This window comes from Manihot esculenta, chromosome 1 (genome assembly GCF_001659605.2).
Source record: "Manihot esculenta cultivar AM560-2 chromosome 1, M.esculenta_v8, whole genome shotgun sequence".
In the NCBI taxonomy this organism is placed as follows: Eukaryota; Viridiplantae; Streptophyta; class Magnoliopsida; order Malpighiales; family Euphorbiaceae; genus Manihot; species Manihot esculenta.
The window spans coordinates 41770124-42003714 of NC_035161.2; the positions used below are offsets into that span (position 1 = coordinate 41770124).

General features: G+C 35.2%; 30 protein-coding genes and 2 non-coding genes across 47 annotated transcripts; 16 read left to right on the forward strand and 16 right to left on the reverse strand.

Annotated features, from left to right (window-relative positions):
- Positions 1 to 286: 286 nt before the first annotated feature.
- LOC110615863 (beta-glucanase) lies at positions 287 to 1648 on the reverse strand. The gene is made up of 2 exons (XM_021758045.2): positions 1177 to 1648; positions 287 to 859 (listed from the first exon to the last, which is right to left on the reverse strand). The coding sequence occupies exons 1-2, from the start codon at positions 1646 to 1648 to the stop codon at positions 543 to 545; spliced, it is 789 nt and encodes a 262-aa protein (XP_021613737.1). The 3' UTR covers positions 287 to 542.
- A 142-nt stretch (positions 1649 to 1790) lies between these two features.
- Positions 1791 to 4930, forward strand: LOC110615853 (protein-ribulosamine 3-kinase, chloroplastic). 2 transcript variants are annotated; one of them, XM_021758029.2, is made up of 9 exons: positions 1791 to 1926; positions 2469 to 2622; positions 2753 to 2843; positions 2961 to 3035; positions 3116 to 3204; positions 3329 to 3447; positions 3879 to 4019; positions 4183 to 4259; positions 4643 to 4930. In XM_021758029.2, exons 1-9 carry the CDS (start codon positions 1821 to 1823, stop codon positions 4787 to 4789), a joined length of 999 nt encoding a protein of 332 aa, XP_021613721.1. In that variant the 5' UTR covers positions 1791 to 1820; the 3' UTR covers positions 4790 to 4930. The 2 variants fall into 2 exon arrangements, with proteins under 2 accessions (XP_021613721.1, XP_043805583.1); XM_043949648.1 differs by lacking the exon at positions 3879 to 4019.
- A 220-nt stretch (positions 4931 to 5150) lies between these two features.
- Positions 5151 to 5890, forward strand: LOC110611084. The gene is given in 2 exon segments (XM_043949664.1): positions 5151 to 5509; positions 5512 to 5890. Coding segments are annotated over 2 exon segments (540 nt in total). The 5' UTR covers positions 5151 to 5224; the 3' UTR covers positions 5767 to 5890.
- Positions 5891 to 6266: 376 nt separating this feature from the next.
- Positions 6267 to 8602, reverse strand: LOC110615880 (two-component response regulator ARR14). Of its 2 annotated transcripts, none has more exons than XM_043949675.1 (7): positions 8530 to 8602; positions 8367 to 8427; positions 8037 to 8215; positions 7778 to 7930; positions 7274 to 7669; positions 7112 to 7188; positions 6267 to 7049 (listed from the first exon to the last, which is right to left on the reverse strand). In XM_043949675.1, exons 3-7 carry the CDS (start codon positions 8176 to 8178, stop codon positions 6459 to 6461), a joined length of 1359 nt encoding a protein of 452 aa, XP_043805610.1. In that variant the 5' UTR covers positions 8179 to 8215; positions 8367 to 8427; positions 8530 to 8602; the 3' UTR covers positions 6267 to 6458. The 2 variants fall into 2 exon arrangements, with proteins under 2 accessions (XP_043805610.1, XP_043805611.1); XM_043949676.1 differs by having other exon boundaries at positions 8516 to 8581.
- On the reverse strand, positions 8496 to 12399 carry LOC110615873 (flap endonuclease GEN-like 1). 2 transcript variants are annotated; one of them, XM_043949671.1, is made up of 9 exons: positions 12024 to 12399; positions 11763 to 11939; positions 11473 to 11643; positions 11168 to 11349; positions 10814 to 11060; positions 10528 to 10663; positions 9865 to 10346; positions 8979 to 9287; positions 8496 to 8581 (listed from the first exon to the last, which is right to left on the reverse strand). In XM_043949671.1, the coding sequence occupies exons 1-8, from the start codon at positions 12216 to 12218 to the stop codon at positions 9024 to 9026; spliced, it is 1854 nt and encodes a 617-aa protein (XP_043805606.1). In that variant the 5' UTR covers positions 12219 to 12399; the 3' UTR covers positions 8496 to 8581; positions 8979 to 9023. The 2 variants fall into 2 exon arrangements, with proteins under 2 accessions (XP_043805606.1, XP_021613748.1); XM_021758056.2 differs by having other exon boundaries at positions 8496 to 8602.
- Positions 12400 to 12435: 36 nt separating this feature from the next.
- TRNAS-UGA lies at positions 12436 to 12517 on the forward strand. The gene has a single exon. It is a non-coding gene; the product is annotated as a tRNA-Ser (tRNA).
- Positions 12518 to 13280: 763 nt separating this feature from the next.
- Positions 13281 to 14988, forward strand: LOC110619331. The gene is made up of 2 exons (XM_021762696.2): positions 13281 to 14191; positions 14457 to 14988. Exons 1-2 carry the CDS (start codon positions 13508 to 13510, stop codon positions 14853 to 14855), a joined length of 1083 nt encoding a protein of 360 aa, XP_021618388.1. The 5' UTR covers positions 13281 to 13507; the 3' UTR covers positions 14856 to 14988.
- Positions 14989 to 15935: 947 nt separating this feature from the next.
- Positions 15936 to 21454, reverse strand: LOC110615886. The gene is made up of 16 exons (XM_043949680.1): positions 21293 to 21454; positions 21083 to 21173; positions 20816 to 20990; positions 20601 to 20706; positions 19933 to 20015; positions 19645 to 19671; positions 19370 to 19530; positions 19159 to 19272; positions 18825 to 18905; positions 18599 to 18663; positions 17675 to 17731; positions 17368 to 17439; positions 16972 to 17220; positions 16703 to 16818; positions 16496 to 16609; positions 15936 to 16352 (listed from the first exon to the last, which is right to left on the reverse strand). Exons 1-16 carry the CDS (start codon positions 21341 to 21343, stop codon positions 16199 to 16201), a joined length of 1716 nt encoding a protein of 571 aa, XP_043805615.1. The 5' UTR covers positions 21344 to 21454; the 3' UTR covers positions 15936 to 16198.
- Positions 21455 to 22588: 1134 nt separating this feature from the next.
- LOC110615900 (ATPase GET3A) lies at positions 22589 to 26931 on the forward strand. The gene is made up of 7 exons (XM_043949683.1): positions 22589 to 22960; positions 23331 to 23455; positions 24098 to 24248; positions 25093 to 25203; positions 25418 to 25556; positions 25647 to 25762; positions 26507 to 26931. Exons 1-7 carry the CDS (start codon positions 22697 to 22699, stop codon positions 26681 to 26683), a joined length of 1083 nt encoding a protein of 360 aa, XP_043805618.1. The 5' UTR covers positions 22589 to 22696; the 3' UTR covers positions 26684 to 26931.
- A 1315-nt stretch (positions 26932 to 28246) lies between these two features.
- TRNAL-AAG lies at positions 28247 to 28327 on the forward strand. The gene has a single exon. It is a non-coding gene; the product is annotated as a tRNA-Leu (tRNA).
- A 473-nt stretch (positions 28328 to 28800) lies between these two features.
- On the reverse strand, positions 28801 to 30296 carry LOC110620414 (ubiquitin-related modifier 1 homolog 2). Its single transcript, XM_021764143.2, has 4 exons — positions 30141 to 30296; positions 29618 to 29693; positions 29451 to 29533; positions 28801 to 29161 (listed from the first exon to the last, which is right to left on the reverse strand). The coding sequence occupies exons 1-4, from the start codon at positions 30161 to 30163 to the stop codon at positions 29044 to 29046; spliced, it is 300 nt and encodes a 99-aa protein (XP_021619835.1). The 5' UTR covers positions 30164 to 30296; the 3' UTR covers positions 28801 to 29043.
- An 883-nt stretch (positions 30297 to 31179) lies between these two features.
- Positions 31180 to 34158, forward strand: LOC110618867 (peroxisome biogenesis protein 16). 2 transcript variants are annotated; one of them, XR_006348265.1, is made up of 9 exons: positions 31180 to 31518; positions 31787 to 31844; positions 32211 to 32427; positions 32532 to 32833; positions 32914 to 33182; positions 33332 to 33399; positions 33494 to 33555; positions 33686 to 33812; positions 33990 to 34158. XR_006348265.1 is itself a non-coding variant. In XM_021762143.2 (9 exons), exons 1-8 carry the CDS (start codon positions 31450 to 31452, stop codon positions 33745 to 33747), a joined length of 1107 nt encoding a protein of 368 aa, XP_021617835.1. In that variant the 5' UTR covers positions 31180 to 31449; the 3' UTR covers positions 33748 to 33792; positions 33990 to 34158. The 2 variants fall into 2 exon arrangements, 1 of the variants encoding a protein (XP_021617835.1); XM_021762143.2 differs by having other exon boundaries at positions 33686 to 33792.
- A 10891-nt stretch (positions 34159 to 45049) lies between these two features.
- LOC110615907 (transcription factor TCP9) lies at positions 45050 to 47122 on the forward strand. The gene has a single exon (XM_021758120.2). The coding sequence runs from the start codon at positions 45201 to 45203 to the stop codon at positions 46299 to 46301; it is 1101 nt and encodes a 366-aa protein (XP_021613812.1). The 5' UTR covers positions 45050 to 45200; the 3' UTR covers positions 46302 to 47122.
- A 10398-nt stretch (positions 47123 to 57520) lies between these two features.
- Positions 57521 to 63244, forward strand: LOC110617719 (lysophospholipid acyltransferase LPEAT2-like). 2 transcript variants are annotated; one of them, XM_043949693.1, is made up of 14 exons: positions 57522 to 58230; positions 58459 to 58639; positions 58729 to 58788; positions 59060 to 59223; positions 59317 to 59380; positions 59490 to 59558; positions 59732 to 59827; positions 60353 to 60397; positions 60993 to 61063; positions 61415 to 61481; positions 61945 to 61995; positions 62303 to 62413; positions 62514 to 62561; positions 62780 to 63244. In XM_043949693.1, the coding sequence occupies exons 1-14, from the start codon at positions 57737 to 57739 to the stop codon at positions 62948 to 62950; spliced, it is 1692 nt and encodes a 563-aa protein (XP_043805628.1). In that variant the 5' UTR covers positions 57522 to 57736; the 3' UTR covers positions 62951 to 63244. The 2 variants fall into 2 exon arrangements, with proteins under 2 accessions (XP_043805636.1, XP_043805628.1); XM_043949701.1 differs by lacking the exons at positions 59732 to 59827; positions 60353 to 60397 and having other exon boundaries at positions 57521 to 58230.
- Positions 63245 to 65849: 2605 nt separating this feature from the next.
- LOC110615943 (MADS-box protein SOC1) lies at positions 65850 to 70680 on the forward strand. The gene is made up of 10 exons (XM_021758202.2): positions 65850 to 65926; positions 66018 to 66446; positions 66548 to 66601; positions 66695 to 66892; positions 68817 to 68901; positions 69087 to 69148; positions 69236 to 69335; positions 69429 to 69470; positions 69955 to 69996; positions 70339 to 70680. The coding sequence occupies exons 4-10, from the start codon at positions 66711 to 66713 to the stop codon at positions 70480 to 70482; spliced, it is 657 nt and encodes a 218-aa protein (XP_021613894.1). The 5' UTR covers positions 65850 to 65926; positions 66018 to 66446; positions 66548 to 66601; positions 66695 to 66710; the 3' UTR covers positions 70483 to 70680.
- On the reverse strand, positions 70617 to 74603 carry LOC110615934 (probable fructokinase-7). 2 transcript variants are annotated; one of them, XM_021758175.2, is made up of 7 exons: positions 74343 to 74603; positions 73507 to 73733; positions 72834 to 73046; positions 72531 to 72728; positions 72302 to 72442; positions 72018 to 72134; positions 70617 to 71062 (listed from the first exon to the last, which is right to left on the reverse strand). In XM_021758175.2, the coding sequence occupies exons 1-7, from the start codon at positions 74383 to 74385 to the stop codon at positions 70919 to 70921; spliced, it is 1083 nt and encodes a 360-aa protein (XP_021613867.1). In that variant the 5' UTR covers positions 74386 to 74603; the 3' UTR covers positions 70617 to 70918. The 2 variants fall into 2 exon arrangements, with proteins under 2 accessions (XP_021613867.1, XP_021613857.1); XM_021758165.2 differs by having other exon boundaries at positions 74268 to 74603.
- A 1007-nt stretch (positions 74604 to 75610) lies between these two features.
- LOC110615940 (agamous-like MADS-box protein MADS3) lies at positions 75611 to 80662 on the reverse strand. 2 transcript variants are annotated; one of them, XM_021758189.2, is made up of 8 exons: positions 80272 to 80662; positions 77150 to 77225; positions 77003 to 77064; positions 76799 to 76898; positions 76434 to 76475; positions 76244 to 76285; positions 76003 to 76139; positions 75611 to 75905 (listed from the first exon to the last, which is right to left on the reverse strand). In XM_021758189.2, exons 1-8 carry the CDS (start codon positions 80451 to 80453, stop codon positions 75818 to 75820), a joined length of 729 nt encoding a protein of 242 aa, XP_021613881.1. In that variant the 5' UTR covers positions 80454 to 80662; the 3' UTR covers positions 75611 to 75817. The 2 variants fall into 2 exon arrangements, with proteins under 2 accessions (XP_021613881.1, XP_043805658.1); XM_043949723.1 differs by lacking the exon at positions 76244 to 76285.
- Positions 80663 to 90851: 10189 nt separating this feature from the next.
- On the forward strand, positions 90852 to 93463 carry LOC110618573 (histone deacetylase complex subunit SAP18). 2 transcript variants are annotated; one of them, XM_021761733.2, is made up of 6 exons: positions 90852 to 91038; positions 91313 to 91345; positions 92147 to 92257; positions 92671 to 92766; positions 92890 to 92961; positions 93028 to 93463. In XM_021761733.2, the coding sequence occupies exons 1-6, from the start codon at positions 90940 to 90942 to the stop codon at positions 93121 to 93123; spliced, it is 507 nt and encodes a 168-aa protein (XP_021617425.1). In that variant the 5' UTR covers positions 90852 to 90939; the 3' UTR covers positions 93124 to 93463. The 2 variants fall into 2 exon arrangements, with proteins under 2 accessions (XP_021617425.1, XP_021617434.1); XM_021761742.2 differs by having other exon boundaries at positions 90859 to 91038; positions 93054 to 93463.
- A 724-nt stretch (positions 93464 to 94187) lies between these two features.
- Positions 94188 to 101625, forward strand: LOC110615951 (polygalacturonate 4-alpha-galacturonosyltransferase). 2 transcript variants are annotated; one of them, XR_002488125.2, is made up of 11 exons: positions 94188 to 94730; positions 96323 to 96357; positions 96464 to 96523; positions 96651 to 96785; positions 96933 to 96996; positions 97075 to 97121; positions 97302 to 97636; positions 97763 to 98120; positions 98297 to 98884; positions 99203 to 99569; positions 101400 to 101625. XR_002488125.2 is itself a non-coding variant. In XM_021758225.2 (10 exons), the coding sequence occupies exons 1-10, from the start codon at positions 94574 to 94576 to the stop codon at positions 99476 to 99478; spliced, it is 2055 nt and encodes a 684-aa protein (XP_021613917.1). In that variant the 5' UTR covers positions 94188 to 94573; the 3' UTR covers positions 99479 to 99856. The 2 variants fall into 2 exon arrangements, 1 of the variants encoding a protein (XP_021613917.1); XM_021758225.2 differs by lacking the exon at positions 101400 to 101625 and having other exon boundaries at positions 99203 to 99856.
- A 1431-nt stretch (positions 101626 to 103056) lies between these two features.
- Positions 103057 to 105015, reverse strand: LOC110615963 (gibberellin 20 oxidase 2). The gene is made up of 3 exons (XM_021758240.2): positions 104364 to 105015; positions 103935 to 104256; positions 103057 to 103666 (listed from the first exon to the last, which is right to left on the reverse strand). Exons 1-3 carry the CDS (start codon positions 104888 to 104890, stop codon positions 103403 to 103405), a joined length of 1113 nt encoding a protein of 370 aa, XP_021613932.1. The 5' UTR covers positions 104891 to 105015; the 3' UTR covers positions 103057 to 103402.
- Positions 105016 to 107781: 2766 nt separating this feature from the next.
- On the forward strand, positions 107782 to 109043 carry LOC110614187 (probable carboxylesterase 9). Its single transcript, XM_021755724.2, has one exon. It carries the CDS (start codon positions 107849 to 107851, stop codon positions 108917 to 108919), a length of 1071 nt encoding a protein of 356 aa, XP_021611416.1. The 5' UTR covers positions 107782 to 107848; the 3' UTR covers positions 108920 to 109043.
- Positions 109044 to 110614: 1571 nt separating this feature from the next.
- On the forward strand, positions 110615 to 111613 carry LOC110611088 (probable carboxylesterase 9). The gene has a single exon (XM_021751215.1). It carries the CDS (start codon positions 110615 to 110617, stop codon positions 111611 to 111613), a length of 999 nt encoding a protein of 332 aa, XP_021606907.1.
- Positions 111614 to 116915: 5302 nt separating this feature from the next.
- On the reverse strand, positions 116916 to 133417 carry LOC110621146 (calcium-dependent lipid-binding protein). Of its 6 annotated transcripts, none has more exons than XM_043949743.1 (12): positions 133300 to 133417; positions 132927 to 133061; positions 131722 to 131819; positions 127687 to 127737; positions 127245 to 127365; positions 120265 to 120386; positions 120052 to 120150; positions 119175 to 119255; positions 118992 to 119077; positions 118480 to 118705; positions 118076 to 118240; positions 116916 to 117494 (listed from the first exon to the last, which is right to left on the reverse strand). In XM_043949743.1, the coding sequence occupies exons 2-12, from the start codon at positions 132970 to 132972 to the stop codon at positions 117201 to 117203; spliced, it is 1389 nt and encodes a 462-aa protein (XP_043805678.1). In that variant the 5' UTR covers positions 132973 to 133061; positions 133300 to 133417; the 3' UTR covers positions 116916 to 117200. The 6 variants fall into 6 exon arrangements, with proteins under 6 accessions (XP_043805678.1, XP_043805675.1, XP_043805677.1 ...); XM_043949740.1 differs by having other exon boundaries at positions 131722 to 131823; positions 133300 to 133411; XM_043949742.1 differs by lacking the exon at positions 133300 to 133417 and adding an exon at positions 133157 to 133295.
- A 19759-nt stretch (positions 133418 to 153176) lies between these two features.
- On the reverse strand, positions 153177 to 154241 carry LOC110621724 (cucumber peeling cupredoxin). The gene is made up of 2 exons (XM_021766014.2): positions 153930 to 154241; positions 153177 to 153841 (listed from the first exon to the last, which is right to left on the reverse strand). The coding sequence occupies exons 1-2, from the start codon at positions 154129 to 154131 to the stop codon at positions 153390 to 153392; spliced, it is 654 nt and encodes a 217-aa protein (XP_021621706.1). The 5' UTR covers positions 154132 to 154241; the 3' UTR covers positions 153177 to 153389.
- A 4467-nt stretch (positions 154242 to 158708) lies between these two features.
- On the reverse strand, positions 158709 to 160849 carry LOC110620844 (cytochrome P450 704C1). Its single transcript, XM_021764768.2, has 5 exons — positions 160194 to 160849; positions 159817 to 160101; positions 159389 to 159730; positions 159103 to 159303; positions 158709 to 159003 (listed from the first exon to the last, which is right to left on the reverse strand). The coding sequence occupies exons 1-5, from the start codon at positions 160713 to 160715 to the stop codon at positions 158815 to 158817; spliced, it is 1539 nt and encodes a 512-aa protein (XP_021620460.1). The 5' UTR covers positions 160716 to 160849; the 3' UTR covers positions 158709 to 158814.
- A 4719-nt stretch (positions 160850 to 165568) lies between these two features.
- LOC110622727 (growth-regulating factor 9) lies at positions 165569 to 168204 on the reverse strand. Of its 2 annotated transcripts, none has more exons than XM_021767338.2 (4): positions 168010 to 168204; positions 167583 to 167885; positions 166711 to 167397; positions 165569 to 166151 (listed from the first exon to the last, which is right to left on the reverse strand). In XM_021767338.2, the coding sequence occupies exons 1-4, from the start codon at positions 168047 to 168049 to the stop codon at positions 165751 to 165753; spliced, it is 1431 nt and encodes a 476-aa protein (XP_021623030.1). In that variant the 5' UTR covers positions 168050 to 168204; the 3' UTR covers positions 165569 to 165750. The 2 variants fall into 2 exon arrangements, with proteins under 2 accessions (XP_021623030.1, XP_021623024.1); XM_021767332.2 differs by having other exon boundaries at positions 167556 to 167885; positions 168010 to 168203.
- Positions 168205 to 170043: 1839 nt separating this feature from the next.
- Positions 170044 to 174654, forward strand: LOC110615997 (ankyrin repeat and zinc finger domain-containing protein 1). The gene is made up of 7 exons (XM_021758292.2): positions 170044 to 170503; positions 171422 to 171885; positions 172123 to 172237; positions 172480 to 173151; positions 173654 to 173728; positions 173869 to 173952; positions 174267 to 174654. Exons 1-7 carry the CDS (start codon positions 170177 to 170179, stop codon positions 174540 to 174542), a joined length of 2013 nt encoding a protein of 670 aa, XP_021613984.1. The 5' UTR covers positions 170044 to 170176; the 3' UTR covers positions 174543 to 174654.
- Positions 174655 to 182989: 8335 nt separating this feature from the next.
- On the reverse strand, positions 182990 to 185822 carry LOC110622523 (AT-hook motif nuclear-localized protein 22). Its single transcript, XM_021767057.2, has one exon. The coding sequence runs from the start codon at positions 185352 to 185354 to the stop codon at positions 184461 to 184463; it is 894 nt and encodes a 297-aa protein (XP_021622749.1). The 5' UTR covers positions 185355 to 185822; the 3' UTR covers positions 182990 to 184460.
- An 18602-nt stretch (positions 185823 to 204424) lies between these two features.
- LOC122721383 (tropomyosin-1, isoforms 9A/A/B-like) lies at positions 204425 to 205681 on the reverse strand. The gene has a single exon (XM_043949061.1). The coding sequence runs from the start codon at positions 205679 to 205681 to the stop codon at positions 204425 to 204427; it is 1257 nt and encodes a 418-aa protein (XP_043804996.1).
- Positions 205682 to 211152: 5471 nt separating this feature from the next.
- Positions 211153 to 221323, reverse strand: LOC110616007 (brefeldin A-inhibited guanine nucleotide-exchange protein 2). Its single transcript, XM_021758305.2, has 11 exons — positions 219937 to 221323; positions 218213 to 218530; positions 217748 to 218093; positions 217233 to 217655; positions 216855 to 217144; positions 215788 to 216061; positions 214165 to 214667; positions 213758 to 214079; positions 213258 to 213639; positions 212439 to 213121; positions 211153 to 212095 (listed from the first exon to the last, which is right to left on the reverse strand). Exons 1-11 carry the CDS (start codon positions 221112 to 221114, stop codon positions 211484 to 211486), a joined length of 5331 nt encoding a protein of 1776 aa, XP_021613997.1. The 5' UTR covers positions 221115 to 221323; the 3' UTR covers positions 211153 to 211483.
- Positions 221324 to 221883: 560 nt separating this feature from the next.
- Positions 221884 to 224122, forward strand: LOC110617551 (pentatricopeptide repeat-containing protein At1g01970). Its single transcript, XM_021760419.2, has 2 exons — positions 221884 to 222436; positions 223061 to 224122. Exons 1-2 carry the CDS (start codon positions 221984 to 221986, stop codon positions 223856 to 223858), a joined length of 1251 nt encoding a protein of 416 aa, XP_021616111.1. The 5' UTR covers positions 221884 to 221983; the 3' UTR covers positions 223859 to 224122.
- A 3463-nt stretch (positions 224123 to 227585) lies between these two features.
- LOC110617559 (LOB domain-containing protein 30) lies at positions 227586 to 230558 on the reverse strand. The gene is made up of 2 exons (XM_021760430.2): positions 229725 to 230558; positions 227586 to 228262 (listed from the first exon to the last, which is right to left on the reverse strand). The coding sequence occupies exons 1-2, from the start codon at positions 230070 to 230072 to the stop codon at positions 227858 to 227860; spliced, it is 753 nt and encodes a 250-aa protein (XP_021616122.1). The 5' UTR covers positions 230073 to 230558; the 3' UTR covers positions 227586 to 227857.
- Between the last annotated feature and the right edge of the window lie 3033 nt (positions 230559 to 233591).

Genomic DNA, 233591 nt, shown 5'->3' on the forward strand with positions numbered 1-233591 from the left:
TACAAAAAGTCAATTCACATCATGAAATTTTCGTTATTAACATTTGAAACTGTTTAAACCCTGATAAACGACTTAACTTATCCTTGAACCAAAGGGTTAGGATACATGGCACAAACATTATGACATACCTAATTCCATTCTCCACATAACATAGAGATGCATCAAAGTACTCCAAAACAACATAAAGGTCCTATATAGAATTACAGATCACGTCAAACTGAAACATTCTGATCAGAATCACAATCCAATAAAAGAACAACACATAGAAAAATGCCAACACAAATTATGAAACATACAACTAGGAGTCACACTCTGTCACATTGAAGGTAGCATCAATAAACTGAACATTTTGAGTTTAGTTTAGTTCATTTTACAGAATTGTGAGAAAGAATAGTCATTCAAATACACAACTCACCCAAATCAGAAGCTCGGATGACCAGAAAATGGATAAGTAGCACAAACAGTTCTTTCAGAAGGTGTACATAAACATCCAGAGGAAGGCCAATTTCATATTTTCAATTCAATAAAACGCAGAATCAAGACTAAGATTCAGAGGAACACTCCACCGCAGTCCCGAGGGGCACATGAATATCCTTATAGAGGCAAACATAAGGTTCATCACACCCCACATAAGTCCCACTCCACCTGCCCTCATCAATGCAGCTTGCATCCCAAATTGAAGCATACAAGAACATGGGTTTCTCAGGAAAAGTCACACCATCCTTTCTCTCCTCTTTCCTCACTACCTTTCCATCAATTAGCCACTCTATTGAATTTGGACTCCACTTGATTACATACTCGTGAAACCCATCAGAGCAATCAAACCCCAGATCATGAATTTGTTCTCTGTTCCCAGTCCCTGCATATAATCAAAATTTGATGTAATCATAACAAGAAAAAAATCTTTCCCCTTCAATGTTTTGTTATGCTATAAGAAGTCATATCCCATGAGTAGCAGAAGCATCAGGGAGCCCATCAACATTCATCCAAAACCATCACCATGAAAGACTCAAAATCGCAGGTTCTGCTCAGACATAGTATACTTGAGTCCAACGCCCATCCCAAATTGCCCATAGATTTAATGTTTGAAACTTTGAATAAAATTGAAATAGACATTGTTAAAATATGGAATTGACTAAAATGCGCACATGAAAATAAAGCTGAAGATTTTGTAACCTGTAGTGAAGTAGTTAGTTTGGACTATGGTCTTGTCCTTGCCTAGGAACTCGAAGTCGATCTCGTCTTGGGATTTGTCACCTTCAAGAGACGAAAGATAGATGTTGAAGTTGAGGCCACTGGTGTTGCCTTGAGGGCATTGGATGAGGGAGCTGAAGGTGCCATAGAGGAAGCGGGTGGTACTCCGCCACCGAGCCCCACCGCGGTGATCATAGGTGAGGGTAATGGAATTGGACACGGGGCAGTGGGTGCAGGCCTCTGGAGTGTAGTCTATGGCGATTTGCTTGATGGGATGAGTCTCATGGTGTAGGGTTGGATCTGCCATTTCGATTTCTCTGTCGGTCCCGATCACCGAGTAATTGACTAGATTCCCAATTTGGATTTTGGTTAAAAAAACTTGGTCTAAACGATGTCGTGCTGGTGATTCATTGGTCTGCAAGAAAATGGCGGTGAAAAATGGGCCAATATCCATTTAGGATAAAGTTAGTAGGTTCAAGCATTGGTTTACCCTGAAATGGGGTTACATGAATCCTATCGCCAAACGTTGGCAATGCCACCGCAAGGTTGGTCTGTTGAAGTAGAGCCACTCAGAAGTGGACACCCAACCCAAGCGGTGGCGAGAAAAGTTAAAGAGGGAAGAGATAATGGTGGCATTACATGTGGGGATTCTCTCTTTCAATTCTTGCTTCCCTTGTCTGCCTCATTCCCGTCTCCTCCGACTCCGCTTCACCAAACGCAAATTGTTTCCCGGTAAGCAAACAATTGCTTCTATGTTTTGATTTGCTCGGCATTTTACGATTGTTGGGGAGAACTAGGATGTGATTTTGCAGGGAACTCTCCTCAGTACTTCGTGGTCTTGTGGGCGTTAGTATTTGTACAGTCAACTGGGTAGTTTACTTTGTTTCTGCTAAGTGGTGTCTTTCTAATTTTGTTGTGGCTCACTTGTAGCCCGTGTTGGCTTGATTATACATGGGTGTATTTCATGCTGCCTAAAGAAAACAGCTTTGCCGATTATAATGCCAGTTTGATTGGATTGAGCTGTAATGATTTCAATGTGCATCTTTATCGGAAATGAGAAATTACTCGCCATGGATTTGACAGTTGCTTCTTTTTATATCTATGTATTTCTTTTTCTTTTCGAATATTTATCTCTATATATTTTCATTGTTGTTATAATTGAGACCTTTAAAAGCTGTTCTGCTTTACGGTCTGCTTGTGTTTATGCTGTAAGCTCTTATTGTAGGGTGATTAAAATTTATTGATAATTCCCAAGTATTTTTTGTTTCTATCAGTTGCTGCAATGGATGAGGATCCAATCCGTGAATGGATTCTGTCAGAAGGAAAGGCAACTCAGATTACAAAGATTAGCTCTATTGGTGGTGGTTGTATCAATCTTGCAAGTCGTTATGACACTGATGCTGGTTCTTTCTTTGTCAAAACAAATAGGTATCTTACTTATTTTAGAATATTGATTCTCATTGTCACTGAAATCTTTCCCACGATGCTTCTGTTGTTGCTTTTAATTTTTGTATGCAAAGTGTGTTAGAACTTTATAATTGTTGAAATGCTGGATTAGGAGTATTGGACCATCCATGTTTGAGGGAGAAGCTCTTGGCCTAGGAGCCATGTATGAAACCAGAACAATCCGTGTACCTAGGCCATTTAAGGTGGGAAGGCTTTATTATTTTTTTATTGTGCCTTTTATTGATTACAATTATCTAATCTGTCTCAGTCTTCAGTCTTCACACGGGAAGATAATCTAAGCGTTTTGTTAAGTACTGTAGGTTGGACCCCTGCCAACAGGTGGATCTTACATCATTATGGAATTTATTGAATTTGGTGCCTCTAGAGGCAATCAGGTGGGTGGAGAAACTAAATTTAACAGATCTTGGTAATGGCATTTTTTTAGTCTGACTTCTAACTGTTTACCTAACCCCAGTCTGTCTTAGGAAGGAAGCTTGCTGAAATGCATAAAGCTGGAAAATCTGAAAGGGGTTTTGGATTTGATGTTGATAATACAATTGGCAGGTGCAATCCTTCAGAGCACTATCATTCTCATCACTGTTTCACTTTTCTTGCGCATTTTTAAAAATCACAGACAATGAACTCAAATTATTGTCGAGTTGTAACGATTTCAAACCCAAATTTGTAGTACTCCTCAGATAAATACGTGGACATCAGATTGGATTGAGTTTTATGGAAAGCATAGACTAGGTTACCAACTAAAGTTGGCGTTAAATCAGTATGGTGATTCAAGCATTTACCAAAAAGGTTAGTTTTTTACTTTTCCTCGACATAGTTATCTTGTAATACAATCTCTTCACTTGTTTTAGATACATTTTCAGAGATGAGAAACATGCTAATTTGGTTGCAAGATAACTCATGAGAACAAAGATCACCTTTGATAGCAATCTATTATCAGTTGTAAGCCATTGTCGTTTCTTGGTGAAATCATGCTTTTGCTTTTACTAATCATCTATGGGAGGCCTGCCCTTATAAACTGATGTCATTGAACCATGAAAATGTACTTTTGGATCAAACATTTCTCATCCCTCTTGTGCTATTCCCCTTGATACTAGTAGCCGAAAAGTGAATTGTTTAGATTGAAATCCCTTTTGTTATGTGAAATGCTAAATTTTTAAGTAGTGCCTAGAAGTGGCATTTGTATCTTCTGGGATCATCCTTTGATGTATAATTAACAGGACAGAGACTTGTGAAGAACATGGCACCTCTGTTTGAGAACATTGTTATAGAGCCATGCTTGCTTCATGGAGACTTGTGGAGTGGGAATATTAGCTCTGACAAAAATGGCGAGCCTGTTATACTTGACCCAGCATGTTATTGTAAGTCTGATGTGGTATATCATTGTGTCTCGGGAGGGTTAATTTGATAGTGTGCACACACATGCACACAAATTATTCATTAGTTGCCATAACCATGAATTTCGTACGCAAGGTTCTACTTCAATAACGAATGACTGTATCTGTTGCTTTTCTCAATCTACAGATGGGCATAGTGAGGCAGAATTTGGAATGTCATGGTGTGCTGGTTTTGGAGGATCATTCTACGATGCTTATTTTAAGGTATCACTGCTTCCATGCAGATGAGGGCTTTATGAACTTTAAGAATCATGAAGCATTATATTTTCTTTTTACCCGAAAATCATTTCAACATTCCCTCTTGTTAAGTGGTAATACACCTCGCCTGAGGCTCAACAACCATAATATCTTATCTTGTTCCGAACACAATGTACGCCTTGGCCTGAGTAAATGAGGCAGGCAGTCATGTACTCAAAGCTTAAAGAGAAAAAGTGTCGTATTGGCTGCCCTGTTTAGATATCCAATGTAGGTTGCTTAAACTCAAACAGGTCCTGTTGTACTTGTACCTGCAGCCTTTATTTCAGTTTGGATTTTAATCTTGTAATGATGCCCACCTTTCTGATTGTGTTTATTTTTGTATATACCAGGTGATGCCAAAACAACCGGGGTTCGAGAAAAGGAGAGATCTTTATTTGTTGTATCATTACCTGAACCATTATAATCTCTTTGGTTCTGGCTATAGATCATCGGCGATGTCAATAATAGATGACTATCTGCGGATGTTAAATGTGTAGGCATTGGGTTTGGGTCTAACAGCATTATATGTATTTGTATAGGCTTTTTTTTCCTTTTTTTTTTCTTTGTTGAACTGTTGTTTTGAACTATTTCAGCTCCATCTGTATGGTTTAGGCAATATATGCCCAGACTTTACATTGTATCCCTTCTCTAAACAGAATCCCCGCTTTTGCTCTGATAAGTTTTTAGACACTGCCTGTGGTAATTTCTTCATTAACAGTGCTTCGGAGAAATCCAAAACAATTAAGATCGGAACTTTCTAGAACAGTTGATCGAGAATCCGCTTTACGCAAGACCTTCCCTGAAAACAGAAAAATTGAAATGAAAATTACACTTTTGCCTTAGAGAACTTGTCTGGTTATCCTCATTTGAGAGTGGTCTCCGAAATATTTCTCTGAATTTAGCCAACTTTTTAAGGAAAGGTCGAAAAGAATATGAACAGCTTGGCATCAGAAGCGCCACCGCCGGTCCCTTTGGCTGACCTCATACTGTCCTTAGAGCAAGCAGCACTTATGGCTAAACAACTCCCTTCCACCACTGACCCAACCCACATCCTCCAAATCTACTCCTCTCTCTATCAAGCCCACCACCATCTCTCTTCATCCATATCCCAAACCCAATTCCCTCGCTTCCCTCCCCCACCTCTGCTCGCCGCTATCCCCCCCGAGGACTCTCTATCCTCAGCCACTGGAGGTGGCGCCGCTTATGCTGAGGATGATGGGGACGAGCCGATCAAGTAGGCGATGATGATTATGAAGCTGGTACCGAAGAGAATTGCAAGGGAACAATTGACAGGGTGGAGGAGAAGATGCGAGAATGCTTTATCAAGAATAAGAGGCCCAAGCGACCGCTTTCGCCATCGTCGATGGCAGAGAGGGGAATGGTTGATGACGTGGACGCCAGGGGAGTAAACGGCTTCGATCCTCATGGGACACGATTAAGGGCTCTGGATCTAATCTATCAGTTTCATGGCTGAAGCAGAAAAAGATGCAAGGAGCCGTCTGGCCCGTCTCTTTCTGTTGCATTATGGAATTGCAAATTCTTTTTAATCGAACTAATAATCTGTCCCTTTCCGTTGAGAGTAATTTTACTTTTATCAATTTTATTTTTATTTTATTTATTCTTTTAATTTTTAATTTTAAATAATTAATTTTTTATAAAATAAGAGAATATATATATTCTCTTATATATTAATTAATTTGATAGTGTGTAAATATTACAGTGATAAATTATTGTATATGATTGTAGAGATAAATTATTTTATGATTTGATTTAAAAATTAAAAGAGTAAATAAAATAAAATTAAAATAAAAAAATAATTTTAGGTAAATTATATAATTTATCCTTTTTAAAAAAAAAACTGTTTCAAGTTCCCTGCTATAATGCTATAACGTATTTGTATAATAAAGACTTAAGTCGGCTTAATATTTTTTATTTGAGATATATAAACTAGAAAAAAAAATTATTACATAGCTCTGTTGTAACAGAACTACTTATTGAGAGGCAATTTATCAAACAGGATAACAACAGAACGACTACTCCAACGACTGGATTACATTATTTTTCTACTGTTTTGCTGTTCACCCATGTCTAAATCCAAATTCTCAGATTAATTGGGGCTGATATATTGATTTACCATAGATCATTGCACGCCTCGCCAAGAAACATTCAAGCAGACCAGTCTGCTGAATCAAACAGGTCACTTGTTCCTCTTTCAGCCCACAAAATGTCTTCTCCTTCTTCTTGCTCAAGTCGCAGTGGTGCTGGAGACAGTGGGGGTTCCTGGAATTGTTGCTGCTGCTCTGACCAATTTCCCAGAAATTCCATGCCATCAGTTGCATTCTCGAATCTTGAATTCTCTTCATCTGACAGCATGAGAAATTCTTCCCCATTATCGTTTCCCATTTGGCCAAACTCGTTATTGATTCTAATTCCAACATTACTAAAACTGGTATGAGTAGAGTACGTATGTTCATTCTGTGGAACCGGTTCTCCACTTTTAGAAATTGAATTATAACCTTGGTTAGAGGAATCACGCATAGGATAATTTGCACAACCAAGGGAAGCCAAGCACATGGTACCATCGGGGTTCTTCAGATTCTGAACATGGCTGCTGATTTCTGGTTGTGTAGTAGTCAAGAATTGTGGCTTCAGGAATTGGGAATTTTCCCTCTGTAGATTGAATGACGAAAGATGGTAATCTCTGAGCATTGTCTTCTGGATCGCATCTTGTTCCCGTTTCAATGAAAGACGATATTTCTGGAAACAACATTTGTAAGAAAAAAATCAAATATTTTCAAGAATTATAAGAGTGGAAAAACCTGCAAGTGGCTTGAAATATTTTCTTTCTTTAGCCCCGGGACATTCATATGCTTAAGTATTTTCTTTGGATGAGCACCTAAAAAATCCGAAAATTAGATCAATAAAGAAACAGATATCATTATTATCAAAAATTGAAGTTTTCCAAGCATGAAACTTCTTACTATCAATGCCTAATATTCTGATGGCTTGCAAGAATCTATCATGAAGTTCGTTGGTCCAAATTAGCTTTGGTTTCTTTGGAACAGTTGACTTGACGCTATCATCCCCCTTATCTTTATCAATGTCTTCTAGCTCTTTTCTTTTGCCTTTCTGGGCAATCTGTTCCCAAGCATCTGAAAATGATAAACACTCTGAAGCCTCAATTGAACCATTTTCAGGAGATTCCTCTTGAAAGCACTTTGATCCTCCACTGGGGGCAATTTCCCCTGGTGTCTTCATATATGAAAACTGCCAAAGGCTCTTTACATCATTCATGGTAATCGGTTTCAAAAGATAAAACACTGCACCTTTGAACAGACAGCCTAACATGGCATTCTCATTATTATCAGCTGACAAAACTACAAAACGTACAAAACCCAACCAAAGTCTTAAGAGTGTCAGAGGAAATATTAGTATAAAAAACTTGCAGAAAATAAAGAACAATGGAAATCAAGAGTGCTATTTACCAACAATAGGCAAGCATGAAATTTCTCCCATTGTTTCAAGAAGCTCATATTTATCCATATCAGGCAAGTGAACCTCCGTCAGAACAAGGTCAAGCTCATGCTGTCTCTCCTGTAAAATGCTCAATGCATCAGTAGCTCGAGTAGCAGTCATGACTGCAAATGAAAATAATGGTTCTGTTAGAAGTGAATCTAAAACCAGAAAAGAAGGAAGAAGAAGAAGAAGAAGAAGAAGAAGAAAGAAATGGTCTCCATTCCATACCTTTATATCCAAATGTGTGGAGCATCTTCGATGCAATTGTAAGACATGTAGTGTCACAATCCACGACCAAGATGCTGATACCTGTCGCACCTGGTTCAGTATTGTCACGAGTGTCGACTGACACAACCTTCGGATTAATCATGCTGCTCGAACGACTTGTCTTTGGGTGAAGGAACGCCCTATCTTGAATGATTTTTCAGAATGTTATTGACCATCAATACGGAAAACCTCAAGTGCATTGGAAAACCCTTAAGATAACAAGAATGGTCAATCAAAATTAACCACCTAAGAAAAGAAAGAGTTCTGAAAAGGCAGTACAGGCTTCATTACCATTAATAAATCTTTGGAAGTCAAAATAAAATAATTTGCCTCCCATTTATATCTATTAAGCCTGCCATATATGCGGTGTTAGATAAGAGTCCAGCTCAGGAGATAGCAAGTTTCCATATGATACGTGGGAATACCATATACAGAAATACCTTCAATACGTTACCTTCTGTCACCTCAAATTGCTACCTGATGCCAATTTGCATAAGCTCCCTTTCCTGCATATTCGTAATATTAATCTGAAAATAATGAGATCAATGCCAGCAAAAGCTTATCAGTATCTCAAGAGTTTCATACCCGTGTCAATTAATAAGATAAAAAATGAATAACAAACATCATAGATACTTTATATTCAAACAACTGCCAGCAATTTCTAGATAGGCAAATGCAGATGCAGGGCCAGGAAAGAAGGAAGAAAGAAACTTTAAAATATACATTTCATAACAAGAAATTGTAAACCATAATAATTTTGATAAACCCCTTGGGGTTGTAACAGCATGACCAAAACATCGCTAAACTAATAAATTACAAAAACAAATGGCTATATTTGTACGAAAAGAAAGTGGATCTTCTATGAATCACGAAGAACCTCTAAGTTCATTAACATTTACTTACAAGTTACTCCTCAGCTTACATAACTATTACTACTCCCTGAATGTCCTACTTGAACAAAAGGCAGCGTCTCACAGACTTTGGATAGTTTGAACTCAAGACCTTTCTCTTTAATTTTGATCCTTCACTGTCCTGATTTTCAGAATTATTCGCTAGATCATCTTCTCCAGTGGCATGAAACTGTACTTTGGTGGAACGGTAAAATTCAGTTATGTTCAGTTGAACTGCCCTTGACTTCTCTGGTTCTGACTTTCCATTGCACCCTTCAGATCTTAAGCTTGAACACTTCCTTCTTTTTGATTCACTCAGTTCCTGCCAGGATTCAACCACAAAACAAATAAATAACCATATGGGGCATATAGAGGCACTCTCAGTTTTGAGATGCTCACATGATATGCACAAAACAGAATGACAAACTTAAAGCTTAAACCACAGTTGATTCAATTATCTGCAATCCAAGTTTACCAAAGGATTCTGCTTAGTCAGGCCATCATATGGCCTCAACTATTCTTATATCTTTATCAACCAAAAGTATTTCCTCCTTATAACATGCCTTATTAACATACAGAAAACCATCTCCTCATGGTGGACCATGTAGCCAAAAGTACTTCTTGGCTTCATACACACCTGCCCTCCGTGAGCCACCAAAATTTAATCTAGCTAATTACAACTCATAGGAGGAGCAGAATTACTACACCTAAACTCAACAAATAATTAACATGAGATCTTCACATTTTTTACAAGGGTGATAATTTGCTGAAATTTGAACCCAAATCCTAGTTAAGCTAGTGCCTAAGTGAAACAGCCGATTACAGAATATCTCACAAAGTAGTGTTAAATATAAACAATTTAACAAAGAGAAGAGAGAGAGAGAGAGACAAAACATTACTTTCTCCTGTAAAAATCTGTCAACTGCACCCGGAAAAGCACCACGAACAAGATCCTTATTTTCATCTGTCAAAATAAACCAACATCCATCATCAGCATAACTGTGGGGAACATTGCACTCTTCTAATTGATCAATGGACATGGTCTCATCATTTTCCACAATCTCTTCTTCTTGCTTATCCAATTCTTCCACAGTATTCATATGGACATTGCTGCTAACCATGTGTGCAGCTTTCTTCCACTTGATCACAAAAGATTGTTGCCCATATCTTACTTTGACACGCTGAATAGAATCAAATTCATATTGCCCACATAACATTGGTTTCTCAAGCTTTAAAGCCTTCTCTCGCAAGTATATGGTGGACAACATAGGAAGCATTCTCTGCCTAATGTAAGCTGGACTCCAAAGCCGATGAAAAACCAAGAAATCAACCAGCATATCTGTATTTGGATTTCCCCATGATAAACATGGACCATTATCCTCTGTAGATGGATACAAACTCAAAGAATCAATACAGGACCCAAAAAAATTGAGAACTCTATATTGCATCCAATCCATACTGATTGGAAACTACAAAACTATGTAATGCAGATGCAGTCCACACTCCACAGTTAATGGCTTAATAAGAAAATTGAAAAATAAAACTCAGCAGAGTATTGGTACCTGTAAATTTTCCATGATTACTGCACAGATACATTTCAATGATACTGTCATTAGGAAAATTTGGCTCCATGGCAATCTTGTTACAAACTTTTACCTGCCAATTTTCATGCTTTTGCTGCTTCTTCTCTTTACGAACCTGCAATTAAAGCGTCATGTAATGTTTAGACAATTGTAAGATTAATCATACTGCACAATGTAAACAGTTAAACTGTCCGCAGTTTAATTAAAATCCGAAAGGCTATTGTAAGACCTATGCAATAATAAAAAAGGGAAACATAAACTACACCTTATCACAGCAGATGCAATTACACATAAACCCTTCTGGCCTTTTTTTGCAACCCTCACCAATGCTGGTGCCACAGTACTCGCAAGTGGACTTGCAATGTGCTCTTTTGCTCCCAGGATGCCCACAAAAGGAACAATGAGAAGTTTTTGAATTTGCTGGGTTCTCATATGGATTGAGCCTTACATTTTTTACGAGCCTTGAAACACCCTGCAGAATGTGATTATTTCCTTTGCCAATTTCACATAATCTGTGTAAAACAGTGGTTAAACTTGTAAGCAAATTATATAACTCGTACTTTCAAACTATGCAAAAGGGGAAAAAAAATGAAAATTAAGAATAAACACAGAAGCCAACCCATCCAATATCTCCTCCTCGCTGAAAGTTTGGACAAAACGAAGAGCTGTATCAACCCCAATTCCCTGCACCCCATTTAGATCATTGTCGTTTCCAACCAAAAGAGAAATAGCGATCAAGTGCTTTCTCTTCAATCCAAGACCAGCTTCAATATCTGACATTTGGTAGCATTCAAATGGTTCCTGCACACAACGAGATTCATGCTTCCAAAAAAGTAGAAAAGAACTAACATAATAAAAAATAAAAATAAAAAAAAAAACCATAATAAAGTAACAACTAAATTATAGAATAAGAAATAAACTTACTTTTGTGTTAGGCCTGAAGCATTTAATCACGCATTTAGCCCCAAAGAGGAACGCATCACTGTCAGCTGTGATACAAGCATCTACAAGACCATCACAATTTAACTGGGCGCACAACGCTTCAGCTTCACCATTTGCTTTTAGAACAGGCATCCCGAACAGTTCAAGCAATTCCTACAAATCCACTTCAACCAATAACTGGAAGAGTTCCACAACTCACCACCACCAAGACATCCAGTAATGCAGGTTAAAGAGAGGCACAGGGTATATGGATATAAAAAGAGAAAACTAACCACACATTCTTCAACGGATTTTAAAAACGCGCGATTCCTCTCGACCGAAACACCCTCTTCAGGCACCGGAAGAGCCGAGACATCAATGCCGCAAGAACGAAAAAACCGCGCAATCCTCGCTCGGGACTTCAGAGGCGACGGGGTACCATCAACAACGAAAACTGGAAATGCACCAAACTGCAAAAATAATTTCCTTTTTTTTTCTTTTAAGCCCAAACATAACAGCGTTCGTTCTCAAAGCACAAAAAAAGGAAAACAGACCTTGGAGAAGAGGTTGATGGTACGGAAGAAGGTGAGGCGAAGATGAGGTTTACGGACGTAGGACTTAATTGCGGTCTCGTGCTGGACGATCCAATAGGAAAGATCGACGGCGACCCTTTTATCCCTTAAGAAATCGGGTCCTTCGGGACGGGCGTAAGGTTTTAGTAAATCCCAGAATTTGCCTCTCACCCCCATAATTAAGAAATAGGAAACTGGTTGAACCAAACGCCAACGTAGAACATTACCAAGAAAGTATAGGCGACCGGAAAGATGCTGAAGCGGTGGAGTACTAGGCCAGTGTTTTGTACCGTTGTGTTTTAGAGTTCGGTAAATGGGCCAATTCGCATCCCGGAATTCTTGGGGCTGAACGACGAGCAGCTATATGGATAGTTTCTAACAAGATAGCATCTGAGTCGATATGTCCGAGTGGTTAAGGAGACAGACTTGAAATCTGTTGGGCTTCGCCCGCGCAGGTTCGAACCCTGCTGTCGACGTTTCTTCTTTTGTTTTTTTTACCCTATTAACATTTCAGAATTTTGCGGGCCTGCGCGCAACAGACATTGGATACTGATAGCGGACGCTTCAAGCATCAATCTGAAGCTCGCCCCACTAGACCATGCTCTCTCCATCTGCTCTGCTTCAATTCCGAAACATCTAAAACAGTTCTATAGTAGTTAATCTCTAAATTTTTGAGTTAAAATTTCCTAAAAATTTACATTATAAAGAAGAAAGTTAATATGTGTTTACCTACATTATATATAAACCCTCAAAATTCAGTTGTAAACTTTGTTTTTCTAAAATTTTAAAGGAATAGAAATTTGGGAGAGTTTAATATTTTATGAAAACTGTTTACGGACTGGCTAAGTCTGGAGTGAGAGTTGTAGCTTGGGGATGTGATGGTTCAGCTTAGGGGCGGACCAGAAATTAATGAAAAGCTACCATCAACAGGAGAAACTGCGACAAATTCTCATGTCGTAAATGTTTTCACCATTGAATTTGAGGTCCCACAAGCTTCAGACTTCAGTTAGCAAATCCCAAAAGGAAATGATAAAAAGATCACGAAAATCACTCTTGCTGGTACGCTCCTAATAATAATATATCTGAATAATTACACCTGCTTTAATCATCTGGTTAATAAGTGTTTTTAAATCATCCATTCCATGCATGCTGATTGCTGAGATTACAAATAAATTATTTAACCATTGATGAACTTGCATATAACTCCCTTATTTAAAAAGAGAAAGGAAAAATAGAAGCGTCCGCGCTTCTCCCTGTTGTCATTTTCAGCATTTAATTCAACTATATATCAATTTCACGGCTTCCTCAGTTGCACAAGCTTCTCACGTGGAGATCTCATCTTGGTAGAAGAAGTTACCTCCCTCTTTCTTCTCTTCCTCCTTTAAAAACCCTCACCTCCTCAGTTTTCGTTTCACTCTTGCCAACCCCATTCTCCCTAGTATTTTTTTTTTCTCTAAAACTAATTAATGGGTCCTTCGAACAATTCCTTTTCTAGCTTCAAACAGCTGACAAAGGATTTTCCTTTAGAGCACAGGCCTCGAATGCTCAAAGATTTTCTCTTTGATCATGATTCAATCTCATGCTCCTCAAGCATTCCAACCCTCATCCAACATGATCTTAATGCTGAAAAGGGGCTCAAAAGTCGATCAACAGCACTCTCTGCATTCCAGGCAATGATTAACAAAGCCGTCAAGAACATCCACTTCGCTGCCATCAAATCTCCACCACTTTTACCCAGAAGCCTTTCTCGAAGGCTCTCTAGAAGTAGAAGGAGCTCATGCAGGGAGAGTGAAACTGAAAACAAACAAACTCAAACCAAAATTACAGTCACCATCAAAGACATCATACGGTGGAAATCATTTCGAGACACTGTAGAAGAGGAATCACAGCCGTCGGCCTTGTCATGCTCCCCACATCACTGCAAGACAGCCACCACCACCACCACTACACCCAGTAGCAGTAGTAGTAGCAGTAATGGATCAAGCTGGTGTGAGAGTGATTTCACATCAGAGTACGGTCATTTTGAGGAGACGTGCGGTGAAAAGGAATATGGGGTGATGGGTAAAGAATATCCACAGCGTGTCGGCGAGGAAGATGATTCAATATTGGGGCAGACAAGAAGCGAAACAAATAAAGCAGTGGGTCTGAAGGTGAGGCATTATTAGTACATCGCATCTTTAATAATATTTTGTTTGTCTGCTGATGAGGGTCCGTGGATGTCGTGGGGTGGCTTGCTAGTTTTAAAGTCGGTGATAGTGTGTCGTTTAGCGAGATTTTGGTTGACCTTGTCTTGTCCTGTACGGCACCTGCCTTAGCGTTTTTGTCTTTTTTCCAGCTTTTTATGCAAATTTCTCATTTAAAAGTAAATAAACAGGGCAATTGTGTTCTTTTTAATTATAATTAATTTGATGACAGGCGGAGGAGAAGCAACAGAACAACCCAGTTTCAGTAATCGGCGTCCAATCTGATGAGGATGAAGAAGAAGAAGAAAAGGTGTGGCAGTTGCTGAATGTTGTTAAAGAGACGAAGTCAGTTGGGGACTACAGAGTACTGGTGGATTTCTTTCTATATGAATTGGAGAGAAAGGGATCCCAAAGGATAAACAATGGGTTCGATTGCGAGATGTTAAGCAGAGGAAGAGCTTGGATCAATGGGGAAGGAGGGCTGTGGATGGACTGGGATAAGAAGGAGAGTTGTGTAAGAGAAATGGAGAGGGAAGTGAAGTGGAGCAAGTTGAAGGAGGAGGAAGAAGAAGTTGCTTTGGCAATTGAGAATGGGATGCTTGATGAGCTACTGCTTGATCTCTTCTCTTGAATTTTGCCAGTTTGTGTTTCATGCCTTGGCCTATGCTAAATTTTAGGAGAAGAATGTATATAAATAACAAAAAGAGGAAGTTAATTAGAGAAATTCCTGATTTTTCTTAGTAATTTTATGTGGAATTTTCTTCGCTGCTGCTCCATCTCAATTTCTAGTTTAATTTTATTTTTAAATTATTATAATTTTAACTGAATTTCAATTTGAAATTTTATCATTCTGAAAACAATTTCAAATTTTTTTTGGGTAATAGTATTATATATGTGTAGAGGGTAAAATATAAAGCACTCATATCAATTTTCACAGATATTCGTGTTTTTAATATGAAATAAATATAAACATTTTCCACGTTGAAATATGAAAAGTGATATTTAATTATCTATAGTATTTCTAAATGTCATAAATAATATATTATTCCGTCTCTTTTTTAATAAGTTTTTTTTTGTTAATTTCATTAGGATTAAAGTATTGATTAGAATAAATTGTTAAAATTAATATTTTATTAAAATGCCTTTTTATGAAATATTAAAAACCACGCAATTTTATTATTAAAATTATAAATAGACACTCAAATTGAAGAAAAAAAAAGCTATAAATGATATTTGCAGAATTCATTTGAAGAAGATAAATAGGCAATTGCAATGGGATGGGTAATGTGGTAAGAAAGCTCATTGTATTGGTGGTTAATACTGTCCTATAATAATTATAGTTGTAAAGAATTTTGTTTTTCAAATAATCTATCATTTAAAAATTTTCAATATCACATTAATTTTCATTTTTCATATATATCCCCATTAATTTTTAAGTCATTTAATATAAAGCATAACAATCTAAATTGTATTTAAACAAATTACTACAATTTTTTTTTTAAAATTATTAATTTATGGTAATAAGCTTAGCATAGTCGAATTGGGACATCCCATTTAATTTATTAGGACCTAATATTTAAAGTTGAACTTCCCCAATTTTAGGATAGGACATCACATTAATTTTTATTTAAAGTTGCTGCTGCTGCAGTTTATGCTCTTCGTTGGAGGTCAGGAGTTTATTGCTCATGTGGATCTCACTGAAAATGGCTGGTTTCACTCAGTAATGTTCCCTTCTTATTTAAATTCGTTCGCTTCTCTTTTCTTACATGGCATACATGACACACACACACACACAAAAAAAAAAAAAGAAGAAGAAAGAAACCAAGCCATATGCGTCCTAGTTCGTGCATAAATCTCTTACCTGTAACCGTATACATGCTTATGAAATATCATTTCCAAGAGCTTTACTGAGATAAAGATCCATAAACGGCAAGGAACGAAATCATGAATCAGGTTGAAGTTCAAATGGTTCATTCAGTTTTTTTCTTCACTCAAAGATAATTGCAAGGCATGCTCTGCTTCCTTGAGGAATAATCTGGTTAGTTCCTTCTGCCCTCGTCTGTATACTACACTAGCCCATTTGTTCCTACTCATAAATTTGAGTTGGATTGGGCCACTTGACTTGGAGCTGTTCGATGTACAAGAAACATAATACAATTATATTACATTCCCGTGATTCAACAGGAAGAAGATGGCTATAAGTGAAAAAGAAGCAAAACTTCAACCATGAGAAAGTGTAAATAAATAGATCACAAAGTAAAAGTGTACTACCTTAAATTATCCCGACACCTTCCCTGGCGTTCCAAGTTTTCAGCATGTTCGCCCTTTTGTAGCAGTTCAGAATCGTAGTCCTCTGTTCCAGAACTCTCTTCAAGCTCCATCATCCTTGCATGAAAATTAAAGCAAACGTGATAAGGATCACCTTAAATTGCATACATTATATTTCTGCAATAGTATTAGATAGATTCCAGTGGTTACTTCATTTGAAGAAGATCAAAAAGCAATTGCAAAGCTCCAGAATCCCCACAGGCCTCCCATACTGCTGCTCTAACTTCTGTATCAGTAGGTTGCCTTTCCCCTTCAGGCCCTACAAGCTTTAAAACAAATGAAAAAGCTTTGGTTGTGAGGAAGAAATAAAGACAGTAATGGTGCATGCTCCACACTGTTTCAAGTTAGCATGTCTAGACCTCAACATACTGTTCTATGTGAATTTTATGAAAGACAAGGATATCAGATGGAAACTGAACCTCTTCAAGCAATGAAGAAACCATATATAGCTCATCTTCCTGCATGGCTATGGTCCTCAATGAAGTTAAAAAATCCTCAGGAAAGACCAACTTATTTACATACGAGGGCGTCTTGCGCTGGCCACTCCAACTGTAGTTGCTAACTTGATCTGCTTTGCACTTACCGTTTCTGTCATTGTTTGGAGGTCCTAAGGGAAAAAACCCATGATCCAGCAACCTTTTAGGTAGAAGACACCGCATTTCAGCTTTCTGTGGGCAAAGCAATACATTAATAAAGCCTTTTCTACTAAGCTCTTAAATAATATCACATAAATATACCATTATTAAGGAGTAAAAAATCTGACCTGTCCCTTCCCCAATAGTAAAAGGGAGAAAAAAATAAATAAAGAAGCTGACCTGTGCTTCCAGAAGCTGCATTTTGGAGTCTAAAAAGGGATCATTCTGAATTGCCTCCACGGGATAATGGACCTGCATATATTACATGTGCAAGTGCCGAGCTCTTGATCAGCTAATAGGTAGGTTGCTTTCTTGGTGATCTAATAGAAAATATGGTTCTAATAGAGCCTCATGAATAAAATGGGAGATCCACACTTTTAACACCTCACATGGTCAATCAAAGTCAGGAAAGTACACTTAGTTGACAAGAGGCTAAGATAAGAAGGGCTCTAGCAATAAAATTCATATAAAATATGAATAACATTACCATGAGATAGTCATCTGGATTATTGTCAATTACAAATCCATACAGGTACAGTAACTCCTGCATCAAAATAAAATGTAATTTCTGCCACTTAGAAGGACAGTTAAACCTTAGAAGCTATTAATGCAAAATAATTGCCATAAATACAAGCACAAATAAAGAAGGCCAACATGTGCTATATAAAAAAAATCTAGTTGCATAAAGCTAGAAGATAGCAATGCATCATATATATACATGCACACACAAAATTTCTAGCTTTCAGTCCAAAGGAGCTATGAATGAAAAGAAAAATTAAGCACTTAATGGTCACTCAAATAGTAACCAAAATTCATTCATTTAATACCTAAACTCCCTACAAGAGAATAAGGATTTGGGTTGCTCATTGTGAACGCACAGAGCAGAAACTGAGGATTGAGAAAAAAGTTGATTAGCAACGGTATGTTAGCAGCAGACAGCTTAATCCCTATGAGAATCAACTATCAAAACTAAAGTTGTAAAGCGGAGCAACAGCAAGTCAACTATTCTTCAACTGAATGTAATAAAGAATCTTCAAAAGGGCACATCCACAACAAAGTGCAAGGTCTAACAACGTGCATGTAACAAAAACAAAAAGAAATAAAGAATCTTCAAAAGGGCACATCCACAACAAAGTGCAAGGTCTAACAACTGAATGTAACAAAAACAAAAAGAAATAAAGTATTAACAATGAAAATAAGTGTCCTGGAGCAGGATTATAATGTATGTTGGGAGATGATCCAGATTATAAAGATGCTCCAGGCACTGTATTACCATTGAATATGAAGCAAGAGGAATAAGGGCAATCATCTAGGTGTAACAAATTTCCCAGGTGGTAAAGATATTAATGGAAACAGCAACAACTACTATCAAGAGTTTCTGAATTTTTGTCTCAGTGCCAAAAGAAAGTACCTCATTGCCTTTGTTGCCATAACTAATGGAAATCTCTTTCTCACTTTGGAGGTGAGTTTGTCCAGCTTTCCCATTAAGACAAGTAAAATATAATTAAAAAAAAAAAAACATGTAATCAGTATAATCAGCAGTTGTTACAACTGCATAAAGATAAGACCATCTAAAACTCACATTAAATTTAAAACCAAAATACAGATGAACCTATTCAAATAAGAAGAAATAATACCAGAAAGAAGGTACATAGAAAAAGAAATTCCTGTCACTAAGCCAGTTCCATCAACCTCCCATGTTGCTGCTGCCTTTGTATCTAGAGAGCCAAATGATAGAAATTGACACAGTAGTATTTCACATAAACAAATACAGTAAGGAATTACTCAATTGTCTGTTCATAAAAAATTCAGATAAATTAACAAAATACTTTTCTTGAACAATTATTAAGAAATTGCAAAATGGAAACAAAATTCTAGCAACAAGACCAACAACCTGAAGTAAAATGCTTGAGACAACTAATAATGAGGCAAGACATCTAAATTTTATGTGAAAAAACAAAAGTAGCATACCATGGTTGCAAAAGTCAATGCCAGGAACAAGACCCTCTACCCAGATAGTTTCCTTTTCAACTGAGGTGGAAATTCCCCCACTCACTTTGCTGTCATCACCATCACACTTGGATCCTGATATGAAACAGGATATATCTTGGTTAATATACAGCCATAAATCCTTCAATTGCCAGAATCCAACCAGAAACCCAGAGTGGAAATGATATCTCACCTTTTTCATCCTGTTCATCGACCAAGTCTTTGCCAGAATTACATGAGATCTGAGAGTTGTTAATTGGAGAGTGACTGCCTTGATCCTCTTGAACTTGTGGGAATATATAAGAGCGTGGAAAAGGAATGTTCAAAGCACGACTCCAAAAAACAGAATTGGCCCTAGCATGTCGGAAATGGTGCAAGATTGTCCAACAAAGTAGAAGCATCATGAATGCACTAAATCAATAAAATAAAAATAAAAAACAAAAAATGAGTAATACAGAAGAAGTATACCAGAGGAAATCTTCAAAGCACACCTCCCTGCAACAGAAGAAATGACAAAATCTCAAGTTTGCAAACAGAGGTTATCCTTCTTAGCTCATGCTACATGCAATTCACAATAAACATCAACTTCATTGGTGAGGTATTCAATGCTACACAGTAATTGATGATTTAAATTAAACTGCCAAGCAATAAAGAATTAACTTCTGTTGTTTCCCTGTACAATTTAATTATACTCAAGAATGGGGAGAAAAGGCAGGTGTTATAGATATAGTGATTGAATACCAACTTGAAACTCACCTTTCTGAATCCCCACTTAGAATTAAAAGTTTCTGCACCAAGCCCTTTACTTTGTCATCGTACAGACACTGCAACTTTTTCTTCTGTTAACATAAATCTGTCTTTGGTCACATATGCTGTGCAGTTAAATTGAAAAACCCAATCAATTAACCATCACATGCATCAATGCTATCAATTATAGTGAAGTATAACATAGCCACATTACATAGAACCAGAAATGACTTTCAAAAGTAAAAGATCAGCTATTGGAGATCCATGTACATCCATGCAAGCAAGAAATTTAGTATAGTACTCTATTTTAGCTGCATAGGATGCCCAACTTGCTTTTATACCACATAGTTATTGTAAGTCAAACACAATGCTAGAAAAATGAATGAACTCTGCATGAGTGTTAATCACACATTAGGATGTGCAACTTGACTTGCAACACTAGTCTATGAATAGTTCTCTGTGCAAAGCAATCTTGGAAGAGTCAAGAATGTTGACTATCTATTACAAATCGTAGTTAGCAATATTACTGTTATCTGGTGAAATTCTAAGTAGTACCATCAGCTGGGGTGTCAGCACCAGTTCTCCCCAATGGTCAAATTGTATAGGATGTTAGACACAATCCAGGTATAGAGTTTGAGACATATAAGCTAACAGAGCAATAGAGATTTACGATTTACCTGCAAAGCAGTAGCTCGAAAAAGAGTTGTCCCCTTCAGCTCCAGTAGCTCCTCATCCGTAAACCAAAGTGGATTTCCAAAAGTGGTAGGAAGCATATCAAGGTACCTAATGATGTTTCAGCCCAAAAAAAAAAAAAGACTAACCCACCGTTCTCTCTATAAATATATATATATATATATATACGAGGATTACGCAAATGCAATGAGATACATACGGTTTCCAAGAAGAGTTCTTTCGAAGTCGCTCCAACGTTAGAAATAAAATCATCAAGAACCTGTCATCCACCTCTCCTTCTTCAAACATAGCTCTACACTCGGGTCCAATAAGAGGATCTTGCAAAACTCTCATTGGGGTTATAGCTAAATCCAATGGAACAAGGAGCAGAACGTCTGACAAATTTCCAGAATTTTTTTTTCCTTTTAGGACAAAAATAACCTACGAAGTAGAAATTGATGAAATGGGTAGTTAGACATTCAATTACCATCAACGATATTATTCGCCGGAAAAATACCGAAGCCTTTATTCGGACCACAGTACTTGATGCTGCAACCTGGCAGCTCAACTTTATTGGCCTGAATTCAAATCCCAAAGGTTGGAAGAAATATAAAGAGGAATGAACGCCAAAGAACTGATAATAATAATAATAATATATAATGAAAAAAAAAAAAAAAGAGCGTAATGAAAAATGGACCTCAAGCCATTGAAGGAATCCCTCAAGTTTTGCTTCTTCTGCTCCCGCCATTGTTTGGGTTTACTGCTGAATTGATTGAACTGTGGCAGTGCCGGTGCACCCTTTTTTTTTTTTTTTTTTTTTTTTTTGTCCTACTGGCGTTTAAACCCCGGTTCTAGGGTTTATAGCCGGAATTAGATTATTCTTAAAATTAAAAAATAAATAAATATTAAATATTCGGACTACACGTATTTTTTCCAACCACTTGTCCAAAATCAAATTCATCTCGAAAAAATTAATTTGGCCATTTTTTATAAAAAGAAAAATCCATTTGGCCATTTCACTTGGACAAGTTTTTGATGTGACTCTTTGCTAGAGGAAGCGATCTCCAAAAGTAAATCTCATATATTTTTTATTTTATTAATATCATTAAATATTTAATTTTTGTTATATTAAATTGATTTTCTATGCTTTAACCTTTAAATATATACGATAATAAATTATTGATTAAAATTTAAATTTAATGGCAAGTTGTTTTTGAAACCGAAAATTAAAAAAAACACACTTCGGTTTTTTTATTGATTGAACGCATTCTATAAGTAATTTTATAATACAATATTTTAATATATAGGCTACTTTTGATGTCAGGTTGTAATAATTAAATTTATTTAATTATAATTTTTTGTCTTAAAATTTAATTTAATTTAATATATTTATTATCCAACCAAAGCTCGTAAATGCTAATTATAATTAATTTTTATTTAAGTTAATATATTACATTTATTTAATATATATTTATTACACATAGTAACCCACGTAGTAACATTCAGAATAATAGTTGAGATTGAATTTTAGATTCTTAACTTTTATAATTTTTCATCATGTTATAAAATAATAAAAAAATAAATTAATTAATTACTAATTTCATTTTTAATATTAATTAAATATTATAAAATTATAAATTAATAAAATATCTCTATATTTAATTTTGATAATTGCTGAGTACTTTGAATACATACTATTTTTTAATCATTAAAATTAACTATTATATTTTTATACTCAAAAATTTAATTTAGTAATAAGTAAATTTGAGGGATTTTATATTTTATTTTTTTAATTTTTAATTTTATTTAAAAAAAAAAACAATTACATTTCTCAATATAAATAATTTGATTTTATCAAACTAAACAGACAATCACTCTTACAATGTAAAGGAAAGGTTTTCCGATTGATGGAGCTAAGACGAAAATGTAATTTAATCTTAAAAAAATATATTTTTATAAAAATTACGTCGAAAGGTCACGGCGACAATAGTGCACTTTAGCAGAACTTCATTTATCATGCGCCATCCCAATAAACCTGGCAAAAATCTATAACGGTGCATTTGTGGCCTGTTTCGGGAGAAAGAGAATTTGTTAGCAAAGGATGGCAACAGATGATCAGGAGGTGCCTGAAGGATCTGTCCAGAACATACTAAGCCAAGAGACCCTCAAGTGGGTCTTCGTCGGAGGCAAAGGCGGTGTCGGGAAAACCACTTGCAGTTCCATTCTCTCGATCCTTCTGTCTAGGGTCAGATCGTCTGTATTGATCATATCCACTGACCCAGCTCACAATCTGAGCGATGCTTTTCAACAGCGTTTCACCAAGGCCCCCACTTTGGTCAATGGCTTCAACAATTTATACGCTATGGTATTCGTTTATTTCCTAAATTTGTTGCTCAAAACCTTTCAATTTCTGGGTTTGCGCTTTTTGCTTCTTCTTTGTTTGTGAATTTGTGTGTTCGTGCGTGTAGAGTTTTTATGGTTGTTTTTTAGAGATTTTTGTGATATTTCAAGGAATTTATAAATTATTAACCTTTTTTCATTCAACATTTGTGTATAATTTAGTAATTTTGTTCTTTATTTCTTTTGTCCATGATCTCAGTTCTGATTGTATTGGATTTTGAACAGTTCCTCTCATGTTCATTGTTCCGTGGAACTGTTTTTTTTTTTTTTTTATCGTTAATATCTGTCTTGTTTCAATATCTCAACCTTGTTGTCTGTTGTAATCTTCTATGTAGGAAGTCGATCCTAATGTTGAAAACGAGGACGTAGGCGGAAATGATGGAGTGGACAGTGTGTTTTCTGAGCTAGCGAATGCAATTCCTGGAATCGATGAGGCTATGAGTTTTGCAGAAATGTTGAAGTGAGAACTATTTTTCCCTTTGAACCTGATTATGTTGCAACATCCAAATGGCAAAGTGGATCAATAATTCCTATGACCTAAGAGCTTGATGCTTACACTTTTTTTTTAATATTGGTTTTTTTACAATTCCCCCCCCCCCCCCCCCCTTTTTTTATGTGATGGTGTTGCAATGGAAGCTGAAGCTATTAGCTTTTAATGCATATCTCTGTGAGCTACCCAGAATCCAATGAATTACCATAATAATGGCTCAATTTCAGTCATATTAGAGGTGTTGCCACATAGTTGTAGAGGATTGTTTATCATTGAATCATTGCATAGACAGTTTTAAGGAAGTCCTTTAGATGGTTTGTTTTACCATATATAGGTTCTAATGGTGAACTTATGATTATTCATTATATTATAATAAGCAAAGTTCAACTCTATGGCTATAGATCAACATTGAATTCAAATTAATGTATTATGAAGTTTGGTGAGGCTTTTTCTGTGCTGTGCCTTGTATCTATTTATCCTTTTAAGAAATGCATTACTCAGAGATGCATGTCGAATACATTCTTTTGTAGATTTTGATTGATTTGGTACCAGTTTATTGTATATTTGTAATGATTATGCCTGATGCTTTTACAAACAAATTATTTCCTCCAGATTGGTGCAAACGATGGATTACTCTGTTATTGTATTTGATACGGCTCCAACTGGTCATACACTCCGGTTATTACAATTTCCATCAACTTTAGAGAAGGGGCTTCAAAAAATGATGTCTTTGAAAAGTAAATTTGGTGGGTTATTAAGCCAGGTATGTTGTTTATTAATTTTATCAGAATGCAAGCAAGGTCTTTTTTGGGTTTTCCTTGCACTATTTTGAAGGTTGAAATCTGGACTTTTTTTTTGTTGAAAAATCTGGACTAATTTAACTTAGCTTCCTATCCTTTTTTCTTTGGACATCCATCTTATGCCTGGTTTAGTCGGTTTCTGGTACTAATATATGAATCTAAATTTTGTGGTTTGTCAGCTTTTTTTGTTTACACTATATGATGATGTGGACTGTGGTAATATTTGCAGTAAGACTTGCTTGGTTATCATACCTTTTTGTCTTCCACTCAGCAAACATCAGAATGATTTTCATGGCCAAAGTTTGAGTGAGGCTATGCTATGCTCAGTCTTTTGACCAAATTCGTTTTCATCTCTTATCTCGTTATCTCAGTTAAAGTGGTTATCTTTCCTGTCAAGTGAATTGTGAAAGTCTGTGACCATCAACCATAAATATGTTCTACTCGTCATAAGATGTTGATATCTATATCCATTATCTTCTTTCTACCTTATACTCAGTCTGTTTGATTTGTTTCAAAGTCCTACTGTTGAACTGAATCCAAAATATGTTGGTTTTGTGGTGTTATTGCATCAGAAACCATTAGATGGGCTCTTGGGCAGACCAGATTTGTTTGCTGTCCACATATACTCTAGATTGGACATTCTCAATCTCACCTGCTGTCACATATTAAAACAGCTATTGCATACAATTTTTACTGTAGATAAAATAATTCAAATACATTTACATTTTATTGTGTATCTTATTTATTGTACCATGGATTATTATTGATACATTTATATTTTATAAGGATTGACACTGTTCATTGCAGATGACCCGAATGTTTGGCGTTGAAGAAGAATTTGGTGAAGATGCCCTTTTGGGAAGGCTTGAGGGCATGAAAGATGTGATTGAGCAAGTGAATAGGCAATTCAAAGACCCAGTAAGATCTCTGATTCTTGTGGTTTTCTTTTACCATGATCCAGATTCAATATACTGCTAAATTTGTAAATATGAAATCTAGGATTCATGAAATTTCTCAAGTCATGCATTGCCACTAAATCCATTATGTGGCACCTCTATTCCTTTTGAAGATTCCTATTTTTGGGATTTCTTTTGAATCCTTCTTCATGTTGCTATGTTTTCTTCTCTGTCAGGATATGACAACCTTTGTCTGTGTTTGCATCCCGGAATTTCTCTCACTCTATGAAACAGAGAGATTGGTGCAGGAACTTACCAAATTTGAGATAGATACACATAATATTATCATTAACCAAGTACTTTATAATGAAGAAGGTGTGTTTACTATGTTTATAATCGGTGCCCTTTATTCTCTTAAATAAATGTTAAAACAGTTAATCATTATGGGTCATGTTATTATTAAAGGTGTTGAATCTAAATTGCTCAAAGCAAGAATGCGGATGCAACAAAAGTACCTTGATCAGTTCTACATGTTGTATGATGACTTCCACATCACCAAATTGCCATTATTGCCAGAAGAGGTAATAGTAGCATATAATAGAATTTTTCTTAGTAATATCTTAATATTTGAATGATTCAAAAGCCAAAAAAAAGGGCTTAACATAATATCATTATTTATTTCTATTTGTGTGCAAATTCTTTGATTACTTTCCACATTTTTTATTCAACATATGTCAATGTACCGTACAGCATATGCCCTTAATTGCACCAAAATTGTTTTTAGGAAAAATTACTAGTTAGTCCCTATGATATAGAGAAACTCTCTAGTTGGCCTCTCAGTTTTGAAAAATACATTGAAACGTTCATGGCATTTTAAAAAATCTATTAATTAACCCTCTGTTAATTTTAACCGTTAAGTATTTAAAAAAAAGTCGAAAATACCCTTAATATGATTGGACTAATTAGTGGACTTCTTATAAAATTAAGGGACCAATTAATAAGTTTTTTCAAACTATAGGGACTGAATAATAAAACACTTAACGGAAGGTCGAACTAGTAGATTTTTTAAAAAGTCAATGATGTTTTAATGAATTTTTCAAAACTGAGGGATCGACTAGTAAGTTTTCTCATAATACAAGGACTAAGTAGTAAACTTTTCTTGTTTTTATATGTTTCAATTGGTGCTACAGAGTTTGTTTGTTTGTTTGGCTTCTTGTCGCCTATAATATTATCTTGCCCTTATTTTATGAATGCTTCAGCTGTGGGAATAGTGTCTGCGTGTGTGTTTATACCGCCCATTAATTAGTGGGAGCTGAATGTGATAGGTTACTGGGGTTGAAGCTCTGAAAGCTTTCTCAAGTCATTTTGCGACACCATATCAGCCTTCCACAGGTGGAGGCACAGTGGAAGAGTTGGAACGAAAGATAGATGCCCTAAAGCAGCAATTGACAGATGCTGAAGAAGAATTAGAGAAACTCCGGAAAGGAAAGCAGATTGCCTAATTGCGACCATTCACCCATTTTTCTTGAGATTACAATAAAATGGCATCCGCTTACTTCAACTGCAAGAGAAGTGGATCCCATATTTCACTTTTGAATGATGTTCTGTTTAGATTGATTAATCTTGTGTTTTTTCTGTGGTAGATTAATTTATATATGGATGTTTTTTTGTACCCTCTTCACAATAAGCGGGATTTTATTGTTATTATTAATATTATTGTCAAAGATAAAGATTTCATTTTGAAACTGAATATGGTTATAAGGCACAGGATTTAACCATAAAGGTCCAAATAAAAACCACTACCTAACAAACTAAAGAGTCAGGTTCAAACCCAACACCCAAACAAATCTTATCGAGTAGAAGAGCTCCAACCCAAAGGATTATGACCCGGCAAAAGCAGGAACAAGCGTCGTCAGAAGTAGATTGCTAACTTGTTGCTGAATGTCGATATTCACCCCTGAAGAATAGAAAGATAAATGACTTAAGTCTTGTATGGCATCAAAAGCTCAAGAATCGGCGTAAAACCATCCTCACCTACAAAAGAAGCAACTTAACGGCAGCATCATAGCACTGGCCAGAGAAAGAGTAATAGATCAACCAGAGAGTGGCTAAGGGAGGAGGAGGAAGGGCTCATCAGACTCACTTGCGCTTTATGGGTGACAACTTAGACTTGATTAGGAGATACCGCACACTCTCAAGCCGCTATACAGTTATCTTCGTGGTAAAACAAAATACATTTGCAAGAGCTAGCGAAAATACAAAGGAAAAAACAATCACATAAAGTAGCCTTTCGCAATCTTGCCATGGAAAAATTGGCTGCCAATAAAATACAAAACAAGATAGTATTCAAAATTTCAACTTGAAAGGAAATCCATTATTGAGTTAAGGGTCAGACGAGTACGGCAGTAAAAAGAATATTGTATCTTAGAAACTAAAATTGATAAATAGATAAAAGGAATAAAATAATTCTATAGTTACCATCTTATTTTATATTAAAGTGTTATCACACTCTATCATACATAAAGGTTTTAATTTTTCACAACAGTTAAACTTTGATTTTTACAATATCAATTCATTTTCTTATACCTCATTGATTTTAGTTGAACAAAATTAGCATAGAACGGTACACTTCACTTTCATGATATAAACATGAGTGTTGCAAACAATGCAATGGATGGATAATTTGGTCTACGTTGTTTACATCTTCCATATGGTGATAAAGCTCTATCCTATCAACCGATGCTTCATGTTTTCTATTGAAAAATTTGATGAATGAATACATGCGAAGTTTTATCATTTTCTACATCCAGTATTCTTTTATTGCCTTGTATATTGGTGATATAATAAGCATTTTTGCCAAAATATGAAGTTGCAAACATTAATAACTTTCATCTACGTTGGTTTAAAGCCAACACCACCGGAAAAGATTTCTCACACCCATTCACGGCGTCGACGATGAAAAGCCATTGCATAGATAAAGTAAATTTTCATTTGTAAAGGAGTAAAGGAAGGTGATCAAGATTCTATGTATTATGAACAATTATCTTGTTCCAATTAGCAAATCAGTTGAGATGGCCGAGTTGGTCTAAGGCGCCAGATTAAGGTTCTGGTCCGAAAGGGCGTGGGTTCAAATCCCACTCTCAACATGTATTTATTTTTTTTCCCTTTTCTCGCATATTTACCATTTTCCTCACCCGTTATTTCTTTCCTTCTGAAGTTAAAAACATATTATCCTCCTTCAATTACCGCTCTCTTATCCAACTTAACAACCCATCAAAGAGAACCAAATGGCTGGCAGGATTGTGCTTCCAACTTCTATCAAGAAACCCAAAAACAGCGGAGAACTCTCCAGTTGTTGAACACTTTTCAGTCCTTTCGTCCAAAGCCCCAGCTTTACAGTCCTCTCCTCTCCTGGATGCTGGGAATATCTTAGTTTTGCTGATATGAAAAATTATAACTTTCAAGAGATCGGCTTAAATGTTTTAGTTCTCCCACTTCAGGATGCTACAAATTATCACATAAGCCATACTTCTGTAGTGCATTTGAGAGCATCAGTAGTACTTCCCTAAGAGAGCTTTCAGTCGATGAATGCTCTTAAAAGATCACAAAAATAAGCCAATTGCTCATCTAATTATACCCTTTTGATTTACTCAAGTTCTTCCCTTTCAAGAGAAAAATTGTACAATAGAAGGAACAGCGCATATAATTCATGATTGCAGCACATAAACCAAGTTTTTAAGGACAGATAGCCATCCTATACGCCTTAACATATTCTTTCACATAACATCTTTAGTGGTGAAGTTCACAAATACGACTAGCTACAATTACTTGCAATATGAAAGCAGCAACAATCTACTAGATACTATCCACCGTGCAATGTTGAAATAAAGACCACCACATCCTTCTCTTCCAGTGTGGTATCAAGCTGACCACTGAGCTCCCAATCACAGTCATTTACCAGGACCAGAACGCCAGGTCTCCTGTAAGAGAAACCGAGAACTGGAAATAATTAACAAAAATCCAATGATGATGACTTGATCAAAACTTTATCAATGGTATAGAACTTCTTTTCTTTGTTTTCACTAAACCAATCTCCAACCAGTCTTGCACCCCAATAAAACTTCATTTTAAAGGTAGGGTGGGGGAGGGGAATCTTAATTATTTCTCCCAATTTTATCTAGCACTATTCTTGCATCACTTGGGATGAATTACCATATGCACACTAATGAACATAGTTAAACACAATGGAGAAAAAGCTTAAAAACATACACAGAATCCCCTTTCATGAACATTTCAGGCCTCTCCCTGACTAAATTTGTGCGAACCCAAGCGAGCAAGTCTCTCATGGTTAACTGTGCAAGATCATAAAGAACTGAATATGTCAACTACAAATACTGTTAGTGTTGTGCATTTTTGCTCATCAAAATAAAGTGTACCTTCTCTTCTCCATTTTTCAGTTGGACGTTGATATTATGAATCTTCACTGAATCACAAAGGAGCTCTAGCCCTCCACTGCATCAGAAAAATAACCCGATGAAGATTTGATCATAAAGTGTAAAATGAGATGAAAGAAGATCAGTTATGTGCTCGAATATTTCATTAAATTATAAGAGACTACAATCTAAAAGCACTCAACTTCATGTTTCCGCTCTCCATTGGAGAGAAAAAGTTGGTTAAATTCAGAATTCTAAGTAAAGAAAGGGAACAGGAGGGACACGATATCAAATCCTTTGAAATAATCATCAATGGCTAAATTTTCATTTCATAAATCATATCAATTCATGAGACAACCCTAAGCGCATACCATACTATACCATAAAATAACATTAATCCCCGTCTCTTAACGAACCAGATATTCAACAAGCAGTTTAAATATGATGAACATGAAGCAATATTTGAAAAAGAAAAGCCGTCAGATCGGAATCAAGAGAGGGAAAGCCATAGAAATGATGAACTTACCCGAATTCAAGAGTGAGTTGCATGTTCAATATCTGTGCACAATTCGAAAACCCTAGCCTGACGGAAGAAAGAAAACACGCTCACTTCATTTGACGAAAATGTCAGGTTGATAGGTTCTGAAATCGATCGATAGAAACGACGCCGTATGTATTCTTCAATCTCCCATAATAATTAAAAATATATATATAGTCTAGATGGGTTCGGATACCCTATAATCAGGCCTATTGGGCTAACCCAATCAAACCAATAAATTGACCGCATGCTTCCCTAAACCAAAACTGAAACTGCATTAAAACATATTTAAAATAGCAATTAATTATGATATGATATGAACGAACTAATTAAAAAGGAATCAAAATAACCTGGACGAAGATTTGTTTAACATTAATATTATTGATGAATATATTTTAATAAAAATTATTTTTAAAAAATATTATTAAATTAATTTTAAAATAAATTTGATATTAAAGAAAATAAAATAATAAAATGTATTATTCAAATATGGGTGGATGTACTAAAAGTTTGCTGGTCTTTTAAAAGCCCTTTTGATATTTAATTATTAATATTTTAATGGTATTAAATGTAAAATTATTTTAAGACAATTGAAAAATACAACTCTAACCAAAGAAAAAGTTATTTTCTTCTAAAAAAAATGTTTTTTGAGATTTGATATTTATATACAATTATCAATATTATTATATGTATCTCTTTTTTAATTATTAAAAAATATATTTTCAATCAATAAATTTTAACATGAATTATTATTTTAAATTGCATTGCGACAAGTAGTTATGTAAAATTTAATCCAATAAACTTTTTCTAATAAACAATAATATTTGATAAATAATTTAACTTATTTGCATTATTTTATAATCAATTCATCGTTTTGATCACAACAATGATCTTCTGCTACTCGCCCACCCAACTACACATAACGACACAGTTTGACTTAACATCCTACGGTTGAAGACGACAGAATTGTGACCCAGATCAACGGTGAAAGTAAAGTGCCTTGTTTTTCCCACAACAAAAGATCATAACTCCACACTTGCAGCTTCTCTCCCATTTGTTTCACTCTCTTCCTGCTACTCCTCTCTCGCAAGCCTTTCTTTTCTCATCTATTTCTCTTCAAATCCAACTCCATAGACAAATTATTCTCGAGGGTTCCATTTCATATTCGGTGCTTGGTCCAAAAATACCAAAGAGAGTTGCTCCTGCAATTGAGGATCAGGTTCTGGGTTTTGATTCTGGTATTTGGAGAGCTGAGTCTCTCTTTCTGCCTTTTTGTTTTGGATAGAGATTTTTTGCCATGGAGGCTTATAAAAGATGGGTGAGGAGGAACAAAGATTACGTGCACTCACTAGAATCTCTTGCCAATGTAAGCTGTGTCATTTGTGCATATGGAGATTTTGGCTTTGAATGTTTTGTTTGTCGTGGTTTGCACCAAATTTTCAATGGAGAAATCTTGTTTAGGAAAGCTAGTTTTTCCCGGATGCACAAATCCATGTATTTTATTTATAAATTTTATTGTTTGAATTTTCTGTCCAGCTGGTGGTAAATGTAAAAACTCCAGTAACCTAAATTTGCTATAGGATTTGTTTGTATATTTGAGTAATCTGATTTGAGTGTCGAAAATTTTTGTGCAGGGCTTGACGTGGCTTCTTCCTGAACGGTTTTCTGCTTCAGAGATAGGACCAGAAGCAGGTTTTTTGTGAAACTTTGGTAACATTTGGCTTCTTCTTTTGAGCTAAGAATTTGTTAGTTAGGGCTTTTCCTTTGAAATAAAATGATGGAGATAGTGTTCAAATTAATATTTGTAGTATATCAAATTTCGTGTTTGTGTTTTACTTCAGTTCTGATTTAATAATTAAAGAAAACATGTGTCTGTTATTGTTGAATGTGACTTGTTTTTTCTCAACTCCAAAGCATAAGTTTTTTATTTTGAGTGACTTGCAGTGTTACTTCTCCATTCCATCAAATAACCAGTCCGATTTTTTAGTTTTTTTTTTTTTTTCCCATCCTTTGTATCGCCTTAAATTGTTGAATTGCGCAATTTATAATCATGTGCAGTAACTGCTATCTTGGGCGTAATCACTGCTATCAATGAGCACATTATCGATACAGCGCCAACCCAGTGGCAGGATAGCTCTGCAGAGCCATATCATTTTCCTTATTCATTGTGCATATCTGCAATAAAGGACTTGGAAACACTAGTTGAAGTTACAGCGCAACACTATTATGGTGAAGATAAGAAATGGAATTTCTTAGCTGTTACAGAAGCTCTGAAGTAAGCTGCATTTATGATAAATGTGTGCCCCTTTTTTATTCACTTGGACTGATTTTTATCCTGGCATGTTTATATGCCTAATAATTGAAATTTTCTATGCTTAGGGTGTTGGTTAGGCTGGCTTTGTTTTGGAATAGTGGATATAAGATCCTTTTGCATGGTGGAGAGACACCAAATCTCGAAAAGCATTCAAATTTATGTTCTCAGCAAACTGTTGGTGGTTTCTCAAAGCCTGCAAACCATCATGGGCCTAGTCATTTACGAGATATTAATGGATGGAATCCATGGAATCTAGAAGGGAGGGCATTGTCAGCATTGAGCAGGTTTGGAGAAAATGCTAGAATGGTATCTGACAGAGTATGGTTGGTTAGGGTTCAACATCCACAAGCAATCATGAAGCCTCTGTGTAACTATTTATTCAACTCTTGCTGAAGTTAATTAAATTTTTGGGTCATTGTCATTCATATTTCAATTATATCTTTACAGCTCCAGTGGTTGAGAGGATGACACTTTCAACAATATTGTCTGAGAAAGGTTTACGAGGAGCATTATTTGTCATGGGAGAGGTGCTCTATATCACAAGACCCCTTATTTATGTTTTGTTTATCAGAAAACATGGAATTCGGTCGTGGATCCCTTGGTTTTTTTCTCTGGCTGTGGATTTTATTGGAATAGGCGTTCTAACACAAGTTGCAAAGTCAATACATGGTGGAAAAGGGCAACCATTTCATCTTACTGTGTCTGAAAATGATGAGGTGGGGATTCTTCAGGATTTTATATTGTAATTTTTTAACTCCAGTTCATTAGAACTCAGGTTTTATCTGGCAATGTACTCTTAAAAGTTTTTTTTTTCTCGAAAGCTTTTAGTCATCTGATGATAGATTTAATTTCATGTTTGAACCAGTTAAAAAGAAGGAAATTGTTATGGGCTCTTTACCTAATGAGAGATCCATTCTTTAGCAAGTACACCAGGTACTGATGTGTTTTCCAAGTCGCTTCCCAATTTTTTCAATTTCTTGGTCGGAATAACCCAAGAAATAACAGAATGCTTTGTTAATCATTTCAGGCAGAGACTTGAAAGCACTGAAAAACTAATGGAACCTGTTCCAATTGTTGGACTTCTAACTGGTAAGTTTTGTATGTTATCGTAATTTTAAGGATTTTGATGTGTTATGTTCACTTCTTCTCCTTATTTTTTTTTTTATTGTGGTTGAAGTTATTTCTTAATTCTTTATTTACATATCCTCTGAATGTGCAGCAAAAATTGTTGAGCTCGTCATTGGAGCTCAGACTCGTTACACTTACATGTCAGGATCATGAGACAAATCGCAAGAAGTTAGTCTCTGATGTTTTCCAAGCTTTCAGGTGAAGTATACCACCAAATTGTAGGTCTTTTTTTTTTTTTTTTTTTTCCCATCCTAGTGTACTCTTTACTCTGGACACAGTTACCACTGTTAAATGATTTGTGCATATTACGTCGGTGTCAGGTAAGAAATTCAAGAAAGCTTTTTTTTTTTAATGAAACTGGCTACAAATACTCTAATTAAGTTGAATACGTGCAGATGCAGAGTGCTCAATTGTTGTGTGCTTTGAGATTGCTTTGGTGGTCTTCTTGAGTTCAGGCAGGATATATGTGAACATTATGGGAAAATTTTATCTAGACTTAATCTACATGAATTCATAGTGTAAATACACAGAATTTTATGTAGGCTTCATTCTCACTTTACACTATATAGATTTTATATAGACCTGGTATATACAAGAATTTCCCAAACACTATTACATGTTAGTTTATGGCGTGGGTGTAAATGGCATCAAGTTGGTAGTCCTGGCCCTGGCCCTGGCCCTGGCCAATAGTTGGCTCAAATGGAATTTAGATGGATCAAATTTTGATCGACTAAAATTAAATATAAATTATACCGAAATTATCAAAATTAGTCAATTTGGTTCGGGATAAATTTGAATTTGTAAAAATAAGATGAAAATGAAAACCCTGCAATCGTGGAATTTGATTCAACTAAAACTGAATCTGAATGGATTTGGGACTAGAATCAAGAGGCTCAATGGTTTTGATCCGAATCCCTTTGAACCTTGAATTGGAACCCGTGGGCCGCAGTTAACATCAAGGGTCCCTATGTAGTGGCCCAAAAATTAGTGGACTATTTTTTTATATCAGCTGCGAACTTTATATATAAGTATTAAGTTAATGATGAGAGTTAAGAAACCAGCCGCTGTTGCCGATCCATTCAATGAAACCACTTCCGAGTATTTGTGTTGCTTATGTATACAATAATAAGACCGTAAGACTGTACATGTATTAATGCAGGTAAATTATCATATATCATGTATCTAGAATTTTATTGGTAAAAATTAAAATTTTTTTAAATTATAAATGGTAGAGCCCATTTTTTATAAATGAGGGAGCACCTATATCGAACATGCTTAATAATCTTTCAAATATTTATTTTGCGTACGTGTATAATAGAACTATATATATATATTTCTAGATTAGGGTATCAAGTTTCAATGGTTGGAATGAAGCCCATAACACAAGTGTGTGGTGTAATGTTATGTTGTATTGTAAGTAATAACACAAGTGTAATGTTTTGCTTTTTATTAATTTAATTTAATTTATTTATTCAAATTCTGACGATTCTAGTTAATATCTTCGGAGCTCAGCCATCTACCCTCCCTGTCCCACTCTTCTGCCACTCCTTGTGGGGATGTGGCCCACCCTTCTTTTCGGCCTTTTAATTTTTTATAGGTTTAGCCTTTCCTTTCCTGTCAAGGATATGGTCAAATTTTTAAGTGGGCCTTCCCACTGGCCCAATTTCCCTTCTAAGAAGAAAGTATCAAAATTATATTACCACAAACAATGACGTGTTAAACTCCCATTAGCCGATGGTGGTGCGCACTATGCGAAGTTCTTGCTGGTGTAAAAGCATGCGGTGGGGTCCATGTACCGCACAGACACACCTGGGATCCACCCAAATTGTGGTCCCTTATCTAAAATTGGTCTGGGGCCTCAGGGAAAGGGTCTGTGACCATACCCATCGTCTAGGGGGTGGTGGGACCCATAACACCAAGGGGATAAGGGCATGAGGTAATTAGGGGGGCCCTGCTCATTTCTCATCAGACCAGTGAAAATGGTGGGATCCACCACCACAATGCCGCGGTAGGGTTTGGGCCCACTTTTGAAGAATCAAACCCACAGATAGATGGTGAGAGAGTGGCATTTGTGTGGTGGGATCCACAAGATGAATGGTGGAGCCGTTATATTGACAGATTGGTAATGGGTCCACTCAGATGTATCGTTGCCGTACGATACAAGTTGGGGGGGGTGCAGTGGCAGTGCAGCCTTACAAATAAGTCCCCATGATAAAGTGGCGTTTGGAGTTTGGTTTTGTCATTTTCAATCAGCAGAACCAACGTGATGCTCATTGTTCACTGGGCTCTACCGCACTTGATCCCAACTACAACCTTACCGTTTACCTCCGTGGAAGTGCACTCTCCAAATCACTTTTTCCTTTTTAAAATTTATTAAAGGACAGATAATTGTCCATCCCTAATCTTGGTATATAGGAAGATACTCAACATCACCCCTATCCGATAACATAATAAATAATATAAGGTAAAAAATGAAAATTGAAAGTAAATTTATTTTTTAATTAAAAATTATTTTTTATTATTACATGTGAATATACTTTTTCATATTTTTTTATATATAAAATGAAAATTAGAGTTTTCGTATAAAATGAAATGGGAAACATAAATTGCTTACAAATTTTAAAAATATTCATAAATTTCATAATTAAAAAAATAAATCCTTTAAAAAACTTAATTTCTTTACTTCTAAATACTTGTTAGTGTATTATTAATTCATAATTGTAAATAAATAGTTTTAACTAGTTATTTAATATCCATTATGAAAAATGTTATAATATAATTTTTGTTATGCAAGGGTTGTTGTTTTTCATTTAGAAAATAGAACAATTATTATAAAAAAAAAAAAAAAAAAAAAAAAAAAAAACTAGCTTTTTCATTTGAGTTTGTAGAAGGAAGCAATGTAATTCAAAATTTTGTTTCCAATTATTTTTAAAAAAATTTTGTAAAAAATAAAATAAAATAAAATATTGAATCTAGTTCATTATAAAAAGAGTACGCAATGCAATTTAAATATTTTGTCTTAATTAAAACTTATTTATACTTATTTTACCCCAATTAGTTTAAAAAATCAATAATTATATACAAATGATAGTACATGTTTAATGTGTAAAATTCAAACTTAATATTAATATAATCCAACAAGGTAGGTGTGCCCTCCAACACTGTTGATGCCTCATTTAATAGCTTCACCATCAATGTCAGCTTCATTCTAAATTCAATTAGGGTTTAATTTCATTAATAACTATCCTATAACTGTTATTGCTGAAACTTTGGCCTTGCGTCAATGTTTATCTTATGCTAGAGATTGTTTTCTTCAGGCAGGTTGTATTTTTACGGATAACCAATCCTTAGTCTTGGCTATTCGCTCTCCTCTGGATGACTTTTCAGAGTTTGGATTAGTTGTTTCTGATTATAAAGATATTATGCGGTCTCAGGGTAACATTCATGTTTGTTGGGTACGGCGTTCAGAAAATAGAGCCGCCCATTTATTAGCTAGAGAGTCTATTCATCATGGTAGATTCAATATTTGGATTGACATTCCTGATTGTCTCTTGGATTATTATTCTATAAGATAAATAAAGTTTTTCTTGATTCAAAAAAAAAAAAAAAAAAAAAAACTAAAATCCTATAATTAAAATACTGATGTGAATGGACAATTGAAAATTAGCCCTAATATGTGAAAATTAATTAAAACTAAATAATTAGGGTTTTCTGGAATTGTGGGTATGAATACAAGGAGAGAAGTGGATAAAGTTCACTTGATCTGTCTAGGTGTAGAAAATGATTGAGAACAGTATTGTTTGGTTTATGTACGGATTCATTTGTCACTAACGAAACCCGAATACTTCCATACCCAACAATGGTTTTTTTCTCGCAAAATATATATTTGTATTTTTACGGTAATTTTAATTTTAAAAAGATTATGACACGTGTAAATTATTAACATTACATCGCAATCTTAATGAAAGAATATTATATATATAAATATTAGTATAAGAAATATTAGTAAATTTCAGTTTTAATTTTATATATTATAAATTATTATTATAAAGTTATTTATTGTTGATAGTAAAATTAAGTAATAATTTAAGCATCACGAATATATTTTAATATGTTTATAGTCTATGTTAATATATATTATGATTGTAAAATTATTTTAATTAAAATTTAAAATAATTTACGTGTATTATATAATAATTTTAAATTTAAATATTCATTTATTTTTAAATTTAATTTTAAAAATTTAAAGAATGAAAATATATATTTCGCCATTTTCCATCGTGTCAAAGGCCATTGAAGAATCAAAACGTATCACGTGTTTATAAATGCTCTATGTTTTTTTTTAATTATAAATTCTGTATATTTTATATTAATGTGAGTGCACAATAACAATATTAAATAATTATTCTAATATTATTTATTTGAGAAATTTGGTGACATGTGCTAATTTCTATTATGATGTATTGATTTTGACAAATTTATTTTTTTGAAAATAATAGTTGATAATATATAAAATTAATTTTAATTGAAAAAATATTTCCATCAAAAAATATATTATTACATCTCCATGAAGTATGCTAAATAAGATACAGGGACTCCTTTTTTATTAGGTCCAGCAAATTTTGACAAAAAGTCTTCTTCCCCTCTCTTCTTTTTCAACTTCTTTACTTTTTATTTTTTCAACATTATTTCCTACTACCATTAAAATCTTACTCTAAAACTTTAAAACCTTATTTAAATGGAGACATCCTAAATAAATCTCTCACTTCATTTTATATGTCTTCATTCTTTGATTGCACATCATAGAACCTGTATAATAGAGTAAGTGTAATACCCGGCTAGATTCAGTTGTCGGAATTTCAATCTTCCAATTGAATTTCCATTGGAACCCAGAATCTCGAAGCTGAAATCTCCTTAAAAAGAGTAAAATAAGATTTTTATAAAATGAATTTTGAAAATTTTAAGGTTTTGAATAAAAAAAAAAAAGAAAATAAAAGAGTTTTTAAGAGAAACTACAGGTTCGGCCGTCGAACCTTCAACTTCGGCCGTCGAACCTTCAAGTTCGGCCACCGAAGGTAGTGCTGCCGCGGGACCTCCCCTTTCGGCCCCCGAATGTGTTTATCCAGCCACCTATAAGAGGCATTCAGCCCAAAAATGAGAGAGCTTTCTCTCCATTTTCGGGCAGAGGTAGGTTCATGCCCTCCCTTTGTGATTCTTGTCATTTTTCCTTCAAATCTCTTAGGAAATTCACGAGTTTCTTTTTGTTTTTGAAAATTTGAGCTTGAATCCAAGTTTTTAAACCTTGGAGACCTCTGGATACCGTTTTACCTCCTATTCAAGTTGGGATTGCTGTCACCCTTAAATCTCCAAGAGGTAAACCTAGATTTTTGTTTTTACTATGTTTTAAATAAGTTTTAAGAAGGGGTTAAAGGTTAATAATGCATGAAATGATTAGATCTAAAGTTATAGGATTTGAGTTGGGTTGTTTATGAATGGTTGCTCTTGAGTTGTTTTTGTTGTTATTTGTTGGGGATTAGACTAGTTTTTATGTCCCTTATGCATGACGAGTGAATATGCATGTTTTTGAGGAGTTGGGTGTGAGGACTGGAGAGTTTGGTGGCTATATACATAGGGCAGAATCGGGTTCTGCCTTGCTAGAGAACCCAGATTCAGCCGCTGAAGCAAGGTTCGGCCGCCGAACCTGCTTGTGAAGGCAACCTTTTGGCCGCCTAACCTGCCCCTGAAAGCATGGACTTTCGAATCTGTGAAGGGGTTTAGGCTGCCGAACCTGCTCCCAAAAGTCCCTGACTTTCGGGTTTGTGTGGAGTTTAGACCGCCGAACATGCCGCCGAAAGTCCCCTGCCCAGCCTTCTTTTGCGTGTTTTGTATGCATGGTTTGGTATGTTTTAGGGTTTTTTGGGAGTTGTTTAGAGTTATGTAATAGTTATGTTTGGTCCCTCATTTGAGTCCATCTGTGTAGGATCGGACCTGTGAGACCGTAGAGGCCTGCAGTGAGATAACTGCACCAGTTTTAGGCGAGCGTCAGCAAGAGGTAAGTAGAACTAAACTATCTTTTTAAAGTAACTAGACTTTTAAGCATGATCACGCATCACAAATGCCATGTATATGTATTAGGTTGTTCTGCATTAGAATTCACGAAGATGATGTATTGCATAACTTACTGTTGATGTGGATGGATATTAGATAACCCACTAGCTCTCGAGTATGATATGATATGATACGGAAAAATCAGGGCTGCCCATTCTATGCCCCTGATACTATGTAAGGAAAAGACCAGGGTTGCCCATTCTACGCCCGTGGCATTATGTGTAATACCCGGCTAGACTCCGGCATCGAAATTTCAACTTTCCGGCGGAATCTCCGTTGGAATCCGGAATCTCGAATGTCGGAACATCCTAGAAGGATAAGATATGGTTTTACAAAATGATTTTTATGATTTTAATGATTAGTTTTGAGTTAAAGTTTTAAAAGAAGAAAAGAAAATGCTTTAGAGGGAAAAGCGGGTTCGGCCGCCGAACATGGTGCAGTTGCGGACGCTCTTTTTGTAATACCCGACTAGACCCCGGCATCGGAATTCCTACCTTCCGACGGAATCTCCGTTGGAATCTGAAATTCTAGGATGACGAAGCCTTCTATAAGGGTAAAATAAAGGTTTTCTAAAATGTTTTATATGTTTTATGGTTTTAATGAAGAAATAAAATTAAGTTTTGAAAGAAAAGACTAAGGAGAAAAAGTCCAGGTTCGGCCGCCGAACATGGTGGACATACGGGAGCTCCTTTAGCCCCCGAAGGTGGTCTGGCCAGCCACCTATAAAAGGCCCCATGTCCGAAAATGAGCGAGTTTTCTCTCTCTATTTTCGGGCATAGGTGAGATTTCGCCCTCCCATGGTTGATTTTATATTTTCCTTCAATCTCTTCAAGCTTTTGATGAAGTTTTACTTTGTTTTGAAGATTTTTGAGCTAAGATCAGAGTTTTGAAGATTGGAGACCCCTGGAGCTCGTTTTCTCCTAATCTCCAAGTTTGGATCACATTTCCTCTCGATCTTCAAGAGGTAAGTGTAGATCCACGCCTTTTATAATGTTTTAAGTGAGTTTTAAGATGGGGTTAAGGGTTTTGATGCATGTTTAGAGTAGATGTAAAATATTAGGGTTTATGTTAGTTAAATGTTAAATGTATGCTAAATGTGATGTTTGTTGGGGTATAGGCTAGTTTTATGTCCTTGTATGCTGGAATAAGTGTTTATGCATGTTTTAGTATAGTTGGATACATGTTGGGATGTTGTGGGTGGCTGGATAGGTAAGGCAGAATCGGGTTCTGCCCTTTGGGAGAGCTCAGGTTCGGCCGTCGAAGCCAGTTTCGGCCGCTGAACCTGCTTGTGGAGGCAGTTTTGGCCGCCTAAACTCGCCCCCGAAAGTTTGGACTTTCGGCCGCCGAACCTGCCCTCGAAGGACGGTGACTTTCGACTCTGGAAGGACTTTCAGCCGCCGAACCCTACCCCCGAAAGTGCTTGACTTTCGGCTCTGGAGGGACCTTCGGCCGCCGAACCTACCACCGAAAGTCTCCTGCCCAGCCTTCCTTTGCATGTTTTATATGCATGTTTTATGATGTTTTAGAGGGTTTTTGGGGAGATATTTAGAGTCATGTCATAGTATGTTTGGTCCCTCATTTGAGTCCACCTGTGTAGGATCGGACCCGAGGAACCAATGAGGTCAGCAGTGCTAGCTGTTTCAGAGTCAGCCAGAGGTGAGTAGAACTGAACTATGTTTCAAAGTAAATGAAATTTTTAGTATGTTCATGCATCACGAATGTCATGATATGTACTAGGTTGTTTGCATTAGAATTCACGAATGTGGTGCATTGCATAATATGATGTTGATGTGGATGGATATTGGATGACCCACTAGCCCTCAATATGATATGATATGATACGGTATGAAAGTCCAGTGAGGCCCATTCTATGCCCCTGGCACGATGTGAGAGAAAGACCAGTGAGGCCCATTCTACGCCCCTGGCACATTGGATATGTTATGTTATGTGATGTTAAGAGAAAGACCAGTGAGGCCAATTCTACGCCCCTGGCACAGTTGGACTATGTAGAGGGTTATTAGTGACAAGTCCATCTAGCCCTCGATATGGTATGATATGATATGATATGATATGGAAGTCCAGGTCGAGGCCCATTCTACGCCCCTAGCACGATGTAAGGGAAAGTCTAGGTCGAGGCCCATTCTACGCCCCTGGCACAGTTGGATATGTTATGTTATGTTAAGCGAAAGTCTTGAGGAGCTCCCGTTGTGGGCCGGGCACATTGGATTATGTAGAGGGTTACCGGTGACAAGTCCATCCTTGATGTGAATTGTTTGTGATGTGACACATTTCATGAAAGCATACGTCTATTAAACTGTTTTTTTTTGTTCTGCTCACTGGGCTTTAGTAGCTCACCCCTTTTCTCCAACCCCCAGGTTTACAGGATCAGAGATAGATTTAGGAAGTCACCAAAGTTGATGGTATATGTTATGTAATAGATTAGTAGTAGACATATAATGTATTGTGGATTAGTATTGTGCTTGGCCCTAATGTGAGTTGTAATCCCTTTTGTACATGATCCTTATGCAAAATGTTTTATGTTTATAATATGTTGAACCAAGTGAGGCATGTATGTTGACCGTACTGGAGCATTTGATGAGGGCTTTAGTATGGGTTTTATGTTTAAGTTTTTGATACATGCACAGGTTGAACTTGGTTTTTTGAAAAGTTAAAGTTTTTATGAAAATGTATAATCATGTATGGGATTTCATTAGGTATACAGGATGTATAGTAGGCTTGCTACAGGTTCCGGAGACTTTAAGTCGATCTGAATCCTAGCGCCGGTAGCGGTCCGATTTTCGGGTCGTTACATTATGGATATGATATGTTATGTTTAAGCGAAAGTCTTGAGGAGTTCCGTCGAGGGATGGGCACATTGGAATATGTAGAGGGTTACTGGTGACAAGTCCATCTTGATGTGAATTGTTTATGTTGTGACGCATTTCATACGAGCATATATTTATTAAACTGTTTTATGTTCTGCTCACTAGCTCTTATAGCTTATCCATTTCCCCTAACCCCAGATTTGTAGGGTCAATGATAGATCGGGAAGTCGGCATAGTAGCTGGTATTGTTTGATGTAATAGAATAGTTGTGGACATGTATTGTTTAATGGAATAAAATTGTGCTTTGCCCCAGTTTTTTATTTTGTAATCCTTGTTAATATGATTCTTATGTAAATGTTTTAATTATGAGTTATGTTTGAACCAAGTTTGAGGCATGTGATGTTTACTATATTAGAGCATTTGATAAGAGCTCTAGTGTGGTTTTTATGTCTTCAGTTTTGATACATGCACAGGTTGGGTCATGGTTTATGAAATGTTTAAGTTTTTGTTATAATGTATTATCATGTATGGATTTTATCTGGTACACAAAATGTATAGTAAGTTTGCTACGAGTTCCGGCGACTTTAAGTTGATCTGAACCCTAGCACCGGTAGCGATCTGAACCCTAGCGCCGGTAGCGAGCTGAACCCTAGTGCCGGTAGCGGTCCGATTTCCGAATCGTTACAGTAAGATTAAAATTTTTTCATCAATAATTATTTAATTTAATGAATTTTTTTTAACGCTCGCTCATATAAAAAATTTATGCATATTAACTTGCTACATTAATTAAATAAACATATATGTTACTATACTTTGCAATTTGATTTTTAAAAAAACATAATCGAATTTAAGATATATTCAGTCATTCAAATTGTTATATGGTAAACTTTGTAGTTTCTGTATAGTTTTGTGCTTTTTGTATAATGATAAAATAATATAAAGATTTAAACTGTTTAGTATGTATGTGTATAATTTTAAAATGTCAAACTGAACTAAAGAAACATATTGTATCAAAGAAAAGTTACGTATCATATATATATAGTATATGTTTTATCAATATTATTGTTATATTAAATTTATTAGTGATTTTAAATTTAACTAAAAATATGTGTTATTAGGGTGAAATTATGATCATTATAGATCTTATTTGATTAGGAGCAATATAACTATGAAATTTTAAATTTTTAGAAAGTGATAAAATTTTATTTGTTTGATTATTAACTTTTTCTTGACATTTTGAAATTTGAATGATTTATTTTTTAATATAAAAAAATAAATTATTTTCTCTGACTTTTTAAAGTTATTTTTTACAAAATAATATATTTGAATCAAATAAAATTATAGTATATTATTAATTTAAAAAAAAAGTTAGTAGATTTAAGAGATATTGAAATGAATTTTATTTATTTTGTCATCAAGATTTAATTTTATATTTTAAAAGTATTTCTCATTGTTCTATTACAAAATTGATGCATTATTATATTTATTGAGAAAATAAGCCGCTGGCTCTTACAAAGAGTGAAACGAAGGTTGCTTTTGCTTGGGCTGGGCATCACTTGAATTGCAAGGATTTTGCAATTATGCATACTAATTACTTATCTTTAGTCAATGTATTAACATGTTTATGTTATATATTATCTTGCTGTGTACATAATGTTTTTTTTTTTTTTCAATTACCCAGTTATTTTAGGGTGATGAAAATCCTTTTGTTCTTAATGTTACAATCAGATAATGCAAAAAAACATTTTATTAAAAAAATATTCTTTACATATTAATTATTTTTAAAAAAATAAATAAGGTAAAATCAAAATGCAGTATTTATGATTTCAAACAATTACTAATTTGGTTTTGGTTTAATAAAAAGAATAATTATAACAAGTATTACATTGGCTGGTTTTAGTTTGATTTAAATTTAATTTCAGTAAACTCAATTTTATTTTTTATTTAGTTCTGATTCAAAAATTAGGGAGCCACATGTTAAGAATAATTTCCGTTATTATAATCATATTTATTTTGAGCTAGCATTTGCACGTCAATTTTTTTTTTTTTTTGCGTGTGTATTAAATTTAGGAATGCATTATTTTTCTTTGTCCTAACATAATTTTGAGCAACACATTGTTGGAAAACTCTTAAAAAGGTGACAAGGGTGGCCAAGGAAAATAGATTCCATGGGGGCATAAAGTAAAACTCAACCTCACCTTCACTTCAATCATCTTCGAATTTAGGGAGCGAATAAATCCATGCAATTTTCACTATTTTTATTTTATTTTATAAATATTTTCCATTTTCCCTGAATTCAGGTTCTGAAACTTTTTCGAGAAAAAAAATATATTAGGTAAATCAAAAGGATTTGTTATTTGGCTCATTGGTGGCATCACCACAACTGACCCCACCAACGGATGGGGATTATAATCGTGCGGCCTGGGACCCACCACGTGTCAAGATATGAACCGTAGATTTGATTTTCCGCATCAAATATTAGGCCCTTTCTCTTGTATGGTGTATCGCTATATATAACCAGTTTTATGCCCTCAATTTCGACGTGTAATTGCCCCAATTCAAACTCCACTGTTTCCATTCCATGCTCTCTCCTGTTCTTCCCTTCCTTTCTTTCTGTGACGTGTACCAAAACTCTCAGCACTTTTTATCTTTTCTTCTCTTTCTTTTTCCGCGATGGCAACGTTGATCCATAAACAAGAAATTGAACACGACGATGACACTCGGAACGTTGATCTCAGAATCAGCGCCGATGGAGATGCACATACGGACAAACTAGACCCCACCGCCAACTCCATCTTCACAACCAAGGAGGTTGCTCCTAAGGAAGAGCCGGACTCGGAGGAGAGATCACCTGCGCCTCTAGGTGTCATGCCCATCGCCGTCCACGTGCCCACGGCGATCAGGATGCCGTTAGCAGCTGCTCCGCCCAAAAGAGCTTCTACGAAAGACCGACACACCAAAGTCGAGGGTCGGGGCAGGAGAATCCGAATGCCCGCAACCTGTGCAGCTAGGATCTTCCAGCTCACCAGGGAGCTGGGTCATAAATCCGATGGAGAGACCATTAGGTGGTTGCTTGAGCACGCGGAGCCAGCAATTATAGCCGCCACCGGAACCGGAACTGTTCCCGCTATTGCCATGTCAGTCAATGGGACCCTCAAAATCCCCACAACCTCTAATGCAAACTCCGAACCCAACGACCCATCCGTAAAGAAGAAGCGTAAAAGACCCGCTAATAGCGAGTACATTGACATAAGCGACGCCGCTGTTTCAGTCTCCGCGCCTCTTGCCCCGTTAATGACACCGCAACCCCCACCACCGCAGCAACAAACAGCAACCGCAGTAATTCCTCAGGGTTTAGTTCCCATGTGGGCCATACCATCTAACGCCGTCGTCCCTGGCGCGTTCTTCATGGTACCGCCCATGGCGGCATCCATTGCGGGAACGCCGAACCAGCCCCAGATATTTACGTTCCCAGCTGCGGCTACGCCTCTAATCAACATATCGGCGAGGCCGATATCGTCTTTCGTATCGTCCATGCAACAAGCAGCCAATATAGCAGTAGCGATGCCCGTTTCGAGTTCTACAATTTCTGGTTCAAAGCCTACGAAAGCTACGTCTGTTATGGCCCCAAGTTCAAGTTCTGCTCCCATTAGTAGTAGTACTGCTAACAGTACAAACACTAGTACCACCACCACCCAAATGCTTAGAGACTTTTCCTTGGAGATTTACGATAAACAGGAGCTCCAGTTCATGACTCGACCTTCGAAGCATTGACAGCATTGAAAACACGAAAAGGTGTTTTCCGGCCTAATTTTTCTTTTTTAGTCTTTCCGCCATTAACGAGTGAATTTGAGCTCAAAAAACTACCTTGGCTTTGAAAAAAAAAAAGACGAGAGAGAGAGAGAAGAAGAAGAAGAAGAAGAAGAAGAAGAAAACTGCCTTTGCTGATTGGGGGTGGGGGGAGCACGTGTACACGTGGGGATGGGCTCTAATGGTGTGCACGTGTAAAGTGGGGTCTCGATTAGGCGGGGTTTTGGGTTCCACCATTTGAGGTGGGTCAACACTCAACCTAAAATGCAAAGGTAGGCTCAGTTCCGTGGACCGTGCAGTGCAAAAGGTGGAGTATTTTTTTTTTTTTTTCAAAAGAGTGGGGCAACAGCATCCGCATAGCTCCGTCATGTGATGGGGCACGGGCCCCAAAGGTAGTGGGGCCCTCGTGGGACCGTTTGACAGCGTTTCCAAGGCGGCCGCGTGGTGGTCCCTTTGGTTGGTTCGGTGGTCCGATCGAGAGTAGAGCAGGCTGGAGAAGGAGAAGGGGACACGTCTCTTGAGTTTATCTTTAAATGTGGGGTCCTGCCCTTTTGTATCTGACACGTAGGGTCCTATTTTATGTGGGCCTGGTCGTCGTTGATTTGCAAAAAGTAAAACGCGATGGATGGTGATGAAGGATGATGTTGGGCATTGGATGCCGCTGGTCTTTGCTTGTCTTGTAATGGTAGAGTTGGGTACACCCAAATGTAATTGTAGCCTATAACATGTTAGTTATCCTCTCTGACTGAATTTTTAGTCAATGGAATTCCAACATTTCATCTCAATCTGCAGTGCGGTTCATTGTTTTTGAAGTCTAGTTTCATCTCTTAGGAATCGGACCAAATTAATGGTGGAGCCTCTATCCCACCACAACCACCACCATTGTTTTACTCCGCAGTTATAACATCACTTTAATTTTTTGCAGATTTAATAATGTCATATCTTCTCAAAATGATTTTAGTATTATTAAAATAATATGTTCAATTTATTCATTAAATTATTTTGGAGGTTAATTTGTTGAGGAAAATGGTAAAAGTGGAGATAGTTGGAGAAGGCAGGAGTGGCAGCGTAGGGACTTGTGTTGTAAAGCTTAAAATGTCTTATTAGGTGATATGATCTGTGTGCGTAGTAAAGTTGCGTGGGCCATTTGATGTAGCCCATTAGAAGCTGGGTCCGCACTACTTTTGCCAGCTAGACTTTTATGGAATAAGTGCATTGGGTGGTCCACGTGTGCGGTGTCTGTTTAAGTTTAGGCGTGATATGAATGCGATGCTGCTAAATAAACCACCATTTCAAGCGTCTTTCGGTCCCACTTAATCCCTGTGTAAGCAGACATGGCCAGTGGGCCGCTTTGGTTGGATTTAAAGTCTGAACCAACAGATTTTCATCTCTGTATACATAACTGAGGGCTGATTATATGGAAAATAGTGTGCGCGAAAATGGGTGTATTTTTGTATTTAAAACTTTAATTAATTTTTAATATAAATATATAATTGTGACAGATATTTTTGGTGTCTCGCAATTGAGTGTTTGAAATTACATTGCATAATCAGTTAATTATTCTATCAATAAAAACTAAAAACTAGAATAAGGAGAAATAGGTTTAGGACTGGAGCATTTTAAAATAAAAATTCAATTCATCTTTTAATTAATTACTTCAATTTTATTAAATTTAAGTAAGGATATAAATGTTAACATTTTTAACTCAATAATAAAAAATATTAAAACTTGATATGTCATAATTATAGAAAACATAAAGATGTTAATCCGTTTATCTATATTATTAGTATTAATTAATAATAAGTAGTTGTAAATACGAATTTCCAGTAGAAATGAAGTTGCGAATTCTGAAAAAAAAGAAAAGAAATGAAATGAGTTGTATTATCAAATTATGGTTTGTGGAAAAATCAGTCGCACGCGCAGTATGCATACTAGTTGTTGGGTATAGCCGTAAAATGGTTCCGTTCCCACTCTCCCACCACGACTACATGCGTAAACCAATGGCTAGGGCTAGGGTACGGGCTTTGTGGTGGACCGGCGATTTATTGAGACTGAGGCCCACCATTGATGATGAGGATGGGCACACGGATTACATATCTTCGAATGGGTTTGGGAAATGGGTATGGTCCGACCGGATTTTACTACCATGAATTTGAATAAAATAATGTCATATGAAATGATGATTAAAAAATTCACACCCATATATAAATATAAATAATGAATAATATAAAAAAATATAGTTATTTAATATTTGAAATAATTTTAGTAATATAATTATTTATTTTAAATTATATTTTTAATTCAAATAAATTGTGTATATAAAATAATCATTTTAGAATATAGTTTGTTTAAGGTATATTCTTTGTGGGTTTTGACTTTTCACTGAAATGGACAACTCATACAAATTATTTTATTTTTTGGTAGAAGTCATGTTAAGTTTTGGATCGTAATATTAACAGGCTTAAAGCAATTACCCCATTCAATTGCAGATGCAGTCCTTTTGGCTTCAAATTATGTATATTAATATAAATGATTCTCAAAAGGAACTATGTTCAATATTTATCATAAAAAAAATTGATATATTATTTTACAAATATATATATATATATATTGTTAATCATTTTTAAAAATTTAAATTAGAGTAAACAAAAGATTATTATTTTAAGAAAAATACCATTTTAATAAATAGTCTTAAGAAACTAAGTTAAGAAAGATTATTTGTAAAATCCTATTTTTCATTATAAATAGCGATTGTTGCTGGCGTTAACTATTTACAAAAAATTTGTGAAAATGCAATTGATATGAACTTTTTTTCTTTTTTGTTTTTTCTGTCTAAGGGTATGAACTCATTGAATATAATGAATACAGGATATTCCCATGGCACTCTTCAGACTTCAATTCAAGAAGAGGAATATTCCTATAGCAGAAAAAGATGCCGTATGAAAAAAAAAAAAAAAAAAAAAAAAAAAACTAGTTTTAAGATGAAGATAAATTGTAGCCAATTCTGGATGTATCACTACACGAATATATCTATTTATAATACGCCATAATTTAAATAGATCATAAAAATTATATATAAAAAAATATACGTAAAAAAATTACATCTATAAATATTAAATAATTTATATCTAATTAAATTGCACAAATATATCATTTATACATGTAAGCATATATGTTTTCTTATGGATTTTTGTTTGCTAGGAAGAAGAAGAATTGAAAGTTGATGATAATCAAGGTTGAAGCATGCATGGAGGCGGATCATTGTTATCAGTGGGTGCAATTCTGTGGGGAGTAAACATGAGTTTGAAGCCTTCAATGCACAGAATAATTGCAATGACCATAAAGGTGGCAAAATAAATCGCCAGAATTACAACAAATAAGGCAGCCGCTGCATGGTGTTGTGGGGTTTTGGCTTCTTCCAATACCTCCCTGTGATCTAAAACCCCCAAAATAATCAAAAGGGTTGCCACCAAAATCCCACCCAAGATGGCCATGTTCTTTAAAATTGCATTCCAATTACTGTCATCCATTTCTGTCTCAACTTGTGTGATCATCCATTACTAACAAAAACTGGATTGTTCAGCTATATATGAATCAATATTGATGTGCATCGTTAAGAAACCAAGAAGAAGGGCCAGCTTGGAATCATGGAGCTTCTTAATTTAGTAAAGTAACTGACAGCTCCAGCCCATTGGGCTTCAGGGACCCTCAGTCCACGCCATGTGGCTCTGGCTCTGGCTCTGGCTCTGGCTCTTTGGACCGAGCAAGGACCGGGAGTTTGCGTTAGCATGGATAACGAGTGCACTCAACTCCATTATCGTTTATAACGTTTATAGTTTAAAAAGCTACAACGTTATGTATTTTGCATGAATCTTAGCTACTCATTCTTAATGTTTGTTTGGTAGTTGAGAAAATTACTTCTCAAATATATTGGCTTTTAAGTATAAACTTAACTTGTTTTAATTATAAGGGCATTAAAATAATATTTTTTTTCTTAACAAAAACGTTTTTTCAACTTATGAACCTCATTTTCTTCTTACATTGCTTATATTGATGGAAAATGTAGTCTGAAGGAACAAGACACAGTGAATTGAAAGTGTGAGTGAGATTGATTTTCCTTCTATACCATTAAAATTTATCTATTTTAAATAAATGTATTTATCATTAAAATAAATATGCGAATATATTTTTTTCTTTATCGTTTAATAATCATAATATGATATTTTCATATTTTTTCTGCCTCGTGATTTTAACGCTTGTGAATTTCATGTGTTGTTATAAAGAGTAATTTGTTATTGGGTGAGGCAAGGATTATAAGCCTCACGGTTTATTTTTTTATTTTTTTATTCTATAGTCTTTCAATACTTAATTTTGAGAAAATAATATGTAAATTAAAAAAAATAATCAGTGATCTATCAAAAATATTTCTGTAAAGATTTTCTGACGTTTAAATTTGATTGATTTCCACCGATTCCAACGAATTTCAGATTAAAATTGGAATTTTCTTTTTTAAATTAATTAAAAAAATTTTTATTGATAAGTAAAAAAAAAAAAAAAAACATATTTGTGATTCAGGGTTGGCCGTATAATCAAATTACAACATGCCTAAGAACGTGTGTCAGGTGAAAGTTAGCGCAATTTATCTCATACGTTCCTCAACCCAGTGGATAATTTCACATTCGTTCTTTAATTTCAGTTTATCACTAAAATATTACTCAATTTTAATTTTATTTTAGTAAAAAGCTCACTTACTTAAAAAATTTTAAATTTTTTATTATTTTATAATTTATTTTAAATTTTACAAATTGATAAAATTATTTAAAATTATAAATTTTGTTATAATTATATTCGATTTTAAAACTGAATTTGAGGAGATTTTATTTTGCTATCAGATGAGGTAAGCTGTTTTATTATAGTCATATGTTAGTAGATAAATATTATTGGTATGCAAAATTTAAAATTTTTAATTATTTTATAATTTAATCTAAAATTTTAAAAATTTATATAATTCAATTTATTCTTTTTTATTACTAAATTTTTAAAACTCTATTATTATACTTTATTCTCGTATGTGTGGTATAAAAAATATAATAGGACTTTTTTCTATTTTTAATTTAAAATTTTTTAATTTTTTTAATTTTTTTAAAATTTAATATTGTGTGCTCTTAATGTAATATTTATGTGTGTATTTTCAAGTACTGATTTATAATGTTAAACAGTAATATAATATTAATAACAGATAATAAAATAATAATTTATATTTTTTATTATATTGACATAATTTTTTTATAATAAATATGTTAAAATTTATTATAATAAACACCTTATAAGATACTTATAAAGTCAAAAATCAATAAATATAATATTTGCTGTAATTTTTATTGATACTAATTGTGAATAAAAATAAGTTAAAATTGTTACTTTTTACTAAGAAATGAAAAAAATAACTTTAAAAATTTTTGAGTTGAATTATATTAAATTTTAAAGTTTTAAATTAAATTATAAAATAATTGAAAATTTTAAAAAAAATTTTATTAATAACATTTATTTATATATAATAAATTAATTTATTCATTCACGAAAATATGGATAATAAAATAATTTATCTCATCTTTTAACGTCATTAGACACACTTTTTCTAATTTAAGTTTTAATTTGAAATATAATTGTAATAAAATTTATAATTTTAAATAATTTTATTATTTTTTTAAAATTTTAATTAAATTATAGAATAATAAAAAATATTGAATTTTTTTTTATCTGAATGGGCATACTTTTAATAGTAGATTTGCATGTTAAAAAAAAAAAAAAACCTTTTCCTTATATTTCCTTTTATTCCTCATTCGTGTTTTATTATATTTATTTATGTATGTAATATTTTAATTAACATTATTAATATCAGTTTACTAAAAATATTAATATGAGAAGACAGTAATATTTCATTTAAATTGAATTAATTTAAAATTTTGATTTAATTTTTATTTATTTCAGTTTGATTCGATTTTAAATTTAAAAAATTTCAGTTCGGTTCGATTTTGATAAAAAATTAAATCAAATCGATTAGTGATAATAATATATTATTTTTAATAATATAAAGCGATTAGAATATAATAATGATGAAATATTTTAATTAAATTTGAGAATACTAAAAATAAAGCGTAAAAAATAAAAAATTTATTAAAAAATCCCACGAAATCGAATTAAATCAAATTAATTTAATTTGATTTAATTTTTTTCAATTTGATTTTTTCTGCAACCAATTTGATTTGATTCGTATAAATATTAAAATTTTTATTTTTAATTTATTTAGTTTAGTTTGATCATCTTAATTAATACTATTTTATTTAAAATATTAACCACATTAATTAAATATTATGTAAATGAATATTAAAAAAATTAATAATTTTACAAAATAATAATAAATTAATACAAGGTTATAATATTTTTATTTATTATAATGATAGTTAAGTTTATCGGTAAATATAGTAAAATTAATATAATATTATATTAATTTAATTATAGAAATAAAAGAGAAATAAAAGGAAGGAGCAGAAAAAAAAGAAAAGAAAGAAATGTTATTATTTTTAATCCAGAAACTTGCAATTATAAGAATGTAACAGATTTGCTCTATAAATTTTAATTTCTAAATTAGAGTAGTTAAATGTGAGAGTCTTAAAATAAAGTTTAAAAAGTGATTTTTTTATTAGTCTAATTAAATAAAAAATTTAATAAATTATAATTACATTTTTATTAAAATTAATTTTAATTAAATTATTAATTAATTTAGTATAATTATTTTAAATTTAAACTTTAGTGGATACTTCGACTTTATATAAATATTGCATTTATTTCTAAATATAGATATAAATACGGTGGCTATCATTGATTTATAAATGAGAAATTTTTTATTGAAATAAAATTAAAATTAAGTGATATTTTAGTAATAAAATGAAATTAAATAACAAATATAAAATTATATTTAAAATTGGATGGACGATATAATTTAGGGATAAAACATGTGGGCCTCTGCTTTATGCCTTTGTGGTAGACCCGCAAATGGGAATATATCGCATTGCGTGTTGGGAAAGAAAATAAAATTATTAATTAATTTGAAATAATAAAAATAATATTATTAAATTAATGTACTAAATTTATAAAAACAATGTCTCCTCTAGGGGTGTAATCGAGCCGAGCCGAGCCGAGTTTTGTAAAGTTCAAGCTCGTTTATTAAAAAAGTTTGGAAGCTCGAGCTTGAGCTCGAGCTCGACTCGAGCTCTAATATTTGATTCGAGCTCGGCTCGAGAATTAAATATTATAATCGAGCTCGATTCGAGCTCGACTCGTGAAAAGCTCGTTCGATTTAATAACGAGTCTAATTCGAGCTCGAGCTCGAAAAGCTCGATTAAGAAGCTCGTTAATAAAGCTCGAGCTCGAACTCGGAAAGCTCGATTAAGAAACTCGTTAAAAAAGCTCGAGACTGAGCTCAAAATTAAAAAGTTTGATTTGAGCTCAAGTTCAGGCTCGAGCTCGAATTAATAATTACACTTTAATCAGTTTTTAATCATCATTAATTTAAATAATATAAAAAAAAGAGAGTGTACATAAAAAAAATTACGTAACACAATTTATAACTAAAATAACATAAATAAATATAAATTCAACAACATAATAAAATTAGATTACACACAAAGTTTAATATCAAACGAATAAAGTTGATTCCAACTTCCAACAGTTGAAACAAGCTAATATAATTTAATTATCTTCATAATCATCTTCATGCTTGTTCAATTAGTTAATTTGAATTTCAACTTCAACATCCATATAACCTTAATTAATTATTATTAATATACTTTGATAATTATTATCATCTTTTATATTGTATTCTTAATTATATACAAAATTTTTTTTATAATTATACTTTAATTTTAAAATGTATATAATTTTTACAACTCAATTTATCATGTAGTACTATAATTTTAAAGAATACTTATTATAATAATTAATATTAATTATTTGTGATTATACATTAATTTTATGGAATCTTATTATAATAATTATATACAAAAGATTTTTATAATTTAATTTTAAAGAATATTAATTATAATAATTAATCTTAATTATTTGTAATTTTCAATACTATAATTTTCAAGTATTTATAATAGTTTAAATTTTATAACTTTATAGTTATTTTTATTTTTTTAATAATATATGAACTTATTTATAAATTTATTTAACGAATTGGTTCACCAATTTATTTAAACAATATTACTCACGAGCCTATTTAACGAGTCTATTTAACGAGCCTGCTCGAGAGCCTTCTCAACGAGCCTGCTCGCGAGCCTTCTCAACGAGCCAGCTCGCGAGCCTAAAAACGAGCCAGCTCATGAGCCTAAAAACGAGCCAGCTCGCGAGCCTTAACGAGCCGAATACTATGGAGCTCAAGCTCAGCTCGTTTAAGTGACGAGCCTCAAAATTGAGCTCGAGCTTGGCTCGTTTAAAAAACGAGCCGAACTCGATCGAGTTTTTATCGAGTCGAGCCTCGAGTAGCTCACGAATAGCTTGACTCATTTACAGCCCTAGTCTCCTCTTGTGAGCATAATAACCCCTCGTAATGGAATGGTTTTCTGAGTTGCTATTATAAGAATTAATTTTATAAAAATTATTGTAATTATAATTATTATTATTATATATATACTTTATTATTATATATTATTATTATTATTATATATATACTCACCTCATTTTCTTCGCTGTTAATCCGTCTATAAATATTTATTTCGTTTTTCTCAAAGAATGCAATAATTTTTTTTTTATTTTATTGTCTAACGGTTTAATAATAAAAAATATTAAAAACGAGAAAACAATGAAAAATGAAAAGAAGAAAGAAGTTAAGAAAATAACAAGTAAATAAATGTAATATATATCTAACATAAAGTTTTTATATATAAAAGGAGAAAGTAAAAAAAAAAAAACTAGTCTACTATTTAAGTATCATCGTATTAGCAAAATATAATAATTTTTAAATGTGATTAAAAATATTGATATATAAATTATATTATAAAATATTAATTTAATATAAATTAAATTATAAATTTTAAAATATAAATGAGTGAAATTATAGTATATTTTTTTATATTTATAATTTTTAATTAATAATTATATTTTAATTACTACATTAATATTTTTTAGCGATGTAAGATAAATTAACACAATTTAATATTATAAATATTATTTTAATATAAATTAAATTATAAATAAATAAAATTGAAAGGTATTCTTTTATATTTTTTTCCCATATGATATACTGCATCTATCATATAAAATAACAGAAACTTATTATTTGATAACATCAAAACAAATTATTGCTAATCTTTTAAATTTGAATCATATATTAATATATTTTTGGTATTTTAAAAAATTAATTAATTAATTTTTATATTAAATTTAATTATTAATAATTATAAAAATTACTAAAATATTATAAATACTCGTAGACTAATCGATAATATTTATATAAAATTAAGATATCAGATTTCTCTTATAATAAAAATTAAATAATAAAAAAAAAATAGACTAAAATTAATGAAATAATTAGTTAATAATTTTTTTTAAAAAAATTATGAATATTTTATTTACAATCAAGATAAAGTTTATTATATTATTTAATATGTTAGATAAAGCACTTATAGACTTAATTTAATGGTAAATGTATCTGAGTAAATTTGAGAGATATCAGATTTTACTCTCCCAATTTTCGATCCCCATTTTATAAAAAAAAATAATAATAATAAAGTCTATCTCTTATCTTATTTCTAATATTTGCAATTAGCTTAGTAGTTATCTCTACATTTCTCAATATGTATATAAATATTATATATTATCACTTGATTAATATAGCATTTTATTTTATTTTATATATGAATTTTTTTATACAACAAAAACTAAATAAATTTTTAAAAAAAAAACTCTTTTCTATATATTCTAAATTATGGATTAGTTAAACAGGTTAATTTCGTTATTGAGTTGTTATTTATTTGAACTACTGTTTTTGCATCTTATCTATACTTTTTGTATGTGTATATTTTAATAATTACATATTTATGATTTATATGTATAATATATTATTTTAGAATTTTATATTGCAAAAAAAAATTAGAGGATAATCATTACAATATAATTATGAATAAATCAAATATGAAATAGTTTTTAAACACAACATTTTTAAGTAAAAAATTTAAATATAATAAATTTTATATGAGTTAAGAATTTATGTTTCACTATTAAGTCAAATTAATAGTAATACATAAGATAATTAAAATAATAAAAAAATATTATCCAAATTACAATTAAAATTTTATTGCTAATAGATAAAATAATTAAAATGTATTTTTGAAAATTCTATTATTTCTCCTTATCCATATATACAGATATATAAATTTGAAATCATCACTTAAATAATTAAAAATAAAATAATTTAGTTAAATTTTTATTTTAAAAATATTTATATATTTTTTGATGTTTGATTTAAATATAGTTAACAAAATTTACTTAGGAATCTAATTAATATTAATTTTTTTTTTGTAATTTATGATTTGGACTAACTATTTTTTTAAATGTAAATTATGTACATTATATTTTTGTTAGTGTTGTACGTTTCTTTTTTTTTTTTTTCCAAACAAAATCAAAAGGAAAAAACTTCTTGTTATTCTTAATTTTTTTCACTACCAGTGAAGTGTGGTTTTCTTTTAAGTAAATATAATAAAAACTAATTAAAAAAATTTAAATACAAATAGAATTGAAGAAATTTAAATTCATGTAAACTCTATAATTAATTTAATACGTAAATTTAGATAAATAATATTTAAATAAATATAAAAAATTCTAAATGTATTTAAACTTTAAAACTAATTTACATAATAAATTAATCTTAATAATCAATAAATTTAATATTTTTGAAATTCTTATTATTTTTTCTTTTTTCATTTTTATATATTATAGATTGAGAAAAATCATAAAGGTCTGGATGGAAGGAAAGTATTTATTTTAGAGTGGATTAATATCAACCCATTGAGTTTTTTAAGAAATTAACTAATTCATATTTATTTAAAGAGAGATTAAAGAGTTATATTTTAAAATATAATAACTAGAAACAAATGATTGCAGCTCTTAAATTTTCAGAAATTTGACCCTAGTTTTCTCTTAATAAGAAAAGTGTATGGCATGCGAGAAAAATGAAAAAAAAGAAGAAAATGAATTGAACATGCATTTACCCCCGACAGGATCCCTCGTCTCCTTGGCGAAGTCTGAGTGCAAGTGCAGCTCTCACAGCTCTGGAAAAGCCAATCTCTTCTTTTCTCTTCTCTTAACCATTTCCTAATCCTTCCCTTCAAACTCCATCAATGGCGGACCATGATCTCTCCTCCCCGCTTCTCCCGCCTCAACCGTCCGATTCCCCCCACCTTGTCCTTATCGTCCGCGATAGCGACTCCGGTCAACGGTCCTCTACAGCCCAATCTCATAATCACCACCACCACAACAACGATATCGGCAGCTTTAACAAAAATCACAGTTCGCATCTAAACCACATTTATCCCAATCCGTTTGAGTTTCTCGGATCGGATGGGTTGTCCGTGCCCCCACCGTCCACTGTAGATCCATTCCGGAACAGTACGCCCAATATAGAAGGAGCCTATGAGGTGCTAAAGCTATTACTTTGCTTACCCATTGTTGTGGCCCGATTGGTGCTTTTTGGGGCTTGTTTGGCTGTAGGGTTCATTGCTACCAAATTGGCTCTCGAGGGATGGAAGGACAAGCATAATCCTATGCCCATATGGCGCTCTAGGTTAATGTGGGTTACCAGGATGTGTGCCCGCTGTATTCTCTTCTCTTTCGGGTATGTTGATTTTCGCGCTCTTTTCCCTCCCTTAAATTTGACGCTTATGGTCAGTTGGTAGGTAAGAAAATAAATGCTAGCTCAAATAATCATTGCAAAAGAAATAGTATTACTAGGGTTTCATGTACCTAATGAGATCCCTTGTGTGACTTATCTTTATTTATTTTGACGCATTGAAATTGTCTTCCTTCTTTGTACTTATTTTAGTTTTCTAACTACTATTAACAGCTACCAATGGATAAGAAGAAAAGGAGAGCCTGCTCCCAGAGAAATTGCTCCGATTGTTGTATCAAATCATGTATCATACATCGACCCTATCTTTTACTTTTACGAATTATTTCCCACAATTGTTGCAGCCGAGTCGCATGATTCTATACCATTTGTTGGAACTATTATCAGAGCGATGCAGGTAACTTTTGCCTATGCCAGGTATCTGTTAGTGAATTAGCATGTATTTATTTTTTGAGATTCATAATTTTTTATGAGATGTTTTCTTAGGTCATATATGTCGATAGGTTCTCTCATTCATCAAGGAAACAAGCGGTTAATGAAATAAAGGTAGTAAGTTTCTACCCCTTTTAATCTTTACCTCTCTGATTTACAATTGATTTCTGCACGCATTTATTTCAGTTCAGAAATGCATTTAGTTTCACAAAATATTCAAATACATGAGCCTGTTTGCCTTCTGAATGGTGTTTGATTCACCTTGCACTTTTTCTGACTTCAACCCTGTGCAACTGTTCATAGAATTGCTACAGAAATTCAGATAGTTTTTATCAATTTATAAGCCATTTGATACAGAAATGTGCTTTCAAGGATATGAATACAGAGAAAGGCTTCATGTGATAGATTTCCTCGAGTGCTATTGTTTCCGGAGGGAACAACAACTAATGGCAAGGTCATTATTTCTTTCCAACTCGGTGCATTCATTCCTGGTCAAGCAATCCAACCGGTGGTTGTCCGCTATCCTTATGTTCATTTTGACCAATCGTGGTAGGAAACTCTCTACATGGAACTTGCTTCTTGGTTGCCTTTAATCTTGTCTTACAAATCTTGCTTGCTTGTCATGCCTTCCATTTTTCTTAGGGGGGATATTTCATTGGCAAAGCTCTTGTTTAGGATGTTTACACAGTTCCACAATTTTATGGAGGTACTGCTGTCCTGCCTGTCATACTTGATCCTTGTCACTATATAATATGGTGCTTGAAAACTGTGGTTTGCTTGTAATTAATTAAGATTGTTTCTTCTGAACTGAACAGGTAGAATACCTACCTATTGTTTCTCCCCTGGATAATTGTAAAGAAAATCCTGCTCATTTTGCTAAGAGGGTGAGTGACTGCTTTTACATTTCTTTTTCTTCCTCTTCTCTGCATTCTTATTTTATTGACATGCAAAGTGTACTCCTGCCCATCATGGATCTGAATTGACACTTTTAATAGAAGCAGTTACATTTGTTCCCATAATGGTGTTTTTGTGGATTGAGCGATAAATATGGATGCAGACTAGCTATGCCATTGCAAATGCGCTTAACGTTGTACAAACATTTCATTCCTATGGGGATGTGATGCTTTATATGAAAGCATCCGAGTCAAAGCAGGTACACATCCATTTTTCTCTATTTGCCATTTAAAATGATCTTGCCTGAAAGAATCTGCAGTTGTCCAGGTTATAAAGTATTAATAGGTTATAACCTGAGTATGATCATATGTGCTCATAATAGTACAAGGTTGACTTAGAGAATTGAGTTGGCTTATTGTTTTGTAGGCCATTAGTCATCACTGGCTTTTGAATTCAGCAAACAAAAATTTTGGCCTTTGCAACTCTTTTCTGTGCTTGTTGGAAGTGGACAAATTAGAGAAATTATAATACTTATGTTAGAGCTTTATTTTTGATATTGTCATACAACTATTTCAACAGATAAACTTGACTCAACTGTCAGATTCTTTCAACCAATTAACTTCACTAGCATCTTATTCTTTCAACCAATTAACTTTACTACCGTCTTTACTGCTTGGTTTTTATCTTCCAACCCCCATTTGCATATTGCAGTATATTTTCCACTATAATGATGCTAATGATTTTGTATTGATAACTCATTACTGTGATTACATTATTTTTGCAGGAGAAGCCCTCAAGTTACATGGTTGAAATGGCTAGGGTGGGATCAGTAAGTCTCCACACTGCAATGCCATGTTGCGAAATGTCACTTTGTTGCAATGCCAAAGAGTAGTAATAGTTAATATTTGTGAATCTCCGTATACAAATAAATTTTTTTGGTGATATTCTGCTTTTCATAAAATTATGAGAACACTGAGCTTTCCCCCTCATCATGATCAAAGGTTCATGCGTTATTTTTTTGGAGTTGGGGGGGAGGGGGAGGGGGAGGGGGAGGGGGGCGGGTGGCAAACTGTGAGAAAGCCATTTGTATGTATCAGTTTGTCAGAAGTAAAGATGCTCTTCTAATCTTTTGGTCATGATCATAGCATGAAACTATGCATCTGCAAACCTATTCAATTTCTGGTCATGATCATTACTCTTTTTATACTTTCTAGTAACATTTCTTTAGAACTCCAAATTAATGATTTTCATCTTTTTTAAAAAAAAAACAAAAATGATTGTTCAGGCATATATCATATCCAACTCTGCAATGCATTTTTTTTTCTGTTGTGGTACTAGTTACATAGTTTTTAAAATTAGGCCCTGCATGTGTTAGTTAAATGGTGAACATTATACCTTCTAATTTACGGACCTTTTTTTGTCAGTTATTTCACATAAGTAGCTTAGAAGCTGTGGACTTTCTCGACAAGTTTCTCTCAATGAATCCAGACCCCAGGTATTAAATTTTTTCTTTCTGAGTAGATCTATGAGTTATTTCTTGATTATGCATTTGCTTAAAGAATATTTTTCACCCCTTGTATTCAGCTGTTTAAATTTGTATTGCAAATTCTATAAAGAAATTTACTTGGGAAATTTTAATTTTTCAGTATAATTTATACACCGGTTGTTTGCATGATACTAATCCCAATTGCTCTTCTTAATTTCATAATGTGTTAAATTATGCATTTAAGTGGTGCTAAATGCTTAACACTGAAGATGTACCTCCTATGGCCATGAGCACTGTGATCTGGAGTTAGTACATGAAAAATGCAAATTTTAAATTTTGACATGTTTATTCTTTCTGCAGTGGTCGTGTTAAATTCCACGACTTTTTGAGAGCTATGAGACTAAAGACTTGTAAACTTTCAGAAGAGGTCAGTCAATACGAAATTGTTATTCCCAATGTTTGGATTATGATTTACTTTATTCTCTCTCCTGACTGCATATTGCATAATACAAAATGATTAAGAGGAGACGTTCTTCCTGGTATGAATAATTGTTTATAAACATGTATTTTTTTTTAACACGGTTGCTTACTCATTGACATGTAGTTGTTGCATCTCCTCCCCACCCGACCCCCCTCACCCCTCCGCGTGTGATATTATTGTTGTATCTTTGATATTTTAATGTTCCATTAGAATCCATTTTTTTGTTAAGACTTGGGTTTTATGTAGTGCTGTTCGGAGGCTGCATGTTTTGAGATGAAACCTTCTGTACTATTTGTCTGACTATTCACAGAGCTGTGAATGATGATCGTTGCTTATTTTTTAGAATTTGGTGATGCACACTCAGATTTAGTCATACTTTCTTCAACTGTTGTTTTTTACTGGATTGTAGATATTTGGGTTCATTGATGTGGAAAAGAATGGATCGATCACATTCAAGCAGGTAACTTCCTCTTATTTCATTGAGGTGCAGTCCGGCTCTCCTGTTTTTGTTTATGAGAGAAATATTTTTGAAAACAATTATCAACACGTGGTGGTGAATTTATTACTACATTTAGTAGTCTTTGTACATTTTTCACTAAAGTTCTGGATTAGAGTTATAAATTGTACTTGGTGATTCTTTTTTTTTTTTCAAAAAAAAAAAAAAAAAAAGAATTAAAAGTTGTGATGAATGTCAGGGAAGTGGTGTTCTGAATGATACTATGGTGGACAGTGCTGATGTATGTGATTGTATTGTCTGTTGCTTGCAGTTCTTATATGGATCAGCTCATGTCATGAAGCAACCATTCTTCAGACAAAGCTGTGAATTAGCTTTTACCAATTGCAGTGATGGAGGAGATGGTCAAATATCAAAAGAACAAGTATGTTGTTAATTGTTCTTTCCTTCACCTATTCCCTGTTCTGATTTAGGTAGGTGAATCCTGGCTGACATTTGGGGTTTCCAATTTGTTTGTGAACCAGTTTGGAGATATTATTAGACTTTCGATCCCAGACTTGGATAATGATGAGGTAATTTGTCACTGTATCCCTGCACTGTTAGTGATTGCGCTGTGGTTGGACTTTATCCACCTACAGCAAAAAATTCACTTAGAAACTTTGCTTTGACATGTGCATAATACCATCTACATATTTCATATTTGATATGTTCCCCCATGGAATTGGGAAGGAGGGGGAGTGAAGATCCAACTGTAACATAATGGAATATGTATCCCATTGATTTCTTGTAGATGCACGAGCTCTTCAAATTATTTGGTGCTGAGGAGGATGGTAGGGTTAACAAGGATAGTTTCATGTCATGCCTGAGAAAGAATCCTCTGCTGATTGCACTTTTTTCGCCTTGTTTGGTGCGGAAAGGTTCCTCAGAAGCCGGTGATATGATGTTGCAAGAAATTGTGTGATAGAATTTAAAAAAAAAATAAAAACAAAAAGAAAAAAAAGAAAAATTGAAATTTCTGTATTTGGATTTGGGGTTGGGTTTTGCGTAAAATTGATATCACTGGTATTTTGTATTTGTTTTGTGAGAGGAAGGGAATAGTGTCAAAAGCTACATGGGCCTCGGAGCACCAACGCTATTCATTCTTTGCCAGTTTAAGATAGGATAAGACTAGAGATAGAGCGTTTCTTGCATCCAGTGGAGAATTGCATTACTATTTTCTATAAATAAATAAATAAATTATCTCAATTAGTGCTAACTAATCTTGAGTAATTTATTTTCCGTCCTTTTAATTTCAACAGGAAAAGTTAGAGACTGAAAATATTACTAGTGTATAGGAGCTTTTTTTAAGAAAAAATAAATTATATATATAGAGGGAGGAGAATTTGCCTATGGGATATTTGAAATTAATAAAATTATGATATTAAAATATGTTTTATATATATCTATATCTACAGAGTAAGCAAATTTTCTTATAACGTCATCATTTGTCATGCAACAACCATCATGATAATACGCTAATATAATGTATGTAGTTCTCTATTTTCATTAACTATGTAATTAATTGGATAATTCAATTTATAACTGTTGGGAAAAACTGGTTTAAATGATTTTTGAAATCATTTTTAAAAATAATTAATCTAAAGTATTTAATAATTAATGATTATACTCTTAATAATATAATAGTTGGTCAATATTTTTATCTATATTATAATATATTCCTTTATGTGTATTTTACATACCTGTAATTATTTTATAGGGTATATACATATAATTATTTATTTTTCAATATATTTGCAATTTTTAAATTATTAATATTACTGCATATAGATAATATTTGAATATATTATAAATCTTTAATACATCAAGAGAATATAATTTTTAATTAAATCCAAAGTTTTCATATCTTTAATCAATATTATTATATTTTGATTATGAAATATTCTTTTAAAAAATTGAAATTTTAGTCCATATAAAAATAATAAAAACAAAATATAGAATACTTATGAAAAACTTAAAATATTAATTTATTTTTAATATTAAAATTAAAATATATAAATTAAATTTATTTATGTATGAAAAATTTTATAGGCCATTCGATAGTTTAGCACGTGGATCACGCTCTGTGAACAACTTTAACATTAACTTTAACCTTGGCAAATTAAGACTCAAGTGAACGTAATGGGACCACCGCACCCAGCTCTGCCTCACTCAACACGTTTCCACATACTCATGGACAATGCGTCGGTTCCTCCCACGTGATAAATACTATCATTTTTTTTAAATAAAACTATTTATTATATTAATTCCATCACGCTAAGAAATATCATTTCAAATAAAAAAAATAATATTAATTTCATCAAACAAAATGATATCATTTTAAATAAATAATAATAATATTTAATAAAAATATTAATTTTATAATTTAAAAAAAATTTATAATTATTTAAAATTAAATTTTTACATAAAATAATTTAATAAAAATATTTTTCAAATATCTATTTAAATTTCTATATAAAATAATTTAAAAAATCTAAAATAGAAAATAAAGATATATATATATATATATACCTTTATCTCTTTTATAGATAACTTTAGTTGGTGCCACACCTTTGGAGCTGTACGAGTGGCTGATGTCAACCACACCATTTTAGCATGCATAGTTGATGGAGTTATTATTAAAAAAAATATATTGAAAATTTATTTTTTTAATTTCTAAAATATAATATAATTAATAAATATATCTTTTTTTTTAAATGAAATATATCTCTTCGTTATCACTAAATTGTAATTTTATGAGCCAAAGCATCCTCTGCCAAATTAATATGTTGAGCTTATGGTTTTAATTTGGTGAAAGGAGAGAATAGATGAGTATATTTCATTTCCACAAATGCCCTCAACCATTTAAATATATATATCCTTCTTCATTACTCTTTCTGATGAGAGTGATTCCCAAAAATCTAGTCAACACTAAAATTGACTAAATAGCAATAAAAGTGAATAAATAGGAAATCCATTTTTAGAATACAAAAATCTACTCAAGAAAAATTTTGATTAAATGGAAAATAGCATTTCTTAGTTGAGGGAACAGCTACTCATCTCAGAAATTGTAGAAAAATAAATAAATAAATAAATAAAAACTCTGGATGATTTGGATGAAATTATATGTTAAATTTATAAAAATAAATATTTAAAAATAAATTTTTATTAGTTTAAAATAAATATGTTAAATTTTTATTAGTAAGAAGCCATAATTATTTTTGTTTACCTTCATTTATATTGAAATTATATGTTAAATTTATAAAAATAAATTTAAAATTTTTAGAGAAAAAGAATTTTATGAGTAATGTTAGATTATTTAATGGTTTTTATAAATTATTTAGATTTAAAAAATAATAAATTTAAAAATAATAAATTTAATAAGTTGTAAATAATTTTTTTATATACATAAAAAAACCTATACATAAATAAATGTGTTTATATAGGTAATAAATTAAGTATTTAAAATTTGTATAAAATGAGTAAAATAAAAAAAAAATTGAACTCCTGCACAAACACCGAAGAGAAAGGCAAGGCAATAGAAGAAAATAAAGGAGCGAGAGAGTGGGGCCCAGTAGGTAGGTCCTATGTCCATGTGAAGCGAAGTATTGTGGAGTTGACAGAAAAGCGGGATGCATCCCAACTTGTGCGTTTTCGATCCCTGATTGGTTATCTCTCGTACGTAATTGTACGGATGATGGAGACTTGTTCTACCTATGTTTTCTACTTCCATTTTTTTCATCTCATGGTTTATAAAATATATCAACTATTTTCCTTTAAACTTTCCCAGACTTTCACTTCCATCCAAGTTTCTGTATGCTCTCCTTTTCATCTAAATTTGCTTTGTTTGGTGTTTGTCGTGGGTTTTACCAAAACAAGCAAGGATGAGGTTTTCTTTAATGTAAGCATATATATATATATATATTTTTTTATAATATTAATAATAAAGGTGATAAAATGGGTAAAATTTTGTTTCTTTAAATGGGTGGTAGGCTTTCGCTCCCAGGAGCTTCCATATTCAAGCTGAAAGAGAGAGATGAATAAGGAAAGGTCCGTGTGTGTGGGTTCTCGCTGCCTGCTGCACTCATTGTGACTAAAAGAGAGCCTAGAAATAGAATCAATCAATCACCAACCCATAAATAACATTAGATTTCTACTCTGGTCTTTGCTTCCGAGCGTCAGATATATATTTTTGCTACTTCTTGCTTTCTCTTTCTTCTTTTGGAATTTATATTTTTTCTCCCCTCTTTCATCACAGGCTTTCTAGGTTTTTGCCAATTTGTTAAGATTTTCAAATCTCCCTTTGGCTCTTTTCATAAAAGGAATTGACCAACATTTCTAGTGGTTTGCTTTGTTGATTTGGATCAATCAACAACGACTCTTATCTCCATAAAATCCTTTTGGGCTTTGCCTGCTGTTTGGTAAGTTTCTCTTCATTGTATATAATTCCTCTGGCTGAATTCAATCCATTACAACTCTTACCACTGTGACCGGTTTGTGGTGTTTGCTCACAAAAACTCAGATTTCTGTGCTTTTGCTCTCTTCACCTAGAGCGGCTTCCTGGGTTGCCCGTTTGGTAAGATTTTCTCACCCTCTCTTCAACTTCAGAAATATTTCTCAAGTTATTGTTCCTTTTTGGGCGTTGATTCTATCCTTGAGCTTCATTTAGTGGTGAGAGTAAAGAGATGGTGAGGGGAAAGACTCAAATGAAGCGCATAGAGAACGCGACAAGCAGGCAAGTCACCTTCTCCAAGCGGCGAAATGGGTTGCTGAAGAAGGCCTTTGAGCTGTCGGTTCTTTGCGATGCCGAGGTTGCCCTTATCGTCTTCTCTTCAGGAGGGAAGCTCTATGAATTTGCAAACTGCAGGTAAATTTAATTATATTTTCTGTTGCGCTTATTTATGGAATTCCTCCTGTTTCTCTAGTCATCTACCCATTATTTTTCTTAATTTCCAACTTCTGAATTTCTTGCTTCCTAGAAATTAAAATCTTGAATTTAGTTTTGTATGGGACTATGGTTCTTGCACTGTGATCTCTCTCTCTCTCTCTCTCTCATTCGTACGGGTACGGCTTCATAGAATATGCCTACATTGACATTAAAGCCCAGAGCTTGGGTTCCATTGACGATAATCCTCCTTGACATTCATAATGTACAATGCCTCCAGAACAAAGAAACCGAAGCTGTTCTTTCTTGCAACATTTTTGTTTGTTTGTTTCGAAACCCGACATGTACATATATGAAACAAACCTCACTCACTCCTCGATGAAGTCCATACCTCTATATGTTTTTGGCATCTGATGTAATTCTTGCTGTCGTCATTATCACATCCCCAAGCTCAACTTGCTACTGCCAGGTGCTGGTTTATTTTATTTTATTTTCAAAGCAAAATTTATTAATAGGCTCCGATCTGCTGATGGACCTGGTTTAGTTGCAATAGTGTCTTGGTGATTTGTAATTGTCCTGTGTGCATTTCTGTTTTGACATATCATCTTACATATAATAATAAGATGTTATTATCAAATACTTTTTTAACCATTATCCATTATCCTTAATTCTATTTGATAAACAAATATAAAATAACCATTTATATTAATCAATAAATTTGACTTTATAGATGTTTAAAAGATAATTTGTTTAATGATAAAAATAATATTAGTGTAAAAAAAGTGAATAAAAAATAGTTCTTGAGAAAAATGCTGTCTAAAAATGTTTATTAAAGATCTTTAATTGAATTTACTTTTAAATAAAATATGCATATTCTAATCATAACAATTTTAAAATAAGAAAAGAGTTTTTATTGCTTTTTTCACATATAAAATAATCTAAAAATTAATGCCAAATATGGTGTAATTTTGATTGGGTATTAACTTTGAGATATACCCTTAAAGGGTTAAAAAATTTCATTAATTGTAAAATCATTAGTTTTTTTAATTATTCTTTTATAATTTTTACAATTTGCATTTTCCCCAATTCCATCTAAAATGGAGTATAGAGAGTAACTTAAGAGTATGTGTTGCAAAAATATTAAGGTGATAAATTTATGGTAAAGCAACATAAGGTAACAAAGCTCCCGAACCCTGCAATTTAATGGATGGAAAAAATAAAAATTTTAAACTTTGAAAAAAAAATCTTCTCTTAAAAAAACCTTCCACCCAAATAATTGACGAATATAAATACATTTTTTTTAACATTTTGACAAATTGCTTGAATTTTCAGATTCCTAAATTTAATTATCTTTGGAAATCCTGACAATTTTCCCAGGAAGATCATTGTTACCTTACTAATTACTAATTATTAATTATTGATGTACTATTATGATTGCAGATAAAAAAATTCTATGAAATAATTTAACTATAATAAGTAACTTTTAATTTCAAATTAATTGAAGCCAGCATTAAAATAATTTAAAATTTTAACAAATTTCATATTATATTAAAAAAAATATTAAGGCTTCAGTTATTTTTTAAAAAATATTTTATATTGAAAAAGTATTTTCTACTAAAACAAGTTCTCCATGAGAAATTTGAAAAAAAAAAGGCTTAATTTTTTAGTATTTGGTTGTAATGTTAAGAAAATGAAAGTTTTTAAAATGGATGTTTTCTTATTAAAAGATAATTGTTTTAGTTTTATTTTATATTAATATAAAATAGAGATTTTCCAAATTATTTTTTATATGCTAAAATTTTAACATTAAAAGTAATAAATAATTAATAAAAATTTTGAAGCAGTTGAATCATATAATCCAAATTATATATATATGATTGATTGATTGATTTTTGTGTTATCATAGCATGCAGGAAACAATTGCACGATATCATAAGCATGTGAAAGCTACTCAAATCAACAAGAAGACATTCGACGAAAACATGCAGCAGGTTGATCTCTATTTTCTCTTCCATCTATCATATATCTCAATTTCTTTTAAGATGAAATGGGTATTCGTTTCATGCAATATTAATTCACATAAACCCACCAAGAATATTTTCAGCTCTGTTAATTCTTCCAACCAACGAATATATATACTCTGTTAATTTTCTCGCTCATAAATTTGAAATGGCAGCAACTGAAGTCGGAAGCAACGAACATGGTGAAGAAAATAGAGCTTCTTGAAATTTCAAAAAGGTTTAAAGGCCTCTTTAAACTCTTTCTCTTTTCTCCTGAGCTTACGGTCTGGAGCATATTTTAAAGAACAAGTTTTGAACTCCTCAGGAAGCTAATGGGAGAAGGTCTGGGTTCCTGCACTGTTGAAGAATTACAGCAGCTAGAACAGCAACTGGAGAAGAGCGTAAGCACCATCAGAGCAAGAAAGGTTTATCAACAAGACCATGGGCTATGCTTTTATGCCTAAAATCTTTATTGAACTTCAATGGTCTAACATTTTATTTTTTGTGTCTGTATTCAGAATCAGGTTTTCAGAGAACAAATTGAGCGATTAAAAGAAAAGGTAAGCATTTGGGAATCACTTTAAAGCCAATAGGATATTGAAAGACTGGAATATTTAATACACAAAGGAGAGAACTTCATCATGTTTAGACACGAAGGAAAGTGGATTATCATTTATGTGACTTAAATTTAAATATGATTTTTTTTATGGGTTGAATTGTGATCTGACTGACTTGATTTGAAAGAATATTTTGCAACGTCTAGGATGATAGAAAAGGGATCATGACGGTAGATTTATAAAATATTGGGGTTAAGAGTTAGAGAGAGTTTTCCTTCTTTTTCATTATAGTATTATATATGTCTTGTCGATAACGGAGACCTTAGACTGTTCTTTATTCTCTCTCTTACACTGTAAATTGGATGTTGTGTTTAGACCTGTGGGTCCACTTGGTATTATGCACCCAAATCTTTACTTCAGTAAGAGTTTCCAAAGAGTTTTAACCGACGCATAGATTTTTACATTTGGTTCTTTATGTAAATGTCAGGAGAAACTTTTGGCAGCTGAAAATGCAAAGTTGTCTGAAAAGGTTAGCATTTATCAATTAGTACTAGTATAATCATCATCATTATTAATCATTTACTGCTTCTTTTCTTTTTTTTATCATTTATCAATCGTCACAATAGCATTGGATTTAGTGGGATGTACTGTGTTTTAGTCTCTTCTTGAATTTATTATTAAAAAAAAGGTGAGAATCAATGTTGTAAGATCTAAAATCAAATGTTATAAACAAAATGTCACCCACCAGATTTATGGAAGAGAAGCAAAGTCCACGTTAAAGCAAAGCTTGTCACCCCAATCACTCACCTCGCCCTGCTAATATTCTGTGTGCACAGTAATGTAAACCATTGATTTTACTATTATTTTGCAGTGTGGTGGCCAACCATGTCAAGGCTTGAAATTAGTGGGAGAAACTAGACACTGTGAAGAGAGTAGCCAAGTTTCAGACGTAGAGACTGAATTGTTCATTGGACCACCAGAAACAAGAAACAAGCGCAATCCTCCAAGAAATTGAATAATGGTTGACAAAACCAGGCCACCGTTTATACGTTGCGACTAGCAAAAAGCAAAAATAAGGGCAATTGTATGGTAATGATAACATAAATTATTTGTTTGAAGAAGCTTGACAGGAACTTAATTAGACTAAAGTAGAAGCTAGCAACTTAGATTTTATTATAACATGTAATCACAGTTCTCCATATTCTTTCTGCTACCTTTCTTCTAGGTGCTACCGTGTGCTACGATCTATTAGAAGTTTTCTGCTCTGAACAATGTAGAAGCTGCTTCTTGGAGGGAAGTTGCTGTGAATATAAATAAGCAAGAATCATCTAATGGATAAAAATACTAGAAATGCTGGAATATTTTCATTTCAAGGATTCATTGTGAAATCTATCCTGCTCAGGATCAAAAAAATAATAGAATCGCTTGCAAGGTCTCCTGGAAATAGACTATCAGATCTTCTCAAGCAGTTCCTTGGATAAAATTTGGAGGACTGCTTCTTTTGTGGGCAGCGAAGGAATAGCTCCTTTCTGGGTAACCGTGATAGCACCACAGGCATTAGCAAAGAGGAGAGCTTCCCTCAACTTCTTTTCATCCTGCAATGGAAATTCCAAGTCGCTTAAGCATACATTAAAAGTTTTGAGCATGCACAATCACAAACATGAATATTTATGCAACTTTAAGTAGATTTTTATTACAAGGAGACAGAACATCTGGTTTGGGTTAGTAAGAGTGAGGGAGGGGGAGATCTTACTGTTATATCATACTGACAAGACTCTCAAGGATATGAATATAAGAATGTATTAAACACCTTAATCAGCTTCAAATAAAAAGAATCCCAATTGGAACAATGAGAAACTCTTAGAGGATGCAAATGGACGATGAATACACAAATGGGATTGAACAGATATAGGAATTAACAGGCATCACATACATGTGAAACATGAAGGCTGGATTTGACAAAAGAATTCAATTCCCCAGTAAGCAGTTCAATTTAAAACCCCTTTGACATAGCCTTTTCCTCTTTTAGCACGAGAATCTCTTGGCTAATGTATGAAGTCAAAGTTTATACAAGTATTTGTCAAAGGAGCAGGACTATTGCCTGCTTCAACAGGAATAAAACGAATCTGAGTTATACACCCATGCGATATGTTCCCTACTGCACATTCACTTTCACCTTCATATTCTATAACTCAACAAATGTCTGAGAAATGCAGTTACAGAAGTAATCTGATGTCATGCAATTTATTTTCTGCTCTGATCAGTAAGGCAATTTGTTCTCTGCGTGTTGGATGCAAGAATGCTAAACCTAATTTAAGGGACCAAACATGCCAGCTTTTATGATTTGGGTAGTACTAGTCCTATGCATCTTAAAGACCTTGGTATCTCTATATAGCATCCGAAAAGGTTCTAATTCACTGATGCTATATCTATGGCAAAAGGTGGTCAAGGCCTTCTCTGCTTAACTATATCAATATCCCCATACCAGAAATAGAAAACAGCAAATCCCTGTCATTGTGTACTTAGAAGCAATGCGAAGCTTCATTCTACCTTGTACAAATTTAGGTCTGAGGCCAATTTACTCAGTAGCCCACCCATAAAGGCATCACCAGCACCAGTTGTATCAACTGCATCAACTTTAACACCAAGGACTTTACCCTTGAATGCCTGCATTCACCATACAATGAGAATTTTTTTTTTTTTTAAGAAAAAGAAGTAACTCCATTTCAAACAATGGATGACAACACACTAAGAAAGCCTGCTGTCTTTTTGGTCTCGTGAAGCAAATAAAACATGTTAAAAGCTTAGGGAGGTATTGAAACATGGATGCTAACCTTTGTATAATATTGGCATCCCCCTGAGCCTTCAGTCACAAGTAAGAGCTTAAGGTTGGGATGGAAAAGCTTTTCCAACACCATCATATCATCAAATGAATTGTCACCTTCAATCAAGAATTCCATTTCTTCCCCGCTTATCTACAATTCCCAAATGAGCCCACACCTTATATTTAATCACAACATACTAAGCACAAATAGCAGAGTCTCTAAATGTTGAACCATGTACCTTAATAATATCAGCTTGGTTCCATATACTCATGATGCCATCACGAGCAGCATTTGCAGATGGCCATAATGGCAATCTTAAATTTGGGTCATATGAGAGGATACAACCAGCACGCTTGGCAATGTCCATGGCAGCAAGATGAGCTGACTTACAAGGTTCATTAATCAAACTAATTGATCCATAGTGAAATATACTTGCCTGCGTTGGAAATATTGGAAAATGAAATATCATAACAGCTGCAAGCTGTGATACTGAAGTGAAACTGTGATATACTGAATTTTATGTAGAGAATTATTTATATACCTTCCTTATTAGGTTTTTATCAAGCTCTGTTTCAGAAAGAAGCATATCCGCACAAGGATTACGGTAAAACATGAATTCACGTTCACCATCAGCTCTCAATGTCACGAATGCCAGTGCAGTCCTTGCGTGAGAATCAAATCGCATGCCAGAATTATTCACTTTGTTTTGCTTGAGGATATCAGCCAGCATGTGTCCAAATTCATCATCTCCTACCTGAGATACAGGTGGTCCGGAAATTAGTCATTATATATAGACTGAGATGAGTGGCTGAATTGGACAATAAAACAATCAGAAATTCAGCATGAGTAAGAAGTAGACAACAGGCCACACTCTGTAAATATGATTCTTAGGATTTGGACTTAAGCTATGAGGCAGAATTGAGATACGCTCAGGTCACTTGATACATCATGCAAAACATGCTCAATGGATCTCTGACATAATATCATTGTACTTTCCAGGTCCAGTTTCTGCAATTAAAAAAGTATGGAATTCTACTTGCTCCCCCATCATACACATGCTAGCAAAACTTGCATGGAAATAAGAGAGAGAATATTTTTTAAAACAATGGTGCCAAGAAAATCAGTAAAAATTTCTTTCTACAATATGAGGCAAAGAAACAACATAATGCTATGCAAGGAAGCAAGGGGGAAAACCGACACTTCAATAGTCACACCTTGCCTATAAAAGCTGAATTCCCTCCTAATCTTGCTATCCCAACAGCAACATTAGCGGGTGCTCCACCTGGTGCTTTCTTAAAGCCAGGTGCTTCTGCAAGTGAAACTCCAGCAACAGTTGGCACAAAGTCGATTAAAATCTCCCCGAAGCAGACAACTAGTGAACTCTCCACCTGGAGGGCCTGGACTGATACCTTTGTCCTTGTATCAGGAACCCTGGATGACCCTATATAGTAACTCTCCAAATTAACATAAACAGCATCGAAAACATTCTTTAATACCAATATCAATAATGACATAGGTGGAGATCTTTGTCAGGCAACATCAGATGAGAAGAAATTTAAAAAGGTTGACAAAATTGGCTGTCATTTACAAAAATCAGGAAAACTTGCATAACAGAGTATAAAGTATAAACCCTGGCCCGAGAATCAAAACGTGCAGGAAATAAGATCAACAGAATGCAGCGAATGCACCGTATAGTCTGTGATTTGTGAACCAAGACTGACTGAACCAAATAATTATCTTAAAAAAAGTACCATTAGACCAGTAGTGCCCAAACATTGATGAAAATGAGGAGGGAAATATTTGCTTTGAACTCAAAATGATTGAAGCTCACCGTGATAGTCAACAAAAGTACACAAGGCAATTTGATAGAAAAATAAAAATGGTAGAAATTCTCGAAATATCTCTTTAAGAATGCAAGATATAACTCCAGGATCAAAATGTTTAAAAATTAAATTAAAAAGATGAATACATATACCTTTAGAGCAACTCTTAGAAGAAGGACTAGTATGGGAGCGCCTAATGGGAAAGCAACAACTTGCCATTTTAATACCTTTCTTGCTGCCTAGAGCGTAAAATTGAAAGTGGAAGTCCATTTCGTCATCAGTGCTTCCATTATATAAGGTCTAAACGGTAAGCGCCCGCATTTTCGCTCCTCGTTTGCCATCTTTTGCTGAGTCTACTTCAATTTTCGGCTAACGTTATTGGGTTCTTTAATCTGTTCTCTGTTTCCTCCTAAACCTACTCTCTCGGAACTTCAAATTATCTTCAAGATTGGAGCATTGACCGTTTAATCTATTATCAGTTTTTTTATTTTTCTCCTCTGTGGGCAGGCTTCTTTCCTTTTCCCAATTGCTTTACTTATTATTAATATAATTTCTTTTATTTTATAAAATAAAATATAATTCCTTCCTTTTTCCAATTAGTTATATTAATATAATTTTTTTAAAATAATATTTTTATAAAAATATTTTTCACAACAACAACAGTTCAACAATAATATTAAATAAATTTAATAATCAAAGAATTTATTTTATAAAATATATAAACATTTTAAATAATTAAAAATAATTTTTTTTAATAATAAAAATTTTTATTATCAGATTTAATAAACATTTTATAAAATGTATAAACACATGTTTACACTAATTATTATCAGATCTTTTTATTATTGTCTTCTGTGGGTCGGCTTCTTCCCTTTTCCCAACTGCTTTACTTGGGCTCATGTTTCGTTAATAGTAAATTAAATCCGGTTTTACACTCTACTGTGCATATTGGCAATGCCACAACAGCGAGCATAGATATTGGCGGCTGTGTCTGTGCGTCGCTTTTTCTCTTCAATTAAGAATAATACCCAAGTAATAGTATTGCAAGAATTTTTTTAGAAATACCTGATATTTTTATTGAAAATTTATTTTTAACATATAAGTTCTTTCATATTATTAGTCAACTTATCTAAAATTTAATCTAATTTATTTAGTTTCGAAAATTTTAGTTTCTTTTGATAAAGTAAAATTTTTGTTTCATTTTTTCACATTATTTTAATTAGTATTTTTATGAAAACAATCAACAGTTTCAACAACAATTTTAGACAAACTTTAAGAATAAATAAATTAATATTTTATTTAATAATTAAAGAATTTATTTTATAAAAGGTATAAACATTTTAAATAATTAAAAAATTTAAATAATTAGTTTTAATAAAAATATAAAAATTTAATTAAATTTTGAGAAGTTTCTAAGTTTAACATTCGATATCCATTTTCAATCTCTTTAATTTTTTACAAAAGAACACAAAACTTAAACTCTACAAAATTTAAATAGATGTCATGAAGAGATATTACATAAATATTTAAGAATCTGCAGTCTTAATATATGTCGGATCGACTACATATAGCACTAATAATTTGGATCACGTCTTGCATGTATATATATATATATATATATAAATATTACTCATCAAATCCCACTTAACACAAACTATTTAGGCATTTAATCAAACACAAATGTATAAGTAGGATCAAATATTCAGAGGATCCATCCCTGCGTGAAGTTAGTCTCAATAGCCATGCTTCTTGGAACAGAAGATCCTTCAGCTTGAAAAAAGTGATGGTACCTGTTTTTCAACACCAAAATTAATCCTGATTTATTTCCCTTCTACATTTAGCTTGAATCATGAGTAATTTAAAAAAAGTCTTTAAGATCAGAGGTACCCTATTTGTAGGACAGGTCCGGGGTCACAGTCCAAGGGGTGGGATTGAGAAGGATGTAAAGCAAAGTTGTCATTTCCATCTGCTGCACCAGAGTTCCACAGGTCTTGTATGGCTAGGCTTTGTCCTTCTGCTTCCAGCTGAAATTAGGGCAACGGCCATATATAAAGGTGATGCAAATTAGAACTACAATGATGTATGATTATCATGAGTGCTGATTATTACTGTCACTTTTAGTATTAACCTTAAATTTGAGTTGCTTGTTTAAGTCTCCAAGGTGACGCTCCTGTCAAATTTAGGTAAAAAGCACAAGGCGACAATTATTGAAAGAACAAAATAGAAATTAGCATGAATTCTTGTCATCCTTGAACAGTTTTGCATATGAATGCTGTCAATCACCTGCGGCTTCAAGCATCATATATAAATTCACATACCTTTTTGCGGAGGTCTTCCATTTGCTCCAGCATAATCTGTGTCTACAGTTAACAGCAAAGGAAGTGTAAACCAGTATGAGCTAGCATTAGTTTCTTAATTTCTTATACAGAATAAAAAATACAACTGAATTCTTGAATTTCATTGAACATGGATGCCTTTGAAAGGTGATAATAATACTTCATATCATAGATGTCATCACAAAAAACTCCAGAAAATAGAATTTCTATCTATTCTCTCCATTAAAACAAGAAAAAAAAGGAGTAAGTTTATATGTAATAGTTATATTAATAGTACAAGTACGAAGAGATTAATACAAATGACATGATGAGGTTAGATTATGACAGCAGAGAAACAAAGATGTTACCTTTCTTTGTCTAGCCAGTGCAAGAGCTCCTTCGAGCTGTTTCTCAAGATTCTGCAGTTCCTTCACGCTCAGCGGCCCAAGATCTTCACCAAGCAAGTGCCTTATAGAACATGGAATCACTATTAGTATATATAGATCCCTTAGAAATACAAGGTGAAATTTGTAGAACTATTAGTAAGGCATAATGAGAGAATATATAGAGACCTTTGAGTACGTTGAAGAGATTCATATTTGGCCTTCAACTTTGCCACCTCTTGGTACCAGTTCTGCATTTATAAAACAAGACCACCCAAAAACGTTTCAATAAGAATTGCCATAATTGCACTAATTAAAGGTTTATCAAACACAAACCTGTGTCTCACGTTCAATGCTGTTATCACGGGGATTGAAGCAGCAACGTTGATAACGCTCAAGGGTTTTGGTTGTCCTGCCATATAGAAGTTATAGATAACGTGAAATTTGAGCTATAAACAATAAGCATATATATATAATAACTTGCACATTAATATGAGCATATATGACCCATGAAAACCTCCCAACATATTATATAGGAGAATCATTTATTGCAGAGATACAAGAAGTTTGATCTAGATCATCTTCCTATATTGTCGAAAGAACTCAACCCCACCTATTTTCATCTGTCCACAGAAAAGATCCTACATTGAGAATCTTCTATAAGTGATGCTTGTTTTTCTTTCTCAACTAAGAGATAAATAGCTAAAGAAGAGCTGGACCAAGTATTTTGGACAGCAGAATATTTGTTCTGGATTTCATTAATTGCCTTTTTCACTTCCATATTCCAGTTAATCTCCCATAATTGTAGGTAGCTGGCACCCTCTAGTTCTTTTAGGCTTTTTTTTTTGTTACCTTGACTCTTCTGGTTCTTTTCTTTATTAAAATTATTTATAAAACTAAATAGAATATATATTTAGAAAAAAGTATTAATAATTTTTCATTTTACCTTCTATCAGTCTATTTATATAAACGTAGCTATGTAGGTATCATGCTAAATATTAGAAAATATAAAATGAAGTCATTCTATTGAGTGATTAGTGATATAATATGATCATAAATATATATATATATATTAGTGGCAAGGGGTTACAAAAAAATATAAAGTTAAAATGGATTAAAATTATTGGCAATCACTTAACGTTATGATTGTATTTTAATTATTTATACTTGTTAATTTTATATGTAATTTAATTTTTTATGTTAAATATTAATAAACTAGAAAGTTCTATAATAATGTTGGTATTAATAAGACTAATAAATTTTGTTTGACTTACATATACAATTAATTGTTATTATTAATATATATATATATACTTTACCATTGTTATTTATATATATTGATTTTATTTAAGTTTTTTATGTTAAGCAAAAACACATACACATTACATTAGTGGTAATAACAACTCATAAAATGATAAATTTTTGCAATTATAATTCACGACGTACATGTATATTAATTATATTTAAATTTTTTATATTAAGTGTTAGGAAACTAAAGAAGTATACTAAACAAAGAATTCTCAGTGAAACATTTCCTATGTTAAACAACTATATGCAACAGAACTCTCCTAATTATCCAAATAATAATAATAATAACAATAAAGAAAACAGTGAAATGTTTTATGCCTATTTCCTCTATTCCAACTACTAAAATTAATTACAAATATATAATAAATAGTAATATAATGGAGTCTCGGCAGCAATTTTACTTTAAACATGGATGTTTATAAATAAAATGTAAATTTTTTGGTAAGCATTTGTTTGTTTCACATAAAACACTTTTCATGAAAAAATTGATAAATGAAAAATATATTTTATTAATCAAAGAACAAATTTAAAAAAGATATCATTCCATCAATGAACTTGAAGAATTTTATTAAAACTTTAAAATTAAATAATATTATTTTATTTAATATTTTATGAATTTTCTGAAATTATGCTGCTGAAAATGTGAGCAAAATCTGCTACCTAAGAAGGACCATTTATATTGGTGTCGCCTAACTAAAACATGAGAAAACAATAAAAAAATTTTCGGACTGATGGATTAAAATCTAAATCAACACGTTGAAAATGAAGATTACGTACTGGACTAGATAATGTGTGCTGTGTGTGTTAGGTAACATTGTAGTGTGAATAAATCACTAGAAGATGCAAAAAAAAAAAAAAAAAAAAAAAAAAGGTTAAAGTGCTAAGTGAGCAAAACTTCATGGATGAACACATGTTTAAGCAATTAGTTCACTTATATAAATGGCTGAAGATCCTTATCTTCTCCCAGTTGTGTAACTGCTAGTGAAAGAGAGAGATTTTGACCTTAAATTATTAGCACGGATTTGGACCATGAAAAAGAAGAAATTGAATCATGCTAAATTGACCTGATTCGCACCAGTACTGACTCATTGCAATTTTTAAGCATTATTTATCAAGTCATGCAAGAGTAGACTCCGTTTCCCCAAATTGTTGTGGCTTTTCTTGGCAAAAAAAAAAAAAAAAAAAAAAAAAATCTCTAATGCATTATAAATTCATGCGGAGGAAGAGATGGAACTTGAAAACGTATAAAGAAAGAAATTAACAATAAATAGCTTAAGACCAAAGCTCTGGCTATAGTCCAAAAGACAATTCCCCACCAGCACTCTAATCGATTATGGGGGAAAGAGAAAATGAGAGTTCATAAACCTAGAAGATCAGAGGATAAAAAGTTATGAAGACTACCTTCAGTCCTCCGGAGATCTTTCTGAATGATTGATTAGGGCAAGCTTTTGTCTCGGAGATAGAAAATGAAAACCCCAAAAAAACTAGAAGAAAGGGAAAGAAATAAAAGAAACCCTAGATCTTGCACAGAGGTCCAAAAGCAACCTCCATCACTGATAGGACTTGTACAAAACAATATGCTGATTCAATCAAAGGTTTGTTTTGTTTATGTAATCCTTACACTTTCCAATCAAACAAAACCAGAAAAACCCAGAAGAGAGAGAAAAATAAAGGGTTTTTGCAAAGGATCATGAAACGTGTCTATCAGTCATTGGGAAGAACCTGAAAATCCCATAAGTTCAGTCGATCCAAACATGCGTGAAACTCGAAAGCCCACAAAGAAAATCATGGGAACAAAAGAACCGGGGTAGAAAGTGGGAACAAGATGTCAGAACAAGCATAGATCGCAGAAGCCTTGAGTGATGAAAAAAAGAAAGCGTCGAGCATGACAAGAATAAGAAAGATGGTATCAAGAAGGCCACAAAGCAGAAATCTAAAAGGAAAAAGATAAAAAAACGCAAACCACACAAGAGAACGGTGGAAATTAGCAGTCTAATTAGGTTATAAAAAAAAAAAAGCTTTCTTTTAACAGGTAAGGGAGTTTTAGCGACTGAAATAGAAATGTTACAGTAGAAACCTCCATGAATCAAAGGAAGATGAGAATATTAGTTAAAAAGATGGATCAGTCAAGAGATCGAGAGAGAACATACCCAGCGCTACCAAATTCATAGACCTTGCCACGACTAGAGAAGATGATAAGGGCAACTTCAGCATCACAAAGCACAGAGAGCTCATAAGCTTTCTTCAACAAACCATTCCTCCTTTTAGAGAAGGTGACCTGACGGTTGATCTTGTTCTCTATCCTCTTCAGCTCCACTCTTCCTCTTCCCATTCTGTGTTGCGTGTGTGTTTGCGTTGAATATGTGCAAAGTATATGTACTGCTGCAGGGAGATGTGGTGTTTACACAGGTAGAAAGAGAGATATGAAGTTGTTGTGTCTCTGAGAAGGGGAAGTTAGAGTCCTCCTTCTTCATATATAGATATGGAAGAGTAGATCTTGTTTTACAATAATTTGGAAAGCCAGCATTTCTCCTATTTTCTTGTTCTTTTTTTCCATTTTAATTTTAGCAACCCTTTCCCTTTCTCCCTTTTCTCTCTGTGTACTACACAGTTCTTAACTCTCTTTCTTTTCTTCATAATAAATTTACTTTTTACGCTCCTTTCTCATGCGTGGCTGCACGCTCGCTTCTCCTGCCAGCAGTGAGTGACCACTTACAGTTGGGAGATTGTAAATAATAACATAAAACCTTTTTTTTTTTTTAAATTTCTGTCTCAGTTCTTTCTTTCTTTTTTTATTTTTTTCCGAATATCAGTTCCAACTGAACTTAGTAATTTTAAGGGAAGATAAATATTTTTTTATTGAGAAATAGAAGTCGTCATTGTACAGTATTTTTGCATAAGCAAACTGAACTTAAAATTGCTTATATGAAAAACAATAATTGTTAGTGTTATCTTGATTTGAAGGAGTTCAATTTTATTGGCAAAAAGTATCTAATTTGGCTAATGAACAAGAAGCACACTTCATTAGATAACTACCTAGGTACTCTTTAATATAAGACTTTTGTTTGGTTGGGTAATTCAATGGGGAGTTAAATTCGTAAGAAATGTTAAAATGATGTCTGTTTAGTTAGCATTTTTACTTAATTTTCTGAAAAAGTTAAAAGCATTTCTTCTTTTAGCGGAGAAGAAGTAAATCACTTCCTTTAACCTAATTAATTTAGGTCTTAACATATTACAAGATTTTTTTTCGGTTTAATAACAGATTTCTCCATTATTAATTCCTCAAAAATTCATTACTAAATCATTTAAAAATAGATTTGCATCCGTTGCTATAAATCTTATTGCTAATGTAATATTAGCGGAAAAAGCAATTCGTTCCTAATTTTGTATTAAAATTAAATTATGTTACTGATTTGATAAAAAAAATTTAAAAAATATAAAAATTAAATATATTACTAAATTTAGTAACGAGTAGAAATTTGTCACTAATTCAATTTTAATTTGATAAAATAAAAAATAAAATAAAATATATTAAAACAATATTCCGTTACTAAATCTGTTATTAATTTTTAAAAAATATTAAAAAATTATATTACATTATTAATTTTTTATTATATTTTAAATTAAATATTAATTTAATTATAATCAACTATTAATTTTATCATTATATTTTATATTAACTGTTAATTTTAGTATTTTAAATTTTATTAATTTTATGAGAAAATTATTATAAAATTATATGAAAAAAATTGAAGAGGAAATAAGAAAAAGGGAAAATTAAAGAAAATAAGAAAAGGAAGAAAATAGAAGAAAAAAAGAAAATAAAAGAAAGATTAAGAGAAAATGAAGAAAATAGAATAAAATATGAAAAAAATGAAAGAAAAAAGTTAGAGAATATTAGAGGAAAAAAAGCAAATGAAAGAATAATAAGAAAAAAAAAGAATGGGAAAATGATAGAAAGTGAAATAGAAAATGAAAGAAAAATAAAAATAATATGCGTGAAAATAAAGAAATTTAAAAAAATAAGAGATAAAATGAAGGATAATGAAAGAAAATTGAAGAAAATGAAAGAAGAAAATAAAGTCAATAATGAGGAGAAGAAAATAAGATAAAATAAAAATGAAAGAATAATGAGAGATGAGAAGTAAGAAAATTAATGAAATAATGAAGAGAGATAAGACATGTGAGTATATAAATATGCGAATTAATAAGAGTTTTAGTAACGAAATTAATCTATTATTAAATTTTAAAAAAAAATTCAGACGAATAAAAATAAAAAAACGATATTATTTTCAAATTTTTTAACAGTGAATTTTTTTAATTTGAATTTTAAAATAAAAGTGTGATATTTTTTATCCAAAATTTAGTAATAAATCGCGAAATTTGTTAATGATTTTAAATTAGTAACCAATTTAGCAACGAATTATATCCGTTATTAAATTGAAAAGAAAATGTAAAATTTTAAAAAATTAAAAAGTCGGCCCAACATTTTCCACTTGTCAAAAAAAAAGTTACATATTCGATTCATTACTAATTTGATAATGGATTGTATTATGATTAATTTGTTATTAATTTTCGTTATTATTTTGATATATTTTTATAATGAAAAATAAATAAATCACTTAAATTAATTTAAGTTATTCGGTGCGAGTCTAATTTTACTATTCAACGACACTTTAATTTCACTATTAAACAATAATTTTCACTTGATTCAAAATGGTTAACTCAAATTATTTAATAGTTTCCTATCTATTATATAGAATTTGAATTTACCGTAGATGTAGGACGATAATTAATCCATTTAAAATATTTAATAATTTCATATATATTATATAGAATTCGGATTTACTATAAATGTGAGACGATAATTAATTTAAATTATTTAATGGTTTCATGCTATCTATTATATACAATTTGGATTTGTCGTAATCTGCCGATATAGGACGATGAGAAGCCGTTGAATCTCACGCCCTCTCCTGCTAAATTTGCGATACTCTCGTTGTAACTGAATCGGATACAATTGTTAACTTAGGACTGAACCCTCGAGTATTATGGTTTATTAGTATTTCAGACGGCTCCACCTCGTCTCATATGGAAAGCTCTTCCTTTGCAGATCCATTAGTTTTGCACAATTTTCTAATCCTCATTTTGATACTAATTGAAACAGACCGGTTCAAATTGATTCAAATAACTTTTGAACCCATTTTTCATTTGATTCAAAATGATTAATTCAAATTATTTAATAATTTGGTATTAATTATTATATACGATTCGAATTTAAGTAATCCGCTGGGATGATGAGAAGCAGCTGAATCTCACAACCATTATTTAGATGTGTAAAATTAGATATAATTAATGTGCTTAGTGAGGGAATATTAATTAGTTGAAAAGAATGGAACTCAATTTTCACATATTTTTTAAAAACAACAAATACATTATCTGTTGTAATAAGTAACCACATTCAAATTTTAGCATAATATTACAGATAAAAATGAACTTAAACTACATTTCTCTTGCAAATTGAGAAATATTTATATAAACTCAATGCACTGTGAATCAAACCACTTGCATATTTATGTAGAAATTTAATTATAAAAGAGGAGTGATAGTAGGCCGTAATTTGAGAACAAACTGAGTAACACTACATACTTTATTATTTGATATCTTTCACACTAGCAATAATGAATCCTGATAATCAATATATAGGCTAATTCACAACCAACAGAAGTTAGAAAATAAGCCTAATAACAAACCTGTAATAGGGCATAAAATAGGATCACTAAATACTCTTAAGCAAACTAGAACAACTATCCAAAAATAAATCAAACACTAATTTATTAAATAAAATTAGAATTAATAAATAGTTAATTGATAATTCTGGTCAACAATTCACATATGTATATTTTGAAATTGACTTATCCATAATGGATAGATCCATTTAAAAAATTTATTTTATAAATAATAAAATTATATATTTAAATAATTAAAAAAATAATATAATAAATATTTTTTCATTAATAAAATGGAAAAGTGTTAATGAAGTCCTTAGTTAATTAGTGATGCAATACTATCAAATTTTCTTAATTTACTGAGCTTATTAATCCTAACCATCTAGTGGATTAAGGTAATTTAATTGAATTTTTCGAAAAAGCCAAACGTTACGAAGAATTAAGTTAATTAATTAAGTAATGCTGGTTTATAAATGCAATAAATAAAAAAATACAATCATATTATGCGCACTTTGTTATATAGTCTTCTAATACTATAACTGACCATTTATAAAGTTGGAATTACTTAACAATAAATAATTAATTAGGGATTTTTCTTCCACTTCTGAAAGAAGACGTTTGAGCCTCATCAACAAGTTTATCTCAAATCTCAATATATAGGATCAGATCCTTGAATTAAAGAGTATAGCATGTGAATATAGGCCTTCCCATTTGTAGCTAACCCAGAATTAGGGATGTCAAGATTTCCATATAGGGGTTTTTCTTTCTAACTTTGTAGATGGAGATGCTTCTTTTGTCTGCCGTTCAGCGACATCCTTCGCTCCTTTCAAATGGGGAGACCTCCCTCTCTTCACTTACAAAATGGATTTTCCTCTTCACCTTTGAATGGAAATGTAAATATCATCTTTTAGTTCTTTCCGGATAAATCCGACAATCACTTTTTATTTTTTTTTTTTCTTAATGATGATGGTTTTTATTTAATTTTGACCGAGCCTTGAAGTCTTTATTGTTCTTTTAACCTTTATCTTTCATTTAAAAAAAAAAAAAAAAAAAAAAAAAAAAGAGCTAAACCTAATGCTATTGCCTATTATCGACCCATCTATCATCATACATGTATAAGGGAAGGCATAAGCATGTGCATGCACGATGTTGTTGTTTTCACATTAATTAATTGGTGCCTGATATATATGTTTATTTCTTCAATTCTAAAAATGGAGTATTTTAATTAATTATAGTTTTATAAATGTGAGTTATTCAATTCATGAATAAGTTGTGGAAAAGGGGTTTACTTTGTAGCAATACCATGGAAATTAAGAGATTAATATATTCTTTTTTGCCACAGCCAACATATATTACGTATTCAGAAAATAAGAGTGTTTTAATCAAACAAATGAGATCTAAAAATAATAAAGGATACGTTTATAAAGAGAGAGAGAGAGAGAGAGTTGTTAACTGTGCGGAGAATCATAGAAATCTCACTGACCGACAAACCAACAAAAGCCATTAATGTTCATTGTTACATTCAAAATCGATATATCAGCATCACTGTCCTTTGTCCCTCCCACAACTATATATGGTTTTGCTTTATTATTTATTTTCTTGGCAATCAGTGAGCATCGCCAATCAACTTCCAATATATATATATATTTTTTTATATAGAAAATATTACATGCAATTTTGGATTTCTTTTTCAATTTAATTTCCCAAGTTTATGGTAGGGGAAGACTATAGGATTACAAGAAGATTGCAGAATTTTTTAAATAATTTTCAAGGATTATATATATATACATAGAGAGAGAGAAGCTATATATATATATAGAGAGAGAGAGAGAGGATATAGGTGGGGGCAAGTCCGAAACCACCAAATTGCTTGCTTACTGATTTAGGAGTGGGAGGCCCACTTCAACTGACTCATCAAATTTTAATCCTTTTCACATTTCAACATTTAAATAATTGCTTATAAGGACCGGATGTGTACGTCTAATTTAGATATAATATATACAGTGAATTATGTAATTTATCAAAATTAATTATTTAGTCTTTTAATCAAACAATGCTAATTTAATTTGTCATTCAAGGATTATACTTTCCTAATATAGGATAAAAACCCTGGTAGCATTTATAATTTTGATAAAATAATAAATAAATTATAATTATTAAGTTATTATTAAAAGATGTTTAATATTCTATATGTAAGAGTCGTGTTTTTAACATATTTATTAAAAATTTAATATTATTATAAATTTTATATATTTATTTCTACCAAAAAAAAAGATTTGTTGTTTAAAGAATGTCAAAATTTATTTTAAAAAATATTCAAAATATTTTAATTATAAGAATTTCAAAACAATTAATAGTTTGCGAAAAGTATTTTTAACAATATTTTAAAAAAAAAAACATGTTTTTTACCTTGTGAAAAAGCTATCACAAATATTCAGAATTGGGTCAATAGATGTGGTTGGGTTTAATTTTGCATTAAAAAGGATGATGAAGAAGTTCCCAAAATTAATAAAATGGGCATGATAACATATAAATAACATGTTCCATTCATAATTTATTCAGATTAAGACATGTACATGAGATTCAAAAAAATTCTATGAATTTCATTGTTTTGTTCGACTGGATAGCAAAAAAGCCGATATATGAAATATAAAAATAAGAGTAACACTTCTGATTCTGTCAAAATCCGAAATAGATAGACAAATTTTTTTAAGATTCAATATTGAATGGAAGCTCGACCAATCATAAATAACTTGGATGACCCACCTCAATACAGATCGGGCGAGTCGAGTGCGACCTGATGAGATCAACATAGAATGTCGACCTCCTATACATTGACTATCTCTTACTAAGGTTATAAATGCGTGTAGAGGTAAAATAGACTTACGTGATACTAGTGATAGATTAGATATTGATTATCTCTTGCTAAGGTTATAAATGCGTATAGAGGTAAAATAGACTTACGTGATACTAGTGATAGATGAGATATGGGTTTTGTCGACTTTGCATTTATTAATCAATCGTACATCATCCCTGTAAAAAAGACATTCTCGTCTAGTTCAATAAGACATGACTCAAAAAATGTTAAAACGATATATATATATATATATAAAAGATTTTTTCGGATTAGTAACGAAATTTTCCGTTACTAATCTATGAAAAATCCGTTACTAATCTGTTTAGTAACGGATTTATATATGTTACTATGAACCTCGTTGCTAATGCAATAATAACCGAATAGCAATTCGTTACTAATTTTGTAATGGATTTAGTAATGGATTTGTAATGAAATTTAGTAACGGATTCAAAATCCGTTACTAATTTAATAAAAATTTAAAAAAAATATACAAATATATATAAACTAAATCTATTACTAAATTTAGTAACGGATAGAAATCCGTTACTAATCCGTTACTAATTTAATAAAATAAAAAATAAAAAATATATTAAATTTATATTCCATTATTAAATTTGTGATTAATTTTTAAAAAATATTTAAAAAATTATATTAAATTATTAATTCATTTCATTATATTTTACATTAAATAACAATTTAATTATGGTAAACTATTAATTTTTTCATTGTATTTTACATTAAATATTAACTTTAATATTTTAAATTTTATTAATTTTATAAGAAAATTCTTACAAAATTAGATGAGAAAAATCTAAAAAATGAAAAAGTATGAGAGAATGGAAAAAAATGAGATACCAAAGAAAAAATAAGAAAAAAAGAAAATAGAAGAAAATAATGATAAAAATGAAGAGAAAATAGGAAAAAGGAGAAATTAAAGAAAATGAGAAAAAAGGAAGAAAAAAGAGAAAAAAAGGAAAGAAAATGAGAGAAAGATGAAGAAAAAATGAAGAAAAATAAATAGAAAATGAAGATACATAAAAGAATGAAAGAAAAAAGTTAGAGTATATATATATGAGAGAAAAGAAAGTAAATGAATGAATAATGAAAGAAAAAGGAAGGAAAAATGATAGAAAGTGGAAGAGAAAATGAAAGAAAATGGAAGAAAATGAAAGAAAATAGGAGAAAATGAAATAAAAAAATATGAGAGAAAATAAAGAAAATGAAACAAAAATTAAGAGATAAAAGGAAGATTAAAAATGAAAGAAAATTGAAGAGAAAATGGAAGAAAATAATTGAGAGAAGAAAATAGGATAAGGGAAAAATGAAGGAACGAGGAGAGAACAAATGAAAGAGATGAAAGAAATGAAGGGAGATGAGATAAGAAAATAAGATAAGAGGAAAATGAAGGAATGAGGAGAGAAGAGGAGAAAGAAAGTGAATGAAACGAAGAGAGATAAAATGGATGAGTATATAAATACGCGAATTAGTAACGGATTTAATAACGGATTGAATCCATTACTAAATTTATAAAAATAATGTGGGCAAATTAAAATAAAAAGATAGTATTATTCTCCAAATTAAAATAAAAAGATAATATTATATAATTAGTAACAGATTCAGTAACCAATTTTTTCCGTTATTAAATTAGAAATAAAAAAGGCGGAATTTTAAAATAAAAGTGCGGTATTTTATTCTCTAAAATTTAGTAACGGATTATAAAATTCGTTACTAATTTTCGAATCAGTAACGGATTTAGTAACAGATTATATCCGTTACTAATTTAAAAAGAAAATATGAAATTTCAAAAAATAAAATGTCAATTTTTTGTTTAATCCGTTACTAAATTCGTTACTAATTATATAATAGATTACATTCCGTTATTAAATCCGTTATTATTTTATTCATTTAATTTATTTATTTAATAACAAATTTACTAATTTTTAGTTAATTTAATAATGAATTTATAACGGATTTCAAAATCAATTATTAAATTTATAAATAATTTTATTAAGTAAGAGATTTAGTAACAGATTTGTTATTCCGTTACTAAATAATAAAAATTAGGAACGGAATACAAAATCCGTTACTAATCCGTTATAAATTTATAACGGATTTAAATCCATTACTAATATCCGTTACTATTCCGACAGATTTTTGTAGTACTATATCCTTCACTCTCTCGATATTTAAGTCAAATTTAAAATTTTTAAAGTGATACATTAATGAAAAGAGATGCAAATAAATTAGAGAATAGAAAGAAGAAGCTCTAGAGATAAAAGGGAGACCTCTTGATTAATAGTGTAGATCCCTTTCAATTGATTAACGATCGGTCGAGAATTGTAAGCATGAGAATCAATTTTTATCTCCAAAACTATGGTCAATCCATTGCAGGTCCTTATTTAATATCGACTTTGGAGGGATTCATATCAAATCTCAAAATTATTCATTTCATGTCAAATCAATCACAATTTCCTATCAAATTAAATCACGGTCCAAATGTTCATATATGATAACTCTACTGAATTTCAGCTCAACAGGTACATCCATGTGAATAGACTTTTTCCTTGATGCGATAAATGTATGATCAGCTTAGCCATGGTCCAAAAAAGCTAACTACAAAGAGGTACTGATAGGATAAAGGCTGAAAAGAAAAGGAATAGGATGAGGGTTGAAAAATGAATGGTAATTGACAAAAAATTCAACAATATGAGGGTTGAGAAAGAAAAGGTTTATTTATTATATAGTTTATGAGATTTAACAAAATACTTCATTTAATTTTTATTTTTTTAATAATAAATAATAAAGCCTTTAAAATTTTATTTTATTAACAAAATAATCATTTAATTAAATTTATTGTTAGTAAATGGTAAATTAATAAAGTAAACTGTAATTAAATGGAGTATTTTGTTAAATTTCAAAAATTATATTATAAATTATCAAAAAATACAAAGGGTATAAAAGCAAAGAGGAATAGTAATAATCATAGCATTAAAGTTGCACATAAGTATCCTTCGGTGGATCCAACAACCTATGTTGTATGGACAAGGACAAAGCAGAGTGAAGGGGAAGGAAGAAAGTGAAGGGTCCTAACTCAAATTGCAAGCACTGAAAGAGGCAGTGGTTGGGGCTTTGCCATTTACAGAAAGCTTTGATGGGGTGAAGTAGGTTTCTTCAATGCAAAATTTCTATTTATTGCAACAAGCTTCACTATCAGCCAGAGCTTTAAGCATGCTGTGTTTGTTTTCTTGTAATGAAAGGGGAGCCAACAGTACACAGTCTATCGTGACTTTCTTGGAATTATTCTTTGTCTCTTTTCCATTTTCAATATTCATTTGATATTTCCTATATTATGCTTGTAAAGTGGTTGAGGAAATTATTGGGTGAAAAATGAAAATTTCACTATTGCACTATTGTTTTAAATATTATATCATTTTATTTCTAATAATGATATGAATACTTTATTATGTAAAGTTAAGAAAAATGGTTTCTTATAAAATATTATTAGAGATAAATTTATTTAATTCTAAAAATAGATTTAGAAAATGCACATAGACTATTAAAAATTATCTAAGTTTTCTCTAAATGGCAAATATTATTTCTAAAAAAATATATAGAAATAAAATTTTATCTCTATAAATTATTTTTTACAGCAAATATGCTTGTCTATTTAAAAGTCAAATTAATATTAAATATAACTTTATCTATACAGCCATTGCTAAATACAAGGATTTTATAAAAAAAATTTTAAGGATTTACTTTATTAGTTATAATTATTTGTTGTATAAACTATAAATATATAAAAGAATACATGCTTTTTTTATATGAAAAAAAAAAGATTATATGTTTTTGGGAGTAGAGAAATTGACAAATTGAGAGAATTTACTGTTATTTGAAAATGAAGAAAAAATGAATGTATTTATAGGTGATTTTTATTTTTTTATTTAAATACCTTATAATATAATTATTCTTAAAAATAAAAATAATTATTTATAAAATTTAAAATTTGATTTGAAAACTAAATATTATTTAATAGCAATGGACCTTATCGCCATTATCTTATCGGACTCTGCCCGGACCCAGTTCACGAATATCTTGCAGGCCCAACCCAATGCATCTGTAGCAGAACCTCACATCCCAACATGTCTCAAGGCTCGCACAATGCAGCTCTTTAATCAAAATATCACGAACTACCGGAATCTTCATTTCGGCGTTTTCTTGCACGATTGGTGGATATGGCGGGAGTTTCGGATGTACAAAAGAGACCGGGAGGACGGCCTTTGGGCCCTCCTCCGAGAGGTCCTCCTCTTCTTCAGCCAGTTGATCGCGAAAAGGTATTGCATAAGCATACTCTTTTTCTTGCTTACTTGATTCTTTGTCTAGGGTTCATATACTAAGATGTTTGCTTACGGTGATGCTGCACGTATAACTCAAATTCTAGGGTTTCAGACCTACTCTTTCTCTTTACTTTCCGCAATCAACAGATATTACCAATTTGTTAAAAGACCTGCATGAGCTATGTGTTCGATTGGGGAGTTATTTTATCTTTTATTATTATTTTTAGATATTCTGATACTAATACGTTTTCCTCTCTCATTGGAACTGCAGATCTGTCCGTTATTGCTTCGCGTTTTCACCAAGGTATGTTCACTACTCTTCAATTATTTGTCCTGAATTGTTTCTGCTAAACTTTATCCTTTTCAGTTTGTCGAAATTTACTAGTTGTTAAACCAGTATGTGAGAACCGAGAAATTATCCTTGAGAAATGGATATGGGACTGGGAAAACAATCTGCTTCCGTAGTGAATAGTAGTATAGTGTGGAAGAACTCGTTGATGAGTAGTAAAACTTTGGGCTTTTTCTCTGAGCAGGGCTCAGTTAGCAGCATATGTTACCTGTATCCTATAATTAAGGCATTCACTCTAGACTATGAAGTGTTAAACGCCTCTATCAGAGGAAGTCATTCTGGTTGCCCGCCATGTCCCTTCTCCCTCCTCTAAAAGAAATCATTATGTTATTTTAAGTGACTTGTTAAGCTGTCCCATTTATGTGGTTATTCCTTGAGTCTAATTGTTTGTTGCATATGAAGTGGTTGTAATGCATCTCTTTCGTCATGTTTACCATCATATTTTGATTCTGTTGAATGTTATACATGTGGTAGTTCTTGTCTACATGTCATTTTGTGAATACCAATTTTCTTGATTGTGATTTTGTTGATGTAAGTATAACTTTCTGGCATGTCTTTGTTGTGATGTATCATTTTCAATTTTAGCTGAGAAGGGGGAAGTTCAAAGTTTTTATTGTTCTACTGATTCTTTAAGAAGCGATCATGCCCTAATTGAATGGAAGAAATTGTAGGGTAATGATAAATTGTTGTCGAACTCTTTAGCGTGGTCTGTATAGAAAATACACCTGAAGTTTTGACTTATTTAATGTGTTGAAGATGGGGAGCCATCATTCCAAGGAAGACTTTGCAGTGAGAGGCAAGGAGCCCAAGGATGAGGTTCAAATCTACACATGGAAAGATGCTACCCTTCGAGAGTTAACTGATCTGGTGTGTTGATTTGATGTTCCATTACTCTTTTTATAAACATCTATTATTTCTATCAGGAAATTCTAGTCTGCATCCAAGTGTATGTGAAATCATGATAGGCTGTACTTATAAAAATATATTTGTGGCTTATTATTGGTTGGATGTTTCTACACCTTGGTGCGTGTAAGAGTTTTCCATTTCTATCAACTTAGTAACATGCTTGGTCTTCGCACGTGTGTGAATTTATGATTACTCTGGATCTGACTCTGAAATTGCAACCATGACTGGTTTTGCAGTTTTGCAGTTTTGCTAGGCATGCTTTTGCCTTATATCTTCTTGAAATCCTTAGTTTAATGTCTTTCTGGATTTTCTCAGCTCTATGTAATTTGGTAATGGTCTTTTTAGCTTCATACTTAGACTGAACTCTTTCACAGGTCAAAGAGGTGGCTCCAGCCGCAAGGAGAAGGGATGCAAGACTCTCCTTTGCTTTTGTGTATCCAGACAAAAATGGTCGCTTTGTAGTGCGAGAGGTTAGACACTCTCTCTGGCTTCAACCCACGTTTTTGTGTGAATGACTTTCATTGTCATATAGTTATATTCTTCACCACGTGCATGTAAGTTCTGATTATGGAAAACTTCTTTGCTTCATGAAGGTTGGAAAGACCTACTCTAACAGAAATGGGAAATTAGATGATGGCAAAGCATTGGCTGAGCTTGGCTTCCAGGTAGAAGAGGATACTCTTTTTTGGCGTCATGTATTGCTCTAACTGAATTCACACATTGGATTTCAGGCCTACTTGCCTTTTTGCTTTTGCAGATTGGAGATTATTTGGATGTTGCAATCCTGTAGAGAAGTTTCTTTTTTCTCAGTTTTTGTTGTGTTTTAAGGTGGTTGATCAGTAGGTTGATTTGGGACGTCAGTTTATGCCTGAGGTGGAAGGGACTATTGCTGAGATGGTTCCACTGTTGTAGTTTACCGAAGTTATTAGAATGCTAGAAAGGGGCGAGCCTCACAAACAATTATTCAAGCTAAGAGGTAGTGGTATTTCAGTTTATTAGAACATCATATGCGCTTTGACATGAAACGAGGGGTTCATGCATCAGGGATTTTATTTTGCCCTTTTCCTTCTTTGTAGTCTCTCTCTTCTCTCTGTGGGGGCGCGCGCGCGCGTCTGAAATCGCATCAATGCTATTTATCAAACGCTTTGCTAGGCATTTTAATGGGTCCGTTGGCTGTTTTTTCAAAACTTAATCGTTCACATTGGTTAACCATGCATCATTTAATTATTTGTTAATTGGTTTTCAAACTAATACACTAATTTTAATTTATATTAATCTATTTAGATTACATGACACTAAAATTTTTTTGAGAATAATTATTGACTGGCAATTTGATTTTAATATTAACTGTTTGGTCCCGAAAAGGTGGGTTTAGGACGGTCCCGCACGGGAGGGGAGTACCGTATTAGCACATAAACACTACCGCTGGCGCCGGATACTCTATAGACATGTGATCTTTAGATTCAATTCAAGGACCCGTAATTATTTTTTTTTTTTAAATACAAAACAACCTTAAAAAATGAAAAAAAGGGGCAACCCGCAGTTCAAGACCAGTATGACATTGGCCCTTGTCTGGATGGAACAGAGTATCCTAATCATCCAAAACCAGAGAACCTCGCAGAAGAAAATTTCTCTCCGAAACACTCGAGAAAGGAGTTAAGATTGTGTTGGGTTTGTTGTCACCCATTACTTACGTCAACAAGACCAGTGTTGTTGATCCATCGGTATATTGCATTCAAAATTCAATTGACTGTAAACAAGAAAACGACATCGTCTTTAGGAGGGGAGGATATAGAATCCCAATTCAATGCAGACGACGTCGTATTTATAGGCGACGTGTTTTATTAAAAAAAATAAAAATAAAAAAGAACACAAAATATATATCCCTAACCACGCGGGACTGGAGAGGGAGAAGAGGGGGAGGACTCTGACCATATTACAATTTTACATCAGTAATAGGAGAGAGGAGCAAATCCAAGAGTGGAAGATCGATACTACGAATTCTAATCTAAATCTAATTCTCTCTCTTGCTGTTCTATAATAAAGAAAAATTACCCTGCTCCAATCATAACTCTTTACTTTCTTTCTCCATCTCCCCGCATTTATCCGTTTCTTCTTTCTCTGTTACCACTTTAATTTCTGTCCTTCTCCGTTGCTTAGCGATGGAATTTCGCTAGATCTCGTCTAAATTCATCTCGCAATTCTCGTTTTCCACCTTTTTTTTTCTCTTTCGGTCCCTCCTTTATTTGTTTTATGTGTTTTAGGTTTTGATTGGCAATGGCGTTGAAGCGGGGATTATCCGGTGCCGGCATCCACAAGAACCGAGCCGGAGGCAGTGGATTTAGATCTCCTATTGCGCTTGTCATATTCTTCACTGTTTTGGCGCCGTTGATTTTCTTTGTCGGTCGAGGTCTCTTCACAAATACTTCCATTGGTTAGCTCTCTACACTCCACTTAATTAATTGATTTCGACATTTTACTATGTTTTTAGTATATCTCTTTTCTCCGTTTTAATTTGACTATTTCTAGTCATCGATTGCTTTAACATTGAAATAATGCAATATATAAATATGAACTCAACAAATATTTGTTCCCGTCTGCTTCTCGTGGCATTGATTTAATCGTTTCATTGTTGCTCTAGTTGCCTTTAAGGATAAACGATATAGCCATGAAAATACACCCGCAGCACTCCTTGGAAGTACTTGTCTTGCTCCTTTTGGCGTTGGCATCCCAGTCTTCACTGAGACTGGTTCTCGAATTTCTTTTAACTTTGTTTTCCTTTGAAACTTGGGCGTTCCTATGTCTACCTGCGCTTCTACCTCTACCTAGTATAGTTGTGTCATCCCTAGAATGTGTATAAATGTGTATCATTTGTAATTTTACGCTGTTTACATTATATTTTCTTACATTTCGATTGTTACTATTATGTGAATTTGAGTCTTAACTTTTGCTATACATATGGCCGTTCTCCTACTTTCAAAGGCAGGACTTGATTGATTGCGGCTTTCTTTTCTGGTCTCTTTCTCTGCTATAGTTTGTTCAATGAGCGGAAAAGAAGGCAAGAGAGCTTCTTACATTTTTCCCTCCAGGATATGGAACTTTTTTACTTATTTTCTTCTTTACATGAATAATGTACTCGTTTTCTTTGTGTGTTTGTTGTCCATATGAAGTTAATGAACAGGTTGCTTCTTTTGCTCTGTGTCCTTGTGCAGTGTGTTTTACTACTTGCAAGTCATTTCCAAAGATCAATCTTCTTCAATGCTTTTATGCTTTTAACATAATGGTTTGTGCTTGGGACTCTTTTGTTTTCAAAATTTTGAGGGAGTTATGAAGTAGAATGATTGGCAAAAAATAGTTTAGTGAGAGCGATGTATAGGAGACTTCCAAACCTCTTGCTTTTTGGAGGAATGGAGAGAAGTTGCTTATAGAATTCTTAAACAAGAGCCAAAATTATTTTGGCAAGGTAAAATGTTGGAGGCATTAGTCTCTGAGTTAGATGCCCTTTATACAAATAAATTTGGGAGGTGTATTGAGCATGGGATTCCTGTGATACATTGACCGTGATCAATCATCTGAAAGAAGCTTATAGCCTCTAGATTCTCAAGTTCTGAATCTATATTTTTCCAAGTTTTGCTATTTGCATTCGTTGTGATCACAATCCAGATAGACTGGGACCTGGTACTGGACTAACCAATAAATTGTTATAACTAATTCGCATACGTTGTTAAATTGTTTCATAATCCCTGTTCTCTGTGCATTGGAAGCAGCATTTGATTCTGCCTCATTTTCCTCCCTTTAACTCTCCTCCCGTCACACATGCATTAGCATGCATGCACACATCTGCACTTGCCCTCATTAAAATGAATATCTATATTATTTAGTGTGGTTATTCTATTTTAATTACGCTTCAACTTGTTTTGATTTGCATTATAGTGAATATGTTTGAATGTTCTTTTTTTTTTGTGTATCGCTGATCTCTTTACTTAGTGTTTGAATCTTGTGATGCAATGGTTATTTCCTGTGCAGATCAGAGTAATATACCTGCTGTTTCAAGTAAGCAGGTAGCTTCTGCAAACCATTACCTTGTTGTTTAGTCTTAATTGTAGGTTGTGCCTGCTTTGTTCTGCACTCATTGTCAACACGAAAAACATTGATTGGGTGGTGCAGGACTTGGATTGGAGAGAGCGACTGGCCTTGCGACATGTTAAGTCACTTCTCTCAAAAGAGGTAAGTGCAATTTGGTGATAATTTGCTCATGAGAAGTGTCTATACTCATTAATTCCTTGAAGTGCTGGTGATGCCTTTTATTTCCACATTTTAATCAGACAACCTAATAATTGAACTCACTTTTTAGGTCATTGATGTTATCACATCCAGCACAGCTGATTTGGGGCCTTTAAGTCTTGATTCTTTCAGAAAAAACAATTTGTCAGCTTCATGGAAAGTTATAGGGGCAGAGACATCAGTCAAGCAAAATACCACATCTGAGGTAAGGATAGTATATCATGCTCTGGCTTGGATCTGAATGAAACTCTTATATCTTCTGGATCTCTTTCATTCTTTCTTTCATGTAAAATTGATAATCATCATTCAGTCTGTTGCTACTGATGGTTTTGGTTTGTCATCACTTTCATAGTCACAGAAAGCAGCAACAGTTGCTAAGCAAGAGGCAGCAAGGGGAAAAGGGGATGGCGTCTCTGGTATCAGTGTCAATTAACTATTTGCAAATGGTTCTAGATTGCATTTTCATCTGGTGCTAACCTGTTTGCTACGTGCAGATGATCATTCTGAATTCATTGACACGCCTGCTAAACTAGCTCGAAGGGTGAGTGTCATCTTTTATGCATTACTAGCAGTTACCAAAGTTATGCTACAATCTTGCAAGTGTCTTAAGCCCTATTGTGATCCATAGAGTTCAACTATGAATTTATACACCAACTTTTATATTAGCCATGCGTCTGCCTTTGTGAGATGTCAATTTTTATTTCCTTGAGAGGTATTGCAGCAATTGAGAGAAAAAAGGCGGGCAAAGCGTGCAGCTGACTTGGTGCGGCAAGATGATGAAGCAATTTTAAAGCTTGAAAACTCAGCCATTGAACGCTCTAAATCAGTTGATACTGCAGTTCTGGGCAAATACAGCATTTGGCGGAAAGAAATTGAGAATGAGAACTCTGATTCAACAGTACGCTTGATGCGTGATCAGATGATAATGGCAAGGGTGTATATCAGTATTGCAAAGATGAAGAACAGGCTTGACTTGCAACAAGAACTACAGATTCGGCTCAAAGAGAGTCAGCGTGCTGTAGGAGAAGCAATGGCTGATTCTGATCTGCATCACAGGTAGGACAATTTTGGATGTCACTGTCCATTAGTGTTCTGTGATCTGCTTATTTCCTCCTTTTGCTGTTGACTGGTTATTGCCTTTTTTCCCCACTAAAATTTTAATATGCACATGTTTATGTTTAGTGCACCTGAGAAAATGAAAGCCATGGGTCAAGTTCTGTCAAAAGCAAGAGAGCAATTGTATGACTGCAAGTTGGTCACTGGAAAGCTCAGAGCGATGCTTCAAACAGCAGATGAGCAAGTTAGGAGCTTGAAAAAACAGAGCACATTCCTGAGTCAGTTAGCTGCCAAAACGGTACCCAATGGAATTCATTGCTTGTCTATGCGCCTGACAATTGAATACTACCTCCTTCCTCCAGAGAAGAGGAAGTTTCCCGGAAGTGAGAACTTGGAAAATCCTAATCTTTACCATTATGCTCTCTTCTCTGACAATGTTTTGGCTGCATCAGTAGTTGTGAACTCAACCATCATGAATGCGAAGGTTATTTCTGACTCTGATATGAGTGTTGTTCCCTTCCTAGTGAGAAACAATGAAGTGGCTCTCAACTGCATTTCTGTTTTTGTGAAGGGAGATCTGAGTTCAAACACTTCATTCATTTCTGATATTCAGGCGTAATTTTGTTTGTTGCCTAAATATGCTTCTTGGTTGTACTGCAGGATTCTTCCAAGCATGTGTTCCATCTTGTTACTGACAAGCTCAACTTTGGAGCTATGAATATGTGGTTTCTATTGAACCCTCCCAGAAAAGCCACTATTCATGTTGAAAATGTTGATGAATTCAAGTGGCTTAACTCATCCTATTGTCCAGTTTTGCGGCAGCTTGAGTCTGCTGCAATGAAAGAATATTACTTCAAGGCAAATCATCCAACCTCTCTTTCATCTGGTTCTTCAAACCTCAAGTATCGGAACCCAAAATATCTTTCAATGCTGAACCACCTGAGGTTCTACCTCCCGCAGGTCTATCCCAAATTAGATAAGATCCTGTTTCTTGATGATGACATTGTTGTTCAGAAAGATTTAACTGGATTATGGTCGGTAAATTTGAATGGAAAAGTGAATGGGGCAGTGGAAACATGTGGTGAAAGCTTCCACCGGTTTGACAAGTACCTAAACTTCACAAATCCTCATATTGCAAGAAACTTCAATCCAAATGCTTGTGGGTGGGCATATGGTATGAATATTTTTGATCTCAAGGAATGGAAAAAGAGGGATATCACAGGTATATATCACAAGTGGCAAAACATGGTGAGTTTCTAGAGCTGATGCACGCATTTTCATTTGTGGCATTTTAAAATGTTGTGCTCTGGGTGAACGAGATTGTGCCACGTTCATCCTAGATGTTACGCTTGTAGTATTGGTTCTTTTGGTTTTAAAATTGGCGCTATAATAATGAGTATCATATTTTATTCTGTCAATGGAAGTAGTGACCAACCCGTCTCATTTTTTTTTTCCGTTATTTTGGTTTTGTTTGACATAAATTTGTAGGCTTTCTGTTTTGAACAGTCAAAAAGCAAGTACTATTCCCTTATGTGTGCCTGTTTTTATCATTGTGTTGTATGTCAGAATGAAGATAGGGTACTTTGGAAGCTTGGAACGTTGCCTCCAGGTTTGATTACTTTTTATGGTCTGACGCATCCACTTGAGAAGTCATGGCATGTGCTTGGTTTGGGTTACAATCCAAGTGTTGATCGGTCAGAGATTGATAATGCAGCTGTTATCCACTATAATGGCAACATGAAGCCGTGGTTGGAGATAGCAATGACAAAGTACCGGTCATACTGGACAAAGTACATTAAGTATAATCATCCATACCTTCGCAGCTGCAATCTAAGTGAATGAGGTTGATCAAACGCAACTAAGGTACAACCAAATGGTCTTCCTGGCACTCCTCAAATAAAGAGGTCATTAGATTGATTAAGCACATGAGAAGGTATGCAGTTGAATTTTCTGTGCTGCAATTCCTTCTTATCCCACATTGTTTATTCTTCTTTGTAATTCGTTGAATTTGTTTTCACTATCCCGTATCCATTTGAACTAGGTTATAGATTTTAGGCAGTGTTGACCTGTACAAAAACCTACGATGCACTGTTTTCTTCCTCTGTCTCTCTCTTCAGAGCCATGTTCAATTTTGGACAGGAATGTTGAACTTCATAAATGTGAATGTTCTGTATTCTTTTGACAACATCTAACTAATATTACGGATTTTCTGCCTTTCAACACATTGTCAACTTAAGTTACGACCCGAAGGGTGGAAGACTTTGCTAACTGGTACTTCAAAGTAAATGCATGTTTTTCCTGGTTCTCTTATTGGTCTATTTAAATGTTTTTTAGAAATAGTAAAATTTTTAAATGAAAATTATTAATGAAATTTTTTTATGTAAATTATTAATTAAAATATATGAGACTAGATGGATTCGGTTTTTTTAGGTCATAATAATAAGTTCGGGACGGGTTTAATTAATTTATATTAATTTTCAATTGGATTTGGAAAGGATTCAGATAATTTAATTTTCGTGAGTATTCTATCTATTTATATAAGTGCAATGAAACGAGCAGTCTATATGTCTATATTATTTTATTTTGCTCATCGCCATTAAGCATATTAGGAGCTCATAATTAGTTTATGGAGCCAAAAATTAGAAAAAGATAAAAATATTTATAAATCAACGTAGGCCGGCGTTTTTTTCTCAAAATTTTTTTTAAAGAGGGGATTGAGAGAGTAAAGACTTGAATCTATTTAAGTCAATTAGATGAGTTTTGCGCTTTTAGCCACTAGGCCTAGTTAAATTAGACATGCATACTAGTGTGGTTAGTTATGAAAACTTAGCAGCTTAAGTTTATTTGAAATATCTGTGTTTTATCATAATTAATTCTAAGTATCTTGCATAGGCTCCCTTCTTTCTTTATTAATCCACTTCTCTAAAGCTGCGTTGAATCTTTCTATCTTGTTTGCACAAACAAAGTTATCCCTATCTCTGCCCCTCCTTTTCTCCATGACTGATACTCCCACCAAAAGCCACTGAATTGAATTCCTTGCCAAATAAAGAAACATGTACGGATGGATGTGTAGTGATGAAGATGGCTTTTATATTTTTGGACTACATAGTCTAAATAATTGGTTTATTTCCAGAATCTTCTTATTATTATATAACCTGCTAGCTAGGCGGGAATCATATGCCCCCTATTAAGTCTTGATCGGTGATTAGCGATCAACTTTTTTAATATTTATTGTCCATAAACACTGGGAACCGGTTTGAAATCTACTCGGAGTTGCATCAGTCAAATCTGTTGACGGATTCATGGCTTGGAATCAGCTTGAAATCGCCACTTTTAAGTTTCGAGCTCAGTCTCTCCTACAGATGGAGGGAGAGAAATTTACATTTATTGTTTATACATCTTTCAGGTTTAAGGCTACCCTTTTATGTCCTTATCTTTCCTTATATTGAACTCTAAATTAAGGCAAATTAATTAAATATTCAGTAGTTTCATTCAATTTGAATTTTTTTTAAAGAAAAGAAAAATTCAGCCACTAGCTCAATTTGAATCCTAAAAGAACAAAATGAAAACTGTTCGCCTATCAAAATTAGAAGAGTCAAAACAAAAACTATGAAGAATCAAAGTCCATATGGCCTATTGATGTTGAATACATAGCTGTGGGGGTCAATTTGATTTGTTGGCAGACATTTATAGATTCATTTGGTAAATTCTAATTTATTCTTTTTGCCTGCTTCTTACCCGTACTTCCTGACTCCTGCTTCAGGTGGAGAGGATTTCATCATTTTCATGGTAACTGGCGGGGCAAATTCAAGATGCCCGACATATATTATTCATCAACAGCCTATTGAATATTTTTTTGCTTAGTGCTATTCTTCTCATCTCACTATGTTTTAAATTTACGTCTTTTTAACCAGAGGCACCAATTCTATTAGCACCTCATAATATTTTTAATTAGCTAGGGTTTAAAGGAGTTCACATATTCTGTGCCATCATGTCTGTCTCAAAATCAGTCCGTTTCTTCAAAAAGCAACGGGTCTCATTTTTTTGCTCTCTCTGATTTTCCCGCGGGTATTATACAACCTGATTACCCAAACAAAAATTAGAAAAAAAAAGAAGAAATTATTCAATTTTATATACGTACTTAAAGAAAATTGTAATGGATATATATATATAAAGAAAACCTACCTTGCATGATATATGTCTGATGTGGAGGGTTGTTGGCATGGACAAGACTTGGATGTTATAAGATCATGGATGAGCTATCTGTAGGGACCAAAGTCCTGTTTAATGGTGATCCTGTTTATGAACGAACTCTAGTGATTGATTAGTGGATGCTTTAGGGTTTTCACTCTTTAATTTCAAATCTTCAGCCAGAAGTAGCGAGTGGAGTATATCTTCTTTCTTATGTTAACCATTCTAAGGTTCGACTAAAACCTTTCTTTTTTGTCTTTTCTTTTTGGGATTTTTCATAGACATTAGCAGTTATGACATCGGAATAAGAAAAAAGAAAAGGAACTTGGTTCAATTCTTGTCCATCAAATGGATGCTGCCAAATGTTTCTAGAAACATATATATATATATATATATATATATATATATAAAAGTGGCCTATGTATAAAGATGAAATATCAACCTAACACAAGTAATAGTAGTAGTAATAATAATAATAAAGCACATGCAAGAACAGGACGCATATCAATTGTTAGCAATGCTGAAAGAAGGCCAGCAACACAGGAGCTTGACGTAGAGATTTGGCAGTATGGAAATATATATAAGGGATCTAGGGGACATATGACTGTCCCAACACAAACGAACTATAGCTTTCAAACCGATCAGTGAGCGCATTAATATTAGGGTACGTCTTCCACGGCTACATATATTTAATTTTGTCTTCCACTGGAAGTTTATTTATCTTTTTTTTTTTTTTTTTGTGGAAAAACATGGGAGTTCACTGAAATTATAATTGAATTGTGGATTTTTACTTGATAGTCTGAAAACTGATCTTTTAAATAATAAACTTAAGTTGACTTCTCTTCTTTTGCCGTGAAACTTTATGGGGGACAAGGAAAAAATTCATTACAGGATTTGTCAATTTCGCAGTGTCCTTTTTTTGTTTCACTGCTTTTTTTTTAAACAATTGATCAACGGCCGATAATTAAGCCATCAATTAACTTTAGTATGAAGCTTGCTTGCTACATGCTACATTTTAGTTCCTTGCCCTATTAATAATGACTGAATTTTGCGAAATGGATATGAGAGTTGCAATGTAAAATCACCCAGTGTTAATTAGTATGTAGTAAATGAATGAAATATATATTTTAAAAAAATATTTAAATAAGTAGAACAAAGGATGGCATCTCTCATGTCCATGTTGCTTTTCTCTTAATAATCATTTGTGGGGAAGAAATTAAATCCAGATCTCCATATCTTATCTGAGATGCATTTTTTTATTTAGAATTTAATCTATTAAACAAAGACTTCTTTACTTGCACTACAGTACAGCATGATGGTCGAACAATCCAATTGAGGCCAATCACACAGAATCCTTTCTGAATTAAAATAAAAATAAAATTAAAAGAAGTTGGAGAATTTTTAAATATTTCTATTCTTACTATTTGCTTCTTTTATTTATATTATATTGCAAATATTCTCTCCAACTTTCGGACCATAAAACCCAACCACAGACCCGCTGGCATATTTTTTTTGGTGTTTATGTTGCCCTTTTCCTTTAGACCCATCATTCTGTAGCAAATCCCACTCTCAGCTTCAAGTGTTCTTCTGTAGCAGCCAGCTACCAAAGACATCTAGGGTATTCATGTCGGCCCTGTAATGTTTCTGAGTGAATTCTAGCAGCTCCGACCATGTGAAGTCCGGGTACAACCTTGGATTGTTGGAGTCGATCAAGTTATTCGGCGGCTTCACCACCTTGTCCATGTTTGGACACAGAAAGAAGGCAATGGATTTCCTAACTGTTTTATTGTTTACCACCGCTCTGTGCAAGCAACTCCTGAAAATGCCATTTGATAAGGCCTGAAACACCATAAGTTTATTCAATTGTTGGTAGCAGCAACTAGGGTTACCAAATAGGTTTAGCTCAACCCATTTTCAACTATAGAAAATTGAGCGGAGATACATAATACCCAGAAAAAAGTATAAAAAAGAGACACTGTTAATATCTCGACTATTGTGGCTCAAATTATCACACCTCATAGAGAATCATAAATGGGGTATGTGTTTGAAATCTAAATCATTACCTTGTTATGACATAATTGATGAGAGAGTCTAGTGGTGATCTTACCATGAATGTATCGCCGATATTGACAACAAAAGCTTGAGGGTCAGGGCGAACGAAATGCCATTTCTCATCGACTAACACTTGGAGGCCACCAACTTCATCCTGATGAAGGATTGTTAAGGAGGTAGGGTCACAGTGAGGCCCAGTTCCGAGTGTTAAATGAGGTTGCTGGCAGGGAGGATAGTTATTTAATCTCATTATGGAATCATTTCCCTTAAAGAATTCTTTAAAGTATTCCCGGCCAGCACCTAGACTGAATCCCAAAAGCTCCATAATCTTGAGGGCCAGAGTATTCATAGCTTCACAGTATTCTTGATACAACTTTCTATTAAAAGTGAGGAGGAAAAAAGCCTTGTTATCAACCCCCAAAAAAAGAAATTTGCATACAATATATACTATTTAGTTTGTAATAAAATGATTCACTGTTCTTACCCAAAATCTTCGAATTCTTCTCCCATGACGTTGAAAAAATATTCTTGGACAATGTTGGACAACTGATCATCATCAGAGTATCGAAAAGAGAGAGTTTCTTTCCACGGAAGTTTGGAGGAGAACCTGCCAGTGAAGCTACTAGTATATCCACAGTGTTCTCCTAACTTTCTCTGAGCTCTTTGCTTCTCCGCTAGTGACAAGCTAAAGAACTTGTCCATATACTCATGAGCTTTAGCTATAAGTCCCAAATCAACACCATGATTAACAATTAAAAAGAAGCCATGCTTCCTGCATGCCTCATTAATGAGCTGAAAAGCTTTTGAGACAGCAGAAGGGTCTCCAGACAAAAAGCTTCCCAAGTCAATGGGAGGAATTACAAGTTCCGGGGACTCGAGGCAGGGCTTCTCATGTTCAGGCCAAATGAACTCAGAGGGTACGTTGGCTTGATGTTGAATAATGGAGGCATCAAAAACAACAGGTTCTTGTTTTTCAATTGCCATGTTTGACGTGCAGATATCAATGGACATTTTGCGTGAATTTGTGGATGGAGGAGATGAGGTTGGCTCAGCGAGAGGGAAGAGAGTGAAGAGAAAAGCCAAGGCCGTTCTTTGGAAAATATTGGAATCTTATTGTTTTCACTACTGTTGCGTCATTCTTCTCTTATTGTATTGCTCGTATCCTAGCGGCTACTCCTATTTATATCCTAAATCCCCATATTAAATTATAATAATAAGAAATTTCTTTATAAGATAAAATTTCTTAAACAATATTCTCTGTCACTTAATTTTCATATTTTTTTATTATTTTAAAATTATTATTTACTTTCCTTTTTTATATTATAATCTATTTAATTTTATTTTCAAAATAATTTCTTATTAATTATTACTTTTCCAAATAACTATTCAAAACATATCTTATATATTTAAGATAAATGTAATTAAAAAATTATCCTTATTAGTATCGGTAAAAAAGTAAAGTATATAAAAAATATAATTTATAATTATAGAAACGAGGTTGTAAATATATTTCATATGTTTTATAATTATAAAAAATTTCTTTAATTTTTTACACAATAAGCTACATCAATTGTTAATTATAATGATAAAAAATTCTTTATAAAATAAGGTTTCTTTTTGTATAATATAAAATAATTTCTTAAACAATATATATATGAGCAATATTAAATTTATTAATTTTTATAATTATCAATAATGTTTTAAATTAAAAACTGTTAGCATTATTTCCCAGAAAGATATATTCTTGTAAATATTTCATGTTTCCTTTATTAGGCAAGAAAATTAATACAATTACGTAAACAAGATATATCAGTTATCCTTATCTAAGTGTATATGGCAACTTATGCTCTATTAGGAAACAAAATCATATTGCAGGTAAAGGAAAAACAGAAACAAAATCATATTAGAAACAAAAAAAAATCACTGAACTTTTCAAATATATTCTTCCAAAAAAATTTTAAAAATGGAAATTTCGCAGGCAATGCATCATGCTTAGCTGTATGCTTCCACATGTCAACCTCCCTTTGTGGGAAAAAGACAGAAATGTACCATTTTTCTTGTAGTGATTGATGAATAATTTGAATTTTTTTAATGGTATCCTTCCAATCTTTCTGCTGCCCTTGAATTTGTAGATGAATAGAATTATATTAAGATTTCACCCATTTAAGAATTCTAAATATTGAATTCAAATTACACAATTTAAAAAAAAAAATTCAACTCCAAAATATACCTAATGCAATTAACTATTATTTGATTATTTAACATAAGGTGTAAATATATTTAAGTAATAGAAAATTAATATATTATTTTAAAAAATTGATCATAATTTTACATACTATAATATTTTTTTTTAATTGGCTAAATGTATAAATAAAAGATGTGTATAAAATTTTTGAGTAAAAGAGTGAGGACTATAAAAGAAAGAACATTGACCCCGGAAACTCTAAGGCAACCAACAACATGAGCTTTCATTTTCATGGCAAAGTGGGCAAATTACTACTTAACCCACTTGACCTATATTTCGACCCAAAAAAAAAAAGAAAAGAAAAAACACCCACTTGAGCCATAATGCAGCTTTATGAATTGTGAAATTGATGACAAAGTGCTTCTTTTTCAACCATTCTATGGTAGCCTTCTCTCCCTTCACTACTAATCTCTCTCTCTATAATTCATATGAGCAACAAAAAATATCGTCAAGACATTGCGGTTTGAAGCTTAAAAAACTAAGTCATTATACTTTTCTTTAATATTGTTTTTGGATATGTAGCAGCAGTGGGCCAACTGATTCGACAATTTGTTGCAGCTATCATTCTCAAAAGTTAGTTTTGTGGTTGGAAATTGATGGGTTTTTATGTTTTTATTTAATTTTGGTAAATTTAATAAGGATATGTATATGGATGATATAAAAGTTTTGTTAGGGCAGATTAAGGTCGTGCATGCATGCTTACTCAAAAGCTAAAGAACAAAATAAGCGATTTCCACAAAGTTAATATTGTATAACCACTCTTTATTTGTTTATTCCCTATCATATTTCTACTTGATAGAACAGTTTTTGGAATGACTTTCAAATTTAGATCCTAAATTACTTGTAATAAAAGAAACAAAGTTGGTTGATAGGCCACCATGCATGCCTCATCACCCTAATATATTTATACCTTTTATTTATCGCTTGCAATCAAAATATTTTTCTCATCTCTAAATTTAATGTCAAATAAATTTTTATAAAGTAGTACTGGCAGTTTTGCTATGAATTTTTATACAATATCCTTAGTGCTAATATTATTTAAAGAAATTCTCTCATTTTAAGCTTTATTTGAAACATAAAATTTAAACATAATCTAAATTCATAATTCTTTTGATACAAAACCATGGGCCTCAAATTGCAACTACGAGCACAGAATTAATTCCCTCACTAATTAACAGAAAGTCCTGTGCCCGTATTAAAAAATGAGATAAACACGCAAGGGACTTTACAAGAGCCCAGGAAACCACTGACAAGCCCAACCTTCTATTCTCCCAAATACAAGATAAGATAATGTCAACCAGAAAGTAAGGTAGTCTAAATCTATAGCAGCCTTTTATTTAAATTAAAAAAAACAAAACTCAGAAAATAAATGAATTGGAGTTTTGGGGAATCGGATAGACAGGGCATTACTGATGTAAGTACTAAAACGAGACCTAACATTTAGGTAACAGAAACTATAATTAGAAAAATGTCAAAAAAAATTGGATAGCCTAAATTTTATGGCTTCAACACCCAACCCTTTCGGAGTTTCAGTTGGGTTCTTCATGTTCCTTTCTATTTTGTTAAAATCAAATTACACAATATTCTTTTTATTCATAATTATCTTAAAAGACAAAATTTTAATAATAAAAAAAGAAACGTTAAAAAATCAAATAAAAGACTATTTTTTTAAAAAAAATCTTTTTTGTTGCAAGAGCAAGAAGATAAAGAGAAGTGCTTCGGACATGGGTATGGCCACCTGCAGCTCAAGCTCCTCCATGATCGTTCCTTCTAAAGCTGCCTTGAAGCCTCCCTGCAGCCATCCAATATTCTCAACATTCCAGATTCCCACATCTCCTGTCCCCAAAGCCAACCCATATGAGCACCTCAACATTGCACCCAACTTGGATGGAACCATCACTCGCTTGCTCGACGCTCCTATTGTTGAAGCAAACCCTGAGGCCACCCACGGTGACGCTGTGGTCTGCAAGGATTTGACTCTAATTGCCGAAAAGAAAACATGGGTTCGCGTATACAGACCCACAAGGTTACCCTCCAACGATAACACCGTAGCACGCCTTCCCATTATTATCTACTTCCACGGCGGCGGCTTTGTAAACTGGAGAGCCTCTATGAAGATGCCTCACCAAAGATGTTCTGATTTGGCTAGCGAAATCCCTGCAATTGTGGCTTCGCTGGACTACCGTCTTGCGCCGGAGCACCGGCTTCCAGCCCAATATGAAGATGCAATAGACGCGATTCTATGGGTGAAGCAGCAATTTGAGGATCCAAATGGAGAGCAGTGGCTGAAAGAATACGGGGATTGTTCCCGTTGCTATTTAAATGGGCGTGGAAGCGGTGGGAACATGGTATTTAACTCAGCTTTAAGGGTTTTAGATTTGGATTTAAATCCCCTAAAGATTGCAGGGTTGATTTTGAACCAACCCATGTTTGGAGGGAATGAAAGGAAGAACTCGGAACTGATGTTTGTGGATGATCCAGCGTTGCCATTAGCAGCATTGGATCTGTTGTGGAAACTAAGTTTGCCAGAAGGTACAGATAGGGACCATCCATTTTGCAATCCAGTGGTAGAAGGTGCAGAGAAGAGGAAGATGAGTTCATTAGGGAGGTGTTTGGTGACAGGATTTTTTGGGGATGTAATGTTTGATAGAATGCAGGATTTGGTGGAGATGCTGGTGATGCGTGGAGTGAAGGTGGAAGTGAGGTTTCATGATCCTGACTTCCACAACGTTGATCTTGTGGATCAGCATTGTGCTCGAGCCATTACAAATAGTATAAAAGAATTTGTCATCTAAAAAGTTGGCAATTTTGATCATTGCTTTATTAGTTTGTATTTGGTTTAAAAAGTTTGTCCAGCCTGCAAGTCTTTCTTTTCTTTTCTTTTAGTTAGTGATTACGATGAAATTATTTTATTTTCCAATCCCGGAAATAATTCAACTATCATCGTTTTTAGTTTTTAGGCCAATTCAGTGACAAATTAAAGATTTGATCGAATCATTTAAATTTTAAATGAATTTACTAATATTTACATTTAGTTGAGAATTTAATCAATTTTTAAATATAAACTAATTTTATAGATAAAATTTCAACTTTTATTTAATTTAATTTAATTAATTAATATATTTTAATGGTTAAATATACTCTTTGACAATATATAAATTTTATTTTTTAGATATATGATATTATTTTCAAAGTATCATTAAACTAATTTAAAGGTTTAGTGTGTATTGGATCCAATTTTAGTAATGATACACAATCTGCTACAAAATTTTTATATCTACCTTTGAAGAAGGTTTATATTATATCTCTAACAAAAACAAGTTATAAAGCCGAGAAATAAATGAATTGAGATCCCTTAGAATACATGTTCTATGAGTTAGTTCTTCATATCTCACCTCTATTATGAAGTATGTGTAAGTAAGGTTTTATCAAAATTGTCATAATTTTAATAATACTCTAATTGTGCTCTAAATCTAGGGTGGTGTATTTTACCTCTGACAAAAAATTAAGTCATTTATTTTGAAATTAAATATATCAATTAAGTGAAAATTAATATTATTTTCAAACATGAAATTAGTTTATATTTAAAAATAATAAAATATTATATGTAGTATATTACTTGAATTCTTACATTTTATTTTTTTAAAAAAATTAATACAAATTATACTAAATATAAATGTTTAGCTAATTTATTTAAAATTTTTAAATATTTAAATTAAAATAAAAAAATAAACAAATGCTCAGTCTTTTTAGTCAATTAGCCTACTTTTCAATTGAGTTTATTAGTCATAAGAAGCTACTGTGTGATTCAATTTTTTCAAAAAATGTTACAAAGAGACAAAATTAGAAATATTGATGTTTCAGTTCACATTGGAATAAAACAAACCAGTTGAATATCTTATCTCATCTTTTAATATTAATTTCCTTTTCAACAAAATTCAATCAATAACTAGCTGGTAAATAATTAAAGGTTACCCTTAGATTCATATTTTACAATAATTAATTAGTATATATATATATATATAATAAAATGTAATAAATAATTTACAATAATTATATAATATATATATACATATATCAATAGTCCTAATTAAATATACAATATTTTACCAAATACAATTGTATGATGATAATTTATGTAAGGACAATACTTGCAATCCTCTTCCTTTTCTTAGGATCAAGTAAGAATTTTCCAAAATAATACGTATACGAGATTTGAGAGTATTAAAAAATGTATGGTGTTCCTTACAAATTAAATTAACATTAATTAGAAAAATTATTTCCACCTCTCGGAAATACCAATTATACAAATTTCTAAATTTACAGGATGAATCGTATCCAAATAAGACCCTATCTACGAGGACAGATGGTTTGAAGTGGTCAAAACAATACAAACTCAGCTAAATAAGAACTCAAAATTATATTTACACAAAAAACAAATCATCAAACACCTGCGACCTAATTCTTCCACTATTATGTCTACGCCAACAATGTCCAAATTCAACCCATACGAGCATATTAACATGCAACTCAATCCTGATGGCACCATTACTCGCCTCATCAGCTTTCCCACTGCCAAAACAAACGCTGATCCTTCCTCCGGCGAACCCATTCTCTCCAAAGACGTCATTATCAACACTGAAAAGAACATCAAGTGTCGCCTCTACCTCCCCCTCAAATGCACTTCCAATGTCAAACGCCTCCCCATTTTGTTTTACTTCCACGGCTGTTCTTGGGTCCAATTCTCAGCTGACAACCCTGCCCTTCACCTCGAACGTCAATGGACTGCAGGCACACTTCCTGCACTCATCATCCTTGTCCTTTATAGGCTTGCCCCTGAGAGCCGGCTCCCTTCCCAATATGAAGATGGGGAGGACGCAATTCGATGGTTGAAAGAACAGGTTTCAGATCCCAATGGCGATAAATGGATAAAAGAATATGGAGACTCGTCCAGGTGTTTCCTTTCTGGATCTGGTAATGGAGGGAACATTGTGTTTAACCTGGGTTTACGTACAGTTGATATGGATTTAGATCCATTATGCATTGTTGGGTTAGTAATGAATCAGCCGTTGTTTGGTGGGAAACAGAGGTCGGGCTCAGAAATAAAGTTTGCAACAGATCAAATAATACCATTGCCAGTGCTGGACCTGGTATGGGAACTAGCATTGCCAAAAGGGACGGATCGAGATCATCGATACTGTAATCCAATGCTTGAAGGGCCACACCAAGACAAGATAAAATATTTACCTCCATGTTTAGTGCTAGGTTTTGGAATGGATCCGTTGGTAGATAGGCAACAGGAGTTTGTGGAGATGCTGTTGAACCACGGGGTGAAGGTGCACGCTCATTTCGATGAGGTTGGGTTCCATAGGGTGGAGATTTTGGATGCTCGAAGGAGAGTTCAGCTCATAAATAGTATAAAACAATTTATGAATTCGCAACTTACGAATGGTAATGCTAGTTATCGGCGTCAAGTTCCAAACAGTTGAACATCTATTACCTGCAGCTGCACCTGCATGCATTCTCTCCTCAGCTAAAATAATCAAAGGAGAAAGTGAGTTTTTTAGGTTATTTGTGAACTGTGGAATGAAATATTACTACTTTTATTAGCAGAGAGAGATCGATTTTAATTTGGGTATATATAAATTAATCATTCTTAGAATACACACCTTGTGATCTATGTTCCAATAAATAAAATGTATTTATATTATATCTCTCTTCTTAATATATGGAGTACACTTTTTTTCATCGTCCTAAATTTTTCTCTTTCCTCTGCTGGACACGTAAAATGAGCTGTCTTTTCTAGGAAAAAACAAAAAATTATAATTTAAGACGTCTCCCGTAGGAATCAATACAACACTGGTCCGAGGAGAATCCCAGGAGAGACACAATGTAAGGGCATTGTAGAGAGGAGATAGGAAGTAGAAGTCAGTGTGCGTGTTTCTTCAGCTAACTGCAAAGAGCCAGTTTGTTTCGGTCTTCTACCATCGGGGGAGCAACCGATAAGAAAAGTGCCGAGTTGTGAAGGACGTCGTTTTGATATCTTGCGAATCCACTTGTTTCGACTATCACATTTAAATCAAATAAAGCCTAACTGTCATGTGAATCGGATTTATAGCTACATTTTGGAATAATTTCAATTACGGTTTTCAGATCTTTTTAAAACTCTATAAAAATATTCATAATTTATATATTATATAAAAAATTATAAAATTTAAATTTACAGTGCATAATTTTTTATGTGTTAATAAAAAATTATGAGTTTAGTATAAATATGAGTAGTAAATCTCTTGTTCGACATAAAGAAATTATAGTTTATTTAGAATTATAAATACATGAGTATTTTATTCATTATTTATTCAACTGTGATTAGTTGGTGCATTTGCTCTAGGTTTGTGGGAAGTAACTGAGGAGGATATGGATCTTCCTCCACTACTTGCAAGTCCCACTCTCAATCATATTAAAATTTACGAAGAAGCAAATCAAAAGAAACCTAAAGCCTTGACCAAGTTATCACGAAAGCTGTCTTCTCTAAAATTACCAATATCAAGTCTCCAAAAGAGGTGTGGGGCAAATTAAAACTGGAATTTGAAAGCAACAATAAGGTCAAATCTGTAAATTTAAGTACTCTAAAAAGAAAGTTTGATCTTATGAAGATGAAGGATGGAGAAAGTGTTAAAGACTACAGAGACTTCTAGATATGGCTAACAAGATCAGATTTTTGGATCAAGAATTTTCTGATGAAAATACTATTGAGAAGCTCTTTACTAGTCCACCATCAAAGTACAAATAAAAGATTTCAGGCATTGAAGAGTCTGTTGATCTCAAGACTCTTGGAATTTATCAACACTCTTGGAATTTTAGAATTGACTAATAGGCTTTATGCATTTGTAAAAAGACTCAACATTAGAGATGAAAAAGATGTTGAAGGAGCATTTCATGCAAGAAGAACAAGATGGAAGAAGGCTACAAAGGAAGACTAAACCAAAGGAAAAGTGCAATTTTCTGGAAATTCTGGACAGAAATCAACTTTTCCACCATGCAAACATTGTACCAGAATAAACCACAAAGAAGATGATCGTAGATATAAAGGTAGGCCTCCCATTCAATGCAGATTTTGTAAAAAGATTGGAGCATTTTGAAAGAAATTGCAGGTAGAAAAATGCTCAAGAGAATGGTAAAAATATTCAACAAGCAAATATCATTGTAGAAGAGAAAGAAGAGGAGCTCGAAGCAAGAGTATTTCTTGCCTATCATTTGCCCAAAGATGATTCACATTCGTAGTTGATTGATAGTGGATATGCACTTGTCATATGGCTAAGGAGCAAAGCTTATTTCAAACTCTTAGATAAATCTGTTAAGATCAAGGTCAGACTTGGAAATGGTCATGTGGTAGAAGCTGGTGGTAGAGGATGTGTTTTGGTTCAAACCAAGGTTGGACCAAGGCTTATTGATCAAGTTCCCTATGTTCCTTCTCTTTCTCATAATCTTCTAAGTGTGCCACAGATGATGCTAAATGATTATTCTATTTTCTTGAAAGGAAATTCATGTTTCGTATATGATAAGAGAGAAACTTTAACAGTAAAGGTACCTATGCATAATAAATCCTTTGTGTTAAAGGTTGATGCTAAAAATAAAGATGCTTTTATTGCAAATCTTGATGAATCTAAATTGTGGCATTTTAGATTTGGCACTACAATGCCTTGTCTAAACAATGTAAAGAAGATATGGCAAGAAATATGCCTAAAATGATGATTCCAAATGAAGTATATGGGTATGTCAAATCGGGAATCAACACCGACTTTCATTTCCTTCTGAAGCATCATGGAGAGCTAAAAGCAGGCTTGAACTCATTCACAATTACTTATGTGGACCTATGAAGGAAGAATCTTTAAACAAGAACAAATACTTTGTTCTGTTCATAGATTATCATACAAGGATGACTTGGATCTATTTTATCAAAAGTAAGTCACAAGTTTTCTCTATTTTTAAGAGTTTTAAAAATATGGTTGAAGCTCAAATAGGAAGCAGGTCTCAGAATAGATAATGGTCTTGAGTTCAATTCTACAGAATTCAAAGTTTTTTGTGACAAGCATGGAATTTTTCATCAACTTTTATCTCCATACACACCTCAACAAAATGATATTGTGGAAAGGAAGAACAGAGTAGTAATAGAAATGGTTAGATGCATGTAACTACCTAATACTTTTTGGGTAGAAGCGGCTAACATTGTTGTCTATCTTTTAAATAGGCTTCTTACTTTAGCCTTGAAAGAGGTAACTTCCACTGAAGCATGGATAGGTCATAAACCTTCAACAAAGCATATTAGGATTTTTGGTTCTGAATGTTATGTCCATATTCCAGCAGCCAAAAAATCCAAGTTGGATTATAAATCTCAACATGGAATTTTTCTAGGATATGCTGCAATGACCAAAGGTTATAAATTCTACGATGTGCAACAAGGGAAGATCCTTATTAGCAGGGATGTGGTAATTGATGAAGGTTTTTATTGGAATTTTGATGAGGGTAAACTGATGCAGCAAAACAGTGCTTTTGTTAAACCCATTAAGGAAGTACATGATCAATTACAAGATAAAGATGTAAATGATGAAGATCAAGATGAACCTTTGAATTTAAGGTTTAAAAGTCTTTATATATATGAAAATTATAATTTGGTTGAATCTGAACCAAATTCATATGAAGAGGCATCTCAAGATCCAAATTGGATTCAAGCAATGGAGGAGGAATTCTTTATGATTAACAAGAACCAAACATGGAGTCTTGTCAAGAGACTTAAAGAAAGAAAACCTATCGGTCTAAAATGGATTTACAAGGTAAAAAGAAATCCTGATGGTTCTATTAACAAACTGAAAGTTAGGTTGATCATTAAAGGTTATGCTCAAATAGCTGGCTTGGACTATGTTGAAACATTTGCTTATATAGCAAGACAAGACATAGTCAGATTGCTCGTGGCATTGTCAGCAAAGTTTGGTAGGAAAATGTACTATTAAATGTTAAATCTGCATTTCTAAATGGTGATTTAAAAGAGAACATTTATATTGAAATTCCTCAAGTTTTTCCGACCAAAGTTGAAGGTGATTAAGTTCTAAAGCTTCATAAGGCCTTGTATGAGCTGAAACAAGCTCCAAGAGATTGGTATGGTAAGATTGATGCCTATTTGAACAGATGTGGTTTTCAAAGAAGTCTAAATGAAACAACATTATATGTCAAGAAAGGTAATCATAAAACTCTTGTTGTCTCTATGTATGTTGATGACTTACTAATAACAGGTGATGATGTGGATGGCAAATGTAAGATCTTGGGGTTATGAATTATTTTCTTGGAATGGAGATTTTGCAAACAGAGTCAGGTATACTCATGTCTCAATCTAAGTATGCTAAAAATTGTTTAAGAAGATTTAAGATGGAGGATTGTAAACCTATTTCTACTCCAATGGCTGGTAATGTGAATCTGTCCAAGAATAATGAAGGTGAAATGGTAGATGCAACTTTGTTTAGAAATATGATTGGAGGTCTTTTGTTTCTAACTCATACTAAACCTAATATTATGTTTTTTGTGAGTTATCTATAAAGGTTTATGCTTCATCCATGTGAAAATCATGTCAAATGTGCCAAGAGAATTCTAAGATATGTGGTATATGATTTAGTTCAAAAAATTCAAGTGATTTGATGGGTTGTTCATATTTAGATTGGACTGGAAATAGTGATGATAGCAGAAGAACTTCAGGTTATGCATTTACTCTTGGTAATGGTATTTTCTCATGGGGTTCAAAAAAGCAAGAAATTGTTGCTTAGTCATCTGCTGAAGCTGATTATATTGCAGTTATCAATACAGCTTATCAAGTTATTTGGATTCAGAAATTACTTTCTGATTTGGGTATAAGTGTGAATTCTCCTATGGTGATTAATGTGGACAACAAATATTTCTCTAGCAGAAAATTCTATTCTACATGGTATTGCAAGTCATATTTGTATTAAGTTTCATATTCTAAGAGAGATGATTTTAAACAAAAAGATCAAGTTGAAATATTGTCCAACTGAAGATCAAGTCGCAGATGTTATGACCAAAAGTTTTCAGAAGGGAAGATTTGAGCAATATGAAAACTTTAATGGAACAATTGCTAAGGAGGAGAATGTTAATAATTATTAAAAAATGGTTCCATGTATCTAGTAGATCAAGATACATTAACTTGGTGTTCATGTATTGAGTCTTTATTATTCTAGTTTTTTTTTTAAATTCATATATTGTGTCTTTTAGATGTATTTATTATTATAATTCACATTCGTATTACATGTCTAGTATAAATATGTGTTGTAAATTTCTGGTTTGACATGAAGAAATTATAGTTTATTCAGAATTCTAAATACAGGAGTGTTTTATTCATTATCTATTCATAGTGTGATTAGTTGGTTCATTTGCCAACTTATTTTCTATTTAATTTCAAATTGACAGATTTAAATCCTGATTTAACTAGGGAAAATAAAAATTGGCCCCCTGATATTTTTCTGAGGCAAAATAAATAAATAAAAGGAAATTGATATCAAAAGATTTTATGGAACAGATTTGCATATGATGCTTGAAGACAACAGGCCTTGGATGCCAGGCTTCTTGTTGCCAACACAGTTCTTGGGTTTGGATGATGAAGATGAGGTCACCACTCACCAGTCAACACAGTTCTTTGTAATTTGAGTTGATCTAAGACATGGCTAATACCAGTAATAATAACACCTAAAACCATGGCTGCTGCAGAAGCAGAATGCACAGAAGAAGTTTTCAATAATCAGTTTTCAATAATCATATCATCTATGGCAAATTTGTCTGTACATGTTCGTGTAAACATCTCCTGTGAATTCACGCGTATAGTAGAACATGAAACGTGAATTTTTTACTAGGAAGGTACAGTTGAAACTAAAATGGTACTTGTGGCAAATTAACACACAAAAATAATGCAAAATAACTCATCTCATCCTAAAGTCACAGGAATGTAAACCAACGGTGTAATTCACATATAGTTCTGCAGTTGCACTACCGACGTTTCGACCCGCCATTTTCTTGCTAGCTGTTGACCGGAGTTGTGGAGCCTTTCTTCTTGCCGGATTGCCCAGTGATTTTCCTGCCCATCAACTTCCCTGCTTTGCTCAGGCCACTGCCAACAGCTCCAAGGCCGCTGCCCACCTTTCCAACTCCAGTACCACTACCAGTGCCCACCATCGATGCGGCACCATCAAGTGCATCCATTCTGCTCCCTATAACTCCTGCTTCTTTTAGCTTCTTTATTTCTTCCACGGTCATCTTCTCTTCTTCTAGAGCAGCCAATTGCTCCTCCTTGTTAAATTCATGGTACAAGACCTGCAAGTCAACCCAAAAATGTAACCCCAACACACAAGGGGAGGGAAGGAGAGAGAGAGGAGAGAGTTGCCGTGCTAATATCCTAAGGATGATTATGTGATGGAAAATAATGGATAAATTACATGAAAATTTATTAAGTGTTAGATTTTCTGACCAATAATTCTATTGTATTATCTCCGATAACATTTTCTTTTGGGAGGAGTATAAGAAAATAAAGTAAGATTTTTAAAAATAAAGTAAGATGGTGGAAAGTTTAAAAAAAAAAAAAAGGAATTTTCAACTTTATCCTGTTTTAGAGAAAAGTATGGTAAATAGTGGTTACGGTTGGAAGGAAAGTATAACAAAATAAAGTAAAATGTGAAAATTACAAGAATAACTTATTATATAAAAGGAGATAATATAATATTTAAATTAATCATAATTTTTATAACACAATGAGCTTAATATTGATAATAAAAAGTTATAAATAATTTAAAACCTTCCTAACACCCCAATTGATGAATAACACTTTCCCAAACAATTTATGTATATACTAATTAATTTTAAAAAAAACTTTCCCAAACAATTGTTTATTTGTGTACCTTAATGGTAATAGATCCTCTATCCTTCTTATCCTTGATCTTCAACATGTTAAGAGATGGTAGCAGCCTTAACTCCAGGTCTTTCCAAGTTTCTTCTTTCAGCCCAATTAGAGGCACTTTTACTATTCCCAATCTTTCGTCTTGCCCAATATCTTCATCAAAGACCTGTTGGAAGAATTTCATCACATCATTAACAAATCTACCACTATTTTGGAGAAACATGAACATATACACAATCCCCTTTCCACGAAATTAATTGATCCTCAACATGGAGTGTTGTCATCGCGTCAACAAAATGAAGATATAGAGATTCCAAAAGGATGCACTCATGCATAACATTCTGCGACAGGAAATATAGCATAGCATGAGCAAAAAGAGATGAAAGTACAAAACAATCTTAAAACCTCAAGAACAAGTGATTGAGTCTCCTTGTCTTCAGCAATCAACTCGAATGTTTGATCCCAAACAGGATTGAGGTTGTTCTCCACAACATTTGATTTAACCTTGAACACTGGCCGAATATATAAAACTACATAAGGATCAGATTTTCCAATCATCTCCATATTCTTCAAATCATTTGCTTTCACTACCACCACTGTAAGCTTTCCTTGTGGCTTAAGCTCTAATTCACTGCAGAACATCCCCCCAAAACCCCATCCACCCAGAAAAGAGGAAAAATTAATATTTATGTAATGGAACAAGGCGTACAATGTAGTAGCATAAACATGGTACTGCAAAACTCTTAAATGTAACATATCCCGTGTATCATGGTGGCCGTAACATGCTTCTACTTAACATGAAATTAGAACTACAAGAGCCTTCGAGTATGAACATATTCAATTTGGCAGTAGCGTGATGCGATGTAATAATGTAATAGTTTCTCAAAATGCGCGAAAATGATTAGGCTCGTTATTACCTTGTATCAACAGGAATACCACCGATTGGAACAACAATCCTGTGAGGCCACTGAAGCATATCTGTGACAATTGAATGCACAGTGTCCTACCAAATTGGTGGTAAACAGCAAAATGATAAGACCCTTAATCAATGAGAACTATTAAGGAAAAGGAACTGCTTGGATTCGAAAAAGAGAACTCACATCAATCATGTCTGATAGTCCTGGAATGGCTGTTAAGCTTCCACCAACAGCTTTCAGAACGTAATCAATTTTAGGCTTAGGCTGATTGATATATTAAGAATTGGTCATTTCCAAAATAATTGTGATTTTGTAGAGTGTGAACACCCATTTAATATGTCTCATCCAATTCATAATTTACTTCATCTTTTTTAACCCAAAGATGTGCAAGTATAATCAAAATGAGACATTATAAAGGTTGAAATAAAGTCTTCTCCTTTGTTTTCATTAGTACCACTCATCCATGACCCCTAGGGTCAAAGCAAAATTGTGAAAACAAACAATAATCACATTCATGTAAGAGGTATCAACAGCAGCAATTCCCTACTAATTTGGATGTCTCTGTCTATGGTTTGCAGATTTGTGCAGTAATAAGCTGAGATAACCTCGAAACCCCAATAAGAATAATATTTGTTCTAAATGAAATAAACAGAGGAAGTTGAAGCCTCCTCATGTCTATGAATAAAGAAGGAGAAACTAAGCATGAAGCATCACAAAATATCAACATCCAATGCAAATAATGTGACCTTAATTTCTCCCATCAGTCTCTGCTTCTCTGAAATCCTTAAAGATGGAGAACCTAGCAATACCACTACGTACAAGCATATTGCATAAACATATCTTTCATCAATAGATAACATTTCAAAAGGACACCCCAACAATCCAAAATTGGATGTCCAAATAAGAAGTCATAGGTGGAACTGTCATTGGGGTGGCATGGGAGAGTTCTATAAGATGGGAGAGTTCCCTTATTGATCAGCTCAAGTCACAATGGAATATAGACAGAGCAGTGTGAGAGAGATATTGGATACAAAAGCAGCCGAAACTTTTCAATATGTACCTCAGAAAGTAAAGCAATGACAACAGCAGAAATACATGGTATCTCCTCAGCAAGTTGGAAGATAACCCGAATAACAGTATAAACTTCAAGGTCTTTCAACTGCATTACATTGCACCATGAAATCATTCAGGATAAATATTCTCACCAGAAATCTAGAGAATTAAGAGAAATCAACATACTTTTGGTTATTTTCAAAGTCATTTATGTACAAACCTGAATGGGTATAGAAGCAACAAGTGCAGCTTCAATACCTAAAATGATGCTTGGATCACCACACCATCGGAAATCAATATCCATAGTGATTTGACCCTTCTTGAGACTCTGAATGCGGATACCTGCACTAACTAATTAAATAAGCACGAATATATATACACACTGTTGTACTTTAGTAATTGGGAAAAGTTATCTATATTTGAATTCCAAAACTGCAAATTTATAGAGTTACAGCAAAACTTAGAATAGCCGCCACTTCTTGCCTAATAATAAAATAAAAAATCTTGCTGAAAATCAGCTAAAGAATAGGACAATCCTAAAGACCAGGATTACATGGAACATGTCCTGATTCACTTGCTAACATTCTCCTCCTGAATCAGCAGCTGCATACTCCCAGCTTCTCTCTGAGAAATTCAAATCTGCTAACATGAAGTGATTTTGTAAATATGTCTACGATTTGATTTTCTGTGTTGCAGTACACTAACTTCACTTCACCACTGTTTTGGACTTCTCTCAAGTAATAAAACTTAACATTAAAATATTTAGATCTTCCATGGAACACTGGATTTTGAGATATAGCTATGGCAGCTTGGTTATCTACAAATATCACAGTGCTGTCATCTTCCTTCAGCTGCAAATCTACCATAATCTTCCTAAGCCATAGTGCTTGATTAGCAGCAGCTGTTGTTGCTACGAACTCAGCTTCCGCAGTTGATTGTGCCACAATCTCCTGTTTCTTGGAACACCAAGAAAAGCACCCTAACCCAATAGTAAAACAATAACCAGAAGTGCTTTTCATATCATCAAAGGACCCTGCCCAATCACTGTCAGAATATCTGTGAAGCTTGAAATTCTGACTTTTGTTGAATTTAACGCCATAGTCTTGAGTTCTTTTGAGATATCTAAGCACACGTTTAGCTGCCATCATGTGTATTTTACTGGCACAATTCAGAAACCTGGATAGGATACTTACAGGATACAAAATGTCAGGTCTTGTTGCCGTAAGATACATTAAACATCCAATCAGGCTTCTATACACTCCTTCATCAGCACGTTCAGCTCCATCTTCTTTCTGCAACTTCTCTTTTTAATTCATTGGAGTATTCATGCTTTTGCATTCACCCATTCTGAATCTCTTCAGAATTTCCTTCAAGTACTTCTTTTGACATATAAAAATTTCATTCTGAACTTGCTTTATTTCCATTCCGAGAAAATAATTCATTTCACCAAGGTCTGTCATGTCAAAAACTTTCATCATCTCCTGCTTGAATTCTTCAATCTTTGCAACATTATTACCTGTAACAAGCAAATCGTCTACATAGAGAGAGATGATTACAATTTCAGAATCAACATTTTTAACATACAAAGTTGATTCACTTAAGCTTTTTTCAAAGCCTAATTTCAGCAAATAATCATCTATTCTGCTGTACCAAGCTCGTGGAGCTTGTTTTAGCCCATAAAGAGACTTTTTTAATAAGCAGACCTTTTCTTCATATCCGGGCACAGTAAAACCTTCGAGCTGCTCAACAAAAATTTCTTCTTGCAAAGTACCATTCAAAAAATCTGATTTCACATCAAGCTGAAAAAGCTTCCAACCTTGTTGTGCCGCCAACGCCAACAATATTCTGATTGTGTCCAGCCTTGCTACGGGAGCAAAATTTTCAGAAAAATCTACTCCCCAAATTTGTGCATAGCCCTTCACCACTAGCCTTGCTTTATGCTTGTTCAATGAGCCATCAGGATTTAGTTTTGTCCTGAAAACCCATTTCACCCCAATTACTTTTCTATCGTGAGGTCATTCTACTAGCTCCCATGTTTGATTTTTTTCTATCATAGCTAGCTCCTCCTCCATTGCTTTCACCCAATTTTTGTCAATTTTTGCTTCCTCATAACTAGCTGGTTCAAAAACACCAACGTTGCACCTTTGATAAATATCTGAGAGTGTTCTTGTTCCCCTGACAGGTTGATCATCTTCTAGTTCATCAGGAACAAAGGACACAATCTGTTTTTTTATTTGAGACTCCTCATTCCAATCCCATTGTTCACTTTCAAGGAATTGAACATCTCTGCTGGTTATAATTTTTTATGTTCGAGGAAGAAAAATTCTATAGGCTTTAGACACCGAACTGTAACCAACAAAACTCCTTCTTCAGCCTTCTCATCAAGTTTGTCTCTTTTTACCTGTGGAACATGTGAAAAACAGAGACAACAAAAAAATTTTAAGATTGGTTAAATCAGGTTTGACTCCATGCCAAGCTTCATATGGAATTTTCTTTCTCACTGCTCTTGTAGGCAGTCTATTCAGCAAGAAAACAGCAGTATTTGCCGCCTCTGCCCAAAATTTTTTTGGAAGATTTTTCTCATGCAACAAGCACCTGGTCATCTCCATAATGGTTATGTTTTTTCTTTCACTGATCCCATTTTGTTGTGGAGAATAGGGGACAGTGAGTTGGTGCTCAATTCTAGCTTCTTCACAAAATAAATTGAATTTCTTCGACGTATATTCAGTGCCATTATCTGATCTAATGACCTGAATTTTGCAGCCACTTTGGTTTTCAATCCAATTTTTAAACTTTATGAAAATTTCAGCAACCTCCGATTTAAATTTTATAAAGTCTATCCAGCACGTTTTTGTTAAATTATCAATAAAGACTATGTAATACCTGTTGCCATTTAGTGAAGGAGTTGACTGCGGACCACATAGATCAGTATGAATTAGCTGCAATTTCTTTGTAGCTCTCCATGTAGATGTTCTGAATGGAAATCTAATTTGTTTCCCAAGCATACAAGCTTTACAAATTGTGAGATGCTCCTCCAGGTTCTGTAGACCTCTTGCAAGATCATTTCTCTGCATGAACAGCAAAGCTTGATGATGAAAATGCCCCATCCGTTTGTGCCAAGTGTCTGCGGAAGTAAATTGACACGGAAAAGCCGTTTGCTCCTCCTCCAAAGGATTTAGAGAAAAACTTCTTTGCCGCATCTTAATTCTGAACAATTCTTGACCTCTAGAATCAGAGATCAGACACATTTTATTTTCAAACACAAGCTTGAATTCTTTCTCCAGCAACTGTCTCACACTTAGCAAATTTTGGTCAATTTCAGGAACATACAGAACTTCTGAAATTATTTTAATACCAGTAGGGCTTTCAATGGCTACCGTCCCTTCTCCTTCTACTGTGATGTAATCTCCATTTCCAATTCTGACCCTTGAACTTGCAGATTTGTCAAGCTCTCTGAATAGCTCCTCACAATTGGTCATATGGTTTGTACAAGCACTATCAACAAGCCAATTTTTGCTTGATGTCTTTGACGCAAAACATGAAGTAACAAAGAGTTGTTCTGGCTCTTGTTGAGTTGCAACTTGAGCTTCACCTTGCTGCTGTGTTTCTTTCTCTTTGCAAATTATCTCTGCATGCCCAAGTGTAATACCCGGCTAGCGTCCGGCATCGGAATTCCTAGAGTCTGGTGGAATCTCGGATGTCGGAACTCTCTAGAAGGGTAATAGGTATGCTTTCTAAGTGTTTTGAATCTGTTTTAATGTTTTCAGTATTAAGCAAATGGGTTTTTGAATGGAAAACACAAAGGAAGGAAATGGCAAGTTCGGCCGCTGAAAGTGAGTTTCGGCCGCCGAACCTTGCATGATTTCGGAAACATGTTTGGCCGCCGAAGGTGGTCTAGCCAGCCACCTATAAAAGGTCACATGTCGGTGAAATGGATAGAATTTTCGTCCATCAACCGCCTTAGGTGTGTTCTTCTCCTTCCTCATGTGCTTTTTATGTTTTCCCTTAAATCTTTCAAGGTTTTGAAGCGTTTTGTGTTTGTTTTGAAGTTTTGAGCTCAAAGACCAAGTTTGAGAGTTTGGAAGCTTTGGAAGTTTGGTTCTCCATCTTTCCACGTTAGGATTACCTATCCTCAAGTATTATCAGAGGTAAGTGTAGATCCTGAGCTTCTAACACGTTTTCTAAAGGTTTTATGGAGTTTTTATGGGTAGAGATGCATGTTTAGGTTAAGTATGGTTGATGTGAGTTTTGTGCAAAACTATGCTTATGTGTTGTATTGATGTTGTTGTTTGGGGTTTTAAGTTAGTTTTGGACCCCTTCGTGCAAGTACATGAGTATATGCGAGTTGTGGTTTGGTTGGTTGCATGTTTGAGTGTGTTGGGGGAAGTTGTGCATGAGAATAGCAGGATTCTACCTAAATGGCAAATCCAGGTTTGGCCGCCGAAGTAAGGTTCGGCCGCCGAACGCGCTAAGGAGGTGGTTTCGGCTGCCTAAGCTTGCCCCCGAAGGTTTGAACTTTCGGCTCTGGAGCGGGGTTTCGGCCGCCGAAGGTGCCGCCGAAGGATAGAGACTTTCGTCTCTTGAGTGCCCTTCAGCCCCCGAACCTTGCCCCCGAAAGGGTTCGGCTGTCGAAAGTAAAAGTTCGGCCACCGAAGATGCTTGAGTTTCGTCTCTGGAAGGGACTTTCGGCCGCCGAACCTGCCTCCGAAAGTGCCCTGTCCAGCCTTCTTTTGCATGCTTTTGGTGATTGTTTTAGGATGTATTAGAGGGGTTTTAGGAAGTGTTTTAGAGATGTTCTTGATCTAGTTTGGTCCCTCATTTGAGTCCACCTGTGTAGGTATGGACCAGAGGAACCGCAGAGACCAGCAGTGAGCACTGCACCAGAGGTAACCAAGTTAGACCAGAGTCAGCCAGAGGTGAGTGGAACTAAACTTCATGTTTTAAATTGAGAACTTAAATGCCTCAAGCATGTTCATGCATCATGTTGTTTATAGTAGGTTGATTGCACTAGTTTCACGAATATGGCGCATTGCATAATATGATGACTATGATGATGTGGATGGACTAAGGCAACTCCAATAGCCCTAGAGATGTTGTAAGACCTGGCCGGGCCAAGCATACAGATGTTGTAAGACCTGGCCGGGCCAGGCATACAGATGTTGTAAGACCTGGCCGGGCCAGGCATACAGAGGTTATAAGACCTGCCCGGGCCAGGCATACTGACACTGGAGGGAGTTTTGGTGGTCATGTCTATCCATGATATGAAATGTTTGTGATGTGATGCATTTCATGCGAGCATGTAAGTAATGAACTGTTTTCAGTGTTTCTACTCACTGGACTTTATAACTCACCCCTCTTCCCTAACCTAGTTTTGCAGGTTCAGTGTGCAGGGGAGTCTAGCAGGGTACAGGAAGAGAAAGAGTAATAGTTGTGTAATAGCCTAGTGTGGACATGTAATGATGTAATGGTTTTGTATAGTATTGTGCTTGACCCAGATGTATTGTAAATCCCTTTTGGTTACATGGTCTGTTATGTATATGTCCAGGTGATGAATATGTATGACCAGGTTTAACATATACTGTGTGGACTCAGTTAGAGCTTTGATGAGTGCTCTGACAAGGGGAGTCTGTATATAGAGATAGTACATGCACAGGTTGAACCATGGTATGGGATGGTAGAGGTTTACAGGTTATGTTTGATCATGTATGGGATTTTACAGGTACGCAGAGAGTAGGGCAGGCTTGCTACGAGTCCCGACGACCTTAAGTCGATCTGGATCCTAGCGCCGGTGGCGGTCCGATTTTCGGGTCGTTACACCAAGCTTCTTACACTTTCTACATCTCATGTCAGGCTTTCTCCAACACTTATAATGAGGATGGTTTTTTCTGCCACAATGCTGACAAGGAGGGAATTTTCCTCCTTTGCTGCTAGTGTTGGAGTTCCTTTCAGTGGCAGCATTTTCTGAATTGCCTGCTGCTCCTTTCTTTCCTCTCCACTTTTTGTTTTTGTCTCCAGAATTCTGCTGCCATTTGGCTTGCAAAGCTCCCTTCGTGGTTCCTTCTTGTCTCATCATTCTTCGTTGTTCCTGTGCCTACAACGCACTTACTAATTTTGCCAAACTGATCTTTGATCCTAGAGGTCAAGAATTGTTCAGAATTAAGATGCGGCAAAGAAGTTTTTCTCTGAATCCTTTGGAGGAGGAGCAAACGGCTTTTCCGTGTCAATTTACTTCCGCAGACACTTGGCACAAACGGATGGGGCATTTTCATCATCAAGCTTTGCTGTTCATGCAGAGAAATGATCTTGCAAGAGGTCTACCGAACCTGGAGGAGCATCTCACAAGTTGCAAAGCTTATATGCTTGGGAAACAAATTAGATTTCCATTCAGAACATCTACATGGAGAGCTACAGAGAAATTGCAGCTAATTCATACTGATCTATGTGGTCCGCAGTCAACTCCTTCACTAAATGGCAGCATGATATTTGTAGATAACCAAGCTGTCATAGCTATATCTCAAAATCCAGTGTTCCATGGAAGAACTAAGCATTTTAATGTTAAGTTTTATTACTTGAGAGAAGTCCAAAACAGTGGTGAAGTGAAGTTAGTGTATTGCAATACAGAAAATCAGATCGTAGACATATTTACAAAATCACTTCATGTTAGCATATTTGAATTTCTCATAGAGAAGCTGGGAGTATGCAGCTCCTGATCCCGGAGGAGAATGTTAGCAAGTGAATCAGGACCTATTCCATGTAGTCCTGGTCTTTAGGATTGTCCTATTCTTTAGCTGATTTTCAGCAAGATTTTTTGTTTTATTGTTAAGCAAGAAGTGGCAGTAGTGGTCACTAGTTTTTAAATATTCTAAATTTTGTTGTAACTCTATAAATTTGCAGTTTTGGAATTCAAATATAGATAACTTTTCCCGATTACTAAAGTACAAACACACACATATATAAAGAAAAGAGAAGTGCATTTAAATGGCAACATCACAAATGTGCCTATATGCGCATGCATGTTTATGATGAATGTTGCAACCCCTACTTACTTTCCATGGCATTAAAGTACAAATAAATGCTATTGAAATCAAGAAAGTATTGCCAATAGCTGTAAATAAAGAAAACTTGGTGCAATACATAAAAACCCACAAGATAACTTGGAGCAATACACGAATCATCAAAAATGAAGGAATTGATTCGTACCTTCAATCTTGGGTGGCACAGTTCCAAGAGAAAATTTACTAAACTTTAATGATGTAATCCCCGGTGGTCGATATTCTTCCAGTAGTGGTTCAACGGATTCCTTAACCACCATTGTTGCTGCCTGTATACAAGCACATCCAACATTATTGACTTAACATTTAGGAAACACGACTTGCTTCATACGCCCACTGAAGTTTTTTGGAACTTTAACCTACACTCCTCAAAAAAAGATAAAAAAAACTTCCAAGAGAAAGATGGACAGATGGAATTTAAAAGTGGCCAAATTTTTGCTAGAATATGAAAAATATCTATCTTTACGTTGGGAAAAAAAAGAAACAAATAATCCTAGCGGCAAATAAGATATCTCACAAAGTGTGGTAAAGTAAACTGAAGTGTTGATATATCTAATTGTAAAAAGTGAAAAGGAAAGCGAAAGGCTTACATCTGCAACGAATGGCCATAATTTTCCCAGCTGCTTGTTCAGCCATTTCACCTGCAAAATGCAACAAAGTATAACATGAATATGATAATCAACCATAACATGAATATAAAATCTTTAGAATTCATTACAAAACAATTACACAGCTTTAAAAATAATGCAACATAATTTTCAAACTAATATTCAATTGCTGAGGAAAGTGTGGTAAAGTAAACTGAAGTGTTGATATATTAGAAAAAAATAAAATAAAATGATTGGTCTCATTTGAATTCAGACAACCAACCATGCATAACTTTTACAGCAAAACAAGAAAAGGAAGCAAAAAATAACACTTCATATTTTTCTATAATATATATAAACATAGGAAGAGGAAGGGAGAAGGGAAATAATGGCTTTGCCTAAATACCCATACCTAAATTTGTTCAAGAATTTTAATTTAATTAGATAATTATATTGGTGTTTTATAATTTGAATTCAAATTGCTAAAGATTTGTATTAGTAACTTAAATCATAGAGAATTTATATTAATATTTATTTTTAATAAATTATTTCATCCGTTCTATAATTTTTATCTATTTTTTTTACTGTTTTAAAATTATTGTCCAATTTTTTTTAAACTATAATAACATATCAATCGATTATTATAATTCTATTTAATTTTATTTCATTTTTAAAAAATCTCTCAAAATATTTAATAAAACTTAATATATTTAATACGATATACTTGAAAAGTTAATAAAAAAATATATTAATATACATAAAAAAATAAAATAAATAAAAATTATGGAACGGAAGAAATATATTTTTATTATAATCTAAAATAAAATTGATAAAATAAACTAAAACAATCAAACATCACCATAAATAAATAAAAATAATAATATTTTTAGTTACACATACTTAATTCTTCACTAATAGTAAAAATTTGGGTAAACTACAATTTAGTCTCTCTGGTTTAGTGAAATACAACCTTTCGTCCCTCTGTTTTAAAAAATCTTCAATTTAGCCACTGTGATTTTTAAAAACTATGCCATTGGTCCCTCCCGTTAGATTTTCAGTTAAATCACCGTTAATTTTAATTAAAAGACTAAAATACCCATAACAGCTTCTTCTACTTCTGACCTCAACTGCTTCCTCCCAAATGGCCACTTGCAAGTCCACTACTAAAATGCAACCTTTCTACTCCTGACCTCACTCGCTTTATAACTTGCAGATCCACCACCAAGCGAACCCCCATTGCGAAATCCTCTACTTTGTCCACTGATGACTCATCTTCTTCCAATCGGAGCTCCTCTGCTTCGTCCGCCACAACTTCTTTTCTAATACTTTCCACACTCTCTCGACATCAATGGCTTCCATAGCTCTTTTATAGCTTCTGTTTCTAATCCCAAAATCCATCTGAAATGACGACACAATACTGTTTGGCGATGACATTGCTACTCCTTCCGCCTCCTCCGCTGACAATCTGTTCACATCAAACCCTCTGCCTGATCCAACCCGATTCAAACACCATTATACCGTTAAGAACAAAAAGTACCCGCAAGTTATAAAGCGAAACATGCAAAACTCAGATCTTCAACACCATAGCAAAGCTGTGATGCATTAAAAATCACAGAATAAAAAGGAGAAAAGAATTTTATCTCAGAATCACTAATTTGATATCGGACAACAGATACAGAGCGTCGCCTCCTTGAATTATTATCGGAATTAACCTGTCCCCCGACATAGCCATTTCGACCACTAGCTTTCCCTTCACCAACTCACGAACCGTGCCTCGACACGGACCTCCCTCTTCTTTGCGACACACTGACTTTATCCCCAGAGCTGACATCATCAATTCTCGAATAAGAACGGCCTCGATCAGCAGAACCGAAGAACTGAATAGCGAGATCATCGAGAGTAACATTCGGGAAACCCGATCCCCTAACAGTGTTGACGAACCTCCCTCTTGGAAGGGGCGCGTCGCCAGATAAGTCATCCCTGACGGAGGCAAAGGTCGGGAGAAACAGCTGAGGCTCCGAGAGCGGCGGTGAGCAGAGGAGCTTCGATTGGAAGAAGAGGAGTCATCAGTGGACGAAGCAGAGGATTTCGCAATGGGAGTTCGCTTGGTGGTGGACCTGCAAGTGGCCATTTGGGAGAAAGCAGGTGAGGTCAGGAGTAGAAGAAGCTGTTATGGGTATTTTAGTCTTTTAATTAAAATTAATGGTGATTTAACTGAAAATCTAACGGGAGGGACCAATGGCATAGTTTTTAAAGATCACAGTGACTAAATTGAAGATTTTTTAAAACAAAGGAACGAAATGTTGTATTTCACTAAATAAGAGGGATTAAATTGCAGTTTACCCTAAAAATTTTATTCGCTGCTATAATGAGTTAGGGACATATATTATACATGTAGCTAATAATCTTTAATAATAAGCATTTTATTCGATAAAATAAATTTGCATTAAATTTATTTTCTAGTATTACTATTTTATTATTTTGAAATTATTAAAATTTCAATACTATTAAAATAAAATATTAAAATAAATTTAAAAATAAAATAATTAATAATAAAAAATGAATCATACTTTTCACATTATAAATAACTAAAAATAAAAGATTATCGATTTCAAACTTTTTATTATATTAAGATAAAGTCAATTATTAATGAACTATTTATTTTAACTCTGTTTTATAATTGTAATATACTTAATTATATGAGAAGTATGATTATAAATAAAAATTTTGTATTTTACTATAATATTTAAAATATTTTATAATATAAAATTAAAAGGTTAAATAAAATAAATTTAAATTTGAGAGGATAAAATGATTTTAGCGAAAAAGTGAATGGATAAATTGTTTATTTCATAAATATATAAGTACAAATCACTTGTACTTATATATTTTATAATTCATAATCTAGAGAGAACATTGAGATTAAATTTGATAATAATAAATTGTCAATTTATTAGCTTAAAAATGTGATGAGAATTTATTGCTATTTAGAAAAAAATATTTAATTTAATAGAGTAAATTAATTTTGAATTTAAAATCCAAATTGTCTAGATAATTTTTTAATACTTAAAATTTTATAAAAATAATTAATTAAAATAAAAAATCTTATTAGAAATGAATAAAAACTAAATTTGATTCGAATAAATAATAAGTAACTAAAAATTTGATTTTTATTACAATAAATAATAAATAACCTCCCATTAAAATTTATTTTTATTACAATAAATAATAAATAACTAAATTTTATTTTCTATTAATAATAATTTGTTTCTATTTTTATTATTTAAATTAATATTAGTATATTTATATAAATTTAATATTCATAGTTTATTTGCATTTAAATAGTATTGAAAATAAGATTCTATGAAAAATAAAATAATTATAAAAAATTATCAATTTAAATTAAAAAACGTTACTTTGTTAAAAAAACATGTACATAATTAGTAAATATATAATTATATAATAAATATAGAAGTAGTAAAGAGGAGGGACCATGGATTACTAAAACTATCTTTTATGTTTTAATTTTCAATTATTAATTAATCTAATTTAATAAATAAGCATATGCAATAATATTTATCATTTATCTAAAATTTTATTAAATTTTTGGTGATAAAATAAACAGTATAGTGAATGTAAATATTGAAGCAATAACAATGCTAAAGAATTTGACAAATCATATAAAATTAAATATAATACTCAACAATTTTGTATCAATAATTAAAATTATCCTCTCAAATTTTTAATAGCACAAATACTTTGTAATATTATTTTACATATAAAAGTTTGATAATAAATATATAAATTAATTAAATATAAATTAAAAAATTATACAACAAACGTGTGAAAAAAATAATAATTAAGTATAACATACCCTGATGTTCATTACATAAAATACTAAAATATCATGTTTAAGCAGACCAAATTTATGTTGGCTTAGGAAACCAAAAAACACACACGCCAGCATACAAAGGAAAGATAAAGATTTCTGCGTATTACTGCTTAAGAAACAAAACATTATAAAAATAATAAGCAGACCTGCTCAAAAACAGGAAATGATATCCATTGCGGAAAATTATCGCCACATATTTTCTTCAAAGCATCCCTGCTTAAGGAACCAAGGAGTTTTATATCAACTGCCTACAGAAGAAAATTGATACAGTGAATAATAAGTATCAAAAGAATTAAAACAAATTTCAATAGTTCATCTACATAAAAAGGGCAATTTCAAGGAATTGGACTGAAAACCACAAATGACCGTGAAATAAGTATGATCCAGCTGTGGGATAGGAAGAACATAAGTCAGCAAGTTCGCTGAAATAATGATTACAAAATCACTACCTTAAACTTTTCAATTAATGATTAGACGTGCTTCTCAGGTTTATGCTATACAAATAAAAGAATTCATAATTTTTGGCAATATTTCTTTTTATATTAATAGATAAAAACTCTTGAGTTCGCAAAGATAGCAATCCTACTAAAATGCCTTTCCATCAACATGTGACAATTACAATCCCTTCTAATATAGAAGCATTCTTATTTGAAATCTTCATCAAAACCAAAATATTATGTAGTTATATGGAATTAAGGGGTCAGTCCCCCGATATCAGGGAACAAAAAACATTGTTCAAAAAGAAAAATTCTATCTCCCTAAATCTGAAATCGATTAGCTACCATCTCTCTTACCACATTACTAAGACTTAACTAAGCAACTTGGGAACACTTTGAATCTGATGATTATTCAATTTTGGAATGTTCCACTCTAGAATATCCCAACTATTAAAAACTCAGATGTCAAAAAGGTTCAAATGATGATGCTAATTCAAGGCAACTTACATGCATCCCAGTAAATTCAAATGATGATGATGAATCAAGGCATTTTACTGATCAAATTCAAGGCAATTTACAAGCATCACAGTAAGTTCAAATGATGATGATGAATCAAGGCATTTTTACTAATCAAATTCAAGGCAATATACGAGCATCACAGTACGGACAGTCTCAGCCTCATTTAATAAAAGAACAGGAGAATAATAAACTTGACTTCAGCTTAGATACAATATACTGCTGAATGAACGCATTAGTACTCTAGGCAATTCACAAGCAACATGGTAAGACTCATTTGAAAAAACAAAACAGGGTAATAACAAACTTAAGATCAGCCTAGGTAATAGATACATTTAAATTAAGCCAATAAAGATAGAATTGGAAAATGCAAGCAAGGCATCACAAAAACAACGCACCTTGGAAACTCGCTTGATGCTTCTGTACCTCATCATGTGATTCCATCCCGCCATAACCGCGATACCAAAGATCATCCCCAGAAAGATCCCAGAAAGCAATCCCATTTTTTTCAAGGAATACAAGACAGGATTATCCTGAGAACAGGTAAAATAAGTCCATCAGAAAAAAGAAAAAAATCAAGATTCTCAGCGATTAACAAAGAAACGACAAAAATGGGCAGACAACGTACAGTGAAATAGAAAATGTGTGTGGAGAAAGATGATGAAACTAAAATTCAGGGATCAGTTTTAAAAGAGGGGAAAGAAGATACAGTTGAATGTCTTATAAATAAAGAATCGAAATTCTTGCTGTGAAAGTCTCTATCGAACTTACGGGGTGATGTGGGCATTTGCTCCACGAGATTGAAGGAAAAAAGTTATTGAAATGAAGAGGTCGTGAGAAGATGGATTCTCTCTCTGCATTCAATTCAATTTCTTGTTTTAAGTTTCTGTGAGTTTCTTGGTTTTTGGTTTGGAAGCATTTACGTGTATATATTTGTTGGACAATTCCGTTATTTAATTTTGTACTGAGAGACAGTTGGGCCCCCTAAATCTCGTTATGTTTGGGCTACTTGGAGTTCCTGCTCCCGTTCAGATTAGCTGTTCCATTCTCGATTTGGTTACATCTTTTCTAACGGTACTGCCGTGCTTGTCACATCTTCACACGTCAATTAATCTTTTTTTTCTTTTTGACAAAACCGCTCCCTTAATGGCTTTCTTTTTTTCCTCGATTTCTTATTAATTTGTATTTGAAATATTTTATAATAAAAAAGTAAACTCTAATTCTAATTAAAAAATTATTAGAAATAAAATAAATTATACACCGCACTTGTTTACCATAAAACGCATGTATTTTTATATAAAAGGCTCCACATTGAAGACCATGGACTAAGAAAATACACACTAAAATAAAGCTATTTGAAATGCATACCGCAACGTCTAATTTGCATTGCTTGTTGATTTCCCATCTAATTGTTATTCAACTTTAGCATTCAGGGACGGAACTAAGTTACATGGCCCTTCCAACTTCGTCAAAATTTTTACTTATATCCATATAAATCTCTCAATTTTGTAAAATTTTTATACTTTTTTATAAATTTTGCTTAAAATATAATTTTGGCCTTCAAATATAATAATAAAACTTTTTTATAATATTATAAGCAAATATAATATTTAACAAAATTAATAAAAATATAAGAATATACTTATAATATTTTTAAATTAAAACAATGGGCTCTTGAAATATATATATATATATATATATATATATATATATATATATATATATATATATATATATATATATATATATTATAGGTGTAATTAATACTATAATTTTAATATTGGGTGAGCAACATAAAAATTGTAAAAAAATAAAAAAAAATTAAAGAATAAAAATATAGAGAAAATTTTACGAGTTCAGATCGATTTTTGTGGAACATTATTCTACGTCTCGATTTTATTTATAAAGAATTACGGAAAGAGAACAACCACACAAGTACAATTTCGATTACAAATCAATAATGACAAAAAAAAAATAACAATTACGGCGTTTTTCACTTTACGCATTTCTCACACATAAAATAAAGGACATCTGCTTCTAAAATAGCAAATTCAACGACCTTGGCTTCCAATATAAAAGACGAGGGATTTTTTAAAATGAAGGTGAAAAATAAAACGTTATTATTTCTTTTAATTCTCTCAGACATTTCGACTTTTTTAAAGAATCTGCGTGTCAAACCTTCCAAGCATTTTGAAGAATCTGTGCATTCTGAGCTTCCGGACATTCTGAACTTCCGCATCCGAACTATTCACCCTAACGAGTTCTCAAGCTTCCGAGTTACTCTTGCCCCCTAGCCTTCTAGGCTTCCGAGCTCTTCAAGCTTTAGCGAGTTTTCGAGTCTCCGGGTTTTCCTTTCTGCCTGGCAAGCTTTTGAGTATCCGAACTTTCCTGGACACTTAGCCTGCCTTAACGAGCATCCGGGCTCCACCAACCCTACGAGTATCCCGAGCACTCCAACCCTTCTCTTACCAAGCATGTCTTGCTTAGTCCTGCTTCCATCAAGCAGATCGGCCATTTAGCAAAATACCCCCATCAACAGATCGCCACACCTTATTACAGGTCTGATCATCTATCAAGCCATCAACAGGTCGTATGATCTCTCTATATTTTTATCCAAAAATTTCGAGCTCTTTTGAAGAATTCGAGCATCAGTCTTATAATTCTCCACCTTGCTTAAACTTCTTCAACTCATATGAATCCTCATCCCTTCTTCGACCTGATCCTCTTCATTCTTCGGTCAGTCATAACAAGCTCAGTGTCCTTTTGAACTTGTTAACCGATAAAGCCTTGTGAGTGCATCAGTAGGGTTTTCTTCTATGTGGATCTTCAAAACCTTGACAATACTTTTAAATATCAAATCTCTAACGAAGTGCAATCTAATGTCTATGTGTTTGGTTCTTTCATGATGCATGTTGTTCTTTGACAAACTAATGGCACTATGAGAATCACAAAACGCCTCCACTATCTCTTGTTTGAACCTGAGCTCCTCTACCAGACCTTTTAACTAGATTCCCTCTTTAATGGCTTTTGTTAATCCCATATACTTGGCCACTATGGTCGAACGAGCTATGACATGTTGCAAGCCTAACTTCCAGCTTACAACATTTCCAACAACAGTGAATACATACCCTGACATCGATTTCCTTTTGTTCAAATCAGCTGCATAATTAGAATTATAAAAACCTTTAACCTTCAGACCTGATTCCCTGATATAATTGAGTTTCAGCTTCTGTGTACCTCTAAAATACCTGAGTACCTATTTCACAACATTCCAGTGATTTCTTTCTTAAGTGGCGCCTCAAGAAGTCTCCAAAAAAAAAATCCATCTGGAATATTCATAGACAAACAGAACACTATACGGCTCTACCCCGTGTTCCCGAGTGATCTTTACGTTGGGCGTGCTTCACCCCGTGCTCCTTTCTGTTTCTACTTGGCAGGGATTTCAAGCTTTTGGGAATTTCGAGTTTCCACATACTCCAAGCTTCTCGCGACTCTACCTTCCTTGCGAGCATCCCGAGCACACCAACCCTACGAGTATCCTAAGCACACCAGTCCCTTTCTGAGCTTCTTAGGCAACTCTAGCTCCTCCGAGCTCCTAGCACTCTTTTGGCCTTCCGAGCTCCTAGGCACTTTTGCCTTTCAAAGCTTATGGGTACTCTTGCCTCAGCCTGCATCCATATGATGCTCCACCTCTCGGTAGCTTGTCCCTCAAACTACTCATTATGCCAATAACTCTCACCTGCTCTGCGACTCATCCTGTTTGGCTTGGCAGGTCGTTCCAACCAATTCAACCTCAACAGACCAGCACGTCCGCTAGACTCCAAAACCTTGCCCCTATAAATTGGCCATGACTTCCTGATTCAATTTCAATCTCTTCTGCAGGTGTGAAGGTAAAAGTCACAGTCTTAGCCTTATTATATCTTCAAGGGGGTTTGATCTCTCTTCTGCCTCTATCCCTTGCAAGTATATAACCACTAAGATCTTCTTGCTCAAAATCCACCTTTTTCTCTGGCCTTTGTCCTGATTCTACATCTTCAGTGTTCCCAGATTTATCATCTGAAGAGATGTCCTTCTCTTTAGATCATGATGAACTCTCACTTGTTCTCTAAGAAACTCCACCTTGATTTTTAGTCCTTTTACTGTTCTTGATCTGCACAGTAGGAACTTGAATAGTAACAGTCTCCTTATCTGAGATTTGCCCTGTAATCTCTTCCTCTTTCTCCTCCTACAAGTTCTTAAACACTTGTTCTTCATTGAATCTGACATCTCTGCTAATGATACACTTCTTTTCCTCCAGCAACCAAATCTTATATCCTTTTGTTCCTTGAGGATATCCAATGAATATTCCCTTCCTTGCTCTTGGCAACAATTTGCGCTGATCTGTATACATGTAAGCCACACAACCAAACCTCCTCAAGTGTGAATAGGAAGGCTCAGTCCTTAACCACATTTGTTATGGAACATTTAACTCTATAGCAGTAGATGGTGACTTATTGATTAGGTACACACAAGTAGATGCAGCTTCAGCCCATAAATTTTGAGATAAACCCTACTCACTGAGTAAGCTTCTGACCTTTTCCATTATTGTCCTATTCATCATTTCTGCAACACCATTCTGCTGTGGTATATAAGCACATGTCCTGTGCCTCCGGATTCCTTGCTTCCTGCAAAATGAATCGAACTTTTGATTACAGAATTCAAGACCATTGTCTATCCTTAATGTCTTGATCTTCTTTCATGTTCGATTCTCCACTAAGCATCTCTATTCCACAGACTTCTCAAAGGTTTCATGCTTTGATTTTAAGAAGTAAATCCAGACCTTTCTCGAATAATCATCAATAAAAGAGATGAAATACTGACACTTCGACAGAGAGAAAGGGATGTTTGGTGATCCCCATAGGTCTGAGTGAATATAGTCAAGAATTTCTTTTGTTGTATGCTTTATAGTCTCAAAGGACAACCTGTGAGATTTATCAAAGACACAATTTTTATAGAAATTTAAAGATGATAGATTGGCACCTTGAAGCAGACCCTTTTTTAACAGAGTCTCAATTCCCTTCTGACTCATGTGTCCAAGCCTGCTGTGCCAAAGGCAAGTTTGACCCTGAGTAGCCTCGAATGGATTTGATTCACCAGAAATTGTTTTGCCTTGCAAAATGTATAGACCTTCTATCAGCTCTCCTTTCATGATAACTCTGTAGCCTTTGATAATCTTCATTATGCCTTTCTGAGCCTTATACTAGCAGTCTTGCAATTCAAGTGCACCAAGAGAAATAAGGTTTCTTTTGAGTTCAGGAATATACCTCACATAAGTTAACATCACAGTCGTGCCATCATGCATCATGATCTGTACTGTTCCGACTCCTTTGACATTCAGGTTTTGTTGTTTCCCATCTTGACTATGCCTTCATCTTTTTCTTCAAATGTGGTAAACTATTCTTTTTTCGGGGTCATATGGAATGTGCAGTCTGAATCCAATATCCACTATTCTTTAATGTCTAACTCAGTGGTGGACAATACCTTTGAAGTTTTTGCAGTCAAAACTTCAAAATCTTGCATATTGCTCTTTACAATTGTCGCTTCACCCTTCTCATTCTAAGAAGCCTTCTGATTGTTTTTTCTCGAGTAGTAGTCCTTCTTGAGGTGGCCTTTCTTGCCACAATATCAACATTCGGCTTTGTTCTTGGACTTTGATCTTGCCCTCGCTTTGCTCTTGCCCCTATTCTTGTTGTCTCTATTCTTAGATCTTCCCCTTACTACCAGATCTCCACCCTAATTTCTTGTATCCTCTAAGCATTAAGTTCTGCTTCTTTAGACCTTGTTGCAATCTTCACCTCTTCAACTGTGATACTGGTTCTTGAATACTTCAGAACCTCCCACAACTGTTCATAAGGGGGAGGCAAAGAATTCAACAGGTACACTGCTTGGAATTCTTCCTCCATCTTAACCTACAGATTCTGCAAGTCAGACAACATCTTCTAGAAAACGTCCAAGTTCTCCTCAATGGTCTTGTCCTCGTCCATCCTGAAGCCTGAAACTCTCCGCATCATGTTACATTATGTAACGACCCGAAAATCGGACCGCTACCGGCGCTAGGATCCGGGTCGACTTAAGGCCGCCGGGACCCGTAGCAAGCCTGACATAGAACCTGTGAACCTGTATAATCCTATACATGATCAACAACATGCATAAAAATTAAAACTTTTCTTTTCATAAACATCAACCAAACTCAACCTGTGCATAAACATGAACATAACCTTGATCCCTCTGTGGGATCTCATCTGTGCCCTCAATGGGTGACATATCATCTGTTGAGTTGGTTTACATAAACATCATCAAAATCTCTAAGATCATGTATAAAAAAGGGATACAACATTCTATGGTCAAGCACACACTAACATCCATAAAACTCATTACATAACTATACTGTACTTTTACATTATAATCTGATCATGTCCATCGCTAGCTATTACATAAACATGACTTCTTTACTCTATTCGGACTCCCGCACTATACTGTACCTGCAAGCCTGGGGGTAAAGGGAGAGGGGTGAGCTAGAAGCCCAGTGAGTAGAGCTAGTAAAACACATTAACACTATGCTCAAATGGAATGCATCATAACACAAACAATTCACATAAGGGTTGGGTGAACTTGTCACCAATTAGTCCAAGCTAACATAGTGCCAGGCCGTAGCATGGGGTCCTGGTCTTCCTGTCATACATACATTACTTACCATTATCCCAGGGCCTCCTCTGGGCTCCTGGTCTTCGAGTCCACAATCGTGCCAGGCCGTAGAATGGGGTCCTGGTCTTTCATTTCCGTGCCAGGCCGTAGAATGGGGTCCTGGTCTTCCTGTCATGGACTAATTGGGTCATCCAACATTCACCCACATCAACAACACATGATGCAATGCGGCATATTCGTGAAACTAATGCAATCACCCTATTGCAAAATCATGATGCATGAAACATGATAAAACATTTGATTTAAAAGATTAAGTTTAGTTCCACTCACCTCTGGCTGACTCTGACAATACCGAAGCAGCTGAACTCACTGCTGGGGTCCTCGGTTCCTCGGGTCCGAACCTACACAGGTGGACTCAAATGAGGGACCAAACATGCTAGAACATAACTCTAAACTACTCCCCAAAAACCCCCTAAAACATCCTAAAAATATCACATAGAGACATGCATGAAATGGCTGAACAGGGCACTTTTGGCGGCACCTTCGGCGGCCGAAAGTCCTGGACAGATCCGAAAGTCAGGCACTTTCGGCGGCACCTTCGGCGGCCGAAAGTCCCAGACAGAGACGAAAGTCTCTTTTCGGGGGCAACTTCGGCAGCCGAATGCTGCCTCCACAAAGGGGGTTCGGCGGCCGAAACTCCCTTCGGCGGCCGAACCTGGTTTCTACCAGAAGGGCAGAAACTAGGTTCACATGAACCCCTTGCCTCCCAAAACCTCAAATCAAGTATATATCTCAACCAAAACATGCATACAAGTTCCTAGGGGTCTCAAGCAGTCATATACCCCAACTACAACACTTCAAACACACAAAATCCACACACATTGTTCAAAACATCAATATTAACCCATAACTCAACATATAACCTAACATGCATTTCTACCCATAGATCTTGCATAAAACTTACTTAAAACACATAAGGAGCTTAAGATCGGCCCTTACCTCTTGAAGATCGAGAGGGAGACGACCTAAACTTGGAGATCCACGAAAATGAGCTCCTGAGTTCCCAAAGCTCCAAAACTTGGTTTAAATGCTCAAAACTTGCAATGTGAGTTTAAAACTCAAGAAAAATGGAAGAGATTTGGAGGAAGAACACTAGATTTGCAAGAGGAAGGTCGGAAGCTCGCTGTGGCCGAAAATGGGAGAAAGCTCGCCCATTTCGGCTAAGTGCCCCATTTATAGTGGCTGGCCAGGCCACGTTCGGGGGCCGAATGTGCCTCCGCATGCATGCCATGTTCGGTGGCCGAACATGAGGTTCGGCGGCCGAACCTGGACTTCCCTCACTCATGCTTTCGGGGGCCTAACGTGCCTCCAAAACGCATGCATGTTCGGCGGCCGAACTTGACTTTCGGCGGCCGAACCTGGGTTTTCCTCCAATGCTATTTTCATGCAAGAACTCATTTTCTTCCATACTTAAAACCATTAAAAACATGAAAACATTTTACAAAAAACACGATTTTACCCTTCTAGAGGTCTCCGACATCCGGGATTCCACCGGACGGTAGGAATTCCAATACCGAAGTCTAGCCGGGTATTACATTCTCCCCCCCTTAAGAACATTCGTCCCCGAATGTTCCTCAACTAGCACATGCAAGGCATACAACATATCATACACATAAAACACATAGAGACTAACCTTAAAAGAGATGAGGATATTGCCGGAGCATAGACTCCCGTGTCTCCCAAGTGCATTCTTCTATATTGTGGTGGTTCCACAGGACTTTCACCATCGGAATTTCCTTGTTCCTTAGCTTCCTGATCTGGGTGTCTAGGATCCGTACTGGCTGCTCAACATAGGTGAGATCCTCTTGGATCTCCACATCAGGCTCACTAAGAACCTTGCCCGGATCTGACACGAACTTTCTCAACATAGAAACATGGAAAACCGGATGGATTCTCTCCATTGAAGCAGGTAAATCCAGCTTGTACGATACATTCCCAATCTTTTGCAAGATTTCAAAGGGTCCGATGTACCGCGGAGCCAGCTTACCCTTCTTCCCGAACCGAACCACTCCTTTCATTGGAGACACCTTGAGCAATACCAGATCCCCCTCCTGAAACTCTACTAGTCTTCTGCGGATGTCTGCATAACTCTTCTGTCTGCTTGTAGCAGTCTTGATTCTTTCTCTGATCATGGGCACCACCCTGCTGGTGATCTCTACTAGCTCGGGTCCTGCTAAGGACCTCTCTCCTACCTCTTCCCAGCAAACAGGTGATCTGCACTTCCTTCCATATAAAGCTTCATATGGAGCCATCCCAATGCTAGCATGATGGCTGTTATTGTAGGCAAACTCCACCAGAGGTAGATGCTGCCTCCAAGAACCGCCAAAGTCCAGCACACACATTCTGAGCATATCTTCTATGGTCTGGATGGTCCTCTCTGACTGTCCGTCCGTCTGTGGATGGAAGGCAGTACTGAAATCCAACCTGGTACCCATGGCATCCTGCAGACTCCGCCAAAACCTGGAGGTGAACTGGGGCCCTCTATCTGACACTATTGAGACAGGAACCCCATGCAGTCTGACTATCTCATCTACATACACCTGCGCCAACTTGTCCACAGAATAGCCACTCCTGACAGGGATGAAGTGAGCAGATTTGGTGAGTCTGTCCACAATCACCCATATGGAGTCCAATCTGTTGGACGTCGCCGGTAACCCCACTACGAAGTCCATAGCTATATTCTCCCATTTCCACTCTGGAATAGGTAGCGGGTTAAGCATTCCAGCCGGCTTCTGATGTTCCAGCTTCACCCTCTGACACACTTCGCAGGCTGACACAAACTGTGCCACTTCTTTCTTCATAGCTGGCCACCAGTAAACTTTCTTCATATCTTGATACATCTTGGTGGCTCCGGGGTGAATGCTATATTTTGCATTATGAGCCTCTCTCATAATGTCTCCTTTTAGCCCTATGTCATCTGGTACACACAATCGACTCCCATAGCGGAGGATCCCCTTATTGTCGAATCTGAACTCACTGTCCTTGCCTGACTGAACCGTCCTGGCAATCTTCACTAACTCTGGGTCCTCATGCTGTTTCTGAGCCACCTGCTCCAGAAACACGGGTGTCACTTTCATCTGAGCAACCAAGGCACCTGTACCAGACAACTCCAACTGTAGACCTTCCTCAATGAGCTTGTAAAACTCCTTCACCACTGGTCTCCTCTCTGCCGTGATGTGGGATAGACTGCCTAGTGACTTCCGGCTTAGGGCGTCTGCCACAACATTCGCCTTACCCGGATGATACTGAATCTTGCAATCATAGTCACTCAGCAACTCTACCCATCTCCTCTGTCTCAAATTCAAATCTCTTTGACTCAGGATGTACTGTAGGCTTTTATGATCTGTGAAGATCTCACATTTTACCCCATAGAGGTAATGCCTCCACATCTTGAGTGCAAAGATTACTGCTGCCATCTCAAGGTCATGTGTGGGGTAATTCAACTCATGCTTCTTTAGCTGCCTAGAAGCATAAGCAATCACCCTCTCATTCTGCATAAGCACACAACCCAGTCCCACACGGGACGCATCACAAAAGACTGTAAAGTCCTCTCCACTAGATGGCAGGGCTAAAACTGGTGCTGAAGTCAACCTCTTCTTAAGCTCTTCAAAACTCTCTTCGCACTGGTCGGTCCACAGAAACTTCTGATTCTTCCTGGTTAGTCTGGTCAGAGGAGCTGCTATCTTTGAGAAGTCCTGAACGAACCTCCTGTAGTAACCTGCCAAACCCAAGAAACTCCTGATCTCTGTCACTGAAGTGGGTCTAGGCCAGTTAGCCACAGTCTCTGTCTTCTTGGGGTCTACCTCTATTCCATTCTCTGACACTACATGCCCCAAGAATGAAATGCTCCTCAGCCAGAACTCACACTTTGAGAACTTGGCATACAAGCCATGCTCCCTCAAGGTCTGCAAAACCAACCGCAGATGATGGGCATGCTCCTCTTGTAATACCCGGCTAGACTTCGGTATCGAAATTCCTACCGTCCGGTGGAATCCCGGATGTCGGAGACCTCTAGAAGGGTAAAATCATGTTTTTGTAAAATGTTTTCATGTTTTTAATGGTTTTAAGTATGGAGGAAAATGAGTTCTTGCATGAAAATAGCATTGGAGGAAAACCCAGGTTCGGCCGCCGAAAGTCAAGTTCGGCCGCCGAACATGCATGCGTTTTGGAGGCACATTAGGCCCCCGAAAGCATGAGTGAGGGAAGTCCAGGTTCGGCCGCCGAACCTCATGTTCGGCCGCCGAACATGGCATGCATGCGGAGGCACATTCGGCCCCCGAACGTGGTCTGGCCAGCCACTATAAAAGGGTCCCTTAGCCGAAAACGGGCGAGCTTTTTCCCATTTTTGGCCAAGGTGAGCTCTCCGCCGTCTCTCACCCATTTTTGATGTTCTTCCTCTAAATCTTTCAAGATTTTCACTTGTTTTCACTTGGTTTTGAAGATTTAAGCTTTTGAAACAAGTTTTGGAGCTTTGGGAACCCAGGAGCTCATTTTCGTGGATCTCCAAGTTTAGTTCGTCTCCCTCTCGATCTTCAAGAGGTAAGAGCCGATCTTAAGCTCCTTATGTGTTTTAAGTAAGTTTTATGCAAGATCTATGGGTAGAAATGCATGTTTAGTTCATGGTTAGGTTTATGGGTATATGTTGTGATTTTGAACAATGTAGCTTGTTTGTGTGTGATTGAAGTGTTGTAGATGGGGTATATGCATGTTTGAGGCCCCTAGGAACTTGTATGCATGCTTTGGTTGGAAAATATGCATGTTTGGAAGGTTTGGAGGCGAAATGTGCAAAGGGAGCCAAGTTTCTGCCCTTTGGCAGAAACCAGGTTCGGCAGCCGAAGGTACTTTCGACCGCCGAACATGGCTGGGGAGGCAGGCCTTTCGGCTGCCAAAGTTGCCCCCGAAAAGAGACTTTCGCCTCTGTCTGGCACTTTCGACCGCCGAAGGTGCCGCCGAACCCACCTGAGTTTCGTCTCTATCTAGGACTTTCGGCCGCCGAAGGTGCCGCCGAAAGTGCCCTGTTCAGCCATTTCATGCATATTTTCATGTGATGTTTTCAGGATGTTTTAGGGGGTCTTTAGGGAGTAGTTTAGAGTTATGTTCTAGCATGTTTGGTCCCTCATTTGAGTCCACCTGTGTAGGTTCGGACCCGAGGAACCGAGGACCCCAGCAGTGAGTTCAGCTGCTTCGGTATTGTCAGAGTCAGCCAGAGGTGAGTGGAACTAAACTTAATCTTTTAAATCAAATGTTTTATCATGTTTCATGCATCATGATTATGCAATAGGGTGATTACATTAGTTTCACGAATATGCCGCATTGCATCATGTGTTGTTGATGTGGGTGAATGTTGGATGACCCAATTAGTCCATGACAGGAAGACCAGGACCCCATTCTACGGCCTGGCACGGAAATGAAAGACCAGGACCCCATTCTACGGCCTGGCACGATTGTGGACTCGAAGACCAGGAGCCCAGAGGAGGCCCTGGGATAATGGTAAGTAATGTATGTATGACAGGAAGACCAGGACCCCATGCTACGGCCTGGCACTATGTTAGCTTGGACTAATTGGTGACAAGTTCACCCAACCCTTATGTGAATTGTTTGTGTTATGATGCATTTCATAGAGCATAGTATTTATGTGTTTTAATAGTTCAGCTCACTGGGCTTTTAGCTCACCCCTCTCCCTTTACCCCCAGGCTTGCAGGTACAGGATATAGCAGGAGTCCGGATAGTGTAAAGAAGTCATGTTTTTTGTAATAGCTAGCAATGGACATGATCAAATTGTAATGTAAAAGTACAGTATAGTTTTGTAATGGGTTTTATGGATGTTAGTGTGTGCTTGACAATAGAATGTTGTATCCCTTTTTATACATGATCTTAGAGATTTTGATGATGTTTATGTAAACCAACTCAACAGATGATATGTCACCCATTGAGGGCACAGATGAGATCCCACAGAGGGATCAAGGTTATGTTCATGTTTATGCACAGGTTGAGTTTGGTTGATGTTTATGAAAAGAAAAGTTTTAATTTTTATGCATGTTGTTGATCATGTATGGGATTATACAGGTTCACAGGTTCTATGTCAGGCTTGCTACGGGTCCCGACGGCCTTAAGTCGACCCGGATCCTAGCGCCGGTAGCGGTCCGATTTTCGGGTCGTTACACCTCTGCATTCCTGGAATACACTAAGATATCATCTATGAAGACAATAACAAAGTGATCCAGGTACTGGCTAAACACTCTGTTCATGAGATTCATGAATGCTGCAGGGGCGTTAGTTAACCCGAACGGCATCACAAGGAACTCAAAATGCCCATATCTGGTCCTGAAAGCCGTCTTTGGCACATTCTCTTCCCTGATCCTCAACTGATGATACCCGGACCTCAGATCTATTTTGGAGAAACAACCCGTTCCTGCTAGCTGGTCGAATAGATCGTCGATCCTTGGCAATGGGTACTTGTTCTTGGTAGTGACTTTGTTCAACTGCCTGTAGTCGGTACAAAGTCTAAGAGATCCATCCTTCTTTCTCACAAACAAAACTGGAGCACCCCAGGGTGAGGTACTCGGTCGGATGAAGCCCTTGTCTACCAGCTCCTGCAACTGCTCCTTCAACTCTTTCAATTCTGCTGGCGCCATCCTGTAGGGAGGGATAGAGATCGGTCGGGTTCCAGGCATCAGTTCTATCTCGAACTCTATCTCCCTAGCAGGTGGTAAACCTGGCAGTTCGTCTGGAAACACATCTAAGAACTCTCTAACCACTGGCACCGAGGCGGGCTCTCTAACCTAACTATTAAGCTCTCTCACATGAGCCAAATACCCCTGACATCCCCTCCTGAGCAACCTACGAGCCTGAAGAGCTGAGATCATACCTCTAGGTGTACCCCTCCTGTCTCCTCTGAAGACAACCTCTGATCCATCCTGACCTCTGAACCTGACTACCTTGTCCCTGCAGTCCAAGGTAGCACCATGGGTAGATAACCAGTCCATCCCTAGAATGACGTCAAAGTCTGTCAAATCTAGAACCACTAGGTCGGCGGACATGCATCTCCCCTCAACAAAAACTGGACTACACTGACAGACTGACTCTGCCACTGATGGATCATACTTGGGTCCACTGACCCAGAGAGGACACTCTAACCCAGAGATCATCAATCCCAATCTCTCTACGGCCCTCGGAGCAATAAAAGAATGAGATGCACCAGGGTCTATCAATGCATATACATCCGAACATCCAATGACGAGATTACCTGCCACCACGGTGTTGGATGCATCTGCCTCCTGCTGTGTCATTGTGAAGATCCGTACTGGGGCTGATGGACCTTCACCTCTGAAACCCGCTGAAGAAGAGGCTGCTCCTCTCCCTCTGCCTCTGCCACTGGCCTGAGTCATGGCTGGAGCTGTTGGCTGCGCTACACTGCCTGAAGTTGTCTGCTGGGACTGAGCCATCGGGACTGCTCTTGGACAATCTCGAGCCATATGCCCCTCCTGACCACATCTGAAACAGGCGTTCGTCCCAAACCGACATACTCCCCTGTGTGGCTTACCACACCTCGCACAAACTGCATTATCCGCACCAGAGCTTGAGCCACTCCCAAATCCCAGACTGGACTTGACTTTACTCCAGAACTTGTTCTTCTTACCCTTGGGTTTACCCCATCTCTTACTGCCTGAAGTTGCTGCACTCAGGGTAGAGGGATCTAATCTTCCCCCACCCGGAGTTTTAGAACCAGAAGCTTGTGCCACTGTCTGCTTAACCGTCCCCTGAATGATGGCACTAGCCTCCATTCTCCTAGCCATGTCTACTATGGCGTGAAAACTCTCTCTATCTGCTGACTGTACCAAGGAGGAATACCTAGGATGGAGCTTCATGATATACCTCCTCGACTTCTTCTGGTCTGTGTTAAGGTATTGCCCTGCAAATGGCAGCAACTCCATAAACCTGTCGGTATATTCGTCTACACTCATGTCATCAGTTTGCCTCAACTGCTCGAATTCTATCATCTTCAATTCCCTTGAACTATCAGGGAAAGCCCATCCTGCAAACTCGTTTGCAAACTCTTCCCAAGTCATGTTGTCCACTCTCGGGTTCACATAATTTTTGAACCACTCCCGTGCCTTTTTGCACTTAAGCGTGAACCCGGCCATCTGAATGGCTCTACTGTCATCCGCCCCTATCTCATCTGTAATTGCCTTGACCCGCTCCAAGTACACGAACGGATCATCACCGGTTTCAAACTGGGGAGCACCCAGCTTCATATAGTCGGTCATCTTGACCTTGCTCCCACTGACTGAGCTAGGTCTAGGAGGTTGAGCAACTGGGGCTGCTGGTTCTGCAGGTGGTGGAGGTGGTGCAACATTTTCTGAGGTAGGGTTTGCTGGATTTGGATAGTAGGGTGGAGGTGGATACATTGGGTACTGAGAGTATGGTGGGTAGTATGGTGGGTATGGCATCTGTGTGGGATAAGGGGTGAAACTAGGGTAATCCGATGTACCTCCCATCGAATACCCGGGATGTTGTGAGAAATGTGGGTAGTGAGGTGGCTGAACAAATCCCGAGGCCTGAGTGCCTCCTTGGGACTCTCCCATTCCTTCTTCTGACATACTGACTCCCAAACTGCCATCCCTCCTCTGTTCTACGTCCATATCATCCCCCATATCCTCTGACGCTCCTCCCTGAACAGTTCCTCTGACTGATCTGCTTCTACCCAGATCCAACGACCTTCTAGGGTCTCTTACTGCTCTGTCCCTGTTGGACCTGCTTGACATTGCCCTAGGCAATGTAGGAGGACGGGCGCTCATGCCCTCATCCTCAGGTGGTACTCCAGTCAATCTTGCTGATCGACGAGTTCCTCTCATCCTGTTTTCTGAAAAACAGTACGCATCACAAGCAACGTTAGCATCATATGGTTCATGTGGGCACACATGAACCCGCATCACATACATCACATGTCATAGCATATCATTAATGCACATGCATAAAGTCATGGCATTTCACATCATTATGCAAGACAGGACTCCACATCCTATCCTAGTGGACATGATCTTTTCCTATTGTGCTTGACCTTTTATAACATCTATGAGCCCGACACTCTAGGTCCGACCATATGAACCTAGGGCTCTGATACCATTCTGTAACGACCCGAAAATCGGACCGCTACCGGCGCTAGGATCCGTAGCAAGCTTGACATAGAACCTGTGAACCTGTATAATCCCATACATGATCAACAACATGCATAAAAATTAAAACTTTTCTTTTCATAAACATCAACCAAACTCAACCTGTGCATAAACATGAACATAACCTTGATCCCTCTGTGGGATCTCATATGTGCCCTCAATGGGTGACATATCATCTGTTGAGTTGGTTTACATAAACATCATCAAAATCTCTAAGATCATGCATAAAAAAGGGATACAACATTCTATGGTCAAGCACACACTAACATCCATAAAACTCATTACATAACTATACTATACTTTTACATTATAATCTGATCATGTCCATTGCTAGCTATTACATAAACATGACTTCTTTACTCTATTCGGACTCCCGCACTATACTGTACCTGCAAGCCTGGGGGTAAAGGGAGAGGGGTGAGCTAGAAGCCCAGTGAGTAGAGCTAGTAAAACACATTAACACTATGCTCAAATGGAATGCATCATAACACAAACAATTCACATAAGGGTTGGGTGAACTTGTCACCAATTAGTCCAAGCTAACATAGTGTCAGGCCGTAGCATGGGGTCCTGGTCTTCCTGTCATACATACATTACTTACCATTATCCCAGGGTCTCCTCTGGGCTCCTGGTCTTCGAGTCCACAATCGTGCCAGGCCGTAGAATGGGGTCCTGGTCTTTCATTTCCGTGCCAGGCCGTAGAATGGGGTCCTGGTCTTCCTGTCATGGACTAATTGGGTCATCCAACATTCACCCACATCAACAACACATGATGCAATGCGGCATATTCGTGAAACTAATGCAATCACCCTATTGCAAAATCATGATGCATGAAACATGATAAAACATTTGATTTAAAAGATTAAGTTTAGTTCCACTCACCTCTGGCTGACTCTGACAATACCGAAGCAGCTGAACTCACTGCTGGGGTCCTCGGTTCCTCGGGTCCGAATCTACACAGGTGGACTCAAATGAGGGACCAAACATGCTAGAACATAACTCTAAACTACTCCCCAAAAACCCCCTAAAACATCCTGAAAATATCACATAGAGACATGCATGAAATGGCTGAACAGGGCACTTTCGGCGGCACCTTCGGCGGCCGAAAGTCCCAGACAAAGACGAAAGTCTCTTTTCGGGGGCAACTTCGGCAGCCGAATGCTGCCTCCACAAAGGGGGTTCGGCGGCCGAAACTCCCTTCGACGGCCGAACCTGGTTTCTGCCAGAAGGGCAGAAACTAGGTTCACATGAACCCCTTGCCTCCCAAAACCTCAAATCAAGTATATATCTCAACCAAAACATGCATACAAGTTCCTAGGGGTCTCAAGCAGTCATATACCCCAACTACAACACTTCAAACACACAAAATCCACACACATTGTTCAAAACATCAATATTAACCCATAACTCAACATATAACCTAACATGCATTTCTACCCATAGATCTTGCATAAAACTTACTTAAAACACATAAGGAGCTTAAGATCGGCCCTTACCTCTTGAAGATCGAGAGGGAGACGACCTAAACTTGGAGATCCACGAAAATGAGCTCCTGAGTTCCCAAAGCTCCAAAACTTGGTTTAAATGCTCAAAACTTGCAATGTGAGTTTAAAACTCAAGAAAAATGGAAGAGATTTGGAGGAAGAACACTAGATTTGCAAGAGGAAGGTCGGAAGCTCGCTGTGGCCGAAAATGGGAGAAAGCTCGCCCATTTCGGCTAAGTGCCCCATTTATAGTGGCTGGCCAGGCCACGTTCGGGGGCCGAATGTGCCTCCGCATGCATGCCATGTTCGGCGGCCGAACATGAGGTTCGGCGGCCGAACCTGGACTTCCCTCACTCATGCTTTCGGGGGCCTAACGTGCCTCCAAAACGCATGCATGTTCGGCGGCCGAACTTGACTTTCGGCGGCCGAACCTGGGTTTTCCTCCAATGCTATTTTCATGCAAGAACTCATTTTCTTCCATACTTAAAACCATTAAAAACATGAAAACATTTTACAAAAAACACGATTTTACCCTTCTAGAGGTCTCCGACATCCGGGATTCCACCGGACGGTAGGAATTCCGATACCGAAGTCTAGCCGGGTATTACACATTATGTCAGGTAAAGATTGTTCCAGGTAGAGTTTTTTCAAAAGTCTTTAGATTCCAAAAGCAGTTTTCTCATGAATCACTTTTCTGATAATCTGATCCGAGAAACACAGAACTATCAAGTTCCTAACCTTCTTACTCCTTTCTCTCCTTGACCATTTAACCGGCTCCTCAATCTCTTTTACTTTGGATATTGCTTATTGATCTGAGGTGATAATTGAAGTAGCCCCAGAAGATTTCGAGATTTTTGGAGTTAAAGAAAGAATTATTTTCTGGACTGGAGTTCTTGATTTCTTTGATTCATTCTCTTCCTCAAGATGTTTTTGGATCATCATTGAGAGCATCTTATAATCCCAAGATCTCGATACTTATCTCGATCTATTCTTTTCAGAGCATGAAATCTCCTCTCCCATCAAACTTCTCAATATCAAGTTTCTACATCGTCGATGCCATTCTTTTATCAACCATACTTCAAGAAAACTAACCGGCGATGAACCTCTCTACCCACAAACCTTGCTCTAATACCACTTGTAGTTACTCTGACACCGTAACTTCAACCTCCAGTGAGTGACATAACAGAAAAGAAGAAAATAAAGAAAAGAAAAGAAAAAACAGAAAAGACGAAAATACAGAGTTTTACGAGTTCGGATTGATTTTTATGGAGGATCATCCTATTTCTTGGAAGAGGGAATCCTTTATTCATAAAAAATTACAGAGAGAGAACAATCACACACGAGCATAAGCTTGATTACAAATCAACAATGGCAGATAAAAACAACAATCACAACTCTTTTCACTTTGTACACCTTTCATACTTCTCACACACACAAAACAGAGGGACGTTTGCTCCTTAAATAGCAAACTCAATGACCTTGACTTCCAATGTAAAAGAGTAAAAAACTCCTCAATTCTTTTAAATGATAGCGAAAAAATAAAATGTTGTCATTCCTTTTAATTCTCTCAGAGGTTCCGACTTCTTTAAAGAATTCGCATGTCAGACCTTCCAAGCACTTTGAGAAATCCATGCATTCTGAATTTCTAGGCATTCTGAACTTCCACATCGGACTACTCTTGTTCTGATGAGTCCTCAAGTTTTCGGGCTAATCTCGCCCTCCAGCCTTCTAGGCTTCCTAGCTTTTCAAGCCTTAGTGAGTCTTTGAATGTCCGAACTTTCCTTTCTGCCTTGCAAGCTTCTGAGTATCTGAGCTTTCCTGGACACCTAACCTGCGTTGACAAGCATTCAAGCTCCACCAGCCCTACGAGCATCCCGAGCACTCTAGCCTTTTTCTCATAAGATCTTCCTTACTCAATTCTGCTTCCATCAGGCATATTAGCCCTTTTGCAAAACACCTCGTCAACAGATCGTCACACCTCGTTACAGATCTGATCATCTGCCAGACCATCTATAGGTCGTCTGATTTCTCTCTGTTTTTATTCAAAAGCTTCAAACCCTTTTAAAAAATTCGAGTATCCATACTACAATAAGTATTTGCGATTTTTAAAATTAAAAAATTGCTTTGAACTTTTAAATATACAAAATTTTTTATTACCTTTATTATTTTCGGCCCCGCCTTAAACTCATTCTTTTAGTAATGTTATTTTACAATAATTATTAATTATATTTTAAATAAATTTGTTTTTTCTTTATTACTATTTATATGTGGCCTCTCTCATATTTCAATCATGGGTCCGTCCCTGCAGTAATTCTCCATTTATGTCTTCAATGTTAAAAAGAAAAGAGAGAGAGAGAGAGAGAGAGAGAGAGAAACCTAAGATTATCCATTAAATGAACTGTGAACCAAAGGATGTCATATGAGGGACACGAGGCACAATAAATTTACACAGTTCTGATATGAGCTCGGTCAGGGGAAGTGAAAATATATATGAGAGAGGTTTTTCTTTTTGATGAAGGTGAAGGTGAGATGTGCTTTTTTCTGTTCTTTCATTTTATTTTCTTTTTCTTTTGACATCAATCATGACAGTTCCAATGATTTTTTCTTTCTCTCTGACAGTTCTACATCTAATTTCAGTGAGCCTGCAGATAGTCAGCTATTTAATACTCAACTGACTAGAGAAAATGTCATAGGAATTCAGACTTCTCCATGCTTCATCTTCATGGAGGACTAAATAAAAAGGGTTGTCTTGAAATTCCAGTGATCTTAAGCGTTAGTATTTGTAGTCAAATAAGATTGGGCTATACGAAATACATACTTCGGGATAATACAAAAATAAGGGTCCATACTTTTTTAGACTCGTGTATGGACCTAATATATGACCTATTTTAATGGTTTATCATATGTAACTTCCATTCCAAGTTAACAATCCTTCCAAAAGAAATCAAAAGTAAGCTTATTTTTCTTAAATGACTTGGAGAAGAGATCCTGATCCATATCTCAGGAAAAAGAAAAAAAAAGAAATGGACTGCATAACTACAATTTCTGCAGAGTTATATAACTGATATCCCCAAATAACTCAGACATTCTCAGTATGTCCCTTGCAATTATTGATATACATAAAGTACCCGTATACTCAATAAATATAAATATGCAAAATTTATTTTTAAAATTCATGCTTTATATTTTTAATATTTTAATTTTTTTTTTTCAAAAAAAATCAGTCTTACAAATAACCCACATCTAAAGTAAAAAAGATAAATTCGCTTCATAGTGTGTATCCCTTCTATTTGTTTGGACTAAAACATTAGCAGGAGCACATATAAAAGAATCTGTAATCCGTTATTCTAGAGTATAATTATCCGCAGGAAGAACCGAAAAAGCAGACCGTAACACGTCTATCCTAATTACCAAACAACATCCAGTAACTCGAAAACACAACACACCACCTGCGACGCTAATGCCTAAAACAGAGGAAAGCAACACCAAAGAGAAGGGCGCACGCAACACCACGTACATTAACACCATTCTTAAAGCCGGAGTTTCCCGGCGCCTGCGATCCCCCTGCAATAGTAACCGGCGGGGTCTGACTGAAGTCCGGACCCGGAGGTGTCACGTAGGGAGGCGGTGGTGGCTGGTTAAGGCTGGGAGGCAAGCCAAGGCCGTGGTTGACTTGGATCTCGAAGGCCAGACCACTCTGGCACTGAGCGCCGTCCTCAGCATCGGAGAAGAAATAGTTTGGACCTTTGATAGTCAACGGCACAGGTATGGTCAACGCTTCACCAAATGCCGTGCTGCCACCGCCGTACTGGATCGTGTCATTATTCAACGCATCGTCCGTTGTGCAGCTCCTAAATGTGCTCTCGTTGTAGGTCTGGATCACCGTCTGATTCGAGTTCGTGTTGAAAACTGCACAGATCCAATAAAGGCAAAAATGTATGACTGCAATAGAGAAGTATGATTACAATTTTTTTTCCCCTACAGAAATGAAGCTTACTTAGGAAGTCTCCTAGATTGAAGGTCTGAGTAGCGGCCCAAGAGGAATAATTAGCAGCGGAGGTGTTGGTGGTGGAATTGAAGAACCAGCCGGCGCTGCCGCCGACAGTATGATTGGCATAACCGGTTGGAGTGGTCTGCGATGCGGCTGCAGTAAGCATGACCGCAATTACTGTTAGACGCAAAAATGCACCCAGTTCCATGGCTATACGGCGCGGTTTGATGTGAAGAGTGCTTGGGAGCTCAAGTGGGTTTGGAACCGGAGGCTATTTATGGACACGATTACTGTACTAACTACTAAGTCAAAGCATAGGTTAAGGGAATGCGGAATGGTGATGTGGAAGGAAAGTAGTGCGAAGCCTTTATGTGGGGCACGTGGGTAGGAGATGGGTCCACAGACCACAGACGGTACTTTTTTAACTACCTCGGCTCCAACTGTCATGTCTGTAACGGGGGCCCATGGGCTATATACAAAGAGCCTATTTTTCCCTTTTTCCTTTTCCCATTAAAATATAAGCAGATTTCTAGCTATAGACTGCTTCAAGCCCATTAAAAATTTAATGTATGTATATTTTATTTATAATTGTAATTTTTTATATAATCCAAGCAAATTTTTTAGTTAAATATTAATTTCACTTTTGTATTTGTTAAATCTTTATTTAAATTAGCTCAAAAGTTTTAATTTACCTTAAACATTAAAATTAAGAAATGTATAAGTTGGAGAAAATTTTTTAAACATTCCAAAATATATATAGGACCGGATATGAATGGTAAGCCCATTTTGATTTTTTTTCCCATAAGTTTATAATGCATTTTTTAAATATATCCAATAGATACTATAATCTGCCGTGACACGAAAAATAATCGATAGTGGCATTTTGGAGTTACTTTTGATGCAGGGACTGAAGGGGACATCCTTATCAATGGGCCAATAATAAGGGCATAAAATTCAATTTAATCCTTAAAAATGTTAAATACTTTTATTTTGAGCGGGTGGGCATGGCATAAACATAGTGCATGGAACTAAGCCCAATTGGTTGGCTGGTTTTTTCCCCCCTTTTTTTTTCCAAAAAGCCCGAGTAGTTAAGTTGGTTAGTCAATCAATAGTAGCCATAAATTATGTATGACATGAGTCTTTCTTCCCCCAAGCATTCAATCAATAGTAGCTTTACTTACCCGATAAGGACAAAACTAGCTATAAATAATAAATCTGATCTAAGTTTAAACAAAAATCTGATTTATCCGTTAAATTAAAATTAAATTTTGGATTGGATCGACTCAGTTAAAAGTAAATTATTTTTATTAAATATTTATTTTATTTATAAAAATTGAATCGATAAATTATTTTTATTAAATATTTATTTTATTTATAAGAATTGAATCTCCCACTTAGGAGACTAATGAAACTTGATCATTTGATTATTTATATTTTAATTGTTTTAATTTCTTTTGATAATTATTGATGAATAGCAAGTATGATGTGTCTAGTAATTCCCTCCAGAGGACGCAATTACCTCAGAATGGGAATCTTTTAACACTTGAACATACAGATGATGGTGATGAGATTGTTCATGATAACAAGGACGAGAAGCGGAAGATAAAAGAGAAAGGAAACGTTAATGGACAAACTAAAACCAGTGAAAAAAGGCGGGAGTGCATGCAAACGTAAGTACCTAAATTGTTATTTTTATTTATTTATTCACTATTTTCATCTATTCTTGCACCCATTTGTATCTAAAGACTTCTCTGGATTGGAAACTTGCATGATGAAGGAGCAAGAATGAAGATGGCAGTGGCATTTTTGCTGCTGTAAGTGTCAAAAAATTATGTCTTCTTTTATTTATTATCTTTGCTTTACTTATAATCTTAGCATAACATGGTGAAATATGATTTAAATGTTGTTTAGGTGAAAGTGTACTAGCTAAGTATGAGAAAGTTATTGTTACTACAGTATTTTAACATGTGAATATCAGCTTTTTACATTTGCTTAAATATCAGGAATGTTACAACAATAAATTAGATTTTTCTCTTCACTTCTTTGTCTTAAAACTAACAAATGGTATCAGAGCCCTCTTGTTCTTAGAGGGGCAGTGGAATTAAAAGAAAACAAGTGAGAAAACCCCACCAAAAGACCTGTTTCAAACAGAAAATGGCTTCAAGCTACTTTCACCACCAGTCTTTAATGGTGACAACTATAAATTTTGGGCTGTGAGAATGAAAGACTTGTTGAAAGGCTTAGATTTATGGGAGGAGTTTCAAGGCAGTGAAAAACAAGACAAATGTAGGTTTTGAACCTAAGAAAGGAGTTTGAAGCTTTGAAGATCAAAGAAACAGAGAATGTGAAAGAATTCTCTAACAAAGTTTTGAAGGTTGTGAACCAGATTAGGGTCCTTGGTGAAGATCTTCTAGACAAGAGAGTTGTAGAGAAGGTTATTGTGAGTCATCCTGAGAGGTTTGAAGTCAAATTTTCCTCTCTTGAAGACTCAAAGGATCTTTCACAAATTTCACTAGCAGAGCTTGTTAATGCACTGCAAGCAACAAAACAAAGAAGGAATTTGAGGCAGGAAGATAATACTGAGACTGCTCTTATCATGAAAAACAAAGAGAAAGTTCAATTCAACTCAAAAGAAAAAAGTTTAATGATAGAAGGAATAAAAAAGAAGGTGATAGCAGCAAGAATGCAGAAAGGGAAGTGAAATTTCCTCCATGTCCAAATTGCAAACAAACTAATCATTTGGAGAAATTTTGCTGCTATAAACCTGGTGTTCAATACAGGTCTTATAAAAAATTTGGATACCTTAAAAAAGTTTGCAAGTCAAAGCCAAGCCAAGAAGAATATCAAGTACAAACTGTAGAAAATCAAGAGCAAGATGAGGCAAAGGCTCTTTGTTGCAACTTGTTGTGCAACTGGAACCAGCAGTGATTCCTGACTCATTGATAGTGGCTACACTCATCATATGACATCTAAGATTGCCCTGTTCAAGAAGCTTGACAAGTCCTACAATTCCAGAGTAAAGATAGGAAGTGGAGAATTTCTGGAAGTCAAGGGCAAAGGTGAAATCTCAGTTGAAACTCCAATAGATACAAAACTAATTTCTGAAGTCTTGTATGTACCTAATATAGACTAGAATTTACTGAGTGTTGGTCATATGCTTGAGAAACAATATTCCTTATTATTCAAAAATATGACATGCACAATCTCAAATTTCATTTTATTAGAGAAGCAAAAAAAGAAGAAGTGAAGCTCATTTATTGTGATTCTGAAGTTCAAGTTGCTGATCTCTTAATCAAAAGATTGCCTAAAGTCAGATTTGAAACATTGAGGAGGAGTCTTGGTATTTCCAGCAAAAATGTCAAGGAGGAGTGAAGATGGCAGTGATATTTTTGCTGCTGCAAGTATTAGAAAATTATGTCCTTTTTGATTTATTATTTTTGTTTTACTTGTAATCTTAACATAGCATGGTGAAGTATGGCCTAAGTGTTGTTTAGGTGAAATTATATTGAATATGGAAAAATTACTGCTACTACAGTATTTTAACGTGTGAATAACGGCTTTTTGCATTTACTTAAATATTTATAATATTACAGCAATGAATTAGATTTTTCTCTTCACTTCTTTGTTTTAAAACTAACAAAGAAACAGGGATTTTCTAATCCCCACAGGTAACAGTGATTTTCTCGGCTAGTTCCTAGTCTAAAGCATCAACATGATGGCATTCCGTTATAGATGGATCAATTAAGATCCTTTGCTTTTAATGGCGTCTTATGATAGATGGTGGAGCTCTTTTTTATCAGAATTACTTGCCCTGTGTTTGTAGTTTATGATGTGTTCTTTCTGTAAATTCCATGTCTGGACCTGATTTTTGTGCCTTGTTTCTCTAATAGTTGCCAAGAATTTGAATAATATTTGGTTGTTTATTATGATTTATTTGGTGTCTAAAATTGCCAACCTGTCGAACCCTAAGCCTATGAGCACACTTCTGGTGGAATTTAAAAAGGGATTAGGGCACCTTGAAGGGTACTTTGGAGTTCATGGCTCTCGTTTGAATTGGGTTATATGGGGATCATATATAAATTCAAATATAGCTGAATGTCTAATCACTTGCCTACCTGATTTACCCAAGCCTTGCTCAGGCATGCTTTTGGTACATCTGGATGATCACGTTGACATTTTCAAATTAATGTAGGTACATGGAAGCAGAGAAGAAGAAACACCAAAAATCGAAAACAGAAAAAATTTGAACTTTCCTGGAAGTGAACAGATAAAATTTGGAGATGTTCAAATTCCACGAAAGTTGGTTGTCGTTCCTAAGGTAGCTCAAGTGTTGTCTGATATTTACAGGACAGTCTATTGACACAGCAGGCCAGACTAAGATGTTTCTGTTTTTCTGCAGGTGCTGAAGAATGCCCCAGATGCTTCGCGAGAAAGGATCCAGTTACAGGCTATTGATGAATACAGGAAACACGAAGGATGGACCTCCAGACCAGGGCTTCAAATTCCTACTGTGGCTGCTGCACATTTGTTGTAATTTGTTAGAGCCTAATATGAGCTCTGATATATAGGGTCAGAGTTGTTAACATACGAAGCGGAGCCTAACGATATTTTTGAATCCTATGTTATTCTGTTCTAGATATTGGTCTATCTGCAAAAATTCTATTGAAGTAGAGCAAAAACGTTGACGTAATGAGGTAGTAATTTACTTTCACTTGTTAAAACTTAGCGGTGAGCAATCTGCTCTTCAATTTCCATGACAACATTTGGTTGGATAAGATATATAAATAAAAAGAAAGACAATTTGGCAGGTAAATAGGATCCGAAAGTATGGTAATAGATGTATCTTTTAATACAGAAAGATGGGGACTACTCGCTTGCGTATATTCAACATTTATGAGCAGGTCATCGGTATTGCACGAAGATGGAGACCTCCATCAATATGAAGTGTGAACATAGTCTTATAAGTTACTTTTCTGGTGTCATCAGCCAATTTAAAGCGGAAGAATCGAAGGAGGGCCATTGACACTATCTTCATCTGTCGATAAGCAAAGTCTTTTCCCAAACATATCCGAGGGCCAGCCTGCAAGTTAATGCATAATGAGGTACCGAAAATCACACTGATGTTTGATGAACTATGTTTGCAACAACTAAATGAGATAAACAGTGAAAGAGAGATCACATGAAATGCTGTGAATTTAAACGGCGATTCAGGTTGGAAAATCCCATTGTTAAGCCATCTTTCTGGCCGAAAATCCTCAGCATCCTCTCCCCAAATATAAGGCATCCTCCCCATGGCATAGGCCATGTAATTTAATCCATCGCTCTTTCTCATCCTATGCCCATCAGGAAGAACATCATCTACTTCTGCACATCTCCCATCCTTCAGTACATTAAGAAACTAATGTTAACAATATTAAATTATTCTCGGTTTTGCACATTATAATGGACTTAAGAGTCAAATTTACCACAGGAACTGCAGGGTATAGCCTCAGGGTCTCTGTCAATGTCGCATGAAGATAATGCATTTGCTCCAGTGTTGCATCAGTTATTTTTGCCATGAAATCGTCAACTTCAATATCATCATCTTGACAACCACCTGTGATCTCTCTCACTTCTTGTGCGACTTTTTCCTGGACTAGTGGGTTCTTGCAAAGCATGTAGAAGAACCAGGAGAGAGTATTTGCACTAGTATCTTTACCAGCAATCATAAAATTCAGAATAATATCTCTCAGATAACGATCATTCATTTTCTCCCGATCCTTCTCGCTCTCCACCAAAAACCTGGATAGTATATCCTCTTTGACATTCTTTAATTAACAGAAATTTTGTCAGTTTTGATCAACAACTAATAAACCAAATTAAGAAAAAGATCAGAAATTTGCAAGAAATAGACCTGACATCGTTGCTCTGCAAACAGCTCCCTTCTGGTATGGATAAGATAGCTCACAAAGTCATCAATGATTTTGATATTCTTCTTAAGGGAAGCCTCACATCCGATGTTGAAAAACCTTTTGATTTTCCAGAATGGATCCACAAAGCGCCAATAGATCATGGCATTCGACTCATCGAAGGCCTTCATAAAAGCAGTTCCCTCTTTGTTGGAACCCTCCAAGCAATTTAATTCCACTCCAAATCCCACTTTGAATATGGAATCCAAGGTGCATCTCATCAGAATATCCTACCAAAATATAAGAGAAACATAAGTTCATTTAAAAAAAAAAAAAAAAGTCAACATAATCGCAAGAAAAAGAGCTAATTTCATCGACCCACTTGCATATCAAAAACCCGTTCAGCAATCGCAATCTCGGATATGAGTTTGACCAGTTTAGCACCATTTCTTCTAAAAACAGAACAGCTAAAATCCCTAAGAACTCTGGTGGAGAACTCAAAACTAGCAAGCTTCCTCTGTTGCCTCCACTTATCTCCATCTACAGCGAATATACCTTCACCAAAAAGATCAGTCATAATTTCTTGATTATACTTCCCTTTTGAATATTTGTCGAAATTGGTTTTCAGCACATGCTCGATGTTTCCTATGTCAGTGGTGTACAATTCGCTCTGCTCAGGACCAAGTAGCCGAAAAGTCCTCTGTTTTTTGGCCACTTCAGTTTGGTGGTCGTAGAGATTGTTGAAGTAAAAGAGCTGGCTAAATACTGTGCCGTCTATTGGTGCGTAGTTTGGGTTCTTTATATCTTTGCCTGTGTAGAGCTTGAGCATGAGGTGCAAGAAAGATATGAAGATGATAAGAAGTGGGATTGCTGCAAAGATGAAGATGGCGAAGAGGGTTTCCATATTCCTATCCGAGTGGCAAAAAATTTAGAGCATTTCATTGTTGATGGTAATATAATATATATGTCTTGGAAAATGCTGGAAGTTACCTTGCTGAGAGTGAAATGAAGAAGAGAGACGCCAACATACAGACAAAAGAACATTCTTTTAATATCCTTTGCCTAAGGAGGGAGGATTTGGTGTGGGTAGAAACTAGAGAGCATCACGTTGATGGGTACTCTGTTTCAATCATAGATAAAATATTATTGCTTGATATGACAAGATAATAATTGAGCCGTCCCATGCAGTGATGCTAAAAGCTTAATCGCTAATCCAAAACTTAAAATTAGCTTATTGGTTTACTGATTATTAATAATTTGACAAGATAAACAATTAATAAGTATATTGGTCTATTCATGCAATAAATAATTAGTAAATTTGCTTTTTCACTTTCAGGGATGTTTTCCTTTTACCTTGGAGATGGCAGTGTCGTAGCATAGCCGCTGAACAAAGAATAGAATTTGAAACTATATGCAAAACTCACAATTCCATTGAATGAATGAAATGGTCAAATGCTCATAAAATAAAGATTATAAAATTCATCATCATACTAATCATAATCAAACCCATTTCTCATTAAGGAGGAGAGAATAAAAATGAAAACCAGGAAAGTAATAACGTTGAATGAATTTACATTTCATACTAATCTAAGAGGATGGCTCAAGCTTCTCCAGGTTCTCCCCTGAAACTGTCAAGCTTGAATAAACAGCCTTTTGGATTTGATGGCGGCCAGGTTATGTCAATAATTGGTGCATCATCCTTAGCTACCACAAAAGAATTCTTGGAGTTACTTGAAGATAAAATTACAAAGAGATATTTAAATATCTCAATATATAGCAATTAACAAGGCCAGGTTAATTATTAACATGAAATTCCTGATTTTCCGAGAGACCAATTAGTTTTAATAAATTATTTAAAGATCTAAATTTTTTGTAATAATATTAATAATAACTCAGACTTGAAATATTAAAATACATAAATATTTCTTTAAAATTTGAATTAATAAACAATTATACCATTATTTTGATGGAGATATACATATATATATTAAATTTACTTAAAGTAGTTACTATAATTCCATAGCTCCACCATTGCATTTGGGTTTTCAAAATTCACCACATTGCTTGAGCCTAGTATAATAGCTTACTCATATAGATGATATATTAATGGCCTTCTCAGTTAAATTTTTACATTCGTCACTGCTCTCTAGAATTCAAGACTCTTAAAAGCGTTAAAAAAAAAAAATACACCTAAGCGTAGGGGTGAGCAGTATTCGGTTCAAACCGAAAAAACCGACCGAATCGAATTGATTTAAAAATTTGGTTCGGTTTTTTATATATTTCGATTCGGTTCGATTTTTAATTTTAAAAATTTCGATTGTTTCGGTTCGGTTTTGATCAGAAAAAAACCGAAAAAACCGAACCGAACCGATTAGTAATAATAATATGTTTTTTCAATAATATATAGAAATTAAATCATATTAAAATTAAAATATTTTAATTAAATTTTAAAATATTAAAAATAAATTGTAAAAAATAAAAAAATTATTAAAAATCGAAACCGATCAAACCGAACCGAATCGAACCGAATCAGACCTGTTCGGTTCGATTCGGTTTCTGACCAAAATCGATTCGGTTCGATTTTCATAAACACTCAAATTTTGGTTTTCGGTTTATTCGGTTCGGTTCAGTTTTGAACCGAACCGACCGAATGCTCACCCCTACCTAAGAGCAATGCCTCCTCCCCTCTGGTACCACCTAGGAGCTTTGCAAGCCTTGGATGTAAGTTGCTGCTAGACGAGTTGGGTTTCATACTTTTACATTGTAGAAAGACATGCAAACTGCTTTTTGATGTTACATAATATTCGTTCAAAATAAATTATGAGCTGTCACCACAAGACAAGAGTCACGTGGCAAGAAACTGATAAGTGGGAAATATGATCTCGCCCTAGGAAAGGAGACTGAATACTTTAATATTCGGTTTGACAATAAGATTCGTCCTTCCCCAACGAGTAGAGTCTTAGCATAGGGTTACTATTGTCAGACACACCCCAATTTCGTCTGAGATCACTGGATTACTAACTCATTAGTTAACAATATCCTTTAAAAGCAGCCGGCCACATCATCGCTGGATTCACAAGAAATATTATGTTTATCTCCATCCTCTTGCAATATAAAAGGAGAACTACTACAGAGATAAATGTGAGCTATCTCTAATACTACTCAAACTCTAGTAATCCATCATGTTCTCTCTGTTCTTCTAAACATTTATTTGAGCGTCGGAGTAGCTGCTGTGAGCATCCACCATCGCCTCATGTTTCCTCTCTTGCAGGTTCTAGCCAATCGCAGCTCAGTTCTATTCTGGCCACGTCATCAATCTAATCTCAGCAACATCATTTGGTTCTCGAGAAAAATCCATTAAGCTCGCTTCTAGATCACGTCTGATTCCCTATCGTCTTTCCTCACTCAAAATGGTCGAAAGCCCTACAGCTGCTGAAAATATCGCTACCAATGAGGGAGTTATCGTTTTCTTTGTCCCAGATAACTGGGAGAATACGCCTCTAGTGATCAATGAAGTAGATCTTAATAATTTGAATAACAAGCAGATACTCCGGTATATCCAAAGGTTGCAAGCCACTTTTGGGCAATATAAGGCCCGATAAGAGACGTCTAAGATGGAATCCGGAAAAAAAGATGAAGCTTTCGTATATACCCTCAAGGCCCAAATGGAAGTGGTTAAAGTGGGGCATAAAGGTAAGTCTGAATCTAAAGATGAATTAGATGAGGTTCCGAAAAGAGTGGATTGGAAGCTAGTACGGGCCGTAAGAAGATATCAAAGAGAACATAAAGAAGATTTTAGTTTGGATGAGATTTCACCTCTTTCGAAAAGAATACTGGTGGAAACTTTTCCCGTTAAGTTCAAGTTGCTCGGTTTGGATAAGTATGACGGAATGACAGACTCCCAAAGTCATCTAGCCATTTTCAGGACGACTATGCAGCTTCAAAATGTAAATGATTTTGTGTTATGCCGAGTATTCCCATTGACACTCACGGATTTGGCTCAAAAATAGTATCAACACTTAAGCCCAAGTTTAATCCAAAACTTTACACAGTTTGCTACAATATTCAAATTCAGATTTATCACTTGCATACCTTTAAAAAAACTTTTTCGAACTTGCGGAAGATCCGCTAGGAAAAGGGTAAGTCTTTAAGGAGTTTTATTTCCCGTTTCAATACTAAAGCCATATAGGTAGAAGAGTTGAATCATGAAATAGTATGTGAGGTGTTGAAGAAGGGGACCCGTAGCGTTAAGTTCATAGATTCCTTAATAAAAAACCCAACAGCAACATACCAATAGCTAATAGATAAAGCCCAAAAGTATATCAGATTAGATGATGAGATTCAGACACTAAATAAAGACAAGAAAGCGAGTCAAAAGTTAAGCCAAAAGTCTGAAAAACAAGCCTATAAAGGGGACCACAGGAGCTACCCTATCTCGCAAAAGAAAAACGAACAGAGTAAATATAAGAACTACATCTCGTTAAATGACTCACGAACTCGTATTTTGATATGGATAAGAAAAAATGATAAAGAAATCAGGCGATCACCCAAATTTAATCATGAGAAGGCGGACAAATGGGATAGGACCAAATATTGTCGCTTCCATGAAGATCATGGCCACACAATGGAAGAATGCCAACAATTAAAGGACAAGATCGAGAGGCTCATAAGAAATGGCGCCCTCCGAAAATTCATGAGAAAAAGAAAAGAATGACAAAAGTCTGAGTTTGAGGAAATAACACATGAGATGACTCCTGATAGAGAATCTGTAGAAGTCATACATGTAATAACAAAAGAAACTGATGGGGTATAGATAAGATTACAAACTTAGAAAGGTGAGGGACTTTATAAGTTTGGGGAGATGGATCTGATTGGCGTTAGGCTTTTTTAGAGCGTATCGTTTAAAATTTTAAGCTTAGGCGGCCCGGCAGGTGTGTCATGTTCAAATCCAAGAAAATGTGGATTTCAAAAAACGAAAACCCAAAGGGAAAAGCTAATACTTGATCTCAAGAACCGGAAGAGGCAATGGTCCTTGCGAGACTTCTTGTAAAGGACTCTTCAAAGAGGCTTCCCCTTCAGAAGATCATGGATCATCCACGGACAATCAAGAATGCAGATCCTATCGGAATCTCCAAGTAGCATTGTCTAAGTTCTTATGTAATGAGATTTTGGGTCTAATCTTACTTGGGCAAACAGAAGTGGCTTCGCAAGTTGATAAGCTTAAAGATAGATGTTTTTTCCCTGCTTGGAAACTGAACCTTCCGACGCATATCTAGCTCACTTCTGTTCAAATTTCATGTCCACAATGTGTCCTCCATTAAGCGCTTTTATTTGTACACTCCGGACATCTTCATCCGTGGTTAACAATTGGCTTTGGACCTTACCGACCTCAATTAGTTAAATTTGTTAGTAAATGAAGACGTTAAGCAATTTCAGAGCTTTAACTCTGTAATTTGTCCAAACTCCATTGCTATTTAAAGCCTAAAGGCAGTTTTGACTTCAGTGAAATTGCTGGGTATATTTAGAACAATAATGTGCACGTGCTAATTGCTATGAAGATTACTTGTGAAGTTTACATTCATTTGTTATTAAGAACAGCAACAGGCCAGCATTCGTGTTTGGGTTGACTCCTTCCACAAGGAATTCATTCTCTCATTAGTCCAAATATATTGGAAAATATTTTAATCCAATTGAAATATTATTTTCATATATATTTTTTAATTTCCATATTATTTCCTTGTTCATCACAAAGCAATGTGGAGAAAAAGTAACTATTTCAGCAAACACTTTAATTAACCATTCAGCCTCTTACATAGTTACAGAAGTCAAATTCTCCACCAGCTATATAGAGAAATGGTTCATTGGTCACGGGTTACATGTATTCATATTAGATTAGAAACACAACTTAACACATACTAACATCATACATAAGGTGTAAGCTAAGAAGAGGAGTCTCCATTTTCGCAGGGGGCGATTATGGTGTTGCTGATGATGGTGTCACTGTTATTGCTGATAGTAGTGTCACTAGTAGTATCATTAGTCCCAAGTTGATGATTTGCAGATAATGAGATAGAGAGAGTAGTGTTTAAGTTTATACCATCAGCCTTCTTGAGCAAGGTAGCAGTTGTGGTGGAGGTCTCAGGAGTGGCATTGAGTAGAGCAGGTGACTGGGAAGCTTCCATAGGCTTCTTTGCACCTCTATGCATGTGAATCTTGCAATACTTCTCACCAGGAACAACATCTCTGCGGCATCGCCACTTCTTACCATCTGTTCTTCTGCACCTCCCCGGTTCAACATCTACATAGCTTCGGTACAAGTATGCGGTGCCACAACCTTGAACTGAAAAGAGACCAAAAACAAAAAATCCAACTTTACACTAATCTACTAAACAAGGTATTCTTAAATCTGTCCAAGAATGACTAATTGTTCATAGCAATAATAGGACAGATTATTAGGCAACAAGAAGACTTGGTGGTGGCTTCACTAACTAGTCAAAGCATCCTTCCATTCCAGTTGAAAAGCACTCTGTTCCGGAAAGGAAGACATATGGGAGGTGTACTGCAATGAAAATAACAATGTAATAGATGGGTTTTCTTCATTTTGCATTTTAATCCCAGATCTACCGAACAACTATGATGGCATTTGATTTATGGGACCTTTGGGCACCTATAATCAGATACAAACTAACGACAGCAAAATGTAACTAGCTTCTCTTTAATTGGCAAGGAAAACAGTGTGGAGGGTCACTAATTCCTAGTATTCTCCCACCAGACAATCAAAATACGGTTATTTGAAGAATCCTACAAAGATTTAAGAATTATTTTCATGATTCATTTAGACATGTCAATATAAAAATAACTTCCCAAAGCAATTTCCATCTTTATCATACTTGTACTACCTTGAAGAACACTCTTTGGTGAGAAGTTCAATCCTTGAGATGTGACACCTTTGGCATTTTTGAAGTTTCTGCTGCTGTTGCCTTCATAAATCAGATTCTTCAGACCAATACTGTCGCTACAGTTGACATTCCTATCAGCAAAACTGTTTGTCTCGTGATTGTACTTACTTCCACCCTTGTTACCTCCTGTAGTTGCTGTGGTGATGGTAGAGTCCGTGGGAACACTGCTGGTGATCATAATTGCATTGGCATTTAAACATCCAGATATGCCCCTGGGGTTCCAGCTTGTGCTAATGGCTTTCTGGCCACTAACCACAGTAGCAGCTTCTGTTGTACAACCAATGATTTGGGCATTAGCGCTACTGCAGGCGGTGCCATAGTTCTTATGGCTTATACCAGTGTTATTTGAGAGAGTTGCAGCAATTGAAATGGAATTACTGGTGCTTGGATTCTGTGATGTCTTGCTTGGATTTTTCAGTGATGTTGCATTAGCAGTGTGCATTTGAGAAGCTTCCACAGGCTTTCTTGAACGCTTACGGCCTCTGTGCATATGCTGCTCACAATACTTATGCCCAGAAACCACATTTTTCTTACACCTCCATTTCTTCCCATCAGTTCTTCTACACCTCCCTGGTTCTGGGTCCATCATATTTCTATAATCAAATTCCTGAGGACTGTATCCCTCAACTGAAACCACCAAACCAAGAAAGACAACAAATAAATAAACTTTCTTTCGCTACTAAAATCAAAATCCCTTTTTCAAATTTAACCAGACAAACAATTTCAATAAACATTTACCCATCTGAAATTTTATACAAGCAAGAAGAAGAGTATGGAAGAGTTACAGCTTGGATATGGTCCGAGGATTTCACCATTAACGGAGCCGGACGACGAGTCCACACTCTTCCAAAAGGGAAGTACAAGAGTGGAAGGCACAGGAAGTCCTGTGGCTATGTACTTGTATATAATCACTTGTCGCTGAAGCTCTACCAGCTGTGCCTCTGTTAGCAGAGCCTTCCCGTGTCTGATCGAGGGGCCACGATCATCATCACCAATCCCAATACACAACTTCATCGATGGTGATGCTGCTTCTTCTTTTACCTGATCATCATCACCCTTCTTTACTTCCGTCGCCAGCGTCCGTACTTTATCTTCACCCTTACAGGGCCCACTTCCTTCAGAAAGAAAGAGGAAAAAAAAAAGAGCAAACAAAATTCATGCTCTGAAAAAACTGCTGGATAGACATTGAGAATCTACAAGTTAGTCATGAAGCTAGAAAAAGCTCAAGAAAATATTAACTGGAGGCAGGGCTCTGTGGATGTATAGCCCCCATGACCATGTCGATTGAAGACCAAAGAACTCAGGAACAAGAACAGGGGACGAATGTGTTATTTTGTTCTCTTCCAAAAAGTGGAAATCAAAAGCCGAAGCCAACGCCTGTTTCTTAAACAAGGCGTAATGAAAGCGGTGGCAGTGGCAGTGGCAGGTTTCTGACATCCTCAGCCTTTTCTTGCTTGCTCGCCGAAGGCCAAACTGCAAAGAAAATGCGTGCATCTTAACCTGCATGGGGGATGAACCCCCACTCGAATCTCTAGAGCGTGAACCCCACGATTTTGTTTGCCTGCGCGAATTGACCAATTGCAATTGCTTTGCTGACATCAGTGCTTAAAATGTACATCCACGCGCCTTACCAGTGTGATGGATTTGGACGGACAAACAGTGCGCAGAGGATGACACGTTAAATGGCCTATTCAGTTAGGTGGGCCTCCTTATCTGGCTTTAATTAGTGGGGGCCATTTATGAACAGGTGGACATTGGTAGTGGGCTACTGGGTGGGGAGTGTCCTGAGGTGATGATGTTTCAGTGGGTTGACTAAAAGAAGAGGCCCATTTTATAAGCCTCCAATGATCCATTTGAACCTAAAGTCCCAACCCAGTTCATGCTTTCATTTCTTTTTCTTTTTTTTGAATGAAAATTTATATAGTATATTCTATATGTATAAGCCGTATTTAAATAAGTAAACTTTTTTTCATATACATATTTTCTTTAATAGAGCCTATATTTTCATTTCATAGATCTATTAAATGTGTACTTTTAGTTATTTTTTTCATTTAATAAGATAATGAAAATTAAAGGTAATTTATGAATTAATAACAAAATATGGTAAAACCTCTAACTTCATCTTTTGTTAATAAAATATAATTTTTATTGAAATGGATTGTTGTCATTCTAGTTTGGGTTGTTCATAGCACTTTTATATCTCGCCGTCCCTCAAAATGTAGCGTTTTTGAAACTATTTGGGTTTGTTCTATCTTGAACCTTTTTTCTTTAGTTTCTGGACTTGTTATACTGTTTTTACTTGATATATGTGGGTTTTGGTACTTATCTGCTTTTTGTTTTCCTTGCATGCCGGTGGTTTGATATTGTTCGTGTTGGCTTTGGTTGTTGTCCTCAGCGCTCCATTCTCTTTGATTCTAGAGATGAATTAGGTCTTAAGATTACTCTTTTTGGTTTTAATTTTCCTTATTTAGATTTAATTGGATTCTATCTTTAGATTGATCTTATTTATTTGATTTGATTTTTTTAGACCTTTAATAAATTTTCTGCCATACCTCTTGTAAATGTAGTTTATTTATGTGATTAATAAAATAAAAATTATATTATATTTGTTTTATAATTTTTATTTTTTAATTGTTCATCTATATTTTTATATTATAGTAATATATAAACCGATTATTATAATTTTATTTTTTTAATAAATTTATTTTAATATTTAATAAAATTTAATATTTTTAAAATAAATATAATTAAAAAATAAATAAATAAATTATATTTTTTAATATATGTAAAAAAATAAATCTAAATAATAAATACTTTTAAAAAAAGTCCAAACAATTAATAACATAATTATTCATTAAAATATATATATATATAACACCTTACATTCTTTTTGTGAGGAAGCAGAGTACAATTAAGTGTTTTAATGTATAATTTTATAAAATAAGATTTTTTTATAATTTTAATAAATTTTTTATTATTTACAAATAAAATAAATTTTTTTAAAACGTGAAAACTTTTTCAATCCATCAATTTAGTATATTAAAAATGAAAAGTTTCTAAAAATTTTATTTTAAAAATATTCGCTTTCTCCTAAATACAAATTTAATATCTTTAAATTTAAAAACCTTCCATTACCTTCAAACGTTACGCAAATCAAACGTAAGAACTAACAGGAGACCGATGAGGGAGTAATTTGATTATATATTTATCATATGAGGTCTGAAAAAAAATACTAGTTACTGAGTTGTTAGAATTTACTGGGGAATACTAACCATATCCCGACGTCGTTTAATAGATTGAAGCCGGTTTCGCTTCGAAATCAAGTCCTCTCTAGTATCTGCTGTAAACTGAGTTTATCGAATCGAACGCGTGGGAGTGGAACGTAGCACACGACTAGTAGACTTCCATGGCGGCCGAACTTCCTCCTGTCACTGTCTCCACTGCCACAATCCCATCTTCAGTTCCGCACGAGAAACGGTATCGTTCCATCTTCGACACCCCAACCAACTTCTTCGATGGTTGCCGCTTACTGTCTCCCTCCGCAGATTCAGTATCCGAGGCCCCTGAGAATCCCACTATCTTTGCAGCCTTTGAGGATACCAATGATGAAGAAGAGAAGGGTTCCAGAAACGCCGTCGTAATACCTAGATGGACCTGTAATACCTGCAAGGCCGAATTCGAGTCGCTTCAGGACCAGCGCTCCCACTTCAAATCCGATATTCATCGAATTAACGTAAATGTCTCCTCTCATTGCGAATGTCTATTATTCTTTCGCTTCTTCAACTTCCATTGCCTTTAATGTCAAAATTGACGATTGTCTGGAATTCCACAATAGACTACTTCTGTTCCCAATCGTTTCATGGTTTGCCTTTTCAATATCTGTACTTTTCATTAAATTAATTAGAGGTTATACGTGTATGTCCTCGATGTTTGGTTTCAATTGCTTATAACTACTTTAGATTAACTTGCGTAGTTTGAATTCCTGGGGACATTCAGGAACACTTTTTTTTTTTTAAAGTAGTTGAGCAAGATGGACATTCAGAAACAAGTTAACATATTGTTTGGAAGGAAGCTTTTTCAACTTGAATTTGTGTTGTTCGAGACAGGAAGGTTTTTTAAAGCAGGTTTTTGGAAGTTTATTTTCAATCAGCAAATTAGTGGGTTGAGAATGTTTTCTCAGTGAAACCTCTAAATACCTTAAAAATATTTTAGTTACTTTATAAAATCTTGCTTTAGAAGACTTTACTTTATCCCCTGCCAAACAAAGTGAAATGTGGTAGTATGTCAATAATAAATGGTGTACCATTACTCCCTTGTATTTACCAAATACCAACAGGGGAATCTAAAATTGTTCACTTGAGGACCCAGGTTCGAGCTATTGGGAATTTGGGATTGAGGAGGGCTGCTTTGTAGCCTGAGCATTGATATTAGAAAAGTACTAATTGAATAGAGCTGATACTGTTATATTATTCCGTTCTAATTTTAGTGTTTAATGCATACTTCAATATTGATCTCTTCAGTTTAAATACTTTGTGAGAGCTTTCCTCAACTATGTACATGGCTGCCATTTTCATCTTTCATGTCTTTTTTTTTCTTAGTCATTATGTTATGTTCCATGTTTGGTAAATTTCCTTATTATAAGTGATTACAGGTTAAGCTAAGCCTTGCTGGGAAGGATATTGTGAATGAGGAAGATTTAGATGAGTTAACATCTGATTCTTTCAAAGATTATGATATATCAAGTATATCAGGATCAGAAGATGAAGCTGACAAAGGATCCTTCCCTCATGGTGTTATGCAAAAGGGATCAATTGAAAGTATTAAGCAGAAGCTGTTCATACGTCTTCACACTGGAGATAGAGTGTCACTTTGGAAGTGTATGCTTTTGAATGATTTTGAAAGCATTTCTTATGAGAATGATAAAAGAGATTCTTTTGACTTTGATGGGAATGTGCGATGCCTTAAAGAGAGTGAAGTGATTGAAAGATTGAAATTTCTGATTCATGAGCCTAGGGATAAGACGTGTTTGAGGATTATATTGCTTGCAAGTGGGGGTCACTTTGCTGGCTGTGTCTTTGATGGTAATGCGGTCGTGGTTCACAAAACATTCCACAGGTCAATATATCTTCATTTCCCTATATTTACTTTACTTCTATCCTAACTTTGGTCTTATCTTTTGTTCTTCATCATTGTTCAGGATTAGGATGAAAGAGAAACTTCTTGACTAAATTTTGTGTTTTGACTTTTTCAAGAAAGTGAATAATGTCTGCACTCTGCAACATAGAATTTCTGCGTAGGGAGTAAAGAAACCCATGCATATGTTCCTGATATCTCAAACTTCTTTTAATTCAGGTATGTTGTAAGGGCCAAAGCTGGTAAAAAACAGTCAGCAAAAGATGCAAGTGGCAAGGCCCCACATTCTGCTGGAGCTTCACTTCGACGGCATAATGAACTAGCTTTAAAGAAGGTACCAAATGTTCTTTTGGTTGATTAAATGTGCTTTGGAATTTAATATTTAATCCTGGACAGCTAATTATCCCAATATAAGGAGTGTGCCATTAAACTATGCGGTATTTTAATTTATCTATTATCCCAAAGGGCTTTTGCTGGTGTTTATTCAAAAGACTTCACAGTAAGTTTTTTTTTTTTTAAATAAATTTTAGTACATGAATTTCTTGGAAGTTTAATATCATTCACTCACTTGCTTAGGATATTCAAGAACTACTTTCTGCTTGGAAGCCTTATTTTGATGCTTCCTCCTGTGTTTTCATTTATGCTCCTTCAAGCAATCGTCAACTCCTGTTTGATGGAGATAAAGCATATTTTAGCCATCAGCATTGTTTTGTTCAAAATATACCACTAAATGTTCGAAGGCCCACTTTCAAAGAAGCACGGCGCATATATAACCAATTGACACAAGTTGCCTATGAAGTAGATGAGGACTTTCCATCAGCCAGCAAAGAGGAATTTGAGTTGAATGATACCTCCATTCCTCATGGCAGCCCAGACTCCAGAAAGGAGGACTTGAAGGCCTGCACCGACTATAAAATAACTACTGAAGCTTCTTCAAGTCTCAAAGACTCTGATTTCTTGTCTATGTCAACTGAAAGAGAAAGTGAAATCATTGGCGTAACAACACCTTTGCATGAAGCAGCACATTCTGGCAATGCTCATAAAGTATTGGAACTGCTAGAACAAGGTTTGGATCCTTGTATAAAGGATGAAAGGGGACGGACACCCTATATGCTGGCAACTGAAAAGGAAGTCAGGAATAATTTCAGACGCTTTATGGCCTCAAATCTTGATAGGTGGGATTGGCATGCTGCTAAAGTACCTAGTGCATTGACAAAGGAAATGGAGGAATCTCAAGCTGCGAAGCAGGTCATACAACTGTTTGTTCTTTGAAATTTTCTTTTTTTTGTGCACCTTTTACTGGTTAAGTTTAGGATTAGTTGTTTGATTTGCAAGTTCTATATTCGACTATTTTTTCTTTAAGTAGGTGTTAGAATTGGTGATGTCTATCAGACTTGTCCCAGCAATAATATTGGTAATCCATCTGCTACAAATCAAGACTTTCTACCTTTTCAAGTGCCTTTGAAGAAGGATGTACATTTTGTGAAGACATTAAGATGATAAGCTAAAGTTTAATGAATTTAGTATATAATCTGTTTTCTATTAAATATAGAAATATTAGAGCATTACAGACTAGTATTTATGGAGGCTGGAAAATTTTTAGATAAGTTGTAATTATTAAATGGGAGTATTAATACTTCTGGAAGAAATGAATAAGTATTAGTCAGGTTGATTCACAGTTAAGCAGAATGGGCTTATCCAAATTCGTCTTAATATAATGTAACTAGTTTATTGAATATTTATGGTTCAGGCAGAGAAAGATGCCAAGAGGAAAGCAAGAGCGAAAGAATTGAAGAAACTGCGTAAAGCAAAAGAAAAAGCTCAGGCATGTCATTGTATTTGTTGTTTTTAGCATTTGGGAAGTTTGTTTTGCAGTTATCAATGGCTTATTTAAGCTACTGTCATTAGTTGGCTTGTCCCTTTCCATAAAATTTTGTTTTCAGCACTCTTGTAATGTGATGGCAGGCATCTACATCCGAAAACTCTATTGCAAACGTGGATATCAAGGGACAGTCTCAGCCTTGTGGAGCATCACAACCATCTAAAGAGGTTGGTATCTTCTTTCATTTTAATTATACCTTTTAAAGCAAACTATAGGTTTATGCTTGTCATGCATTGAGAATAAGAATGATTGTTCACAAGGACTATCTGTTTAATGCCTTCTTTTAATTTTAAATTTGTTAAGTGCAATATTAATGTTTTAAACATTTTTTTTTCCTTTCTTTGGATATCCCTTCTGACGTGTAGCAAAACTTTGTTGTGCATCTCTTTTTCCCTGCCCAAATGCACACTCACATAATTTATAGGCTCCATATAAGATAATTAAAAGAAAAAATTCCCCTTTTTTCCCTGTTATTATCTAGGAGGAATTGAAGAGAGCACAGGCAGCTGAGAGGGAAAAGAGACTGGCCGCTGCAGAGAGGAGAATGGCTGCAGCTGCAGTTCTAAATTCCCAAGGCAGTGGCACTACCAGTGTTGTTGTTAACAAGGAACAACCCAGAAGTGGAATAACAAGTGATATATGCTGCTCGTGCTGTAATGCATCATTGGCGGGTAGAATTCCATTTCATAGGTATAATTACAAATACTGCAGCACAACATGTATGCATGTGCACAGAGAGGTCCTTGAGGATGGATGAAGTAAATTCCTTCAAACTTGTATTCTTTGTACTTTTTTGTTTTGTGGGTACTTGCATATTCTTTGTAATTTGAAGGTTGTTTTTATCAAAATTTTATGACTTAACATTTAAAGAGGTGCATGCGAAATACGTTCCTAGAATAAAGCTCATTCAATTTGTTAATGGTGAATGTGGTGATGGGCACAATTGCGACACGCAAGGAAGTGAAGGCCAGCCGTGGGTTCCGAGTCTCCAGTAATCTGTCCAAGCCCACATAGTTCGACTTACTGACATTTTTTAAAGGAGAAGGAAAATATAATGAAAAAAAAAATTTTTTTTAGTAGGTAAAAAAAGTAAAAATACATTTATTTTCCTTTATTTAGAATGAATATAAATTTGAAACTGGTATGTAACTATGTATACGTGACTTTTCAAATTACAATACATTTTTTTTTCTTTTTAAATTTTCTTTGTGAATCAAAGGGAAGATTATTGGACGAAAATATAACTTATTTTTCTTCTATGATTTACTTTTCCTGGAAGGACATTCCATTGGAACAGAGCAAATCCTGGAAAGGAAAGCCCTGGAATTAATGGTGACAGAATATTGATATTAGGAGCAGGGGTAGGGAGGGGACAATAAAAAAATTGATGATGAAGCCCATGTTCAGTGATGAGCGTGTTCAGACAACTTCTCAGGTTGCTTCAAATTACTCCCAATCAGATAATGCCCTAAGAATCAGAACCTTGGAAGATGCAGAATCAAACAGCTGACGTTTTACCTTGTGAAGTTGTTGGAAGCTGGGCCTACAGCAGTACTTCTGTCCATAGTAAGAACAAAGCAGAGACAATTGTGAGAATGCCTCAGAGGGCTTCATTACTCTAATTTTCAGGTGGCTGAGATTCAAAGTACATCAGCTTCTGAGGTTGTAGCTGGCGGAGAGAAAAACAAACGCGGGTTACTATGTGTGATTAGTGGGATTGTTGCGCTAATTGAGATGAGTGGAGTTGTTGCTTCTGAGTTGAAGGAGCTGTACTTAGAGTGATGATCACGATACAGAATGTGCCGAGTAAATCAATTTCAGGTGAAGAGACTGAAGATAGCAGCAATATTTACCTAATGGGGGTCAAAAACACGACACCATAGATGGAGATGAAGAAACACAAGAAGGTTCTCTTGGATAGCAGGCGTTTTCACATTACCAAAAAGCATGTGAACACCGTTAGTTATATAACCCCTGCTCTCATCTTCCCCACTGTTATCAGCACCTAAGCCAGCAAAGCAAGGTCAGGTTTATTACGGAGACAGAGAGAGAGATTAATATACTTGCTATAGTGGAAAATTACTCGGACACTTGGGATAGTAGTCTTAGTAATTCGAAACTGTTTTTGCCCTGAGAATCCAGTGATTGAAGCTAGTTTTCATATGATTTTGCCTCATTTCAAGCCTGCAATTTTCAGAAAGAAAGCAAACCTACATCCTCCTGTGAAATAAAAAATTTTACAAAAATTTAATTCAATTCATTTTTTTTAACAATTTTCTTATTTAAAATAACAAGGTATTATTGTAGGTGAAGGGTGGATGATAGTGGAAGTGCTTGAATCGGCATGCCATCACTAACTTCCACCAATTATCATTCAGTAGCCACTTGGTTTTTATTTTTTGATGAATCAAGTCCCAAGGATCCTTTGTTAGTTTCCAGTTTCCATGGCCTACCACTTATTTATCATAATAATAATTGTTGTCGTACTGCTACTGTACCCCAAAACAATTCTCTGAATGTCTTTCTATCTAACATTGTATAGTTGGGCCACTCTGCTTTTGCAAGTCACTGTGGGCACTACACAAAACATTCATTTCTTATTTCAAAATTCCTAGGAATTTAATCAATTTTAATATTTTCATTTATTTATGTTTAATTTTTTATTTAAAAAGATAAAATTTATGCATAGAATTGTGTAATGTAATTTAATTTAATTTTTATAAATAATTTATTCTAAAAAATGAAAACATAATAATATCTCTATTGTGTCCCTTCAATCCCAATATTCCAAATTAGAAATTAGATCAATTTTGAAATTAGAAAGACTTTGATTTCATTGTTGACCATATACTTCCGCAGTAGGCCTGGTACCTACGAAGCAGAAGGGTAAAGGCTAGTAGTCCAACCCCCCATCAAATCATTTCTATCTTGTATTCAAAGACTCCATCATCAGATTAAACCTCAACATTCATAATCTATCTATACTTCCATTAAAATTACAAATAACACATAAATTTAATTTAACATCTATACATCCAAGTGGCAAATGAGGGAGCATGTGAAGATGAAGCGGCTGAGCCTGAGAAGGGGGGGGGGGGGAGGGTTTGGACAAAAACCCACTATGCCTCGGCCACCATCATCATGATAATTACTTGATGATGAGGCCAAAATGCGTTTCCCTTTCCAAATAAATGAGCATGCCCTTCTACTCAATTACACTTGGACAAAATGGACAAAAGCATGAACCTAACCACATTGACTCCCTCTACTATTTCTCTTCTCTTTTCTTTTCTTTTCTTTTCTTTTTTTCCCAAAAAAATCCATCTTCTTTCCCTCTAGCCATTGATCTTCACTTGCTTCTTTCTTCTTCCTTTCTCCTAGTCCCACATTGTCTTCTTACACGTGATATGTGTTTTACTAAGATAACAACTTAATCCTATTTTATTAAAAAAAATAATAATAATTTTTAAGATTTTTAACTTAATTAAGATACTATTACTAAAATATTATAAAAATTATTATTTTAATTAATTACTATTAAAATAATTATGAATTATTATAACTATTAGTATTTGTTCGAAATGTAGAAGAAAGAGGAAAAATGTGGAGGATTAACTTTTAATCGCAAATTAAATGAAATTATATATATAAATTTAGAGAAAAATGAATTTGATTATGTATAAATTTAGAGAATGCAGGGAGACATTTAGTTAAAATTGTATTTTAATTATTAAGAATAAATACATTAAAATCATGATAAGTTTTGTGGTTGTAATAGAGCTGAGATAGTTTACTGTGATTAATTGATTGCACGTGATCTTATCTGGTGTATAAGGAAGTGAGATGCTTCCGGACTTTTTTGTAATGTCATTTTTAGATTTGAAATAATTAAAGAAACTGGCAGTAGGAAGCAAGTGCAGCACCAAATCATGTTTAACAAATTGTATTTTCAGATTAATATTGCAATTATTGCGCATAATGAGCAATAGAAAAAATGGAAAAGAAAATCAAATTGGATAGATTTGGACGCAACACCTTTCTCCTCATAAACAATAACACTTACTTTTCAAACTTCTCCACGTGTTTGGATTGGGGATTAATATACTGATTTTTTTTTTAAATCAATTTGTTTTTTTATGATTAAAATAAAATATTTGTGAAAATTTTTAATAATTAAATTATTTTTTACCAAATAATATTATAAATTAACATCTTGTCAAAGTTTACATTTCATGAGAGTGATTTAAAATGATTTAATCTTTCATCAGCTTAATAGAAACATAAACATTTGATTTATGTATAATTCCTATATATATATATAATTAAGTTGAGCGAATGGCACGTTAAGGGTTTTTCGGTATTCCATCTCAGTTTGGACTACAGGTGAATAGGATTTATATAGAATCAAAAATTTTATTATAATTATTATAATTTTCACAACAATTTAATATTATTTATAAATTCAGTATGTCTTTTATTATTTTTTTTAAAAATAAGACTTAATTTGATGTATAAATTAAAAATAAAAAAATTTACTATTTAATTTTGAGTATTGTTATTATCAATAAGTCTATCTCAATATTTTTAAAAATTTAAAAAAATATAATAAAATAATTACTTTATTATTTTTCATTAAAATAGAATTAAAAATAAATTAAAAAATAAAAAAAATATTTTAAAATTTAATTTTATATTTAATAAATTTTTTATTTTTTAAATATTGTGATTATTAACTTATTAATAAGTGAATCACTATATGTTTTTAAAATTTATTAAAACGTTTTTTTAATAAAATAAAAAAATAAAAAAAAATAATTTAATTTTTTATTATATTTTTAACAGTAAAAATAAATAAAATCTAATAAAATAATTATTTTATTGTTAAAGATAAAAAGTGAAAATATTTTAATAATTTTTTAAAAAATAAAAAATTAACTTATTAATAATAATAATATCTAAAAATTAAATAATAAATTTTTCTTAAAAACATTTAATTTGTTCTCTAATTAAATATTGAGTTTAACTTTTACCTATAAATTTTAAGTAATTTTTTTTATTGCATTATTAATAACCTTAAAGTATTATCTTGAGTGAAGAAAAACAAATCATAATATTTGTAGCTCTATAGGTTTTGACTTGTTAGGTCCACTAAATCTTAACTGTGATGAATGATAGAAGAACTTAAGCCATTAGTGTTGACTTTTTTATTTTCTTCTAGTGGGTTTCTTGTCAAATATGGTGAGCTTGCTTATCTTTTGTTACAAAACTAATTATTACATGCCCCATAGCCATAACGAATACGTGTTGCACTAACTACTTTTATTTGGATTTTTTTTTTAATATAAGCTTAATTTTAGATAAGAAAATTCAAAAGATGAATAATGATATTAATTAAGAAACAATTTCTTTTTAGAAGTACAATATCACAGCATGTATTTGAACCAAATTGTAGTGCAAACACAATAAATCAACAAGCTGGATGTTGTCTCCTAAAAGTTTATCAACCTTTCTCCTTGTTTTCTTTTTTTCTTTTTCATCTAAAACAACCTAACTCCTGGGGTGAATGCAAGAAAGGCAGCTTGAAACCTTACAAAAGTTGATAATGCCTTCACACTGATCGATATTAAATGTAAGAGACAACTAAATGTTTTCTTTGTTTTGGCAAATTAGGATATTTAAGGCAACTACTAACTAGAATACAAGACTCTTAATCTATTGGGAAACTGAAAGGGAACTTTTGAAATTCAAAAGGTGACTTAACTAGTTGTAAGACTATTGTGTTGTATGGTCCTATTCCGTTTGACAATAACCAGTACTCAAGTCCCCCACCTCCAGCTGGGTGCTGCATACTACATTTTTTAAGATTTATTTGGTTCAAATAGTATTTTTTTAAAAATGCTTTCAAGTAATTTAACTACAATAGTAAAAGTAAACTATTTTTCATTCACTGATTTTTTTTTTATTTAATATCAATTAAATAAATATAATTTTTACTTTATTTTTAATTTTAATTCTAAGTGAGTTATCCCAATTCAACAATGTAATAAAAAAATAAAAGAAGGAAAGAAGCCCTTTTCTTCCTTAGTCTTCTTGCATTCTCTCATCTATTGCTGGCCATTGCAATGATGAGTCCTTTTGTCATCATTACCTTGAAACAACCACCCCCCCCCCCCCCCCTCTCTCTGTTCCATTTTCTTTTCATATGCAGATACAAACACATGATCTCATCTATATATAACACTCTTTTTTTCTCATGGCTTCTACGGAAATTGCTTCATCTTTTCATCCCCAATCCAAAAGCCCATAAACAATTTTGCGTCACTCTCCCTTCTCTCTACATAGATTCTCTTCTCTTTTTGTTCCCATAGAGACAAGAAGCGTAAACTCCAGAGGAAGCAAAAATGTGGACGAACTCTTCAGAACTAAGCCCATGCAGCTCCTTTTATGTCCCTTTTAGTAATCGAAAGTCATCAAGAGGAAGCAACCTTCCACTTCGCCGGTTAATAATAAGCAGGTTAATAAATTCTGCATCTCATCTTTCTCTAGATCTCTCTCTCTTAAAAATTATATGTGTAAAAGTTAATATTGTTTGATTCTGCGATGTAGGGGGAGGAGAAGATGGTTAAAACACGCAGAGAAGAATAATAAGAAGATGGAAATCAAGAACTTGAAACTGTACATGAAGAACAAAAGCATCATAGAAGAGAATGAGAAGCTAAGAAAGAAAGCTCTTCTTCTCCACCAAGAGAACCAAGCCTTATTATTTCAGCTCCAAAATAGGTTCTCTAAATCCCACGACCATGCCGCTTTCAACAACAACCATATACTATAACATTACTAGTTTTACCTCTACAACTCTGTACGCAGATAAGAAATTAGAATGACAATATATATTAATTGCTCTTGTAATCGAATTTCTTTTAACTTAGTTTGTTTAACCTAGCATAGCATATCCAGTTTCATAAATTTGAGATATAAATATTATGAATTCTGTATAATGAATCCATCAGTATAAAACGTTATTATCCTCAAAGATGACATGTATATGTTGAACCCCAATCTTTTCACTGCAAAGGATAATAAAATTAAATTGCATCTTTTTGGTAAATTACTATCAAGACCTTGAAGTTTTTTTTTTAATTAATCAACATTCCTTTATTTTATCAAATTAAGCTTTTTAATTTTTTATTAAAAATAAAAAAGTAAATAAGACAAAATTAAAATTGAGGGATGAAATGACATGAAAAATGGTGGAGGGAATTATACATTTAACCTAAAAAATATATAAATTCCTAGGACTAAGTGTAAGTGAGAGGTGCATATATAATACAAAACTCAAATTTATATGAGACATATTTTGCAATAAAAAGATCAAATATTTATAGTTAGGTTTGTGTATTTAATTATTAATTAAAGTTTGTTTAACGAATTTAATGTAAATATTTAATTGAGTTCTTATTATCAATAGAATTGAAGGAAAAAATTTTTCTAAATCTGGTCAACTGTGTTTACATATCTATATTTTGTATTCTAGTGGACCGAGTCTTTATCAATGAACTGAAAAAATAAATTTCAAAATTGGGTATACAACACAAGCACCAAGCGGTGGTGCATAAATGGGGTGAATCTACATTTCAAGATGAACCCACAATATCTGGGTCGGACCACCAGCAGTTGGAGACTTGAGTGACTGATGAGGCTCAATAACAATGGCTCATGACTAATGAAGATTATGTCAGTCCATGGACAATTCTAACGTACGAGATTTATTAGTTTAATATTTTATATTTCATATTAAAATCATCCTATAAAATTTTCTTAATTAATTATAATAAATATATATATATATAAAGAAATGCAGTTGCGGACACCGTCTTCTATAGAGTTGAAATTAGATTAATATTAAAGCGTAGCTCGCCAAACTTGGAATTCCAGCAAGCCCTACCTTCAGCAAGCCAAGTAATCTCGCCGGACGATTCTGTAAAGCTTCATCACCAAGAACCATACGACATCATATACTGAATGAGACGCAACGAGCTGATAGCAATTTTAATTATTTTTTTCTTAATAAGGAAGGAATTTCAGAGTGGTATTAGCATAATGGTAGAAATACTGTTATCTAGAGATTACGAACATCAATTATTCTTGGAGTTCACATTTTTAATAATAATAATAATAATAATAAAAGGAATTTCTGTAGAGGAGTTCATGGGCTCCTTTTTTTAAGACCCAATAGTTGAACCCAAATTGCCTTGCTTATTCGCATCAACTCTGGACTGGGCCATTTTTACTCCCAAACTAACGGCTCCCAAGAATGTGAGATTTATATCTAAGATACATATTTTTTTTTATTTCTTTTTAAATGAAGTCTAAACTTGATTTTAATTTACGTCAGAAGTATTGTCGAATAGCTAAAGGCGAAAGAGAAATCATGAAATGATAATAGTAAGAAGGCAAGTGCAACAGTTGATATGGGCAGAAATGAATAATGCGAAAGCTGATGATAATTATACAACGTGACATTAATTGATTTATGGGTATTTCAAAAGGGGTGGTGAGAGAAGGGTCCATATGGAAATCCTAGTAAGAAAAGGGAGGGACCTCATGAACATGGGATATCTTTCTTCTAAGAATTCAACAACAAGTACCATCTATATGCAAAGGTCACAAATTTCCCCCTTTATTATTCTTTTTCAAAGTTTGATATGATGAAAAAGAACAACTTAATTTTGTGGTGGGGTATGAATTGCCAATTGCATAAAGACATATCATTAATTGGCAGCTCATTCTCATCAGAAAGAAAAAGGCAAACATAATAGGAGAAGAAGAGTCCTAATATTTTATACTAACACTTAATCATTAAAGAGTAGTTCAAAGAATCAAGATGTGTTAATCATGAACAACCAGAATATCATTTTCCCAAAGTACAATGCCCATGGTCCACCTAATTATCACCCTCCATCCTCTACCTCACATATTATTATTATTATTATTATTATTATTATATTTTCTTCATTTAAACCTTGTACACCCTCAGTTAACAATGGTGCACACTACATTAACAAAGGCAGTGTTTGGTCAGAATGAATATCTTAAAAAAGGCAGTGTTAAGGCATACCTTAAAACAAGCAAGAATTGGAAAAATATAGTAAGAAAGAAGACCACATGAACATGGAAATAAAATCCAATCTCAACACTGACGAAGAAGATCAAACTGACAAGAAAATATATAAATAAATTAGTGTTCCCAAGAAAATTTACTAGCGACAGAAGTCACTCTACTGCTACTACCACTGTTATTGAGAAACAACTCTGAAGAACTAAAAAGGAAACGAGTAAAGCCAACCTATGACAACCCAAAAATAGAACTTCAATGAAAGGAGAATAAATTGATACTAGTGAAGTTTCAGTGCAGAGAAAAACGGCTAGGGTTTCAAGCTTCTTCACCAAGATATATAGCTTTTCTTGTTTTTTTCTTTTTTAATTTTTAGATATATATAAAAAGAAAAAATAGCTAGCTTACCTTAGTTGTTGTTCATTCAGCCCCATCCTTTACATGTCTTCTGTGGTGTCTGTGACAGTTTTGGGGAGAGAGAGAGAAACTTTAACGCTTGAGATCTATTTGTTCTGGTTGTTGTGGCCTTTATATATATGGAAATGTAAGTTTGCCTCGAAAAGGAGCTTTTACAGAGCAGTGCACGTGTAACCCAGTACCCAATGTTCATCTCTGCAGGGGCTTCCATAATGTTTAATAAAAACCCTAACGCGGTCAGAATTCAGTAACCAGAAATCAAAACAAACAAACAAGCAGAGAATTACCCTAAGCCCATAACTCCCCATTACTCACTTTCTTCAAGTGATTATATGATTTGCCACTTCCCCTCACCAACCCTCAAACACTCACCAACTTTAAAGCAAACCCTGCATCCTTTTTTTCGATACTCCTATACCTTGATAATGGAACGAATTTTACTATAATAATACCAATTTGTGTGGCAGTGTGAAAGGAAGAAAGCTTTCAATGTAATTAATGATGAATTTCGTGGAGGAAACACAATAGCTAGCTGAATATATGCAGTGGAAAAGGGGGCAAAGGAGAAAAAAAAAAGTAGAAGCATGCATATTATGCATAAAAAAGATAGATTTCCAGACTTGAGAAATACAAAATCGTCAAGAAACTTATGAATCCGAAACTTCGACGTTTTCTTATTGATTTTGTAATCTAAAGAAAGGGTTTGGATCGTGTAATAGAATCTGAAACTTGGGTTTTCCTTTCAAGGGAAACAAAGGGAAGTAAAATAATTCGCCAAATCTTTTATTTTCGTTTTCAGAAAAGAAAGAATGATTAATTATCTGGCAAGTTATCAGAAGTGAAACTAATGAGAATTGAGTTGTGAAAGAATAAAAAAAGCCATCTTTGCTGCTCCTGCTTCATCTTTAAGCTAAATCAAAGGAGCTACTCTTAATGGAAAAAACAAGACAACAAAAAAGAAAAAGAATTCATAAATTTGTACATCCTTCTTCAATCAAAGGTAGATGAATACCACGATCTCAGCATCTTAAACATTCCCTAACTTTTAAAGGAGGAGGAAGAAGAAGAATGAAGATTGATGATTTGGAAGTGAAGAAAACAGAAGAAAAAGAAGGGGAAAAAACACGAGTTTATTTTCTGTTACTAAAAAGGAGGGCGAGCAGTTCCCCAGTAGGCCTCAGCTGGCAGTTGCACTGAATTTAGTAGATTGGGTGGCAATCCTTGAAAAAGGGATGGGTTTGGATCTTGCATTAGTTGCTGTTGCTGCTGCTGTTGTTGCTGCTGCGGTTGCCCGGCAGATCCAGGTGAGCCTAGAGGCCCACTTCCAGGCACAGGCGCCTGCCCCTCATCCTCCTCCAACGGCAGCCTCTCATATGCTGCATTACCAAACGAAGCCGCCATAACCACCACCGGCCCAGATGCCAGAAGAGGACCCACAACGCTCCCTCCAACCACTTGCCCTTGACCACCGGCTAAATATATGGTCAACCCCGACGCGGCTGGTGGAGCTGGAGGAGGCAAGAACGAACCTGAAAGCGATAAAATCTCGAATCTTCCATGTAAAGTAACCACTGCTCCAGGTGAAGCCGGCTGCCTAAGCGTAACATTAGTTACCGTTCCATTTCCACTCAAAATGCAAACCCCTCTTTGTCTCCGCCTCGCAAAAGTTGATACACTCTCCATAATATCGCAGCCGTTGGCGATTTCCATGACATGGGATCGAAGGGCATTGGCGCTATCTCTGGTGATTATGATGGGTGGTTTCGGCTTGTTCTTGGACCCAGCAGGTCGTCCTCGGGGCCTTCTTGAGATCTCTCCATCTCCACCAGCAGGGACTAGTTCTTTGCCTTCAGCAGTGTCGGCTGTGGTCTCATCGTGCTCTCTCTTTTGCCCACGGTTTAAGCTCCCGTTACCATTTTGTTCGTCTTCAGAATTCTGTTGTTGATGCTGTTGAAATTGATGGTGATGATGTAAATGGAGATCTCTAGTGAGGAAAGGAGGTGGAAGAGGACGGCCATGTGCTGCAACTGGATCCATTTCCTCTTTCTTGAAATTTAACCTATATTAGCTCTAATATACAGAAGACCAACTAGAGAGAGAGAGATTCTTGGGCTCTATGTTTGCTTGCTTTCTGCTTTCTTTCTTTGCTCTTTTTTTTTTTTTCTGGGGGGAGTTCCAATAGATCGAATGCTACTGATCTTCAGCAGATAAGGGAAAAAGAGGGAGTTGTAAGCAGCAGCCACCAAATTTTGAGCTGAAAGAGCTGAATCAAGCCCATGTTTCGTGTCTCTAGCTTTTTTTGTGAGTAGAGAGAGCTTGATCTTTGACAGGTTGTCTGAAGCAATCTCTTGCGATGAAGATAAGTTATTGGTTAAAGGTTTGGGAGAAAATGAAGAAGAGGAGGACAAAGGTGAGAGTGAAAGGGGGAGAGAGAGAGAAATGGAGTTTGGGTAGTCTCTTCTTTTTTTAGCTTTTTGGGTGTAGTGTTGTTGGGTTAGGGTTAGGTCAAGGTATCGGGTCGATGATGGGTTTAGTTTTGGTAAGACAGCGTGCGCATGGGCGGTGTGTGGGACCCACATTTCTCTCTCTTTTGTCTCTTACACCATATGGGTCCCCAACACCCCATGTTCTTTCTCTCTCCCATCTCCTGTCTTAAAAAGCCTGCAGTATAAGATCACTTTGTCCTCGGTTCATTGCTCGCAGCTGAAAGCCTGAAACCAAGAAAGAAACCCACATCTTTCTTTCCTCTTTCTACATGTTTTTCTCTCTTTCAACTCCTCATTAGCTGAAAGTCTGAAGCTTTTTTCAGCAAACTCACACAAAGAAACAAACTTAGCTACATAAATCTATTAATCCAAACATTCCTGGCTACATATATGAATGCCTTTTTTTTTATCCTTGAAGTTTTGGAATTAAATAGAAGTGGAAAATCGGTGAATTTTTTGAGCATTTATCTCTTTGGAGTGTTTCCTATCTACTTTCCTTATTAGGTCTGCCCAGTCAAAAGGCATGAGTGACACTGCATAAGCTGTTGTGGAAGAAGATAAACTGTTGAGAGTCATCATGATTTAATTGATGTTTTTGACTTAACTGAAAGAGTACTCAGGAGGCTGTAAATTAAATGCTTATTACCATATATTCAACCTCAAACTCCGTTAAATTCAAAAAAGGAAAAACAAAGGAAGCAACTTCCATGAGAGAAAAGCGTTATCTGTATTCATTCGTCTGAGAAAATGACATGGAAGAAAAAAAGAAAGCAAAACCTGAGGAACTTAAACGTGTGTGCCTCTCAGTCTCAGCGGTTACAGTGTTTTACAGTCTTATTACAGTGCCTGAGGTGCTCGGGCTTTTTATCTTTTCGAGTTGAAAAATATAAAAAATTCTCAAATTTTGATCGGTAAAATTTTTTTTTCTAAATCAAGATAAAAGCCTACTCTACCGCACAACGTGCACAATTTAAAATATAAATTTAATATTTTAAATTTTTATTTTTATTTAATTAATTATTATATTATATTAATTTAATTTAATTATTTATTAAATTTATATAAATATAATTATGAAAATTATATTAATATTAATATTAATTATTTTAAATTATTTATAATATAATATTATATTTATTTTATTAATTATATATTAAATTTATATAAATATAATTATAAAAATTATATTAATATTAATATTAATATTAATTATTTTAAATTATTTATAATATAATATTATATTTATTTTATTAATTATATATTAAATTTATATAAATATAGTTATAAAATTATATTAATATTATTATAAATATTAATTATTTTAATTTATTTATAATATAACATTATATCATTAATATTTATTATTTTATTTTATTGTTTTTATTACAATTAATTTATAAATATTTAATTTTTGAAACAGTAACAGCTTTTAAATTTTATTTTTTAATTTTAAAATAGTAAAAGGTCTAAAAAATTTTTTAAGTGTTGTTAGTTATATAATTTTTTAAAAATTTTATAATAATAAAAATAATAAAATAAAATTATAAATATGAAAAATATAATGTTATATTATAAATAAAATAATATAATTAATATTTATAATAATATTAATATAATTTTATAATTATATTTATATAAATTTAATTTATAATTAATAAAAAATATTATATTATATTATAAATAACTTAAAATAATTAATATTAATATAATTTTTATAATTATATTCATATAAATTTAATATATAATTAAATAAATCAAATTAATAAAATATAGTATAATAATTAATTAAATAAAAATTAAATTTTAAAATACAGAATTTTACATTTTAAATTTTTTACAATACATTACCGCAGTTTTAATGTAATTTTCTTTAAATTAATTTTTTTATCGAACGTGAAAAATACGATAAACTCTACCACAGTTTATCACAGTTTAAAAATGCGGTAGCAACAGTTTTCATTTTGATTCGAAAAAAATTTGAGAAGTTTTTTTTATTTTAAACTTAAAAAAGGTAAAAAGCCCGAGGTGATAAACTCGTTATTTCAAATGGGGAGAGGAGGGGAATGGCATTGTAGTTATTATGAAGAAGAAGAGGGTGATTTGTGGGAAATGGGCGGGGTGGGTCATGGGAAATTGGAAAGGACCCGCGCGAGCCAAATGGGTCAGGAGAGTCAGTGCGTGTCTTAAGGGCGACTCTCGATTCTAGGAATGTAAATGCATTGATGTTGATGTGTATGGTGTTGTGGGGTCCATTAAAAGAGCATACCAAATTATTTTAGCAGATGATTGAAACGTGTCTCCTCCTCAGTTCCCTCGCCTCTCGGCCCTCCCCTCCAAGTCTCCATCTTCTCCTCCTTATCATCACCAAACTTCACTTTTCTCCAGATAGGTTTTATTTCCACATAGTTCACTCGGAAATATTTATTCAGATGGTAGAACCCTAGTATTAAAATAGTGGAAGTGGGAGTTTATTGTATTATAGGAGTTTACGGTGTATCATGTGAAGAATGATTTTTAAAGTACTTATTATATTAATAAAATTTTATTAAAAAATATAAAAATATCATTCCAAATAAATAAATAATTATATCGGATAGATTATCTAATTACAATATGAGCAGTTAGAATACCATTACAACAAACGCATATAATAGAAATATTAGTTCTAGAATCTAATAAATATTTACAATCATTCAAAATCAAACTCCTGCATAAGATAATTTAATAAAAATATTTCTCAAGTGCTTATCTAAACTTCTGCATAAGATAATTTAACAAACATACTTCTATTTTTTTCTCATTTCTCAAATATAAATTATTAAAATATTCCAAATAAAGTTACGGAAGAAAATTTTTACGAAATAAAACTCAAATGAAATAAAACTCAAATAAAATAATCAAAACTGACATCGTCGTTACGATTCTGGAAACCCATAATAACTAATAAACATTCATTGAAAGTTACCTTCTGAAACAATCGAATCAATAAAATTTGAAGAAAAGCGAACCACAAAAATAAACCCATGACTCTTCCATATTAATGAAAGGTCTCCTCACAATCCTTATCTATTGATTGAGAAATAACCATCAAAATGTAAAAAATTATGAAAAAATTTCATACGAGAACTAAGAGTTTTTGTTTCCATCAAAAATAAAATATCCAGCTTGTAACTAGGAACCAAATCCTTCAATGCAATAACTGTCCGAGAATTGCTACCATAAATTTGCCAAATAGGTCTGCATATTCTGAAAATTGATTGGATTATATTTGATAAACATCTCCACTATACAGAAATCATAAGTGATGATTGGAATATCTCTGGAGCTCTTAATAGGGATAACAACGTCTTCTGTTTCATCGATAGTAAATTGACGCAGATTGTCTTTCATGAAAAGAAAAAGAAGAAGTCAGATTTAAGGAAAAGGAAAAAGCGAGAGTATTGAATTAAAAAAAATCACAGAAAAAATTTAAAATAATAATTAAATACATATTATTAATGAAGCTAAATCATAATGAAATAATGAATATATGTGCGGTTATTTTAACATTTATCTTAAATCTGAAATTCATTATATGTTCATAAACTTCTACTAATATCACTTTTTTATAATAAAAAAAACCTAAATATTTAATTTTTATCTCTATTTTAGTACATCTCATTATTTATCTGAATTAATTAAAATTTTTAATTTTATCTCAATAGGCTTATGTTCTTGATTTTTGAAATAGGTTCCATGACCCTAACTTTTTTAGTATGGTACGTGGTATGGATTTATACAAAAATGTTAATCCTTATTTTAATTTTAACTATTAATTTGAGTAGAGCAAACAAAAGTTATACTTTAATAAGTTGATATATATATATATATATCTAAATTATATTGTGAGTTGTTATCATACGACTGAATTACATGATGAGATCTCACGGAATTATAATACTCAATCATAAAAGTCTCATACAGAAAAAAGAAAATTTTAGCATTGTAACATTTGATACTCAAAGCAACAGAAGGTTCGCCCTCTCCTAAACTTGTTGAACTTTTATTACACAAGTTATTAGGATAGAATTTATAAAATTTTTTGTCATATTTATAATTGTGAGATCTATTATTTATTAATCGATACCAATTAAATTTTCAGAAAGTTCCATAACTAATTTTATGTTCCAACAATATAAAAGTGAAGTATATATAGAATTTAAGATATATATCCTTGCACACTCATTTTAAACGTAATATATTTATTACAATCGTTACTTTTTTATAAATTACTTGTAACGCCCCGGAAACCGGACTACTACCGGCGCTAGGATCCAGATCGACTTAAGGTCATCGGGACCCGTAGCAAGCCTAACATACATCCTGTATACCTGTTAAATCCCATACATGATCAAACATAAACATGAAACTTTAAACTTTTTCTTTCCTTTATCAAGTTTAACCTGTGCATGCACAAACCCATAAACATAAAACCCCACACTGGAGCCCTCATCAAATGCTCCAGTTGGGTCAACATAACATATAACAAGCTTGGTTCAGCATTTCTCAATATAAAAACATTACATAAAGATTATAAGACAATGAGATTAACCAAACACTCGGGCCAAGCACAACTCTATCCATTATATTCCATTATAACATTTTACATTTTATTACACATCTTTACATTACTTCATGTCCACTTCTATTCGATTTCAACACATAACCATAGCCATAACCTGCTGACCTCCTGAACTATCTCTGTCCCTGCAAACCTGGGGTTAGGGGAGAGGGGTGAGCTAAAAAGCCCAGTGAGCAGAAACTATATAAAAATAAACAGTTCATTAAAATATATGCTATCATGGAATGCATCACATCACAAACAAATCATATCAAGGATGAATTTGTCACCAATAGCCCTCTACATAGAAATCTCATATCATAACAAGTTCAGCAATACTCTGTGCCAGGGGCGATACGGCCACACCTGGTCTTGCTCTGTGCCAGGGGCGATACGGCCACACCTGGTCTTTCTATCTCATATCTTATCATACGTGTCATATTATATCATTTCATATCATGTCATATCATGTCATACTGAGGGCTAGAGGATCATCCAATATCCATCCACATCGTCATCATCGTATTATGCAATGCATCATATTCGTGAATTCTAATGCAAACACCCTATTACATAACATGGTATTCGTGATGCATGAACATGCTTAAAACATTTGATTCATTTGTTGAACATAAAGTTCAATTCTACTCACCTCTCGCTAGCTTTGGACTAACTCTGAAGCAGCTAACTCACTGCTGAACACCTCGGTTCCTCAGGTCCGATCCTACACAGGTGGACTCAAATGAGGGACCAAACATACTCTAATAGGATTCTAAACATCTCCCCAAAAACCCCCCTAACACATCATAAAACAATCATAGAAATCATGCAAAAGAAAGCTGAACAGGGCACTTTTGGCTGCAGGTTCGACGGCCGAAAGTCCCTCCAGAGCCGAAACTCAGCCACTTTCGGCGGCACCTTCGGCGGCTGAAAGTGGTTCCAGAGCCGAAACTCGTGCATGTTCGGCGGCACCTTCGGCGGCCGAAACTCCCCTCTAGAGCCGAAAGTCTCATTTTCGGGGGCAGGGTTCGGTAGCCAAAACAAGCCACCATAGGCAGGTTCGGCGGCTGAAAGTCCCTTCGGCGGCCGACCTGAGTTCTTCCCGAAGGGCAGAACTCAGCCTCCTCATGCACAAATAGCCTCCAAACCTTCCAAAACAACCCAAAACCTCACATGCTCTCTCCTAAACATGCATACACACTCCCTCATGCATATAGGGCATAAACTAACTTAAACCACCCAACAAAACATCATATAACCATTCATTGAGCATAAAACCCACATAAACCTAAACATGCACATCTACCCTCACACAAGCATCAAAACTTCTTAAAACTTGCTTAAAACAAAGAAAAGGGTATAGATCTACGCTTACCTCTTGAAGATCGAGGGTTGGTGCGATCCCTAATTTGGAGATGGGAGAAATCTAACTCATTGGGTCTCCAAACTCCAAAACTTGATCTTGAGCTCAAAACTCTTCAAAACATAGATGAAGTTCATGAAAACTTGAGGGATTTGAAGAAGAAGCATAAAAACAGCCAAGGGAGAGCATGCACTCACCTATGCCCGAAAAGAGAGAGAAAACTCATCCTTTTTTCCGGACAAGGGGCCTTTTATAGGTGGTCGGCCAAACCTCCTTTAGCGGCCAATCCTGCTTCCAAAACCTCACCACGTTCGGCGGCCGAACATGGGGTTCGGCGGCCGAAAGTGGCTTTCTTTCGGAAGTCTAATGTGCCCCCTAAACCCTCCCACGTTCGGCGGCCGAACCTGGGTCCTTCCTCCTTGGCCTAATCTTTTCAAAACTCATTTCTTTTCCATTAAAAACCATAAAATCGTGTAAAAACATTTTAGAAACACATTTTACCTCTCTAGAAGACTCTGGCATCGACAGAATTTCAGATTCCAACGGAGATTCCGCCGGAAGGTAGGGATTCCGATGCCGGAATCTAGCCGGGTATTACATTACTAATTTGAATATCAAAGTAGTTATTTATAGGATTAACCACCTCATTCTTTCTATTTTATAAATGAATCGGTCATACTTCAATTTATTTTTTTAATTATGATAATATATTTTTAAAATAATTTATTAAATTCAATTGTTTTTTATTTTAAGTAAAAGTTTTCAATTTAGCTATATAGTATGTTCTTATTCACAAAACCACATGTTTTTTTAAAAAAAAAAAAAATAGAAACCTAGCTAGTTTTTCATATCAAAATTCCGGCTTTTCTTTTTATCTTTTTATATTCTTTTTTTCACTCTTGAATGTTATCCTTTCTCTAGTTTATTTAATCAGTCTATTTTTATTTTATATTCATAATAACGTTAAAATTCATCATAATAGATGAAGAAGAAAAAGGCTACGTACTAATTTTTGTTCACTTTTTTATATAATTTCATGTAAATTATAATCATTTTTATTTTAATATTCATTATATTATATATCTATAATATAAAAAAGTTATGTCAGTAACAGCAATATGTCAGTAAATTATTTTAAATAATGTTATGTCACAGAAATTACTTAATAGTAGTATATTATATGAATAACGATTAAATGTGAATTATATATGATTTTATAACGTGATTTAAATGAGACCACACTATAATTAATTAATTAATTAATTAATTAATTATTATAGTAAAATTAAATAATAAAATTTCTCAATGAATAGCCTCTCTAAAATTAAATCCTGGCACTGTAATGAGAAATACAAAGGATTTTGGTTGCATTGAAGAAGAGAGAGGAGATTGAAGGATAATTTTGGATTTATAGAAAAATTCCAAGAAATTGGAAGAGAGGCGTTGGTTGAAGAGTGAAGACATGGAGAAGTGGTCAAGAATGAGAGTAAGTAGAATTTATAATAGGACGTGAGGGCACAGTTGAATTTTGTCCGCAACTAGAAGGTTGAAAGCATCCAACTCATGCGCACGTGCAGCGCCACGGCTACGGAATATACCTGTCTCCCTGATTATATCTTCTGTCATTTCCCTATCTTGCTTTCAATTCAAGTACAGTTTTTGCTCCCTCTTTCCAATGGACTCACCTTCAATCCAAAGTCATTTTTTTTTTTTCTTTTTAATATATATATATATATATATATATATATATATATAAGCAATAGTTTCCTTTTATGCAAATCACTCTATTTTCATAATAACAATTGATTGGGTTTTAAAATAAATTTAGCTTAAACTCCATCAAAGTAACAGTGATTCCAAAACAAAATCATCGAGGAAAGTAAAAGAAAAGAGACAAAGGACATTGCTGAAAAGTGAAATCAAGGCAGCATCCCATAAAACATGGTCAATTTACGATGTTTTGCTAATTATTTATATATTCACGTAATGAATAATTCAAAGTTATTTAATTTAATTGGAATCTTTTGCGATTGCGTGGGACTCTGATGACAGGATACCCTAATTTCAAAATCATATCATATATTATTCATTTTTTTGCATTTAAATTATTATTTTTACATATAATCCCATATTATTATTATTATTATTATTATATTAATATCTAATATAGGCTATAAGAGAAGGATTTGAGTAGGTGTTAGGCCATGAGTAGTAGAGGGGGAGGCTTTGGGATTGTTTAAAAAGGGAAGAAAAGGAAAAAAAATAGAGTGCATCGTCAAAAGTGCTGAATGTTGGAGAATGAGAAAGCAAGGCGTGTGGGCTTAAATGAGAGAAAGACATGTAAATATAAGAAGCGTGGGTGGCGCTGACACTGACATTATATGCGAGAACTCAGAGTGAATGAAGGAGACTAATACACCCCCAATGCTTGTTTTTTCTTCTATGCCAAACACTTTCTACTACTATTAATAGAGTTTCTAGAGAATGCCTCTCAGCAATATTTAAAAGCAGTGATTATGAATAGCTGTGTGGCCCATCACATCAGTAACAGCCCACGCCCTGAATCCCATGAGTCCCTAGTTGATGCACTGTGTCGGCTCTTCCCCTCTCTCCATTCAATGCACCTCCCCACCTAACAACTCTTTTATATCACATTCCCTTCCCTTATTTATTATCACTATCACTTCTGATTTTATAATTAATTATGTATCATTATTATATCATAATTTATAAAAATTATTCATAATCTTAAATTCCTGATAAAATAACATATATTTATACATATTTTTAGGAAAAAGAAAAAGGGCTGGTGATTATATCAAGGAGAATCTAAAAGAGAGAAGAATTTACATAGGTGATTGCCGGGACAAGCGGTCCGCCATCTCCTCGTCGTCACGTTACTTTGGTCTCTCCCAATTATCATCGGATTTGCAAGAGAGCCGCAAGCTTATCTATATATTAAAAAATTATTGTAGATATCAGACAACCAAATTAATAAAAGCAACTTATATGTATTTTTTAAAAGAATAATAATAATAAAAAAAAAACTTGAAAAATGTTGATACGATATGGGTTAATGGTTATACACAATAGAACAACCCATCGTTTTCTTGATGAGTCAACGGTTGCCCCCACAAGCACTGCGCCCTACCCTTGTAGCTCCTAGTCCTAGGTACTGAAATTCAGGATTCTCTCATAGCAAAAATTGCTTTAACTAATAGCTATGAAAAATCATTAAATGACTTTTTATTTTTAATCTTGTGATGGGAATATATTTGTCTTGTTATCTTGTATCATATAATTAAGCTAGTAATTACTTAAATTTTAATCTCATATAGTTGGGTTCAATCTTCAAAAGAGTGGAATGTGAATGACTTCCAAAAGAAATTTATAATTTTGCGTCATTAATATAATAATTGAAATTAGTTTGATTTTCAAGGGCTAAGATTCCTGGTTCTACAAAGTCTAGCTAAATTAACCAAGTGGAAATTGAGTTCACGGGGATGGTGGAATTAATTAGTTAAATATGCATGGCATGTTGAATTTGGCGAAGGAGTAAAGCAAATTAGGACTTCAAGAAAGACACTACTCTCTTCTTATTAGAAACAAGAGTGGGAATGAAAGGATGATATATAAAATTAAATGTCGAGTAGCATAATTATTTAAAATATATTTATAATTTTTATTATAAAATAAAAATAATAATGCATATATTATATTAAAGAGATGCATGGTCTTTCTACTAAAATAAATAAATAAATGAAACCCATTAGTTATCATCTCCAACTTAAAGCAATTAATTATTAACTAATTAATTAAAGCTGATGGATAAATATGGACCACATCAAACACACACCATCACTACCATGTGAACTGCATCTTGCAATCTTTTGGAATATTGCACAATGCTCCTATATCTGGCCACGGTTTGGTTTTGATTTGAAATCATCTTCACAGTTCCAACCGAATTCAGTTTCTAATAGTTTCGATTTAAACAGATTTCATTTGGATTCTTGAATCATCTAATCGATCCAATTTCATAGTTAACCTGGCTGATTTTGGTTTGATTTGCAGTGCAAAGCGGACAGCAGTCAGGTCTCTTACCGCATGTTCTCTCTTATATGAGATAGTTGCACCCATTTTCGTAGATCTTCCATGTAAAGAAGGCCCAATTGGAAAGAGTTGATTAGTGAATAATTAGGTAATAAATTAAACTAAATAGCCGACCAGAGTATGAGATTTCCATGTGATTGATGATAGAGATGGGTTTGGAATCAATTTTGTCATCCCTTTAATTTACCTGCTTAATTATGGAACAAAACCCTAATTAAGAACACTAATGCAATTGCTAATTGGTGGCTTAATGTCAACGCCTTCTTTCTCACTTTGTTAATTTTTAATATTGTAAGATGCATATGGCCTAATATTCCCTAACACTCCTTTGAATTGCATTTCTTGTTGGAGCTACCAATACCAATATCAATTGGGGATTAATTGATAATTTTTTCTAACATAATTAATTAAGCAAACTAATTATCGTATCAGTGATGGAATTGGACGTTCAAAATGTTTATAATAAAACCAAATGATTGCGATGCACGTACTTGTCCATTGCTAAAACCCATGAAAACTGTGGCAATTTAAATAAACCAATAGCTAAAAAATCTTTTAAGCGACACATAAAATAATAATAAAGTTAATATTTAAAATAATTAATTGTACTGTAATATTTAAATTATAATTATAAGTTAATAGTAAAGATATAAGAATAATTATATTTATTTCTTTGACTATGATATAGATTAATGGTAAAACGTTTTAAAATGACCTCTTCAAAAATAACTTTCTTAGATATTATTAAAAAGTAATTTAATTTTCTGTTATTTCAATATTTTTATGATTACACAATATTAAGTATAGTGCATTTCGAGATAGTCTGGGCGGCGGAGATGGCCATCCTTTCCGTCTATTCTGGCAAAGCTAGGGTTGTTCATCTTATTGGCCGTGGGCTCCCTTTTTTTTTGTTTTAACGCTTTGTTTTGTCCTTTTCTATTTAGCCTATGTGATTTCTAGAAGCCTTCTATGGAAATTCTATATTGGGCCCGGAAAAAAGAAAAAGAGAAGAAAAATGATTCCGCTGGGCATTTTCATGAGTTGCAAGTGCCAAACCCTTGCCGTTTAACGCGCCCCACGGCCCAAAATTATTTTGTTTGATCCTACAAATCTATTTCTCTGATTTTTGGGACCATACAATAAAATGCGAGGAAAAGACGATGGTATTTTATTTCAGTTCAGTCAAGGAAGTCAAAAATAAATGAAAATGATGAGGAATAGGAAAGAGAAAAATACTAAGCTCAGTTCAAATATGATAACCGCTGGATTTCTTAACCCCGAACCAGGGCCTCGACCATAGCCAAAAGCCCATCAAGCAGAGGCCCACACACGTGAGACAAGCCGGACCCATATGCCTTCAAAGGCCGGGCTCACCCATCTCCTCCATTCAGGCCGGCCCAACCCGCGCCAAGCAAGCCCTCTCCTCTTGGGCTCAGCATCTGGTCCAACTCTCAGCCCAGCCCAGTGTCCAGACCCAACTTATACAGCCTGGCAGATCCGTACGGATGTACGCATGGGGAGAATCAGAGGCCGTTACGCATGGAGCAAGCGGCTGATACCCTCGTACACCCAAATCTGCATGCCAGAGACGCGTGTCCCAATCACGGAGAGGCCTTTACACGTCACCATGAGCAAAGCAGAAAGGATAAAAGGGGAGCACCGTCCCCAGACAAACCAAGTTTGGAGAGGAGTCTGAGAAAGTTGTATTAACCATTGTTTTGTAATACGAAACCCTTGTAAAACCCTATTCCATTGAATCTCAGATCATCAATTGGCGCCGTCTGTGGGAAACCGAAGGAGATCTTTTCATCCCCGGAGTTTCCACTTTCAAAACCCACTGAGATCCACGATGGCAAACCACCAAGAAAGTAATCTTAACCTTCCCAATGACCTGAGCTCTGCTCAAGAAGGGCAGCAGTTCTCTTTTTCTGGCCCAACAACGATGAATAACCAAACACTTGTTCCCCCTAATCCCTCGCCAAGCTTGGTAGGGAATGCTCCCCCTACGACCCTGTCCAACCAGGACATTCAAACCATGGCTCTCCAGTTACAAACCACTGCTCACTGGTTGGGGCAGATAATGCAACAGAGGGGTCTTAGCACCCCAGTCAATGCACTCCCAGTAGTGGAGGAACCCAGAACCAATGAGCCCCGACCCATCTCCGACCATCTTCGAACTAACAGTCATGATACCGGGGAAGACGAAGAACCACAGGCCCGCACCCATGCGAGGAGAGTCAAAGAAATGATAGACAACGAGGAGGTGGATAACTGTGCTGCTGAAACAACCGTCGAGACCGGAACGGAAGCGGAGGAGGAAGAGGAATGCAGTCCGGGAGATGAGAAGATGAACAAAAAGTTAGAAAAGTTGAAAGAACAGCTCCTAGCCGAGCTAGGTAAGAAAGATCAAAGCCTAACCTCCTTACCTACTTCTTCTCCTTTCTCCAAGATGGTACAGCAAGAGACTGTCCCCAAGAAGTTCATGATGCCATCAACAGCAGCCTATGACGGAGCTGGCAACCCGAGGGAGCACGTCATGAACTATAAGACGTTCATGGAGTTGCAGACTTTATCAGATGCCTTAATGTGTAAGGTATTCCCTACAACACTCTCGGGACCAGCACGCGCATGGTTCAATAGTCTGGAGGCCGGAAGCATCAAAAGTTTTGGAGACCTCGCTACTCGTTTCATTAGCCGGTTTATAGCTGGGGTGCCAGCAGATAGAAAGACGAGCTACCTGGAAACCGTGAAGCAGAAGGCAGGGGAATCACTTAGAGAATACGTTGCCCGTTTCAACACGGAGGCCTTACAGATTCCCGAGCTAGACGAAGGGAGGGCAGTAGAGGCCATGCAGAAGGGGACAACCTCGGCCGAGTTCTTCGGCTCTTTGAGCAGGAAACCTCCGACCTCACTGGCCGAGTTAATGAAGAGAGCGGAGAAATACATAAGGCAGGATGATGCCTTAGTAACGAGCAGATTTGCCAAAGGGACGGCAGCAAAAGACAAAGCCCCGGAGGAGAAAAGGCCGGAGAGACATGAGAAGAAGCATGGGAAGAGGCACGAGCCGTATAAGCAGGCCTGGGAGAGAAGGGACCAAAGGCCTCCTCCCCATCCGCGGGTTCCTGAGCCAAGAACGCTCCCGCCTTGGGTCCCTGAAAAGCCGACCCCTCTCAACGCTTCCAGAGCCGAAGTGCTCATGGCAGTCCAGGATAAGGAATTCCTCCAGTGGCCAAAGCCCATGAGGTCGGAGGCGGATCAAAGAAACCCTGACAAGTATTGCCAGTATCACCGGACGCATGGTCATGATACAAATAACTGTTTTCAGTTGATTGCGGAAATTGAGAGGCTGATAAAAAGGGGGCATCTCAAAAACTTTGTGAAAAAACCGGAGGGGCAGAGGCCTCAGGCCGGACCGGCAACCCAGATGCCGAGGAGAACAGGAGCCGGGCCAGTGAATGATGGATCCAGCGGGACCATCAATATGATTGTTGGAGGAACAGGAGGGCGGATGAACCGTCGAGGCAAGAAAAGAAACCGAGAAGGGGAGACCAGCAGCGGCGAAGTCATGCAGATCATGGAGCATTCTCCCACGACCATCACTTTTTCTCCAGAGGATGCACAGGGTATTCAGATGCCCCATGATGATGCGTTAGTCATTGAGGCTGTCATCAATAACTTTCGGGTGAAGAAAGTCCTGATAGATGATGGGAGTAAAGTCAACCTGTTGCCATATCGGGTTTTCCAGCAGATGGGAATTCCCGAGGAACAGCTGGTCCGAGACCGATCACCGATCAAAGGGATTGGAGGAGCGCCGGTGCTCGTTGAGGGCAAGGTGAAGCTGGCTGTCACCTTGGGAGAAGCACCTAGAACTCGCACTCACTACGAGATATTTGTGGTGGTTAAACTCTCATTGTGCTACAACGTGATTTTGGGGAGGCCGGCGTTGTTCGATTTCGAGGCTGTCACTAGCATCCGGTATCTGACACTCAAATTCCCAACAGAGGGAGGAGTGGGAATAGTTAAGGGCTGTCAAGAAGAAGCAAGGGCTGTATACTTGGCTACAGTGGCAGAGCCGAGCTCAACTGAAGAACTTGACTCGGAAGTCCTGGAGGTCAGGGATGAGATCAAGGAAGCTCGGACAGAGCCAGTTGGAGAATTGGAGACTTTCTCCTTGTCAGAAGCAGAAGCAAGCAAAATCTTCAGCCTCAACGCCAACCTCACCCAAGGACAGAAAAATGAAGTAATGGCTTTAATCCGGAGTCATGCACCGACCTTCGCATGGAAGCCCTCAGACATGCCAGGAATTGACCCTAAGGTAGTGACGCACCGGCTGAATGTCCTCCCTGAAGCTAAACCAGTGAAGCAAAAGAAGAGAGTAGTGGGAAGGGAAAAACAACAGGCTACCCGGGAGGAAGTACAAAAGCTAGAGGAAGCAGGTTTTGTTAGGGAAGTAATGTATCCGCAATGGCTGGCAAATCCTGTGTTGGTCAAAAAAGCCAATGGCAAATACAGGATGTGCATAGATTTTACCGACCTAAATAAGGCCTGTCCTAAAGATTGTTATCCCCTTCCCGATATTAATAAAATGGTCGACTCAACGGCCGGCTTTGATTACATGTCTTCTTTGGATGCTATGTCTGGTTATCATCAAATCCCGATGGAAAGCGCAGATGAGGAAAAAACCTCATTTATAACCGAAGATGGGACTTACTGCTACAGAGCTATGCCCTTCGGGTTGAGAAACGCCGGGGCAACTTATCAAAGATTGATGAATAAGATCTTTAAAAACCAGATTGGCAGAAACGTGGAGGTGTATGTGGATGACATGGTGGTCAAGAGTTCAACTTTCCAGCAACACGTTGCCGATTTAAGGGAGGTATTTGGGGTACTGGATCAATATAGAATGAAGTTGAATCCAGCGAAATGTGCCTTCTTTATCAGGGGAGGAAAGTTCCTGGGGTATATGGTGAGCGGAAAGGGCATTGAGCCTAATCCGGAGAAGGTGGAAGCTATACTAAGTATGTCGGAGCCGACCTGTGTAAGGGACGTACAAAGATTAACCGGGAGAATAGTGGCGCTCAACCGATTCATGTCGAGGTCGGCAGAGAAGTGCTTGCCATTCTTTAAGAAGTTAAGAAAGGTGCCGAACTTTGAATGGACAGAAGACTGCCAAAGAGCCTTCACAGAGTTGAAGAAATATCTTAGCTCGCCCCACGTGCTCAGTAGTCCCTTAAAAGGAGAAGAACTCCTGATATACTTGGCGGCCTCAGAGCAAGCGATCAGCGCGGTTTTGGTAAGAGTGGAAGAGGGGGAACAGAAACCTGTTTTTTATGTCAGCAAGGTGCTCAGAGATGCTGAAGTCAGATACTCGAATGTCGAAAAGATAGCCTACGCCCTGTTGCTAGCAGTCCGGAAATTTAAAGTTTACTTGGAGGGTCATCAAGGAGTTGTAATGACAGATCAACCCTTAAAGAAGATACTACACAGACCGGAAACTTCAGGACGGATGTTGGCATGGTCCGTGGAAATCAGCCCTTATTGTCTGGAGTATCGACCTCGGACAACGATCAAATCGCAAGCGCTGGCTGACTTTATAGCGGAGTGCACATTTAACAAGGAGAAAGGAGAATCAACCTCAAGCATGCCGAAGAAAGGGGGAGAGGGAGAACCTTCTCAAGAGTTTAGCTGGAAGTTATATGTGGATGGAGCATCAGGCGCTGAGGGCAGCGGCGCTGGGATAATGCTTAAAGGGCCGGAGGACTTCAAAGTGTGTTATGCCTTGCGACTAGAATTCAAAGCTTCTAATAACGTGGCTGAGTACGAAGCCCTGGTGAATGGGATGTTAGTAGCTTCGGAGGTAGGGGTAACCGATCTCGAGGTGAATAGCGATTCTCAGCTAGTGATCAATCAAGTGATGGGGGTATATCAGGCCAGGGACCCCATCATGCAAAGCTACCTTGACAAGGTAAAAGCTTTAGAAGCCGAGTTCACAAGTCGAGGAATCAACATCAAGTTTCAAAGAATACCTCGAGAAGAAAACGAGGAGGCAGACCTGCTGAGTCGGTTGTCCAAAGAAGAGCTAGAGCAGCTCCCCGATGAAGTGTACATACAGCACGTTCATACCCCTGCTTTCGAAAAGGCTAGCACGGTACTGCAGGTGGAACTGAGCTCGAACTGGATGACCCCATATCTAAGCTACCTGGAGAAGGGCAAGCTCCCCGAGGATAAAGACGAAGCCAGAAAAACAGTAGCTCGAGCCGCTAACTATCAGGTAATAAGGGGAACCCTGTATAGAAAAGGGAAATCCAGCCCGTGGCTCCGATGTGTGAGTCCGGAAGAAGCCACAAAGGTGATGGAAGAAATTCACAAAGGTCTGTGTGGAGCCCACGAAGGAGCAGGGACATTAGCCAACAAGATATTCAGGCAGGGATACTACTGGCCCACGGTCAAAAAAGAAGCAGAGGAGTTTGTCCGGAGATGTGACGTGTGCCAAAGATTTGCTAACGCCATTAGGACCCCTGCCACTCCTCAGGCAAGCATATCCAGCCCATGGCCTTTCTCACAATGGGGAATCGACATCCTGGGACCTTTCCCCAAGACTACGGGGCAGAGAAAATTTGTAGTGGTGGCTGTGGAATACTTCTCTAAATGGCCAGAGGCAGAAGCAATCGCCACCATCACTGCTCGCAAAATGATAGATTTCGTGTGGGGGCATATCATCTGCAGATTTGGCATACCCAGAGTGCTTATCTCAGACAACGGTAGACAATTTGACTGCAGCACTTTCAAAGCCTTCACGACGAACATAGGAATATGGCATAAGTTTTCCTCCGTAGCTCATCCCCAGACCAATGGTCAGACATAAGTTACCAACAGAGCTATCCTCCAAGGATTAAAGAAACGGCTAGATGGAGCAAAGGAGAATTGGGCAGAAGAACTCAATAGCATCCTATGGGCACTTCGAACCACTCCCAGAGCACCCACCAAGGAAACTCCGTTTGCACTTGCCTACGGCACAGAGGCCGTAGTCCCAGTCGAATTGCAGGTGCCCACTCATCGAGTCCAATTCATCAGTGAAGACACTAATGGGGACAAACTGAGAAGCAACCTGGATGCTCTGGAAGAAGTTAGAGAAGAAGCTCAAGTCCGGACTGCTGCTTATCAACAACGAGCAGCGAGGTATTATAATCAAAAGGTCAGAGAAAGAAGCTTGAAGGTAGGCGACTTGACCTTAAGAAACCTAGAAGCTACGGGGAAAAGAGCAGCTGCAGGGAAATTAGCACCGACCTGGGAGGGACCTTTCAGAGTGGCGAAAGTGGTCAAGCCAGGGGTATACCGAATAGAAGATATGCAAGGAAATCCTGAACCTCACGCTTGGAATATCCAGCACCTAAAGAGGTATTTTCCCTGAAATATTTTGTAAAGAAAAAACGTTGTATTCTTTAAAAAATACATTTGTTTACAACGTGTGACTGTTCTTGTGAATAAAATTCCAAAGGAAGAGCAGGGCTTAAAATAAAGAAGACCGGGATCCCCAAGATCTCCCGGATAAAATAAAGAAGACCGGGATCCCCAAGATCTCCCGGGCAAATAAAAAACGACCGGGATCCCCAAGATCTCCCGGGTAACCAAACAAAGACCGGGATCCCCAAGATCTCCCGGATAAAATAAAGAAGACCGGGATCCCCAAGATCTCCCGGGCAAATAAAAAACGACCGGGATCCCCAAGATCTCCCGGATAACCAAACAAAAACCGGGATCCCCAAGATTTCCCGGATAAAATAAAGAAGACCGGGATCCCCAAGATCTCCCGGGCAAATAAAAAACGACCGGGATCCCCAAGATCTCCCGGATAAAATAAAGAAGACCGGGATCCCCTAGAAACTCCCGGAAAAAAGCGAAAGGCCGCCGGTGGGGCCCCAAGATCACCCCGGAGCAAAAAACAGACAGGATCTCGTAAGATCTCCTGAAAACAAAAATGGTCGGTGCAGGACTTAAGAGCCTCCCCGAAAAATGAAACTTTCCCATATCATATGCAGGGACAAAATCGTAAAACTCAAGAACCGATCTAAAAAAAAAAAAAAAAAAAAAAAAAAAAAAAAAAAAAAAAAAAAAAAAACTCGGGGCATAACGGTGTCGACCTCACAGTAGTTACGGTTCCGACCTCACAAAAGAGGAGAGCCCGAAAAAAATACCAAGTAAAGGTTCCGACCTCGAGGAAAAGCTCGGGGCACCCCAGCAAGTAAACGACGACCTCAAAATAGAGGCTAAGTAGAAATAAGGAACCAAGAGTTACCAGTAAAAAACATGTTCCGACCTCATAAAGAGGCAGGGGGCACGACGGCAAAAGGGTGCCGAACTCAAAATGCATGCTAAAAGGGTGCCGAACTCAAAATGCAAAAGGGTGCCGAACTCAAAATACATCCAAAGCCCAAGTCAGTTTTCCAAAGATCTTGATCACACTATTAGCTAAAAGCTAAAAGTCAATACAGCACTTATAAAAACACATTACAAGGCATATGAAAAATTAACAAAACATTACAATTCACCTCTCAGGAGAAGTAGGAGGATAGATAGTCCTTAAAGGACTTACATCAGTTAAAACTCCCTCGCCCACATTATCCCTATTTGCAGTGATATCTGCAGAAAGCTCAGCATCCTTTGGATCAGAGCTCTCAACATTAGCAGCAGGAGCAATCTCTGACCCAAGGTTGGGGTCCTCCTCCTCAGCAACAGGGTTGTCATCCTTCGACCCAAGGATTTCCACGTCCTCTTCTTCCAGTTCGGATTCATCCGAGGAAGACACAGTCGACCGGCCACCAACACGGCAATCTCCCCGGGGCATAGGGAAATCATCCTCTCCATACATTACCGGCTCGCCATCTGAATCTACCTCCCGCTTGCGAAGCTCTGACAACGGGATATCAGGAGCCTGCCTAGCCTCTCTTAAACCACGATTATAGCCGGATGAGTAAAAATGAAGGGCTTTATTAACAATAGCCCTCTTCATTTCATCAGAAGCTAAATATTTAGCAAGATGCGCTTCACAGGCCTCAGCTACAAACTCCTTAAACTCAGAAGAGTCCCTGTAGTCCTGCACAGCCAACTCACCGACCTGAATGATCTTCTCCTTCAGCTCATCAGACTCCTGATACTCCGCTATGCATTGCTCACGTACCAGCTGAGCTTTGCATTCCAAAGCCCTGACTTCCTGGTTAAGTTGATCATGACGAAGTTTGAATTCTTCAGCCGAAGAAGCCAGATCTCTGATACGGTCAGAACTTGCACTCAACTCCTGCTCGAGGACCTGCACCCGAGCTAGGGCTGCCTCTTTCTGAGTTTTCTCCTCCTTCATATGAGCTTGAAGTCCATCAAAATCTGCCTTTAAGGCATCATACTGGCGCTGGACCTCCGCTTTTTGGCCCAAAGCCTCATTCCTCTCCTGAAGGGCATTCGCCATAGAGGACAGTTGCTCCGAAACTCCTTTGCAGCGAGCCTCCAAGGCAGTTGCCCTCTCATCCGACTCTTGGAGAACTTTGCGAGTCCGAGACAGCTCATTTTCTAAAGACGAGGTATGCTTCGCTGTCTCAGCTGTTTCCTCCTCAGCCTTTTTAAGGGCCTCCAATGCAGAGTTCAATTCCGCCTGGAGGGTCTGGATTTGTTCTCGAGCAGCAGCCAAATTCCCTCTTACATCGTTAGTTGCAGATATGTTCTCCTCCTGACGCGCCTCCTCAATCCGGCGGTCTACAGACTCCCGGAAGGAACGATCACGGATATCCACCTCCGTGACAAGACCCGTCATCTAGCACAGGAGAACAACAGTCAAGCAAACAAAACAGAACAAACTGAAAAGACAGGAAAAAATGACTTACCATCAGTAACATCTCCCTGATTATGTCCCCGAGCTCTTCACGAGAACGAGATCGGAATGACACCTGTTCCTCAGTAGAACTGGCTAAGAGACCAGTCAGGGCGAGAAGACGGGGATCCGAAGCTTGTGTAACCCCGCCGAACATCTGCATTCTGAGAAGGTCAGCAACAGCACTGGCTGGAGACTCAAAGGTAATGTCCGACGCTTTCAAAGCGTTGCCAGAGGAAGGCAACGGAAGCTCGGCAACAGCACTTTTTCCTTTCCCAATGGGAGGAAGAGCCGAGGCGGACCCTGTAGTAACCCTGGATTTCTTCCTAGCTGGCGATGGGACAGACGTTCTAGCAGGAGCTGGGCGCTTTTCCCCGGTCTTTGCTGAAACGCCCTCAGAACCCTCAGGTTCAGCCCTCACAGGGGCAGGGGCATCTTGGGTAAGATCCTCTGGAGTTCGGTCCTCTATAAGGACAATCTCCAACCCCGTCCCGGAGGCCTCCTTGTTTTTACCCCCAGATACCTTCTCAGGCGAGTGGGCAGTACCCCGCTCCACCTGCTCGACAGCAGAAGTCTGCTCCGTAACAACCAAGGAAGCCTCTCTCACGGCCTCTGAGGAGGCTGGAACAGACATAGACCCTTCAGCAGACTCCAAAGTCGAGCTCTGCCCGCCACGGCCAGATGGCCTGGATGACTTGGAGCTGCGAGAGCTCGGCTTTGCAACTTGAGAGGGAACTTTGGCTGGAGATCGGCTAACCTTCTTGGAGGAAGTAGCTTGAACCACTTCCATAGCAGCTTCAGATACTGAACGACCAGCTGAAAAGGCGTCACAGATTGCATGAATATTGTCCCGAGATAGGACAAAGTTCTTGGGAAACTTGATCTCGTCCATTTTTACTTCCGAAGCTGCAAAAATGCGAAATCATGAAAGTTAGCATACATCCCGATATTACAAGCAAAGTAGAAACCACATAACTGGACAGAGTGCTATACCCATGGACCGGACGTCCCTACGATTGGACACGTATAAACACTTCTCGACGTCATACTTCCTATCAACGGAAGTCAGTCGAAGCAACCCTACTTGTTCAACAATACTCAAGTTGGGCAGGTCGTTGGAGCCCGGATAAATCTCTCCCCAACGTAGGTCTACCTCCCACGACCGGTCAGTCCCTAATTTTAGCTCGGCTACGAGGAAATTCTCTACCCACCCCTTTATGGAATCCTTGTAGCCCGTAAGAAGAGATAATCCCCTACGAGGGGAAAAATAGTAGAAGTTCTGGACCGCCTTTACAAGGCGGAAGAAGGTCACAAACAGACAGGCCGTAGGTGCAAAACCCCAACCCAGGCAAACAGACTCGAAACAAGACATGAACAAAATGGAGTTTGGGGATAACATTCGAGGAGTTACCCCAAAATAATCAAAAACCTCAACAAAGAAAGGAGTAAAAGGCAAGGGTAGGCCAAACTCTTTCTGCTTCAAGAAAAATACTATGCTACGATACTCTTGAGGATCCACCAAACCCGGAGGAGGAGGATAAGGCAGGACTATCCTCTCATTTGGGTGAGGGGCTCGAATCAGATACAAAGGAGTATCCAAAAACCTCCGAGAAAGGTATTTAGTTATGTTGGCAGGCGTAATGTGGGACTCAAGGTTAACAACATCAGGGAGTTCTGAAATCGCCATAGAAGAACAAGGAAGCGTACCTGAGAATGAAATAAGGTAAAAACGCAGAAGGAATGGCAGGAAGACAGAGAGCAGAAAGGAGTTGTTTTCCTCAGCAGACAGAAGGAATTCGAAATGACAGCCAAATAATGAAACAGCACTTTAATCTGTACAGTTTTGTCTTGGAGCGGCGCGATCATTGATTACCCTCGAAATTTACCCTCCCGACGGTTGGCTAACCGGTGGGAAGGTAAAGGGGGCAAAAAGAGGGGAAGAAGGATGACCGCTGGGCTTCTCTGCACACAACAGGGGCCAAGTCCATCACAATGGCCCAGTGCTCAAGGGCCCACGCGCCGCATAAGAAGCCCAACTCATCAGTCAAAGTAACCTAGCCCACAAAGATTTACCTCTTTATCAATAAAGGGGATAAAAGGGGCAAGAGACTCAACAGTACAAGCGAACAGGAGTACAATCCAGGTCAGACTTGCTTATTATTTAGAAAATTATAAGTTCTGACGCGATTGTTATTAAAATAAATACTGAGAGACCGGGGCGCTAAGGACACCTCGGAGTCATACAGAGCTAAAGGCTCAGAGTTCAACTTAAAAGCAGAGCTCACAGCTCGGTATTCTAGCTCGAAAAAAGAAAATCGAAAGCAGAAGCTCACGACTAAGTATTTTGGCTCGAACAAATAGGGCTCGCAGATCGGTCGGAACAGTTCGGAAAGCGTAACTTGAGACCTCGGTCAACCAAAGAAGCACAAAGCTCCAGATAAGTCCGAATTCGTAGGTCGGATAGTACAGCTCGGTGGAGTTAACTGACCTCCCAGTCAGTTGAGTAAGTCTTAAAGCCGAGCTCATAGACCGGATAATACAGCTCGGAAGAGCTGACCGACCTCCCAGTCAGTTATATCTTAAGGTCGAGCTCGTAGGTCGGACAGCATATCTCGGGGGAGCAAGTCGACCTCCCAATAAGTTGGGTCAGTCCGGAGCTCGGATTGTCGACTAAAAGCGAGAGTTCCCAAGTATTATTTTAGCTCGGAAGAAATAAAGTTCAGTTAGTTAGACCTACAAAGAAGACAGTACCAGTACTTCATCCAAAACAAAGAAAGAAACAGGCTCAAGTATGAACGAAAAATAGGAATTTCATTAAAAGAAAAGTACATTACAGAATGGAAGACTATCCTTTAAGAATTTACATATCCGGACCTACATTACAGAATGGAAGACTATCCTTAATGGATTTACATATCCGGGTACTTTGTCATCTACGATTACATCACCTTAACCGACCTCAGCACTCAAGTCTTCAGTCCGGAGGATACTCCAGCTCGATATGTGAGTTCGGCAGAAAAGCCAGGACCTGTCTCAACACTATAGGGAAACTCCTGACGTTGATTCACGGAAAACATTTCACCCATAGGTCGGCATTCGGTTGCCCAAATGCGATGCAGAAGGCGCGGTGGACCTTGGTTCCGCATAATACTGGTACTTCCCACCAAGGCCACGCAGGATATAGGTATTGAACATTTTTCACTGTTCCATCATAGATAGACATTCTGAAGGGCAATGGAACAAGTGAATGTTGCAAACCTACACCCGAATGTGAGGCTTGATACAACCATGCACATTCAGGGAAATCAGCGAAACATTCTGAAGAGCAATGGAACAAGTTAGAACCCTCAACGTCTTGAAACATATATGGAGCCAGCACCCTCTCAGGAGCCCGAACAAAAAGCAGAGGAGGAGGCCGGCCAGTCGACCTGGGTGAAACCGTTTCAGCAACTTGCCGAACAGCCTCACCCAGCGACTGTCCTAGCAGCAGAACCTCCAAAGCCTCGTTCAGACCCCCTGAAGGTAACCTTAAATCTTTAAAATTTTTGAACTGACCCATTTTTATCTCAGGCACTGCAAAAAGTTCAAAAACAGGTACAAGTCAGAACAAATCCTTATCAGAGAAAAACAAAATAACACGAAGACCCAGGATTACCTCCAGCCACTTAAAGAAGGCGTCAAATGGATCCTCCACAGATGAAACAGAACGATCTCGCCGAAAGAAGGGAGCAGACAGAAAATTGCAACGAGGGCAACTCTTATACCAACAGAAAGTTTGAAAACGAAGAAAAACTGGCGTTGATATATACTCGAAGTCTGAGGCCTAGGCACAAAATAGAGTTATACTAGACTCTAAGCTAGCCAGGCCAGACGTCCCTCGGAAAGGAAAGAAAGGACAAGCCCAGATAATGATGACAGAAAAGCAAAAACCGCGAAGAACAGAAAAAATAGAGAAAAGCCAGAAATGGAAAAGGCAGATGAGACTCAAAGACTGCGCAACGCCAGAAAGGTGAAAGGATTTTATGGAGGCATCTGAACACAAACAGACGCGGTATTAATGGTTTTTGATATTCACCCCCTCGACAGTCGGAGCAATAACTGCCGAGAAGGTGAAGGGGCAACTGATAACCGCTGGATTTCTTAACCCCGAACCAGGGCCTCGACCATAGCCAAAAGCCCATCAAGCAGAGGCCCACACACGTGAGACAAGCCGGACCCATATGCCTTCAAAGGCCGGGCTCACCCATCTCCTCCATTCAGGCCGGCCCAACCCGCGCCAAGCAAGCCCTCTCCTCTTGGGCTCAGCATCTGGTCCAACTCTCAGCCCAGCCCAGTGTCCAGACCCAACTTATACAGCCTGGCAGATCCGTACGGATGTACGCATGGGGAGAATCAGAGGCCGTTACGCATGGAGCAGGCGGCTGATACCCTCGTACACCCAAATCTGCATGCCAGAGACGCGTGTCCCAATCACGGAGAGGCCTTTACACGTCACCATGAGCAAAGCAGAAAGGATAAAAGGGGAGCACCGTCCCCAGACAAACCAAGTTTGGAGAGGAGTCTGAGAAAGTTGTATTAACCATTGTTTTGTAATACGAAACCCTTGTAAAACCCTATTCCATTGAATCTCAGATCATCAAAATATATATATATATATATATATATATATATGAAAATGATAAGGCTTATCTCCAATTTGTTTGGATCCTACGGAGTTGGAGGCTTTCACTATCATCTAGATGCCTTGAGATTTATCAATTAAAAAAACTAAACGATATTAATTTAAATAATAATGAAATTTTATTTAATTATTTTAATTTTATAATTAAAATAAATGAATTTAATTTTGAATTAAATTTGTATAAACAACCTTTTTTTTAAAAAAAAAAAAAACAACAATATTCCCATTGCAATTGTGTAGCTCAATTTAGCCGAGCTTGTCAATACCATGGACAAATAGATTAAGGCCCATACGCATTTAGCTGGCCTATGTGTTAAGTTTTTTATTGGTACAATTGCCTTCGACGGGCGTTAGAGTTCAAGACATTTCAACATTAAAAGAAGACTCGCTTCTCTTGCGTTTTAAGTTAAAGTTGTCTACAGCCACTCCTTGTAGAGAGCTCAGGCAAGTTCTGAAAGAATCCACAAGGAACCAGCAAGTAGGGAACACTGCTGTTGAATGAAAGTCATGTTCTAGTTAAATTAAAGTTTAAGGGATCGACAAATACTCGATTGCATTCAGAAGAAAATATTTAAATTCAATCACACGTCATAATTCCATGACTAATAAGAAGCCAGACTCAAATTCCCTTGATGATGATCATCGAATATGTTTATTAATAAAAAAAATTTTTAAAAATGGAGTGCAAAAATTATTAAAATATGGAGAAGTGCACAGCCAAATAAGGCCTATCAATCGGAAAAGGAAGATCATTTATCAGTTCACGTTGAATAAGCAAACATTCTCTTTACAGGAAATTATTGTTCTCAAACTTATCTACGGGGAAGAAGAGTAAGAAAAAATTTTTTTAGACTAGCATACAACAAAAATTCTAATGATATCTATCAACTCTGAACAAATAAGCTTCTGAATTAACTACATGCGATCTGCAAAACAAAACCGTCACCAACTCTTCATACTCTATGGACCTCTACCTTCAATAATAATATAATGAAAATGATGGAGTAGATACTGAGAAATGGATCAAGTATAACAGCACAAAATGTGGGGTGATCTAGCCAATATCAGCATGACCGAAGCAGAACGGGACCCACTGACGAACCGAGCATATCGCTTAGAGCTACTTGGACCTCATTCGACCCATGTTCACAACTTATCAAGCCCGAAAGAAGGGGGAAGAAGTGACTCAAATTCTTTTCAAATGAGGCATCTTCCAAACTACAAATAGCCTGGAGAGTTGCAACTATAAGAGGAGCCCGGGCAGCCAACTCCCTCCGTTTACCAGAGCCTATAGGAATCTGCCACTGGGTTTTCGCATGTGGAGACAGTTGAGATGTCTGTCCAGAGCGGGAAGTTTCAATATAGAACTGCAATACCTCCTGGCAAAGGTTGACAAGATGAGATTCAATTTCAGTCTCATCAAAACTTGGAGGCCTATCCAGTATAAGATTTTGTAAAAATGTAAGGCAAATTTGATAAGACTCATTTTCCAGGCGCAGAACCGGAGGGTTTTGCATTTGGGTTATGGAGCCAAACTCTTGTAGCCTTGAACACAACACAGTATTTATATTGATCTTGTGTGCATGGGAAGCAACATCATGTAAAGCGTCAAAGAGGACTAAGGTATTTCTTGCTGAAAGGCGAGGCCGGTACATGTTGTATATTTCCATCACAGCCTGCCAAATTAGAATGGGATAATGTTCAATTAGAAAAGTCAGTATGGATAGCTTTCCGCATTTGCCTCGAGAAATTATCAATAAAAAGTCTTATTCAGCAGATATTTCAGTTATGACACTCTTGAACTAATTTATAAACCATTTAACCAAACAAGAAAGAAACTCCTGTGCTTAAAGTCAAAGGCCAACTGATAATCCAGCATCTAAATGATCCAAGCAAAAACATAACATGGCCAACCCATGTATATGACATTCAATAGATATGCATGTCTCTCTGTGTGTTGTGTGTGTGAAGTGTACAGCATCCAAAGATTTGATACGGACATACAAAAACAGAATATACCTGAATCAATAAAAGCTGTACAGATGCTCTACATTTTGCATCAGATATAGAAGCATAAAGACGACGGGTCCTAAGTCCCTCTGGATCTTCATCAGGACTGCCAGATCCAACAGACTCTCCATTATTTTGTCCATTTGATGCTTTATAGCTTCTCACCATGGAATCTCCACTAACAAGGTAAGAGAAATCAGGAAGCGTTGCATTGGCAGCCTCTTTTAGTGATAAAACCACTTCCAGCCACTTCTCCTCTGAAAATAGATCACCAGCATTGCTCATCAAACGGACAAAAGCTGCAATACCAATACCAGCAAGGCTTTGGTGGGGACGCCTAATAAAGCTAACCAGAAGCATCAGCACCTTTCTCAGAAGTGGATTGACAGTATTATAGAATCTGACAAACAGATCTACAACCAGCTGGAGGGCCAACGTGCATGTCTCATAAAGCCATGCATCCTGATCAAGTTCACCTGTATCATTGTCAACCTCTTGCGCTGGAGAATCACCCCCAGTAGGATCAATAGCATGCCTTACATAGTCAAAAATTGGAAACAGAACTGACTCAAATACTCGTTCCCATAGAGGTAATGAAAAAAGATGGCCGTGATTGCGTAAGGTATCAAAAAGCACTTGCAAGGCACTCTTCCTGATTTCAGGTCTAGGATCAAAGCTAAGTTCTGATAGGCCTGCACAAACAAATTGGAGAAATTAACCGCTTCCCAATAAGAAAAATTGGCATCCATGAGGGCATTAAACACCATAACTAAAAAAATACCAAATACCTTGGGACATGACCACCTACAATACATGCAAATATCTTACCTGCCAATAAAGGAAACCAGAAATACAGATGATCTTCCTTATCTGTGATCTCTCCATTTTCATGTTTTCCATCCCTTCCAGCTTGTGGTGAAGATGGAGAAATTTTTCCTGGCGCTTCCTTATCCTTATTCCTTGCTGAGGATCCCAGATCTCCTTCTGCAAGTTTTGTAGCGCAGATCCGAAGAAAAGCTATAGCATTGAGGCTAATGTCTTTGTTAAACCGGCTATTGGTGAATGCAATCAAGCAATTTACACAATCTGTAAAGGTCGTTGTTTCAGTCTCAGTGATGTATGGGAAGTAGTCTCGAATTATCTTTTCCATTATTTCAAAGGCCAAGAGCACAATGTTTTTGTGGTCATCATAAGCTGCTGTAGTGAAAACCTGAATGAATATTTACACAAGTAAGAGGTAAATGACTTACAAAATCAATTTAAGATATAAAATGGATAAATGATATCACGATTACAAATGGAAGTTGGAAATTAGCAGGTTTCAATACCATGAACATGCTCTTCCATCCTGATTTAACATTGTTGACACGAGATAAAACCATTTGTGAGACACATCTGATTATCAATTCTCTGATCTCAACAGCACTACTCTTACGCATAACAACTACAAATGGCTTCATAAATTCATTCTGAAAATTGTAATTAGCCAACTCCTCTCGCTCTAAGAATTTCATTGACAATTGGCGTAAAGAATCCATTGCAAAAATTGCAATTGAAAGATTTTCAGAACAGCCAATGTTTACAAAGAAATCGGAGAGCACATGCCAAATGCTTGACCATACAAGCCTGATGCGATTCATATTATAATGCCTGAAAATATGAACTTCAATCAACTTCACAACATTATTGAAGCAATAACAGCAGATAAAAGGAGGAAAAAGATCAAGGTTCATACGCAATCTCGACAATCTTAGTAAGGCTAAAGACTCGGGGGTCAGAAGCAGACCGCAATTCCTCCATAGAGACCTTGCACAGAGCCTTGACAAAGTCAATTATTGCCTCGCTATTTAGTTTTTGGCTCCGAGTAAATATGCGGCTCATTTCAGAGCTTCCCACTTGTTCTAACATGTTTAAATTAGAGACTAAATTGTTCATCTGTTCAGATGAGACTGCTCCAGCACTGCCACCGATACCAGCACTATCATACGAACCTCTCATCACAGCAGCAACGGCATACTGCATCCTCCCAGGTCCCTTTTTTTTAAGAACAGGGAGGATCGTTGATTTGGTTTGTTTTGTCTTATCTGACTCATTTTGAGGAAAAGCAAAAAATGTAGCATCGGGGGGAGCACCCTCACCCAATAGATGTAAATGTTCAAAGCGTGAGACACATGTTAAAATATGCTCCCAAGCTTCTTGCAAATAATTCCCATCCTCATCGGCAATTGTGACTATTGCCTATAAATATGTGAGAAAATCAATATATAAAATTAGATCCCAAAGTAAATGGCAGCTGCTTAAATTTCAAGAGAATATTACCAAGATAGTTAGAAATTAAATGTCCAAATCACAGGCTCATAGCACATGCATTATAATTTATAACTATTCTTACACACTTCATTTGAAACAGATGGCACAGGGTTCTGCACAAGCATTGTCTATGAGACTATAACACATGGAGGCAGCAGAAAACTTGCAAAGACACAAAAGTTCAACCATGTTCCTCTGTCCATGAAGAATACCAAATACCTTCCCTACTAAATCATTCAATTTGAATACGAGCATATGATCTGTGTACCTAGAGAAGCACTATTTACCACCACAAAGTTCAAATATGTAAATAGAATTGCATGGATTTCGATGACTGAAATTGAGGTTTCCACTCTTGAGGACAAGGAATTCAAGGGTCAATTTCCTTCCTTCAGCCTTGAGGACAAGGCTACTTCTCCTGGGGAATGTATTGTTATGAAGGCTGCTAAAGAGGGAGGCCCAAAACCATTTAGAGTATATTGTAGAAGGATAAAAGGAAGTAACAGAAATTGATGACTCAGCAGAAATCTTTAGAATAGGCCAGCTGTAGGTTACAGAGAATGTGTATAAATAGGACAAAAGAGAATGTAAAAGGCATGTTTTGTAAGTATAGAGAAAACTCAGATTGAGAGGCTGGTGTAATACCAGAAATACAGATCTTGTTTGCTGAGTATTTGCGACAACCATCTTCTTCCTTTATTTCTTTCCTACCTTTGTTGATTCTGTTCCTTACTCTACCATCTACCATTTACCCATGTAAACCTATTTTGCTTCATTAGGTACGTAAAAGTAAACAACATGAGAGATGGAGTATAAGGAAATAGGATAATATTGTGTGTATAACTGCACGGCTAATGTTCTTCTTGAATTCAAATAAGTGAAGCAAATGCAATGCAACATTTCCAATGACATTAAAATATCTTACATAATAGAAAAGGATAAACTTATAATCCACACTGACATAAGCTATCTGTGTAGTAGCAGAAGTACAGTCTTCTGTTTTATCATGATTTGTTATGGCATCTGTAAGTGCAGGAGAAATACCAACCTTGATAGCATCAATATTTTTCTGCTTGATATCAGCAGGAGAGTGGAGAGAAGTAAACTTTGCTAATGAAGTAACAAATGCATCTCTATGAGTCTTCATGGACATTACAGCAGTAACATGGATGGCATAACGGAAACCTTCAAGACACAAAGCTATCACCACTTCGTCGTCGCTTTGGTCAATAGGCACACTGAAGGCAGCCAACATAGGAGCCCAGCATACCTCAATCATGAATTGAAGTAGGACTACATCTGTTGCTGCATAATAAACCGACCTACAAATTACCAGGTTGGAATAGATGAATGAGAACTACAACACAGGTCATTCAAATCATAAGGATGTCACACTCTTACAAAAGCATGATTTAAAGTACAATTTCCAGCAAATTATTTCATGATGCTCTAACCAGAATTCAACCATGTAGCAGCTCAGGCTAGGAATCCGTTAGGGATCTGTTGCACAGAAGTAGAAAGAAACATAGGAAAATAGAGAAACAAAAGAAGGAATGGACCTTAGGATGAAGCAAATGGAAAAAAGATTGAGAGAAAATGAATAGGAATATTGTTACTTCTTGAATGGTCAAATGAATAGGAATCTTGTTACTTCTTGAATAGTCAAATGAATAGGAATCTTGTTACTTCTTGAATAGTCTTTCAGCTAAATAGCTGAAATTTGTACAGCTTTTCCCCCACCCCCCCCAAAAAAAGGGGGTTCCCACCACTATATACCTTTGGAAACTTCCAGCTCACACAAGCTGCACAACTATTATTCTACAATTCTCCTAACACGACTAAAACTCTATCTACTTATTCCTCATCTATTCCTTATCATTTATCTTCTTAGACCTTGTTCTCCTGTATGTGACAGTAGCCTAATCACTCAACAACAACATTAAAATCCTCTCGCTTAAAAAATAAAAAGGGCCCTATCAGATATTGGGAGGCCAATAGAAACTATTCCAGATGACTACTATTAGAATAGAGCCAGTTTCATGTACTGCTAAACACAAAAGATTCACATGGAGAAAGAATAAAATTTTCAAGCACAAGAAAGCCGACTATTCTTACTCAGATTTGCGAGCTTTTTCCTTAAATTGTTCCTGCATATGTCTGATAAGATCATCACTGGTTTCCATCTTATCTTCACCCCGCTTACGAATCACAATGTTAAGGATACTGTCTAAGCCTAAAATTCTGTTTGAATTCATATTCTGTTTTTGTTCGAGAGCCAAATCATCTTCTTTCATTTTGATCTCATTTCTTGATATGCGTTCAAACAATGACCTTAAGTAATCCTCAGGTAGATCTTTCCCATCATCAATGCCACGATTGTTTCTTATAAAATCATCAGCTGACATCTGCATATTGTAAGGATGAAAATATATTACATATCAACTACGCTGTACAAAGTCAGAAGGAAAATTTGATGAAAGAAAATTAACAAACCTTGTTCTTCACCATGGGATTGTGAGCATCAGTATTGAGCATGATCACAGAGTAAGCAAGGACATAGGCTGTGTCAGCACTAGTAAAGACCTTCGGATTACATTTGCAGTAACGCTCAGCAAACTTTTCCATGATGCGATCAATCTTCTGAGCCTCACCAGGTAACCTGAAGCCTTGTAGGAAGGCTCTGATTGCCTCATCAAATTCCATGCCTTGAAAGTCAAAGGAATCCACATAGGCATGCATTACTTTGAGAGATAACTCCTCCCTCTCTCCTAAATAATCACCAATGAGGGTCTTGTTCAAACCAGATGCATTTTTAAGAAAGGCAGCTATCTCCTCTGGTGAATTGCCCACTTTATTTGCATTGATAAGAAATTCAATGCCTCTCTTGGGTTTCCGATTAAAAAGAGATACACCTTCCTGCCAGAATATTAAATTAGGTTGGCTGTAGAGCATATAAAATGCAATTAAATAGATCAGCTTGTGTACCAAGAAACTCCACTATCAATTACCTGAAGTTCCAGCTTGTACGCCCGTCGTTGCTCAATAGTTGATACATCAGAAGCTTCAGTCGAGGCTTCAGAATGAGAATCTGATCCTTCAACTGACTCATCTACATTCCCATTTGCCACATGAATATTTACAGATTCAGGAGTGTTCTCAGTTGCATCAAATTTCTTGGTAGACTGAAAATCTGGAATCCGCAACTGTTTGTTCATCCAGTCACCCATCGACTTCAAAATGGCCACTAAGCACTTCATAGCTTCAAGTTTCATGGTCACCTCCTGTGGTGGCAAAAGTGTAGTGGTTGTACCAGGAGGGACACCTTGGGCAGTTTTAAGAAGGCCATTGACCATTCTGAAAGAATCAATATAACAACATAAAAATTTGACAACCAAATTAAGGAATATTATAAATACAATGCCTTGATCATTTCTATTGCCAAAATAAACTCTACATAAATATACAGATCTTACCTCTCAAATATGTTTGATGAATTAACATCACAATCATAGTTAATGAAGATGTCCACCAGAATTTGTGAATCAACACATAGCTTATCCAAAAACCGAAGTACTGTCATCTTCTGTTGAAAATTAGGTTGAGAAACATTTTCCAAGACCCTAAGAACAATCATGGGAAAAAATACACCAATCTCTGCTTTCAATCCAGCTCTAAACCTTGACACCAGACTAATGAAAATGGAGCAAGAAAGTTGGAAAACAATCATAAGACTTGAAGCGCTGTTCTTCAACAGTGATAGACATAAGTATTGCTTAATGGCACCTAAAAACCTGTTTCAAAGCATATATATTCAACATATTAGGAGTTTATTCGACACCAAAAAAAAAAAAAAGCTAAATTATAACCAAATGGTCTACAAAAGCTTTTTTTTTTTATGAAAGGCAATACGATTACTAAGTACTGATAATAAATGACAAGCCCAAATTGAAACCAAAATATCAGTGCAAGAAGGTTAAGATGGCGTAAGAATCAAAACACAAACCAGCAATCGTCCCCCATTTTACTCTTAATTCTTTAAATCCACCAGTAAACTTTGACAAGTCACTAATGGAATCAAATCAATACATAGAAGTTGCTATTTTAAGTCACATAAGCATTCCTAATTGTATCACATTATCAATTCAACTAATTATATATCAATAACATCCTCAGCCCCAAAAACAACTTGTAAGAGCATCAGTATTTTTTTCCGAGTATAGATCTGCATGGGTGCAATCAAAATTAGGCTTCAGCTCACAAGGCCGCACCAAAAAAAGAAAAAAAAAAAATCTCTCTGTTCACACATTCCAAGAACACGCCTTCAGCATTCAAATCTGGTCAGTTCAGATAAATGAAGCCTACTCTCTAGTAAAGTAACATCTACCAAGCTAAGAACATAAGGCAATGATAAGAGTCTTCATTACTTCATACCCAAGGCATACTGCATACACTAATTTATTCCAAATTTAATCTCAAAAGCCAAGAACCTAACTACTCCACTATACTTATTCAACATTTGCTTCGTAGGTATTCCACCATCTTTAGAAATAGCTATAACTAAAATGCAACAATCCCAAAACAAGTTAACATATCCATGCTCCAATCTACATCTCTAGCACACTCATCCTAAAAATGAGAATTTTTTTAAAGAAAAGTTCATCTACTACGAAAGACAAATTGATTCAGCCAACAAGCATTAGCAGCTACACATTACTGCTGTCAGACCCTTGTATTCCATGATTAAACTCCCCAGGTTTTATTTTCTATAAATATATCACAATTGAAGAGCAAATCCATAAATGATTCCAGAATGCTTAATACCAAAGATCAAAAATCAAGATAAAATTCTCATGTAAGATAAGATCTAAAACCTGAAAATTTTTGGAATGACAAATACCATCTATCTAATTTAACTTCACCTATACATTTTTGCTGGATGAATAAAATTCACCATTTATTTTCCTGTCTAAAAAAAAGTGCATATAATTGATAAATATTCTGAGTGCTTATGAAGTATGAGTTGTTTTACCCAGCAGCATTATCTAAATAAAGAAATTTAATTCATATCAATTAATTTAACTTGAGTTAATAAAAAAAGGGCACAAGGACCAAATATTCATGTATTCATAAACATAAACGGCTAATCCCTAGGACCCCAAAACCCCCCACCCCCCCAAGGGGGGGAAAAAAGAGATACCTGTCACTAGTTCTAAAGACGGCACCAGCATTTTCCAAAAGGATCTTCAACAACTCCAAGGCCACTATCTTCCCTCTCATCAACTGGGGATCAGCCAAGGCCTCTTTAGGAGGCGTTTTCATTGATAACTTGCAAAGAGCTCTAAAAACCAAAAATGCATCTCTCCGTAGCTTATTCCCAATCTGAACCTCCAAGTCCTCATCTCTTTCCATTTCTCCATCAGCCAATTCCCCTTTCCGCCCCTCCAATGCCGTCTTATACATGCTAATCTCCCAATACTTGGCATCTAACATGTCCTTATCCGTCGAATCCAACAAATCCGCAGGATTAGTGGTCTCAACCGTGGTAGTTTCAAATGCACCGTCGTGTGCTCCCAATGAAACCTTACTTGGAGCGCCCGAATTCAAAACCCCATCAATGTCTTGCATAATTTTGGTTATGAAACCCTGCACAAACATCGTCATTGACCCATCAGCATCAGATTTCTCAACCGGCTCCATTAATTCAGCAACAACAATCGGTTGAATCGGCACCGTTGATGAATCTGCCTCCATTCTCCGAAACACAATCACCAACATTTGGATCAACGATGCTTTTGCCGTCGTCTGGTTTACTACATTTTTGCTCCCTAAATAGATGTCATAACAAGTTCTCACTATCTGCAACAAGCAATCACCATGAATCCTCAACGAAATCGATGTAACCGCTGACAGAAGCGTCTTAAGCACCGAAAGCTCAATGGCGTCGTCGCCAATATCGTAACATTTACAAACGGCTTCAATTAATTTCGACAATAGTTGCGCCTCGTTGCCTCCACTGGGGTCCGCCTCGCCGCGCAAGTAACCGTGGGCGATTAACTTTTGAATGCAATCAACGGCTGGATCAACGATCTTGAGGAAACCGGTGCCACATGCGTTAATCAGAGGACTGAGGATGGATTCAGACTCCGCAAGGGAGTACTCAACGGGGCCACCGTCGTGGAGCGGTCCTGGAATGGAGGCGTCTGGTTCGGAATCGACGTATGGAAGCTGCTTCTGCGGAGAAGTGATTCTCTCGAGAACGGATTTGCATTCATGAGCAAGTTTAGAGTGCTTCCGCCACGACGCGTTTTTTATGATCTTCTCTAGGGCTGGGGCTACGACTTGGCTCAAGCGGGAATCGGCTTCCGAAGAAGCCATTCCCGAGTCAGTGCGAGCTCGTGACTCGAAAGCTGGGTCAGATCTGAAAATGGAAAGGAAATGCTAGGGTCTGTGTGGTTGTTTGCGATAGGATCGCATAAAATATTGCAGAGAGGAAGATCGAAGAAAGAAGGAAGGGAAGAACAAATAGATAGTGAGCTGTTGAACGGGAGGGAGGGGAGGGTTTGAGATTTAGATCGCGTTTTGATCTTGTCATGAAATGAAAGTCCAAATTTTGCTAGGTGACAGAAATGCCCCTAATTCCTCAAGGCGGTGAAAATTCATAAGTGGTAATTAATAGATCTGTGTTCCGGTTGATTGGGAAGTTGAAAGTCTACTCGCAGTTTATCCCTTTTTCGCTTTATGCTGTAGAAACAGCGCTCTAGAGTATTTATATTGCTGAATAAGTTTTTTTTTTTTTAAATAATAATAATAATAATAGTAAAGAATCAAAACTTCCCTTTTCAAATAATTAAAATTGCACTAGGCTCATCAATAAGCTGTTGACTCGTAATGCAATAGAGCAATAGTCTTCAAACTCAAGTTCTTGCCATTCGTTGGGCTCGAGTTTGGGAAAGAATCCATACACCAGACAACCCCATGGCTGAACTGGGCTTAGAAATCCAATTCCCAGCCGTTTCAGTTTAAGTACAAACGTCATCGTGTACCTAGGCCCAATTTGGAACCGAACATGACCCAACCAAACTAGGACGGATCGCCTATATATGGATCAAGTCTTGGTCCGTTACTGACCCAACCATCTCCGCAAGGAACGACAACCTATATGTCTCCATTGTGCGTTCTATATCGCCATACCTGCAATTAGCCTTGTTTTGCGAATTCACTGCTCAGCTCTGTCTGCTCTGCTCATGGCACTTGGTGTGGCTAACCTTCTCCCACTGCGCCCGCTAAATACTGAATTCCCCAAACCCAATTACGCTCAGTTCCTCGGGAGCTTCTTAGTTAAAAAATCTGTGAACTTGTATAGCTGTGAATCCCATATTCGACCTGTATTAGCTGCTCTCAGTGTAGAAGAAATGGGGAAAATCGAAGTCAAAGAAGGGAAACCGAGGTTTAAGTGGGTTGAGATTGGCCCTAATATCACAGAAGCACAAAAGCAAGCTATATCTGAACTCCCACCAAAGATGACGAATCGGTGTAAGGCACTCATGAGGCAAATAATTTGCTATTCTTACCAACAGCAGAATGCCAGTTTATCAGATTTGTTGGGTGCTTGGGTGAGGATTATGAAGCCTAGAAGAACTGAGTGGCTTGCGATTCTTAAACAATTGAACAAGATGGGGCATCCTCTTTACTTCCAGGTACTATTTGCGCTATTTCAACCAAAAAGCTCCAGTTGATCTTGTGCGTGTTTCTGCTTTCTATGGTTGGCCTATTTGAAGCTTATAAGTTGTTTCAAATTCCGATCTTAGACAGCTTAATCGTGCTTCTTAATTGCATGTTTGATGTATTCTGTTTGTAGTGATTTGTATAACTAGGGCATCCATTTCTTAAATTGAATGCGACCATGTCGGAAGAATTTGGTATAGAAGTCAGTAACCAGCTTATTTATCACAGAGAAACTCTTAAACTTTTTCACTTTTTTAAAGGTTGTTAAATAAGACGTATTACAAAGGAAGTATATATAAAATATTTCATCCTCTTTTTCTATCAGAAAGAAAATGTTGTTAATCCTTTTATCCTTTGAAAACCCACATAAAGATCAAAGTTTTTTGCGATTCTGAAAAGGATGTGAGAAATTTTGTTGATAACATTTTACTCTTGCTTTCCATAAACTTTCTTTTGATGTTGTATTTAGAAAAAAGAGAGCATGAAAAATATTATCGTGCTCGATATAGTTTCAGGGATGTTTGGAAAACGTTTCCTTTGTGGAAGTGGACTCGGACAATCTGATCTGATTTCATAATCTCTTGCTTGTTTGTTAGGTGGCTGAAGTAGCCTTGCTTGAAGAATCTTTTGAGGCCAATATTCGTGATTACGCAAAATTAATTCATTCTTATGGAAAGAAAAACCAAGTTCAAGATGCTGAAAATACTCTCCTTGCTATGAGGAGAAGAGGCTTCATGATTGATCAAGTAACCTTAACTACCATGATTCACATGTACAGCAAGGCTGGTAATCTTAAGCAGGCTGAGGAAACTTTTGAAGAGCTCAAGCTTCTTGGGAACCCATTGGATAGAAGAGCATATGACTCGATGATAATGGCTTACGTCAGAGCTGGAATGCCTCGCAAAGGAGAGGCTTTACTTGGAGAAATGGATAGCCAAGAAATTTGTGCAGGAAGTGAAGTTCACAAGGCATTATTAAGAGCATATTCCATGGTCGGTGATACTGATGGAGCTCAAAGGGTGTTTGACGCAATTCAGTTTGCAGGTATTCCTCCTGATGTTAAAATCTGTGGACTCCTTATAAATGCTTATCAAATGGCAGGGCATAGTCAAAAGGCGCACGTTGCATTTGAAAATATGAGGAGGGCTGGTCTTGAGCCTAATGACAAATGTGTAGCCCTTGTGTTGGCTGCATATGAAAAGGAGAACAACCTCAAAGAGGCATTGGAGTTTCTAATAGGTTTGGAGAGGGAGAGAATTATGGTGGGCAAAGAAGCTTCAGAAATACTAGTTGGATGGTTTAGAAGGTTGGGAGTGGTGAAAGATGTGGAACTTGTCTTGAGAGAATATGTTTCGGAGGCAGTGAGACGTGAAAGTGAAATTATTGTACACTAAATTATCTCCAGATCCATGTTGCACCCATGAAAATATCAGTTCTCCTGTATAGCTGTGCTTTTTGACAACTTCCATTGCATTTGCAGTTTTTTTCCTGATGTTGTCCATCTGTTGCAGCTTCTTGTATGTTGTAAAGTGATATTATGAGACCTTAAGCTTACATTTTTGTATTAGTAAGCTGAGTTGTAACTTGGAACTCGTAAACTCCATATCTTCAAAATTCTGTTCTGTGAAATATTTATTCTAAACAATTTCATTACATCATCTTTCTGCATTTAAATCTTTGTTGTGACAATTAGATTTCTCAGGGAGAATATCATTTTGAGTTAGGTGTCAAAATCAAACTGGCTGTAGCAGAGCCACGATACACATTTTTTGCATTTCTAGACTTCTGATATATTCATACTCCAGCTTGTGGTTCTTTAAGAACACCACAGGCTTTCATGGAATGAGAACTCTTCCTTTTCTGCTTTTCTTCTTAGGCTGAATAGTAAAAATAAGCCAAAACATTTTCGTCATTTTTCAATTTTAGTGGATCTTTTTAATTGTCAATTTTAGTCTAATTATAAAAATTTATGTTAAAGGTTAATTCTAATCAAATTAGAATTGAGATTGCTGACTTACAGGAAAACATGACATATTATATTATTATTTTTAATTATGATTGTGTTATAAAATATAATAAATAAAAAGTCAATAAAAATTAAAACGTTTTTTATTTTTATCAATTATAACTAAATGATTTTTTCCATTTCAAAAAAAAAATAAATGACTTTTATCGATTATAATTGAATTTCATTTATAGCTAATTAATTAATTTTAACTTATTCAATTAATATTTTATCAAGCCAAATCAGCAACCATCAGCAATTTTAATTCCCAATTTTGATTAATGATTAAAATTAATGCAAACTTTTAAAATTGATAAAATTAAAATAATTAGCTATAATTAACTAAAGGGTTAAAGGTTTGGATTTTTAAATTTTCATATAATTTTGACTTATTCTTAATTTTCCAAAGATGTCCACTGAATAGCCCAAAACGGGCAAAGTGGAGGAAATAAAGAGTGACTTGCGGCGTAGGATTGCCACTGGGAAGGGCCTTGAACGCAACACGGTTTGTGGCTCCTTTTAGACTACGTGGCCTACTTTTTAAATTGGGCCGCATTCAAATTTATATATATATTCTCCATTCCATTCGACTAATAATTTTATTTTTCGTTGTTTTAAAAATGTTATCAATTTTCTTTTTTCATAATAATTAATATATAAATAGATAATTATATCATTATTTAATTTTACCATATTTTCAACACAATTATTTTTTTAAATCAAAATTCAGAATATTTTTTAATATTTAATTCAAACAAACATATGATAATAATTTTTTTATTTTAATAAAATTTAATATTTTTATTTTTAAAATAGATATAATTAAAAATTTTATTTTTTAATTAAAATAAATATAATTTTTAATTTATATTAAAAAGTAAGATTTGGTAATAGTTGATAACTGCTTGTAACTAATAACTAATAATTGATCCTAATGAACATATCTTATACATTTAATAAATTATGTCTTTGTTATATTTATAAAATGACTAATAAAGATTTATATTAATTTATTACATTAATAAAGTAGATATAAAAAATATTAATTTACTATATCAAAAAATATTTTTAAAAAAACTTTTACAATATAATTATTTAGCATGTACATTTTTTATTATTATTTATAGTATATTTAATTTATTATTATATTTTATAATTTTAAATAATTTATTAATACATAAAAAAACATAGGGTCAAAACCGCTACTGACAGATGAGAAACACTCTAATTATAGAGCTATTAGTTGTCTATCAGCTATCAACTGGTCTAATAGTTTAACCAAATATCTCACTATTCTAATTAATTATCTCGTTTATCAACAATTATCATTTTAAATTAAAATCTTAAAATCTAAGATTTATCTTAATTTTAAAAAAATATTGAAACATTTTATGACAGTATATATTGTTTTTTTAGATGTATTAAATAAGTTAAAAATAATTTTTAAGTTGGTATGTCATTCTAAAAAATATATATTGTACAGAATATTATATATATTTCATAACTTTTATTAAAAAAAATTAAAATAAACAATGGGTGAATAACTAACTAATTGATAAAATTACTTCGAGATTAATTTATATATTTTTACAATTTTTTTAAAATTAATATTTAACAATCAAGTTTTAAAATTTAACTGATACAAAATTTATAAGATCAGATAATAAATAATCCATGGGGATAAAACAATTAGTTATTATTGAAGTTTAAACTTTTTTTAAAAAAAAAAAAACATTTTATTACTTCAAATACTATTTACACACAGTTTGAAGAAGTCGTTTAATTGTTATGGAGTTTTTATTATTAAAGTATATTTAAATTAATATTAAATTAATTATAAATATGCATCTTTTAACTAATGTATTTTAAATAACTCCTTTTCACTGAGCATTAATGCTAAAAATCCAGTATTAAATTAAATTACATAATAATTATATAAACTAATTAAATTATTTTATTAAATAAATTTTATATTATGTTTAGGTAAAATGCGAAATTCAACTACGTACTTGAGATTTTATCGGAACATAGAAATTTTGAGTTATATATAATAGTTAGTACGAAATTACTAAATAATTTGGATTAATCATTTTGGTCAAAGTGAAAAGTTGATCCAAAAATTATTTGGATCAGTTTGGGTCGGGATATTTCAATTGGTATGAGAGTCACTATGGGTCAGACAAATTGTGCATGCCTAGTAGCATGCGAGGAAAAAGTTACCCGTGTGAGACGAGGTGGAACCGCCTGAGATATTAGTGAACTACAATACCTGAGGGTTCAGTACTGATTTAACAATTGTATCCGATTCAGTTGCGACGAGTACGTAGTAAATTTAGCAGGGGAGAGTGAAAGCTTGGAATTCTACCCCATATCGATGGAATACGGAACTATTAAATAACTTGGATTAACCATTTTGGGTCAAATGGAAAGTGGATCCAAAAATTATTTGAACCACCCTGAATCAGAAATTTTAGGTCAAGTGAAAAGTGGGTTCAAAAGTTATTTGAATTAATTTGGATCATACTGTTTTAATTGGTATCAGAACCACACTCGGTTAGAAAAATTATGCAGAACTAATGGATTTATGAGAAAAGAGCTATCCGTGCGAGACGAGATGGAGTCGCCCGAGATACCAGCGAACCACGATACTTGAGGGCTCGATTCTGGTTTAACAATTGTACCTGATTCAGTTGCGATGAGAACATAACAAATTTAGCAGGAAGAATATGAAATCCAGCTGTCTGCTTAGGAAATCCATATCTATCTGCTTGGATGTTACATAAAAACTATGCAATAAACAATTAAATGTTAAATCATACAAATATACAATACCTTCTTTTCGAGTTCTTTTATGTATAAAAAAGGTAGATTATGGAAAATATAATTTTAAACTACATAAAAGAGTTATACAAATATTAATGAAATATTCTTTCAATTAATTATTATAGAATTCTCGTGATTAATAATTATAATAAAGTTATTATAAAGATAATAATTATATTTTAAAATTTCTCCCGCAGCATTTGATATTCAATCATTGAATATTACTAACTCTTAAGTATTCTAAATCATCAAATAGACACTCCATGATTTAGATATTAAACTCAGATAAGGTATAATACGCCATAGCAAATACAGTATAGAACTTGAACAAGATATATGCATGAATTCCTGCCACCAAGTTTCGATAAAGCAAAATTAATTGAATTTCACTTTAACTTTTTGATAAAATGGATAAACCAAGGAGCGGAGTTAAAAAAAAAAAAAAAAAAAGGTAACAAATCATCAAACTCTACTTGCCCAGTGATATTGCATAGAAAAATTAAGCTCTATGGTTACCATCTGATGAGTAGAAATTTTTGTGGCAAGAACCAGTTAATAGTTAAGATCAGTCTCGTTTAGAGATTGATGGTGATGATAAGGAACCGGTACATGACATGGAACCTTGCGGTGGCGATCCATGTCTATGGAGGAGCTCACGTGCCAACGATTGAAGATCTCCACCACCACTTGTTGCTGATGATGAGCCGCCGGCCATGCTTCCGCCAAATTGACGTATATCCATTTGCCGCTGCTGCATGGGCCATGAAGGTTGTGTCATGGGATCAAAAAGTGACGACAAGTCGTAAGTGGCCGCAGGCATAATGGAAGAGGCTGATGGAAGATCAGCTATTGAGCGAGAAGGCGGAGTCACAAGTGTTGGTGGTGGGGGTGGAGGAGGTGGTGGTGACGGAAGCTCTAATGCCGCTAGATGGCCTTGCAAGTATGAGAGCTCTGCTTGTAGATTCACCACCTGAGGCAAATTTTCAAAATTTTTATTTTTTTTTTTCATTTTTATTTTTTTATGCATAAAGTGCCAAAAAAAAAAAAGGGAACAATAACAGAGTTATTGCTTAGCTGATTAGATGTAAAAACCACCGTGAATGATCATTAACAAAGGCGAGGAAAATGATGTGTGCATCTTATTTGTAATAAGCCTGTTGCTCTATAAACTAATAATGATAATAATACAAAGGAAAAAGATTATCGGAGAAAAAATTGAAAGCTTGTTATCATATCGGCTTATATATACTTTATAAAGAATGCTTGAACTTTGTGCACTAGAACGTGGAATTGCGAACAACTAAAGATTTCGGTTGACAAAAAGAATGGATGCTTAGCTATTGAACATGAAGAATTCTTCATCTGCATTATTGCCATTGGAATGCGAGAAGGGGAGACTACTTATTCAACTCTGGATATCATATACTCCATAATTATTTATTTCAAAAAACATCTTGTAATTAATAATTTTTTTTTTCATATGCTTTCTTCACATTGGACATAATTCACACGATGCTTCTTACATAGACTACAGAATATACATCAGTTGCTGAAGGAATAAAAATAGTTATAAACTTAAATATGAAATATTGTAAATTAATACGAAAATTAGCATTAAAAATTACAAGAAAGAAACTAATTAAGCATTTTAATAGAGAAAAAAAAAAAAAAAAAAAAGCCAGCCCCCAATTCTAAGGTTAATGGTATGACGAGATCCCGCTAAACAGAAGGGTGTTTTCTGCCAGACTAGAAAGGGAACTAATTAGAAAAACCAAAAATAAGCCCCATGTGTTTCTATATTTTATGGAATTGCTTTCACGTCCACTATGATTTGGCAATACTACCCTTAAAAATCCATCTACTTGTTATTAAATATCCTTAACTGCTACCCTTGAGCTGTACAAAACTCTTTTCTTACAGAAGCAAGAAAAACCGACCATCTCCTTAATAACTGCAAGATCCCAACATTAGCTGAATCTGCAGGCTAAGCCTATCCCGTTCTAACAAGTAAATAACCGCCCATCTTATGTTAATAATCAACAAAAACGTTCTAGATTTCAGTAAACAGCAAAAATTATGCCCAAATAATCACAGTACAGAAAACAAAAACATCAAATTGATTTCTCACTGTGAACAGTATGGAGGTTCAACCCCATCTTAGACCTGTCATCATCAAATCTGTCCAAGGCCACAGTTGCCAAAATCTTGCCAAAGTTTTTTTTTTTTTTCTCAAAAAACGCAGCCAAATATGTGGCTATTAGCTTCGTGTTGATCAAAAGAAAATCGTATTAAAAGCAGGTAATTACCCAAATAAATTTTTGGGCAAGTTGAGAAGGAAAGTTTTTATTTAGAAACAAACAATTAAGTGCAAAAGATGACAATCGTTTGTAATGAAAAAGAAAAAGCAAGGATAATTAATTGGACTTAATTACCTGTTGCTGTAGCGCAAAGATGTGAGAGACGCAGCCATAGACTGGATCTCTTAGACGAGCCTGAGCCTCGTAGCAAATAGTAACCACCGCATCCAGTCGTTTGTGGACTGGAATATGTAGAAGAAGTTTTGACACATTACTTGCACCAAAAACCTTATGCACCGCTGCAAAATGGGCTGCACCTTGCTCTGAATCGAAGTAAGGAGCAAATATACACCCTGGCACACATTTCCTCCTCAGAAATTTGCACGCGCCACATGGCCCGCTCCCACCGCTGCTGCTGCTGCTGCTCCCACCACCCCCACCGCCACTGCCTCCGCTACTGCTAGGATTTGCTGTTGAACTCATTTCTTTTCTTTTTCTTTCTGCTTTTCGGAAAAGAGAAAAGAAAATAAAGAATATGGTATCACATAATTAGGGTTTGCATAGATGGGGTACTTGAAGGAGGAGAAGGAGAAAAGGAAGAGGGCCGGAGGATGGTCTAGGGTTTGGTTGGTGGGTGTTGCTTTCTGGTATTTGGGTTTTTTAATGGGGACTTAAAACGCTAGATGAAGTCTTTAAAGCCACGCGATAGAGCAAACCCCCTCCCCCATTTAGCTGCTTGCGTGAAGCAAACATGCGATAAGCCTAGCTATATTCTCAACTGCCCTTTGTTTTTTCTCTTTTATCTTTCCTTCTTCTCGTGATTTTTTCTAACAAAACTCATGCTCTCTCTCCCTTCCTCCTTTCTTCTTCTTCTTTTCTTTTTTCCCTTAGCTAAAAGTTTCTTTCTTTGTTGTTATATAAATGCGTGATGCATATTCTTGTTCACAGCTTTGCTTTTTATGCCCTATATATAAGAATCTGGCTTGCAAATTAAAGAAGCTGATTTTTACAAGTCGAAACGTGTCAATGGGTCTTGTCTTGTAATATTTATTTATATATATATATATATATATTAGCCACTGCGTGGTTTAAGCTGCGTAGAGGTTAAAAGGTGACAACTCTCCCTCTCCTCCCCCCCTCCCTCTCTCTCTCTCTCAAATGTTGAAAATGACTCAGCTTTTTTCCATTCCCTTTCCCTTTGTATATTATACTCCAAAATAAACCCACTGGGGATTGAGAATGACATGAATGCCCACAGGTTTAATTCTAGTTTTTGTCTTCTATTGGCATGTTTAGTAACCCTTAGTAAATATATGGCTTTTCCAAACTAGGAAGTCAAGTAATAATACGAGAGAGATATTTATATATAATGCCCGGTTTAGGGTTATAAATGGAAAGAAAGAGAGAATGTTAATCAATGACATGAAAAAAGTTAGGAAACTGGATCTATCTCATCTTATCATTCCTGTCAATTTGTTGAACTGGCTAGAACGTTAGGTTATTCTCTAAATAGAAAGGCTGCATCAACCCAAACTCAACCTATTAGCAAACAAACCTTTGCAAGTAACCTATCGCTTAAGAGTTATTACAAGTGTAATGTTCTTGTGGAATTGTTGATCATGACAAACAGACCAAATGATAATTTTTGGTAATCATTAATTAATTGTTGTGTGTCTGTGTGTATAACCCCATTCCAAAAAAAAAAAAAGACTTGATTTTTTCTTTTGCCATCTTTTTCTTTTCTATTTAATAACTTGTTTCAGTTTCACTTTCACCTTTATGTGGTATATAAAATATATTTTAAAAAATAAAATGCTTTATATGTAAATTTATAATTCATAATAATGCAACTACTGAAATTAACTTATTGAATGTATACATAAGTGGAAAAAAAAAGGAGAAAAGGGAAAATGAAAAGAGAAAATTTGTAAAAATCAAAACAGTAAAACGAGGAGCATTTCGGGAAAGATGTTAATATGGAACGATGAATTTATATAGAAAATTTGCGTAAAATGATAAATTAACAATAATTAGACATATAAATAAAAAATCATAAATAAATTAAATAAATAGTTTACTCTATTTATCTTGACATCACTATTAAATTTTATTATATAATTTCTCATCGCTGGGTCATTCCACGGATGGCCAAAGGCCAATGAAAAGGTCAAAAATAAAGTTTGGCGTTCACAGCAGCAGCAAGTGCCACTCGAATTTGGGATAGCCACGTGTGAATCAGTGATTATGAATGTAACGGCCGGGTAAAAGATGACATCAGACTTAAAGCGGGACCCATACGCTGTTCTCTTGAAAAGAAAGTAACGTCTCTGCTCCCTCACTGTCTCCATCTCTAAAACAATAATAGCTGTCTTAATAAATTAATTAAAAACCAATTTGCGCGGGAGTTTCTCTTTTTCTTTTTAATTTATTTGCTGGTGTGATAAAAATAAAACTAGAAAATTGTAAAATCAATAACAGTTCGTAACGGCGAGTCAACCGCGCCGTCCGATCCTTGTCCAATCAGTGTGTTGTGAAGAGGAGGCAACGACAGAAGCCTTCAGTCCGACCAAGTTGACCGACACGTGTCCTGGTTTAAAGCTCACACATGGCTTGAGTGAACGGATGCTTACGTTGTAACAGTTCTTGTTGTGTCTCCCTCTGTTGAGAGTTTTTATTTTCTGTCACGATGAAAGGATTTGATGCGTGCAACCACCACCAAAAGAAATACAACATTCTCTTATTGAGTTAATTTCTTATAGGCGAGTAGTCAAAATATATCAAAATTAGACTAAACTAAATATCTTGCTGATTGATCAAAGTTTGGTTCTATTTTTAGAAAAAATTGATTGATTAGTTAATTGAATTAGATGAGTTCAATCACAATTGAACATAAATTAAACTGTCATAGTGAGATGTTTGATTTTACAGTGTTCTACTTTTCACTCTTAAGATTGAAACTTTGATGTTTACACTCCTTAAAAATTATGACTCATATCTATACATATATATATATATTACATTTTATTTATGAATCAAAGAGAAAGAGGGAGATTTAACCCATGAATAAAATATGTCCCTACAAATTTGAGAAAAGCCCAGTTATAAGGAAACATGTCTAGAAATTAAAAGGCACATAATTAACTTGTTAATTAAGACTCTAATCACTATGTCTTTTAAATCTTAATCATGACTTGATGGCCTGCAACTAGGGTTGCCTAAACACTTACAAACATCATAGCTTGCTCAATTATACCTAGCGTTAAAACTTTAAATAAAATAAATTGTAATATGGCCAAGATTATACGTATAATTAAGTGGACATCACTCGTGCGGTCAACACTTTGAATCATAAACTATGTTACTTTATGTTAGAGAATTAGAGGATGTCACCTTAAAATATGGCAAAGCAGGTGCTGTGATGGATATGGTTTATTACTTAATAAGCAAGTGTGGGAAGAAAATTATGGAGATTAGTATAAATAAATAAACCAGTCAAAGAAAGATTTTCAATATTTTATTAATCAAATCTAAGGGATAATGCATAGCTTTTTTTTTCTTATCACTTTACAAGTCTTCTTAAAGGTTGTCAAACTATGTTGAATTTTAATTATAATGTTGGCTACTTCTTCATCAGCATTACAGTATTAAAAATGATAAAAACAAAATTTTGTTAACTTTTTAATTATACTCCTTTTAAAGATATTAACTTTATTAAATATTATGATAATTAATAAGAGATTATTTTAAAAATAAGATAAAATTAATTGAGTATTGTTTTATAGGCAACTAAACATTGAGAGATGATTGTTAATGCACTTTTGTAACATGTTGGAATAAATAGCAGGAAACAATAAAAAGGTATGAAGAGAGACATAACCAACATTTATGTATAGCTGATGACAGATAAGCCAAGAATTTCCAGCCTGAAGTGCAGCTTTAAAGAAACATGCTTGACTGTGGGAGGCCCCCTTTTTACCCAATAAGTTTGAAGCCATGTCTGCC

What these genes read in the sequence shown, in the direction of transcription:
- LOC110615863 (XM_021758045.2), bottom strand. Translation starts at nt 1,648, where the DNA reads ATGGATATTGGCCCATTTTTCACCGCCATTTTCTTGCAGACCAATGAA. An exon ending in AACTAACTACTTCACTACAG is followed by an intron (nt 860 to 1,176) that starts GTTACAAAATCT and finishes GATTATATGCAG; the next exon opens with GGACTGGGAACAGAGAACAA.
- LOC110615853 (XM_021758029.2), top strand. Translation starts at nt 1,821, where the DNA reads ATGGTGGCATTACATGTGGGGATTCTCTCTTTCAATTCTTGCTTCCCT. An exon ending in GTTGATAATACAATTGGCAG is followed by an intron (nt 3,205 to 3,328) that starts GTGCAATCCTTC and finishes CCAAATTTGTAG; the next exon opens with TACTCCTCAGATAAATACGT. An exon ending in TTCAAGCATTTACCAAAAAG is followed by an intron (nt 3,448 to 3,878) that starts GTTAGTTTTTTA and finishes TATAATTAACAG; the next exon opens with GACAGAGACTTGTGAAGAAC.
- LOC110615880 (XM_043949675.1), bottom strand. Translation starts at nt 8,178, where the DNA reads ATGATTAATCCGAAGGTTGTGTCAGTCGACACTCGTGACAATACTGAA. An exon ending in CCACACATTTGGATATAAAG is followed by an intron (nt 7,931 to 8,036) that starts GTATGGAATGGA and finishes TTTCATTTGCAG; the next exon opens with TCATGACTGCTACTCGAGCT. An exon ending in TTCATGCTTGCCTATTGTTG is followed by an intron (nt 7,670 to 7,777) that starts GTAAATAGCACT and finishes TACGTTTTGTAG; the next exon opens with TTTTGTCAGCTGATAATAAT.
- LOC110615873 (XM_043949671.1), bottom strand. Translation starts at nt 12,218, where the DNA reads ATGGGGGTGAGAGGCAAATTCTGGGATTTACTAAAACCTTACGCCCGT. An exon ending in CCATCAACCTCTTCTCCAAG is followed by an intron (nt 11,940 to 12,023) that starts GTCTGTTTTCCT and finishes TTATTTTTGCAG; the next exon opens with TTTGGTGCATTTCCAGTTTT. An exon ending in AATCCGTTGAAGAATGTGTG is followed by an intron (nt 11,644 to 11,762) that starts GTTAGTTTTCTC and finishes GTGGATTTGTAG; the next exon opens with GAATTGCTTGAACTGTTCGG.
- LOC110619331 (XM_021762696.2), top strand. Translation starts at nt 13,508, where the DNA reads ATGGGTCCTTCGAACAATTCCTTTTCTAGCTTCAAACAGCTGACAAAG. An exon ending in ATAAAGCAGTGGGTCTGAAG is followed by an intron (nt 14,192 to 14,456) that starts GTGAGGCATTAT and finishes ATTTGATGACAG; the next exon opens with GCGGAGGAGAAGCAACAGAA.
- LOC110615886 (XM_043949680.1), bottom strand. Translation starts at nt 21,343, where the DNA reads ATGGCGGGAGCAGAAGAAGCAAAACTTGAGGGATTCCTTCAATGGCTT. An exon ending in TTTCTTCATTGCTTGAAGAG is followed by an intron (nt 16,819 to 16,971) that starts GTTCAGTTTCCA and finishes TTTGTTTTAAAG; the next exon opens with CTTGTAGGGCCTGAAGGGGA. An exon ending in AGGTGTCGGGATAATTTAAG is followed by an intron (nt 16,353 to 16,495) that starts GTAGTACACTTT and finishes TACATCGAACAG; the next exon opens with CTCCAAGTCAAGTGGCCCAA.
- LOC110615900 (XM_043949683.1), top strand. Translation starts at nt 22,697, where the DNA reads ATGGCAACAGATGATCAGGAGGTGCCTGAAGGATCTGTCCAGAACATA. An exon ending in TCAACAATTTATACGCTATG is followed by an intron (nt 22,961 to 23,330) that starts GTATTCGTTTAT and finishes TCTTCTATGTAG; the next exon opens with GAAGTCGATCCTAATGTTGA. An exon ending in ATAGGCAATTCAAAGACCCA is followed by an intron (nt 25,204 to 25,417) that starts GTAAGATCTCTG and finishes CTTCTCTGTCAG; the next exon opens with GATATGACAACCTTTGTCTG.
- LOC110620414 (XM_021764143.2), bottom strand. Translation starts at nt 30,163, where the DNA reads ATGCAACTCACTCTTGAATTCGG. An exon ending in CAACTCACTCTTGAATTCGG is followed by an intron (nt 29,694 to 30,140) that starts GTAAGTTCATCA and finishes TTTCTGATGCAG; the next exon opens with TGGAGGGCTAGAGCTCCTTT. An exon ending in TTCATGAAAGGGGATTCTGT is followed by an intron (nt 29,162 to 29,450) that starts GTATGTTTTTAA and finishes TTTCTCTTACAG; the next exon opens with GAGACCTGGCGTTCTGGTCC.
- LOC110618867 (XM_021762143.2), top strand. Translation starts at nt 31,450, where the DNA reads ATGGAGGCTTATAAAAGATGGGTGAGGAGGAACAAAGATTACGTGCAC. An exon ending in CACTAGAATCTCTTGCCAAT is followed by an intron (nt 31,519 to 31,786) that starts GTAAGCTGTGTC and finishes ATTTTTGTGCAG; the next exon opens with GGCTTGACGTGGCTTCTTCC. An exon ending in AGCAATCATGAAGCCTCTGT is followed by an intron (nt 32,834 to 32,913) that starts GTAACTATTTAT and finishes ATATCTTTACAG; the next exon opens with CTCCAGTGGTTGAGAGGATG.
- LOC110615907 (XM_021758120.2), top strand. Translation starts at nt 45,201, where the DNA reads ATGGCAACGTTGATCCATAAACAAGAAATTGAACACGACGATGACACT.
- LOC110617719 (XM_043949693.1), top strand. Translation starts at nt 57,737, where the DNA reads ATGGCGGACCATGATCTCTCCTCCCCGCTTCTCCCGCCTCAACCGTCC. An exon ending in CTGCTCATTTTGCTAAGAGG is followed by an intron (nt 59,559 to 59,731) that starts GTGAGTGACTGC and finishes ATATGGATGCAG; the next exon opens with ACTAGCTATGCCATTGCAAA. An exon ending in TCAATGAATCCAGACCCCAG is followed by an intron (nt 61,064 to 61,414) that starts GTATTAAATTTT and finishes TTCTTTCTGCAG; the next exon opens with TGGTCGTGTTAAATTCCACG.
- LOC110615943 (XM_021758202.2), top strand. Translation starts at nt 66,711, where the DNA reads ATGGTGAGGGGAAAGACTCAAATGAAGCGCATAGAGAACGCGACAAGC. An exon ending in TCGACGAAAACATGCAGCAG is followed by an intron (nt 68,902 to 69,086) that starts GTTGATCTCTAT and finishes TTGAAATGGCAG; the next exon opens with CAACTGAAGTCGGAAGCAAC. An exon ending in TTGAGCGATTAAAAGAAAAG is followed by an intron (nt 69,471 to 69,954) that starts GTAAGCATTTGG and finishes TGTAAATGTCAG; the next exon opens with GAGAAACTTTTGGCAGCTGA.
- LOC110615934 (XM_021758165.2), bottom strand. Translation starts at nt 74,385, where the DNA reads ATGGACTTCCACTTTCAATTTTACGCTCTAGGCAGCAAGAAAGGTATT. An exon ending in ATTCAGCTTTTATAGGCAAG is followed by an intron (nt 73,047 to 73,506) that starts GTGTGACTATTG and finishes CCTGTATCTCAG; the next exon opens with GTAGGAGATGATGAATTTGG. An exon ending in CAGACCTAAATTTGTACAAG is followed by an intron (nt 71,063 to 72,017) that starts GTAGAATGAAGC and finishes TTTCCATTGCAG; the next exon opens with GATGAAAAGAAGTTGAGGGA.
- LOC110615940 (XM_021758189.2), bottom strand. Translation starts at nt 80,453, where the DNA reads ATGGGAAGAGGAAGAGTGGAGCTGAAGAGGATAGAGAACAAGATCAAC. An exon ending in TCTCTTCAACGTACTCAAAG is followed by an intron (nt 76,899 to 77,002) that starts GTCTCTATATAT and finishes ATGTTCTATAAG; the next exon opens with GCACTTGCTTGGTGAAGATC. An exon ending in TGGAAGACCTCCGCAAAAAG is followed by an intron (nt 76,286 to 76,433) that starts GTATGTGAATTT and finishes TAAATTTGACAG; the next exon opens with GAGCGTCACCTTGGAGACTT.
- LOC110618573 (XM_021761733.2), top strand. Translation starts at nt 90,940, where the DNA reads ATGGCGGGAGTTTCGGATGTACAAAAGAGACCGGGAGGACGGCCTTTG. An exon ending in AGCCAGTTGATCGCGAAAAG is followed by an intron (nt 91,039 to 91,312) that starts GTATTGCATAAG and finishes TTGGAACTGCAG; the next exon opens with ATCTGTCCGTTATTGCTTCG. An exon ending in TGGCTGAGCTTGGCTTCCAG is followed by an intron (nt 92,962 to 93,027) that starts GTAGAAGAGGAT and finishes ATTGGATTTCAG; the next exon opens with GCCTACTTGCCTTTTTGCTT.
- LOC110615951 (XM_021758225.2), top strand. Translation starts at nt 94,574, where the DNA reads ATGGCGTTGAAGCGGGGATTATCCGGTGCCGGCATCCACAAGAACCGA. An exon ending in AGTCACTTCTCTCAAAAGAG is followed by an intron (nt 96,524 to 96,650) that starts GTAAGTGCAATT and finishes CTCACTTTTTAG; the next exon opens with GTCATTGATGTTATCACATC. An exon ending in ATCACAAGTGGCAAAACATG is followed by an intron (nt 98,885 to 99,202) that starts GTGAGTTTCTAG and finishes GTTGTATGTCAG; the next exon opens with AATGAAGATAGGGTACTTTG.
- LOC110615963 (XM_021758240.2), bottom strand. Translation starts at nt 104,890, where the DNA reads ATGTCCATTGATATCTGCACGTCAAACATGGCAATTGAAAAACAAGAA. An exon ending in GAAGAATTCGAAGATTTTGG is followed by an intron (nt 104,257 to 104,363) that starts GTAAGAACAGTG and finishes CACTTTTAATAG; the next exon opens with AAAGTTGTATCAAGAATACT. An exon ending in ATATCGGCGATACATTCATG is followed by an intron (nt 103,667 to 103,934) that starts GTAAGATCACCA and finishes ATGGTGTTTCAG; the next exon opens with GCCTTATCAAATGGCATTTT.
- LOC110614187 (XM_021755724.2), top strand. Translation starts at nt 107,849, where the DNA reads ATGGGTATGGCCACCTGCAGCTCAAGCTCCTCCATGATCGTTCCTTCT.
- LOC110611088 (XM_021751215.1), top strand. Translation starts at nt 110,615, where the DNA reads ATGTCCAAATTCAACCCATACGAGCATATTAACATGCAACTCAATCCT.
- LOC110621146 (XM_043949740.1), bottom strand. Translation starts at nt 133,031, where the DNA reads ATGGGATTGCTTTCTGGGATCTTTCTGGGGATGATCTTTGGTATCGCG. An exon ending in CATTTCCTGTTTTTGAGCAG is followed by an intron (nt 127,738 to 131,721) that starts GTCTGCTTATTA and finishes TGCATTTTGCAG; the next exon opens with GTGAAATGGCTGAACAAGCA. An exon ending in CTCAATCACTTGTTCTTGAG is followed by an intron (nt 118,241 to 118,479) that starts GTTTTAAGATTG and finishes TTCTTCCAACAG; the next exon opens with GTCTTTGATGAAGATATTGG.
- LOC110621724 (XM_021766014.2), bottom strand. Translation starts at nt 154,131, where the DNA reads ATGGAACTGGGTGCATTTTTGCGTCTAACAGTAATTGCGGTCATGCTT. An exon ending in CAATCTAGGAGACTTCCTAA is followed by an intron (nt 153,842 to 153,929) that starts GTAAGCTTCATT and finishes GGATCTGTGCAG; the next exon opens with TTTTCAACACGAACTCGAAT.
- LOC110620844 (XM_021764768.2), bottom strand. Translation starts at nt 160,715, where the DNA reads ATGGAAACCCTCTTCGCCATCTTCATCTTTGCAGCAATCCCACTTCTT. An exon ending in TATACCCTGCAGTTCCTGTG is followed by an intron (nt 159,304 to 159,388) that starts GTAAATTTGACT and finishes AATGTACTGAAG; the next exon opens with GATGGGAGATGTGCAGAAGT. An exon ending in TTAAATTCACAGCATTTCAT is followed by an intron (nt 159,004 to 159,102) that starts GTGATCTCTCTT and finishes ATTAACTTGCAG; the next exon opens with GCTGGCCCTCGGATATGTTT.
- LOC110622727 (XM_021767332.2), bottom strand. Translation starts at nt 168,049, where the DNA reads ATGGTCATGGGGGCTATACATCCACAGAGCCCTGCCTCCA. An exon ending in CCTCGGACCATATCCAAGCT is followed by an intron (nt 167,398 to 167,555) that starts GTAACTCTTCCA and finishes TGGTGGTTTCAG; the next exon opens with TTGAGGGATACAGTCCTCAG. An exon ending in ACCAAAGAGTGTTCTTCAAG is followed by an intron (nt 166,152 to 166,710) that starts GTAGTACAAGTA and finishes GTCTCTTTTCAG; the next exon opens with TTCAAGGTTGTGGCACCGCA.
- LOC110615997 (XM_021758292.2), top strand. Translation starts at nt 170,177, where the DNA reads ATGGCGGCCGAACTTCCTCCTGTCACTGTCTCCACTGCCACAATCCCA. An exon ending in GTTCACAAAACATTCCACAG is followed by an intron (nt 171,886 to 172,122) that starts GTCAATATATCT and finishes CTTTTAATTCAG; the next exon opens with GTATGTTGTAAGGGCCAAAG. An exon ending in AATCTCAAGCTGCGAAGCAG is followed by an intron (nt 173,152 to 173,653) that starts GTCATACAACTG and finishes TTTATGGTTCAG; the next exon opens with GCAGAGAAAGATGCCAAGAG.
- LOC110622523 (XM_021767057.2), bottom strand. Translation starts at nt 185,354, where the DNA reads ATGGATCCAGTTGCAGCACATGGCCGTCCTCTTCCACCTCCTTTCCTC.
- LOC122721383 (XM_043949061.1), bottom strand. Translation starts at nt 205,681, where the DNA reads ATGACGGGTCTTGTCACGGAGGTGGATATCCGTGATCGTTCCTTCCGG.
- LOC110616007 (XM_021758305.2), bottom strand. Translation starts at nt 221,114, where the DNA reads ATGGCTTCTTCGGAAGCCGATTCCCGCTTGAGCCAAGTCGTAGCCCCA. An exon ending in AAAATATTGATGCTATCAAG is followed by an intron (nt 214,668 to 215,787) that starts GTTGGTATTTCT and finishes ACATATTTATAG; the next exon opens with GCAATAGTCACAATTGCCGA. An exon ending in GATGGAAGAGCATGTTCATG is followed by an intron (nt 213,640 to 213,757) that starts GTATTGAAACCT and finishes ATATTCATTCAG; the next exon opens with GTTTTCACTACAGCAGCTTA.
- LOC110617551 (XM_021760419.2), top strand. Translation starts at nt 221,984, where the DNA reads ATGGCACTTGGTGTGGCTAACCTTCTCCCACTGCGCCCGCTAAATACT. An exon ending in GGCATCCTCTTTACTTCCAG is followed by an intron (nt 222,437 to 223,060) that starts GTACTATTTGCG and finishes CTTGTTTGTTAG; the next exon opens with GTGGCTGAAGTAGCCTTGCT.
- LOC110617559 (XM_021760430.2), bottom strand. Translation starts at nt 230,072, where the DNA reads ATGAGTTCAACAGCAAATCCTAGCAGTAGCGGAGGCAGTGGCGGTGGG. An exon ending in TCTTTGCGCTACAGCAACAG is followed by an intron (nt 228,263 to 229,724) that starts GTAATTAAGTCC and finishes AATTTGCCTCAG; the next exon opens with GTGGTGAATCTACAAGCAGA.